At 43.1% G+C, this 231,496-nt stretch overlaps 6 protein-coding genes across 14 annotated transcripts; 5 read left to right on the forward strand and 1 right to left on the reverse strand.

The window, feature by feature from the left end:
- The first annotated feature begins 682 nt into the window (after positions 1-682).
- Positions 683-52,394, forward strand: SHLD1 (shieldin complex subunit 1). Of its 7 annotated transcripts, none has more exons than XM_069852950.1 (5): positions 683-757; positions 1,550-1,756; positions 1,846-1,972; positions 5,088-5,260; positions 49,960-52,394. In XM_069852950.1, exons 4-5 carry the CDS (start codon positions 5,098-5,100, stop codon positions 50,478-50,480), a joined length of 684 nt encoding a protein of 227 aa, XP_069709051.1. In that variant the 5' UTR covers positions 683-757; positions 1,550-1,756; positions 1,846-1,972; positions 5,088-5,097; the 3' UTR covers positions 50,481-52,394. The 7 variants fall into 7 exon arrangements, with proteins under 7 accessions (XP_069709051.1, XP_069709054.1, XP_069709053.1 ...); XM_069852951.1 differs by having other exon boundaries at positions 701-757; positions 1,695-1,756; XM_069852952.1 differs by lacking the exon at positions 1,550-1,756 and having other exon boundaries at positions 699-757.
- A 17,552-nt stretch (positions 52,395-69,946) lies between these two features.
- On the forward strand, positions 69,947-79,961 carry CHGB (chromogranin B). Its single transcript, XM_069851532.1, has 6 exons — positions 69,947-70,017; positions 73,085-73,220; positions 74,106-74,165; positions 75,443-75,536; positions 76,812-78,577; positions 79,550-79,961. Exons 1-6 carry the CDS (start codon positions 69,947-69,949, stop codon positions 79,631-79,633), a joined length of 2,211 nt encoding a protein of 736 aa, XP_069707633.1. The 3' UTR covers positions 79,634-79,961.
- A 4,949-nt stretch (positions 79,962-84,910) lies between these two features.
- TRMT6 (tRNA methyltransferase 6 non-catalytic subunit) lies at positions 84,911-102,015 on the reverse strand. The gene is made up of 11 exons (XM_069852940.1): positions 101,903-102,015; positions 98,900-99,027; positions 98,384-98,493; positions 95,421-95,512; positions 95,251-95,334; positions 92,688-92,812; positions 91,012-91,367; positions 90,695-90,774; positions 87,409-87,511; positions 87,241-87,327; positions 84,911-85,879 (listed from the first exon to the last, which is right to left on the reverse strand). Exons 1-11 carry the CDS (start codon positions 102,004-102,006, stop codon positions 85,706-85,708), a joined length of 1,443 nt encoding a protein of 480 aa, XP_069709041.1. The 5' UTR covers positions 102,007-102,015; the 3' UTR covers positions 84,911-85,705.
- A 274-nt stretch (positions 102,016-102,289) lies between these two features.
- Positions 102,290-118,648, forward strand: MCM8 (minichromosome maintenance 8 homologous recombination repair factor). Its single transcript, XM_069851027.1, has 18 exons — positions 102,290-102,392; positions 102,529-102,603; positions 103,089-103,171; positions 103,345-103,494; positions 104,222-104,325; positions 106,255-106,453; positions 107,154-107,239; positions 108,654-108,805; positions 109,696-109,894; positions 110,663-110,693; positions 110,966-111,106; positions 112,666-112,807; positions 113,462-113,657; positions 113,935-114,148; positions 115,091-115,300; positions 115,886-115,962; positions 116,454-116,643; positions 117,908-118,648. Exons 1-18 carry the CDS (start codon positions 102,290-102,292, stop codon positions 117,998-118,000), a joined length of 2,445 nt encoding a protein of 814 aa, XP_069707128.1. The 3' UTR covers positions 118,001-118,648.
- Positions 118,649-124,065: 5,417 nt separating this feature from the next.
- Positions 124,066-129,306, forward strand: CRLS1 (cardiolipin synthase 1). 2 transcript variants are annotated; one of them, XM_069852946.1, is made up of 7 exons: positions 124,066-124,320; positions 125,255-125,392; positions 125,872-126,001; positions 126,471-126,556; positions 126,939-127,007; positions 127,338-127,429; positions 127,878-127,944. In XM_069852946.1, coding segments are annotated over exons 1-7 (729 nt in total). In that variant the 5' UTR covers positions 124,066-124,107; the 3' UTR covers positions 127,879-127,944. The 2 variants fall into 2 exon arrangements, with proteins under 2 accessions (XP_069709047.1, XP_069709046.1); XM_069852945.1 differs by lacking the exon at positions 127,878-127,944 and adding an exon at positions 128,988-129,306 and having other exon boundaries at positions 124,068-124,320.
- Positions 129,307-131,783: 2,477 nt separating this feature from the next.
- COMMD1 (copper metabolism domain containing 1) lies at positions 131,784-216,714 on the forward strand. 2 transcript variants are annotated; one of them, XM_069852961.1, is made up of 4 exons: positions 131,784-132,014; positions 154,970-155,251; positions 159,814-159,881; positions 216,579-216,714. In XM_069852961.1, exons 1-4 carry the CDS (start codon positions 131,841-131,843, stop codon positions 216,619-216,621), a joined length of 567 nt encoding a protein of 188 aa, XP_069709062.1. In that variant the 5' UTR covers positions 131,784-131,840; the 3' UTR covers positions 216,622-216,714. The 2 variants fall into 2 exon arrangements, with proteins under 2 accessions (XP_069709062.1, XP_069709063.1); XM_069852962.1 differs by lacking the exon at positions 159,814-159,881.
- The last annotated feature ends 14,782 nt before the right edge of the window (positions 216,715-231,496 follow it).

The following is a 231,496-nucleotide window of genomic DNA, read 5'->3' on the forward strand; positions in this document are numbered from 1 at the left end:
GATAATGCCTTGAGTGCAGTGTGATCCGTGCTGAACGGACGTGTCTGCTTCTGTTATCCCCTGTTTGCAGCCTTTCTCCACCTCAAAGGCAAGGTCAGGCAGAGCTGGAGCCAGCTCCAAACTAGCGAGAGTTCTGACTGTCGTGAAATTCATAATAACATTAAAATGAGGCCTTGGAAAGTAACAGAAGATGTGTAAGATTTCTGGGAGAATCTATCCATATGCACGTAAGTGGGAAATATATTCTGTAACCAGCTTGTGTCTCGCTGCACGCGCTTGATGGAGATCACCGCTTCGCATTGCCCAGCCCTGACAAAGGGCGCTTGCTTTATAAAACTCCCAAACGAGTCTGTTTTGGGAGAGTTTGGTTTCCCAGCTCCCTACTTATTTTTCACCTCTTTCCTCCCTCATCCAACACCGAAGGCAGCTCTGCCCTCACCCAAGATGGCGGCGCCAGCATCCTGGGCGGCTCTGCCCACACCCAAAATGGCGCCGGCAGCAGTCAGAGAGGCTCTGCCCTCACCCAAAATGGCGCCGCCAGCATCGCCTCTTCCCGCAAGCATGGCTGTCGGGATGCGGCGGGGGGCGGCATGACGGCGGGCTCGCACTGGGCCCATAGGGAGTGGGGCCGAGCCTCCCAGCACCCGGAGAGCTGAGATAACGTGTCCCGTGCCGGCAGGACAAGGGGAAAGAAGCGAGGCCGGCAGGAAGAGGAACCCTGATTCTGTGCCCCATAACCAGCACAGCGGGGCAGCTGGTAAGGAGGTGCCCAGAGCCCCCACTGTTGCGCCCAGACCCCCTACTGGTGCGCCCACAGCTCCACTGGTGCGCCCAGAGTCCTCACTGATGCGCCCAGAGACCCCCTGTTGTGCCCAGAGCCCCAACTGGTGCCCCCAGATCCCTCACTGTTGCTCTCAAGAGCCCCCATTGGTGCCCCCACAGTCCCCCCTGTTGCCCCCAGAGCCCCAGCTGTTGCCTCCAGAGCCCCCCCTGGTGCCCCCACAGTCCCCCCTGTTGCCCCCAGAGCCCCCACTGGTGCCCCCACAGTCTCCCCTGTTGCCCCCAGAGCCCCAGCTGTTGCCTCCAGAGCCCCCACTGGTGCCCCCACAGTCCCCCCTGTTGCCCCCAGAGCCCCCACTGGTGCCCCCACAGCCCCCACGGGTGCACCCCAGGCGCAGGTTCACTGTGCCATCCCCCTGTGTTTGCACAGGACTGGCAGCACGCACATGGCTTTGAAATTCCCAGGAGCCGCACAGTGCCACCAGTCAAGTGGTCCAGATTAAAATCCAGTTTCCTCCTGGCTGCTCACAGAAAACTGTGAGGTAATGGCAGAGGGAAACAGGATTTAGGATTCCTGGCCCTGTGGCTTACTCCTCACAAGGGGTTTCGTGGCTCTCTTAAAACTCTTTTCCTAGTCGAGGTCTGACACAGCCCTGGCTGTCAGTGTTGGTATCAGAGCAGTATGAGATAATCCTGCTGGGGAACCTCCGGCTGCTCTTCCACAACAGAGAGAAGGATGCCAGCTGTAATTCACTTCTCTGCTCCTCAGGTTTTGAGTAAACGGCCCATCTGGCAGCTTCTTGGAAAGAAAATCTTGGCTTTATTTCTAGAGCATACTGACCGCTTTCCAGGAGGTCTCCATCACCGTCAGAAGATTCAGGGACATTACTAGATGTGTTATTTCTGATTCCTAGGAAAAATCCTTTCTGTACTGACCTGACAAACAGTGGAACAAGTGATGACCGACTTGACATCAGTGGGTATATGCGCTTTGAAAGATCACGCCGTCCCTCAGCCTGATCAGCTGATGCAAAGCACGTAACTAACCTGTTTGTTTCATTCCAGCCAGCTGAGGTTGACAAACCGTGAAGGAAGGCGAGAGGATCCAGAAGCAGTGACAGACTATTCGCTGCTGAACTCTGTCCAAGGGGACTGCTTCCATATCGCTGTTATTTACAGGTGTGACACAGAGGTAATGTGGCATGTCTGAAGAGCCCACGCTGAGTTAAGGTCTTGCTTGTCCTCATGGGTTTTAGTTTTGGGAGTAGGACTGCTGAATACTTGACTCACACAGTCGAACTGTACTCTGAGAGGTGGGTGTTGGTCTCTTCACCCAAGTGATAGGTGATAGGATAAGAGGGAATGGTCTCAAACTGTGTCAGGGGAGGTTCATATTGGACATTAGGAAAAACTTCTTCACTGAAAGGGTCATCGGGCACTAGCACTGCTGCCCAGGGAGGTGCTTGAATCACTATCTCTAGAGGTATTTAAAAGGTGGGTAGATGAGGTGCTTGGGGACATGATTTGGTAGTAGATAGGTAAGGTTGGACTTGATGATCTCTAAGGTCTTTTCCAACCTAAAGATTCTATGAAATTGTTGGAAGACTAGAGGGAACTAATCCAAGGGAAACTTTACTTTTTTTAAAAAAAAGGTGTTTGGTTTTATCTGATCCTGATTCTCACATGGCTGCACATGTTTTTAGCCCTGCCATGGCAATACAAGGAAGGATGCTGGCACAGGCTGCTGACAGAGATGGCCATCTCTGCTGACAGAGATGCATCACAGCAGTCCATATCAATGACAGCGTAACGCTGCTGTGGTACCACACCTGCAGCTTCTCTTGCTATAATCTCTCACTTGCCCTGGGAGGAGTAGGATGGGTTGCAGTTTTGGTGTGGGTTTTTTTTTCCCAGATCAAGGACTGAAATAGACAGTTTTGTTCTCTGAAATATTTCATAGAATCATAGAATAGTTTGGGTTGGAGGGTACCTTAAAGATCATCCAATTCCAACATCTGTGCCATGGGCAGGGGCATCTCCCACTGGATCAGGTTGCTCAAAGCCTTGTCCAACCTGGCCTTGAACACCTCCAGGGATGGGGCATCCACAACTTCCCTGGGCAACCTGTGCCAGTGTCTCACCACTCTGATAGTGAAGAATTTCCTCCTTATGTCTAGTCTAAATCTTCGCCTCTCCAATTTATAGCCATTGCCCCTAGTCCTATCACAACATGCCTTTGTAAAAAGTCCCTCCCCAGCTCTCTTGTAGGTCCCCTTCAGGTACTGGTACTTTGTGTACTTAAAAAGTAGTAAAAATAATGAAAACAATATTTGAGGAAAATTTCTCCTTCTCTCTGTTCCTTTTGCACAGATCATCTGTGTTTTGGGACATTAAAAGCAATGGAGGAGAAGCTTCCCTCTGAAATGACTGTTAGGCAGAGGGTTGCGTGCTTTGTTTTGGTTTTAACCTTCCACTCTGTTTTTCCTGGAATCTTTCTGTGAATGCGCTGACCTTGCTCGTCCTTCCAAGGCAAGGCAGCTGGTCTCCTCCAGTATCACAGCCAACATCTCCACTCTGTTCGTTAGCCAGTCAGCATTCTGCAGAGGTCAGAGGTGCATCTTAGCTCTAAGTTTACTCAATACAGAAGGATCTAAGGAATCATATTCTTTAAAAGAATCCAGTCTGCGTGGGGGCGTGCACTTCCATTTTTCAGCACTGGTCCCTTCTAGGCATTTCTTTGACCATTTCTGTGGCTTTAACATTCCTTACTGACAACACCCCTGCTCTAAGCATGTGTTGCCCTCTTCATTTTATAGAAGAGGAAATAAATGTGTGCCTGCAGGGTCCCAAGCTGTTGCTTGACCACTACATGTGGTTCTTCTATCAGTCTTTACCAAAACAGCAGGATACAGATGGATGGAGAGGGGAGGGCAGAGAGCCATAATCTGCTTTTTTTATTGCATATAAGTAGACAAAACAGATGAAGGAAAAAACTTGCACAAAATCTCCTGGAGGCTCAGTAAGAGCTGGGAACTAAATTCACATTTCAAGAGAAACCACACTTTTTCCACAAAACACATAATCTGTTACGTGAGTGAGGGGGAGAAAGCATGATGTCATCTGACATTTACCCCACTCATCAGTGCTCAGTAGGTGTTTAAGTGAAGCTCCTGCCTTAAAGTCCTTCTGGCATAAGGCCTTTGCAGTAAGGGCTGGACCAACTCCTCCTCCATTTGATGTTGCTGGAAATGTGAGCTGGAGTACAACAGTGCTTTGTGCAGTCTTTACTGTTTGTGGAGAGTCTCAACTGCCTCACAAGGTGTTGTTTGTGGTGGCCTAAAGCTAGTGACTGAGGTATCAGATGGAAACTGAGGTTGTTAGGGGCTCTTCTGCATCCCTCCTTGTAGATGTGTTTCCTTGAGAGCCTCTCTTACTGAGTTAGCGCTAATCATGCTTTGGCTAATTGTTCTCTCTGTTTATCATTCAGTGAGCTCCTGCCTCACCAGGTTCTTTCATTTCACACCTCTCTTGCCCCAGCCACTTTTGTGGCTGTGCTTGGAGCTATTGGACTGGAACATTTTAGTTTCATCCTCTCCAAGAGAGCTGCATGTCCACTGTGGCCCTTGATGTGGAGCTGTGTGACACCAACCCTGTCCTGCTCTCCACCCAGCTGTGTGTTTCCGCCCTCTGTTGTGGTGGACTAGTTGAGGGAGCTCAAGAGATAACTGTTAGGATGTGGGAATGCTTCAACCACAGCTTTATAAAGTGCTGTGCACAGGGCATACACCACAGGTGTCCTAGTGTCTCCACATGAAGAAATGCCTGCCATCCCTGTGGGGTTGATGCTACCAGATTTTAAGATGTTTTTCTTTCTGCTAGTGAGAATGATGACTTTCATGAACACAACTAGGAAGGATGGGTTTAACTTTTGATATCTAGAAACATCAGTGGTAAGGGGAAGTGACCCTGAAAAACATATTTCCTTTTGATTTGCACACATTATTCATCTTAAAGTGAATAAACTGCATAGTTTTATAGTGTTGGGACCTGAATCTGTACTTCTGGGAAGCCTCTAGGTAAGCCAGATTTGTTGTTATCCTACTCAGGGCCGAGAGCAGTTGTATATGGGTTTTGCTGTTGTTCTTTCTTTACATCTTTTATTTTGCTCTTATTTTCTTAAATGAAGTACCAATATGCTCGAACATCTTCTCTCAGCTCATAAAACAGTGAAAGTATGCCAGGTTGTGTTGACCTTCACTTGAATTTTGGTGCTCCAAAAACACAGCTCAGTCATATTTGTTTCTCAGCAGTGTGACCATGGAGGGAAAAGAGACATCACCAAGTCATCATTCAGAGGAGAGCAGCGTATTGGACCTACCCTCTGTTTGTGACCTAGCAGAGTGCTTTCTGCCTCCCCACAGCTCTGAAAACAGTGAGGAGCTTTTTCATTCTGTGGATGTTTTTTCCTCTCCACCCACAGGTAACAGCTTCTGCCTCTCCACATGCCTTTCTTTAGCCAGTGCATTATCTATTTTTGTAATGTGTCATTGGCCTGAGTAATAACAGCCTGGTACTGGTGCATCTGCCTTGTTTTAAAACACAGTTTACCAGAACTACAGTCTGTTCCAGCTTGACAGATACACTGTGAACTGTGGGTCATAAGACAGGGGAAGAATGGTTCAGAGGATACTATCAGCTGCTAATGTTTTTGCAACACTTTCTTCATGCTTAGTGGGCTCTCAGAGGAAGAGGGTTACTTGAACTAACCCACAAAGCATTCCTCCAGGCATCGTTGGAAAATGCTGTCTCAAATTACCATAGTAATGTTTTTAAACTTTTTGTAATGTTCTTCTGTGCTCATCATGTCCCTTCCATTCAGGAGCTCAGGATGTGGCCTCTGTAGCCCTTGCTTTGAAGTGGTAACAGTGAACATTTGTGTGTGCTAATGACACAAATGCCAGAAGAACTGCTTGTTGTAGATAGGAATTTACGAACCCTTGGTTTGGCAGCAATTTAGAATTTATTTAAGTAAGGGTACAAAATTCATACTAACACTTGATTATCTGTTGATTAACAGAGTAATTAAAATTATTCAATATTATGTGTTATAGTCAAATTAATTAGCAACTTAATCAGATTTTAAAATAACAAGTTTCACTCTTATTTACTACACAGCATAAACTTACATACAAGCCCAGAAATATTGGAATATATCTGTATACAAAGATATATTGATACTTAAGGGTAGAAGGAGTATGAATAATCACAATTGCAGAGATACATACATATACTCAGGTATACAGATAGATAGAGAGCCTAGCCTGAAAATTTCCCTCTTGAGACTGGTGAGAATTTCTGCATATAATGCACCAGCATTCCATAATAGATGATGGACAGATCTCAAGAAGTCATCTTTACCTAGGCTTTTTAATTTGTGTGGGCAAATGATACCACACACTGCTCCTGAGCAGCGTCCCAACTCAGTGGGAGATGACTGGACCCAGCCTGCTGCAGGGCTCAAAGGGCCTTCCACATGATCACTTGCTCATAGGATTTCAAGAGAACTGACTTTCAGATATTTCAGATATTTGAATATTCATTTTACTGTTTAATATGCATTTTGGCTGCAACCCGGAAGACATAATTCCGGCAACTTTTACCGGTTACATCAAACTACCTTACCCGGGCCACGATCCAGGTATCAGGTATATTCAGCTGTCAGGGTGACTGACGGTCAGTCTCTTTCTCAGGCAGCAAGAGGCCTTTCCCAGGCACACAGGAGCCCAGGAGCACTGACGTGCTCTGGGTCACTGATGCTTAACGATAGATACTGTCTCCACCAGAGTGCCTGGTTAAGATGACTGATTATCAGTCCTCATCTTCAGGTGATAAGGAAGTCTCTTCCCCAAGCACAGCAGTTTCAGGTATTTCAGGTGGGCCAAGAAGATGCCCTGCCTTTCTGAGTGACCACCTGTATACAATGGGAATTCTCCCTATGAAGCCTGCATTAACACAAGCCTGGTTTCCACTGGATCAGTGTGTGGCCCAGAGAGGGAGGGAAGGTGTTATTCCGAGTCGGAAGTTAGGCTCAGCAGCCTCTAATTAATTGCCTGTGCAGTGTAGCACTGGGAGGGAAGAATCACACCACTGCACTGCTTCAGTTCAGCTCTTGGGAGACAGCTATTTCCTCAGTTGAAGGAGGACTGATTCCTGCAGAAGTAGAATTTTTGGTCAGCCACTAGTCCAGATCCTCAGGAGTAATGGTATATCTGAGAAGATCAAAGGGTAGCTGGCACATGCTAATTACTCACACCCTTCGCCCCACTCACTATGAATATATGGCAAGAAGTGTGAAACTGAAATGCACTGGTCCAGTGACACTTCTTGCCATATATTCATACTGGCTGAACTGAAGGAAGCGTTAATTTTTAATAATTAAGGAGAGGGGATATAAAACTTGATCAGCAAATAGTGTGTGGAGATGGTTTGTCAAGGCATCTGAGCAAGTGAAATGTCTCTGATAACATTTCTGGTTGCTTTGGAGTCTTAAGTAATTTAAAGGTAGAGTTTGGCTCCTCAGCTTCCTCTGACACTGTGTGGTTTACTTTGCTCTGGTTCCAGAAGTCGGCTTGGAATTATACATGATTTTTTTTTTCAGTGGGAATTCTACTGTTTTTCATGCTAAATAGACAAGCAGCTGGATCTAACAAACTAATCCAGCTCTGTTGGTGTTGACTACTTGCCTGTGCAGTCATTGTCATCTCTAATTGTGAGACATCCAGGACTGTAATGAAATCTGCAAACAGTAGATGCCAATCCTTGCTTTGGTTTTTCTTATGCAGACCAGGAAGTCATGTGTCTTAGGTTACAGTAGAAAATTTGCCCCATTAGGAACTTCTGCTTTAAACTGTGATCCATATCACATTCCATGATCCATATTGCATTAGAGGAATAGTGTATGTGGTTCTAGGTTTTGCTTTGGTTTTTTGTGCATAAGAGTGGTGACCACCTCTACAAGGAATGTCCTGAACAAGCCTTTTCCGCTGTTGTGGGAGAGGAGGATAAGGAAGTTCCTATAACAGTGAGACAGGCTGGAAGGCATTTGTTTACTCAGATTTCACAAGCTCTGTGTCGCAGGTATGAAGAAATTCTGTGAGCTGTGAGGCAGTTCACTTGCAATGTTTGTACGGTGGGTTAGTTGCTCAAACACCATTTAGTGTGGCTCGAGGCAACTGGACTTGATTGCTGCGATGAATGGGATGCATGGAACAGCTGCAGGACCACTCAGCAGCCCTAAGACTGGTCTGAGGCATAGTGAGGGTGACGTATGCGAAGATGAAGATAGGCAGCTCTAAGCCCAAATGATCGCATTGGGCAAGTAATTTACAGTGCGCATGTAGAATATGTAGCTAAAGCTCAGTACCAGGATGTGCCTAGAGGCCAGGTGGTTTCTCCTTGCTGTCTCCATCACCCCCGGGTGTCTGCTGGAGTTCCAGGTGTGCTGAGGAGGGCAGATTAGGCCCACAAACCCTCTCTTTCATCACTGGTTTTAGAGACCCCCTATAACTAAAATGACTTTGCATTAACTGTGGGATGTACACTGTGAAATAGTTTCTTACCCTGTGCTCCTGGTGGTGAAATAACCAAGTACCCTATTGGAGCCAGTTCATACTCTGAAGATCTCAGATCCATTCTCATAACAGTGTCACACCAATATACATAGTCCCTTAAACTCCCTTTGAGGCAACTTCAGCCTTCTAATCTATTGAGTGTGGCAGAAAAGGCGAGAAGATAGTTTTTAAAACAGTTTGCCTGTGTCATATAGTCTTGGATGAGCAAGTTCTGTCAAAGGGATCTTGGGAAAGGAAGCTCCTTATTTGTTGTCTCTTGAAACATTGTAAACTGCTGCTGTGACACAAGAGAATTGAGGAGATCCGGGATGGCCTGTAGCTTGCAGCCCATGGTATGACCAGATTGTGTCCTTGGTCTTGGTCAGAATGGATGATGAAAACATTTCTAGTTTGATGAGAAGATTCATCAGGGGTGAGGATCTTCCTTAGTGATTCAAAGGCATTTTCAGAAGGCTGTTAGGTCAGTGGGAATGTGACAGCTTCCTTAGGTAAAAAGCAGACAGACAGGGCAGGCTATGTTTTCTGGCATTTATCACATAACTGGACTGAAGATGACTGAAATATCATGCCATGCTTGCCTCAGAAGTCGGAAATGGGTATGGAGGTATTCTTCATGCCTGAGTCACTTGTAATAGGTCTTAGTAGTCTAAAGAGGTTCTATCACTAGTCATAGCAGAAGATAGTACCCAGTAGCCATGAAAACAAGGCCTTATGAACGTAGGCATCCTTAGGCAAGAAAACAGTAGTCCTGTGGGAATACTACTAAATGTCTAAGTTTTGTATAAATGAGTGGTTTTACGGTTTGTGTCAGAATGAGAGTTCTGCTCTTGCAACAAATGTGCATACTTTTAGCTTATACTCCTAGAGAGTTCATAGAATCATAGAATAACCAGGTTGGAAGAGACCTACCAGATCATTGAGTCCAACCATTCCTATCAAACACTAAACCATGCCCCTTAGCACCTCGCTCACCCATGCCTTAAAAACCTCCAGGGAAGGTGACTCAACCACCTACCTGGGCAGCCTGTGCCAGTGCCCAATGACCCTTTCTGTGAAAAATTTTTTCCTGATGTCAAGCCTAAATCGCCCCTGGTGGAGCTTGAGGCCATTTCCTCTTGTCCTGTCCCCTGTCACTTGGGAGAAGAGGCCAGCACCCTCCTCTCTACAACCTCCTTTCAGGTAGTTATAGAGAGCAATGAGGTCTCCCCTCAGCCTCCTCTTCTCCAGGCTAAACAACCCCAGCACTCTCAGCCATTCCTTGTAAGACCTGTTCTCCAGCCCCTTCACCAGCTTTGTTGCTCTTCTCTGGACTCGCTCCAGAGCCTCAACATCCTTCTTGTGGTGAGGGGCCCAGAACTGAACACAGTATTCGAGGAGCGGTCTCACCAGTGCTGAGTACAGAGGGCGAATAACCTTCCTGGACCTGCTGGTCACGCCGTTTCTAATGCAAGCCAAGATGCCATTGGCCTTCTTGACCACCTGGGCACCCTGCTGGCTCCTGTTCAGTCGCTGTCAACCAACACCCCCAGGTCCCTCTCCTCCAGGCAGCTTTCTAGACAGACTTCTCCTAGTCTGTAGCACTGCATAGGGTTATTGTGCCCCAAGTGCAGGACCCAGCACTTAGCCTTGTTAAACCTCATGCCATTGGACTCAGCCCAGCGGTCCAGCCTGTTCAGATCCCTTTGCAGAGCCTCCCTACCCTCCAGCAGATCAACACTTCCACCCAGCTTAGTGCTGTCTGCAGACTTGCTAAGGGTGCACTCAATGCCTTCATCCAGGTCATTGATAAAGACATTGAACAGGGCTGGACCCAGCACTGAGCCCTGGGGAACCCCACTTGTCACTGGCCTCCAGCTGGAGTTAACTCCATTTCCCACCACTCTCTGGGCCCGGCCATCCAACCAGTTTTTCACCCAGGAGAGTGTGCGCCTGTCCAGGCCAGAGGCTGACAGTTTCTCAAGCAGAATGCTGTGAGAAACTCTGTCAAAGGCTTTACTGAAGTCCAGGAAGATACATCCACAGCCTTTCCCTCATCCAGCAGCCGAGTCACTTGGTCATAGAAGGCGATCAGGTTAGTTTGGCAAGACCTGCCTTTTGTGAACCCATGTTGACTGGGCCTGATCACCCAGTTCTCTTGCATGTGCTTCATGATAGCACTCAAGATCACCTGCTCCATGACTTTCCCTGACACTGAGGTCAGACTGACAGGCCTGTAGTTTCCTGGGTCCTCCCTGTGACCCTTCTTGTAGATGGGCACAACATCAGCCAGCCTCCAGTCCAGTGGGACTTCCCCAGTCTTCCAGGACGGTTGGAAGATGATGGAAAGGGGTTTGGCCATCACATCCACCAGCTCCTTCAATACCCTTGGATGAATCCCATCCGGCCCCATAGACTTGTGGGTGTCTAGTTGGGCTAGCAAGGCTCTGACCACCTCCTCTTGGATCATGGCAGCCTCATTATGCTCCTCTAGCTCCTGGGTTTGTACGCAGACGGAACGACCCTCCTTACAACTAAAGACTGAGGCAAAGAAGGCATTAAGTACCTCAGCCTTTTCCTCATCCCCTGTCACTGTTGTTCCTTCTGCGTCCAATAGGGACTGTATGGTCTCCCTAGTCCTCCTTTTATTATTTATATATTTATAGAAAGTTTTGTTATCTTTCACAGACTTTGCCAGTCTGATTTCTAGTTAAGCCTTAGCCCTTCTGATTTTTTCTCTACACAATCTCACTTCCCTCCTGCAGTCCACCCAAGAGGCCTGTCCCCTCTTCCAGAGCCCATAAACGTTTCTCTTCTTCTTGATATCACTCAAGATCTCTCTGTTCAACCAAGCTGGCTTTCTCCCCTGCCGGCTTTTTTTCTGGAACATGGGAATGGCTTTCTCCTGAGCTGCTAGGATTTCCTTTTTGAAGAGCTCCCAGCCCTCATGGGCTCCCTTGCCCTTAAGGACTGTCTCCCATGAGACTTTGCCAACCAGCCTTCTGAAGAGTTCAAAGTCTGCCCTCTGGAAATTTAGTGCTACTGTCCTACTAACCACCCTCTTTGCTTCACCTAGAACAGAAAACACTATCATCTCATGATCACTTAGTCCTAGGTGTCCACCTACTGCCACATCCCCCACAAGGCCTTCTCTGTTCACAAACAGCAGGTCCAGGAGGGCACCCTCCCTTGTTGGTTCATTCACCAGCTGTGCAAGGAAGTTGTCTTCCACGCACTCCAGGAACCTCCTAGGCTGCTTCCTTTCTGCTCTATTGTACTTCCAGCAGATATCAGGAAGATTGAAGTCTCCCACAAGAACGAGAGGCATTGATCTAGAGATTAACCCCAGCTGTTTATAGAAGAGCTCATCAGCTGCTTCTCCTTGGCTGGGTGGTCTGTAACAGATTCCCATCACAAAATCTACCTTCTTGTGGGCTCCTCTGATTTTAACCCACAGGCACTCAATCTCCTCATCACCACAATCCATCTCAATGCAGTCCAAGTCCTGCCTTACAAAGAGGGCTACCTTGCCTCCTCTCCTACCCTTCCTATCTCGCCTGAAGAGTTTGTACCCCACCATAGCTGCACTCCAGTTATATGAGTCGTCCCACCACATTTCTGTGATGGCAACGACATCATAGGCTCCTTGCCCTACGACAGCTTCTAGCTCTTCCTTCTTATTCCCCATGCTGCGTGCATTGATGTAAATGCACTTCAGCTGAGTTGTCGAGGCTTCAGCCCTCTTAGAGGGAACAGAGTTCATTCCCAATTGCCTGGTAACTGGAGTAGCTAGCTCCAGAGTGCCTGTATCTCCCTTAGCACCCCCAGGTGTGTTCTCCCCCACTTTTTGTATGGTGATGTACTGGTGGTCCTCACCAGCACAGCCTCTCCCAATCACCATTGCCCCACATCCAGGCTCGTTCCTGTCTAGCCTGGTCTCAAAGTGTTTCTTCACTCTTCAAGTGTTTAAGCAGTGATAGGCTGAGAAAATTAAATTGGTTCCAAGAACTTTTCAGCGCGCTTCCTTTTTTTCTTACCACATAGTGGAAGAGGATAATAAAAAAAATCATTGTTTTTTGCCTGTATCACTCAATAGCACAAGGCTGCAGCAACACTTAACTTGCTCCTCCAGATGCAGGGAAGTTGCCAGCAAAAGTTCTTACTTGGCAGTGCTTAGGGGAGTGTGTATATTAGCCTTAAATTATTACCATAGAATCATAGAATAGTTTGAGTCAGAAGCGACCTTAAAGATTGTCCAGTTCCAGCTGTCTGCCATGGGCAGGGTTGCTTATCCAACCTGACCTTGAACACCTCCAGGGATGGGACGTCCACAGCTTCTCTGGGCAACCTGTGCTGGTGCCTCACCACTCTCACAGGAAAACATTTCTTCCTAATATCTCATCTAAATTTCCACTCTTTCAGCTTAAAATTGTTACTCCTCGTCCTGTCACTACACTTCCTTATAAAGAGCCCCTCCCCATCTTTCCTGTAGGCCCACTTTAAGTATTGGAAGGCTGCTAGAAGGTCTCCAAAGAGCCTTCTCTTCTCTGGGCTGAACAAGCCCAACTCTCTCAGCCTGTCCTTCTATGGGAGGTGCTCCTGCCCTCTGGTCATCTTTGTGGCCCTCCTCTGGACTGGCTCTAACAGATCCATGTCCCTCCTGTGCTGAGGACTCTAGAACTGCACACAGTACTCCAGGTGAGATCTCGTGAGAGCAGAGTAGAGGGGCAGAATCCCCTCCCTCGACCTGCTGTCCACAATCCTTCTGATGCAGCCCAGGATACCGTTGGCTTTCTGGGCTGCAAACGCATATTGCCTGCTCATGTTGAGCTCCTCATCCACCAGCAACCCCAAGTCCTCTTCAGGACTGCTCTCAATCTATTGAGATTGTTCAGATTACTATTTGAAAGGCAGCAAATGAAGGTTGTTTACAATTAAATAAGTCACTGGCAATGTTACTCTTTCTTGTAGAGTGCTGAACCAGAGCATACCAAGGGGCAGTGGAAACGTAGTCTTTGCCTGGAAAATTTGCAGCCTAAAAAAGGGTTGGAGAATTGACAGATGTGGTGCGGACAGAGTCCTGGGCTCTGCCCATGCTGTGTGGTTTGACAGAGCAGGGTTTGCCAGCTCAGCCTGCGGTGATGCTACCAAGCTTGGAGGCAGCATTTGAGAGCTCAGCGGTGGCACTGTGCATGGCAGACTGCCTGTCCCAAGCATGGGCACAGCTCAGCCCGGCTGCCTGGGTGGCCGTTCACAGGGGCTAGTCATCTTGGGGCACAGGTCTCGCTGTTTGTCCTGTAGCTTCTCTCCTAATCACCTTTTCTTTGTAATGAAAAGTAGTTTAAAAACTTTGTCCTTAGGAATATGGATGGGTAGATAGGGTCACCTAGTGGAAGGGGAAGATACACAAAAAATGTAGTGTCACAGGAAGAGCAAAACTGGAGGGGGGGATGATGCTGGAGAGAGGAGGTGGAGCAGGAAGACAGAGTGTGATTGGAGAGGCCTGTGTGTATCTAAAAGTTGGCTAGCTTTTTAAAAATAAATAAATAAAAGCCATTCTGGGGAGATAGAGGTGTTCAGCCTTTATCTGCCTCTCCTAAAGAGCTACTTCTGTTCCTGCAGTTTGCTTCAGGTTTAAGCCCAGGCCTACCTTTGGTTATTTTCGAAGAACTGCCCTGACCTTTCTGTGCAGTGAGTCTTGGGCTATCTCTGACCACGCTTGTTAATCCTGATCCATCCTTAGCACTGATACTAAGGTGGCCGAATGAGGCACGAGCTCAGGGAGCTGGTCCAGCTTGCTGGACAGCCACGTGAATAGCCGTGTGGGTGAGATGAGGACAGCTGTTCCTTCTGGCAGCATAACAGGCACAGGCCAAGATAGCGCGTGCTGCAATGTGTCTCGTCTTTCATATGGGATTACAGTGTTTCCAGAATGGTTGCTTCTGGAAAAAAGTAGTATCAAGAGTATTAATTGTTTTTCTGATGCAGGGAGCCAGGCTGTAGGTTCCTTTTGATCGATTGTGGGTTTTGTAGGCTTTCTTCAAAAACAGTCTATTTGGAAGAATCTGTGAGAGCTTGAGGGAAATGGAGCAGAACCATTTCACCAGAGACTCACTGGCTCCAGGCAAATGGTAAGTCTGGGCCGTGACACTGCTGCTCAAATCAAGACGATACCTGATCACAAGATTATCCCAGTTTAAAAGTAAAAGCTATCATGATTTTTGGACTGTTCCCATTGCCTTCTGGATTTTCAATCAACCAAGCATGTGTGCTAAACAAAGCAGATGTACCCAGCCTGTTGACACAGCTCTGGGTTCTATAGGCAATTGGAATTTCTCTGAAAAAATTGCTACACTTACCCAGAGCATTTACATGCTTAGGTTTGCAGTGAGTTGTTACATCTTTTATTAGCAACTGAGGAGTCACGTTAATATTGCTGCATGTGTTCTGACTTGTCCTTAAATGCTCTCTCCTGTTTACCATGTCCACTTGCCTGTCAAGAGTTGCTTAATCTCTTTTGCAGAAGTGGGTAGTGTTTACTGAAGAAGTCTGGCACGGTTTGTGGATTTTGTGTATGGGAGTTGTGCACAAGTGCTGACGTAGAAGCGGAAAATGAAAGGAGCAGGCTGTACTTGTCGTGTCAGCAGCAGCCTTTCAGGGCTGGCACTTGATGGGTGCTTGAAGGTTCAGTTCAGCCGAGAATTTACTGTATTCATTCATTACTTGGTAGAAATTATAGCTTGGGTGTCTCAGCTACGACTGTTGCCAACAGTAGCAGAATTTCCAGAATGGCTTTTTGTCTGGCCATACTGAAGACAATGCAAAGGCTAAAGATCTATATTTATATATTCTCATTTAAGTGGTCTCTGCTAACTTTGTGAATCCAAAACATGTGTGATATTTTAAATCACTTTCAGACTGAGCCAAAGCTGAGCTAAGAAGAGCTTGTACTTGCACTCCTGGCTGCCATGGTTAGATACAGAAACTTCTGATAGTGTCACTGTACCAAAAAGTTAGAGATTACCCAAAGAATATCTTACGTTTTGGGCTTTATGTGGAGATGAAGGGGAGGGCGCCGTACAAAGGTGATTTGTGCTGTTCTGAAGAATCTGTCCAACTGCAAACCTTCTTCAGTTTGAACTGTGATCCCAAACACCATTGGAATCAGTGGGGTTGTTTTAGGTAGATGACCTGTACCTTGCTGAAGATCATGGCTCTTATTTGGGGAATTTTTGGATTGGTACTGGTTTTGGATTGTTTCCTGCTGCCCTCTAGTGAGCAGTGTTACCGTTTCTGATGCTGCCTTCTTGCATGGTTGGACCTTAGAGGGCTAGTGATTTGTTTTCTTTTTCCTCCAGGTCATGGTGGGTTGTGTGTTGCTGGACCAGATTGGTTCCGTGTTGGCTTGCAACTGAACAATGACGTTCAGCAGTCCCCAGGGCTGATGTGGGAATACGTCTCAGGAGTGTTGGTTGCGTGCTGCATGGCTCTTGGCATAAGGTGGCTAATGTTGTCTGTTGGAGAAGTGTTTGGTTTTGTCTCAGAACAGCCTTTCTACTTCCATCTGTTACAATTACAGCCATGCTGGGATCTGATTTTGTTGTGGAAATGAGGAGTCCTTAAAGCTTGGTTATATTATTCTTTTTTAGGTGTAGCTGTCATTTTTTTCAGCTTTTTCGATAGTTCTGGTTTTAGCAACTTTCTCTTTTATCCTAGATACTGGTATAAACATCCAGTTATTTGCCAAGGCAGGTTTTCTTTAGCTTATTAAAAGCAAAGAAGCACCTATTTTCAAGTGAATGTGTATTTTTTAGTTGTTGATTTCTAACCAAGTACACTCAAATATGGTCAAAATACTAAATTTTTCTTAATACTCTAGTCTTCTCAAGAGGAAAAAAAAAGGGTGAAATGTTTCAAATTCTAATATATTTTATCAATGTTGTGATCCAATGGGGCAGATGCTCAGCAGGCTTGATTTTATGCAGCTCCAGTGAAGTCGCAGGCAGGCCTTTGGGTCGGGAAACTACATGGCTGTGGTGAGTTTGGCAGCGTTAACTTGCCAAGGATCTCTTTGTGGCCCAGTTGTGTTGAATATTGAATGAAGCTGCAAAGTGGAATTCGTGCTACCTCACATAAAAGGAACACAGGCAAACTGCACGACACAAAAAGCACTTGGCACCACTGAGTCCCTGAAGGTCTTGGATCTTTTGTAAATTAATTTTTCAGGAATGTGTTACATAAAGCATCCAGCCAAAAATAAATCCTGGAAGAGAAAAAGTGCTTTATTCTTCACAGTCTGAGGAAGAAAAATAATCCTATTTTAAGGAGAATTAGAGCACTATACTTACATCAGTAAGGGAAAAAAAAATGAGACATGTGACTTGTCTTTTAGACTTTAATGCTTCAGAGTACCTCTGTGTTCTGTGAAAATGAACAGTTTGTACTAAACCATTAATAATTAGAAATCATGTTGAGAGAAAACACTTCAGTAGACAAGAACAAGGAGCTGCACATAGGGATCAGGTACTGTGCATAAGGGGGAGCTTGGGAGTTTGACTTTTGGAGGTGCTGGGAAACAACTGTGCAGCACAACTGTGTGCTGTAGACTGAAATTTTCTATTAGCTTGTTTGGAATTGCATCTTCTTCTGCTATCCAGCTCATCTTTTTTCCCAGAAAAAGAAGATTTGGTAGGTTCACTCTCATTGACACACAGTTTCAGCTGTATCGACCAAATCTAATTACCAAGCCTTTGAACACGGAAAGGAGCATAATATGTATACTGCGTGTTATCCTCAAATGCTTAAAAAGTGCTGGCACAATACACAACTTGGAATTTGTGCATTTGAGGGTGACTTTGAGGGACCATCTCTGTTGTTTCCTTTCATTCATTTTTTTTACAATCATAGAATCATAGAATAGTTTGGGTTGGAAGGGAGCTTAAAACCCATCCAGTTCCGACCCCTCTGCCATGGGCAGGGACACATCCCACTTGATCAGGCTGCCCAAGGCCCCATCCAACCTGGCCCTGAACACCTCCAGGGATGGGGCAGCCACAGCTTCCCTGGGCAACCTGTTCCAATGCCTCACTGCTCTCATGGTGAAGAAATTCTTCCTTATGTCTAATCTAAATCTTCCCCTCTCCAGTTTATACCCATTCCCCCTCGTCCTATCATTACAAGCCTTTGTGACCAGTCCCTCCTCAGCTTTCTTGTAGGCCCCTTTCAGGTACTGAAATTGAGCATATAGTCTAATTAAACTCTTGCCCGCCTCTCTATGTAAAGGCAGAAACAGAATGGCTTAGTTTCCAATTTGGGATGCTTCTATCAAACCTTAAACAGGTTTCTAAATATTCTACATGTTCTAAGTTTGTAAATGATTCTGAGTGGTTCTAAATGTTGGCAGGAATCCTAAGCAGTTGCCTATCAAATTTGTACCTGAATGCTCTAGCCTTGTACTGCCTGATGGCTGTAGAGCTAGGAGCTGCTGGCTGATCTCCATGGTAGCTTTAGGAGTGGGCCTGACCTGTAACAAATTCCTATTGCTTAGCAAATCACCTTTTGATTGCAAATGCAACAAGCTAAGCAATCTGTGGAAGGTAACGGAGGTACTGGTTTGGGGGTTCTTTTTAATGTAGGCATATGCATGTGTTTATGGTGCTGGATTTGGAGCTTCTTCAGCTCTAATAAGCATGACAGAGATGAGGTTTTTGTTTCTGGTACTGGACAGTGAATTTCACAGGCAGGGACCGACACAGAGCTCCCTGCTGATGCCCGCTAGCGCTGGTTTGTCTGTAGAGCCCAGTCCTGTACAGAGCTGAGTGACTGCACTTCCCCGGGCTGGCCAGGGAGTTGGCTGTTCAGCTCCCTGCAGGACTGAAAACTAACTGTGCATTGCATTGATGCATTTCTTCAAGCTAGCAAAAGGTATCTGCTTTCTAGTGTTTAATGCTAAGTCCTGATGGGGAAGTGAGGAAACATTGTGCTGAAGATGCATGTACCTTAAGATGCGTGGCTAGGTCTCTTACTACCTAGTAATGTAAGTCTAGGGTAGGTCCAAGTTGTCTTTTGTTCTTTTCCTTATATTTTTGCTGCAGTCTGTTCATATGCTTTATTGTCTTCTTTCCTTCCCTTATAATATTCCTTGTTTTCGCACTTTCACTGCCTTGTCTCCTAATCTGTGCTAAGTTGTGGTGGTGTTTTTCCCCCATGTCTCCATTGTCTGCATACAGGCACCTACCTGCTGTGGATTCTGGGTAGCATGGTCCTTTTTATCCCAAAAAGTATACAGACCATTCAGCAGGTTGTGCTCAAACAGCATGGAAATATTTGCTCTGTCAGCCTGTAATTAAAGACTAGGAGTCCTAAATGCTGTCCTACCACCTTGTGCTGAGTCTTCAACATGTTCTGTAAATCAACTGGACTTTTATTTCAGGAAACCTCATGGGGTTTTTTGTCTTTACTTCCAGGCTGGCACAATTTTCAAGGAAATGTTTGCTGTGCAGTTGCCTTTGATATTTGTTGTGCTTGTATCCCTTGCATTTTCCAAGGTGGTTTTCCAGTCCTTCCTGGTTATAAGCTCAAGGATTTGGCTTAGACTTGAAAGGGCAAAGCTAAAATGTGAAGACAGTGTTTTAGTGACTTAAAAAGGTCAGACGGGCCTATGAGTCAGATTCAGAAAAGTAAACGTGATCCTACTTGAGTAGCCAGAGCAGGGATTTACTGAATGTCGAGCGAGGAGGGGAACCTGATATATAAAAAGTCATTGTAACTAACCATTATTGGTGTTCATTTCAAAAAGGAGACTGCACAAAAGCTTGTACTTGCTTTCAGTATGCAATATAGCTAATTTCATTATTATAACAAATGCATTTGTAGCTTTTCTTAAAGCTCCATCTACTGGAGATGACCTACTATGAATGTTTTGCTTTACGCTGATAACAGCAGTCTGGCTGTTAACACTAGAGTATCATAAAGCTCCAAAAAGTGCACGCATGGCATATACAAACAATATAGATTTATTTTAGATCTCTTTAATCCCGTACCAGGTGTCTGGTGCAAGAGGTTCCCAGTTCATTTGCTGGCTTTAGCAGCCGTGCTGTAAGCACGTGCCGGTGCCAGACAGTGGGACCTGTAATAGGTACACAGAGCTGGGTCTGCCCACCAGTGGGACCAGGGTCTTTTAGTCTTGCCTAACCCTGCGGCTGTGGTGTAAGAGGCACTCTGGGCCATTTCTTCCTTATCTTTATATAAACATCATTCCAACCTGGGCTTTAATTTCTCTGATCGTAGCTATCGGTGTTTGTCCATTGCTGGGACCTAAACTAATTCAGAGTGCAGTAATGTTATTATGGCAATTGTTCCTAAGGTGGCTGCAGGGCAGTTTTGTACATACTTATGCCAGTGCTGCTTTATCTTACCAGCCTAGTTAATGAGTGTTAGCTGTTTAAAGAAGAAAGGATTAAATCCTGTAAATAAATGACCGCAAACAAGACTTCGTTCAGTTCTTAATGAATAGTTTTCCGTCCTCTGAAGTGAAGATGTGGACTACTTACAGATGGAAAATTGTAGATTGGGAGCAGAAACCATTCAGGTATGTGCTTTACAGAGGAAAGACAAGTTTAGACTGTGCCTTTTCAACTGTGTTGAAAGCCTGTGCCTTTCAACTATCATTTTAACCACCAAAATGCCATTAAATATTATGCGGACAAATAAGAATTTCTAAGGTAGCACAAGAAGACCTGAAGAAGTCTTACCGACAAAGATACAAACTGATATTGGGTCAGGATGGGGGTGTCTTTTGGTTAGCAGATGCTCCTGGATCTGTAAAGCTGCAAAATACACACACAGCTGAAAAGCTGATCCTTGCTTTGGGTTCCTTCTTAATAGGTGCTTCCCTGAGCTCCCCCACTCTGTAAAAAAATTTTTATCATATATGTGGTGTGAAGTTTCTTCTGTGCTTGTAACTTTCTTCTGTAACCCTACTCAGCTTTTTCAAAAACATCAGCTCTGTTCCTCACCCCTTAGAGCCATCAGTGGAAGTGGATCTATCTTGAAGCAGATGTTGGCAGTCACTCGATGCTGCTGGAGGGAGCAGAGTGTTTACTGAATGGTCCCCTGTAACACAATGGTCCACTTGAGGTGGCTGCCTTCACTACACCAAGCTCCCATCTGAAACAAATTTGTCTATAAATTGTCTCAGTTGGGCTCCACAATCTTCATGGAGAGGCTGTGTTAACAGATGTGTGTGGCCTTTGGAATGTCTCTGGGTAGCCAGCACAGACCCTATGGCCTAGGACAATATTTCAGCAGTAGAAATCATTCCTTGTCTAGTCCTTCAAGCATGACACCAGAATGCATTAATGCCCATGACACTGTTTTCACACACTGGTGTTGGTGCTCTTTCATGCTTCCATGTAAGGCTGCAAGGGATTTATGGAATGCTTCACAGCAGTGAAGTCTAGCTTACCATGAGCCTCTGACTTGTCACAGGCAGGGAGAAGGGGGTTAGAAATTCTTATTTTCCTGTGACAGCTATTTTACTGCAAACCTGTAGTATAAATTTTTCAAGTTCCATTAGACTTTTGTAAGAGATAAATGCCTTGTTGTGATTGTGTCCATCATGCCCAGGTACTGTTTTTTACCACCTGCTTCTCGATCGGATGCTGGCTTTGAGCAAGTAGTGAGAGACATTTCCTTCACCTGATTAGAAATGAAAGTACAGACTGCTCTTGCAGAGATCCTCGTCTGCTCCATTGCCTGACTCTGTTCCCTTCAGCAATATTGTGGCTCTGTGCAAGAGTGCTGAAGTGCCGGTAGAAAGGACGTGGGTTGAATGGAAGTGCAGAATTCAGGAAAGGGAAAGAGGAAATTAAAGTGTCTGTGAGGTTGAGGGAGAGGCCAAGAATCCTGTGCAAAATGGGTTTTGATGTTTAATTTCTAGCTAATTGGTTTTGATTAGTTTTGCCATTATTTCAAAGCTGAAGAGCTCTAGGAACAATCACTGATGTAATCATGGGGCTGGAAGACTGGGAAAACTGATAGCAATGGCAGTTATGGAGAGAATGTTGCACGTATGTGTGGGAGCCTGGCAGCATTCCTTCTTTACCTGTCACCTTATGTTGCCATTTTAACTGCAGTACGTTTCCTCTGTCATAGAGAAGTTATGTTTTTATATGCGGAATTCCTAGATAACCCTCCATAGGTATATTTCTTACCATTGAGGAGTGACTATTGGTTGATGTGCTTGTGTTGTTTGGATCTAGGTATCCAAAAAGATTTCACTAGGCAAAGTGCAGAGGGCTGGGAGATTGGCTTTCCTGATGTAGCAGTGAAACTTGATGCCATCTGTGTACAGCAGCAGGACACAATCGTCATTTTTTTCCTCTCAGGCTTCTTTGCAGAATCTAGAGGAAGGCTGTGCTGCTGGAAGACAGACTTGCCTTCTCTGCTGACTTGTTTCCCAGCTTTGAGAATCTCTCTTCAGAGACCCATAGGAGAAGATTTCATGAAGTGACCTTTCTTTGCAGCACCAAAGTGTTGGCAGGATTTCCCCATGATCTGATGTACAGAGGCTGGTGATGCCTGAGAATGAGTCCGGGAGATGAACGCATCCTTCCAAGTCTACTCTTGTGTTGAATGGGGAGCTGTCCCCTCCCCACAGAAGACTGAATACATAGTTCCCTTCATTTCTCTCTGCTGTGAAATCCAGCAAGTGCTCCATCCTTCTTGCAGTGCTGTGTTCCTGTAGAAGTTTGGTTTGTTTTTTTTATGCTATGTCTAAACAAGGCTAATATGAACTAGATTTTAATGTATGTTTGAGTAATGAGTGCTCTATGTTTGAAACGTTAAGAGGCAAAGAAGTTCACATTCTCTACTACTATGGAGATAAAGGTTTGATTTGCTTTTTTTAAAACAAAACAAAACGTGTAGGATGTATTTCTAGCTTGAAAATCATGAAAGAAATTTCTATTAAAAGGTTCACAGACATGGGAGTTACAGAACAGGCAAAGACCACAAAGAAATATGGGAACAAAAAGGGTTAGACTTGTTCCATTTTAGTCCCACTTTTGTGGAAGAAAAGCATCTTTTGTAGGAAAGCATTTCAATGAAACTCCTGTTTTCCTTAACAGCTGGAGAGGAGAAGCCACAAAGCAGTCCTAAGTTCTATACGCCAGGGCATGTGTTTTCAATAAAGTGCTACAGTAATACAGTAATAGCAGCTGTGAAACATACTAGTATATGCATGAATGTTTCCAGTCACCTCAGAGTGCAACTGCTTCGGTACAGCTAAAACATCTCTACAAAATACCTTGGTTTTTCTTGAAGAAGAAATGAAAATGCATGCTATGAATCCTTAAGTAACTGAAATAGCTGGAGAAAGCTGTATAGGAGTGTGACTGTTCCTGTTACTTGGACACTCATTCATGGCATCTTTTCATCAGTGTTAGATTCTTTTGTGTGGTACTCCCAAGGCGTTTGCTCCTTTTTTGTATAATAAAGCCACTCTTTGCGGCTTGGTATTACAGTCTTGCTGTAGTGCAGCTCCTACAAGTCACCCAAGGTGCACGTCTATCTGTGCTGAGCAACCAGCAAGTGGCAAAGCTTGAAGTGCTGGTGATAACTTTCTTGTGGAAAACCAGCATTACCCTTCCCTGCTCTCTACAGAGCATGCCTTGGTGTCTCAGCTTGTCAATTGCATCACTTGTGTGTGGGTGGTAAAAATCTGTGAAAATGGCTTTAAAATCCCAGTTTAAGTCAGGAAGGATATCTGGCTAGGACAGAACAATGAAAAAGGGTACATTGTCTTGGAAAGCCATGCTGAGACCATCCTCTGTCTGCCTGCCAGGGTATTTCTTTGTTATTATGGTGCTTGTGGGTCACCCAGGCTAGCATGGGCTTTTGAGGAAGCAGGATAGCAGCATCAGCCTGAAATGCAGCTCTGCTGAAGGCAGAGAAACCAGGTAATGATGCAACAGAGCTTCCAGTAAGTACTGCACATCACACGTATAGTCAGATGCTCTGAAGCATGTCACCTCCAGTCCAGTTGTGAGCAGTGCTTGTAATTTAAAGGGTGATTTGATACTCTGCTAAAACACACATAAATAAGAAATGTCACTCCTCGAGTCTCTTTAATTAAAATTTTCTTGTTTCCACATTCATTCTTTTAAATACACTGGTTTGCTGGCAGTGGCTTTCATTTCTGCTTAATTTTCTTAAGTGCGTGCCTCTGGTGGATGTATGTCTCACCTGCCCTGCACCCAGCCTCGCTGCTTGCACTGAGAAGCTTTGCCCTCTGGTGCAGTCCATAGAAAGACAGTGGTTTGCATCACACCACGTGTTGGAGTGTGTTTGTACATGAGTGTTCCTCCCTTTCTGATGGTGCTTTTATGTAATTTGTCATAGTTACTGCTGAGATAGCAAACAGCCCCCTGGAGCTGCATGAATAAATAATCAGAGAATGTTCCTTTATTGCCAGCTAACAGGGATAACTTATGTAAGCAACATGTGCCAGAGCAGTGTGTGCTGAAATAGCAGTATCTCCTGAGCATGTCTGAATGTCGCTGAGATACAGCATATGAGCCTGTATGTACCAGCATGGCCCAAGCAGTGAGCTTGGATAATAATGAAGGATGTCTCTTCATTACACTATTAGCAAGATTTTTACTCTTTTTTTTTTTTATATTTCCTAGTCTGATTCGAAATGCAGGGCTTTTGCCTTGTCATTTGTCAGATTCACCCATCCTCTTACGCGTAACACCTTGGAGGACTCTCAGAAATTGAAATTCTCTGTATGAAGTTCAGCTGCTTTTGGGCATCTGTTACACCAGGGATCATTTATGCGCAACCTGACTTTCTCCTTTTCACCAGGAGACTTTCCCTACACATATTTCTCTATCATTTAACTATTTTCTCAGACATATAGTGTGACTGTGTGATGGAAAAATGTTTTTATTGGACCCAAAAGACACTGCAGTGACAGCTGTTGCTGAAGTGCAGCAAGAGAGAACAAGATGCATCTGCCCCGATTGCCATAGTCTTATTGCTTCTTAATTTATTCCCTGACTTTGAAGCTTGTCTTGGTGCTGCTGTGAATTGCAACAGAGGTATACATCTTGGGGAATCTTCTGTGGCTGGTGGCAGGGAGAAGGAGCGAAAAGGGGTGCTGGTATTCTTGAAATAAGAAGCTATATTCCTTGCTATGCCTCCAAGACTCTGCTTAGTGTAGAAACCAGAATTACTGCTGTGAGAGAATCATAGAATCATAGAATCACCAGGTTGGAAGAGACCCACTGGATCATCGAGTCCAATCATTCCCACCAATCTCTAAACCATGCCCCTCAGTACCTCATCCACCCACACCTTAAACGCCTCCAGGGAAGGCAAGTCAACCACCTCCCTAGGCAGACCGTTCTATTGCCTAATGACCCTTGAAGTGAAGAATTTTTTCCTTATGTCGAGCCTGAACCTCCCCTGGCGGAGCTTGAGGCCATTCCCTCTTGTCCTGTCCCCTGTCACTTGGGAGAAGAGGCCAGAACCCTCCTCTCCACAACCTCCTTTCAGGTAGTTGTAGAGAGCAATAAGGTCTTCGCTCAGCCTCCTCTTCTCCAGGATAAACAGGCCCCAGCTCTCTCAGTTGCTCCCCGTAAGACTTGTTCTCCAGCTCCCTCACCAGCTTTGTTGCTCTTCTCTTGAGTCGTTCCAGAGCCTCAACATCCTTCTTGTGGTGAGGGGCCCAGAACTGAACACAGTATTTGAGGAGCGGTCTCACCAGTGCTGAGTACAGAGGGAGAATAACCTCCCTGGACCTGCTAGTCACGCCATTTTTGATACAGGCCAAGATGCCATTGTATGAGGATGCAACTTGTTCTTGGCAAATTTGGAGTAAGTGCTGAGCAGGAGGCTGTGGGCAGGGATGCTTTTGTTTCTTGTTCATGAGTAGATCTTATGGTGGATCTAGTGTCTAGAGTGTTGCTTCATAGTTATGTGACAAGGTAGGACATTGTGTGACTGCCTGACAGCCGTTACTGTCTTCTTACTGGAGGTCCCTACTCTGTGCAGTGAAATGGTCTGGGTTAATCCCAGCATTGTTGGGAACCTTGCTTAGTTTTTTCGTGGGTTTGTATGTTATTTAGTCCCTGCCTTTGCATTCATGTGCTGGTTTTAATGCCTCCTTACTTGTCCTCTGCAACATCTGGCTTGTACCACATCACATGATGAAATATTCCTAAAGCCTCCCAGCTCAGACACCTATCAAAAAAAAAAAAAAATTACATTAGTGGGGAATCTGGCACTGGATTTAAACTGCTTCTCTGTGTGTCTTAATTGAGGCCTCAGGTTTCTTTGCCTGTTTCTGCTTTTCTTTGTGAATACATTTTATTTGCAGCTGATGAGGCTGCAGCATAAAAGCGCAAAAAATAGTGACTCATAACACTTCAATAGCAGACTGTGAGTATAAAATATAGCACACTTTAATCATCTACCGTGATTTTTTTTAAACAAAACAACATAGGCCAATGATTCAGCATCAGTGTGGGTTATACTACACGACGTCTTATCCTGGAGCCCTTCCTGTGTCTGATTTCTTCCTTCATTTCAGGAGTTTAACAACTCCCCACCCCACCCCGCTTCTTACTCAGTGTTGTATGCTATAGATTTCATAGTAGCTGAGCCCTTGGCTGGCCTACGCATGCACATAATATATTCCTATAAAATCTCCACAGACAGATGGAATGCTCTCAGGCTGAGCAGTGCTTCTGTGTTTACAGCAAGCCTCCACACTAAGGGTAAATGTGAAGGGCAGCAGGCAGCTGGTTATTTATTGCCATAATAAGCACTGGCAAGCAAATGACAGTATTTTGTGCTATGTGCTGCACCTTGAGGGATTTCTAGCTGTGCTCTCTTTGTGTTTGTTCCTGGGTAGAGGCTCGAGTTTTGCAAGTTGGCTGTATTTTATAACAATAACACTGCCTACATTGTAAGAGATGATCATATTCCCCAGGTTATTTGGGTTTGTCAAGAAAGTAAGCCTTTGGCATTCCTACCTTCCATAAATGTCCACGGACTATTTTATACATGTCTAAGTAATATGATGTGTGTTAATACACACATCTAGCTAGGTCCTAGCTTTGTGCAGGCTGTGATGCTTGTCAGGAAAAGATAAGACAAAAAGAACCGGAGAAGAGTTAGCATGAAAAGCAGACAAGTACACTTCTAGACAAGGTGGGGCTTCATAGTAGTCTGTTTTCTATGCATACTTCTATCTCAAAGAATTATGCAAAACTTTTTTGGGTTTTTTTGCATAATTTTAAAGCAAGTTAAATCCCGGTAAAAATGATCTAGAGAGGAATCTAAATGTTGGTTCTGCATGTGTTGGAAGGTGAGGAAAAGGAAAGGTAAGAATCAAAATCAACCACTTCTTTATGCAGCAGGTAATTAGAGTATAAAACTCAGGGCTATGGGAAATTATTGAGGCTGAGAGCTTACCAGTGTTAAGAAAGGGGATTATATGCTGATTTGGATAATAAGAACAAGCTAAGTCATTGGTTCTTGCTGACAGAAATGTTGCTGATGTACTGGATCCATAGGGTGGTGTTTCAAGGCTCATAGTAATCGCTGCCTGATTTCAAGTGTCAGATCACACCTACATAGCCTCATTACCACATATCCCTGTTGCCATCTAGAACAGACCACGAGTGCAGGGGACATACTAGACTAGCTATACTTCTGATCTGATCCTGCCTGGCAGCTCTTTTCTTTCCCCTTTAGAAAAGAGTAGGAGATATTCCCATTCTGCAGGTGTCGAAGCTGACGCCAATGCATACAACTCTTTCCTTCAATACTCTGCACCTCTTAAGTATTGTTACTTGAAAATAAATCCTTGGATAACCTGCCTAAAAGCAGAAGCAGGAGGGGTTGTCTGAATAGAGAAGAGGGCAATGCAGAGTTGGATGAGGGGACACATTTTTTTGTGGTCCACAGCTTAGGCTCTATTTGTGCGTAAGTAGTTTTTGCAGTCATAATTTACTTTCTTAGTGGATAACCCACAGAAAGCATACATCAAAAATATGGTAACTTGTACAGGCCAAAGGAATACTCACTCAGTCTTAGCCCAAATCCTTCGGTACTGTTTAATATACAAACTTATTCAGAATTTAATGATTTAAGCAGTCACGGTCCATACAGATTGCGGAGAAATATATCACCCTTACTGCTGGTCATAGTGTGGCACAAGTGGAATCTGTTTCATGTTATCTTATAATTTAGTAGCAATTTCTTAAAGGGGTGAACTTTTTGTTGAAGTGCTGAATTGAAGCAGAACCTGATTTACAGAGCTACCATCTTCAGCCTCAGCTGAATTTAACATTGCTCTACATTTCTTCTTCTCTGGATGTCTAATGAGGTTATTCTGAGGTTAATTTTTCTCCTGATGCAGTTTTAATTAAAATATAATGAAGGCAACAGAAGATGCAAAATAAAATCACTTGAGAAAATCCATTTCATGCTGCACCAGTGCTTTGTGGTAGGATGTTTGTTATTGCTGCTAATTATTATTTTTTAAGAGGTATTTGTCTAATAGCATGTGTGTGCGTGTGAATCATCTGCAGAGCCTGTGGCGGCATTCCAGAAGTGAAGTTAGCTCCAGTGGATGAGTCACTGAGTTCGTGCAAGTGGATTTTCTTCCTGTGTTAGATCAAGTGTGAGGAAATATTAGTCTTATTCAGCCCAGCAATCTTGGAGTATAAAGGGAAATATTTTTGCATTGTTAAGAAATGGTGTATTGCTATTAGCTTTCAGCAGTCTGCTCATAGTTAATAAAGGCAGTGATTTATTCCTGTTGAGGATCTAGCTGTGATTTTTTTTCTCTTAAGAGGAAGAAGAATCATTCTTTTGCAGAGGGTGAAAGCAAAAATGAGGTTAAAAGATAGATCTGATATTCAGAATGTAAGCATCATGCTCTATAATTAGCAACTGTGAAATGCATACCCACCAGGATGAGTTAAACCATGTGGTGAAAGAGGGTGAACATGTGTCTTTGGCAAACGTGATCCTTCACACAGGAAAGAAAATACTGGTTTTGCCTGTGGTATTCCCACACACGTGCAAAAATAGTCGGTCACTTAAATTCTTCATGACTTCTCTCATTTTAATAATACCCAGCAGTTAAATATTTTTAGATGAACCTTCCTGTTCAGTTGTGGATTAGTCGACTGCTATCTCTGCAGCATGCTGAAGAGCTGGTCATAGAATGAGGTGATACAAAACCTAATGATGTCTTTCAGGCAATAATCCGCTTTTAAAATGTGCATGTGGCTGAGTTTAATACTTGAGACTAGTAACGTGCTTTGTTACATCCTTAGTTTGCCAAAATGTTTCTCCCTGTAGAACAGAACAAAACCACTGTGCTGTTTCTAGCTGTCAATGTCTAACTGCGTTTGTGTTGGAAGTGTTGCAGTCTGCTTTCTGGTACCATAGCAATGATTTTCCCACTCTTGATCCTTCTGTTAAGAAAACAAAAAACAGTCTAACCACTTCTTAGGAATAAGATGATTTCAGAAAGAAATCCTTGTGAAGGGATCTGGCAGGAGCCATTCCTGGCAGTTCACCTTTTCTCAGCTGTGCACTAAAACTAGAATTTGCCTTTCCAAACTGGTACTATATGAATGTGCAGTGATCAAACTTAAACAAATTCTTTTTGTAGCTAAGCTGTGGAAAGGAATGCATTATTACAGAGCTCTACTGCTGCAGCTAGGGGCAAGTTTGGTGTCTTTAGAAATATTGTTATTCTATGTGCCCCAAGATCCCCAAGCTCCTGTGGAGTCTTGTAGGAGAAGTCTGGCTAGAAAGCTGCCTGGAGGAGAGGGACTTGGGGCTGTTGGTTGACAGCTGACTGAATATGAGCCAGTGTGCCCAGGTGGCCAAGAAGGCCAATGGCATCTTGGCTTGGATCAGAAACTGCATGACCAGCAGGTCCAGGGAGGTTATTTACCCTCTGTACTCCGCACTGGTGAGACCGCTCCTCGAATCCTGTGTTCCGTTCTGGGCCCCTCACCACAAGAAGGATGTTGAGGCTCTGGAACGAGTCCAGAGAAGAGCAACAAAGCTGGTGAGGGAGCTGGAGAACAAGTCTTACGAGGAGTAACTGAGAGAGCTGGGGCCTGTTTATCCTGGAGAAGAGGAGGCTGAGTGGAGACCTCATTGCTCTCTACAACTACCTGAAAGGAGGTTGTAGAGAGGAGGGAGCTGGCCTCTTCTCCCAAGTGACAGGGGACAGGACAAGAGGGAATGGCCTCAAGCTCCGCCAGGGGAGGTTTAGGCTTGACATTAGGAAAAAAATTTTCACAGAAAGGGTCATTGGGCACTGGCACAGGCTGCCCAGGGAGGTGGTTGCGTCACCTTCCCTGGAGGTGTTTAAGGTACAGGTGGACGAGGTGCTAAGGGGCATGGTTTAGTGTTTGATAGGAATGGTTGGACTCGATGATCCGGTGGGTCTCTTCCAACCTGGTTATTCTATGATTCTATGAATACTAGAGTGATGCCAAAACAGTGAGGTGGCCAAATCTGGGAGAAGATGGGAAGCTTGGTTTGGTTCAGCAGCCTCAGTGAAAGGATTTACCCTGAATCTTCAAGCTTTTTGAGGCCCTGCCAAGCAATAGACAGCTCTCCCTTTCTCCTCACCTCTCAAACAGACTTTCAAAGCTTTTCTCGGCCAGCAAGTTATTGGCTTGTTGCAGGAACCTGGTTCCCTCTCTTGATTATTGCATGAGAAAGTAAGCAGGTTTCACTGACGTTTTGGAAGCTGTTGTATCTGATAATCTGTCTGAGGTTTTCCTTTTTGCAAAACACTATTTACTGCCAATTTGAAAACAGTTGTGTCTTCTTCTCTCTGAGTAATCAGTGTATTCCTATGGCTTTCACTTTTCTTCTGGACACCATAGTATCCCTAGTTGCTCTTGTGCTAGTGACTAATGAATGAACAGGCCACAGAAATGGCCTGTTACTTGAATCTTAGCTGGGCAGTTTGGATACATATCTGAACATCCCTTTGCCTTAGCTCTGATATTACATTTCCACCTGTGATGAAAGAAGGGAGAAAGTAATGAAGCAGAAACAGAGGCCGTCTTCTTTAGGGGTGCAGGGACCAGACAAGGACTTAAAGATTTGGGTGGATGCTGCGGGCTCCACGCTGCTCTGCTTGGACAGCTTACTGTCACATACTGTACCTCCCAGGCTTTCCTTCTCTGCACCTTTCCTACCTGCACAAGGAGGAGTCATGCTCTGAGAACAGACACTGTAGACGCTATACAGTGCGTGTTATTGGGGATATATTAACTATCAACTCAATAGTCCAGATGCTCATCTGCCTAGAACTCTTTACTTGGAGTCCAGTTGTTATGGAATAATGCACCTGGAAGGACCTGTTGCCCTTGCCTGTGGCAGGTTGCTTTGATAGTAAGGCTGTGACAGTAAGAGGAACCGGAATGGGAAAGAAGATAGCGTTACAAGTAGTGCCCTTTCGTTGCTGTTGCCTCCTCTCACAGTTGGACCATGACCACTGGCCTGGATGCTGCTTTGTCTTGCCAGATAGGTTATTACCATTACTCTATGTTATTGCAGAATGAGGTAGGAGCTAAATTGTGTATGGAACCTAAATGGTATCTAGAACTATGTCTGGTTGGTGATAACTCACTAAAATTTTAATATAGTTGTCCAGGCCTCTTCTTGCTGCTGTTAGTAACCTGGAGAAGAGGCTAATGTTCTCAGTTCTGTGTCTCTTAGATCACCTGTGTGACTGTACTGATTTAACTCTTGCTTTGTCTTTTCCTGTAACACTTTGCCCAAAGCCATCTTCCCCCCCACAAAAGTCTTTTTGGGATCATCTCTGGTTTCATTAATGTTCATGCAAATATTCCCTAAAGCTCAGTGTGGTATTTGAAAAATATCACTCTCTCAAATGTGCTTTGGTGCACTTTAAGTCCTGCTTGAAGGCAAGAAGAATCTATAAGAAAGGAGATGCAGTAAATTATCTGTCATATTTTAGCTATACTTTGATACAAAGAGCACTCAAGCACTCTTGGAGCTGGATGACTACAACATGTGACACCCTGCAGAGCGTGTGCATCCAAAGGAGAGCATGAAAGTGAGCACTGATCGCTTCATTTCGCATGGTGTCTTACTCTGTGGATGCCTCTTGAAATCATACTGCTCAATGCCCGTTGGAGAAGACTTGACATGGATGAAATAGTTCATTCAGTGGATTAATTTGAATAAATAAAACCTACAGCATTTTTCCTATCTGTATGGAGCTCCAGGCAGCAAATGCATGGCAGACAAGTGCTGGTGGAGGGGCATGGGTACAGGTGCTTGGAGAAGAGTTCAAGCCTTGCCTGGGGGATGACTAAGTTTCTCAGAAGCAGGCATTAATGCATTTGGGAAGGGTGGTCACACATAACTGATACTTCTTTTTTGTCAAAACTGCTGAAACCGATGTGCACTGTCTCAGACCTTGGACCTTACCTTTCAAATAACACTGAAGGCAAATAGGTTTTGGCTAAAAGTATCTGTGGGAAAGGTGTCCAAAGAAGGATTCTTTTGCTTTTCTGGAGACTCCAGTTGTAATTCTGCTTGCCAAATCTTTTTTCTTCATAGTTGGCTCTTGTGCTGACCTTATGCCCAGTCCCTTGTTTTGGAGCTGGAGTGCTCCCTGCACCTGGGGGACTTTGAGTTGCTTTTGGCTCTGCCCAGTCAAATAACCCTGAGTGGGTCTGATAGTCCATCGTAAAACTGGTGAGCTGGTTGCCCTGTGTGAAATGCAGCATGGAGTACACTGGGAACAGAAAAGTCTTAGCACTGTCCAGGTCAGAGGCAGCAAATCCAAGTAAGGGCTCTGCTAGAAGACATATGAGTGGAAGAATGAGCTGGTGTGGTGGGTTCCAGCCAGCCATTTCAGTTAAGTAGCTTGTGAGCCCAGTGATCCAGGGGAGGGAGCCTGGGGCAGTTTCGGAGGCTGGAGTTTGCAGACCTGTCTGATGACTTAACCTGTGGCCTTCCTTTGCGCTGGCCTCTGTGTCTCCCCATCTCTTTGACTGCCAGCTCTTCAGCGCAGTCTGCTTTTCTGTTCTCAGAAGAAGCCCCCAGCCCAGTCATGCTGCCAAGGTGGCTACTGAGGGAGTGCCGTGAAATCTTGTGGCTGCTGGGGAAACACTCAAGATCCAAGTTAGGATGGGCTAGGGTAGAGCCATGAATGTCTGCACTGATCCACACTCCCTATTACACTTTTCTCCTCCCCTGCCACCCCTAAGCAGGCAGAGAATAGTATGTCAGTGCTGCAGTCTGGGGCGATCTGGGAAACAGCATTGGGAAAGTTGATATGATGTTGGCGTCTCTTGCTAAGCACTTTTTGAAATCTGTGGAGTATAACAGAATATTGCTACTTAGGTGCTCTGCTCTTTGAGTAATATTGCAGAATGAAACAGCATATTAGGTGTAAGAAAGTATTTTATTAAAGTACGTCTGAGCTTGTTTCCAGGCAAAAATCTCCATTTCATATGTGCTCAGTAATCTGTTCATCTGTTTCCTGTCATCTTTTTAATACTTTTACAAAACCAGGGAGTGTGTTGGTTTTTTTTAAAGGAAATTAAACTCTGTTTTCAGCTAGGGAGCTTTCATTAGTCTTAGTCTGCAGCATGTGTCTCTAGCATCAGGAGATCCTGATACTGGGCTGTAATTGAGTTTTGCATTCAGTCTGAACAGAGTTAATCTCAAACCCTAAAATGTAAGGGAAAAAATAATTTGTGCAGATAGTTTTCATAATACAAAGGCAGATTAAATCTAGAGCTGTCACAGAATTGCTCCTACAGATGCATCTGCTGCAAAATAATTACCTCTCTTGAGCCTAGTAAGTTAATCAGTGTCTTTTGGTTGTGTCTGCAGTGACAACAATTAAAAGCTCATGTCCTGTTTTTTAGGTAAACTTAGAGATTCTCTGATTTTTAAGGGTAATTAGATTTATTTTGATGTGCAACATAGTCCAAAATGTTCCTGTTGGACCACGAGCTGTCTATAATGTAATTTACCTGCAGTCAGGGTGTCATTTCTTTTCAATCACCTTTTTTCCTTGGGCTGTTTTTTGCTAAAGAGTTCGAAATTGTGTTGTCTCCTTTCACATAAATTGCATTTTGAAAGCTTAAGGCTTTTTGTACACCCCACCCCTTCACGCTGAAATGGCTTGTGTCGAGTGGACAGTGGCAGACCTGGGGAGACAGTGCTGTTCCCCTCGTGGTCCAGGGCAGCAGAGCCCGCTTCCTCCCCTGGATCACATCTACCAGCATGGAGTGTGCTGTGGTCAACCTGCTTTCTGCTACAAAGGCTTCCCTGGAGCCTGGAACAGGTGAGCGTTGCACCTCATGTGCATTCGTGCTGCTTTAACCACAGGAATGTTCATCATGCAGTTGACCACACAGTGTGAACATTGCCACAAAGAGTGAGGCTTTGAAAGGATGAAGCACGCCCTGATGCCATCGTTTCTGCCAAGCCTCTCTGCAAGGTTTCAAACTTCTTATGTATTTCTTCCTACTTTGGGCGTCCCTGTTCCTCCAGGACAGACCACTCCTTTGCTGTTTTCAGATTGACTCTGTACTTCCTGTAGTGCCAGTTTTTTGTTGACCGGGAGGAGATTTAAAGTAAATTTCCCTGTGCCTCCTTTTCCTTGTGGCGTGGCAGGAGGATGGTTAAGACTTCATTGTTGTGCTGGAGGTTAAAAAAGAAAAAAACCCAAGATAATTTAAACTCTAGTACATGACATTGATGGTGCAGTTGTGTTTAAAAAGAACAGGATCACACCCCATGATTAACCTTGCATGCCTTCTTCAGGATGTGTTCACTTTGTTAGCTCTTTTTGCTCTGCTTGTGCTTACACGTTGGCATTAAGGGTGCTGCTGTCACTAAAACACACCTTTTGTTTCCACCTCTGTTTGAATACCTTAATCTCTGAATTCTTTCAAGTCTGGGCTGCAGCAGACTGTCCTCTTGTATTCTTATTATAAAGAATGAGTGACGGTTGCTTAAGCGGAGGAGACAGCAAGGGCACAACTGGGCCTCTGTGCAGATGGATAGATATTTGTTTTATTTTAATTCTCAGTGAGCTGTATTTTATCTTGATTCAATTACTCACTCAAGGGCACTGGCCTTCTTTATGCCCTTAAAGCATTAAACATTTTTCCAGCTAAAGGTAGTGCCAGATATATTTCCTATTGTCTTAAGAGTCACGATCAACCTTCAGCTGTGAATGTGACCAAGAGGATGTGGAAGAACGTGAAAGTGGCAAGTGGATTTGTTTGTAGAGTGGAGGAAATTAAGGACTCCAGTGCTACGATTGTAGAGTTTTAAAACTTCAGAGCTAAGGATCCCCTTAATGTCTATTTATTTTCTAACAGTTGTTCCTGATTAAATTTAATTCATGGGAATCACACCTACCCACCTCATTTGTAAGGCTAGTAATAATGAGCACATAAGTTCAATAATGTTTAAGTCCAAGTCATTATTGGATATGAGCATTTTCTGGTATGTGCCACCTTTAGGAGGCACACATGTCTATACATTCTGCAGAGGTGTATTCCCTTGCGAGCTTGCTGAGGCTTTGGGGAAAATTAAAGAGATTAAGAAAGCAGATCGTCAAGATAGTAGAATAAAAATTAGCTACGTACATCCTCATTTTGTCCATATTTGATCTAAAACCCCCCTATTAATTAGCCTTTGAATACCAATCCCAAAACTCAAGCTGAAAATGTTCAGTGTAGTCTTTATTTCTGAATCCCTGTTTTATTTATAAATAAAACAGATGTATTTACTACAATCACAGAATCCAATCTGTTTGAATTATGTTTTCTTTAGGCCCTTTAAAAAAAATCTTAAGTTGATCATTAATGCTTGGAGTTAAAGAAAATTGCCAGAATGTATGATCAGCTTAATTATCTGAACTGTCAGATCCCACCACACCCAGCAATCTCAAGAGACTTTAGCTTGAACTAGAACACAGATGTCATGAATATGTCCAGCGTAGATCAAAGAAATTGAATTGTGGTAGTCTTACCATTTTATTTTAAAAATGGAATCTACCTTCACTGTTAAGGATTTGGTTTATATCAGACACATATAATTCATATCCAATTTATCATTGGATAAAAATGTCCACTATTAAGACCTCCATTATATTAAACATTTGGCTTTTCCTCTGAGTAAGTGAACAGCTGTATTAATATGATTACTATTATTAATTATGTTTGTATTGATGTTTGCCGGGGGTACTAATCAGTGGTGACCTCTCACTAATTCATTGACATTTTTAAAAGAAGAGGGAATGTTACTCTAAAATATGTGAGAACTTCCACTGTTTGATCGTCTGTCTGGCAATGAGATTTGATAGCTTAAGTTGGCAGCTATTTCCATCCTTGAAATGAATTTCATGGTTTGATCAAAAGTATCTTCACTTTTCTGTGTTAATTTTTAGCCACATTATAATTTGACCACAAGTAGCAAAATCTGAAATGGTCCAGCAAAATTTGCACAGCCCTGTCATGCCAAATTTTTAGGTGTTGCTAACCTTCCTTTCTCCAACACTGAGAAGTGGTCCAGTGGTACGCACCTGGGTCTGGAAGATACACCTGCTCCCAGATACTCCCTGAATGATTTGCAAGGCCCATGGATTTGAAGCTATTTTGCTAAGTACACCGAGTTTCCAGACTTCTGTAACTGTTTTTCCCCATGTTTCAGTGAGACTTTCCACTTTGTAGCGGCTTTTTTAGCTTGCCTGGTTAACTGGGTTCCAGAGTACTAAAAGTAACTAAATAGCACCCTGACAGGGTTTAATTTATATGCATCTCTGTGTAGACTCATTCCAAAACATGTTCTTTTTTGAGATTATTGTTTCACATGGGCCAGGAAGCCTTTCCTATTCACAGGTTTGCTGCCCTTCACCCTGCTCTTTAAAAGGTGTATCCAAAAGCAAGATGCTGAGGTATCTGCACTGGTTGAGATCAGAACCAAAACAACTCCAACTTTGAGCAAGGCCACTGTATTGAAGGGATTTTTTGTTTCTTAAAGAATCCTCATCACTAGTCCAAGGATACCTCTAAACCCATCTGTCTGGGGATTCCTGGTGAAAGCTGGTTGTATGCCAGAGAACTGGGTTGGTTTTAGTTTGTATGTCACTTTTAGGAAAATAATTTTCATGCATGTAGCACCTGTGCTGCAGGTCTTGGTTGTCTGGACTCAAACCCACTCTCTTTTATCTGTTGATTGCCTGTTTGTTCAGCTTTACTTATGCTTATTTTAGTAGTTTTTATTTCTTGTCTTTTTTTTTTCCCTTCTGATATTGTTTTGGAGAGGGGAGCAGATGTGGGGAGGCCTGTGTTCTCATTCAGATGACTGAAGAGCAATGAGGACTGCTAAATGCCCAAATAACACTGGGTGCTTCACATTTGAGAAAGAGCCAGGCAATTTTGAGTCTGATTAATAAGCTACAAATTCTGAACTTGCTGGTGTTTCCTAGTATCTGGGTGTCTGTTTATGTAGTCTCTCTAGCTCGTATTCAGAGAGCAAATTCAAACCAAATGTGACCAGAATTCATCTCACCGCTCTGCTGAAAGTCATGCAAATGCTGTCACATCACCTTGAAAAATAGTTGGAGTTCTTCTTTACTGTTTGTAAATGGTGCAAATATTTACACAAGCAAATATCAGATGGATTATGCAAAACACACATTACAGTGTTCTTATTTCCCTGCAGCAATCCTTAACTCTTCTATTTTTAAAAGGAGTCTTATATTTTGTTCCCTACCTTGCTACTTCTGAGATTATTTCTGAATGAAACAGGGATTTTCAGACAGGCAATCTCGTGGCCTACAATGGGTGAAAAATGTTTCCTTTAATATGGAAACATTTGAATTGCCCTAACTTGCTCTGGCTTATCTGTCCTTTTATTTGCCTTATTTTGCAGGAATTAATTAATTTTTCTATCCTTCTGAACATCACAAGTTGCTTTCGAGCTACGTATGGTAATGCAAAATGTTAATATCTCTTGTGTGGCTTAAAAACATACATGTCATTAAAGTGTGGTGAACAAACATTAGGTGGTTGCAGTAACTATCACTAACCACAGTTCGTCAGTAGTTGAAGGTGTTACTGAAAAACTGTCCAAGCAAATGGTTCCCATACAGCAGCCGCCTCCTGCCTGCTGTCTGTGCAGCCCCTCAGCAGAGACATCCCAGTGCAGACTTGTGAGTGAGATGTGAAACTTGATGTGAGATGGCAACATGGAGTTCTATTTTGTTTGGTTTTTTAAACAGGAATTTAGGCTCTCACTGACCTTCCTAGTTTACCCAGAGTTATGTTCACTAGTAACACAGGTGACATGTTTGGTTTTGGGGCAAAACTGAGAGATTTGAGTGCATCTGCTCATGACCAAGAAATATTCTTAAAAAGCAGGACTAATAGACCATGCAGCCAGCTAAAAGGATGCAAACAACTCTGGAAAGACCAAAACTTTGTACTGTTTGGCCTTGGAGGGCAAAGCTGAATTATAGCAGGGAAATACCTGTATTGCCAAGCCTTTCTTGTGACTGGCTGAGAGGACAAAGTGGGGAAATAGGGATGGCGACTGCTCTAGTTGCTTGCTCAGTGATTTTTCTCCTTTTTAGCTTTTAAAGTCATACTCCTTTTTAAGGACTTTCTCCTTTCTGCTCTGCCCTCAGGTTGTTTCAGTCCATTCAGAGGCATGTGATCAACGAAGCTGGTGAGGAGGCTGGAGAACAGGCCTTATGAGGAACGGCTGAGAGAGCTGGGGTTGTTTAGCCTGGAGAAGAGGAGGCTGAGGGGAGACCTCATTGCTCTCTACAACTACCTGAAAGGAGGTTGTGGAGAGGAGGGAGCTGGCCTCTTCTCCCAAATGACAGGGGACAGGACAAGAGGGAATGGCCTCAAGCTCCGCCAGGGGAGGGTTAGGCTGGATATTAGGAAAAAAATTTTCATGGAAAGGGTCATTGGGCACTGGCAGAGGCTGCCCAGGGAGGTGGTTGAGTCATCTTCCCTGCAGGTGTTTAAGGGACGAATGGCCGAGGCACTGAGGGGCATGGTTTAGTGATTGATAGGTATGGTTGGACTCGATGATCCAGTGGGTCTTTTCCAACCTCGTGGTGATTCTATGATATGGAGTCCTGCAGCCGTGACACCACTTGAGAAAAGTTTGGCAAGTGAGCGCCCGTTAAGGGCACTCCCAGTGCAATTCTTATGTGATAACCATTTCAGTTTCCAGATGTATTAGCAACGCAGCAATTCCTGCAGAAAGCCAACTAATTAAATGACAGAACACTTCTGTTCAAAACCTCATTTTCTATCAAGCTCGTTCTGATGAAGGAGATTTTCAGTGATTCCCTAACTAGCATGTAGATAATTAAGAAAAAGTCCTTGTCATTCTTAGGCTTCCAGTGTTTGTGAATGGTCTACAAATGTGCCTATCACTCCAGTTCAATAATGTTTCTACTCATTACTTGATTTCAAATAATAGTGCAGCAAAGCTAGATAGCTCGAATGTTTATTCGGTGTACTTTTAAAATGGCAAACCAAAATGCCACATCCTAGGGGTGAGCAAACATCTCCCAGTTATTAAACTTTTATATCTTGCTTGCTTTTCATTATATTCTCTTTGCATTTTTGGTGTCTTGAAAATTTCCTTGATGACTGATATATCTGACTCTCTGCTGTCTTGAATATGAGGATGTTTCATTTATTAGCCTGTGGAAAGCTGATAGGTGGAGATTGGTATCTTGCTTTCTCTCTTATTTTTGAGTCGGTTTTATCATTTTTTGATCAATATCTGATTGACGCACAGGCTTCCTCTGGCAATCCAGAAAAACAGAGCCAAGCTGTGTTTCCACATCCCACATGGTGGGGCTGGGGAGAGGACGGAGACTCATCTTTCTGTGCAAGGCTCTCTGCGCTCTGCCCAGCCAGTTCCATGTGCAGAGACACCTCAAGCCTGCAGGGAGGCTGGGAAAATGCCTCACTCTACATTTAAATCTTCACCAGTATCGGTAGCTCTCTTTGCCTTTGTGCCTGCTATTCACCTGTGCTTTTCAAGATTATTTCTTTGGGGTTTTTTACTACTCCTACTTCTAAAAGAAGTGCAAGCCTTTCTGTGCTTGTCTGACATGCAGCATATTTTCAGGAGCATGACACAGACAACAAGTATCATTTTAAAATCATCTTATTGCCAGGAAATTCAGGGAACCACCTCTGCAAGTGTTCCTCTGTTGGTCTTAGTGAAAGATCAGTCTTGACTGGAGGTAAAGAGCTTTCTTTGATCTGAAGAAGGACAGAGTGCACATGTTCAGCTATTTCTATCACATCTAGACAAAATCAATCCCATCTGTAAGCATTTCTTTTAGTAGTCTCATTAATGCTTTTGACCTTAAACAAAAATGAAAGATCAGGACCTTAAACCTGAGAACCAAAAAGTAACTCTCTTGTTTTTCTGTTGTACAATGTGTGGTGATCTGCTGCTAAAGAATTAGTAATGTTAAAGCTTAGATGGCCCCGTATTCTTTTGAAAAAAGTTCAGATCTCTGTGGCTTCTTTTAAACTTGTTGAGAGCATCCATATATTCAGCGCTTCTGGAAATCAGTCCACTGATTTGAGATCTGACCCTAAATAATATGATGGTAGAAAGTTGAAGAGACTCACACACATGCATTTAACTGAGAGACATATAGGTGTGCAGGTTGGAGGGATTAAAGAACTTATATTTAAATCAACCCTCACCTTCGTCTGCCTTATTTAACTCAGTTTTCAACCTCCACAGTTTTAGAGCTTTTTCTCTTCCCCACAGCAGCTGTTTTACAGTAGATGCCCTGTGGTACCCTGGCATCCATTCCAGGATTCAAGCCTCCAAGAGCAGGGCCTCTCATGAAGATGGTTAATGGTAGTATTTTAGGTCATAACTCTCCAGCAATCAAAGATGTTCACAAGCAGTATAATTTGACCTGCAATTCAAGAAGGATTCTTTAAAAAACCCTTGCTTTGCAGTATTTCCTCGGTCTAGAAACTGCCTTTCTGCCTATGATTCTCATGTCACTTGCATCTACAGCTGTGCATAGCTGGTTGGAAGCAGAGCTGAAACGCATGTGAGTCTCTGCAACATAAACTGTATGTGTATTTGTGGGTACTGACATTGTAATGAATTGGACTTTCAGGTGCTATGATGGCAAGGTAAGGCAGTCTACACTGAGCATTCCCCTCTGCCTCTCCTTTCCCAGCTTCAAACAATCTGTAAACATGGCAAATCTTTTACTAAATTTTATATTCTTCTCATTGAAGAAATATTGTTATGACAGGCTTTTCCATCCTATTTTAGCTGTATAAATAGCATCAGATTCTTGTTTTCCAGGCAAACTGTCATGCCTATCACTCTGGGAGATGCAGAGGGTAGGATTTTTGTAAACTGATGTTGAAACTTGAGCTATTGATCTCCTATGAGAGATGTCTCCTTAATCCTATTTGTGCCCAAGGCATCAGCTGAGGATTGTCGGTCCTTTTGTGTACTGAAAATGTGTGACTGAATGAAGGACAAGATATTTAATGTATCAAGAAGGTATATTGCTTTGGGTTTTGTTTTCTTTTTGATACCTGTAAATACGGTGATGTTTCCTTACTCAGTAATACAAGTAATATAGAGTTGCTTTCTGGCATTGCAGTGGCCATTACTGAATATTTCAGAATAAGTGGTAGTTTCCCTCTCTTTATTTCATCCTCCCAAAGGGGCGTCTACGGCATACGGTGTGCTGCCTATTTTGGCCCTATTCTTGCCTTTCACAGAGGATTTGTTGAAGCTCAGAAGAATGGTATTTAATAACTCTTCCAGATTTTTTCTTGCTAAACTTGTCTATGACGACTAATTGTCATCCAAATAGATGTTCAAGTTCTCTTTTAATTTCAGCTCACAGCTTCATCAGTTATGCATGGCACCATCTGCAGAATGTCTAAAAGGACAGTATCTTTCCTTTGTGAGTCTTGCCAGAAACAGGAAGGTTTTTTCCCTGTTGGTCTTTTACCTTAGAACTATGAAAAATGTTGTCTTTCATCAGTCCCTCTTTGTCTCTGCGAGATGTCTCCTTGGATGACTCAGGTTCCCCAGGGACTTTCTCAGCTTTAGCTGAAGAGGTGGGCATAGCAAATCCTTTTGCCAGTTCTGGAGTCATCTAACTAGTAACTGAAAACATAGGCTGAATAAAAATTCCTTCCCTCTCAGTTAATTAGAGTTCTTTGGGAAATCCTTCTAATGCCAGAAAGCTAACAGTTCATGAGGACCAGACTCTACTGAGCCAGCTGGAAAATGAGAATAGGGAAGACTGGAATTTATAATTTTTAGGCAGGAAAAAAATATAAAGGGAAATGACTCCCATTTGCTTTAGCAATATGCATTGTCAATAAAGGGAGAAAGCTCCTTCAGGCACCATAAAACACAAACCCCAGTTTTCCTTCATAAAATTCTTTACAAATCTTACACAGTGAAAATTGGATAAGCAGAATTGTTTCTCAGTGGTTTGAAATGCCAGACTTTTGCTTTTATTTTGAATTAGAATGAGCCTAAAGACAAATATACTCTGGGGCTAAATTGCAGCCTTCCACGTACAAAAAAGCAACTCTGCAGGTTACTGATCAAAAGAAGGAAAAATTCATATTTTTGAAAGAAGGTTTCTGCCTGCTTACAGGAGTTAAGGGGGTCAAACTTGACTCAAAGGGTGCAAATCCTGCCCATGGGCAAAGTGGTGCTGTGGTCCTGGTGAGTAAAGGACTTGAGAGGATGTTTTTTACTTTCACCTACAGAGAAGGCAGAGGCTTGGCTTTGTCGGATCCTGACTGTCAGAGATTGAAAGCCCACTGGGATATTTTGCTGTGGCTAAGGAGAGGCTGGTCTAGCCCAGCACTGCTGTGTCTCTATGCGTGAATGTATGTACACAGTGCTGTTCTTGCAGCTCCTTCACTTTGTTCTACTAATGCCTAATTGGAAGCTGAGCAATTACCTTAAGAAGCCTTGTCAGAGTTTCTTTTTAGAAACTGGTGCTTTTAATATTAACATACGCAAGGTGAGTCTAGCTGTCAGTTCCCAAGGCTGTGTATGTAATAGGAAAGCAGCAGACAGTTGCAGTCTAATAAAGCCCCTTGATGCCCTCATCTGCCAGATAATAACTTCAATTGACAGTTAATGTTCTCAGCTACATAAACAAGTTTTCATACTATTTATGTTTCAGAGAAAGGTTACTCTTGATAGTAGAGTCTTTAACCTTAGATCTTAAGAACCTTTTTTAAAATTGTAATTTGAGACAGATAGGATGCTTTAGTTTTTATACTGCCTACAGAATCATGTAAATTAAACCACTCTAAATATACCTGTTTGAAGAGTTAACTTTGCTCTTTCCATTTTCAGAATGGTGGTGAACTCCAAGGCAGGAACTTGCCTTGTCAGCATACAATCTCAGGCACCCCAGCTATGTTGCTGCCCGTATCTTCATATACCCAGGATCTTTGCAATGAGCTGTCCCTGTGTGCTGTTGCGCTTTCAGCAGCTGTTCACATGCAGTTGCATCCAGCACCCATGGCTCAGAGGCCTGGCCCTTGGGGCACAGCCATAAGTGATGGTATTTATGATGCTGCTGCTGCTTCTGCCCATACCTGTTGCCCTCAACCGTGGGGCTTGGTTGCTTAGGAACCCGTAAGTGAGATGACAGTGGGACCTATCTCTCAGCTTTCAGCAAATGAAGGGTGTTAATTTGTAGGAGTTCATATTGTGGTTGACTTGCTGTGTGGTCTATTAAATCAAGTGTGTTTAGCTAGTGCGGTCTCTGAAAGATTTCATTTAGCTGAGTATTCCAGCTGTCCTGTAAGTACAGCACAGCAAGCATCAGCTGTGAGCTTTCAGAGCAGGACAGAGCTTAATATTGAGTGTGACATTTGGAAGAGTGTCTAGGGGGATGTGCTATGCCTGCTTATTGTGTTTCAAAAGCACTTTACCGTTTGCCATGCTTTTTATTTTTCTGGAGTTTCAAATTCCTAAGCAAGTTAGACAGAAAGGGAAGGGTTTATCCTTCCCTTGAGAAACTGCTTACATCTTATTGTACACAAATTAAAGCCCCCACAACTTTTTACACTGCAAATGTGCAGCAGGTAGAAGAAGGAAGCAGTATTCAGTACTGGGCCATACCCAGTGCTATTCCTCTCTCACTGCCTCCCTTTTCTACTCCATACCCCTAATTCCTCCAGGCTATTCCTTCTCTTCTTGCTGACTTTTGCTCACCCTCCCACACTCATATCCTCCAGGTCTCCTGACAGAGCAGCACAGCTCCCAGCAGGCTTCTCAGCAATCACACACGGCGACATGTGCCTCTCCCGTGGGCTGGTGGGTGAAGAACATAGCTAGTTGTCATGTGTAAAGCAGATTCTCACAGATACTATGTGAGCTATAGTCTACTGCCTATTATGGCACGAGAAGGCTGGTTTGTGTATTGTCAAGGAGACAGTAAAGTAGCAAGACTTATTATATTGTTATTTTCACTTTCCGTTCACAATTTAAATACCCACAAGGATCAAATTTTCTCCAGTTACAGCAGTCTTCTTGAATAATAAGGTCATTGACAACTCCACTTTGGCTTTACTTTAATTCCTGGAAGGTTTTCCGAACATCAGTGCAAGAAGAAAACAGCTGTTTTCTGCTAAGCAGAGATGTGTGCAGAGAAATTGTAGACTCTACCATAATTCTTCAGTACTGTACAAGAAAGGCTTTAGGATCTGACATTTACTCAGTGTGATAGGTGTTTGTACAGCATGTAGCAGGATGATACTTGTTCTGTTGATGCTTGGTTTTTTGGTGCTATTCCAATTTAAATTGTTAGTAATGGAAATCATACAATGCAAATATATTCCAGTTCATGTAAAGGGATGTAATCAGCAGTTCACACATGGGTTTTTAACTGTTGTGATCAATGGGAATTTTATTAATGCCGGTAAGGGCAAAAGGATTTGGTCCCATAATGACTAGGTTTGCAGTGCCTGAGCACTCTGGTATGTGATTATTGGCAAGCTAAGGTGCTGTGTGAGACTGGGGTGTAATAAGCTCCTGCTCAATTCTCCTTAAATTTCTTCTTTCTTCCCAGAGCAGAATGGAGTTGCATTACCATGATGATATTCACGCTCCCACTGGAAATCAGTCAGGTGGAAAGAAAATAAATATCATTTTCTCTACATTAGCTGTCTTAGATGCTCGATGCATGATTAGAAGGTGCATGGGCATGTAGGGAGTTCTGCTGTGATAGGGGACGTGTTCTCACTCCCTATGTAGATGCATTCCTTAAATGCTGTGGCCTGGCACAGATTGGCTGTCAGTTGGGAGCTCTGATAAAGCCCAAGTAGTATTGCCTCTGCTTGAGCTCTCCTGTGCCATACAAACATGTCTGATGGAGAGGCAAGAAGGGATGTTCTAGGAGTAGTGAGAGGGCTGTTGCAACCCTCAGGCATGGAATCTCTGTTCACTTGTCATGTCACTTAATGGGAACCACAAAATTAGGCACCCTTTCTTGTTTGTGGATGATTGCTTTCACCCTAGGAGCATCCTGGCAGGTTGATGGGAAAAGAGAAACAGTATCATCTATGAGAACTGAATGGCCCTTTTAAAATGAATACTGTCAACCAAAACAACTGGTAGCTTTTGTCCTTCTTGTATGACTCATCATTGCCCATGAGTGTCCAGAATGTGTTGACTTGTTTAACAAGTCACAGTGGGGAAAAGACTATTATGGGTAGAAAGAGAGGGCATGCTGAGGTGCAGGTGTCGGTGTCGAGGGCGGGTGGGGTGTCCAGCTCAAGAAGTGGCTGGTTTTGTGGCCAACAGAGGAGAACTTTCTGTGTTCCTTTCTGAGGAAAAGTTTGGGAGCACCAATTAACTGCAGCGTGCCGAGAGGCAGTATTTGTGGTCTCTTGCAGGACTTGAGTTTGGCATAAAATCATGGTGTTGCCTCTGGCACAACAGTATGTTAAGCTCTGAGATGCAACTCCATAGCTCGTGTTTGCCTCCCCAGCTAGAACATGTCTCCTGCTTCTGCTCTTCAGCTACTCTAAAAAATAAAATAAAATAAAATAAAATAAAATAAAATAAAATAAAATAAAATAAAATAAAATAAAATAAAATAAAATAAAATAAAATAAAATAAAATAAAATAAAATAAAATAAAATTAAATAAAATTAAATTAAATTTTAAAAAGCTGTATTCAGGGAGAGGGGTAAAAGCATTGATGACTTTTGGTATAGTGTCACCCAAGGAAAGAGTTTTTCTCTCATCTAGCTCTCTTGTTTCCTTTGTTTTTCCTTTCCATGGCTGTATTGCTCAGTTCTCTGGTAATCTTTGTTAAGGGATGTTTGTTCAGACAAGCTGATCCCAATGGTCTCTTCAGGACTTCACAGCCAGCAGGATGGCTGTAGGAGGAAGCAGACATGCATTTTCTCAGTACACCATCTCAGAGCTGAGTACCTAAATAATCTGTCACTCTGAGATGCTTTGGATAACAGTCCAATCATTGACTTTACAATGTAGGGATGTGCTGTAGCATCATCTATCCAACATTTGCTTGAACTTCAGTCACTACTGTGAACATAAAGTCCCCAGATTTAATTTAATTCTCTTCAAAAATATTATTAGCTTTTCTCAGTCTCATAGTTTTCTTGGTCCTTGTCTAGGGTGGCCCAATAGAGCCACCCAGAGAAATTCAGCCCTTGCTCCAAGTTATGCACAGTATGGGATCAGTCAAAGCGCTGGAAGGTGTCAAGGACATGAACTATTTAGAGATGGGGATTGCTGGCCTTGTTGGACATGGCTGCTCCAGTAGTGGGTGACACCTGGAAGCACCACAGCAGCTCTGGGGTGGCATGGGTCTGGCATTTTTGTGGGTTTGACTGTAACTCCATCTGTACCAGGGATGAGTCATTCCTAAGCCCCAGAGCAAATGATTCATGCCCAAAACCAAGTGATGTAATTTTCCTTTTCACAGAACTTTTGATGACAAAACACTGTAGTTTAGCTCTTCCATACTCAGATCTGCGATATAAATCTCCCAGAACCTTATAACACGAGTGGCCTTTGTGGACTGGGCAGGAAGGGAACCACGTGTCCTACAGACAGGGTTCCTGGCTGGCAGTCAGGCAGTATGAGAGAGGTCCGGAGGCTTGGACAAATGCATCTACAAATGTTGTAAATGGAGAGTTAGTAGCTGCTGGCCTTCAGCTAAGCCCCTGCAAGGGACAGAGACAGAGATCACAGCAACACCAGCTCTAGTGAAGCACATGATTTGGGGAGGATTTCTTTCCCCAGAAAGCCATCAGTGTAGGAGCTCTGCTGTTTGAGGGGTGTTCTATTTAACATTCTGACTGTTTGTGCTTGAACGGAATTATACGGAGACTCAAACCACTACATGAGCTGCTTTTGTAGAAGTGCAAAAAATAATATTGCACAGTTGTTGCATCACTGAATGTGGCCCAGGTCCAAAGCAGGATTTCGTTGTGTGCTTCAGGCGGTAGGGTTATGTGCTTGTGCCAGATGGAGACTTTAAATTTTCATCAGCAGGTTTATAAACACAAAGAATATCCTTTTATCAGCCCCTGGGTCTTTTACTAATAAGCTGCAAATGCTGAACTTCAATTAGTGTGGAGTGGGGGCACAGATGAAATAATCTACTTTCTTACTGATGATTATCCATCATGTGAGGATGAAATCAAGACATGAGTAATGACCAGTTCCAGTTTTTTGGGGCTTTATTTTTGGTTCTTTGTTGTTGTTTTTTTTATTCTTCCCTTTTAGCATACACTTGGTAGTATAAATGAGTGAAAATGGCTAAAAATAATTTGGACCAGATTCTCTGGTGATGAAATTTTGAGTAAATAGAGCGTGAGTTTTCATACCTGCTTATCTTTGCATTGACTCCTGTAGGTGCTGGGTTAGCCCAGCAGCTGTGTTGTTAAGTTTGCCTTGGGAAGGATAAAGGGTTTACAAAACTGCATTTTTCTTGGCCAGAGAGGTCTCAGCTTTGACGCAATGCCCCCAGCTTTCTTGAGTGGGGGTGAGGGCACGTGCACAGAGAGGGAAAGGGATTGATTAGTTTAGTGCTGCCTTTCCCTTTAGCAGCGCGTTTGCTGGTTGACATGTCATGCTTGTGTGCTGTAGGTGAGCCCCAGCTGAGAAGCTCTTTCTAGACCCTGCAGGCATTCAGCTACTGGTCTTGTTCCCCTGTAGTTTATAAATCATCAGATTTGTGCATTAGAACAGCCGTATCGGCTCTTTAGGGGGTGTTGAGGAAGGACCTCTGCCTGAGCTGATCTCCTTTAGGGAGGAAAAGGGTTGAGCATGTTCGCAAAAATCAGTCTTGGTACATAGTATAAGAAAGTACCGGGGTGTGGTTAGGAAAGCTCAGGAACTGTGCAGCTTCATAGGATCTAGACTGTGTCTGGGAATTCTGCATCTAACTTTCCATGTCTTCCTTTAAGAACGCTTTTCCGGAAAAATAATCCAGTAAGAGGATAAGGCCTAATGTTGAAAGAGAGAGATACCTGGATACCTGGATTTCCATACGTAAATGAAAGAGAACTATTCTCCTAATAATATAATTGAGTACTTTCTGACTAATTAAATCCCAAAGTACAGCCCTAAAATACTAACCAGCCATTTCTTTGGTAGGTTGTATGGATGGAGCTTCAACAGAGGATGTCTTCCTTTATAGGTCGTGCTGGCTTCTAATCACAGGAGAAGGGCAGAACAGCATTGCAAAGGTCTCCCCTGACACCATGAAACAAACAGAATTTTGGTTGTCCTGGGTCTTATAGGACTGAGATTTGTAGCTGGAGGCAGCTGCTGCTCTTTCACAAAAATGTCTGAGCTGTGCTTAAGAAGTAGCAAGAGGAGAGCCTGGCACAGGGCTGTGTAATTGCCACGGGAGTCTGAGCGCAGCTGGGTTGGATTATCAGAGAGGCATGAGGCTTCAGTCCTGACTTAACCAAGGCTGAGGGATTATCCAGGCAAAGTGGACCTCTTCTCTTTGATTAGCTCAGATTTGCTTCTCTGATGGCAATGTTAAGAGAAGGCTACTAAGCTTTAGTTTGTACTGCATTGGAAATGACACATTGCAAGAGGAGAAAAAGCTCTATTTAAAATTGCAGAATTGGAGATGGAGTGAAACTGAAAAGAAAGATCAAAGATAGAAAGTAGGGGGAGGAGGAAAGAGGCAATCTACAGTATGGCTGCACAGACATCTTAATTTCATTTTAATGAGTCTCTGACCACTCAGGAAGGGGCTGATAGCTCTCTGTGTACTGGGAGGGAAAGAGCAGCCTTCTGCCACCACGCTGAGATTTCCTTTGAACCTGATCTCTTACCGAAATGAAGGACGGCATTCTGATTCATATTTTACAGAACTGGAAAAGACCAAGCTATTTTCTGACTCTATGCGTCCTGCTTATGTAACTTGCAGATGACGGCTGTGCAACCTCTGGCTGAGCCCTGGAAGGTTTTCTTGTCGGTGACTCAGGTGCTTGGCAAACAGGCTGGTGCTGCAGACTCAGAGATGAGATTGCAGTTAGAGGCACTCCCTGGGTACCAGAGCCCAATTCAAGGTCTTTTTATGGAGGTTCTTCATGCCAGAAGCTGTGTGTGGCTTGCTGACCGTCCTGGTCACGTCATTGCCAAGAGTCTCTGTGCTGATGCTGTATTAATTAGGTGCAAGCACAAAGTATCCCCTTAACTTCCCCCTTGATTGTATTGAGAAAAAGAGAACCATAGCTCTGACTGTTATCCAGACACGTGGGTCAGCAGGGGAGGAGGAGAAAAGCTAGGTAAGAATAAGTCCTTGGACTTTACATACAAGTTATCCATAAAAATCCCTGCAGGATGTGGGAGTAGTGTTTAGAGCAGCTGGGCCACAATAGTGGGACTTCATGGGGAAGCACACGGTTCCCATTTGCAGTCCCTATTCCTGAACTCCATGCAGTCACCATAACGGTTCTGGTGTCTCTAGACCTGGCTGAAAGCTGGAGGGCAGAGTGCACGTTGTACTGTAGGAGTAAAACTGAAACAATGAAAAACGAAGAATTAGACCTGGGGACAAAGGGAGAAAAAGGAACCAGAAGCAAAACTGCTTCAGCTGCAATCTAGACTTTCCTGTGGATTGGGCATTGTCTCCAGCCAGCAGATCCCGGTTTCCACCTCTTTGGCAGTATGACTGAGAGGAGCTAGGAAGTGCATACTACCAAGTAGGTTCAATCACTCCAGTAGGGTGAGGCTGGGACACCTATGAGATCCTGAAATACAGCCCATCGTGTATGAATTTATGCAACGAGCCCCTGTGGCAGTCCGGGCAAGTCTAAATCGGTACTTAGCTCACTCCTGCACAGAGCCTGTTTGCCAGACTGCAGTGAGGGGGAACAAAAAGAGATTTTGCCACAGGGATGACCTGGTAACTAATGAGTTTCATTGATCTTGTGCTTGCAGGAGAGAATAATCTACACTCTGCAGTTCCTGTGAGCTTTTCTGCTGGAGGCTCTGAGAAAGCAAACGTGAGATGTTATCCAAAAGGAGGGCTGTCTGCATCCGCTGAACCTAATGGTGCTGCTTTCTCATGGACGTATGAACATGATAGTGTGGAAGATACCAGGGTCAGGAATTCTCTTGATGGCTTCTACAAAATGTATTGTGAAAAACAACCAGACAGAATGGATCCCACCTACGAGGCTGCATCACGATGTCTGTCACAGAAGATTTCAGAGCTAGCAAACCAGGATGGAACAAAATACGTGTCGCGTTGCCTGCAAATGGCCCAGGTGGTCTTAAACAGAGACGGGTGTAAGATATTCCCAAACCACCCCACTACTGCTTGTTTTTCAAAGCCAGCTGAGGGAGAAGATGTCTTGAAAGCCAGAAATAGAATACCCGGACTCTCGGATGACATCCTGCAATTCCTCTTGAAACAAACACAGACAGAACATAGCTTTGATATGCCACAGGAGAAGTGAGAAGCATGCTGGTTTGTTTCTGTCATTGGAGCTCAGCTTTCTTGGAAAGGCACTGTTCTGCTTAGCGCCACCTTCAATACCCTGTAATCCATGAGTGAGTTCATCTGGAGCAGATTTTGCCAGCTTGGTCTTTGCAGGGCAGCACTGCATAAGGAGCACCCGTGGTCCTCCTGTAACTGCTTGGGATGTATCAGCTAATCAGGATGAGTGATTCAGTGTCAATTGCTGGGACAGCAAACACATGATTTCTGCAAACCAGGCTTTTAAGTTGACCTACATCCTTACACGAGTTGGACAGTGGCTAAGCCCAAATTCAGCCCCAGCACAGGCATGGATATCCAAGGGCTGTTGACTGTAAAGACTGATTGAACCAGCTTGGCAAGGTATGCCCAGACCTAGGGAGGGAACTTGAGATTCTGTTCTGTACCTGACTTGATACTGTAACCTCTGTGCCTCCATGAGGTTGCATGATAGCTCTGTGTGTTTGCCCACAGATGTATGATCCCTCAGATTATGATTGCAATGCAGATGAGCTTTTTCATGCACAAGTGTGCGTGCGTGAGAGAGAGGAAATACAGGTACTGAGCAGGTTATTTTTGTAAAAGGGGGGATAAGAAAAAAAGAGAGAAATCCTTTATCACCTCACTGGTGTTTCTAACACTTCAAATGCACCAGCTGAGCAGACTGTTTTGTTGGGGTTTTTTTCTATCTGTATGAGGTGGGTTAAGAGCAACATGAAATAGATTAATGAGTAAGGGCTCTGTAGAGGTGTCCGTAGGGAAGCTGCAGAGTTGGTGCTAGCTGCCCTGGTAAGCTGCCTGCTGTAAAATGCAGAGTATCTGGGAAATGCAGAGCTCACACGCTGGCGTGCCCAAGGCTGTTTGCTATGTTGATTCTGTAGGGACAATGCTGTTTTCTCCAGCTTTCTCCAGCTCTTTCCCTATGCATTAGCCCCTGCTGATTTCTGCTACCATGGAGTCTGAGCACAGAGCTTTTACAGAGAGGAAGTGGATGCTCATTGCTTGTGCTCACTCTTTTATCTTTGCTGGTGCTGCACAAGACCTTGTAGTTACTTTCCTGGTGTGTTGATGGATGAGGGAAAATATTGTGTGAGATGTCTGAACTACAGAGATGGTTGCTTTGCAGTAGAGATCACCTGGCATTGGTTGGCTAGAGCAAAGCCTCTTCTAACAAGCTCTGCTGCTCTCAACATCCAGAACTTTCTTTGCTCTGGTTTTAGTTGGCAAGGTCACCACTGGCTGCAGGGAGAATTGGCCCGATGCACTGGCTGACCAGGTTGAGTTGTGGTGTCTATGGTTTGCCCTATGACATGAACAGATGACCTGAAGGTCTAATTCCCAGCAGCTGGTTTTGGTCACTGCCACTGGAGGAACTGAAAATGCTCTGGGTCTGATACATCACTATGAATTTGGCAGGCCTAATTCTCCTGACCTTTGTGCTTGTGGAAACTGGGAGGGAATCCCAAGGAAAACAGTTGCATGAGGGATGCGGGACTGGGCTCCCTCTGTCAAAACGTTGGTGGGAAGGGTTGCGTGAGGCTGCAATTTAGGCCCCTCTGCTCAGCATGTGGAAGACCTTTGAAATGTTCACCCAGGAGCAAGCAGAGCTTCTGATCCCTCTCTGGACAGCTGGTCAATCATTAAAGCTCTGCTTTACTGACAGTTGTTATTCTTACGGAAGTCCTATTCTTGAAGGATGCATCAGGCACTAGGGTGGGAGAAGATAATTTGGTGGTAGTCCTTGCCAGGGCTGGGAGGCTTGCTGCTTCAATGTAGATTTTGCATTGTTTCACAGCTTGCTTGGGGGGGGCTTGCAAGTCAAAGAAACTTTGTGGAAAAATCTGAGTTTTGTCATCTTCAAACCATTATTGTTAGATTTTCATTAAAATTTAGAACAAACCTGGTTATTTTCTGATGGATTTTCATATTTTAGGTGCTTACAGGAACAGATTTCTAATTATAACAAAACGAGCTAAATGTTTAGGGGAGGAAGTCTGACAATCTTGCACCCTTAGTAAGTCTGCAGATGACACTAAGCTGGGAGATAGTATGGATCTGCTGGAGGGTAGGGAGGCTCCAAAGGGATCTGAACAGGCTGGACCACTGGGCTCAGACCTATAGCATGAGGTTCAACAAGGGCAAATGCCAGGTCCTGCACTTGGGGCACAACAACCCTAAGCAGTGCTACAGACTAGGAGAAGACTGTCTAGAAAGCTGCCTGGAGGAGAGGGACCTGTGGGTGTTGGTTGACAGCCGACTGAACATGAGCCAGCAGGGTGCCCAGGTGGCCAAGAAGGCCAATGGCATCTGGCGGAGCTTGAGGCCATTCCCTCTTGTCCTGTCCCATGTCACTTGGGAGAAGAGGCCAGCACCCTCCTCTCTACAACCTCCTTTCAGGTAGTTGTAGAGAGCAATGAGGTCTCCCCTCAGCCTCCTCTTCTCCAGGCTAAACAACCCCAGCTCTCTCAGCCGCTCCTCATAAGGCCTGTTCTCCAGCCCCTTCACCAGCTTTGTTGCTCTTCTCTGGACACGCTCCAGAGCCTCAACATTCTTCTTGTGGTGAGGGGCCTAGAACGGAACACAGTATTTGAGGAGCGGTCTCACCCATGCTGAGTCCAGAGGGAGAATAACCTCCCTGGACCTGCTGGTCATGCTGTTTCTGATAGAAGCCAAGAGATGGATTTGATGGGTGTACTGTTGGGTGGCTAAGGAATTTTTTGGATGGTTGTATTCAGAGAGTAGTGGTGAATGGCTTCATGTCCAGATGGAGATCCATGACAAGTGGTGTCGCTCAGGGATCCATATTGGGACCAAGGCTGTTTAATGTCTTCATCATTGATATTGACAGCGTGATTGAGTGCACCCTCAGCAAGTTTGCAGATGACACCAAGCTGAGTGGTGCAGTTGCCACACTGGAAGGACGGGATGTCATCCAGAAGAATCTGGACAAGCTGGAGAAGTGGGCCTGTGAGAACCTCTTGAGGTTCAACAGGGCCAAGTGCAAGGTCCTACACCTGGATTGGTGCAATGCGCGATTTCAATACAGGATGGGGGATGATGTGATTGAGAGCTGCCCTGTGGAGAAGGACTTGGTCGTGTTGATTGATGAGAAGCTTGACTTGAGCACTCACAGCCCAGAAGGCCAACCTTATCCTGGGCTGCATCAGAGGAAGCATGACCAGCAGGTTGAGGGAGGTGATTCTGCCCCTTTATCCGGCTCTTGTGAGACCCCACCTGAACTATGTGTGCAGTTCTGGAATCCTCAGTATAAGAAGGCTATGAAACTGTTGGAATGGATGCAGAGGAGGGCTACAAACACGATCAGAGGGCTGGAGCACTTCTGCTATGAGGATGGGCTGAGAGAGTTGGTGTTGTTCAGCCTGGGGAAGAGAAGGCTCCAGGGAGACCTTACAGTATCCTTCCAGTAGCTGGAGGCGGTCTACGGGAAAGTTGGGGGTGGGCTTTTTACAAGGGCATGGAGTGACAGGACAAGGGGGAATGGCTTTAAATTGGAGGGGGGAAGATTTAGATTAAACATTAGGAAGAAATTCTTCAGAATGCAGGCGGTGAGGCACTGGCACAGGCTGCCCAGGGAAGCTGTGGATGCCCCATCCCTGTAGGTGCTCAAGTCCAGGTTAGATGGTCTTTGAGCAACCTGATCCAGTGGAAGGTGTCCCTGCCCATGGCAGGGGGGTGGAACTGGATGGACTTTAAGGTCCCTTCCAAAATCAACCATTCTATGATTCTGTGGTTCTAAGTTGGATTTTTTTCCCCCTTTATTTTTCCACGTTCCTTGCTTTTTGTGTGTGTGTTGCTTTTATGACTTTTCTCAGCCTAATAGAGGGGAATCTACCTGTGTTCTGGATCCAGTAAACTGCTCTTTCACAGACTGCTTTACCCCCTTCTAGCAATGGAGTCTTCAGGAAGATGGAAGTGTTTTTCAAGGAGCATTCATCTTAGAATGTGTAGGGCTGCCAGGGTGTCAAACCAGCCCTCAGCATTGCAGAGTGGGACAGTTGTGTAACGATGCACATCCAACCACCGCAAACACAGCCACAGGTGCTTTGTCTTCTGCTGCCAGTTGTAGAGCCACAAACCTGGCCAGAGCTGCTTCTCCACACAAAGAAGTGTCTAGCCATTGATGGGAAAGAGGAGGTGGATGGACCCAGAAAGAGTGAGAGCATGGCGGGGGAAGAAGGATTTGGCGGGGGAAGAAGGATTTGGCGGGGGAAGAAGGATTTGGCAGGGGAAAAACTGCAGCCAGGGTAAGGAGGCAGCCCCTCCCCTGGGCACCAAGGCTGTCCCACTTGGCAGAGTGCTCCCAGGTTCCTTCCCCTGCCAGTTTAAACAGAGCTTGACAGCACTTCTGTCCTGTTTCCCTTTCCACCATCACCTCTCCACCAACCTCCAGTTCCTTTCTGTCTTTCATAGTGGTGCTAATGAGATCCCTGGAGGAGTTTCCCTGTTAAAACGAAACAGATCTCTGTGAGCTCGAAGAGCCTCATGTCACTCAGCAATGTAGCAATGAACCCACACACAACCACTTAAGCTCTTGTCTCTTGGAGGACTCTGGTTCAGTGGCTTCTTTACTGCTTTACCCTCTCTGCCAGGAAGATCTGTGCCTCTGTGCATGTTTTCCACACACTGGTTTGTCCACTGAAGAAGTACTTTGATGTGGCAAAGTTTCTCGCTGACCAGGGAAGCCAGTTATTCTGCAATGTGGACAAGAAACACGGAGGGTAAGAGGAAAGGATGTACAGAAGGTGACATCATATGGGTGAAGAAGAAAGAAGAGAGGGGCAGATGGGATCCCAAAGGTCAACACTGAAGTTCCCAGCTAATGCAGTTGCTCCAGTACAGCCATGTTGCTTGCACCAGTTTTAGCATTTGATCTTCAGCATTTGTTTTGAAGATAGCTCTTGCTCCTCTGGCAGCCCAGCTGCTGAGTGCTCTCTTCTGTCCCCCTTCCACACCGGCCAGGTCACAGCACAGAAGTTTGTGTTTCATGCACGTCAGATTCCCTGCTGCAGTTTCACAGGGGCAGTTCCTGCCTTGCTGCCTGCCGCAGATTGGCACAACTGCTCTGCTCTGCAGGTGTTTCTGGCAAAGGCAATGGAAATGCGGCTGCTGACTTTAACTAAAGCAGGAAGGGGCCCTACTGGCCCAGCTGGCTGCAAACTATGGCCAAGGTCTTTGGTATAATCTCTTATTGCAAATAGATTTATACTGGGACCATTTGAGTTTAGGTAGATGTCCTTCAGTCATGATGAAACTGATACTTCTGGCTTCTTAGTGGTTCTCCTTGATGTGTTCCTTACTTGCTTTCATGGCAGGGATGTTTACACACACTGGAGGACACACAAATATTGAAGCCAACTGTTCCCCCAACTGCTCAAGTTAATGGTGCTGGGGGAAGAAAAAGGAGTTGAGATGAGGATCCAGCAGTATTTCTGTAACAGTAAATAAATCCACAGGTGCTGGTCTGTCAGAATCCAGAGAAAGGCATCCAGCAGGCAAAAATTATGGAGAAAGTTACTAACAGCTGCTTCAGCAATAGATAAAGCTGGAAAAAAAACAAATGTGCTGTTGAGTTTGCTGTCAGTAATTACAGGAACAGTACTAGCCTCTCGCTGCTTAACCACCATGGATCTGTTATGGCCACAAGGGCATTACTACTGACAGATCATAGAATCCTAGAATGGTTTGGGTCAGAAGGGACCTTAAAGATCATCCATTTCCAACCCCCCTGCCATGATCAGTGTCACCTCCCACTGGATTGAGTTGCTCAAAGCCTCATCCAGCCTGGCCTTGAACACTTCCAGGGATGGGGCAGCCACGACTTCTCTGGGAAACCTGTGCCAGTGCCTCACCACCCTCCTAGGAAAACATTTCTTCCTAATATCTCTGTTAATTCTCCCCTCTTTTAGTTTAAAACTGATACCCCTCATCCTATCTCTGAGCTCCCTGATAGACCCCCTCCCCAGCTTTCCTGTAGGATGTAGGAAACTATTGCTAAGGATGTGCAGGGAGGAAGAAGAGTCTTCACTGCAAATCAGATGTTGTTGCTTATAATTTTTTTGCCAGCATTTATGCTGTTGCACACAGTTAAACATGAGTTCCCATGCAAAACCTTGTAACTGCCATTGTAAGGGAAATAATGTTCCAGAAACAGAGCTGGAGAAGTCAGAGGACTGCATCAGAATCCCTTCAGCTGCTGAACTGTTTTTGGCAATTAATTGGTCTATGCTTTGTGTTAGCTCTAAAACCACTTGGTCTCCTATTCAGACTTTTTAAACAAAGGAGAGGAAAAAAAAAGCCAAATGCATACAACTTCCACAAAGAAAACTCGGAGCAAAATATGAATTTCTTGTTCTCTAGGACAGTCCTGCTGCTACCAGTGTTTGAGAGATACTTGCTGAGTATTCTGAGAAAAGAAAACCTCTAATGCACTCTAGTCTGATCCTAGATCAGCCCCAGTGCCAGACATGCCCTTCCCTGCTCATAACAAATGTGAGGCATCTGCCTGGAGCCCCTCTGCGGGAGTGTAAGGAGAAAGGTACCCCTCCTGAGTCCTGGAAAAGCCTTACCTGCCATCTTTTTATGCACTGTTTGAATGAGATTTAGAAAACATTCAAGGAAATAGCTGTTCATTTGTTGTTAAGGGTTTCAAATGATGGTGACATGAGGCAATCTTAGTTTGGAAGTTGCATGTCTTGTGCATGTCTGGGGTACCGCTACGGGGGGATCGTGCTGTTTCTCTACACGCTGGGGCCAGAGGAATGGGAGGCACCTCCAGAGAGCTCATGCTTTTACCTCAGCTTCTCCAGGCTCTTGGGTCTGCACAGCCACTGCCTTTAACATCCCACTTTTCTTATTAGAAATCTCTGATGCAGCAAGAAAAGAGATAAGAAGATTCATTACTCTTCAACCCTTTAGGCAATGAGATACAAGCAATGACAAAAGAGAATAGGTGGCTGCTGAAAGAGCATGAAGATATATACAGGCAGAAGAAAGCATGAAACTGCTAAATTTTAAAGAGCAACGTAGGCAGAACAGACTGGATGCAGCTGAAAACTTTGGATTATGACTCACATCTACCAATCTTGGCTGGCATCTCACAGAAGATGTGGTAAGCTCTGTGCTACTGAAACACGTAGTCTTCTGACAAGTTTTCACCCCTCATGGTCAGGAGCGCCTGCAGTTCTTCTGTGTGCTGCTCACTTCCAGGTACAATATTCAGCTCATGCCAATAAGCCTGCTAAAAATAGATGTGTGTCTCATGCTGAGGCAGAAGGAATGGCAAAGACACAGCCCCTTGGAATAAACATCTCTAGAGCAGGTAATACATTTGACACAGGTCCTGTCTAGAGGAGACAACTGTATTTGGTTTATCTGGGGTATGAGTCTGGTTCCTGTGTCCACGTACACGGTAGGTCCTAGAGAGTTTTGAGGAAAGGTAGATTACCTACAAGGAAAATGGATAGGAGGTGACTCTTAGTTCAGCACTTGTTTAGGTGGGTGATCATCTGGCATCCTGGGATGTGGTTTGGGAGTAGCTGGCCAAAGTGATTCTCTTTGCATGGCTGGAAATGCTACTGGAAAGCACTCCTAGGGTCACTGCCTTCACAGAGTCCCCACAGTTGCTGCAAAACAGAGAGGAAGCTTGTGGCCTTTGTGAATAAAATCATAAATTATATGCTAGGGGCACCTTCCTAGAAAAAAAAGTAAAGTTCTTGAAGCTTGAAATTCCCTTTTGGGATGGGAGGGAATCTATATCTAGGATAGCTAAGTTCAGATAGCTGTAGCAGTTACATATACAAAGGCCTTGCACTGTGGTTATTTTCACCTCTTCTGAAGTCAAAGACATCAATCAACCCATGCTCTTACTCCAAAGGCCCAGTGCTTTTGAAGTGACCTAACTCTCCCTCTACCCTATCCCTATGTACGGAAAAGGATTCCCGCTCCCATGCAATCATTTCTGCCCTTAGACATATCTGGTCCCAGCTTTGCTGTTGCCGTGACCCCTGATACACGCCCGAGTTTACACCATCTGGGTATCTGTTATGATGTGAAATATCTGCCTTCTCCTTGATCCCCAGATTTCAAGCATTTAAAGTATTTTCAGCCCTGTTGCCTTTTGAGTGGGATTTTTTTTTCTGCATTCTGTGACTGGAAGAAGCCACAGAAGCACGGTCACGGGCTCATTAGTTTAGATCTAATTCTGCTTAGGTGCCCTGGGAAGGACTGAAATAGTGGCCTGGAACTGTGGCCATCCATGGGCAGATAGACGATGGCTCCTTCCATGTAAAGGGCAGTTTTTTTCTGGATGTTTAAGTACCAAGAGCAATATGAGGCCCTCACAGAAATGTCCCACGTTCTGTACATTTCTCCCCAGCCTGTACAATAACCTCTGGGAAACTGTTTGCTTTAGAGGGGGTGAAGTGTTTTCCTCTCTGACTGGCTTGCACTTGACTTAGCTTTGACGCTTCCATGGTTTCGGTACTCGGCGAAGCAGAAAGCATCTTCTCAGAGGCCCTTTGCTGTTGGTGTCTATCAATTTGCTTTGTTTGCTTCTGCGACACACACCCCGCACACACCCGATTTCATTTTTTCTCTACTGCATTATTTAAGGCAGGAAATAACGTTTCCCTGGAGGCAAGGAACCAGGCAATGCTGGACCCCTTTGTACTCGAACATGCTCCACCACTGTGAGCTCAGCAGACAGCTGGGCTGCTTGGTTCAGCTTTCAAAAGCAGACTTGGCTGTAACCACTGAACGTTTAGCCACAGGGCAAAAAAAAAATGCACCCAAATTTACAGTCTCCTTGAAACTCTCCTGACAGTTGTTGCCCTTGCCGTGTGCACGCTCTGGGTAGGATGGCTTGCAGGTGGCACCTTTATGCAGTAGGAAATGTCCCTCCAAGTTGTTTTTCCCTTGCTATAGGCCAAGTGCAACTTGCTGGCTGTTTGATCCCAGAGCAGACCTGTCCGGCAGGGTGATCCCAGGGCTCTCAGCATGCTGCTGCCCTCCACTTTCTACCTGCTTTGAGAGTTCTAGGAGGGAATTTTCCTAACTTTCCCTAAACCATGCTGCTGTGGCTCTGGCAGTTTGCATAGAAGGAAGAGCAGAGACTCTTGATTCCTGTTATGAAGGCTGCACACATGCAAGTCACGTTTCTTTCTTCCCTTGTTGCGATGACCCTGCCTGAAGCAGTGAAGGTATCTCCTCTGCAGCCCGTGTTCCCTCCAACCGCCTTCCCTCCATCTCCCAGCACAAGCCCCTGCAGCTGCACGTTCTGCACCATCCCAGGGCTGGTCCCAGGAAGCTGTGACTGAACTTCAGGCTGCCCACAAGCCCACTGACACCTCTGTTTGTACTCCTGTGTTCTCTGGTAGCATGTGGAGGCTGTTTTTGCAAAGGCATTTGGTGCCTTCCACTGCAGAACAAATCCAAGGGTTTTTTTTTTGCTTTTCCTTGTTCAAGAAAGTGTCCTGGCTCACAGCAGAGGAACAGCACTAGTTAGTACAACATCTAAAACCCACAACACCCTTCAGGGCTGTGGGTATACGGGATCCCATACGATCTTCAAGTGAAATGTGTAAATGAGGTAAAGACGGGGAATAAGATCAGCCCCACAGGGTGTAATATGTGAGGCCAAAATCGATCTGTCATTGCCAAGCAGGAGAAATACAGGACATGGTGAGAACTTGACAGACACTGACCGAGGGATTTCCCTGCTGCATGGCTCAGATCCAAAGGCCTCTTGAGGTTCTGGAGAGTGTTGTCATTAGAGATGTGTGCATTTCAGCATCCCTTAGTGTCTCAGAGGAGTGACTCGTTGCAGCAGACACAGACCTTCTTGCTCACAGGCATCAGGGTTGCCTTGAGGCTCACCTTCAGACTAGGTCTGGCAGGCAGGAAGCGCCAGGTCCTTCTCTGCCAGGCAGCTTTCCAGCCAGTCTTCCCCAAGCCTGTAGCTGCGCAGGGTTGTTGTGTCCCAGGTGCCGAACTTGGCACTTGCCCTTGTTGAACCCCATGGACTGGCCTTGGCCCATCGATCCAGCCTGTCCGGATCCCTCTGTAGAGCCTCCCTACTCTCAAGCAGATTGACACTTCTGACCCGGTGTCATTTGTGAACTTACTAAGGTGCACTCAATGCCCTCACCCAGATCATCAGGAAAGACATTGAACAGGACTGGAGCCAGCACTCAGCCCTGGGGAACACCACTTGTGACCGGCCTCCAACCAGGTTCATCTCCATTTACCACCACTGGCCATCCAGCCAGTTTTTAACCCAGCAGAGGGTGTGCCTGTCCAGGCCAGTGGCAGCCACTTTCTCAAGCAGAATACTGTGAATGCCTGATCCAAGCTATTTTGTCATCCTTGATGAATCTCCCTGCTATTAAGTCATTCCCCACATTCCTCGGCTCAGAGATCCTCCAGGATGTCTGGTATTGATGGCCTTGCTGATGCCTACTCCAACAGAATTTTTATTTTCCCTCCCACGCGGCTGCTGGTGGGAGGCACTGATTCATGCCAAGGAACTGCCCAATCCTGGAGCCAAAAGGCAGCCAGGGAGAGAGCTGAGCTCCTGCGGCAGGCAGGTGCTAGAGCAGATCCCCAGCAGGCAGCAGTGAAATAGCTCCCAGCCTCTGAATTTACACCAGTGGAGGATTTTTCCCCAGGAGTCTGAGGTGTTTTGGTACGTGTGGGTATATCAGGACATACGGTTGCTAAAATCAGAGTACAACAGGCCATATACATCCTATATAAATATGTCTATTTCATTATTGGGCGTAGGTAATTTTGTGTGAGGCATGTGTTTTCTCACAACACAAAAGTTCATTTTAAAAATACCCTTTCTGTAGGCTTTCCCTAATGACTATTCCCACCCCCCTCATCTATTAGCCAACAACATATGCCAGTATGTCTTCCTTAAAAGTAAAAACTGGCACACAGCACACAGAGCATGAAATAATAAGATGTGATTAAGACAGTAGCTGGAGGTAACCAAAGCCAGAAAACTCATGGCTGAAAGGTCAAAACTTTATTTAAATTGCTTTTGCAATGGCCTGTTTATTTGCAGGTGCTGTGAATTAAGAGGGAAAGTTCTGTAATGAAAGAACATCTGGCATGGAAAATCTAACCTCAGTTCAAGCTGAACAAGGTTGCACTCAATGTTAGAAGGTAGGTTCTTGTAATGAGAAATGTCAGTCAACCCCAGGGCAGGTGACACTACCCAGCATTATCTGTAATGGCAGCATTGCTGGGTAAGACACCGTACACGGGCCAGGAATGCTACTAAATGGGTGCTAAAATCAGCCCCTCCTGACAGGGAAACAGGGTGTTTCTGTGATTAAAGATATTGAGGCGGGAATAGGGGAGGACAGTGCTATGCCCTGCAACATGTCTTCAGTGTGACCTTCACTGGTTTGTTCTGAGTTCCCAGTAGCTTGTTCTGGGTAGCTTTGAAGAAGGGCTGAGAGAACAAGGGTATTTCCATCCACATCTTTGCCTGACAGCACCCACCCTGAAGAGGCTGCAGTTAGAGGCTAGGATAATATGGTTCCGTGTCTGTGATCTCCTTGATAAGAAGCAACTCAGCACGCACTCTGTGAGGCCGTGGTGTTTTCGCATCCTTGTCCTCTCATCCTCCCTGTGTCCCTGAGGGAGCATCACTGCCCTGGGCATGGGCTGGGGACCGAAAGAGGCAGGACACAGAGAAGGCAGCCACAGGATAACTACCTACGCGTTCTCAAAGCACTTCTTCCCTCCAGGGGATGGATAGGTCTATAGGATCTGGTTTGTATTTTGGGGTGGCTTTTTCATGACCTGAGTTTGGTAGGGAAAGGTTGGTCTTAGTTTTGAGACTGTCGGTGTTAGTTTTGCTGTTGCTGGAAGCAGAAAGAGGTGCCCAAGAGCCAAGGACCACATGGCGCAATGAGAAACGTGTGTGTGTAGACAAGTCCCACATCTGTGTTTTTGTCTCTGTGAGTGCTAATGCTGGTTGTCTGGCGTTCAAGAATAAACTTGTTGCACGTGAATTACTAAGAAAAAAAAAATCTTCCTGGATAAGGAAACACAGACTGGCTAACGGCTCTTTTGAAAGCTGGAGGAGTCTTTCCAGAGGCAGCAGTGGATCAGAATCAAAATGTGGTGGTGTGCTGCACGAGGGTCAGGCTGATTTCTGGGCCCCTTAGAGCAGCCTGACACAAGGAGAAACCTGCACAGCTCCAGACTGTACCATGTCCAACCAAAAGGGCTAGAACAAGAGGGAGGGAGGGCACTGAAGCAGGTGGATGGCCAGGCTGGGGTGCAGGAGCAAGCTGGGATCCCTGGGAAGAAAGGGAATACATCAAAAATCATTTAATTCGGGTGTCATTAATTCTGCCTCTTGCAGAATAGCTCTTCTACTCTGAAAAGATTCTGATTAACCCCAAGATGTATTCTTGGTTATAGTACTGTTGGAGATAAGGCTTGGGCTGCATTGGAAAGCCTTTGCTTCGGGGAGCCGAGCCCTGGAGGGACTGCAGGAGGCAAGGAGGAGCGGTTACTGCTGCAGAGCTGCTATCTCTCGTGCTTTTCCCTACCAATCATTCTCACTTCCAGCTGCTCATTCCTACTGACTTCAAGGTAGCTGCTTTTCCAGAGCCAGGGCGGGTTGCTCTCCTGGCTGGCCTGCTGCAGTGACAGAGAGAGTGTTTTGCAAACATCATATCAGCACTGAAATGCAGTTCCCCTGCGTCCTCTGCCTCGCTGGCAGGGTGAGTTATCTGAGTTGTAATGGGGGAGATGAGACTGGAAAAAATTTGGGAGCGGAAGGACGGTGGTGTCCAGTGAGTGCTTGTGTATGAGAAAGGCAACATCCCTTAGAAGCCGTATGCATTTTGCAGAGGGATTTTAACTATAATTTGCCTCTGGAAAATTTTCTCTGCATCACAAATATAAGTAGCTATTGCCTTACCCAGGAAGCAATGCGTGAAAACTCACATGTCTACAGCAAAGCCTGAAATGACAGGCCAGGGATGTGCTGTCTGGTCCTGGCTCTCAGCTGGTATCACTTGAATGTATTCTCCAAAGTCGATGGAACCAGACAAATTTCCACTGACAGAGTATCTGGCAGGTATTTTCAGTTCCCAAAGCTGCCTTTGAACTTAAGCCTTTTGAGCCTTTTTTTAATAAGCACACAGAGAGCCTAAATGTCTTAAAATAAGGGTGTGCAAAGGAGAAGTATTTTCTAGTGGGAACAGATACTACCAAAACTCCTCTTGCTTTTAGCAGGATTTGCTCTCCCTTTCATAGGGTCTTTTTGCAGCTGAGTTTCTGTTTTAGTGCCAGTGGCAACTGAAAAGAGGTGATTGAGAATTTCTTTGGCAATTCCTTTTGCTGTGTGAGTTCTACTGTCATGAAACAAATCACTCAGCACCGTGTTCCAGTCTGGAATTACATGTAAGGGCATAATAGGATTTTTTTTTTTCCAGTACATACATTATTCAGCAATAAAAATTTTCCTTTGAAATCATTACGGTCTGATGCAGAAATCTATATATTTTAATCATACAACATTGAAATTTGCCTCTGAAATTTCCATGACACTATCAACCACAGAACAATACCGCTCTTTACCAAACAGAACCCTTGCTGAGTGTTGAAGCACTATAAATATTTAAAGAAATGAATTACTAATTAAGCCAGATGAGTGCCCCAGCCTGTAAAATATTAAATGGAACATATACAGTTAACAAAACACAGGCAGAAACACTGAATGGGGCTGTTTCATTGCCTAAATGAAATTATTTGAAGTGCAAAGGCAACTGTAAAAGTCTTTTTTTTTTTGCTTAATGACAAGCAGGAGTCAAAATATGAGGGCTTAAGTCAGCATTTTGCTTGCTGAAAGACATTCCATCCTGTCTTACAGTCTACTGCAAATGCCCCAAACTACTTCACCAGTGAGGTTATTGGTGTGCTTAACTGCGTACTTTAAAAACTGCTGGGGCGTTGGGCAGGGGTTGTTTTGTGGGTTTTTTGAGGGGGTGCATGCCCAGGCTGGAGGGTGAGACGACCCACAGCTCTCAGGCTGCTCTTGGGCATCAGCTGCCTGGAAACTCTTGTCCTGCAGTGCTGCCGAGCATCCAAAAGGCGGGTGAGGGCAGATGTGCCGGTGGCTTTCAGGGCTGCCGTTAATTGTTGTCCAGGCCTCATCTCTGGTGAGGAGGGTGTTGAGATGCTGCTACATCCCCCCTTGCAAAGGAGGAGGCGTCTGGACCTGTGGAGGTTGCTCCTGTTGTCAGCAAGGCAATTTCATTACAGCTGCGGCTCAGAGAGGGTTTAGTCACTGCCAAATTCATAAAGCCATGAGTAATCCAGTAAGGGCTCCCATGGATCCAAAGCTGCATTTAAGCTCGATGAGCGGTTCATCCGGAGAGGCAGGGTTTGACTGGGACTCCAGCACATCATTTTCTGACATCAAATCAGGAATTTATACCAAGGTGAGAAGTGGCAGCACAGATAATACAAACAGACTGGTGGCTGAAAGTCCCAGCAATGCTATAGTAGTAGGCAAATTCCAGCTTTCTCTTGTAGGAGGGCAGGCAACATGCGTGTTGTTTCACATCAAAGTCATCTTTCCCAAGGATGCTGCCGTTACCAGTGTAACTGCAAGAGCTAAGTGGCATTTACTGCCTGGAGCAACCAAGGTTGGCGCGTTGCTATTGGGGAAGGGCCAAGGAAGCAGCTTTTGTAGTGGTGATTGTGCTGACAGTGCAGTGTGGAAAAATCGTCCCTTATTCCGTAGGCCCCAAAGTCAACTTTTTATTTCTGTATTTATTTTTTTATCACAGCATAATCTAGTTTTCTCTTGTCTGAGCTGACAAACATTGAGGAAGGAATGACTGGGGGGGAGCCAGGTGTGTGTGAGCAGCGTATGTGAAGATGTCCACGTGGAAAACCTGGAATGTTGAGGAAATGGTTATTTGCGCTTGGTCTTTTCTCTCTCACCAGTGTTTTGGGTTTGGGTTTTGTTTTGGTTATTTTTCTTGGGGTTTTATGTTTTTTTTTCTGGTGATATCTTTACAGCTTCCGAAGGCTGTGAACATATCCACAGGCTCTGAAGATTTTCACCAGCTGGTATGGGGCTTTTTCTAGAAGACCATAACAATGTCTGTGCATGTATTTTTAAAATCCCATAACATCCATGACATGTCTTATTGACACACTTTAAACCAATTTTCAGTTTGGCCATAGGACTTTTGACGGCACTTCTGAGTCACAGATACATCACCGAAGTGGAGCGAGGAGATCCCGTGTGGCAGAGACGAGGGTTATAAGGAAGCAAAATATTCTTTTGTTAAAGAAAACCAAGAAAGACAATTCAAGAAGAGTCAACCTGAACTATTAAGGTTCTCTTGGTTCTGAAGTAGAACTACCCTGTAGATTCTTTAGATTTTCATTGAAGAAAGTTTTTGAGGCCAAAGACTCAAGTACTTTTCCGTACTGCAAAAGAATGAGGCATGAACAAAGCCCCACTGTGCAAGGTACTATATAAATACAGAAAGGAAAAGGTATAATTACCCACACTACTGAAATGACGCGTCTGTATCATGCAGGGTCTCTTCCCATTTCCTCTGTCTCTCACCTGGAGCTCAGTTTGCTGATGCCACATGCTCAGGCCACGAGCAGTGACAAGTGTGTTTAACTTTCAAGGGGGAATTGTCCCAAAAATATGGAGCAGAGGCAAAAAGTGTGCATTTTGACTTAGAACTGGAAATTGGTTATTGCGTAAATACAGAATTAGGTGGTTTTATATCTCACTGCATTCAAGTAATTTGCATCCTGTGGGCTCAGTTCTGCTGGGTGGGGTGATGTTTTTTATCACTGTTGGGTTTCAGGTGACAGAGAGGCTAAATCAATCTGTGCAGACTGACCAGCAGCCATTACAACAACCTGTACCAGCCCAATCCACCCAAGCACAGGCTGCTACAGGGTGTGCTTAGGAGCGTTTTGCCTTATCTAACAGCAGTATAGTTTTATCTCCCATGGATTCAGCTCAAGCAGACACTGTTCTTGATACCTCTGTTCCTGTTGTTTGTCAGATCCTCCCGTAACAACTCGACAAGCGATCTCCGTTCATCAGCATCACTGCAGGTACCTGATACAGGATAAACAGTCTTTCCTTAATAAGAAGGAGGAGATCTGAGTGTGGTCCTGGCTGCCACCTCTCGCTGTGGCTTTGACTGGAGGCCTGCAAAGATTTTGGGATGCATACAGGCATAAAACCAGGTTGTTTAACCTTGAGAAGAGGAGGCTGAGCAGAGACCTTATTGCTCTCTACAACTACCTGAAAGGAGGTTGCAGAGAGGAGGGAGCTGGCCTCTTCTCCCAAGTGACAGGGGACAGGACAAGAGGGAATGGCCTCAAGCTCCGCCAGGGGAGGTTCAGGCTGGACATCAGGAAAAAATTCTTTACAGAAAGGGTCATTGGGCACTGGAACAGGCTGCCCAGGGAGGTGGTTGAGTCACCTTCCCTGGAGGGGTTTAAGGTGCTGGTGGATGAGGTGCTGAGGGGCATGGTTTAGAGATTGGTGGGAATGGTTGGACTCGATGATCTGGTGGGTCTCTTCCAGCCTGGTGATTCTATGATTCTATGAGCTGGGCACCTGATCCTGCCTCACTGGTGATATCACTAAGGTGATAAATTAATTCCTGGAGCATGGTTCAACTAAATGTTGTACCAGCTGTAAGTGACTGTAACAGTCAGTATTATTGAGCCAGGTGTGAATATATACATGGTAATATACAACAGCAGCAAAGCCTAAGCATCTGTGCAACTCCACTGTTCGCTATGTTGCAACCAGCACTGCATACGCATGGACCTCTGAAAGGATTTTTGCTGCATTAGTGAAGCTGGAGGATACATGATGTCCCTTGAGGTGTGGGCTTTTCAGATCTGATTGGTGTTTTTCTCCAGATGCATCCCCTTAGCACCTCTGAATGGAAAAGACGAGTTTGTTCATGAAACAGGTTGCAGGATTTTCATTCCATGAAAACTAATTGACATCCAAGAATGAAGATAAAATCCCACTGGTACATCTAATTAGAGGGCAGCAATCCTCACAGTCCCCAAGCAGTCTCCTCTCTATTTATAAGGAGCTCAGATGCAGAAAGTCGCTTGTCATCCTTTGAAGTTCTAGCTTCTAGGATGAGCCGAACGTGTATTTTTTTAAAAGCATTTGTATTTGAGAGAATCCAGAAGGATAAATACTGTTTATTCATAGGCTGATAGGTTGTCACAACATTGTGAGGCATATCACTGCATTCGAAGTTCTGACGCATCTGTGAAGGGAGGCTGGGATGTGCCACTCAACCGATGGAGTGAGATATGTCACTGCCTGCTGTGATCCTGACTTAATGCAGGCACATCTCCTCCCTAATCTGAGGGGAAGCTCCTGCTAGCTGATACCTGGCTGTAAGAGTCCATGTGAAGCGATGTTGTTTTGAAAATACAGGCTGACTTAGAGCTGGAAGAAAAGCCTGTGGGACCATGTTTTGAAATCCTACCCCTGGGTGCCGAATTATATACGCTCCGTCCAGTTTGTCCCTGTTCCTCTCACAAACCTCTTGGGTGACCTCCTGCAAAACTCGCAAATCTTTGTAACCCCGGTTCTGACCGTATCTGAAGGTGTTAACGTGCTGCCATGTAGACCCTGATGGCGAAACAGCCCTGGCAGTGCTTTCATGTATGGCAGATACAGGGCTTCTTGATTCTTTGGGATCAGCCCACACTGTGCTGAGAGAGGGTTTCAGAGAAACCCTACAAGTCAAATATAAATAAACCAATCAGCACAGAGAAAAAAGCCACGAAACTCCAGTGCTTGCTTCTGCAGTGCAGGGATGGATTAGAAGCCATGTGAGGCAGGGGTATGGAACTGCTTAATATCAGCTGTCTGTTCTGCAGCAAGAAGGCTTCTGTAGCGGTGGTTGTACAACTATCAGTAGGACTCGTGTGATAACAAGTGCTTAGTACAAATAGCTTATCTGCTAAAATAACGGCCCACTTTTATTCAGCATCTTTGGATCACTTGCCCCTTTTGACTGTCATGTCCGAGGTAAGTAGAGCCAAGCAGATGCTGGAGCGGAGCCGTTGCACGAGGATAACAACAGTGCTACCTGTACCCCAAGGGAAGTTTTGCCCAAAATTCTTTCTCCTGCTGAGTAGGTTGAGGCTGGGCTGGATCCTCACACTGACAGAGGCAGACATGGGGGCCTCAGAGCCGGTGAAACTCTTCACAGTCTTCTGAATCGGGCTTTCGACTTCCACAGTCAAGGCCGGTGATTCCCACAAAAGCGTCTGCCTGCGGAGACAGGGCTTTTATAGCTGTATGGGAATGGAGCACGGGATGGGGAGGCTGAGGAAGCACAGAAGATGTTGCTTTTCGTGATGGCCAAGTAACGGGCTTCTGTCATTTTGCAGAAAGTGGAACTGGAGTGCGAAGCAAACAAGGCTTCGGTGCCTGGAGTCGAAGGCTGCCTTCTGAACCAAGCTTCGAATGAGGCCAAAGCTCCCACCTTCCTTTCTTTTGGCACAGATGAAGCTGCCTGTGAGCTGAAGCGAAGCGCTTGTGTCTGGTTTTATACGCTTAAGGGCTATACGGTTACAGCAGCCCGGCGTTGTTAGTAAGCAACATAGTAGTCAGTACACAGAGTGATAACGGAGAGAACTGCCGCGTGGATGCCTGGATCCATTGTCCTCCACCAACACCGGCAACTGGAGGGTCACCTGCTCGGCACCGAGAACAAAGAACAAACAGCTGCTGAAAACCACACATAATTTGGAGATGGCCCTCCGAGAGTTAATGAGAGGAAGAGCAAAACAAGTCCCAGCCTCACGGTGTCTTCTGCGCTTTGCAGTAAGGGCTCTGCCCGCGGAGGAGGAGGCAGCGAAGCCGCGGTTCCCAGGTCAAAGCCTCATTGCTGCCCACAGGGAGGGTGTGGAGAGGAGGGTGCTGGCCTCTTCTCCCAAGTGACAGGGGACAGGACAAGAGGGAATGGCCTCAAGCTCCGCCAGGGGAGGTTCAGGCTGGACATCAGGAAAACATTTTTCACCGAAAGGGTCATTGGGCACTGGCACAGGCTGCCCAGGGAGGTGGTTGAGTCACCTTCCCTGGAGGTGTTTAAAAGACGGGTGGATGAGGTGCTGAGGGGCATCATGGTTTAGTGATTGATGGGAATGGTTGGACTCGGATGATCCTGGGGGTCTTTTCCGACCTGGTGATTCTGCGATTCTGTGCCGGGGCGGGAAGGACGAGGAGCGCCCCCAGCCCGTTCCCGAGCGGCGGGGCTGGCGCCGCCCCGGCCCGCGGTGACGCAGAGAGCGGGGCCGGGACCCCCCCCTCCCCCGGCCCTTTAAAGCGGCGCCGCGCCCGGCACCGCGCACCCGCAGCCACGGAGCATGGGGACGGCGGCGCCGCGGCTGCTGCTGCTCGCCCTGCTGGGCGCCGCCGCCGGTGAGCGGGGACCGGGGTGCGGTGTCCCCTCCCGGGGTGGGATGGGATGGTGCTCCCGGGATGCCCAGTGTCCCCTCCCGGGATGGGGTGGGATGGTGCTCCCGGGATGCTCGATGTCCCCTCCTGGGATGGGATGGGGCTCCCGGGATGCTCGGTGTCCCCTCCTGGGATGGGATGGGATGGGGCTCCCGGGATGCTCGGTGTCCCCTCCCGGGATGGGGCTCCCGGGATGCTCGGTGTCCCCTCCCGGGATGGGATGGGGCTCCCGGGATGCTCGGTGTCCCCTCCCGGGATGGGAAGGGGCTCCCGGGATGCTCGGTGTCCCCTCCCGGGATAGGGTGGGATGGAGCTCCCGGGATGCTCGATGTCCCCTCCTGGGATGGGATGGGATGGGATGGGGCTCCCGGGATGCTCGGTGTCCCCTCCCGGGATGGGATGGGATGGATGGGGCTCCCGGGATGCTCGATGTCCCCTCCTGGGATGGGATGGGGCTCCCGGGATGCCCGGTGTCCCCTCCCGGGATAGGGTGGGATGGAGCTCCCGGGATGCCCAGTGTCCCCTCCCGGGATGGGGTGGGGTGGAGCTCCCGGGATGCTCGGTGTCCCCTCCCGGGATGGGGTGGGATGGTGCTCCCGGGATGCCCGATGTCACCTCCCGGGATGGGACGGGGCCCCCGGGGTTCTGTCCCCTCGGTGCGTGTCTCCCCGGGTCCCCCCGGTGTCCCCCACTCCTCGGGGGCCGTGGTTTTCAGCAAGCAGCACCGGGTGTGCGAAGCAAAGCTAAGCGAAGGTTAAACGTAGCAGGGTGAGGTGATGGCTTTGGCTTCTCGTGCTCCACATTGTTTCTTGAAAGAGTCAGCATCATTTTGGGTGGTGTCGAGTGGCTTTAGGTAGGGTAGAGGTCTCCACGTGGAAACGGTTCCGAGACGTGTATGGAACCTCCGGGATGGAGTTGACTTCAGGTGCCTTTATTGTTATCAAAGGGGAGGGTGGAAGATGCGGGGAGAGAGCCCAACCCAGAGACACTCACCAGCCCTATTCCACACACCCCAAGGGGGTCTCTTACTAAATATTTTGTCCTGGTTATGCCATCGAACAGGTTGGGTACCTCTTTACACCCTTCTTGGTTATCCTGCTTCCAATGTCAGCCAGAATCAGTGAATGAAGGAGTGAGTTTAGGGCTGAGAATTAGTGAAACGTTAACTTCAGGAACTTTCTACTGCTTCTTCTGCAAATCAATATGCCAAAGTTTCCGTGATCTTTCATAGGAATGGGTTTTGCTGACATTTTGATGAGCAATGGCACTGGACTGAGTCATCGGCACTAATGAAACAAAGCCATGCAGGGATTTCATTAGGGACCGACCTACCGAAAAATCTGTCCCAGTTGGAGATGCCAGCAAAAGCCATGCAGATTTGTCCTGTGATCTTCATCATCTCTGAGCGTTTCTGCAAAATCAAATAATCTGATCGTTACTGCCTGAGTGGGTTTGGTTCCAGAGGGGAAAACAGACCCAGGGCTTTGCTGTACTTTGTGGGTCTGTGGTCTGCTTTTTCTGCACGGGCAGGGGAAGGGTTTCCATCTCAGTGCATGCTCTGACTTTGTTTCTGCTTGAAACCCTGCAGTTGTACCATCTGCTGTGTCCCTATGAGCCTGGTGGGTGGCTGCCGATGCTGTTGGTGGTGCCAGGATGGTGGCTTCACCCCTCTTGAGCACACATGGAGAGGAAGGCAGAGGTGTTGGCCAGCAATCTCCAGCTGGCAGGTGACCCCAGGGGAGCTCTTGCCTGCTGGCAGGGGCTAGTGCTGCCAGCATTGGTATAAAGTGGGGCATGCTGGCTCCCCACAGGCTTCTTGTCTTTGCTGCAGCAGAGCAGCAGCTTTAATGTATTATATTGGGCTCTGGGATGGATTGGATACTTATTTTGTTGCTCCAGGCAGGTTATTCTTCTTCTTCAGGCACTGTTCTGATAGCCTAATACTTCCTTTTTGTACACGTCAGCTTTTGTCATTAACCAAGCACTTGCTTAATGGTCTTTACCTTTCTGTAAATCTCCCTGGAGAGCCAGGAGCTTTGGAATGACAGCGACAAGGCAGCTACAACCCGACCTTCTGTTCCTGCACCACTGATGTAGCTCTTGAGAGGCAGCCTGAAGTTGGCATCTCTAATAGCAAAAGATGTTCTAAAGTTCATCTGTTCTGTGCCTTATGACATCAAGTGGGTGCAGCTCACAGGAGATGTGCTGTGGCAGCACCACTAAAGGGACAAAATCTGATGTTCGTCCTTGTGCGTGTCATGGTTTTTCATGGGCTAGAGGAGCCTTGTCAAAGCAAGGCCATGAAGTGGGTCATCTCCTCTGCTTGCATGTAAGTGGCACCATAAGAGCAGCATCTGCAACCGCTGTGGGATTAGGGGAACGTCCTTTTGGTGCATAAGACTTTTTAGTAGGAAATACTTTGCTGCCTGCTCTCTGCCCCTGTGTGTGCATCATCCTTGTGCTCAGATGGAGGATGCAGGCAGGTGAGACCTCAGCAGTTTCAGCACTGCGGTGTGGTGGTTACTTACATACTGGGTTAGTAAATACAGTAACCTAAACCCTGGCTCAGTCGGCACTGAATGCAAAAGATGGGGGAGAGCGTTGGCTCTGTACAGCACCATCTGCCCCCCACACCACCTGGCATTCTGAGAAATAACAGGGCAGGTATGTAGTGCTATTTTAGGGGAATCCCTTCTGTGCCATCGTTGTGTGGGTTCTCATCTCTGATCACAGTGGTATGTGCGGAGGAGAGATGGGGGCTGGAGAAACACATTCCCATCTAGGTTTGGTGTTTGGGGGAGGGAGGATAGAAATGATGAGTTATTACTGAATTGTATTCAGTTATTACATACCAAGTCAGTGCTTAAAGGGATGTCGGCTTCCTATGCAGACACAGAAGAGAGGTTTTTCTTCTTTCAGTGGTGCAAGGCTACACTGTCCTGTCTGCTTTGCAGGAAACTTCCTTGGGGCACTGTTGGTTTCCTGATGCTGTAGGGTAAACTGACCCCCTTCATCTCCATAATCTGCTTTGTGTTCATCTGTTCCAGAGGATCTCTCACTGTCCCAATCAAGCAGTATTGCAGGGAGGGTGATAGATGTATTTCAGACTATCCTGACTTGTGTAAGAACTTCAGAGCTGCCCCCCAAGCTGTATGTTTGTGTTCTGGGATCACATACTTCATGGTAAGTCTCTGCAGCCACAATACAATCAGCCTTGCTTTTATGCATCATGTGTGGCTGGCAGACTTGCTTCACCTCACTTCTGCAAATCTCAAGGTGGATGAGAATTGACATGGTTTATTAATAATGCACAGCAGCCAAGCTCATTAACCAGCTGCAGACACGTTGCAGTGGTGATGGCAAAACAAAGCAGTGTGGAGGCTTCATCTGCCAACAGCTCCTTTCTAAAAACAAATACCTTGGACCAGGTGTGGTAGAACTGATGCAAGGCAATGGTCATTACCCCACGTGTCCTCAGGACAGAGACATGGGTTTTACCACTTCCTTCCGGAGTAGTGTTTTCCACTGGGATTTCATGTTTTGCTTATTTTTGGGGGTAATAATGGAAATTTTCCTGTCCCTTCTGTGTCTGTTCCTCCCTCCAGCAGCCACCTCCTATCCAAGCAAGACAGGATTTCTTCAGTAGGACTGGGACAGTAATTGCTTTAAAGCCTTGAAAGATGGTCTGCTACTGGGGGAGGGAGAGGGCACCCAGAGCCCCTTGCAGAAACCAAAATGTTCTTCGGGTGCAAACAGACCTTGCTTGTTTCCTGTTTTTTTACCACATGAAGACCTGACTTGCAGTAGAGCTCCAGTCTTGGAATTTAAGCATTGCTTTCTATTTTTTTGTTGTATGTTCTTTTTGTGGAGACACGTCAACATGCCTTTTCTCTCAGGCTGGGCTGCAACTCTATATTGCTTTTCTTATTCAGGATGGAAAAGATTCAATGCAAAATGTGACTGGTTTACTGACCTGCCAACCCAAAACTCAAGTCGTCATATCAGAGTGATTTGACTGAGGGCTCCTGTCAGTGATGCTTGTTGCCAGGATTAATGAGTCTGTAATAGCTTGTTTTTCTTCTAGGTGTCAGCGCAGTTCCAGTGGAAGATGATCATACTGAAGAACTGGTGAGTAGCTGTGTGTCAAACCCAGTTTCAGAGGATATCACTTGCATCCTTTCCTGTCTTTAAACTCTCAGGGTAACGCTTTTTTTTCCCTAAGGGAAAAGTCTTAAGAGATCATCGGTGATGTGGAACATGGAGTCCTTTTAGGTGTCAGAAGGTGCCTGCATGCACTTCAGTGCATTGGATGAAAATGGAAGCTGGCTTCTTGTGCTAGTTTGGTACTTTTGAAACTCTGCATTGTACAGCTGCCCAAAAAAGTGGTCTGGAACGTTATTTGCTAGTACTTGATATAGGGCTGTAAGAAGTGAGATGGCAACTTTGAAGAAAGATGAAATATCTACAGTTATCAACTGTATAATAGACTTTTTAATGCAGTCCACTTGTCTCCTGCTTTGGAAAGAGATTCTTAACCTGCTTGATTAAATAAATACCATTAGCTGCTCTCAGCACCTATAACTCAACATCAGACCCTCTCTGCTGGCTGATAGTCTGACCATTCAGATTAGTAAATGCTTGGTAATAACTAAAACCCGTTAAAAGACTAACATATGTTTTCTCGTCTCCTCCCATCCAACCACCCAGAGTGTCAGCCTGAGACTGTCATACCCTTGACTATCTGAGAACTTGCTCACAACAAACAGCTTCAACACCTGAAAATCATTTTGAGTTAATTTGAACAAAATCACTACTGTGGTAGCAGTCAGGGTCAGAGGAGAACGTGCGACTTTCCCAAATTAATCCATTTGTTCTTCTTCCCAAAGACTATCCGGTTGAATGTTAAGCATTAAAAGAGACAGGTGTTACAGCACATGCTCATGAAAAAATGTGAGGTGTGTCACAAGCTGTGAAGGTGTTTTTAGTTTATTGGCAATCCAAGCAGTACTTCTGGTAACACCTTTGCAGCATCCTTGTTTGGGCAGATCTTACAGGATGATCCTCAACTTTTGAACATGTGGTGTGGTGTTCTTTATTTTGTCAGATGCTGTTACTACATTGTTTGACTCTTCTTTGTACTGATTTAGGATATTTAATATTTAAAAATGTACAAAAGGTAACATCTATTTAAACAAAAGGGGAGATAAAAATGGCTACTGAATGTCCTCTTATTGGTACGGGAGTGAGCAGCAGAGCACATGTTGCCCAAACGCACAGGGAAGTCTGATAGAGCTGGGGATTACTTAAAACTCATAAATACTAACCTGAACTCTAATCACCAACTGGTCAGAAGTAGAATTTCCATTTCACTATGAGGACTTCATCTCCTATTTTGTGTCTTCTAGGTAACACAGTGCATAGTGGAAGTTCTTTCCAATGCTCTGTCTAAGCCGAATGCACCACCAATTAATCCTGAATGCAAAGAAATCCTGAAGAAGAGTAAGTATGACATTATCTGAAATTGTGAAAGGGATTTGGTAGATGGGTTCTCTCTTGTGTTGGAGATGGTGAACCGTTACGTCAGCCCACGTGAAACTGGTGCCTCCAAATTTCAGTGTCAGAATTCTGATTTCCTTCTGTTCAGCCTGTCTTGCTTGGAAGGCAAATGGCCTGGCCTGGTAACTGCCAGGGATTCCTGGCTAATGCATGGAGTTCTCTACTTAAGCTACCCGGGGAATCTGAGAGAACTAGACAGGCTCTTGAGGTAGCCTGAGGTAGCGACTGCCTCCTGCTTATTTAGAGAGAATAATGCATGGCGCTAAGACAGTCATCAGAAGAGGGTGGGTTTGGGGCTTTGGGAAGACAAGTATTTGTATCTAACTCGGCCCCAAATTTCCAGGAGATGCTGAATGCCATCAGGCATCAAGCTTTGCTTATGACATTATTAATTGCAGGAAAAAAAAAATAGTATACTTGCTGTGTTTTGGAAAATGAAAAAACACTGGTACTCAGGAACTTAGGGTAAGGACCATATTTCCGCTATTAGACAGATCTCCAAGAATAGCAGAAAATGAGAAGCTTTTTGGAAACAATGAGCTGTTTTTAAATCTGCAGCTATTGTCTGAAAAATTCTAGGATTTGGGATCTATTTCTGATGTTACTCGGACACAAGCACAGTAGAAGCATCTTCCTAGCAATATACTGCTATCACTGTATCACAGTCAGACCTTCATCTAGCATTTTAGAAACAGAGAAAGGAGTGTGATTTGATTAAACATAACCATTGTAAAGTAACAGATTTCTTTCTTGTTTCCCCAGTCAATTTAGAACTTTTAAAATCTGCTAAAAGCTCTCGATATTCTTGAGTGGCTTGAAATAGTTTGTTGTCTTTTGTGAATAAACATATGTAATGAGTAAGAGCTGACATTCAAAGAACTGAACACAACTCTGGATCCCACTGATTTTTTGAACGGGAATGAAAGTTAATTTAACTCAATATTAAAAATGCAATGAGAAACAAAAAGGTCAAAGAAGAAAAATTATTCTGGAAATTTCAATTGAACTTTTAAAATGTCCAATTAAAACAAAATTAGTTAATGCTTTTCCAGGCAAACATACAAAACATTAGAAAGTGACAAATTTTAAAAGCAGAATTAACAAAATTAATTCTGTCCAAACCTTCTCGTTACTTTGGAAAGGCTGTTATGCGTTTCAACTAAAATCACACTTCACTTGAGTGCTGGATTACTTACTTACACTTTTTTGTTATTGTAGGTGGTAGAAATGACAGAGAGAAAGGTGAAAACAACCAGCTTGAAGTGAGGCATTTGAAAGACCCAGCAGAGACTGAAAAACATCCTACTGGGAGCACAGAGAAAGAACAAAGACAGGCAGAAGAAGAATCTAAAAAGTATGTGAAAGGAAATGATGAGGAGAAACTTGCTCACGAGGAAGATAAAAGCAAGGAAGAGAAGGAAGGACACCACACACCTATTCAAGAAGAGAGACTTCATACAGAAGAAAAGAAACACTATCAGGAAAACAGAAGAGAGAAGGAGAAGAGCGACCACAATGAAGAAGAAAGCAAAGAGAGCAAGAGTCATGATGAAGAGGTAGAGCATGCTGTTCTCAACAAGAAGTTCCACTCCAGAGACACGAGCACGGAGTTCCCTGACAGGAATGATCAGCGCCTCTTGAGCTACTGGCACTCAGAGGAGGGAATGCAGAGCCCTAACAAAAGAATTTATGAAGGTAAAGAGGGAGAGGCCGAAGAAGAAAGAAGTGAAAAATACCACCATGAGTCTAGGGAACGTGATTTCTCCCATCAGCGAGAGCATGAAGGATCTGATGAGAGTGAAGAAACAGAGGAGGAAAAGCAATCCTACAAACCTGAACGATATCATGGGAAGCACAGAACGCGTGACTCTTCTGAAGAGAAGAGGGGCCATGATGGTGAGAAAGAGGAACTGGCTGAGCAATCAGACACAGAGGAGGCACATCTCTGGGACAAATGGAACCATCAGAAACATCACAAAGAGTCTCAGCAGCAGCATGAGGAGAGAAGTGGTTATCATGGGAGGCATGGGCCTGAAGAGGTGGAGGACAAGAGGTATGCAGACCAGGGAAATGAGGAGTACAGAGAAAGGTGGCAGCAGAGTGAAGAGAGGAGTGAAGAAGACGACAAGAGGCATCGCCACAGTGAAGAAAGTGATGAGAAATGGCGTGAGGAGAGGAGGCACCACGATGGATCACATGAGGTGAGGAGGCACCTTTCTGAGGGAAGGGCATATCTTGGGGATGAAAGCGAGGAGGAGCTGGACAGGTATCTCAGTGGTGCCAGCAAGGAGAAGCAGCGTCATGCTGGAGGGAGATACCGCTTGTGGGACAATGAAGACGAAGGGTCACAGAAAGGGTACACTCAAGAGCGCAAAGGGCAGACCAGAAGACACTACAGCACTGAGGACAGTGTAGTGCAGCAGCAGTACCCTGGCAACAGTGAAGAGGAGGAGGAAGTAGAAAGAAAGCATCACAGCAGTGATCAGATGGAAAACGAAGCTGAGACTGTGGAGGAGGAAAGATATGCAGAGAAAGAAGAGTACAACAGCCATCTCCCTTCAGAGAATGAGAAGAGAAGCACGGCATCCTACAGCCCTTTCTACCCACTGCTGTGGTGGAAAAGCCAGCACTTTGAGAAGAGGGACAGTGCAGGAGAGCAGTTTCTGGAGGGCAAAGAGGAAGGCAGGCCCACCCTGAACGAGAATAATCTTTACCCTGAATATGACTACGACTGGTGGGAGAAAAAGCAAATCCTTAGTGCTCTGAACCATGGACGCAACAAGAAGAGGAATCTTGGCAAAATGAACAGATATGATTTGAAAAGGCAATACAACAAGATGGATCAACTCTCACAACTTCTAAATTACAGGAAGAAATCAGCTGAATTCCCAGAGTTATACAATTCTGGAGAAGACGTGAAAAAAGGTCACATAATCAGGAATGACAGAGGAAGTCTGAGCCAGAGGCCTCTGACGGAAGAGGAGGTATGTGTTCTGGCGTTTCCCTGAGAAGCGAGGAAAAGCTGGTTTTACGTGCACATTTCTAAATCTGTTCCCAAGGCAGCTGGTAAATTGTGTGTAGAAACACACAAATGGGATTAAGTGATATTGAGAGCTAGATCTTCAGTGGTTTAAAAACCTGCTTTCTTTGAATTCAGGGGAACTACCTGAGGCACGGTTTGTAAAATACAGACAGTTGTGCATCCTCATTAGCCTCTGTCTGTGCAAGACAGGAAGAGAGATTTTCTTCCTCTTTGGGCCCTACCTCTTCGGGCCCTACCTCTTCCTCTAGGATCTTACAGACTAATAAAACAAAGGTGCCTGTTGCAGCAGGAACAAAGAGGCAATTAGCAAGCACCTCTTGGTGTGTGAGGTTGTTGAATGCTTGCAGCTGAAAAGCCAATTGAACATTTAGAGTAAAATTTAGCTGTCCATTGACTTCCCAGCTGTAACTTCAGAGCACAACCTGGCTTGCACTTCTAAGTGCATGTCACTCACATGTATGTGAATCCCCCTCTCGTTGGGCTTCCTGTTGTTTCAGTGTCCAGGAAAACTGAGTCTACACCATCAGCTCATTCCTCCTTTCATCTGTTGCTGTATGTGTTGTACAAAGATGGGTTGGGAGGGAGGTTTAATACTGATGCCTACAGAGGTGTTAGCAGGTCATTGTAACAAACCAACTGGCTTCATAAATTCTTCCTCCCTCACATCCAGTAACGTGGAGGTGTTCGTCTTGTTGCATGCTTGTTTTCGTCCCTTCCAAGCAATAATTCAGTTAAAACCAGGAAATTGCACAGAGTATCTGCTGTATGGCAGTTAATGCCTCTCAGCCTAGCAGTCCACCCAAGGACCAGTATGTAGCGGGAGATGTCTGCCTTAGAAACATCTCTCATTTTCATGGAACAAAACATTTGCCAACGTTATTTGATGTGTAAACTGCTCTTCATATTTTCGCAGGAAAAACAGCTGGAAAACCTGGCTGCTATGGATTTGGAGTTGCAGAAAATTGCTGAGAAGTTTAATGACAACAGGAGAGTCTGAAGATGATCTGCTTTGACGTTTCAAAGCTGGGTGTAGCTGTCCTCACAATACCTGTATTTGTGGTAAATTCACTGCCACTGGATTTTTGTTTGCCCTAAAACCAGGAAATTTTATTTACTGTCCACTATAGCGTAGTGATTTATACAGCTGAAAATGTCTTTAATTTGCTATTATGCTATTGAGATCTGAATAGCATGAATTTTAGTATTACAATCTTTAAAGCAAGGCAGATATTTTTAATATGCTTGTGAAAATAATTGTGTTAGTGTTCTTCAGAAATATATTTGCCTGAGTTTGAAATAATAAAAACTATTGATCTTGGACCAAACTTTCTCCTTGTTTATTTGACTGATGGAGTTATTTCAAAGTAAGCTGTGTCAGATGTGTAGATCATGGACAAAATGTTGGAGGTCACTAATATTTTTTAGAAGTGATTAAGGAGTCTCTGTGCTTCTTATTTGCCAGTTAGTAAGACCACAACAGGTAAGAAGGAATGCCAATTAATCTGCTCCAATAACTCAGAAATGTCCCTGTGAATTATTTACTTCTGGAAACTGGTCATTAAAGAAGCAAATGGATTGTTGTTAATCTGGAAAAGCAGGTGGTGCTTCAGAATCAATGCATTATGTAGTGTGGACTGCTTTTGCCACTTGTTCAGTCTAAGTGGTCCTGTTAATTTAATTACCCACTGAACACACTTTGCTAATGTGCTCTTTCTGCCTACTGCAGGCAAGCAGGTTGGGGTGAGAAGTGCTACAGCCTGGGTCCTGTAGCAAGTTTCTCAGCAGCCAGGGAGCATGGGGCAGGAGGGGTTCTGTGTCATAAACAGTACCATGTCTTACAGACAAAGAGCAAGTGGGGTGTGGAAGGAGCCCTTAGGCAATCATGTGACACTATGGAGCAGTAAAGAAACAATCCTGTAATTAGTTTCAATTACTCCAAACACCTGGGGTTTAATTCAATTTACTTACTCAAATGTGGGGAGTGTTTAACAGATTTTCTGCTGTGACAATGTCCTCAGTTTATTGTGTAATACACATAGACTCAGCTGAGCCACGTTATCAGTAAACGGGCACTATCCATTATCCCAGCTTACCCCATTTAAACCACTTGTTCATTATACACAAACATACTCTCCAATTAACTGTAAGGCAGTAGGAAGAGAAAATGCTCTAAGAGATACTGAACTGTGTGAGTTTGTCTACGTCTAGAATTTTGGTAAGATCACTCAAACATTTCATCATATTTGGTTAAGTTATATGATGTTTAAATCCTGACTCGAAGAAGTGGACAGAGTTTTGAATTCAATAGGACCATGGTTTCACCAGACTTTTCCAGCAACAGTAAGGAAAGTCAGAAAGTGTCCCAGCTGCAGAAATGCTTTCTTTGTTGTCCTCAAATTCTGAGACTCTCCCTTATAAAATTTATGATACAATACAATAAGTCTTGCAGCATGGCACTGTTTTCCCCCAGCTGGTATGGGAGAAAGCTCTGCGGAAAGGGACCAGGGGTGCTGGTGAGCAACAAGCTTCACAGGGGTGAACAGCGCGCTGCTGCTGTAGCAAAGAAAGCCAACAGGATGCTGGGCTGCATCAACCAGGCCACTACCAGCAGAAACAAAGAAATCACTGGCCCACTCTGCTCAGTGCTCATCAGGCCACACCTGGAACACAGTGTTCAGTTTTGGTCCCTCCTATACAAAAGACATGTGGACAAGCTGGAGAGTGTCCAGAAAATGGCCACAAAGCTGATCAAAGGACCAGAAAGCCTGCTGTCTGAGGAAAGGATGACAGAAGTGAGAAAAGAAGGCTGAGGAGAGACCCTACCATCACGTTCCAGTATTTAAAGGGTGGCTACAAAGCAGATGGAGACTCCCTTTCTACAAGCAGTCACAGGGAAAAGACAAGAGGTAATGGGTACAAGGTAGTCCTGAGCAGATTCCAGTTGAACACAAGAGGAAAATTTTTCACAATAAGAACAATCAGTCACCAATAACCTCCCCAGGGAAGTGGTGGAGTTCCCAATATTGGACACTTGTTAAGATTCAGCTGGACAGGGTCTGGGCCATCTTGTCTAGATGTGCTTTTGCCAAGAAAGTTTGGACCACATGATCCTTGAGTTTCCTTCCTAGCTGGGATGTTGTGATTGTATCTCTGTAAGTATGTAAATGCCTCAAACCGAAAAGCTTTAGCTGTATCACAGGCAACTTTCTAAATTTTTCAAGTAGGTAACTCCAGGAACTATTTTTTTCTTTTTTCTTCTTAAAGATAAGCTTTTGCAAACATACATTCATGAATCAGCAGTGCTTTGCTTAAAAATATGTCCCTTGAAAGGCTTTAAAACCAAATCTCATTGCACGGACTCCCAGAGCTTTGTGACAGCCCTTTGATCTGTTGCCTGTCTCTGCTCTGCACGTTGCTCTGCACGGCTGACGCCACAAGCACCTAGAGCCGAGTGGCTGTTCTGACGGCTCCCGCCTGTTCCATTTTTATCCACACATTTGCATTGCTTATTCAAGATTTTTTGATGGGCAATACTACAGCTTTTTTTAAACAGCCAATATCATTTCCATTAATTCACATTGTTTAAAAGCAATAGGCCTGCTTTTGGCAGCACAATTAAGGATAAGTATGGGAGTATAAGATGTATATCCTTGTTCCAGGAAATCAAACAAAGTGGAAATGGTGGTTTTGGCTTCTGAAAAAGCGGTGTCTCACTTCTGGCTCATGCACCCCTGATGAATGGTGAATTTGATATGTAGTTTAGTAAAATACAGGAATGGAGAGCTTGGTAACTATTTATTTCTTTTAATCTGCTCCTATTTTCAGCAAATTTGCATAGCTAAGGCAGTTGTCTGTTCTGCATTATGACTAAAAGCAGGGATAAAACCAGCTCCTGAGCTGATGGTTAATAGCAGTGATACCTTTAGGAGCCCCTGAGCTTGCTCGCGCTGTAATAAACACGCTGTCCCAGCGACAGCCCTGCCTACCACAAACAGGCCTGAAACATGGAAGCTGGTTTCTCGGCCTGCCCAACCCAGCCAAGTTCTCTGTCCCTTCCAAGGGACAACTTCTGCAGAACTCCGCGGTCTGAACATTAATCCTGCTTTAAGGAATCCACCTGTGGTTTAATCTCCACTACCTTTCCCCATGCCTTATCTCCACATCATTGACCAACATTAAATTATACTGATCTGTTACATTTTATACTTCCAGAGACAGAATTCCTTGGACATTCTTGAGGTTCTAGTAGTTATCATGTTCCGGAGCTAGGCTTTATGGAGACTAAATACAGGAATGCAAGGATCACTGTCCTGTTCCTCACTCTATCTTTTATAATTTTTCTTTTCATTACAGCAGCTACTTTCAGCTTCTGTTAAGAACTTACAGGATGTACTTTCACTCTTCTCATTTGTTCTGGATTTTTCCCTAATTTGTTACTTGTATGAACATAAAGGCTCCCAAGTATTTAAAAAAATCCTAACTTGCATTTCTACAATGTTTCTATTACAGGCCTTATGAGGAGCGGCTGAGAGAGCTGGGGTTGTTTAGCCTGGAGAAGAGGAGGCTGAGGGGTGACCTCATTGCTCTCTACAACTACCTGAAAGGACGTTGTAGAGAGGAGGGTGCTGGCCTCTTCTCCCAAGTGACAGGGGACAGGACAAGAGGGAATGGCCTCAAGCTCCGCCAGGGGAGGTTTAGGCTAGACGTTAGGAAAAAATTCTTTACAGAAAGGGTCATTGGGCACTGGAACAGGCTGCCCAGGGAGGTGGTGGAGTCACCTTCCCTGCAGGTGTTTAAGGCACGGGTGGATGAGGTGCTGAGGGATATGGTTTAGTGTTTGATGGGAACGGTTGGACTCGATGATCCGGTGGGTCTCTTCCAACCTGGTTATTCTGTGATTCTATTATAGCATCATTTATTTCCGTTCAAATAGAAACTATGTTCTATCAAGCTGTGGTCTTCCACTAATATATACAGAATACGTTCCATGTATTTGACACATCAATAATTTGGAATATTTTACATTAATTGTTTCTTACTCTCTTTCACTGTAAAAAGCACTATGGTGCATTTTAAAAAATAGGGACAGGAATCAGCATTGAAAGCGTATTAGTGTTGACACTGGTAAAGTGAACCAGTCTGATTTCAATCTAAAATAATGTTTCCAGTGTTCCAATATTGTTTCTTTCTCAAAACTGATACTCTTCTTCTACAAATAAAACTACTTGTCCTAAGGTTATGATGTTTATCATGTTCTATAAGGTAAGAAGTAAGATTTAAAATGTATGGTGGTTGCTTAACCTCACTTTTACTGGGTAAATTCTTACACCTTCCTAGTGCTGTAAAATATGATAGCCATGTACCTACCAGGTCAATGGAAATGGCAGAGAAGTACCTGTGCCTACTTTACAGGTAAGAAAACTAAGGAGTAAGACAATTTTTTTGGTATTAATCTCCTGATTTTCAGTGATTTCATGGTTTCCTTGCCTTTCCCAAGCTCCCAGGCTCCTGTCCATTGCTCTAAGCTAGGTCATCTCAGAATTTCATCATATACTGGGTGTCGGCTGCTTTCAAAGTCCCAGTTTACCCTCAGTATGTACATGCAACCACGCAGTAAAGGAAAACTTCTCTTTCCTCCTTTCACATTAATTCTTCACAGAAGTTGAAAAATTCAGATTTTTTTTTTTTAAATGAAGCCACTTTTAAAGTGAAAGCCACACATGTTCTCTTCTGTACATGTGATTTGCAACACTTGCACTGTATGGAAAGGGAGAGGGACAAACAATACTTTTCAGATTCACATGCTTGGTCAAATACAGAGGAGATGGTGAAACCTTCAATCTCTCTATTTGTGGGTTTTCACACAAGTAATAAGAGTAAAAACTTTCCATAAAAATATAAGAAAAAAAGATAAGTTAAAAAAACCAAACCAGAACAGAGGATGACAAAAACTTGAAAACATACTGTATCTGTTCACCTAAGGGAAATCTTGAACTGCTTCTTCACACAAAACAGAATGCGTATTTTACTTTGTTTTGAGCTACCTAAAAGGGCCTTACCCTTCTCAATATACAGAACGTTACAGCTTTACGAAGTCTGATTACCTGATCCCAAAGCTCCTCATTCCCCCTGATGAGAACTCAAGAATGGAAGCCAAATCCTGGTGGCTCTATGAGCTCCCACAGTGCCCTAAAGCTCCCCACAGGGGCTTCAATGAGGTGCAGCCAGCAATGGTATTCTCTAAAGCCTCTGCTAAGAAAGAAAAAGAAATCTCATTAGGAAAAAAATCCTGCAGTTTAATTGAAATGACAAATGCAAAGTTAAAAAAAATAATTAAAAAGCTACACATCATGAAAGATAAAACAGTAGAATAAATATATATACATATAGCGGTTTTCAAAATAGTTTTATCTTCTAATAAAAATGCATAATGACTCTCAGGAAAATGACAGGTAATACTAATAGAGACATTCCGTTTAAATATTTGGTATTTTAATTTATGCTCTTTCTCTTCTGTATTTATTTCAGGTAAAAATGGGGTCAAGTTCTGGTATCGGTATTCTATTTTTATTGTTCCTTCAGAAAAATTTTATGGTTCTTGCTGTTCATTCCTCTTCCTTAAATTACTGAACACAGCCAGGCTCTGTGTCCATAGAGGGAGCAGATCACTACATAAAATGTGTTACCTTAATGCACTTCTGGGAAAACTGGAAGCTATGTTAGATGTGTTGATTTGGACTCAACCTTTTAAAAAACTACTTAATCACATCCAGTTTTGGCAACAAACAGAATGCCTTCACAGATTCTTTATCTTCTCTTGATCTTCTCTTCTTTCTGAAGCTAGTGTGTTTTCGGAATGTTTGCTTCCAAGGGTTTTTCTCCTCATTCTAATCACATAAACTGGTAAAGGAGGAGTGGGACAGTCCTCCCCATCATGCAGTTCTGCTGCTTTTTTGACAGGTGTATGACAGGTACAATTTTTGTGCTGTCAAGAGCACACAAACTATACTTGTTATTTTACTAACAGTACGACTTCTGAGATCCTCAAACCAAATCATTTCTTCAAATGTTAACAATGAAGGTCTTGAATTTTGCATCTTTTAGATGATGGCTCGTCCATCTTCAGTGCTTCTAAATTACTGGCATCAGATTTGCCCTTATCCAAGACAACAGTTATCCCAGATAGAAGGTACCCTCCACCTCCACTCATTGTCAGTTTTGGATGGCTTCGATCTGGTAAGACCTTTAAAAAACCAAAACAAATAAAAAAAAAAAAAAGGTAAAAAGTCATTCTCTGTCCAGGACAAATTGTGTAATTTAAGCTTACAGTATAAGATGTGATTTTTTTTCCCAGCCACAATGGCAGACAGACATTTGGAAAGTGTATTTATCTATCCTTAAAGGGCAAAGTATCTGCGTACCAGAAATCAGTTATAGAAATACGTAAGAATACAAGCTACTGCCTTACTGATTACTTCTTCATGGTATTTCAGCAAAATCATAAATTCAGTGTTTGGGATACATGAAGGTCTCATTAATATGTTCAGAATTGGTGTACCCTGCAAGAGACCCTAGCTGGTTTAAGGAAACACTGTTAAGTAACACAGCAATTTCCAGTTCTGGTACTATCATCTTTAGGTAACTACTCTTAAGGTAAAACACAGCAATGAAACATCACTTTCAGCTACGCTGTACTTTTCTGTAAGTACAGCTTCCTCTTCACCTGTGCTTCCTTCTTGCTTTGACTGCCATCACAGTTCTAACCTGATTTACGTGTGTCCAGGAGACGATACAGTATTGTTCCTAATGGCACCTCGACACAGTAGCCCTTGCCAAGCCTAACTCGGGCTAACATCCTCATCTATCAATCTCCTAATCATTCCCATTTTGGTTGCCTGATCAATAGTCAGCAACCATGGCCACCCTTGAATCAAGTCACCCCCTAAATTCCTTACGGACTCCAGAAGCCTATGAGCAAGGAGAAAGTCAGTGAAATGCCCAGACCTCTTCAGAGGTGGTAAGCTGCTTAGAGATCAGACATACTTCTGCCTTTTCATAGCAGAGAGACTACACCACATTTGCAAACATCTAATTCAAAGTTAGTTAAACTGACATTTTCCACTGAGGAGACGTTTTCCCCTCTCATCTTGTTTTTATTATTCAGTTCCCAGACTCTTATTACTTTAGTTCCAGGAAACATGTTATTTGAACGCACTGACTTTGTAAGTCACCACCATTCTTAAAGTTCCATGGTTTTTTTTCAGCTATCAAAACAATTGGAAATTAGTAAACACTTGTATTTTACTACATCTCTTACACACTTGAGGCTAGTCACTAAACCCACTCAACTATTACATCTGTCACTGAGTAGATGTTTCAGCAGATGCTTAAATTAAACGTTTTGTAAGAAGGAAATGAAGTATTACCATTTGAAATTGTTGTGATGAAGCATTAAACATTTTCAGACTATTTTCCCACTGCTCTCAGGTAAAACAAATGTACGAGCTTATACATAGTTTCAGTCAGTCTAAAAAGTATTTTTCAGAGAGTTCTTTACGCTCCAGTATTTATGCAGTTTTGACAGGCACTCATTGCAATCCTTACCTGATAGTTTCGTAGCCAGGTTTCAGACAGCTTCAGGTTAATAACACCACCTCTTTCCCTCAGCTTTGTGTAACATTCTAATAATGGCTTAAAAAACAAACAGTAGGTTATAGAGCAGAATAGTCTCAAAATTAAACTATAACAGCGAAAGTAGCATATTTGGTTTACCTCTTTATACAGGCAGTAGACAACAAAAGGCCTTGAAGGAGCAACAAATTCCAATAAAGTAAGTAATAAAGGAGTAGGATGAAACTTGCTGGCTACAATTAAGCTGCAAAAGAAATTTCACGTGTATTACTTTTCTGCTTTTAAAACCTATTCATCAAGTGACATTTTCTCCTACTTAACAGCGATCAGTTACAGTTTAGATGTTGCTAATCAGCATGTTTTCATGGCTCCAAGAACTCCCAAAATACAAAAACAAATCATTATTTCCTACTTGCATAATTAAGAGGATAAAACATTTGTTCCCTAAAGTGCAATATATTAAACACATTGCAGAATCACTCATTTCAGCTGTGCTGAGCGCCACAAAAATTTGCATGCTGCTTTCTCTACCCTAAGACCATTGTCCAAATGTAACTTAAATTTTGTGACAACTGATGGTTGCTTAAAACATAACCTCAGTCATGATCCCTTAGACTGGGTAATCTTCATTAAATATAGTTTTATATAAAAATAGTTATTATTTAGGAAGACAATAATCCCTTAATGACTAAAAATCTTTGAAAAAGAAATTGTCCTTGCCAACTTAAAGGCTTCATACTTTATTCTCCACTGTGATTTTAATATCATAGTGCAACTTTGATTTACAGATTAAAATTACAGGTTAAGATTCTCCACAGCTATCTAATGAAAAAAACCCACTGCTAAACTAGATTGCAAGAAATTATTTAATAAATTAGTAAGTAGTACTTGTGTAGAAAGGCTGGGCTAAACAAACTACTTTTCCAGGATACAGATGCAATATGAGATGACCCATCAGTTAACATTTTTTCTCCAGGGGAATGTACAACAGTGGAGACACCATCAAACTTGCCTAACAAACGGGAGTAAAAATTGCTGTTCAATTTTCTAAACACAATAGAGAGAAAAAGGGTGAAAGAACTCTTTTTAGCTGTTTCCATTTTGGTTTTCTGCTCATCATGGACTTCCAGGCAACTTATGTCAAATCCAAACTTAAAAATTTGTGCTCAGTAATTAACCACAGGGATCATAAAGAAAAAAGGCTCCAGACTGTGTCTCAAAAGGCTTGGAGAGCTGCACTGACACTGCCAGACAACAGGAAGGTTAAGTGAGAGATGAGAGAGACAGTAAAAAAAAAAAAATAATCAAATTCTGTTCTCTCATATGGCAGCACATATTGCTGTCAGCAGGTTGCCTGGCCAGTTGCAAAATTAACGTAAATGGGTGAGAGAGGATAAGGAATAGCTAGAGGAAGGGCAGGGAAGGGTAGAGAGAGGGGATACACTTAATTCTGAATACATGGAAAGTCTATAACCAATTTCCACTTTCATCCCATCAGAAAAATTTAATAGCCTTTCTTAAAGAGTCTCCTACAGAAGAATACCAAATCCCCAGTGAACGTCTTCCTTATTCCCCCTCAAACAGCTATGACAGACTGCAACTCTCATAAATGGAACCAAAAAAATAGGTCTAACAGGATGACTGTTTCACTGCGTAACAGCACAGAAGACAAATTTTATTAAGATTGTATCTTCTACATTAAATAGTAAATACTGTAAAATTCAGGATCTCAAGAAGTAATTTTTCTAAAGTTGGTGCCCATCTTTACCTAATGATCAGTCTTTCTTTACTCTGACAGTAAGTCCTTATCTTTCTCCCCACCTCTAATTTTAACCTGATTTTACCCATCCTTTTCCCATTTCTCTCTTGCAAAACAAAACAAACGCTAACTTCCCTGCCTGCTTGTACTAACATGCTAAGTTGGTAGTTCAAAGCATTTCTTTATTCCATGCCTATTTTTCTGGCTTAGCAGTGTATCTACCCTGTGGTTCTAGCAATCACCCACAAACAGCAGGCAGTGAAAGGCTGATGACTGAAGAAAGGCAGCCCTGACTGAGCCAGAGGACACTGCCTTCTGGACACCATAAACTCCTCTTCCCCCACATCATGCCGAAGACTTCCTAAAGCAAGAAATCACTCATCCCTTCAAGTATACGATCTGTTACAGCTTTCACATACTACAAAGGACAAAAGAAGTACACAAGTGACTGAAAACAAATGAACAAGAAACAAATACCAAATAGGCTTCCTTAAACTCAAAGCTAATCATCAACCGAATATACTATTTTACATTACAGGAAAAAAATCAAGTGAAGTTAAATATTAATTTTCGCTTTGCCAGACCCCACACAGACATTAATTATAAAGATGGGTGCAGGAGAGAGCACTAAAAGCAGAACAAAACACTTCCGCTGTTTAGGCAGCTTAATGGTCACCCACAGGCATTGACAGCAGTGCCAGGGCTACCAAACATACGTGCAGTACTTTTACAAACATCCTTTACTGTTATATTGCTTCAGAGAACACTGACTGACCTGTCACTGCATCTCTACTTAAAAGGCTCATTCTGCCACTTAAAATATGCTAGATGAGATACACCAGAATATGAATGAGCATGAGTTACAACATTTCATAATAATTAAAAAAAATTAAACAAGCATTTAAACATGACCAACAAATGGGTATTAAAATTTATTTAAGCACAACGGTTTTATTCCCAGCGAGCCAATACTCTTAGGAGGAAAAAGTGAATATGAGTGTTATTAAATTAACTAAATCAATGTTACTTGATTAACTCAAATCACTCCAGCATTTGCCAAGAACATAATGAAAAGGGCACAACCACCAAATGCTCCTATGTTTATCATGTTTGTTTTAAACTTCTGATATTAAATCTTCATGTTAAGTTGTTCCTTGGGAACAAGTGATCCCAGCTAAAGCGGGTAAGATGAAGTTAAGTGGTGTTTCCTGTGTGACGAAGAAATTAGTCTCTAAAAACAAACCAACCAACTCAACCACCAAACAAACATAGCTCCTATTTAATAAACTCAAAACCTCAGGTTCTACTTCGTCAATTAGAATCCTGTGATTTTTATCAGCAGTCATTTAGTATTACAATCTACCTGGATTCTGTTTCTCTTTGCTTAGAATAGACTTTTTAATTTTATTTTTAAACATTTACTCATAACTAGTCAGGACATTATAACTTTTAGGTCATGAAATTTCAAACCATTTAATAATAGAAAAAAATCTCAACTAGATAAGAACCAAACAAGACCCCAAACACACCTAGGTTGACTGCTTGCTTGTAAACATTAAGAAAAAAATAGGGTATTTCTAAGACAAAGCTTTTATTTGTTTCAAAGGAAATTATTATCTGTAGATGTGTTTTCATACAGAAGACCTTTCTGACTACAAACTCACTCACCCATCAGCATTCTTCTCTCTTAACAAAGCAGCAGCTTCTATTAGCTTCTTCCTTCTCTCCCATTGTTTTTTTTCTCGAACCTTTGAACAACAAAGCAATTAGTATGCACTTATGGTAATTATGTATTAGATCACAACTGCATGGACTGAATTTGCATTTTTTTGCATCTTAAATAGCTTAATGTAAAACAAAAGACAACTTGCAGAGTTCCACTTTAACACCTGAATTAACTGTATTTCAGCATGTCTGATTCAGAGAGCAGAATTTTAAATATACAGATGTTATAAAACTTGAATAGTCACAATAAATATTCTTACATTTTCTTTTTCTTTAATCTCTTTAAATTCTACATCTTCAGCATTGATGTCCATTGTTTCTTGCTCTTCTGTTTCGTTAATCTCCATAGCTGTTTCAGTAGTAGAATCCTCTTCCGCTTCCTGTAGGGAAGCCTGCTTCTTACCAGTCAATCCATTGCTTTCTTCTTCTAGTAGCACACTATCTTCAGGTTCTGAGGGAAGAGTCTCTGTAGAAAATGTCCCAGAGAGGAGACTATCCACTTTGCTGAGAGGAAATTCATGAAGATTATCAAAAAAGGGCTTTGGAAATCCAAAACAACTGGTAGCAGCTCTAACTGGTCCCCCTCCTGGATACATCTGAATAATGGATCCATAGCCTACAAGAGTGAAAGAATTAAAAACACATTAGAAAGCCAGAATTTCTGGGACCAACGAAGCAAGCATTTAAGAACACTTAAGTAAATTCCCAGCTCTTAGTCTAACCTTCACCACATTTAAAAGCCTGCTACCTCAAGGTGGAAAATGTTTATTGGAAGTTTCTGCAACTCAGAAGACTCGGAAGGTAACTGAAAGTCTATGTGTGTCCCTGCTCCTAGCCGTGGGTTTGGATTGGATGACCTTTAAAGGCCCATTCCAACCCAAACCATTCTGTGATTGAACAGGTATTTAGGATTAGCACAAAACACATAAGCAGTGACAAATCGTTAGAAAAGCTAAATTAATCGAGAATTAAAAAGACAATTTTTCTACAGTATTTGTTACTTATAAATATGGAGTAGTTTTGATAAAAATAAAAAATAATTTAAATGGCATTAATAGGTAAAGCATTCCTTCAATATCCAGACTGCCCCTCTAAAGGAAGGGATGTCAGACGTTTAGATAAGGTTAAAAGAACTTTTCAATAGTTATATTGAAATTGGACCTTACTTAATTTACTTCAGAAAGTATGCCTTAAGACAAAAGTTGCTGAAACACAAAAACAATTTATACTATAACTGTCTGTGTGCTTCTTGCCTGACAGTCAGCACATCTGGGTGTGCAATATTGCATAACATCCTACCTCTACAGGCTTCTGGAATGTAACTGTCACCTCTGTTTAGTGTCTTTGAATGACTTACAATGAAACTAATTAACTGAGTTTGAGAAATAGAAAAACCCTCAAATTCTTCCTAGAATACTAAGAGAAACTTCTAGCACAAATACTAGCACAAACTTCTCAAGAAAATGCTACATACTACTTTTAAAGTACACATTTTGCAAACTTTAAATCTATGGCACAGTGAACAAGAGGAATGACAATATTTTCAGTGTCATGGGCTGTCTGAATTCCAGTGTTATTATTCCTGTTTTCTGTGATTCACTTTCCTAGGCTCCCCAGATGCCTGGGAAGAATCTGCATGCAAGCTCCTTGCAGTCTTTTCCAAACACAATTTCATTATGCTAGGACAGAAACTAATATTGGTCTACATACAGCAGTGTCCACTTTAAATTTCTATTTTTTTTGTCAACAGCAAAACATAAATGTAACTGAAATAGGCAAAATGCAACTTGCTCCAATGGAAGCATCTCTCTGATGATTGGACACAGTAGGAGTAGACTTGAAAAACCGAGGAAGTACTTTGAAGTTATCAGAGATGTGTATTTCTTCAGTTTCAAGTAAGGCCTCAGTCTGTTACTAAAGCTATCACGTCACTTACCTCCCATTCGTTCCATCACCGCACCCAGCACCAGGCCTGCACATGTTTCCATTACAATCATCTTGTTGCCAGCACGGATGTTTCCTAAAGTCAACATCTGAGCTAAGGTGTCATATCGCAAGTGGCTAGAAGATAGAGGGTTTTAAGAAATACCAGATCAGTTTCCATGCTGTTAGAAATACTGTTCCTGTAGCCTGTCAAAAATATTGAATTATTGATAGATTTTCAGGAACAGCACCAGTGGCCTTCAGAATCACCATGCAGAAACCTAAAATTAACTACCTGGTAATAAGGAAGCACTAGAACCAGAGCCAACAAGAAATGAGCAGGGAATCAGCATTCACGTTTACAAAGAAAATAGCAAAAGTAGGATATGAAGCAGGGTGCACATAATGAAGGGCACATCTCATGCCTTGCCAGTCAGGCAAAATAATTTTTAAACTTCTTTGCAATTTTTTGTTGTTCTCTCTAGCATGCCATTTTTTTAAAGACAAGTGGTATTTGAATGCAATTCCTAATCCAGTAATGTAACCTTAATGAATTTTGTCAGTTTTGTGGCAGCACACACTACCTGCAATCCAGGATCAAAACTCTACTGACTTCAGCACCTGCACTGACAAGACTCCGTGAAGGCCAAGGAAATTATTTATATATTACAATTAGTTGTAAAGCCAAATGAAGGAGATGGGGGAAAGAGAAGGAAAAAGGTTTGAGAAGCCTTTAATAACAAAAACTTGAGGTTATTAAGTCTCAGAATCACAGAATCGTTTAGGCTGGAGAAGACCCTCTAAGATCACCCAGTCCAATCATAAACATACTGCTTCCAAGTTCAGCATTAAGCCAGGTCCCTAAGTACCATGTCTACACATCTTTTAAATACTCCCAGGGATGGGGATTCAAACACTTCCCTGGGCAGCCTGTTCCAGTGCTTGACAACCCTTTTGATGAAATAATTTTTCCTAATATCTAGCCTAAATCTCCCCTAGCACAACTTGAGGCAGTTTCCCTCAAGCCCTATCTCTCACTATTCAGCAGAAGAGACCGACCCCCATGTCACTAAAACCGCCTTTCAGGTAGTTGTAGAGAGTGAGAAGTCTCCCTTCAGCCTCCTCATCTCCAGATGAAACAACCCCAGTTCCCTCAGCCACTCCTCGTAAGACTTGTGCTCCAGACCCTTCACCAGCTTTGCTGCTCTTCTCTGGACATGCTCCAGCACTTTGATGTCTTTCTTGTACTGAAAGACCCAAACCCACACAAAGTATTCAAGGTGTGTCCTCACCAGTACCAAGTACAGGAGGCCGATCACTTCCCTATTGCTGGCCACACCAGTTCTGATGCAAGCCAGGATGCTGTTGGCCACCTTGGCCATGTGGGTACACTGCTGGCTCAAGCAGCATCCCCAGATCCTTTTCTGCTGGGTCAGCTTTCCAGCCACTCTTCCCCAGGCCTATAGCACTGCATGGGCTTGCTGTGTCACAAGTACAGGACCCAGCACTTGGCCCTTGTTGAACCCCATAACAGTGGCCCTTGGCCCAATCGATCCAGCCTGTCCAGACCCCTCTGCAGAGCCCTCCTGCCCTCAAGGAGATCAACACTCCCACCTAATTTGGTGTCACCTGCAAACTTACTGAGAGGATTCCCTCATGCAGAGGGAAAACAGAACTGGCCCCAATGCTGAACTCCGTTCACCACAACTCTCTGGGGCGGGCCATCCAGCCACTGAGTGGGCCATCTTGTCCAAGAAGATCAAGTTAGTTGGGTAGGACCTACCTTTCCTAAACCCATGATGATTAGGCCTGATCACCTGGTTATGCTGCATGACATCACCCAAGACAATCTGCTCCATAACATTTCCCCACAACAAGGTCATGCTGACAGGCCTGTAGTTCCCCAAATCCTCCCTCCATCCCTTCTTGTAGATGGATGCTACACTTGCTGATCTCCAGTAAAGTGGGACCTCCTCAACCTCAGCATCTTAGATCTACTTTTACTACTTTACAAACAATAAATCAGTCCATCTTAAGCGACATCTGTAACAATGTACATTTAATTTAGGTAAGTGAAAATCAAACAGGGCTAGATGTCTGTCATTGCCCACCTTGGATGTTAACCACATATTTTTAATTTCTGGAGACTACTGACTGAAGATTTTGAAACATAACAAATTAAAGACAAAAAAATCCTGTTTCTTGCAGGTGGCTTGTTATTTTGATTACTGAGACAGAAAAGAGAGACCATAAGACACTAACTAAAACCAGGTAAAAGATACCTCTGAAAATGCAAAGAGCTTCTGTCAACATAGCTAATTAGCAAGATGGCGGTGGTAGGAAAATAGTAAAAGCTGATGCTGCATGCAAAACTGTTTACACTTTGCTGCAACAGCATATTGCTTTGTTTTCTATATCACATTATGTTTAATTAATTTGCAATCTTTCCACTAACAGTAAAAAAAGAAGAAATACAAGTACTACATACTCTGGTATAATACAGGAATTTAGAAAAATATTAAAATCTCTTTGTTATAATTCGAGAAAAAAAAAACAACAACAAAATGAAAACTTACTTAATTTTTCCCGGTTCCCTTGCATAATACATTGTTGAAAGAATGCGAGTGGATGGCTTCACAATTGTAATAACTGCCTCATACCTGTAAGAAACACACAGTAACAGTCTCATTCCAAGTTCAGCAATTTATGAAACTACTAATGGTTTTCCACTTTAAAATTCACTTACTTTTTTTTCTTCTTCTTTATGTATTTATCTTGAGCAAATTCTGTTTTGTCTCTGAATGTTGTACTGTTCTCTATTAACTGCTGAACTATTTCCTTGGAAAAGAGAATTTATTTTTACTATAGCTGGTATTTATTTCTCATTAATTTCACGCATGATTTTTTTAAAAGAAACACCAAAAATACTTTCTTCCAGGCACGCATATCATTAACTTATAGTGACATTAATGGCAAAGTACATTTCTATTAGTCAACACGAAAAGTGAGGCACTACCCTGACTACATGCAGGAATTTTATCAGGAATGTAATAATTTACTTCTGCCTCTAAGTGTTCTTTAACTATACTGCCAGCGAAAAATGCTAAAACTAAAAATGCTTATCCTGGAAACAGAATATTTTGTGGGGAGGGAGCCTGGAAGGTGCTAGAACTCATAAGAGGTCAGACTTGTATGGCCAGAAATGAAGAAAAAGCAGGATTGTTCCCTTCAGCATCAGCAAGTCATTACTTCAACCTTTACTGCAAATCCTCAGTATCTAAATATTCTTATCCTATGCCAAATGTGAAGGAGACTACCCTGCTTTCTCTGAATGATTAGCTATTTTTAATTTAATTTATGTAGAATAAGGCAGAGTTATGTTTATTGACAGTTGTTATGGAACAACTGACATACATTCTGGCAGTCTAACATTCCCCATAGTAACCAGTTTGTATGGCAGTACCCTTACCCCTTTGTAAAGCTAAACAGCCAAAAAATATTTTACAAAACTAAAACAAGGCACCTGAGATCTTACTTAATATTTACTTTAAACCCTCTTTGAGTCTCTTATCCAACTTCAGCATCTCTGTCTCTGAGGGCACCTTCTTCTCCAGACTGTGTTAGTACCTCCCTCATAAGCTGGTTATTTATCAGACACCTTCCTTACTCCTTTTTATTTCTTCTGCCTCCCAAACTGTGCTAGACTCCTGTACCAGCTCTTTGCATGATGTCAAACTCTTTAGTACTTACTATTTCCTACAGTCCTGCCCCCGACTTGTTCCTCCTCTAACTCCCAGTTTTTCTCAGAATTCCAGGTTTTGTTTCCTGGTCAACTCGTTCTAACGTCCTCCCTTTGCCAATCCAACTTTTCTTCCTCATACTTTTGGGTTCCACCTGGAGTGATCATTAAGACCTCCAACAGAAAAAAACCTTTCATTTCTCGGGGTTTGTCTACGTGCCTGGAACACAAGAACATATGCTGCACAACGCTGTTTTGGTTGTTGTGATCAAAGCAGTTTAACTGTCATAAGTTGCTACTAAACACATAGGAAGAGTAATAAATACTATAACCTGGCCTCACAAAGGGTGGGGAATGACAAGAGGACTATTTTCAATGTGGACACTGCACACCAACTAGGTTTAAGAATCACCTCCAAAATATAGCGGTGCAAGTACTTCTTATTTGCTATTGCTGCTTTTCAAGCCATTATTTCTTAAAGCACTTAAAATATATTATTAATGGCATAAATAACACATTTTTTTTTTTTGCCTTATTCTAGGAAAACGTTAAATGTAGTGTCTGGGTTGTTGGGGTTTTGGGTTGGTTCCCTCTCCCTCCTAGTAAGACTTACAGTGAGGAAACTGGGGAATATTTCTGTAGGGTAAGCAAAACAAGCCAAAGGGAAACTGCAGCACTATGCAATGCCCTCAGAGCACATGCCACTTCATGTCTGCATCCCAACAACCCATCCCTCAGGACCTGGGAAGGATTTGGGAAGTAATGGGAAATCAAACACCATTAACACCAAGGCTGCTTTATTTCAAAGAATAATTATCTCTAAACTGACCCTGCATCACAAAGACATGCCATTCACAAACATGAGATCAAATTATACCAGACATTTATGGAAGAATAATATCTATTGCTGCTAATGTAACACAGTATAAAGTGAATATTCAGCTGCAGTTCAGAAGCCAAAGTTAACAAAGTAGGATATTTTAATAAACTAAAATAACAGTATGGTAGATGTAAGGCACAGACATGCTGAGGACATACAAAAAAGCCTGCTCTGAACAACGAGAATGAATAAAAAAACATTAGATTGATTAGTACATTCTTAAAAAGATAACACCACAAGCAGAACCACCATGGAAACAGAAAAAATACCACTCTAAAGTCCTTGGCCCCATCCACTACTGAGCAGGCAAAAGCAGAACAGCTGTTCTGAAGAGCAGCAGCAAACAGCAAATTGAAAGCGGAGATGAACTTGATGTAAGCACAAGCAATTTCTTATTTTTATTAGAATGAGTAAACCAAAGATGAGAGAGAATTTTGGCTGGTAATACGACCAAAACACAACTGGCTATAATGGTTTATTAACATTTTAGGTGGCCTCCCTTCTCTTTTACAAAGTGCAGAGTAAAAAACAATTGCTTTTCTCACAAAAGAGAAATGCTCTCTTAGTTTTTGAAATGCAGATAAAACACAGGCACTGTGTGTTTGGCAGGAACCACCTAGAGGCACACTGACAGTATATTTATTACACAGTGCTATTTGTTAATACTTCTGTGTTTGTTCGTAATCCTTTCCTACACCTTTGGCAGTTTAGTCATTGCACAATTTTAATACATCTGTAACCCAGAAATAGTATTTTGAATCTTATAAACAAAGAAAACTAAAAGGTGATCATGTGAGCTGCATTTTCCTTAATGGTTTTAATATTTCTTTTTGTCTGTAATGACTTCTGATGCCATAAAAATTCAATACTTTACTCTCTATCAACAAAGTTGCCAACCTTACATGAAGTTTTCTCTGAAAATAGCCTTTGCATTTGTATGAGAACAGGTCTTTAGGAAAAACATGACTTGGGCAGAAGAACAAAGAAAAAGCACTGAAATTTATGCATGGATAAAAAGAAGAGCATATTTCATAAACTAAAATATAACCATCAGGGTAGCACAGAAATGACACGAAAACCTTATTGTTACCTGTCCTTTAATACCCTTGTCCTTCAAAGCCTTTATGTCATCATGAGTCAGTTTTTGAGACTTTCCATCGTCAACTATGTTACGATTATCTGTACCTGCTTCTTTTGTTTCTAAAGAAAAAGGACATAGATTTGTAAAATCTAGCTCTAAATATGCTTAGGTCAGAGAAACGTATGCTTTTAGTTTCACAGAAAGCAGACTTCTCAGGATTAAACCCACATGCTTCATCGCCTTGCAAAGTACTGCCTAAGCAATCAATTAAATGTATGTAAAATACACCTTAGTATGCATATTCACCCAAACAAAGGTTCAAATTTTCTCCCATATTAAAAAGTTTATTTGTTATAGGACTAGTGTAACAGCAGATCAAGACAAAACCATGCACTTCTATGACAGAAAGAATATAAGTAATGTTAACAAACAATTAATAGAAAGCTTTTCTATCATCTTTGGTATTATCAAAGAAAAATTAACTGGAACTCATTTTTCCAAATATGAGACAGTCCTCTGAAATACCTGTGGTCACTTCTTCTATCTCTTCCTTTGGCTGGAGGCTTCCACCACTAGTTACTTCAAATGTAGTTCCATAAATATGTCCAATGGCATTATCCAGATAGAACCACTGCTTCTCAAAAATAATTTTTCTGAAATAATAAGAAAGTTAATGATATTAGAAGCATTGTTTTTACTATTTTTGAAACCCACAACAGTCAAAGGTATATAAGGTCAAACACAACCCCCCTCCAAGATTAACACTATAGCTCAGAAACCAAGAGTGGGAAAGAAGAGACAAAGAGACGGTTATGAAACATGTTCTAACCTGTCACAGCAAGACAAAGCTCAACTCAATCGCTTCACTCACTACATGTGGATGCGTGTTCAAATATAGACATTTTCCTACCCTCAGATGGAAAATACCAGTGTGTGTGCTTTGTGAAGCAATTTTTAGCTCGTAACAACATCACTGTGCTTGAGCACCCACCCTATTCACCGGACCTGGCTCCCACTTCCCAAAGATCAAGTCACTGCTCACAGGAACCCATTTTTTTGTCAGCAGAATACGTGGAAGCAAAAAGATGTGAAAACAAAACCAGAAACCTTCTCCAGCCTCTCATTTTCTGAAGAAAATTATCTGTGGCATTGCTTTGAATGCTGGCAGCATTATATGCAGCTGTGTGCCAGCTCAGAAGGGAGCTGTTTTGAAGGTGATCATAGTTGATTTTCTTAATTTGTTAAATAAAGGAGTTACAAGTACAGTCTTGGGGTTTTTTTGTTTCAGAACTCATAGCTTCATATGTGCCATTTTAACCTATATTCCTGTAGAAAAACTTTTTATGCTGATTAAACTCAGCGCTAATTCAGAAGCTAAGCAAAAAGGTTGTTTTCTCTATTACTTCCAAGTTTTCTACTGACTGAGGTATGCAATTCATGCATATATTTTACATATGGCATTATTTGTATCCTCAAATACAATCCAGACTTCAAATAAAGCATAAGGACAAAAAGTTGTCAGAGACATGTTACCAACCCTCTCCATAAAAAAAATATGGCATTATACTTGCTTGTGTAAAGTTTATTAATCCCTGCCAATCTAGATTTTGAAAGACTAATAAAAGATTATGGAAGACTTGAAATGACTGAAAAGAATTTAGCCAGATAAAAAAACTGCGTTTATGCTCAAGCTTCATTTTGATGACCATTCTGAACAGAATATGACATCTTTAAACCACTCTCAATCAAGTACAGTACCTTTAAATTGCAATGCTACTGAATCAGACATATGGCCACATGGCCTAATGCTGACTTCAACACATCGGTCTATAAAATTGCCTGTTGTGAGGGGAAGAGCCCAGGCTGTACCCACGGATGACGGCATTTCTCTGCGGGGGTGCAGGTGCCTCTTGCTAGGCCAGTTGGCCAAGGAAAACAAAACAGAAGACCTTTCATAGCATCCCCTCCAGAACAGTAACTGCCTAAAACTGACAAGTAACATCTTCCTACAGTCTAACACCAATGAGAACACTGAAGCCAGTCCCTGTTATTAACAAGGCAACGTCACACCTCACAAAAATTACACACCACAGCGAGCTACATGTGAAATGTACTTTTCAGGCTTGTTGCACCTTTTCTCCTATTCAGCCAGCATCAATTTGACCACAACACAAAACCACCTGTAAACATCTTTCTGATTCTTACAGAGAATGCAGCCAGGAGAGCTCCAGGGGTTTTTGGGTTGCAGGTACTAAGGCAACATTAAAACCTTCCACACTGCTTGTGACACGGGCCCAGTGAGGCTGTTAATTCTGACTTGGCAGAGCTGGGGGTCACTGACACTCACAGAACCCCCACCCATCCTCCTCCACACAAATACCCCCCACATCACCCCTATCCCCCTCCATATACTTCTCTACACACAACTCTCCCATCCCTCCACTGATTCCCCAATCCCCCCCTTCGCAGCCCTGCCTCCTCTCCCCCTCCTCGCCCCTCAATAACCCCCCTCATTAACCCCTCACCTCCACCCCACACACCCACACCGCCTGTCCCCACACCCCATTCATAGAATCACTAGGTTGGAAAAGAAAGACCTTTAAGATCATTGAGTCCAACCATTCCTATCTGCCACTAAACCACGTCCTTGAGTACCTTGTCTACCCGACTTTTAAATAGCTCCAGAGATGGTGACTCCACCACCTCCCTGGGCAGCCTGTTCCAGGGCCCAATGACCCTTTCTGTGAAATTTTTTTCCTGATGTCCAATCTGAACCTCCCCTGAGGCCATTCCCTCTTGTCACATCACCTGTCACTTTGGAGAAGAGGCCAGCAATCTTCTCTCTACAACGTCCTTTCAGGTAGTTATAGAGAGCAATGAGGTCTCCCCTCAGCCTCCTCTTCTCCAGGCTAAACAACCCCAGCTCTCTCAGCCGCTCCTCGTAAAACTTGTTCTCCAGCCCTTTCACCAGCTTCATCGCTCTTCTCTGGACTCACTCCAGAGCCTCAACATCCTTCTTGTGGTGAGGGCCCAGAACTGAACACAGGATTCAAGGTGCGATCCTACGAGTGCTGAGTATAGAGGGAGGATAACCTCCCTGGACCTGCTGGCCACGCCGTTTCTGATCCAAGCCAAGATGCCATTGGCCTTCTTGGCCACCTGGGCACACTGCTGGCTCATGTTCTGTCGCTGTCAACCAACACCCGCAGGTCTTTCTCCTCCAGGCAGCTTTCTAGACAGACTTCTCCTAGTCTGTAGCACTGCACAGGGTTGTTGTTCCCTAAGTGCAGGACCCGGCATTTGTACTTGTTGAACCTCGTGCCACTGGTCTCAGCCCAGCGGCCCAGCCTGTCAAGATCCCTCTACAGAGCCTCCCATCCCCATTCACCCTTTACTCACTCACAGCCCCCCGCGACCTCCCCCCTCGGGCCCGGCCACAGCCACAGCCGCCTCACAGGCCGGGGGCCGAAGGCAGGAAGGCGCAAACTCGCCCGAGGCGGGACAAACAGCCCCAGAGCAGCCCCTCACCTCCGCCGCAGCACGGGCACCGCTTTAAAGACGTCCCCGCGCTTGAGGACGGCGCAGTCCCCCTCGCAGATGCGCGGGCCGGGACGCCCACTACCCTCCATCATCGCCGCCGCCGCCGCGCCAGGGAGGGGCGGGCTGGGGCGGGTGAGGGCAGCGCGCATGCGCCGCCTGCCCCAGCCCCGCGCTCCCATTGGCCGCGCCGCGGCGCGCGTGCGGCTCGCCCGCCAATGACGGGGCCGCGGGGCGCGCGGGGCCGCGCTGCCGGCCTTTGGCGCCTGTTTTGCGTCCCCCGTCGTCGCCGGCCCCGCCGCGGAGTCCCCTGCGTCCTCCTCTTCCTCCTCGGCAAATAACCCTGACTGCGCTCGAGTCTCTTCTGGCAGCACCGCCATGAGCGGGGGACCCCGGGGCAGAGGCGGCGCCTGGGGACGCGGCTGGCGGGGGTGGCGGGGCAGAGGGCACAAAGCAGAGCCGAGAAGGACGCCTGAAGCGGGTGAGAGCCTGGGTTTGTCCCCGCTTTCTGAGGCTGTTTGCCTCCCAGCGGTCAGGGGAATCGCTGAGTAAAACTTGCAAACTTTTATTAATCACGCAATTTTAATCTCGTTTTGTTCTGTTTTGTTGATTTTTAGTGAGATCTCGGCTAGTTCAGTCAACGTTGGACCAGTTTATTCCCTATAAAGGCTGGAAACTCTATTTCTCTGAAGGTACGTTAGGCCCAATTTCTATATAGCAAGTATTTTTTCCACTATTCTAGAAATGGTTATAATTAAAGGGGGCGAATGCAGCAGAAAGCAGTGGAAATTCATATTTGTTATCTAAAAACGTGAATGCAGTAGGGATTTTCATAATGTATGGGGGCTCCAAACCTTGGAAAGGAATCTTGAATAGTATAAAATATGATCTTTCTTAAGCTCATTCAATTAGCCACATAAAACCTGCAGTCTGTCAAAGACTGGAATATACACACCTCTGTACCTCTCTTGAGCCTACATGCTTGTCCTGTGGCATCTTAGAGGAAGTTCTGCATTATAAGAGATCTTCAAACAGAACATTACTGTAATACTGTAGAGACCTATCGTCTTGGTTCTGGAATGTAGAAAAGTAATGAAAGAGAAATAACATGTTTGTTATTTCATGAAATGAAATTGATTGCTTATGTCAGTTACTAATGCAGTGTGTTTCTAATTAGCTTATGCTGACAAGTCACCTTTTGTCTTGAAGACTCAAGCCTTTGAAAAATTTTTCATGCAACGCATTGAGCTTTATGATAAGGTAAAGGCAAACATGATGCCTCCCTCCCTCCTATTGTTGATACAGTAACATTACAGATTTTATGTATTTTCTCCATCAAAAATAATCTGCATTTTGAATGTGAAATTTTTATGATGTAATTTGTGTTACATTTATAATTTTAAGTGTATTTAATAACTTAAATTGCTACACAGGATGAAATAGAAAGAAAAGGAAGTATTCTTGTGGATTATAAGGAACTCATCCATGATACGGAATTAACTAAATCAATACCAAATATATCTACTGAGTTAAGGGATATGCCTCAGAAAATACTGCACTGTATGGGTCTGGCAATTCATCAGGTAAATATGGCATTCCAGCACATAGAAGCATAATCCTCACAAAGAATCAATGGGATTTAAAGGTAATTACATTATAAAACCCAAATCTCTGGGTTTCTGTCTCACAGAAATATACTGCTTATTTAAAACTCAAACCCTTTCATCTCCACCATTTCCACATGGTTTACAAAATTGTGTTTGGAAAATGCATTGGTCTCGCTGCAGTCTGCTTATTCATCAAAGTAGTTGACTAAAACTAAGTGTAGTTCTAACACTTATTTAACACAGAGTTATAATTCCTGATCTATTAATGTACTGGGAGTTACGTGTGCTGTGTCCCACCTCATGCAGCTGGCAGGTGAATGGTGAGCAAATTCAGGAATTCCTGGCTCCGTCCAATTTGTCCAAGCAGCATTTCACTGCTTGTTGACAGGCAAGTTCTTGAATGTTTATGCTTTTGTCAAAATGCCACACCTTGACTAGCATTAAAGATTACTGGGTACATTATTTTTTTTTTAATTAAAGAAACAAGCACAACAAATGTATTAATTATAAAATTCCCTTTAAAATTAAGCATGAAACTGTTCAGAAGCAGGAAAACACCACTTGACATTCGTTACTGGATAGCAGAGGTCTCTTCAGACTTCAGCAATGGCTCTGATTGTAAGGGGCAGTAATTAAATTTCATAGCAAATTGATTAGTGTTGCATAGATAGTACCTTTGTGTCTGCCTTTCTGTTCTGTCTAGGTATTAACAAAGGATCTTGAAAGGCATGCTGCAGAGCTGCAGATGCAGGAAGGATTACCGCTTGATGGAGAACCTATAATAAACGTGCCTCTCATTCATGCTAGGTAATGGGTGTTGAGTGTTTTGTTTTCAGGGCGATCTATTTGCCTCTTCTCTAGTGGTTGTCAGTAGCTGTGTGTGGTGCTTTAGGCTTACTGGTTTTACTGAGATATTTGACACTGAAGCAATTTTCAGAAGAACGGTCTACATTTTGCTTTTTCTTCACTGTGAAAAAGTCTAGGCTGTCATTGTGAATACAAAAGTGAAACAAAACCTGCATTTAAGCTGAAGAAAAAGCTTATGACAAGAAAAGCTTATAAATGGAAAAGTAACTTATAAGTTGGACAACTATTTTGTGCAGTACATATTGATTAAAACAGGGAAATATATTTTAATTTCTGCTGTTTACTGTAGAAGCTGGGAAGGCATTGTATTCTAGCCTGTTGTTGGCAACAGGCTCATCTTTGTAAAGAAGTAGATTTGGAGGATACAGACAAACTACAGCTGAAAGTAATATTTACTAGTCCTTATGTGGATGTTTTGGTAGTGGTCTGTTGAAGATGTGTTGTTTCATTCTAGCTTAACTCTGTTAAAGGATTACTGGTAGAAAGTGTCAAGAATATCAATTCTAATTAATCAAACTTTAATTTGAAATGAGGAAGCTGAGGTTACACCGACTCTAAACAAGCATGTACTTACAAGAACCATGATTACTGTTATTTAAAAAGTGTGACTTCCTTTGAATTTTTAATGAAACAAGCTCTTAGCTCAGTTTGGGGTTTTTTTGTCAGATGTAATGGCATGTCCGCTTTCAGTAGCCTGAGGTGGGAATATAAGCCCTATTTGAGTTTGAGGTTTGGGTTTGGGTTTGTTTTCCTCCTGGTCCTGGCTTGCTTTGGGAAAGCAGCGTGTAGATTTAATTTTGAGGTTTGTCATACTACAATACATATTTCAAGTTTTGCTTTTTTTAAAACTGCAGCCTTTTAATTACACAGTAAAATGTTAAGGAAAAACTAGTGGCCAAAATAAAGGTATATACGAACTCCTGAATTCTGAGACAGTTATGGACCATTATCCTGTAGAGAAATTTATTCAATAAGTCAATAAATTAGCATGCTCCTGAAATGTTTCTGTAGCATAGGCAGGGTGGAACAGTGAGATGGTGGCGTTCAGGGTCCTAAGCAGAGATAGCAAGGAAAACCCTGGGTTTCTGGAGCCAGGCTCTTCTCATTGACTGTGCTCAGTGACAGGACAAGGGACAGTGGGGTACAAATTAAAATACTTAAAATTCCATGTGAACACTAGAAAATGCTGTTTGACTGTGAGAGAGGTTGTGTAGTTTCCATCTGCAAAACTCAACTGGACATACACCTGCTAGCTGCTCTAGCTGACCCTGCTTGAGCAGGGGGATGGACTAGACAATCTCATGAGGTCCATTCTGCTATAAATAGTTCTGTTCAATGTTTGTTCCGTTGGATTATTTGGCTAGGCATTCTCTGTCATCCTTAGAAGTGCAGCGTGTGGTGCTTGATGACAGGTTCTTATGCCCTTGAAACATGAAAACTCACCCTTTCTTTTGGAGCACAGACATACAGTCTTTGATCCTTTTGTGTCACATGTCTAAACTCTGGTCTTAATCTGACATAATTCAAAGAGAGGGTTATAGATGACTATAAAGTAATTTCTGCTGCATCGCTGATTTCTGTTGTTTATAGAAGGGAGGTGTTACTATATAAACAAAGTGCAGAGCTGTTGAGGTGTATACACCTGGGGAAATGTTAAATGTTATGCTGCTTTCTAGAGCAGGAGTCAAAAACTATGCTATGAGTCCGTAGAAAAAAATCTTGCTAATAATTCCTCTGTATTATTGTTAATAATTTGTGTGTAAATATTTTGTTGCTTTGTGTGTGGGTTTTTGTTTGGTTGGTTTTGGTTTCAATTCTGCAATTGAGTAGGGTAAGCTTTCAAAATGTTAACACTTAGCTTTTGTGTAGGGTGTACAACTACGACCCGCTAACTCAGCTGAAAAATGTCCGGGCCAACTGCTATGGAAAATACATTGCCTTGCGTGGTACTGTTGTGCGTGTCAGTAACATTAAGCCTCTGTGCACTAAACTAGCTTTTGTATGTGGTACGTGTGGAGACGTTCAGAGTGTTCCTCTACCTGATGGAAAATACACTCTTCCAACTAAGGTAAGTTAAAACCATTTAACTTCATACTTTAATCTGCAGTGATATGACAAAAAGCAGCAATACTGAACAAACAAACAAATCTAGTCATTAAGCTAGATTAAACAATGGACACATAAGAAAAAATTAAACTTGCACGCAACTTTGTATTGCAGCTTGTTACTTGAAAAATCCTGCTGAAACAAAAGCAGTTTGTAGAAACTCCCTCAAATCTAGGAAAAAAAAAATCTCTTTTCATTTCTGTTTCACCGCTGTTTTTTAAAAGCCTCCTCCACCTTGCTGCTGTGGCTTTCTATGCTTAGACTGGGTTTTTTTTTGTGGGGTTTCTTTAGAACTTTCTGTTAATTTTCCTGTTTTTTATCTGGGTATAAAAAGTCATTAGATAATGCCCAGTTATTTGATATTACCTGATCTCCTCAGGAACAACCTGAGGTATTAAAAGCAAACCACCAACAAACAAACAAACAAAACTCCCACAAAAAACCACAAAGGGAGTCATGCAATTCAGCTGTATTTGTTCTAACAACGCCTAGACAGGGTTCAGGTGTCTGTGTTTGATAGCTCTTCATTAATTATATATATGCTAATTTGTAGCCCTAATTTAACTAGCTTTTTCTTGGAATGGTGTTAGTGAAACACATGGCTTTTTTGAATTATGATTTTAAAACAGATTGGGAATCAATTACAATTATTATTATTACAGTGCCTTGTTCCTGAGTGCCGTGGCCGATCCTTCACAGCTGACAGAAGCTCTCCTTTAACCACTACAGTGGACTGGCAGTCTATTAAGTAAGCTTGTCTTTCCTTCTGCACAAAATTATAATCCAACAAGGTAGTCAAAAAGTGATGGGATGGCTCATTCCATGTTAGACTGTGTAATTTTAATACTCTTTCTTGGCAAGCACTCTTTGAAGTTTGTATTTCAAAGCCATTGTTTTATCAGAGCGCTGGTATGCTGTGTATATTAAACCTACCCAATATAATAGCTTCTTGGAAATTCCTTCCAACATGACTGAATTCTCTGAGAAATGTTCAGTTTGTGCTCTTTGCAGCTTTTCTTGAGAATTTCTAGTTGCATCTATTATTTAATGATTCTCTTTAATGAGCTGTAAGTCAGCTAGAAGAGCCCTATTAAATTACATTGCTCAAGTGTGCCTGACCTGAATGGACTGAAAGTAAATTTGAGGGTTAAAAATCTGCAAGTTAGGTATGCCTAAAATTTGTGAGACCTTTCCTGTGGGGTCAACAACAACAAGTTACTGTTTCTACAGACATTAACAATGTTGGAGCATAGAAAGGTAGACGGTGGGTCTGGTTTTCATCCTTCCTTTGTGCTGTGATGGTCATATAATTGCCCATAACATATGTTCAGATGAGTTTATTCTGTTGTTCCTTGTCCATCCTGTTAGCTAGCTGCAGTAAAGCTTGGAAAAAAGAGGACTCTGCTTACTTTTTCCCCACTTCTTGCAGTCAGATTCTGTAAGTTCACGTGCTCTGTATCTGAAGTCTTATTGTGCCAAATGACATCTAAATTTTTTTTTATTAACTATCTGTAATAAAAACCTTTTAACAATCATTAAAAAAATAGTGCTGACATTCCTTTAAGCAGCTCTAGAGGGTGCTGTTTATCACAGCTTTTAAAAAGGTTAACTTTGAGTTTCAAGGAAAATTATTGGAGCTCTAAGTGCAGAACCAAAGCTTGTTAGTTGCTAGCCTTTTACAACTATACAAAGAGCGAGCTACTGTTCTTGTTATGGTCTGAGGAGTTTCTTTGGCTTTCCTAGAGTTAAAATGCCAATTAAGCATTCATCAGGGCAATAATGTCTGACCTCCTTAATTTTTGTATATGAGGTCCAGCTTATCACGTACTGTACTTTTGCTGCATGAACAGGCTAATCAGTGCTATATAATCTGAATTTCAACATTGAATATTATTTCTGAAGTTCATAGTTACTGTCTTTCTGGGTCTCATGCATAATATAGACCCATTTATTAAAGTTGGAACTGAAAAATTCTGTTTTTCCACTTTTTCCAAAATTTCTTCAAATTCACCACTGCTGTTTCTAGTGTCTCAGGGCATTTCTGCTGTGTCCATTTTTGATTTGGAAAGGATTGGTTGGAAGCATGCAGCTGCAAATCTTGTATGCCATAATCGAATTGGAGATGTTATGCATGGAATCTATGCTTGCTTTGTGTTCTGCAGGGTGCAGGAGCTTATGTCAGATGATCAGCGAGAGGCAGGCCGAATCCCTCGCACAATTGAATGTGAACTGGTTCAAGATCTTGTGGACAGCTGTGTTCCAGGAGATATGGTCACAATTACAGGCATAGTAAAGGTGTCGAGCACTGAGGAAGGTAAAACATCATCAGAGAACACCTTTTGCTTAGGGTGGGGATTTTTCTAGTGACTACGCAAGAACAACAACAGACATCCCCCTTATTCTGAGCTCTCGAAGTTGCAAATGCATTAAGCATGTATTTCTTCAGAAGTTCCCAATGTTTTATAACAAATAGTTATTCTGAATAAGCCAGAAGCGGTGCTGTCCTAGGGGAGTACTATGTCTAAAGTCCACTGATGGAGGGGGGGCTTTCACAACCCACCCCACTGCTCTGTGCACAACTGCAGTACTGAACCTGCAGCACTGGTCTGACACCCGGTGGTTTCAAAGCAAGGGGGGCAGCCTTGTTTCCTGAAGTCTCTGACAGACTTCTTTTTTTTGCCCCAGCTGAGGCTGTAATAGAATGCATTGCACAGAACTGCAGTACTGCTTTAAGGAGACCACATTCTCTGCTTAATAATCATTGGGGAATATAGAAAATTAATTATTAAGCTACATTTTTGATTCTACTGGACTATGGATATTTTTTTCTTCTAGATACTGAGTGGCAACACTTTATATTCTGTTTATATTTGTATGAATATATTTGACTAGAATAATGTAACAATTTAAAATTCCTGGAAAACTTCATTTATTCTGGGAGAAAATTCTCTCTATATGCATCATTCTAATCTAGCAAAATATTTTATTGTGTACCTAAACGAAGGGAACTTAAAGAACAAATGTTACTAGAAAGTTACTTACTTTGCATTGATTTTTGGAAGTGTAGATGCTCAATTACTTGAATATGAGCATTTTGCACGTGACTGTTCTTAATATTTCTGAATTATCCTATGCTGTTTGTAAGTAACATCAGTACTCAGTTATATGAAAAAATCCTTCATACTTCCTCATTTTTTCAAACAGGAGCTTCTAAAAATAAGAATGACAAGTGTATGTTCTTGTTATACATTGAGGCAAATTCTGTCAGCAACAGTAAAGGACAAAAACCAAAGAATTTTGATGATGAAACTTTTCAGAAATCATTCATGGAGTTTTCGCTTAAAGACCTCTATGCTGTTCAAGAAATACAAGCTGAGGAAAATCTGTTCAGGCTTATCGTGAAGTAAGTTCTGTCAGACCTAGACTGTGTCTAGGATTAGGCTTCTGAATCAGTGCGACCAACTTTAAACAAACATGATAGCTATTATAAAAGCTATGAAATGTCTAAGGCTTGTGCAATAGATACTGCAGAGATTTAATAATCTTCAGTGGGCAAGAGGCTTGGGAGGAAGTAAAAGTGTCACAGTGAGTATGTTAGGATTCTGGGAGGGATACAAGTGTTTCAGTTCAGCCGTGAGACAGAAAGCCACTAGTAGGAAAAAAAAACAATTAATTTTGCTCCTTGCTAGGCAAATTCAACTCATCAGCGCTCTTCTGTTCTTGGCTCTGCTTTTCTACAGCAGAGGAAAGAGGTGCAAGAATTGAGCAGAGAGTGTGAAAGACCCTCATTTCAGACCGAGAAGTACTCTTCTAGCTGGAGTGTCCCTTAAGTTCCAGAGGAGTTAAAGAACATGAAACTAGCATCTTTAAAAGGAGGGTTGCAGGTAGTTACTTGATAGGTGTAGAAATCAGTGGTAAATTGATTCTTCTCTGTGTTTGTGTGAACCCCAATGAAAGGCTTTTCTTATTTCAAGCTTATCCGGTCATCTGAAAATTTCAAGAAATTTGATGCTGCTGATTTAAACTGTTTCTGTTAGAAATTCAGCAACAGCTAACAAAGTGTTTTATATGTTTATAGAGGTATTGTACGACGAGAGAGACAGCACAAGTGATTATTTAATAGTAATAAAAGATTTATATTCCCCTTATGTTAGTGTTCTTTGTTTTTCAGCTCTCTTTGTCCTGCAATCTATGGCCATGAGGTAATTTAACAGCTCTTCTTGCAATGTCAATTTGAAATATTTATGCCACAGGAGGCCCCTAAACTCCTAAAGGATTTATAAAGCTTATCGAGGGCGGGGGGCAAGGACTATAAGAAGGTGACTGTGTCTCTTAGTCACTTTCAGTGACAAGGAAGTGGCAGCCTTGTACCCTTAAGTTCAGCCATCCAGAAGGAAGGGGTTCTTACAGCTGATTTCAGGGAACTGTCAGTGCTGGATTAAATACTTATTAATGTTTGTATGTGCTACTACAGATTGTAAAGGCAGGTTTGGCCTTGGCATTATTTGGAGGATGTCAGAAGTTTGTAGATGACAAGAACAGAATCCCAGTGCGAGGAGATCCACATGTTCTGGTCGTTGGAGATCCAGGATTAGGAAAAAGTCAGATGTTGCAAGTATGGGTTAATTTGTTTCTGTCGTCTGATTGTATTTTTCTCTTATTCCTTGTTACCTTGACTTCTCATAAGCATAGTTGGGTATCTGTGTTAAGACCAAAGTTTTGCTTGAGCCTAACTTGAGCTATCTTTTCATGTAGGATGCTTCAAACATAGGATGGTACCCAAAGAGATCACCTGCTGTGCTCCTTCCAGGGAGTGTTGCAGAACGGAAGGGATCCAGCCTGTTAACCACTTTATAGAGCAGCTATACTTTTAAGTTTAGACTTGTTGTCCTGCTCTCATAGTTTCCTTATTTTCCCTCCAGCCCTTTTCCTTGATGAGAAGTTTCACTCCTTCCTATCTTCCTTTAGCTGACCCATTGTCAAATAAAATCATTATGCTCTTGGAACTAATGTAACTTTAAATACCATGTCACTCACCTTCTGTGCTATTTCTATTCTCTTATGCTATTTCTATTTTGCTAGCACAGATCTTGGCTTTTTGGGAAAAGGACCTGCTGCTGCATTTGGGTTTTAAGCTTGGTGGGTGTTTCTGCATGACTGTGACAAAATCAGTCAGTAGTAGTTTTTTTCATCTGAAACTGAACAGTTTTGAAGTTGCATGTCTTTTCCCGTGATTACTGTGAAGATGGACAGAGCTCGCCTAGAGCTGCAGCATTATATACCTCATTCAAAAAGCCTGAGTCTTTCTAATGTGGACGTGTTATGTTAGGATACGGCTTGCAATAACGTAAGCAATGTGATGGTTTTGTATGCAAGCATCTCAGCAAACAAATTTTAATTTTTTTTTTCACTGAACGTGGACTCCCTCACGTACAGTAGATGATTTGCTTTTTCACTTCGTTACTAAATAATGGAATGCCATTCAAGAAAAGCTAGTAACCTCTTCCTCAGGTTGTCCCTGAGACAAGGCTCCTCTCAGTCATCACTGTCACAGAAAACAAGTCCCAAGGAGAAAACCAAACCTATGTTTGGGTTTTTTTGTTGGTTTGGTTGGGTTTTTTTGATTCGGTAGTCAGTGCCTGTCACATATCTGGTACTGAAAAAATACGCTTTGGGTGTCATCATTAAAATACAATAGAAGCACCAGTAACTGTAAAGATTTACTGGAAAAATCTGGTTATGTTAACTGTATTCTCAGCAAATTTAACTGCAACACTTCTATGTTTTGCCAGTGCACATGAAATTTCTTCAAGCTTACCATGCTTTTCTTTTCTAGTTTGTAGTACAAATTGCAAGCTGCTTTCTGGATAGTAGAAGCATGAAGAAGACTAGGAGTGTCCTTCATCCCCTAGTTGTGGGGAGAACTCTGCGTGCTTCCTTTGAAGCAGCTTATGTTGGTCACTCAGGGAAGGTGTTAGTCTAAATAGCATTTGGGGTCTGAAACTACAGAAACTATATCTGCAGTTCTGTGACGGACAGCATGTCCCCAGACATTTCAATATACTTTGAAATGTAAACATTGTGCCCAAAGTCCTAGTAGCTTCGACACATAAACATGGCTGCATGCAAGTATTGTGACCCAAGTTATTTCTACTATTTTTCTTTCTCTTCTAGGCAGTGTGTAACATTGCTCCTCGAGGTGTGTATGTTTGTGGTAATACTTCCACCAGCTCTGGCCTGACTGTTACGCTGTCTAGAGATGGTGCTTCTGGAGATTTTGCCTTGGAAGCTGGTGCTTTAGTGCTTGGAGATCAAGGTAATACTTGTAATGCTACAGGTTTTGTATGAACAAACGTGGACAAAGTGGTGAGGGGGCTGAGTATAAGGTGAACTACAATGCTTGTGTAATTGTGGACTAAAATTGTAAATTTGAAGTATGATGTTGGCTTTTCATGTTTTACGAAGTTCTGAGTTTCTCCAGTGACTTCTCTGGAGGTGGTTCCTGCTTCCTTAGTGCTTAGGATGTGTAGGAAACTGTTGTTCTGCTGTTCACATACTAGTCTTACTTAATGTGACAAAGAACTAGGATTTCCTTGGTAAGAAATCTCTGAATTAATGGTAACTACTGGATTATTACTGTCTTTTAAAAATAGCCAGCTTATGGGATTTGTTGTTTTTTTTTTGAAAAGCTTGTTTTGTCACCTTAATGTGTAATCGAGGCATGGCTTTCTGCCAGCCAAGTCAACTTTATAGTGGTTCGGCTGCAGCAGCATGAAATGAAAACAAAGCTTGCTGAAATGGAAACTTGTTCTGACATTTTCTGCAGTCCCCAGGACTCTAGGCTGGACTTCTGATGGATTATAACATACAGTCTATTGGACTGTACAGTCAGCACTGAAACATAGCATACATTTGCCCATCTGTTAATCTGTTTTCTAATAAATCTTTGTCTTGTGTTAATTGCTTCCAGGTATTTGTGGAATAGATGAGTTTGATAAGATGGGAAACCAGCATCAGGCTTTGTTGGAAGCCATGGAACAGCAAAGCATCAGCCTTGCCAAGGCTGGCATTGTTTGCAGTTTGCCAGCTCGAACATCCATTGTTGCTGCAGCAAACCCAGTTGGAGGACATTATAACAAAGCCAAAACAGTGTCTGAGAACTTAAAGTGAGCACTTCCTGAAATGCTACTGATATAGTTCACATTCTGGAGCAGATGCTTCTGGCAGTGTTGTAGTTTGTATATCATTGTTTTCAAGTTTCCTGGAGCTTCAATACAAACTTATTTTAACATTTTTGGTGGCTTTTGAGACAGAAATTGCTATTGCTGTTCTACTTTATTCTGAGGGAACAGGACAGGACTTTCTAAATGTATTTGTGGAGCAGAGTTGCTGTGATTTTTCCACTTTTTAACAAACATTGTGGTTTTCTTGTCTTTATTTTAGAATGGGGAGTGCCTTACTGTCCAGATTTGATTTAGTTTTCATTTTACTGGACACCCCAAATGAAGATCATGATCACTTGCTGTCTGAGCATGTGATGGCAATACGAGCTGGAAAGCAGGCAGCGTGCAGCAGCACTGTTGTGACTCGTACCAACACACAGAATCGCTCTGTTCTTGAAGTTGTTTCAGATCGACCACTGCTTGAAAGACTAAAGGTAGGACTTGTCTTGTGACTGTTGCTAACGCCACAGTGTTCCCTGCACTGGGACCTGGCAACTCTGACCTGCTGGATGTCCTCTATCTCCCATTCTTCTCATGATAATTGGCTCTGAATTAAAAGAGGAAGCATTTAAGGCCCCAGCCACCAGGTTCTACCAATTGCCTATTGTAACTAACATTACCCACCCTGCTGGAGCTGCTAAAGATGTGTCTTAAACCATCTTTATCTCCACACAGAAGGAAATCTATTAGCTGAGCTATTTTTATTTTTGGTTGCAGTAGTGAGAAGATACTTTGCATGAGGTGCTCTAAGGCAAATTTGCTGTGTTAGATTTCAATAACGAGCTACAGAACTAGACTAGATATAATAATTTGATATAGCATGATGTGCTGTCAAGTACTGAACTCAACTAAAGAAGCGTGTAAACCAATCCTTGGGCATCTGCAACTCATGATGGATTTGGGGATTATAGGAGGAAGCATATTTCTTATTAAACTTAAGTGACCGTTTTGAGGGCTGATACTGTCAAATGCCAGATCTTGGGAGAAATAGCCCCTACTGGAGCTAAACTCATGCACGTCTGGAAATGGGATGTCAGCAGTGATGGTTTAATCTTCTGTGGACATGTAACAATTGGGAGATTAGATTTTCTCTTCTTTGAGGAAAAATTCTTGACATAGTTAAATCATATTTGGCACTTCTTGTCATTGCAAATGAGCAGCTTTAGCTGCTTTTTCTGAAATGGCTAAATGTGGTTAATTACGTGTCTGAGCATAGTGTATGTACTTTTAAAATACATGGTTTGCATGTGAAGCACTAAAGTCATTACAGTGAAGATTTTACCAGATAAAGTATTGAATATGAAGATTTTGTATTAAAATTTGTATTGTATAGGGTTCTGACAGACAGAAATCTAAGCTCTTTGTAATTGGGTTAGATCTTACCAAGAGAGAACTTTGATGCCATTCCACATCAGCTGCTGAAGAAGTATGTTGGATATGCTCGGCAGTATGTTCACCCAAAGTTATCTCCAGAAGCTGCTCAGGTCCTCCAGGAATTCTACCTCGAGCTTCGGAAACAGAACCAAGGAGCAGACAGCACACCAATCACCACGAGGCAGCTAGAGTCTCTGATTCGACTTACAGAGGTAAATTCAAGATGTAATACTTAAGGGATTGAAAGCAAAGAGATTGTTCCTAAACTGCTACTGATACTCTGTAATTTTTGACAGGTTATTCACAGCTGTGCACTTTTTTTTTTTTGGTGATGTTTAAAAAAAAAAAAAGACAATGCAAGAGACTTACAAATGCTTAAAAGCTACTGATGCTTAAAGCCTTTTAAACAACTCTGAAGGGCTGGAAAGAGAATCTTTCACATTCTTCCAAAAGGAGGAAAAGAAGGTGCAGGCAGGGACAAGCTGCTGCCTGTCTCGAACTTAAAACTGCTACTGTTGTCTCTAACACTATGCCTTAATAAAACATCTGCTGCTTCCCAAGAATACACTGTTAACAAACTCCGAGTTACAGCCTGATAATGTGAGTTCAAAGGAGATGATATTAAAATTCTTTAAAAAAAAAAAAAGAGGAATCTTCCTCTAAATCCTGTAGACTCAGGTTCCATCATTGCTCCTAAAATTTGTGTTTGTAATAGGGCGATTGTAGCTTTCTTCATGTCAGCTATGATATACCTTACGTATAGCTGTGTGTGTTGTTTTGTTTTGTTTTGTTTTAAGGCACGATCAAGGCTGGAATTAAGGGAGAAGTCTACCAAGGAAGATGCAGAGGATGTAGTAGAAATAATGAAATACAGGTAATATGCACTGCTTTAGATGTAGATAAAGCATTACAATGCTTTTCATTCAAAGATTGTTTGGGTTTTTTTAATACAGATACTTAAACATAGTGAAGAAATTATTAAGTTTAGGCCCATGATACCAATATTCAGAGTTGTGTGCTCTTCTTCAAAAGCTAACAGCAGCCCAAATTTGAATACAATTGCTTAGGCCTTTGAGTTGTGTCACTGTAGTGGTTATGTATGTTGGTGCACAGTAACTGGGATATGAAGTGCTGCCAAAGGTTTTTTCTCTTATGTGATTACTCTCTGTTGTTGCAGTTGAACAATTAAAGTTTAAAAGCGGTTTGGACAAATGCTTAGCCTAAGTTCCCTAGATAGTGGCATTTTCACTAGGGAATGGTTTCCTCTGTGGCTTCTTAAAGCTTTCTCAAGCAGTTATGTTTCAGGAAGCAAATTAATACCCTCTCGCTTTTAGCTTCCATTGATCTCTTTTTATATGTTTTTAGCATGTTGGGAACCTACTCAGATGAGTTTGGAAAACTGGACTTTGAACGTTCACAGCATGGGTCTGGGATGAGCAATCGGTCACAGGCAAAAAGATTTGTTTCTGCCCTCAACAGTATTGCAGAGAGAACTTACAACAATCTCTTTGACTTGCAACAGCTTCGACAGATTGCAAAGGAGCTACAAATACGAGTAAGTTTAGAAATCAAGCATTTCTTCAACAACAAACTGCAAGACCAGTCAAAACTATTGATTGCAAAATGGAAATTGGAAAAGGCACATCTGTTGGGCCTCTCTGCAATCAACAGATATAAGCAGTGTTTGCTGCTTTTAGGCTGAACGCTCTGCCTGAATGGCCTCTGTAAGCTTTACTACTCTTACTTGCTGTGTAACAGTTACAACTCCTTGCAGTAGTAAGGGTTGGTTCTATTTCTGAAGCTCATCCTTAACAAGATTCCCTTCGTTTCGTGACAGGCAGTTTTGGTTTCGGTGTACTTTGCTCCTCCTGGCTCCCCAGGGAACATACCTATTTGAATTTCCAAATTTAGACTGTTATGGTATCCAAGATCTGTTTGAGCAGGGCAGTGATGTTTCTGCTTGGCCTCGTCTGGCCCAAATGTGCCTTTTTGGTTCTTATTCCTGCTTCAAGCATCCTAATGTTGTAACTTGATAGGAATGTCAGGTAGGATACATGGCCACAGGTGTGTTTTATCCTGCAATTGATTTGTATTCCGTACTTGGGAGGCACTTAGCCAAACAAAGGTATCAATAGCTAATTCTGCTTTTTGTTTCGTGATAAAAAGCTCAAAATGCAAATTTAAAACTTAGAACTGGATTTCAGCGTAATGAGTGAAGAGTAGTGATAATTTCTTTCTAAGGAACTTACTATGGACTATAAGGTTGTTCTTTCAGTTGCCAGCTTAATTTGGCCTGCTGGGACAAGATGACTTCAGTCGCTGAACTTCAAATGTTGACTGCTTGTAAGACTGGATTTGGTGTGAATCCTGTCTGACAGAACGCATTATTGCCAGCTCTTTTCTCACAAGATCATTCATTCATTCAGTGATTAGTTACTTAATGCTAATTAAATTAATTCTAATTTTCTTTTTATATATAGAATATTTTTTGCTTGTTTGAAGTTCTGTATCTGTAATGAATGCTTGGAAAACCATGGGAGCTGGAGAAATGAGACTTTTCTTTGGTAGATACTTGTGTTTCAGAACTTAGATTTACACATAAGTTACTTTGTATGTTTTCTGCATGCCATAAGGTGTGTAAGCAAAGCAGGAAAGGGTACAACTGACTCTGTCACCTCAGCTGTATGCTAGGGAAGCTAACCTATACTTAGCTCTCTTTATTTCACTATGTTCTTTTAAACTGTTTATTTTGCTTTACCTCAGATAAAATGTCATACTTCCAATTTTTTTTTTTTTCTCTCTCTCTTTTCTTTTCCCAGGTATCTGATTTTGAAAGCTTTATTGGATCCCTAAATGATCAGGGTTATCTTTTGAAAAAAGGTTCAAGAATCTATCAGCTTCAGACTATGTGAGAAGAGCCACTGTGTGAAACTCTCCTGAGAGGTAATCGTTGTATCTGAATGCAGTGATGGATCTGCCACAATGAAGCACGCAGAGCTGCAGCTGCCCTGGCAGCAGGCGCACCACTGGCACTTATTGAGGTGTGAGATCCCATTCAGAAACTGGTGGTGCCCACAGGCATGTGCTGTGAGCTACTTGCTACCGCAGAGCAAACTGACATGTGGCTGCTGGGCTCGTCCCATAGGTCTGCCAGCCCAAGTGGGACTGCGTAAGACTAGCACGTACTTCCTCATCCTTGAGGAGCGGGAAATGTATTTGATATTGATGTTATCACAGTGCCATAACAGATTCTACTTCTAAAAGAGATGTTGGACCCATGAATTTAAAACCAGAAGTCTTTCCTGAGAAGACAGAGTTGCGTTTTCAGCACTACAGTTCATTTGATGAATTTAAAGTATAGAAATGTTTCTGAAAACATGGGAACCTTCATGTTAAGACAACAGGTTTGTAGCTGTGAGAAGTTAACAGCTTATTGAAACTGACTTAATTTTCTGCTTCGCAGCCTTGCATTTATCAGTCCTTATAGATTAGATTTTATTAAAAATGCAAGTCTGATTTAAGAAAATAGCCTTATTACAAATTTAAATATCATAACATAAGAATTGGATTATATTTGTCTTTCATTAAACTTCATATATGAGAAATCTGATTTGTTGAAGAGCTTACACAGTAACAGTAACACTGGTGTGGGTGGTAGTGGCCGTTGCAAGATAACTAACACAAACACGTTGTTGTGTGTGTTTGTGTAACTCTTTTCCTGCCACAGAGGAATGCAAAAGTAAAGTTCTGAATATTTCATAACCTTTATTTTCACAACCCAAACCCACGAGCCACATGCTCGTGTCTGGCCCTGACTGGGGGGAAAGTGGATTCTTTTGTCTGTGTGGCGATCCGGAGGCCAATAAGGTCACTCCCAGGGTGAATATCAAAAGCAGTATTTATTTCTGGCTCTGGCAAGCATAAACACACCAATATACTGGGGTGCACAACAAAGACACAGGGGGTGCAACCACCCAAGGTTACAGAAATGAATCCCCAGAAACAACCCAGGTCCCTCAGATCCGATCCAACACGCACACCATAAGGTAATGAAAGAGAGACAGAGAGAAAGAGAGAGAGAGAGGGGAAGGAACGAAATCACATCGAAGGCAGCAGCAGATCTTGGGAACACGTCACAGCACCAGCTTTTTACAGGCCGCATGGTCCAGGCTGGTCCAATCAAAGTGTGTGAGTGAGAGCGAGACTCCCCCCTGGTTCCTTGGTAGTCCTTTATAAGGCTAGCTCGACCCCCATCAGCCTGTGTCTTTTTGGCGCCCTGGAAGCGAGCAGGTAGGGGGTAGCAGGGGCAGCATCCACGGCTGCATCCCCTCCCCGCACCGAAGCCAGCTCTGGGGCCCAACTTCACCCCAGCGAGGGAGAGCTGTGCCTGCTCCTGCACTGCCCCCCTGAACCTCGGCACCACAGACAAGCTGGTGCCACAAGTGGGTAGTCCTCAGACGAAATGTTTAAGGCAAAGAGATAAACAAGTCTGACTTTACATTTATGAAATCAGAATTATCATCTAGTGCAATAAAATGGCTGAGGAGAAGCTTTCTGTTCAAGTACTAAAACCCAAACAATTTTAAAAAATTCAAGAATGCATTGCTAATACTTCTGTTTCCCCCCCTTTTATTTCTAAGGCATGATATGATACATGCACTGTAAGGTAAGAAAATAAGCCTCAGTATTTCTGCCTTTTTTATTGACATAAGGATCTAATCTACAACATGCTTTCCAGCAATTTTTTTATGAATATACAAGCTTTACAATTTTGAACGAATATCTTAAACTGCCCGATGTTGCCTTGTTCTGGATCTACTTCAAAATACTTAAAATTGAAAACTAGCTTGACAGATTATATGCTTAAGAGAAAACTAAGAAACTGTAGCTCTCCATATAAACTGTTGAAATGGCAAGCAGTCTGCTCTTTCCAGGTTTCTTTGCTTCTTGTGGGAACTGGTTAATGGTTTATTTTACCATATGAACTGTCAATCTCCTTGAGCGTATGTTAGCTGTCACCTGTCCATGAGTGCTGGCATTCGGGCAGCAGGGATACACCTTTGTGCAAATTGGGAGTAAATCCTACACGAGGAGGCAACCGACTGTATGAACTAAAGGAAGCGAGGGTTAGACACAGATTTTTGCCTACAGATTTTTTTCAACAAATTTGCTTGGGTTTACAAAGTTTGCTTGGCCGTTACAAAGTCTGCTTTGTGCTGCTTTTGTGCAACAAAATCAATTTCTTGATCATGTTGTGACATGTGTTGGAAAATGGATTCCATACAACAACTAATGGCGTTCTGCGCAGTGCCTGGACTGAGGTGAAGCATCAGAACACTTTCCCAAACCAAAGCTGCATTGAAAGAAGGTCATGGTCACTGTTCGGTGGTCAGCAAGTTGGATCTCCTGCCACAACTTGAATCCTGGCGAAATCATCACTGCAGGGAAGTATTGCCAGGGAATTGACAAAACGCTCCAAGAATTGCAATGTTCATGTCCAACACTGGCCAAATCAAAAAGGACCAATTCTTCTCCATGACAATGCTTGACCACGCCTCACAGATTCCTGCTTTGGAAACTGTCAGCCTCTGGCCTGGACAGGCGCGCACTCTCCTAGGTGGAAAACTGGTTGGATGGCCGGGCCCAGAGAGTGGTGGGAAATGGTTTTAACTCCAGCTGGAGGCCAGTGACAAGTGGGGTTCCCCAGGGCTCAGTGCTGGGTCCAGCCCTGTTCAATGTCTTTATCAATGACCTGGATGAAGGCATTGAGTGCACTCTTAGCAAGTTTGCGGGTGACACTAAGCTGGGTGGAAGTGTTGATCTGCTGGAGGGTAGGGAGGCTCCGCAAAGGGATCTGAACAGGCTGGACTGCTGGGCAGAGTCCAATGGCATGAGGTTTAACAAGGCCAAGTGCTGGGTCCTGCATTTGGGGCACAACAACCCTGTGCAGTGCTGCAGAGTAGAAGTCTGTCTAGAAAGCTGCCAGGAGAAGAAAGACCTGGGGATGTTGGTTGACAGCGACTGAACATGAGCCAGCAGTGTGCCCAGGTGGCCAAGAAGGCCAATGGCATCTTGGCTTGGATCAGAAACGGTGTGACCAGCAGGTCCAGGGAGGTTATTCTCCCTCTGTGCTCAGCACTGGTGAGACCACTCCTTGAATCCTGTGTTCGGTTCTGGGCCCCTCACCACAAGAACGATGTTGAGGCTCTGGAGCGAGTCCAGAGAAGAGCAACGAAGCTGGTGAGGGGGCTGGAGAACAAGTCTTATGAGGAGCGGCTGAGAGAGCTGGGGTTGTTTAGCCTGGAGAAGAGGAGGCTGAGGGGAGACCTCATTGCTCTCTACAACTACCTGAAAGGAGGTTGTGTAGAGCAGGGGACAGGACAAGAGGGAATGGCCTCAAGCTCTGCCACGGGAGGTTCAGGCTGGACATTAGGAAAAAATTTTTCACAGAAAGGGTCATTGGGCACTGGAACAGGCTGCCCAGGTAGGTGGTTGATTCACCTTCCCTGGAGGTGTTTAAAAGACTGGTAGATGAGGTGCTCAGGTACATGGTTTAGTTATTGATGGGAATAGTTGGACTCAGTGATCCAGTGGGTCCTTTCCAACCTAGTGATTCTATGATTCTTACAAATGACTCTGCAGAAGCTGCACGAACTGAGCTACAAAACCCACCCAGTTTCCTTGCTACACCTTTCTCCCACCGATCACCACATTTTCAAGCATCTCAAAAACTTCCCCCAAGAGAAGGCTTTCCATAACCAAGAAGCAGCAAAAACCACCATCAGTCCCAGGACTTGAGAATTCTGTGCTACCCAAATTGATAGACTTGTTTCTTGTTGGCAAAAATGTGTAGATTCTAATGTTTCTTATTTGAAATAATGAATTTACTCTAGACTGAGTGATGTTGGGGAAAAAAAGCCAAACTAGATGATCAATGCCAATTTGAGTATTAAGCAGGTTACCCTTTATTGTGCAGCACTGGGGGATGATTTCACCTAATGTGTGCAGATCCTGGGTGACATTTGTGCTGCTTATACATACAAATTCACATAGATTCTGGGAAACACATATTGTTTTTCTGAGCTCTCATTAGCACAGTTTATCACCCACTCTTGTATGTGCATCACAGTTTCTCTGTGGTCTTTATTTCATCTTCTTCATCACTGTGTCCTCTCAGTGAATTCAGGTCTATTCTGTGTTTCTGCTGCAGAACTGTCCTTTTTTTTTTCTTTCTTTTAGCCAGCCCTGGTTTGGCGGCCTTGGAGCACCACTCACGGTTGAGTTTCTTTAATGTACACAATACTTGATTTGTTGCTTGTTTCAACTAGTGCATTTTCAACAAGCTAAACTCCTGTTACAATCACAATCTTTCGAACTGCAAGCTGGCCAAGATCTATTGGTTAAGCTAATTAATTCCCTTAACAAGATGACTTATTCCTTCCTTTGCGAGGCACTGCTTTAGAGCTCATGGTTCAAAACGGTAATTAGGTTTTCACACACCCAAGATCCTGCTGAGTGTTGAAAAGCGATGCTGTGAAAAGCCAGACTCAATGATCAATGCTGATTTGTTTATTAAGTAAAGTATTCCTCAATCTGATGCCAAGGATGCAGGGGATAGCTCCACCTAACGTGCAAACCAGACTCAGTAACCAATGCTGATTTGTTTATTAAGTATTCTTCAATCAGATGTCAAGGATGCAGGGGATAGCTCCACCTCACGTGCGTGTCACTTCCAGTACAATTCACAAAGGCTATACAGAGTCACAGCATACATATTCATTATTTCTCCTGGAGTAAGTGTCTGTTAAAACCAGTTCTTGGGATTTATTTATATAAGTTTCCTCCCTTTGTTGCACACGCTGTGCTCTCCAGGGGCTGCTTGGCGGGGGTGATGGTCTCTGGATAGAATCATAGAATAACCAGGTTGGAAGAGACCCACCGGATCATCGAGTCCAACCATTCCTATCAAACACTAAACCATGCCCCTCAGCACCTCGTCCACCCGTGCCTTAAACACCTCCAGGGAAGGTGACTCAGCCACCTCCCTGGGCAGCCTGTGCCAGTGCCCAATGACCCTTTCTGTGAAAAATTTTTCCTAATGTCCAGCCTAAAAAGGAAAGCCTGAAAGGAGGTTGTAGAGAGGAGGGTGCTGGCCTCTTCTCCCAAGTGACAGGGGACAGGACAAGAGGAAATGGCCTCAAGCTCCGCCAGGGGAGATTTAGGCTGGACATTAGGAAAAAATTCTTCACAGAAAGGGTCATTGGGCACTGGAACAGGCTGCCCAGGGAGGTGGTTGAGTCACCTTCCCTGGAGGTGTTCAAGGCATGGGTGGACGAGGTGCTAAGAGGAATGGTTTAGTGTTTGATAGGAATGGTTGGACTCGATGATCCGGTGGGTCTCTTCCAACCTGGTTATTCTATGATTCTATGATTCTAAATCTCCCCTGGCAGAGGCCGTAGGTCTCCCTCACAGTTGAATTTTTCAACTCCCCCTTCTAGTGCGCGCTCTTAAGACTCCTTGGGCTCCTCTTCAAGGTTGCAAATGACAACGTCTCCCAAGAGGAACGATTTGTGCTAAACTGCGGCCTCGTCTCGCTGCACACGATTGATGGGAGAACGCTGCCTCACGTTCTCAGCCCTGACAAAGGGCTCCAAAGTGAGTGTTACGGGCCGGAGCCGCCCGCCGGCGTGGGGGCCGTCGTGCCGCCGCTCGGGGCCGCGTCCGCGGCCCCGAGCGGCGGCACGACGGCCCCCACGCCGGCGGGAGAGAGGACGTGGCAGAGCGGACCCCCCACCGCTGCCTCACGCCGCCGCCACGTAACCCTCCCCTCCGCCGCCGCCTGCCGTAAAGCGCGCGTCGCCGCGGGGAGGGGGCTGCCGCAAAACGCGCGCGGCGGCGGGGGAAGGGGCTGCCGTAAAGCGCCGGCGGGGCAGCCCCGCGCGCGGCGGGATGGCGGCGGGCCCGCACCGCGCGTAGGGGCCGCGGGTAGAGCCTCTCCCCGGCCAGAGCCTCCCCGGCCATGCTGGCCGCCGCCTGGCTGGGCAGGGCGGCTGGGGCGCTGCTGTGCCGAGCGGGGCGCGGGCGGCCGGGCGGCGCCGCCTTCTGCCTGGCGGCGGGGAAGGCGCCCGCTCTGAGCGAGCACCGGCGGTTGCTCCGGCGCCTTCTCAGCGGCGGGGCCGGTGGCGGTGGGGCTGGGCCGCCGCAGCCTCCCCGGGGCCGCCGCGCTGAGCTGGTGGGTGGCACACGGGGGATGTGAGGAGCCTGAGCCGGGTTCTGGGCTCAGGGGGGCGGGGCAGGAGGGATATTGGGGTCCCGGGCCGGGTTCTGGGTTCGTGGGACTGAGGTGGGGCGGTATGGTGACCTAAGACTGGTTGAAGAGCCGGAGCTAGGTTATGGGGGTCCTAGGTTAAGGTTATGGGCTCAGGGGCTTGGGGGAAATGGGGGCTTGGGGGAAATGGGGGCCCGAGCTAGGTTCGGGGCTGAGTGGGGTATGGGTGGTCCGAGCTGGATTCTGGGCTTGGGCAGGCCAGGGGCATATGGGTTCTGTCCCGAGTTGGGTTCTGGGCTCGGGGGACTGAGGTGGGGAGGTATGGGGGATGCAAGCTGGGTTCCGGGCTCAGGGGCTGGCAGGATGGGGCTCCCGAACCATGTTCTGGCCTGGGGGGGCTGGGGAATATGAGGAGCATGGGCTGGATTCTGGGTCTGGGGGGCCAGGACGGGGGATCTGTGGGTCCCAGGGTGGGTTCTGGGCCTGGGAAGCCGAGGTGGGGAGTTATGAGTGTCTCAAGCCAGGTTCTGGCCTCGTGGGGCCAGGGAAGCTTTTGGCCTTCATGGAGGGGCTGGGGTGAGGGGGTACAGCCCTCATGCAGGGCTTGATGCCCAGAGCACCCTGCCTGCTCCAAAGAGGTGTCATGGCCAAATTTACCGCTGGGCAGTGGCTTTTTCTGGCTCTGAGGCAGCATGATCTCCTTTAGAAGGCTGAGTTAATGTTTACTGGTTTCTGGCGGTGTCCGTGTGTCTTGTGCAAACAGCAGGTTGCTTCCAAGGACTTGGAAGGCTTTCTGGTTTCTGCCACTTAAAGCGTATGTTTTTCTTGAATAACTCTGTAACCAGCTACATTAGGGTGTGTCTTCCTGGACTGATGTTTTTGCCTTCTTGCTTTACAGTATGAAAACCCCTGGACGATCCCAAATATCCTCTCAATGGCACGGATGGGTTTGGCACCAGTTTTAGGCTATTTGATTGTCGAAGAAAATTTCAACGTTGCACTAGGTGTCTTTGTTCTGGCCGGCGTGACAGATTTGGTATGTCTCTACATCGGTTTCAAAACACTTTGGGGCACGAGTTAACATCGCATTAATGGATGCTGAGAATTAGAGTCCAAAGTAGAATGCAAATGAATAAGCTGATTACTTTTTTATATTAGTTGTATATTTGTATGCATACTTTGAACTGTTATGAAGAGAGCTTGCATTTAGCCAAAGGGGATGTGGTGCTGGTGGAGCATGTCGGGGATATTGGGTTCCCTGACCAGCCACAGGCCTTTTTCACTTTTGTTTCTTTTTTTTTCTTTAAGTAATGTGAATTGAATGTGTCCAGAGACTTCCACAATCTGCAATGTAATGCAAAAAAAGTATGATACAAATAGTAGATCACAGTTATTTCATCTTAGCTAAATGAAATATATTGTATGGTGTCATTCATGAAATACCTCTAACAGTAGCACATCAGCTATTTTTTTTGTGTTGTTTTCTAACAGAGAAACACTTTGTTTTTTTTCTAGTTGGATGGATTTATTGCACGAAACTGGGCTAATCAGAAATCGGCTTTGGGAAGTGCTCTTGATCCTTTGGCTGATAAAATTCTCATCAGTGTGCTCTATGTAAGCCTAACTTGTACAAATCTTATCCCAGGTGAGGAAATGTCATTGCTTGCTTGTATGAAATAAGGTAAAGAAACTCATTTTATGTATAATAATGTCTTCTGTTTCTGGAAGGAAGACTGGGTAACTGGGAGCTCTCACTTTTTCAGTTGCACTTTGCTATTGGCTCCTGTTAAACACTTAGAAAATGCTCTCCTCAGCAGACCTCACAAAAAGCATGTGCTGCCATATATGAAGCCAACCAGCATATACTGCCATTTGTAAATGTACTTTCTTTAAAGCGAAAGTAGTGAGTAGCTATATAAAAAAAAAAAAATCATAGACTGGTTTGTTTTAAGACTTAGGATTAAACCCTTCCAGAAAAAAAGAAATCTTCAGTCATACTTGAGAAGTTGTTGAGAAGAACTTTTGAAGGTGTTTATTTCTGCTTGTTTCATGCTTTGCTTTCTTTTTAATTCTGGGCGTGATTTTTCACTAGATTCTGTTGGCTTATTTTTCAGTTTCGCTTACTTCCATGATTATCCTGAGGGATGTAGCGCTCATTGCTGCTGTTTTTTATGTGCGATACAAGACTCTTTCTCCACCGGTAAGTGTATAGCATTCAACAAAATTGTATGAACGTGTACTCATTTTATTTTGATAAAATCTTCTGTGTTTTTGAAAGTATAAAAAAATGAATAGGCTTTTAGTACAGTTGTAACCAAGAGATTTTCTTCTTTAGGCTTGATGGTTGCTCAGACCTTGGGTGGATAGCCTAAGATGGAGTGCTGTGCTTGTTCTTTGCCAGATAAATTTGTGAGCAGAACAGTATTTCATGAAATAGGCTTCATAAAGAGGAGTCTGAGCTACTGATAACTTTTGTCCTGTGTGTGATGTCTAAGTCATATAAGAATAGTAGCAGAAGTGCTACACCTGACTTTATGTATCCTGTGAAGAATTGCCTTTTTTCTTCTTTTCTCCCCCAACAGAGAACACTCAGTAGGTATTTTAACCCATGTTATGCCACTGCCCAGTTAAAACCAACATTCATTAGCAAGGTAAGAGCTGTGGCTCATTACAAAAGGTAACACCTCAGTTCATGGGTGGTGTGAAGTTGCGGGGGGGGAGCTGTTTACTACTGTTTACAGATTCAAAATAGTGTCAGATAATTTAATTTGGGGTCAGCTTAAATCCTGAAAGATTGTCAGCTGTGCTCTGTGAGAGCACATCCTGGTTTCTAGTGTCTAAGAAGCTTTGTTAAAAGAAGTTTCTAAATAAATTTTCTGTGTATAGACTAATACTTAAGTCAGTAATAAAAGTGTATATTGGTATTCCTTGCATAGTATCTGTCTTCATTTTAGTCACATTTCCTATTTTACTTTTGTCAGATGAATACAGCGGTTCAGCTAATTTTGGTGGCAGCTTCTTTAGCAGCTCCGGTTTTCAATTATGTGGACAGCATATATCTGCAGACGTTATGGTAACTTATCTTTCTGTTTTTTTCAGATAATTTAATGTACTCCTAAAGAAAGCGGTAATTGAGATTAACTGTGTAGAACAAAAAAACTGTGCCCAGATGATGTAATAGGCCCACACTGCTGGATTTCCATGTGTTTGTTCTTAACTGACGCAAGATCTAGATATTTATTGGTACTTAATTTACTAAACAAGCAAAAAGTAGTCAGATGAAACTAGTTGAGACCCAGGAATAATAGCTAAGAAACAAGTCTTCAGAATAGACATGGTGTACACGGGCAAAGTACACACTCATCAGTAGAAAAGAATGGGGTGAGAAGAAAGACCGTATGCATTCTTTATTTACTTATGCTGTAAACGTCCTTGAAAAAGCAATTTTGGTGTCAGTAAAACCAGACAGGAAGTATGTTCTTATTTTTGCTTTATACTTTATGTGCTATCTTGAAATCTAGATTTCTGAAGCCTATTTGAAAAGCACCTGAAGAAATTCAGTGATTCCTGCTAGCCTATAGGAAGGAGGGGGAGGGATCAAATGAAAACAGGCATGCAGGAGGATATAATGCCTTAAATAACGGCTGTTCTGGCACTGCTGTCATTAGAGATCTGAACTGATCTGAATCTCAATTATAGCTGACCACAGGTGTTAGAGGTGCAGTTCTTTCTCCGGGCAGTTAGGTGACAGTTCAGAACAAAGAGGCTGAACAGCAGCTAGTAGAATTACTTAGTAGGGGAAAATCCACTTGTTACTTCTCCTTTAGAGAAGGGGGGAGGAAAAAGCAGGGGAGAAAACACCACAACCAATCCCCAAAGCTTTTAAGGAAGAACCTTGATCTTAACAGTAAATCCGTTTTTTTTGTCCTGTTGGAAAGCCAAATCTAGAATTGCATCTGTAAAAGACACTTACCATGCTAATCGTCTGGGACTCTGCAAGAGAGTTATCATGTTGAGAATAATGGAGGAATCTAGGGTGTAACTTAGTGAGGTCCTGTATGAGCACCCTCAAAAATGAACTGAATGAGTCTGGCAGTGTGTCCAGGGAGGGCAGTGGTGTCAGCCTGCGACACAGAGGGGCACTGCTTGTGTAGAAGTGTATATGATTATTACCCAGCTTCTAGGAAGGGAACAGAAGCAGCTGAAGTCAGACCCTTGTGCTTTAGCTTTGGAACTTGGTAAAATGCAAAGTTCAAGTCTTGTATGATTTGAACACATCCCTTTCATACTACCGAGGGGTAGTTTCTCACATCAGTCAGTTCTCAAGCTGGTAAAAAATTTGTGGGCTACAAATACTGAATCTTTGTCTTCTCTTCTCTAAAACAAGTGCTCATATGGTAAAAATCTGGTGTAGCACGCAGTTAACCAGAAGCATGCTACATAGCGCTGGATGACAGTCCTTTTGTTTGTCTAATCCTCCATCTAGCATTGGAATTTCAGCCTGTGAAATGTAAACTGCATTTCTGTTAGGACATAATCCTTGTCTGTGTACTGAAAAAGGCACTTGAAAATAACACTTTTTATTATTGTGCTTGTACTCAAGTAACTTACAGGAACTATTTTCCCCAAAGGTGCGTTACAGCTTTCACAACGGTAACGTCTGCGTACAGCTATTACCACTATGGCCGAAAAACGGTTCAGGTGATAGATAACAAATGAAGTGTTCCAGCAAGGGCCGCGTCTTGGCAGCGTGCTGTGCTGCACCACTGAAGGTGGTTGTGTTACAGCTGGCTTTTGGATCAAGAACTCTTTATTTTTCTGTTTAAATCATGGCATAACAATGAAGTAAAGTTTGAACATGTACTGTGTATATGTATAGAGACTTTTTGATGTATTTTTAATTTGTTTAAGGTTGTTTATGAAAACAAATAAATAATATTCATAAAGACACAGGTTACTGGTTGCTGCCACGTGCGTTCTGAAAAACGTCTTGCTGTTTTTGTAGTCAAAATATGTACTTTTCACCAGCTTTGCCATCTTCATACAAGGCGCTGAGTTGGCTGAGATCTGAGAAGAAAAAGTAATTAGAAGAACAAATTTGTCTTTGTACCCCAACCCGAGTCAGTAAAGCAGCATTGCTTATTAGGACTCGATTACATAGTTCAGTTTGCAGCAGAAGAAAGTGTGTCATCGAGGAACAGCATCTTCAGGAATACAAACCCGAGTGATGGGAATCTCACTTTATGTTCTGTGTGATATGGATAAGCCATGAAGCGTTACTACCCTGCTCCCTTTTCTTTACAAATACAAGCATCAGTGAAGTGTGCTTATCGGAGAAGAGTCTGGAGTCTCAGAAGGGTTGGCTGTACAAGGAAGAGTCTGTATTTATTTCTGGTGGCTGAGAGAAACTGTTCTCTATCTCCAGAATCTATAAAGCTTCTAAAGATGCTGTTTAATCTAAATACCATTGGTGAAAAAGGACACTTTAAATATTGTTCAAGTGAACAGAGAGTGGAAGAAGCTTTCAGATGCCTCTACTGTACTGTAGTTAATTCAGCCTGTAGCTCTTGCTTCAGGAGGTGTATGCTGTAATTCCTCCCGGGTCAGAGGGGCTTGCGTGTGTTCTCTGTTTACAGAAAAGATGCAGAATAAAGCCCTAGGCAGAACAGATCACGCTGATCATAAACTTACATTTTATAATTTTGAGCAGCGTGATATTTCTTGGATGTCATAAAAGAGAGTGCAACGATGAAGGGCTTAAATGACTGAAATAGGGTTGTATACGATACCACTGTTATTAGCAGAAGAGAATCTGCTACAGCTGTCTGTTGAGGGAGTGCACAGTCTCTTTTGTGACTGTGTATGCTTGTGTATATTTCTTTTTTATATTCAAACTTGTATAGAACGGTGCGCAGAGAAAACACTTGGTTTTTATTAGGACCTGTTTTGTGACCGCACCTGTGTTTTGTGACCCACCCTGCACCTCTGGGGCGAGGGGATGGAGGGCAAAGGCCAGGTTAGTTGCCAAACTAACCCGATCACCTTCTATGACAAAGTGACTCGGCTGCTGGATGAGGGAAAGGCTGTGGATGTATCTTCCTGGACTTCAGTAAAGCCTTTGACAGAGTTTCTCACAGCATTCTGCTTGAGAAACTGTCAGCCTCTGGCCTGGACAGGCGCACACTCTCCTAGGTGGAAAACTGGTTGGATGGCCGGGCCCAGAGAGTGGTGGTAGATGGAGTTAACTCCAGCTGGAGGCCAGTGACAAGTGGGGTTCCCCAGGGCTCAGGGCTGAGTCCAGCCCTGTTCAATGTCTTTATCAATGACCTGGATGAAGGCATTGCGTGCACCCTTAGCAAGTTTGTGGGTGACACTAAGCTGGGTGGAAGTGTTGATCTGCTGGAGGGTAGGGAGGCTCTGCAAAGGGATCTGAACAGGCTGGACCGCTGGGCAGAGTCCAATAGCATGAGGTTTAACAAGGCCAAATGCCGGGTCCTGCACTTGGAGCACAACAACCCTATGCAGACTAGGAGAAGTCTGTCTAGAAAGCTGCCTGGAGGAGAGGGACCTGGGGGTGTTGGTCAACAGCCAACTGAACATGAGCCAGCAGTGTGCCCAGGTGGCCAAGAAGGCCAATGGCATCTTGGCTTGGATCAGAAACAGCGTGACCAGCAGGTCCAGGGAGGTTATTCTCCCTCCGTACTTGGCACTGGTGAGACCGCTCCTCGAATCCTGCTTTCAGTTCTGGGCCCCTCACCACAAGAAGGATGTTGAGGCTCTGGAGTGAGTCCAGAGAAGAGCAACAAAGCTGGTCTTAGCACAAGTCTTAGCTGAGAGAGCTGGGGTTGTTTAGCCTGGAGAAGAGGAGGCTGAGGGGAGACCTCATTGCTCTCTATAACTACCTGAAAGGAGGTTGCAGAGAGGAGGGAGCTGGCCTCTTCCCCCAAGTGACAGGGGACAGGACAAGAGGGAATGGCCTCAAGCTCCACCAGGGGAGGTTCAGGCTGGACATTAGGAAAAAATTCTTCACAGCAAGGGTCATTGGGCACTGGCACAGGCTGCCCAGGGAGGTGGTGGAGTCACCTTCCCTGAAGGTGTTTAAAGCCCGGGTGGACGAGGTGCTGAGGGGCATGGTTTAGTGTTTGATAGGAATGGTTGGACTCGATGATCGGGTGGGTCTCTTCCAACCTGGTTATTCTATGATTCTATGAAAATACCTGAGCGTTTAGTAACCTGGAAGGAACGGTTTAGAAAGCAGAGATTTCTCGTACCCGGTCAGGTCCTCCGCGGGAGCTGTGATGAATGGGCTCTTCCCTCTTCATCCCCCCGCTCACCTTCGAAGCCGGGGGAGGCGGGGGGGGTGTCGCTGTTCGTCGTGCGGTCGCTTCTCTAAAGCCGCTGCGGGCGCGCGCTCGGGGCGGGCGGTCGCGGTCCGGAGCGTGCTGTCCCCGCGCGGCCGCCGTACCGCGCGCGCCCCACCCGCCATGGCGGCGCCCGAGCAGCCGCCGCCGCCCGAGGGCCCGAAGGCGTTGGGCGCGCTCCTGGCCGCCGTCGCGCAGGCCGCGTTCCCCGGCAGCGCGGAGGGGCCGCCGCGGGGGCAGCCCCGGCACGAGGCGCCGCCGGAGGAGCTGCGAGACAAGATGGGCGCCCTCCTGCAGGTACCGGGGCGGGGCGGCACCGCCGAGCGAGAGGGGATGGAGCGGGAGGGCGGGCTCTGCTGCCTGGGACGGAGACGGGTCGCGGTGTCCCCCGCGGTGGGGTTTTCGCCCCCGTCCGGGCTGTCACCGAAATCGGGAAACTTGTTAACACCAATTGGGGGTCGTAAGAAGCAGGTGTTCTCTTTATTCGGTACCGGCTATACGAGGGGATCGATATTCCTACTGTGTATAGAATCATAGAATCACCAGGGTGGAAAAGACCCACTGGACCATCGAGTCCAACCATTCCTATCAAACACTAAACCATGTCCCTCAGCACCTCGTCCACCCGTGCCTTAAACACCTCCAGGGAAGGTGACTCAGCCACCTCCCTAGGCAGCCTGTGCCAGTGCCCAGTGCCCCTTTCCGTGAAGATTTTTTTTCTAATGTCCAGCCTGAACCTCCCCTGGCGGAGCTTGAGGCCATTCCCTCTGCGGGTGTTCTCCGGGGTTCAGTGTTGGGGCCGGGCCTGTTCAATGTCTTTCCTGATGATCTGGGTGAGGGCATTGAGTGCACCCTTAGTAAGTTCACAAATGACACTAAGCTGGGCAGAAGTGTCAATCTGCTTGAGAGTAGGGAGGCTCTACAGAGGGATCCGGACAGGCTGGATCGATGGGCCAAGGCCAGTCCATGGGGTTCAACAAGGCCAAGTGCCAAGTTCTGCACCTGGGCACAACAACCCTGTGCAGCTACAGGCTTGGGGAAGACTGGCTTGAAAGTTGCCTGGCAGAGAAAGACCTGGGGGTGTTGGTCGACAGCCAGATGAATGTGAGCCAGCACCGTGCCCAGGTGGCCAAGAAAACCAGCAGCACCTTGGCTTGTATCAGCATGGCCAGCAGGACCAGGGAAGTGATTCTGCCCCCGTACTCGGCACTGGTGTGGCTGCACCCCGAATGCCATGTTCAGTTTTGGGCCCCTCACTACAAGAAAGACATCAAGGTGCTAGAGCTTGTCCAGTGGAGGGCAACGAAGCTGGTGAAGGGTCTGGAGCACAAATGTTATGAGGAGCGGCTGAGGGAACTGGGGTTGTTTAGCCTGGAGAAGAGGAAGCTGAGGGGAGACCTTATCACTGTCTACAACTCCCTGAAAGGAGGCTGTAGAGAGGTGGGTGTTGGTCTTTTTCCCCAAGTGACAGGTGATAGGACAAGGAAGAATGGCCTTAAGCAGCATCAGGGGGAGCTTAGAATGGATGTTAGGAAAAATTTCTTCACCCAAAGGGTTATTGGGTACTGGCACAGGCTGCCCAGGAGATGTTTGAGTCCTCATCCCTGGAGATGTTTATAAGACAGGTGGATGAAGTACTTAGGGATATGATTTAGTAGTGGACGAGTGCAGTTGGACTTGATAATCTCAAAGGTCTTTTCCAGCCTAGGGATTCTATGATTCTATGATATTTCTTGTAGAAATCATGCATATTAATCACAATTCCCAATACTAGTTATAATAGGTAGCCTCCCTCTTGCACATGATCCCCACAGTCCTTTATTCAGTCTGAGGTCTGCCAAGCAGCCCCTTACCCAATTTTGTTGGCACCTCGCCCCCCTTTGAAGTTTCCATATAAGCTTCAAAATAAGGGTTATCTTGACCACCCATCTTTTTTGGCTCTTGAAGTGCTGGCCAGCTGGCAGTCTTCTGCAGCCTTCATTTTTTTATCCCTTAAATATCACAAAATGAGGACTTTACTGTTCATTGATTTCTACGATTAGATTAGGCATTAGAATGGATGCTGCATTCTACATAGCAGCTCATATTAGTTTGCTCAGGAGTACAACAGGGAAACTGTCCGCCCCTGCTGTGGAGCCAGCAGGTTTATGTGCGCCCACCTGTGGGAAGCACAACCCAGTGCCACAGCATAAGTCTGGCTGGATCATTTTTAAAAAGAAATCCCCTCTACTTAGCAGTAAGGTTTTTACACTTTTTCTCTTTCTGAAGTGTCCTTTTTGCATACAATTAAATATGTAGCATGTTGGCTCGCTGTGCATTCTTCTTTACTGCATACTGTTTGTATTGCTGAGAATCAGTAGTTATTTTTGTTTCAAAACACTGTCTCTTAAATTCTCGATGAGGGTGGTGAGGCACTGGCACAGGTTGCCCCGGGAAGCTGTGGCTGCCCCATCCCCGGAGGTTTTCAAGGCCAGGTTGGATGGGGCCTTGGGCAGCCTGGTCTGGTGGGAGGTGTCCCTGCCCATGGCAGGGAAGTTGGAATTGGATGATCTTTAAGGTCCCTTCCAACCCAACCCGTTCTGTGATTCTGTGAAATTAACACTGTCTAAAGAATATCTGGTATTACCTTGTGTTTGTATGATGAAAAAGTGTCAGAAAACTTAAAAGAAGTTGGCTTTGGTTGCTTTGATCTGTGTTCTTATTTGTTACAAAGTCAAAAGTAAGTGTATAAAGAGAAAAATGAGTGTAAAATGTCTTTTTTTTTTTTCTATATTGCTGCTTCTGTATCAGGAGTCAGTATGTCAGTGCAAACATGCACGTGAGCACAGTAGATGAACCGTTAACTCCTGCTTGAAATGACTGACTGGTTAAGTGCAGTGTCACCAGATTTGGCGGAGAACACAGCTTGGTCTCATAGCTGTGCTGTGCCCACAGTGCTGTTAGCAGTCTTTGTGGGTCGAGTAAAGAACAGGTCGAGCAGCGTGTAAAATGCGCTGCTGCAATCTGGTATTTCTTTAGTGCTGCTTGTGCGTGGAGAGAAGCACTGCGGTGGGCAGAGCAGGCAGATCTGCCGCCTGCTCAGCAAGGTGCAGTATGCCAGCTGGAGGTACCGTTGCCAAAATGGGGCACCTCACCCCTCTTGCCCCATCTGCTGCCACTTCTTCTCACCTTTTGACTGCAATGGTGCTTTCTGGGCTGCTGTGTGAGCTGGCCATTTTCTGTTGGATTATTGAATAACTCAAAAGGAGGAAAGAAAAGAGAATTTCTGCAAAACTTCAGAGTTTAAATTGTTTCATGACAGAGATCTGATTAGCATCAGAGATTACTAAAGGAGACAATTGGGACTACGTAGCCAGGAGTGAAGAGAAGCAGGATACAAGGTGTGCTCTTTCTTCAGTAGCAAGCTATTTTGCTGGTATACTGACATAAAATGGGATCAGTGGCTGTAGATTTAGCAGGAAGAGAACTGGAACTTCTCAGAGCTGGACACGCTGCCTGTTCTGTGCTGTGTCTCCTGAGGTGGCAGTGACCTACCTGCATTATCAGAGTGCAGGAACTAAAGCCCAATGAGGATTAGTGTCTGAATCCGTGGCTAAGAGCCAGGATGTTTTGAGTTCTACCTGACAGTATAACTGGAAAGAAAAAAAAAAAAAAAAAAGAGATGGCTTTCTGCTCTATTGTATTCTTTTAGGAAAAGAAACAAATACACCCTATTTCTAGTGGGTGGCTTAAAGAGGTGATATCGATGTCCTGTTGATACTTTCAGGATGTGTTCTAGAGCATCCTGGAAGTTCCCTTGGCTTTCTGGTCATTTTGTGCTTTGGAAGCAGGGAGGCTTTAACTTGTTTTCCTCTCCCTCCATCTACCTAGTGGAAAGATCCGTTGTCCTGGCTATTATTTGTGATACTTCCTTTTCAGTTCTTGCAGCTAGCCTGCAAATCCCTGCCTCTTGCGTAAACTGAATATGGTATGAGCTGTTTGCTTTTGTTTGAATAATGTGGCAGGGAGAGGGTGAGGGGAAAATATTGGCCCTGCAAGTTGCTTAACTAAACCTTTAAGCAGCTGAGAACTGCAAAACACGTATGCGTGTACTTCAGAGAGTTGCCTGGAATACTTTTAGTATCTCTGTGAATTTAAATGTGGGTTGGTTTTGGTGTTATATTCTATTTGCTGTAAACAGCAAACTTCAGAGGTGTTCCTCTGTGCTTGCAACATCTTAGATCTCAAGTCTTTGGACATACATTTTGGATGCTGGTCTCTCCAGAACCTGAAGGAGCAAGCTCCAGTCAAAGGTTTGTGTTCACAGAATCACTAGGTTGGAAAAGACCTCCAGGATCATTGAGTCCAACCATTCCTATCAGCCACTAAATCATGCCCCTCGGCATCTCATCCACCCGTCTTGCAAACACCTCCAGGGAAGGTGACTCAACCACCTCCCTGGGCAGCCTGTTCCAGTGCCCGACGATCCTTTCTGTGAAAAATTTTTTTCTGATGTCCAGCCTGAGCCTCCCCTGGTGGAGCTTGAGGCCGTTCCCTCTTGTCCTGTCCCCTGTCACTTGGGAGAAGAAGCTAGCTCCCTCCTCTCTACAGCCTTCAGGTTGTTGTTCCTTCCTTGTTAGTTGTATATGAATTTCTGAGCAAACTCATTCCAGACTTTGTATTTAATGAAAATACTGTGGAAAATCTGCACGATTAAAAGGTTAACAGCAATGTTTGTGTTATCTTTTTGTGGTTTTATTTTTTCCTTTCTCCTCTGGGTGGTGGAGGAAGGGGACCAAACATCAGAATAGCAACAAAAAGTCAGAGTACGTGTTTCTGCAGCCATTTCTCTTGTGTGCAGTATTCTGCATCTGAAGTTCAGAAGAAGATAAGTAACTTTTACCTCTCTATTGTTGATAATGCCTGATTGCACCAAATACATTCTTTTGACAGGTGGCCATACTATTTATTCTCAAATACCTCATTTAGAAGCCCAGGCCCTTGGTATGGTCAATGTGGAAAAGATTACATGTCTTATACTGTCTTCTGTTGACTTTATAGGGAACGTAAGCACCTAAATTGGATGGGATGAATCCTCATTCCTGTCTCTTGAGGATTTTTTCTCTGACACCCGTCACCTTGATGGTTAGAAGCAGAAAGATTCATTGCCCTTGTAACTTAATTGCTGTGGTACTTCATGTCTTCTAAGTGGTAATCATAGATCTGTACCATAAATCAACCACTTGCTTCTATGAGAGCTGAGTATAAATAAGGTGAAGGACTTCATTTTACCCTCCTCAGTTCTCCCTGTGCAAAGCATGGCACCTGTGAAAAGCATGGCAATGAATAAGGGCCCCACAAGTGTATCCTATTTACTGCAGCAATATGCATTTAACTATTTCTTTTCCCCTGGTTTGTATATAGAGTAGTCTGGGGTTTGTATTTCTATGAGATGTCGTGGCGGTCTGTCTGCTTCTTACAGCTGTTTCCTTTCCTGCCCGTAGATCTGCTGACTGTGCATGAATCATCTGACCTCTTTCTAAAAGTGGAGAATTTATTTTGTAGAGAAATTATACTACCTTAGTAGATTTACTGCTAGGGAAATTTACTCTTTTGAGGTATTTTTCCTGGTGGTTTTGGGGTGTTTGTTTTTTTTTTTTGTTGCTTTGTTTTGTTTTAAAATCTGGTTCCTTTTCTTGCGTGGAATATCCTTGTTGGTAGAACAAAGCCATAGGAGGGCTGGCCGTGGACAGCTGTACCCTTTCAAAGTTTTCTCAGTTGTTTTTGCCTTCTGCCTTCATACTTCACAGCCTCCAGTTGCATAAGGTCTCACAACATTCAGAAACTGGGTTGATCAGCTTTTGCAAATTCCCACCCCCAGATTGTTTTGATTTTCAAAGACTTCTTCATCCTGATTAAAATACTATATTTGTCTCCTCCTTACGTATGTTTAATTTACTGTATTAGTTCCACTGGTAGTAAGTTGGTTTACGTCTGGAATAATTCCACCCTTTTCCTTTAGGTGGCAGTAGGCTATTGGATTTATTGAACGGGATCATTTGCTAATGTGTTAGAAGTGTCCTGGCGTGCTCTTCTGCTTCAGAACAAACTGTACATTGGCTAAATGACAATAAAAATTTCAGCGTGAGGCGTCTAAATATTTTATTACATTTTATTTATAAGTATTTATTTTCACAAATACTGAGGGTGTCACCATCTGTAATAAATGTACTGGTATGTCATTGGTAAAATATTAATCAGACCCTGAGCAAGTAATCTGTGAGAACAAAGAGCTTGATATCCAACATATAAGATGCACTCAAACTTTATGCATAGGCTTTGTAACATTCACTAGACCTCTGCCATTGGTCACTGTCACTAGAAATCATGCTGGTATTTCTGCCAGGTTTCCTAATGACTCTCATGTTTCATTTTGCTCTCACTGGTTGAGCCAAGAGGCTGCTGATACCACTGTTGTTTGGCTCTGCTGTGCCACTGGCCTACGCGGTGTGTGTAAGTCCCATCTTGAAGCTATTTCTATATTGTGAAATGCTCGGGTATTTCTAGCAATTACTTTTTCTGTCTTTTTCTGAGAATATCTGTTGAATAAGAGATCTTTTGATCAAAATGTGACTTAAAGGCTTGTGGGGCAGAAACTTGGTGCCACTAGAGGATAAAATCCCTTGGTGTGTAAGAATGCTCTGGGGGAGCACCAGCAAACTGTGGAGGCTACCAGTGCTGTTAGCACGTGTTGTCCATAAAGCCCTTCACACTCCTGCTTAGGGCTTCCGCTGTCAGCCACTGGTGGGAAGTAAATGGCTTCTCACATTTTCTAATAAGGAAAGAGAGTTGTCATTCTTCCCTCTCCCCAGATACCTTGTGATTCCTCAAATGGGTGAGCTGAGTCATGAACTTTTGAACAGTGCGATTGTCCAAGCTTTTGCAAGGCTGAGAGGCAGAACAGCCTCTGTCCAAAGACTGAGATAAAATGACTAGGGAGGAGTTAACAAGAGAGACTGCGTGCTTTCTGCCACTTAGAAGTGCAGTTGTGCCTGCACCTACTAACTGAAAGGATGACTCAGTAAGTATGTTAATTCTTCTCAATTCCAGTAAAAGGAAACAAGTTGCTAGTAAAGCAGTGCTAGCAAGTACTGTGTCCATATGAGGTGCTTTCTACCCAGCTACACATCCTACCTTTCACTCCAGGAAATCACTGTGCTTATTATGAATAATTGTGTTTTGCTGGGTAATTGTACAATTGCTGGGTAAAAAACTGTCTGGATGGTGAAGCCCAGAGAGTTGTGAATAGAGTTAAATCTGGCTGGGGGTGTTCCCCAGAACTCAGGGTTGGGGCCAGTCTTATTTAATATCGTTATCAGTGTTCTGGTTGAGGACATTGAGTGCCCCCTCGGTAAGTTTGCAGACAACACCAAGTTGGGTGGGAATGTTGATCTGCTTGAGGGAAGAAAGGCTCTGCAGAAGGACCTGGACAGGCTGGATCTGTGGGCTGAGGTCAACTATATCAGGTTCAACAAGGCCAGGTGCCAGGTCCTGCACTTGGGCCACAACAGACCCATGCAATGCTACAGGCCTGGGGAAGAGTGGTTCGAGAGCTGCTCGGTGGAAAAGGACCTGAGGGTGCCGGTCGACAGCTGGTTGAATATGAGCCAGCACTATGCCCGGGTGGCCAAGAAGGCCAACAGCATCCTGGCTTGTATCAGAACCAATGCGGCTAGCAGGACCAGAGAAGTGATCCCACTATGCTTGGCAGTGGTGAGGCTGCACCTTTGGGCCCCTCAGTACAAGAAAGATATGGAGCTGCTGGAGTGCGACCAGAGAAGGATGGCAAAACTGGTGAAGAGTCTGGAGAACAAATATTCTGTAGGAGCAGTAGTTGAGGGGACTGGGACTGTGTAGCCTAGAGTAAAGGATGCTGAGAGGAAACTTTACTGCTCTTTAAAACTACTTGAAAGGAGGTTGTGATGAGGCAGGTGTTGGCCTTTCCTCCCAAGTAACAAGTGGCAGCATGAGAGGAAATGGCCTCAAGTTGCATCGAGCGAAGTTTTTATTGGATATTAAGAAAAATTTCTTTACTGAAAGAGAGGTAAAGCATTGGCACAGGCTGCCAGGGAAGTGGCAGAGTCACCATTCCTGGAGGTCTTCAAAAGGTGTGTAGATACAGCACTTCGGGACATGGTTTTGTAGGCACAGTGGTGTTGGGCTGACAGTTGGACTTGATCTTAGAGGGCTTTTCCAGACTCAGTGATTCTATGGTTCTGTTTGTTATTGCCAGGCAAAAATATACTAACAGTTGCTTTGCACAGGATTTTGGGAGGGAGGTAATGTCTGTGGTGTTGTATTTGAACATAGAGGAGGAAATGGTTATTATCTCAACAGTTGTTTGCCTGCAGCAACTAAATAACAATCCTAGTCTTTTTTTTTTTTTCAGTTTAGTAAGGCACCGGTATTATATAGCTCGCTACACTGAACACAACTAGATTGCTGTCTCTGCGGTGTCTGGTGTTGCAGCATACATGTTCTTTTCTGAGTGTATAAACCTACAGTTATTGTTTCTTCTTTTTCCCTATTATAGCATCCTTTTAGGAGGGTAGAAAATTGAGTATTTATTTGGTCTTGCACCTGCTGTATTGATGAAAATGTTCATGGGTACTGTCCCAAAGCTTTCTTATTAGTGCTTCCAGTCTGAGCTATTTTAGATTTTTGGTATGCGTATGCACAGTCAGTTCAAACAAGGACTGGTGCAGCTGGCTGTTGTAGGAGTAGCATAAAGTACAGGAGGAAGTTCTTCCAAAGAACGAATTGGAGAGGCAGGTTGGCTGCAGGGTGTTACATGGTTGAAGGACATCAACAGGAATGGTAAGATCAGCTCTTTGCTAGCTAGAGCAGCAATTTATTGCTTGTATGTGCCAGCTACAAACAACAGTATGTGTGCATAATTCTGGAATTTTTAAATGCTTATTCTTCTGTGATTTCTGCAGTTGCAAAACTAGGTGTTTATATGAAGCTAAAGCTTTTCATATTTAGAATATGTTTTTTCATTGCTGTTTTAATTATTGAAGAGTCCTGTAGAAAGTGATGTTTTTGCTTTTAGCCATGGGACGTGGACATGATGGTATTCTGCACTGTGCGCAGATCTATGTGAATTGGGCTGTTATTTAAACAATGGGCTGTGAGCAGTGATTCCCATCTGTCCCTCTTCATTACAAACCTGATAGCATTCCAACTACTTTGTGACGAGGAGTGCAAGTCCCAAAGACAGGCAGAAACAGGAGGGCTCCCATGTTCATTTAGTCAGTTGTATATAACTCAGAGACTTATTTCATTTGAGACTGTAAACTTCCAGTATAACTATGCCACTTTAGTAGAAATGGCTTACATTACAATTGATAGTTTACTTGATATTATATTTTTATGTTTTTATCTGTGGAAAAATGGTAAATTAAAAGACGTCAGCAGACCTGCGTCATTGGTGAGCAGTCGGTGTGGTATTCTCTGTATTGCCCAAACGAGAAGCAAGTCTCTGTGTTTTTCCTCAATTACAGCATTGATTATATCTCTGCAGGTAGGGATCTAGTTTCTTTGTCCTACTTGTGGAGGTGGGGGCTGCCCTACCTGTCATATCTAGAGCAGACAGGTCAGTGCCTGCTCTTCTTGTTTATAATGACTCTGCATTACGTCTTAGTTTAAAATACCCTACTGAAAATCTGCTAATTGTGTGTGAATGGACTTCCTGAACAGTGTGCTGCTGAGAAAGTTGGATTCCCTGGTGATCGCGATGCTCTGTATCCTGTTGACTTCTCTTTTCCCATCCAAATGTATTGTTTAGTTTGTTGCATTTATAGAAATTTTCCCAGTAAGTAGTATTTTTGTCATTAATTACAGCAGCAAGTTTTGGATTTGCTCTTTATTTCCCTCCTCTCTCAGCCCCCCGGTACGATTAGCATAAGTTACATATTTGTGTGTGCACAGCAAAGTAAGTGTATTGATTATGCTGAAATTCATTAGTCTAGTCTGATCCCTGCCGTATTTCTTTTGACTTTAACAAGAGTCTGTTCTGAAGACTAGGGAGTTAGAGCTTGCCTTTGAAGTTCATTACTACAAATTAAATGCTTCTGCTATACTTAATTAGTATTCATCAAACACATGCTGTATGGAGCATATTTGAAAAGGGAAAAAGACTCCCTTAGGTTTCACATGTAGTTTCATGCCTTTGTTTCAGTAACACTAATGGTCGATTCCCTATTCCCTAAAGTGTAGGGGAAATGCTGAAGTTCACTGCCATCATCTCAGCTCTAGGGATTTCTGGAGGAGTATGAGTTGTCTTTCCTCTTTAAATGTGGCTTATGAAAAGAGGAGAACTTGAGTTTCCTCTTCTTTAGAAATTTGATGCATGCAGCAGGACTAAAAGGAAAGGAAAGGCTGTATACTGAAATTATATTCTTTATTATACGATACCTTTAAGGTTGTCTCTGTTACAACTGTTGTGAAGGAATATTAGTGCTTGCTTGTTTCAGGAGAATAATGATGTTGGCAATGGAATAAAAATCCTTAGTCCAACCTTGCCAGTCTCACATGAGGCTGCCACGCAGCTGAGCAGATAATAGACTTCTGTCCTTCTTCAAATATACATATGTTTTTTCATTGCAAGTGAAGATTAGCCTTATTAGGTAAAAAAGAGTAGTCAATGGATCCTTGACATTGGGGTGAGCATAATTGCCTCTGTTAAGGCATAGATGCTCATCTCATGGACAGTTCAGTGCAAGAAGAGTACAACAGAAAGGGCGGTTAATGCAGTGGATAACCAACACCCTGTCAGAGATACAGAGTTGTGGCAATCACTTGAGCCGCTGAAGTTCACAGCTAACATATGAAAAGGAAATTTGGGTGACACAAGTCGACCTTTTTACAAGCTGAGCATCTGAAATTTTCCATTCCTTAGCAGCTACAGTCTTGGCATGACATACATTAGGTTTTCTACTGTACTGGTTTGTAGCAACTGGATGCAGTATATCCAACAACTGGTTAAAAAAACCACCTGACAATGCCAAAAACTTAAGAGCGGTAAAAATGCGGTGTGGCTAGAATTAGTCCATTTTGCAGCTTGTGCTCTCTGGATTTCTTCCAGTCTGGTCACCAATTGGGGGGGGTGGGGGGCATTTTTGTTAGATATCTTGAACACCTGAAGATTAAGCGGAGTAGGTTTCCTTAATTGTATTACATTGATTATAGTAGTCATATATAAGGAAACTAAATCTTACGAATCGTATAAGGAAACCGAATCATCCTTTACTTCTTTTAGCCACCCAGTGATTTAAAATTGGACTGTTTGAACCAAGCCAGTGGGATTTACCTTTCACTTTATTTTCTGTGTACAAGCACTTGTTTACAGCTGATAGCCAAAGATCTGATTCACAGGACTTGATCCCTTATAAGTGGGTAGTTTTATAGCTGTATAGCAAGCTTGTAACTCCTTCCTCTTTCTCAGCTCCCCAAGGAGTTCAGTATCTGTTTATCTGCTCTCCTTGAGGACTGTGTGTTTCAATTCTAAAGGTAACAGTGATCTTGGAGTCTGTTTTTTATACCGCTAATTCCTTGGCATCTTCTATATTTACCTCTTAACAATGCTGTTCTATGTGTGATTCCATGTAAGTAAAAACACATTACAGCAGAATCTCACTGAAAGAAGACATAAAATATACTGTGCAAAGTAAATGTGAAATAATAGCCATCTTTTATGAACAATTTTTAGACTTAAAATATTTTTCTAATTATTTCTTAAAATATTTTGGTAATGATCTTGTTTCGCGTAAGTTAATGTATTTCTGAGAGCCTACTTTTCATATCTCTCCCTTCCTCCTAACAATAAAAAGTGGCAATACAAATATAGTTTGAGTGAAATTCTGTGTTTTTTCCAAATAAGGTTAGATTTTTTTCTGGTTGAGATGTTTTGGGATATCTGCCAAAAGATTTCTACCTCAGCTTGGTGGGTAGTTTTTTCTTCCCATTCTTTGCAGTCTCTGTAAACTGTGAAACATGTTCTGAAGGTATGTGCAGACACTGAAGTAGTATCTGTGTAAAAGGCAAGTAAGCAATAGACATTTTTATTCCCTGTCTGACATTTACACATGGCTTTGTTGTCTCTCTTCAGGCTGTCGCATCAGATGTGCTGTTCTTTTATATTCTTTTTGCCATTTCTTGTTCAAGTGCAGTATATATTCTGTTGCAACAAGCTGTTCGTATATGTACCCTTTAGTTTTACATTAGTTTTATACATTTGAATCAGTTGAGGTTTATACTTTTATTGATGTGAACAAAATATTCCTAACCCCCTTTTTCTGTCAAAGAAGAAATGGTGCTATCTGTGCTATTACTTTAGTAGATGGTCATATGATGCTCACGGGTACATGTCAACAAAGTGTGTATGCAGGCACAGAGAGGCAAGAAGGGAGGTAAAAAATGAATGTCTTTCTTACACTGTCCAGTGACACAGTTTTTGTGGGTTGGCTCAGATGACGGTGGTAAGCTCTGGTTCTGAGACCTCATGTTGCCCCACGGCTTCCTGGAGGCACGGGTGAGATGCACGGGTTGCCTGAGCTGTGCTTTGCTGCTGGGGCCTCCAGAGTCTAGAGGTTGTTAAGATGCTTCAGCCCTCTGGAGACCTCTCAGGGTCCTCTCTTGAGGACTCTAAGGAGCGCAAGAGCGGCTGATGCAATTTTGCGGAAGGAGTCTTCTCCCGTTGTTTACTAGTCATGCCTTCTTGTAAGGTGTGCATGCCTCTGTTTTACATCCGTTGTATAAAGTCTCCTCCTGCGTTAACAAAAGAGAGGGATCTGGCTCTGGTTTGTTTTGAACCAGGTTAGCAGACTGTCAGTTGTTTCTTGCTTAGCAAGGAGAGTGCTTTTGTTTACAGGATTCATTTTATAACATGTCAGTTTATGATATGCTGGGAAGTCTATAAAAAGCCTCAGAATGAAAAGAAAGCACTAGAGAAATTGTCCAGTTTGTCTGGACAAATGGTAGGGACTTTATTGAATAAGGGTATCTCCCAATTTGACTAAAAGACAAATAAAAGCCATGGGAAAAATTAATTTAATTATTTTTGGTGACATAGGCTGAAGTAGTACTGAAATTTTTAGCTGTTCAGGCCTGCGATGGTGAAATCTGAAGCCAGGCTTTGTTTGGCACCAAACAGTTTTCACCGGGGGAGGGAGTGTCTGCCAGCTCTGCAAACCACTGTCACAGCTTGAGGGCAGCCTGCGTTGGTTGTGGAGGTGCAGAGCTGGGGAGCTGCTCCTACACACTCACTGGAAAACCCCATTACTCGCCAGCTCTACTGATAGATGTCTCAGTCAGGAGCCTAACCTTCTAGAAGTAGAGAACTTCCTCTGGGGTGATTAAAGCCATCATTAATATTTAACATGATTCTGCTTTCAGATTGATATTTTAGCTGTTTCATTAAGTATTTAGCCTTTTTTTTCCCCTAAAAATGTTTATTACATTTAGCTCTAAGAGCATCTTTTGTACAGCAATTGGTACTTTAATCTTGATGAGAAAGTGAGGGATGGTTTCTTCTGAGCTCCCCACTCTGGGCTTTGCTCTGGATCAAGTGGTGTTTTCCAGCCCCTGGTCCCCAGTGGGGACCTTTACGGAGACTCCTGTGATGAGGAGTTTGACCTTCTGCTTCTTTCCTCTCATAAAGGCTCAGCTGTTAGCAGCCATGGTGGTGGGTACTGGGTTGGGAATTGTGTTTTATATTTCACGGAGCTGACAGGAGGGAATTTTATCTGTGCTGAAGGGAAGACCTGCCAGCCTGGAAGCTTACCTCTCGCCTGTCAAACTTGTCAGTGTGTAGCACAAGTTGTCAAAATAGGTGATGAATGACCAGATGGTAAAGCACTCTTGCTTGGCTCCTTTGAAAGTCTGTAGTCTGTAAACTTGTCTCCTATACTTGCTGATCTCTTCGCTGCTGTGAAATGCATCTACAGGGTTACGAGCCAAGGCAGCAATGGGCTACCTGGTTTAGGAGTACAGGAACCCTTCTCCTTCCAAGGCAGGAAAACATTACTCAAGCTATTGCTCGGAATAGTGCAGATAATAGACAATCGTGCTGTGATAGGAGGGAAAGTGGAGCCTGGAGTCAGAGTTTGGCTCTGAACAAGAGTATATGGGAAAACCTCATCCGGTTGAAGGATGTGAATAATGTATTTCATATTTTTCACTGCTGGAGCATCTACGCTTTGCTGTAAGGGAAGGTGACATCCAAATGTAAATCAAGGAGGAAATCAACTGAGTTAATCATTAAATTTTAAGATGCAAACGATCAAGATACATTGAGTAAAATGAAAATTAATTAATGATGCTAATTCTATTTTCTGTGCTTGGTTCATAATAAAGCAAGTTTGTGCTTTCCTTGATTTGACTGACAGGAGTGCTGCCTGCAAAGTGCAGCCATAAGCTTTGCTAATGCCTGCACCATTACTGCAGGCAGGGCTATGACTTTTTTTTCCCCGTGCCTTCAAAATATAAACTGATCCAGCTTCTATTTTTCACTTTCCTAAGTTAAACAAGATTAAACATGAAGCAGTAGTCTATGGCAGCAACGGATTTTCCCAGAATGATGTAGAAACCTGATAAACTGAGTTCTCATTTCTTTTGTGGTAAGAGAACAGAGGAGCAGAAAAAACCTGCCAACTATGTGGTCTCTTAAGGGAAAGGCAGGTCATATCACTTGTTCCAGGGCTGTCACTGTGTCTATCTGTGTCTCTTTTCCTGCTTTTACTCCCTCCCTTGAGTCTTTCTGGTATTTATTCTGCCCTACCTGGGTTTCTCTCTGCCTTTTATTTTCCTCTCTGTCTTTAGCAATACTGCATTAAGTGGCTTCCATCTGTTGAGAGTTATTATTTCTGAATCCAACTCCTTCAGGAGGACTGAAGGAAAAACCATTTTAGACCAAATAACATAACCTGTGAAGATTTAGTCATTCTCCAAGAAAACAACTTGCACGTGTTTATGCGCACTCATTTAGAAAAAGGATAAACCTGTCAAACTTGTCTATAGCAGGGATGCATGCTTAAAAACTACTGGTAATGTGACATTCTTTGCCTGCACTCCGAGTGGCAAAATGCTTTCTAAACCCTAGCAAAGAATTTGTCTCAAGTGGGGAGAAAACTGACAGCAAAGCTTGGGATTTTTTTTTTTTTTTGTATTTCAGTTGAGTACAGGCCAAGCTGGACAATTAATATTTTTAATTTTAATATATTTATACTTTAATCCTCCTATTTGACCCTTGTGGTGCAAGTACATCTGCTATTAATAGCACATTTGCTTATTTTTTTATTCTCTGTTTTATATCCCTCTAGTCTGTCCAACTCCTGTCTGTGGTTTCTATTGCCTTTTTTCATGTACATCTCTTCCTCTTTCTATTTTAAATAATGTAAGTAGTTTGGGAACTATTACTCAGGAAGGGAGTGGTGCTTCTTTTTTACGTTTATTGCTTAAAATGCAAGCTTTTATTATCTATTTGTAATCTGAGTATGCAAATGTTATTTGGAGATTTAGCTACGACTGATGTTATAAGTGGGTGGACTTGTTCTGGATTTTTTTTTTTTTTTTGTTCTTGTTCTGTAAGAAGTATAAACCGTGGACAGAGTCATAAAGTAGGTCCAGACAGAGCAATTCTGATGATTCCCAGTTTGTCTTCAGCTAAAGGTGTTTTTTAGGATGGGGCTAGGGTGGGGGAGCCACTTTAGAGCTCAGCACAGCAGGTTTTCAGAAGTATTATCTGACCACAGGAACATGGCTCAGGTTGCTATTTATCTGGCGGCTGCCTGTTTTAACCAACCTTTCATCCTCCTTTGTCATCAAATGACTCTTCATACCGCAGGAAAACATTACACCCCTGCAAATAAATTTAGGAAGTGGTATCTTATGGAATTATGAGTTCAAACCGGTCATTTCTAGCAAACACAGAGACTAATGGCAGAGGCAGGCTAGAGAAAAAAATTCCGTGGTTATTCCAGATGCTTTTAAAAACTGATTCTTTCGCACTCAATTGTAAGCTAGGCCCAAAATAGCTGATTATCTGTGCCCCTGTGATTGAAGGTTGTGTTCAAATGAAGAAATAATTTTAGCAGAGAGCATTGGGCTGGTCAGCTCAAATGCAAAAAAGAACCAAAAACCCCAGGGTTTGTGGGGCTTTATGCTCTGTGGGAACCTGGGAACCTTGGGGAGGAAAATTAAGTAGTTGATCAAGTAGCATTGACACTGAGAAGAATTCTGTCTTCCATGTGCATATTTGACAAATCTGGATGGAATCAAGCTTAATAAGTTTAGGAAGGATGTAATTTTGCCCTAAATTTCATCATACATACACATTTTTCCCATCTGCAGTAGCAATTAATGGATTTTTTTTGTTTCTGTTTTGCAAAGTGACTCCTTGGCAATGAACCAAAAGGTTCTACAGGTTGGAATAAGAAATAGTTGTTGCAGAAGATATATTAAAGTCTAAAAAAAATTAAACTAGTGGTATTAAACTACATATATATTATCCTCTTAATGATTCACAGTTAGCTCTTTTTTTGTTAGCAAACAGTTTAATTTCACTTCTAACTGTGTATGATAGCTCAATAGGAAGCAAATTAGAATAATATCGGGACATAGTATAGAACTCGAATGAAAGAAATCCTTGTGATCTCCCATGGATGTAGAAGTACTAAATGCATTGTTAAGGTCACTTGGGATTTCTGGCTTACAAATTTGTCGGGGATATAGAAGCCTTTAGCTTGGGGGGGGGGTGTGTTGTTTTTTATTTTGTTTTTGTTATTTTTTTCCAAAAGATGGATCACTATTTTCAAGTGCGGACAAGCAGGCTGCTGCATCTAATTTTATCTTAATTCCAATTCTCAGGAGAGCTCTTGGACTCTAATAAACAGTGTTTGTGAGATACAACCTACCAACTAGTTGAAAACCTCCACTGTCTCTGGAAACGTGGGAAAGTCTTCTGGACTGATGTCCAGGGGAATTCAATGGGAAAGCTCATTTATTACATGACTGGATATCTCAGCAGCTCTTGGGAGAGAGCCTGTTTAGTACTTGCTTACAAAGCAGGACCCAGAAACCAGAGGGTTGCAGAGATGTTCTCAGACTCCTGTCTGAAGCTTCTGCTTGCAGAATATGCTGAGATGACTATGCCAAGTAGCGTAGTGCCACTAGGACCCGCACGTGCCATGATGCCCAACGGTGGTGAGAGGTGCTTGTGGCCTTCCCCCTGCTCTCCCAAAGTTGCCTTTCTTTTTAGATAAGGAAAAAGAAGCTACACACTGCAGAGCTGCATGCAACGCACACCCCCTCTGTTTGCCCCAAATCCAGTAAAGCTTTTCTTCTAAAGGTAATAAGTGAAAGAAATGCATAGTATCCTGGCGTGAACAAGAACTGGCTTTGTGTGATCTGAGGGTTTTGGGCGAGCTTGGCATGTTCCTCCTGCCTTGCAGCTGTTCCTCCCTTTCCATGCACACTCTCCAAGGGTCTGAGAAATGGTTTTCAGGGTTGTATTTCTAAGACCACCCCAAATAACAAGGGTTGCAATACAGGAATAGCCTCTCACCCACACCTCCCAAAAACCCAAAGAGGCGAGTTCATTAGTACACTATGTAGCAGTGAACTGCTTGTTTCTCTGAGCTTGTGATTTCTTTGTGCTGCAGGCTGGCAGCAGCCTGCGATTTTGAAGGTCAGCTGGAGAAAATGCCTACGCACACTGGCATGGCCAGCTCTTGCAGCTCTTCCCCAATGGTTGACAAGGAATGTTTTATTTCTGGAAATGAAGTGTGTTCTTTTTTGCCCAGTGGGTTTCACCAGTTGTTGTTTCTCACTAGTGTTGCCTACTTGTCAGGCTTTATTTCTCAGAAGAGATAATGAATTTAAGTCTGTTTTCCTGTTCTGTGTACCAAGGCACATGACTTGTGGATCTAATTAAACCAATATAAGCCTCTCCAGATTATCAAATATTGTTCCATTAAGGAAATAGTATTTGAGGTCATATTTTTATTGGGTGAATTGTATTGGAAGACAGGGTGGTTATGTGCTGAAGGTGAACGTGAGGAGAAGGATGTTGAGGCTCTGGAGAGTCCAGAGAAGAGCAACAAAGCTGGTGAGGGGGCTGGAGAACAGGCCTTATGAGGAGCGGCTGAGAGAGCTGGGGTTGTTTAGCCTGGAGAAGAGGAGGCTGAGGGGAGACCTCATTGCTCTCTACAACTACCTGAAAGGAGGTTGTAGAGAGGAGGGTGCTGGCCTCTTCTCCCAAGTGACAGGGGACAGGACAAGAGGGAATGGCCTCAAGCTCCGCCAGGGGAGGTTTAGGCTAGACGTTAGGAAAAAATTCTTTACAGAAAGGGTCATTGGGCACTGGAACAGGCTGCCCAGGGAGGTGGTTGAGTCACCTTCCCTGGAGGTGTTTAAGGCACGGGTGGACGAAGTGCTGAGGGATATGGTTTAGTGTTTGGTAGGAACGGTTGGACTCGGTGATCCGGTGGGTCTCTTCCAACCTGGTTATTCTGTGATTCTGTGATTCTGTGACCAAAACTGTTTATTGCCATTTAGAAGCACCTGCCTAACCTCTGGTAAGAAAGGTGTAGCGAGTTGTTCAGGAGGGGATTTGCATGCTCGTAGTATGACATGCTGTCCAGAAGCTGTGCTTCCTAAGGAAATTAAAAAAAGCATGTTTTAACAAATCTCCAAATACATTATGTGAAGAAATTTTTAATATCTAATGGTGTTCTCTTACAGACTCTGTTTTCAAAAATAGGCTTTTCTTTGCATAGTAACTTGAGTGAATAATCATACCAATGTAAGTGAAATTATGTGCTGGCATAGAGGTTCTATGATTTTGTACACTTTAGAAAACTTCTCTGCTTTTTGTTTGTTGAGGATTTTGATGTTGAAATAGTAAATAACTTGTGATTACCAATCAAAACTGGAATTTGGTCCTACATACCTTTTATTTCTCAGTGTCAGACTTCAACAAAGCCTGTCTCAATGTGCGATAGAACTGTGTAGAGATGGGGCAGGCTGTAAATGAAAAGGAGGCTGTGATAATATATTGCAAAAGTATGGTTATTGATGGCTGCTGAAAAGACAAGGTGAGAAGTGACTACGGCAAGATTGCCATGTACACAGACTTTGCTCAGAATATTAAGTCTATATAAAACAATGATATGTGGTGCTTACAGTAGAGTGACTGAAGTTACTGCAATAGATCCTGCACTTTAAGGTCTGTCTGGACTAAGTAATTGGCATCAATAAGATTTATCTTTCTTGGACCAATGCTAACAGTGATTCAGGTGTAGGAGCTGATGGGTGAAATAAGTTTCAGCACCTTGTAAGTCCTGAGGTTTTCAGTAATGATGCTAAAATGTGTGTATCCTGTTTATTGCGGCAGCAAAACCATCTTTGTCACTGCTGTGGGAGCCAGACAGCAGCTAGTCATTGCCTGGTGGTGGTAAATACCCTTCTGAAGCTCCTAGGATTTAAAAGCATGAGAGGGACACCTATGATCAGGTATATTTTATCTGTCTTTGGTTTTAAACATGGAAGAGCCCCTCGTGTTTTAACTTTAAACTAATCCTTAGAAATATCAATAAGGTGTATTCACTGTAATTTGTTATTCTGTGTGTTAGATGAGTGTTGTTAAAAGGAATAGGAAGAATTGTTTGTAATGCTGTGCAGAATATTATTGGAAATATATATTTTTTTCCAGCTTAAGTTAAAACATTTCCTCAAGCTTAAAAAAAGCCCAAAATTTAACTGCATGCGAGCAACGGAGTAGAACTATGCTTGTTTAAAGAATGAGTTTTGTAAGTGTTCATACAGCAAAGGCCTTAACTGTTCTCTCATCTTTGTGACTTACATAAGAATTCCTGTCCAGAATGAAATGTTTCCAAGTTAAAGTGGAAAAGGATATTAAAATGAGCTGCCGTTCTTCTGTGACTTGAAAATCTTTATAACTGGTGTGTTTGCTGAGGAATTTCAAAGGAAATATGTCTTCATTAGTATTTTTGTTTAGCCATACTGAAGTAGACTTGTTGATTGTTTGCACCCAGTTCCAATTAAAATTTATATATATTTTTTTAAAGCAGTATTTAAGTAGTAGTTATATTTCTAAGCTGCGAGATTGTAGTCTGAATGATGGACTATATCAGGATATTATTTAAAGCATGCATAACCGGATAAATATTCCACCAAAACACGGTATGGTTGTTACCTTCTGTTTTCCTAGTTTTATACATTTACAATATTAAGTGATCCATATTGTGTGTGCATGTGCACGTGTGCCTGAGAGGGAGAGAGAGAAAGAGAGAAATGATTGCTGGTTGTGGTCCATGGTTTCCTTCCTCTTTTTAGTGTGATAACATTTTGGGTGCTATATCAGGGCACTTATTGTACATGAATGTGCAGAAGTTTTACATGTAGCTTGTGCTGAATCGTTTGCCAGTAAGTGTCCCGCTGAAGCCCTAGTAATAGTTTTCGTGGTTTTCTTATGTTTAAAGCTGCAAATTTGGTTATAAGCTTCCTCTTTCAGATACTCTTCAGTCAGATTTATATCATATATCAAGCACAATAAGGAACTTTGTGTGTGTGGTTTTTATCAGCTTAGTAAAGCACTGCCAGAAGCCTTGCTGGATCATGCAAAAAGAGTTGATGTGAAGAGGGTGAAGTTAAAGAAAATTCAGAGAAATACAAATGTGAAATATTTGAAGCTTATCAAATCAAGTCGATAAAAGGGTTACCTGGTTATTCAATTGAGTGAATCAGTGTTATGTTTACATTTAATGCAGATTAGATGTTTCGCCATGGCATCTTTGCTTCATTCAGTGCAGGGGGCACAGTTTATGTTCTTGGTTCCTATGCAGGAATAAAACAAAAGGCAATTTTCTGCATGGCTGAACTGAGAAGAAAGTCTGCATCTCAACCTGATCTTGGTCTTGACAGGGCTTACGTAAGGTGCTGGGGTCTGGCATTGCTTTTTCACCTCTATTCCACCCTCCTCCACAGAAACCAACACAAAAGGTGTACATAAGCTGTAGCTGGTGTCACACAGTTCACAAACAGGTCCCCACACAGATGTAGTGATATTAAAAATACTAAACCAGAAAATATTTCACACTGCTGCTCATAGACAGTCCTGTTCATGTAAGATGTGGATGTAGGAAAGGACTGTAAAGCTAAATGGCTTTTCTTTTGAAAATGAGAGAAAATGTTCTTTTTTTCGCTTACAGCATAATTAGATATTACAGATTAATTACCTCTTAAGTTAAGTATTTTCATGAGAAAACCAAACAATATATACAGATATGGTGAATGCCCTGTAGCAAAGACAGAGGAATGCACTAGGCATCTAAAATTTTATAATAAATTGGCAGGTCTAGATCCCTGATACAGCCAGGCAGTTACTTCATGTTGATTGCAATTTCTTGTCTCAATCCCATAACAGATGGCAGCTAATCCATTGCAGGAGTGAGGGAGGGTAGTGCTTCCTTTTATAAAAAATACCTTAAAAGCTTTGGGATGATAAAAGGTGACATAATGGTTGTCGATCACAAGTTATTTGTTGGGATTTTGCGGGGAGGGTTGATTCTGGTTTGCTTTTCTCTTGGAACAAAAGCCTCGGGGAATGGAGGATGTGGTGATGTATCTGCTGAAGGTTGAGCATGTCACAGTGTCAGCCTTACTCCTTTCAAACCAGGAAACCTGCAGCTGTTCTCCATTGCTTATTTGATGTGCGAGCAATTTGTTCTGGGCTAGTTCTTGTGTGTGAGTGTGTGTGTGTGGTGGGGTTTTTTTTGCGTGCTGTTTTTTTCAGACCTCCTGATGTGACTGAGATCACGTACTTTGACATCTGTCTGGTCTAGAGGAGGGCAGCGAAGCCTGCTGGTAGCTCACTCTGCCGACAATTGTAGTTCATCGCTGATGAGATGGGGAGAAGCAGCAGGTCTTGAGTCCTTGGCAAGCTCACAGAGCGCTAAGCCATCGGGGTTTAGATAAGTGATGCCCAATTTTGCAGACAAACAGTGTGAAGCACACAGTGTGCATCCAGCCGAAAGCCACATGGCATCACCCCCTTGGCTAACAAGAGCAAGATCCTTATTTCCCTGAACATACGGAGTACAGCAGTAGGAATACTGTGTCAAGGAAAATTAAATAGAGGCAAATCCCAAGGATTGCAGCCTTGTCTGTGCTTCACCTTGCTGTGCTCCATATCACCGCGTGCCTGGAGGTGGCATGTTCATTTAGAATAAGCTGCACCCATTTGGGGTGAGAATGAAGCAAAAGCATCTGCTTGGAAATATTATGGGGAAAGTTAACCACAGTTTCCTGTCTCCACCTCCTGTGAAGGGACGCAGCTGTATTTAGCAACCGTTGCCAGTTAGCAATGCAAATTTGAGGCTGTGGGAATATCACCTTTGGAAAAAAGAGGTGGAAAAACTGGGTATCTAGAGGTTTGGGAAGAATAATTTCTTACTGTGCAGCAAGGAGTAGTAAATGATCCCTCTCACCTCCTTGCAAAACAAACACAGTGTTTAGCCTGACAGAGTCCACTGGTGCTTCAGAAGAAGCTGCAGTTTTTAAGGATAGTTTCACACCCAAGGATTCTCCCATGGAAGACTTAGGCTCTCGCTGCTGCAGCCAGCACACTGTTGTGGCCACGCTGCCCACCCTGCCTGCTGCAGCATCTACCCATTTTGATTCCTTGTCTGTGGTGGGGAGGTGACAAATGAAGCCTTACTTGTTTCGGCCTTGGCCAGGAGCATACTGTGTTTGCCCCCGCTCTCCTGTTTAACAAACCAGCAGTGTCATGCCAGACCCCTGAGCCAGCAGTGTTCCCAGTAGTGACCAGCTGGATATGCCTAGAGCGTACTGGGTGAGAGGCCCAGGCAGCTGTTCTAGGAAGCATCCTTGTTATCCTCTACGTATAGTGTATTCCCAAAGGTGCTTCCTCATCGCTGTTAGTGATCCATTGCTCTCCAGCTGCCTAGGGGCAGGAATCTGGGACAAGTAGTAGGCACTTACAAACTGAGTTTAATTAAAGTTGTGAGATTTCCATTATTTCCATAATCCAGTTTTGCTTGCACTATTCCTTTAAAATCTGATATTTGTAAAACCCTGAAGATGCGACCTTTCGGTAGACTGGTCAGTTTAGACTGTTACAGAGTATTTTTGAGGAAAACTTTTCCCTTTTTCTCCTGTTGTTTTCTCTACAGTCAATTGCTTCAGCAGACATGGATTCAAATCAGCTGGAGGCTTTTCTAACCGCCCAAACCAAAAAACAAGGTGGCATCACATCAGATCAAGCTGCAGTCATAGCAAAATTTTGGAAGAATCACCGAACAAAGATCCACGAGAGCCTGATCAATCAAAGTCGTTGGGATAATGTTTTGAAAAACATGAACTGGCGAGTGGATCTGAAGTCGCAGTCAAGGCACATTGATCAGATTAACACTCCTGTTGCAATAGTTGAAATGGAACTGGGCAAGCGTGGGCAGGTGAGTTTTCTTTTGCAAAAAATATAAACCTGATATAGCTATGTATGTGCTGAGACATTTCATCTGTTGCTGAATTCACTGCGTCCAAATCAAGTTAGCATATTTTTCACCACCGAATCTTTAATGGACTTGAACTTCTGGTCCATCTTTGGATAAAAGATATGTTCCAGGTGGTAAATGCAATTTTTGCTTCTTTTATGTCTTCATATGTATACTGACATTTGTCTTTACATTGAGCTTGGAAAAACTAAGGATGTAGGAATAAACTTGAAATCAACCATCCTAGCAATTATATTGAAATTATATTTGTATTCCTTGCACTGTGAAGCCAATTAATTGGGGTTTTTTTCCTAAAATATTTTTTTCCTAAAATTTTTAGTAAAATTAGGTCATTTCTGCAAAGTAGAAGGTGAAAAAGGGTAAAGTTCACAAATTATAATAATCAAACATGCCTTACATTTTAGGACAAATGAGGGATAAGACTCCTCTAAAGAGGGGTAAATATGCAAAATAAATTTTTATGTAAAATAAATTTTGCATAGTGCCTATTTTCATGTTATAGGTACCTTTATTACCAGTCACATTATGCAATCTGGTCTTACCCACATGAAAGAAATCTATAGCCAGTAAAAAATACTGTGTATTTTTTTAATCTTTAAAATTTGTATGAATGTGTACAACTAAAGACACAGATTCTCATCTTCAATCTCTCTGTATTTTTTTTGACAGGAAATGGATTTCAGTTTGTTATCTTTTTCTTGTGCAATGTGTCAGCGGACCCTAAAACCTCATTTCTTAGCGGTGGCTACTGTAGATCATACCATGAGCTAGTTTGGGGGGTTTAATGTTATTAGTTAACATTTAGTAAGTTTCTTTGGATTTTGTAATATTTTAGTAGCTATAGCAAAGAGTACTTGGATTACATGTACCTAAAAAATATTATATGCACATACACAGGCATGTGTGTGTGTGTGTATATACACACAGACAGTCCTGCAGCATACCAATGCAGACTGAATGATTTAACTGAGACTGTGTGGCTATGCCAGGGCCAAAATGAAAGCACAAGTAAATTAGGATCCCACTGAGACAGTATATTTTGTTGAAATTGAGCTGGCAATGTGTGCTCGCAGCCCAGAAGGCCAACCATATACTGGGCTGCACCAAAAGAAGCGTAGCCAGCAGGGCGAGGGAGGTGATTCTGCCCCTCTACTCTGCTCTCTTGAGACCCCACCAGGAGTATTGTGTCTAGTTCTGGAATCCTCAACATAAGAAGGATATGGAACTGTTAGAACAGGTCCAGAGAAGGGCTACAAAGATGATCAGAGGGCTGGAGCACCTTTGCTATGAGGACAGGCTAAGAGAGTTGGGGTTGTTCAGCCTGGAGAAAAGAAGGCTCTGGGGAGACCTTATAGCAACCTTCCAATAGCTGGAGGGGGCCTACGAGAAAGCTGGAGAGGGACTTTTTGCAAGAGCACAGAGTGATAGGATGAGGGGGAATGGCTACAAATTGGAGGGGTAAAGATTTAGACTAGACATTAGGAAGAAATTATTTATGATGAGGTTGATGAAACAAAGCCACAGGTTGCCCGTGGAAGTTGTGGATGCCCCAACCCTGGAGGTGTTCAAGGCCAGGTTGAATGGGGCTTTTTGAGCAGTGGGAGGTGTCCCTGTCCATGGCAGGGGGATTGGAACTGGATGATCTTTAAGGTACCTTCCAACCCAAACTATTCTATGATTCTATGAAGTATTCTGTTAGTCCACTTTTCCTCTCAACCTTTGAAAGTTTACCCTTCCTAAGTGGTGACCCTCTGCCTTCCACTTTTGCATCTCTGTAGTGACCAGTATAATAATGGTGTGTGGTTTTAGGTTTTTCCCTGGCCTCAAAAAAGTGGGGCTTTCTGCTCAGGATCCTGAGGTTGGAAATAATTATTATGCATTAGTAACAAATGGAAAAAGATTTTTAAAAAAAGATTACAGTGAATAAGTTAGAATGAGTCCATTAGTGACCAAATGGGAAAAATAGGCATGTTCATTAAAAACAAAAAAAGTCTTTAACTCAGAACCACTGTTTTATTTCATCAGGGAATTATGTAGCTAATGGCTCTTGTTTTGAAATTGTTTTTCCTCAGTCATGGATTATTACTGTAACATCAATCAGCAAATGCATTTATATTTGTTCCCTGCTGTTCAGTGGGAGAAAGGGGATGTGAACACGAAGGAAAAGCACACATTTCTGAGGTGCTGTAATTTCTCTTACTGAAAAGCCCCACAACAAAACCAGAATGAATTATTTTAGCTATGCAGCTTCATATTTCAAAGGGAAGTGGTTGCGTGGATGCATTTTTTGACGTGGCATCTGACAGAACTTTTGCCTCCTTTGCTGAGGACAGTGATGAGTTGTTGGCAAGTCTGGTGCTCGGTGTGAGTTTAGGGTATTAGGCTGGTACTTAGAAATAATTGTGGAGTAATTAACGTAATCACTTGAGTCGAAGTCAGCATTTATTTTTTAGGAGTGTGGTTTCACATAGTCTTTAGCTTTGGATTAATAGGTTCTCTGCTCAAAAGCTTTTGGTTGAGGCAGTCCACATTGGGCTGCATGCTCCTGTGATGGGCTGAGTTTTGGGAACTCCCGGACTGGAACAGCAGCAAGTGGGTTGCCGGAAAAGTTCACCTAGTCCTCAGCCTCTTCCCACATGTGTTCGAGGACCTCCTGGAAAGGTGGTGGCATAGGCTTTACTGTTGAAGGTTGAATGAGTTGTTGTTGCACACTGGATCCAGCCCACAAACTTAAAATCATTATGTTTCATAGCCTTTATGTGTATTTTTACTTTATTGTTAGCACATTTTTATCTCTTCTAAATGTCAAGTTTTGTAGCACATCAAAAAGCTTGTACCTTTCTGAAACCAAAGAGAGAGAATGTCTTTTCTAAAAGGTTGTCAGTCAGAGATGTGATTTGGCAGTGATCTCCTAGATTTGTAGAAGAAAGCTGACTGATGCTTCAGCAGTAAATTATTCAGAACAGACTGTTTTCATTTGGGCACTTGATAACAGGGGAGTATACAAATGCATTGATATGTAATGAATTGACATGAGTATTTCTTGTGTTTCAACAGAAGCAAAGTAAAGCTCTGTAGAGAATATAAAGTGGCTCTGATTCTTGGTGTCTCTGGACTAGCCAGGCAATTTTGGGGTGTCTGCTCCTTCTGCTTCAATAAGTAACTGTTTTCTGCCTGCTATCTCTGAATTTTAATCATTCAGTTCTTTCATGATAAACAGAATGTATGTGGGAGACCTAATATGGCTAGAAATGGGGAATTTGAAGTGGTTGGTTCACAAATGTCATTAGATGGATGTCAAATTTCCTAAATGTTTTCTGATGGAAGAGAGATGTTTCTGAGTCTGAGAATCCATTACAACTTGCATGAATTAATTCTTACTCTCCTTGGCATAACTGATAACAGAAAAAACCCCAACCCTTTACTCTTAAGTGCTCTTAAAAACATTTCTAATGATAAGCATTCAGAAATACTGGATACTTAGAGAAGTTTGGCTGAGGATCTGTAACGTGCAATTTGAACTCTTCTTCTTCATTAAAGATTTTACAGCAAAATTTCAAGTTTCCTTTATGCTGATGATGTAGTCTTTACACATCCTATTTGAAGGTAGATGAACATGGTAGACATGAAGTGCTCTGCTTTGAAAGCCTATTTTCTTTAACAATGCTACTAAAAATAAAAGCCTAAAGCAGTTGCACTTTAGCGAGCATTTACCTTCATCTGTTCGCGGTATTCAGTGCTCATCACTGCCAGTCCATTCTTTCCTTTTGAACAGCCTGTCTTTTTTTTTTTTGCACAATGGTTTTATCCTCCTGTATCTCTATACCTTGCTGGATTTCTCTTAAAACATCTATAGCTCCCTGCCCCCTTCTTTACATCTTTTTAAATCTTGTTCTCCCTCTCTGGGCATTGCTGTAAAGCTGTTTTGGCATGAAATTTCAACCGGACATGAATCTGCCAGGAGGGACAGCAGAGTGAGCTGAAGAGTCGCCCTTCTCATGCCCTCCCTGCCCCACTGCATCAACGCTGCTCCCTGCAGATTTCTGTCACAGATTTATACATGACCTTGTCATTAGTAGAAAATAAGTGCATTGGTTTTGCAGCGCAGATTGCCATTAAGATGTATTTAAACTTGTTTTATGGACTTTGTCATGTTATTTCCCTTATGAGGTGTGCCCCTTCCTTGGGGCCCTGTTGTTTCAACTAGTATTCTGGGCTGATCTGCCAGTAAGTTTTCCCTTTTTGCAGCATTATTTACTCTGCAGTTTACTATCTGAAATGTATCAAATGTTATAGATTAGCCTGAGTATTTGCTTTTGGCTTTTATGCCTAAACTTATTTACAGATTGGATATTTTCATATGGATTTATTTTCAGTGTTTAAGATACCAGTAATCCATGTCATAATACTTTTATTGGAGTTCTGTGGGATGTTAAGTATGTTTTATAAGCAGAGAGTATTTTCTGCCCAAATTTAACATGGAGTCTGGGATTCCACTGCAGGATTCTTCCCAGAAAGACCTGAGGAAATCACATCAGGATTATGGATTAGAGACTTTTTTCCCCAAAACGTATGTATTTTTCCTTTTCTAGAACATAGACCTGACAGAAGTATGTTGAAACTTAGTATACAGTAGGTGTGCTACTATATAGCAAATACTAAAAGCCACTGTCCAAGTTAAGAAATTAGAGTAATTTCTTTAAGGTTTAAAGGCAAAGAGCAGACTCTCATTCCATATCATTTTTCTGAAATCACCAGGGATATGTATCTTAATATAAACCAAACATCTTTCTTTAGAGAATAGACAAGCAATAGTAATAGACTTTTGATAAACTGAAAATCTAATACTTGCTAGTTCTGACTGTATTTTCTTGTCACTTTGAACTCTCACCAGTGAAATAAATGCTTTCTGATGAAAGGATTTACTAGATGAAGTGATCCTTTGTCAGTGCAAGAATTTACCTGTTTCTGAAAAAGGAAGAGCTATCAGCTCAGTATTTACCTTAGGTGTGTCACATCTGCTTTCTGCTAACAAGTTGATCCAGACCCCAATAATTCAGAGAAAATAATAATTCAGGTAATAATTCAGATGGGGAAAGAGTTCATAATGAATGTAGACAATTGTGATGGGCTATATGTGGGAGGTAAAACACTACAAGAATTTTGAAGATCTGAAGCTTGAAATTACATGAACTTTCAGTTTTTAAAATTATGAAGATTTAATTCTTTGGATGTTTGGGGAGAGAGTGAAATAGATCCCAATGTAAAGTTTTTGGAAATCAAAACTGTTTCTATCTCTCTAATTGTCTATCTTCTACAGAAGTTTAGGTTGAAATTTCTGTCAGCTGTACTATAAACAAGCGATAAGCTGCATTCGCACATGTTGACAGATATTAAAATTGCACATGCTTTCACATGTAATAAAAAAACCTTAAGATTTACTGTCTCTAAATCTCATTACCTTGCTAGGATTACAAAGTGGATGCCACTGAGGATCTGTTGGTGTTTTGCACATTTTTGTAAGCGCAGATCTCTTGGCTTCCCTAGGCTGCTGTTATCTCCAGCAATAGCTTTCACTGCTGAAGAAAGGTCAGATCAAGAAAATGTCAAGAGTAAACTCATGCTATAGGGAGAAAGGATTATGGCAGTGCTTGCTTTTGCCTCTGCATGACTCCAGGTCAGGGTGCTTCAAGAGCTATCGCTGAAAATAACTTCAGATAATGGACTTCCAGTCCTTTTTATCTAGGCTGTATTCTGAAAGGACAGACCAGCTTTGTAGGGTATCAGTATGGGCAAAGAGATGCTTCAGGAGATGAAAAACAGTTCTAGGTACCCAAACTAAAAAAAACCCGACAGCCTGGCCTGCAAAAGGGAAGAGAAAACAAGCATCAATCCATTTTTCCTTTCCAGCCTTAATCCATTTTTATCTTTGCAGTTATTAACGTTATCATAACTATTGTTCCAGTCAAAAAGGGGAAGCTTGGGCATGTAGAAGCTGAATCAATCAACTTAACTGCAATGGGCTTAATACTGTTATGTGATTAAAAATATAAAACCCAGTAGGCAGAAGTTAGTGGAAAAAAATCACCTTTGTGGTCAAGCCGAACGTAATCACTCAGGCTTTTGTTCACCTTGGAAATTTTTGAGCTGGAGGGAACAGTTACATAAGGCAGTACAGTGAAAAGCAAATAAAAACTGGAGAGGGCAACGGGTCACTCGGCACAGAGAAAACTGGAACACAGTTGACTGACTTAACTTGGTTATTTCCTTAATCCTCTGCATGGCACTCTGTAGTCCTTTGCTTTGACAGTTCAATTTTTGTCACCTTCTCCTGAAAGCAAAGTGAAATTTGGGGAATGAGAAGAGAACATGTGGTTATTGGGATATTTTAATATGTTATGGAGATAAAAGCCTTAAATTGGTATACTAGTTAAATAACTGTCTGACTTGAATTGCCAGTTTTCTAGTGTATATATTCGACTATATTTCATCCTGTGTGAAACAAGGATGTTCTACAGTTAGTGGTATTAACAACCTCCATGCTTGTTTATTTATGCCTTGTATGCACATAACAGCACACAATGAGCACACACACATATGTATTCCATGTCAGCTGTTTTTATTCTGGAATTAGATTTGCTGAAGTAGTTAAGTCAGGTTACTTAAGTGAGACAAATATTCCTGAAAATAGCTGAGCTGAAGGTATTACGGGGAGAATTCTGGGTTAACTGAAGGTGAGCTGTATGAAAATAGATGTAGCTGTGATGATGCATGCTTACTGCCTTTCATCTGCCTGAATTCAGATTCAGTCCTGGACTCTTGAGTTGTTTGGCCTTCTCAGAAAACTTATTGAAGTCTTGGCATTGTGATAGGGGACTTGCCAGCTGTATGTCTCACGCAATCAACAAAAATTCTGCAATCTAACATCAATCTGGCAATCTCATGCAATGATAAGGCATTGTGTAGCTTTGATAAAACACCCTGCAGAGCTGCCTCTTGCAGTGTTGGGATACAGACTGCAGTAAGGGGCTGGGACAGGGTCGGCTGGGTTCAACAGGCCCGTCTGTTGAAAATTGTCTCCAACAAATGCATTTTTCACTCAGTTACACCTTTTTCTGGAATCAGTGCTGCACATTTACTGGTTAGTCAGAAGGATCCGTTCTTCCTTCTTTTTCTTATCATCCAATGTCATTCCTGTCTGCTTGTGGCTTTTCTGGAGGTTCTCACCCCATTTTTCTACCAGCTTCTTGCCCCAAGAAGCCATTGGTACTCCTTTGACGCCGTACCCTTAGCTAACAGCTCTCAATCCTCATCCTGTCTTCCCTACTGAAAGCATTTCTCTAACTTTGCGACCTTTTCCTAGCTCTTCCTGCAGCACTGGGAAGTTTACCCTGAGAGTTTGCAGCGGTGCACACTTTGAGAATCTTCAGGACTCCAGCTGGATAAAGTCACTGAAGTCAGACATAGAGTCAGAGTTTCTGCCACAAAAGACCCAAGCATTTAGTCCGGATACTTTCTGGTGCAATGGATGGTTTCATGCACCTGTTTTGTCCAGTTGCTCTATGCATTTTAGTTCCTTCTTTATTCACCAAATCTCACATGGAAGACTGAGCTAAGAACTTTTTTCTATTGCTTTTGTACTTTGTGCTTTAGTTCAGTCTGAATGGGTGAACTTTTGGGTCAGGAAATCGGGAGTTAGGTTTCAGTAGACGGAGAGTGATTGTTTGGGAACTGTGGCGCTCAGTGCTGCGTTGTGTTGGGGGTGTTCCAAAAAGAAGCTTGTGGTGTTTACAGAAACCATATTGCAGAGGTTGGAAGCAAAGATGGATGATGAATTTTGAAACCACCACAGCTCTGTCTCTGTTTTCTAATAAGATAATGTTCCTGTGTCGTTAATAAGCTTAGAGGATGATTATGAGTTTCTTGTGCTTCCTCATCACTTTGCATTAACTAGGTGATTTGGATACCCTAGATTGCATACCTTCATCAGCAAATGAATTGCTTGGCTTGAGGCAGGTTGGCAGAGCAGTTTCACTGTGATGCTTACGATAGTGTTGCCATGTAAATAAATGCAGACAACTCCATTGTCCATGCAGTGCACCCGCTCCCCATGGACTTGGAGCTGATTGCTCAAAGCAGTATAAGCGTTGCATTTGCATGAAAAGCCCTGAGCAGACACGCACCATTTGGCTGCATGACCTTGCTCTTCAACAAGCCTGGTCAGGTCTTCTGCCTTCCTCACAGTGGCCTGGGCCACTGCGGGAGGATGAGAGGACAGCTTATTTCTCATGTCTACCAGCCAGCTGGAGAGGCAGCCTTGCTACAGCAAAACCAGGCTTCAGTTGTAATGTATGGCACTTTAATGTATGAAGTGGAAGGTTGTTAAGTATTTGCAGAAGGTGAGATAAAACTAAAATGGAAAAAACAGATTGAAAACTAGTGGCATTCCCCATTGTGCTTGCCTGGGGCAGGAGGCAGAGGGGGACCATGCTTGGTCAATATGATTAATTCCTGGCTTAGTAAAAAGCATCTTTGCAATGCAAAGATTGGGTCTATTGGCTGCTGTGTTGCCAGCTGTTGAGGACTCAGAACATTTGGTGATGTGAGGCTTCCTGGCAGTAAATATATAGGAGTTAGTGGGTTTTTTTGACACTGCCCACCCTTTGTAAAATAAGCATCATGTAGTTTGGGTGTGAAAGTGAAAGCATTCTCTTTTGTGGAATAATTTATCATGGGATAAATCTCAGAATAAATATATTTTAAGAATTATATTTACTCCAGGAGGCCTTCAGGGAAATGGGACATGGTGGAAGGACCAAAACTTGTAATCTCCGCTAGCTTCTTTTTAACAAAAATGAAATGTTTTGCTTAATTCTCAGGGAAAAAAAATAAAATTAAAAAGTGAAATTTCTTTGCTGGAGAGCCTGTGTACAGCAAATCAAAACAACTGGCCGCTGCATCTTAGCTCTGATATTGCTGGCCATCTGTGTTCTTCAGAGAACTTAGATGTCAATATTAGCGAGTAATTTGTTCTTAGAAAACTCAGAGAAAAAGAGGAATTGTTACGAACATAAGTGCCTACTGCATTGGCTGACTAAGTGTCTTGTTTTTACAGGCCTAGCCTGGCCAAGTAGATTTAAAATTGTTGTTTTGCCAGTTGGCCAGCTTTCCCTCCCTTGACAATATGCCACATTGCCACTGGAAAGTGCTTTGGAGATCCTTCCAGGTTTATCATGGTCTCTCTTGAGATCCCTGAATAGTAGTGTTCAGGGATGCAAATAAGAACAGATTCTTACTTTATTTATTTTAACTAGGAAGAGCTGCTGCAGGAGAAGGTATCAGAAGATTAAAACTGGAAAGGTGGCACCTAAATGGGGAGAAGTGCTTGTAACTTAGACCCTTCTTTGCTGCTTAATCCTTCAGATTCTCTTTATCCTGTCTTAAGTATACATATAAAAATAAATAAATATGTATGTACATAGCCTTTATAAAACTTTACTCCAGCTTTGGCTGTGTAAGAATTGATTCAATGAAAAAACCCAACACAGTCCACAGTAGCAAAGCAAAATCACTGCAAACCATACCAGTAAACTTCCCGTGTTTCTCTGCATGTGTTAGTTTTGTGAGAGAAGAGAGAACCTGTGTCATTTCTTTTGAGCAGCTTGTGTGTTATCTGCCAGCAGCTTCTTTTTTTCACTTTTCTTCACAAGTTGAATTCCCACGTGGTGAGCAGTTTTATTACTACGTTAGCCAGCAGAAGGCATGTGCAACAGGAGGATGCAGTTCATAGGCAGCTCTTAGTATAGTCTTTTTATTGAGGAGATATTTCTCTTCTAATTTCTAGCAAGCTGGGGCTTTCCGTCCTTCTCACATCTTGGCCTAGCTAAAAATGAAAAAAATAAACTTCACTTTGTTTCTTTCCTTTTCTTCTTATCGTTCCATTTACAAAATCTCTAACTGAGGGGTTTGGCTAGTAGCTGCTGGAATTTGTAGGTGTACAAAATTGTCCTTGGCAATCCGTAACAGTGTTAGTGCTGAGGTGTTATGAGCTCCCTGTACAGAAATGTAGTTGATCAACTTTTGAAATGCTTGGAGTACTAGCACCACGTCTGTGTCAAAGCAAACTCTCATTCCTGCTGAAGATGCTGCTCCTGCCATCACTTTAAACTGCTAGCAGTGGTTCTTAGTGGCTTCTAGATGCTTACAGGGACTTCTTAGGAACAGATGCTTCTTAGGGACTGGGAGATGCTTACAACCCTTTCTCAGGAAATGAATTACGACTGTAGGAAACAAGGTGCTTTTTGCAGCGTCCCTGTTGTACCACAGGTTGTCAGCAGATGAATGGTGGGAGTTGGCACCAAAGATGCTCAAACGTTTCATCTGTGTTTGCAGGTTCGCTTACCTCTGTATTAAATGGATCTGTCTTACAGATGCACTTTAGTACACTGGCCTTTGCTTCCTCTTGTTTAAAATATTAACTGGAAAGGAAAGCAGTAAACAGAACTGACACAGAAAATTACCTGTGGGTCTTACATGGTTAGTTTTGGGTTACAGTTTTTTTTCTTGCAGCAACATGGACTTAAGGAGTTCTTTGACCTTTTCTAATTGTTTTCACCATTGTGCTACCCATTTAGTTGTGCATTTATGGAGTTCTAAGTTGAAACTGGCTGAATGAGTCCAAACTAAATTCTTTTTCTACCCTCTCCACTCTTACTTTTTTCCGGATTATTTTTAGTCTGGATCAATTTGTTGAACAGACAGGCTGAGAGCATAAGAAATTGAGAACTCTGCCATGCCATTAAAAAACAGTCTTTTAAACAGAGGTGTTCAAAGGATTTTAAATCCTAGCTAATGGTCTCTTGAACACGTGAAGTAAAGCATCTTTCCTTGTTGCTAAGGATAACCTCTCCAAAGTGCCAGTGTTTCTTCAAAGAATGGAGGAGGAATAGAAAATGAGAGATGCGGCTGTTAGCTGAGTTTGGTATTGTAGACTTAATCTGGAGAAGTGTGGAAAAGGTATCTAATTTGGAAATGATCTAAAATGGTATCTGGAGGTGGGAAACTGCTAAGATTGCAAGGAAAGAGGGATCTTGGTATTTTAGCAGTATTAGTATTCTTTGTTTCTAGAAAATTTCCCAGCTATGCGCATTCATGATGATCATTAATGAGAAACAGGATTGAAATACTTGTCATATTAACTCGTCCAATTATTTTCCCCAGTGTTGGGGGGAAATATAGCAAGATGAACCACAGATTTGGCTCAGTGGCTTGGAGTGATGCTAGAAGTATGGGAACAGTGAGGAGCAGAGCTGAACAGTGAGTCCTGACTTAGTCACAGCTTTAACAAATAAACTGGTTTGTTGTGATTTATTTTTGGTTCAGTGGTTACAAAAAGTTGATTGTTGTTGACAATTTAATCATCAAAATAGCTTTCTCTGTTTCTTTGTGTGTCTCTGTTCCATTTTTTTTTCTTTTTACGTGTTTTGAAAATACTTACTGGGGCAGTGTGTTGAAGCATAAGTGTCCCTGCTTTTCTCTGAAAGGAGACAGCTGGGAGGAGGTTGCTGGCAGTGCTTTTGGTTAAGACATTGTTGTCCTATTTACTGCTTAAAAGTTGAGGAAATCACTACTTTGAATGTAATTCCAAGAGCAAGTCCTACTCATTTAGAAAGACATTCTGCTTTTAGCTTATAAAGATACAAAACAACCCTTTGATTAGGGAACCTCTACAAGCTGTAATTTTGCATAGACTGACACAAGAGGGGGAGGTTTCTGTCCTCCTTTCAAGTTTTCTGTTGCAAAACTCCACAAAGATAATCAGACATGCAAATCTTCAATGTATTTTTAGTTCAACTCACTGATGTATATTCATTATATACTGATAAGACAAGGAAAGCATAATTTAAATTGCATATGTTTAATTTGGTTAATAAACTCTTGAAATATAGTCCCGCTTTTAAAAGTAGCCATATAATTGATGGCACTTTTTCAGCTTGTTTTTTTCTCTTAAGTCACAAGGAAGGTATAAAACTTCTTGTTTGAAGAACAGAAGTTAAGCTTCTAGAGCTGGTTTTCACCCTGACCCCGCACAACCAGAAGACCGCTGTATTGAATTCAGTCCTGCTTGTATGCACCATCACATTCCTAATGATTTAACTGTAATAAATTGCACCAATGGAGACCTACTGAAGGTTATGGTGTTGTAATTTGAGTTCTCAAACTGTATTATGTGTAGTTAGCTAGGCAGATACAAGATGGAAGGAATATAGTTTCCTTGTGTTAGGATATGGCTAAGCTTCAGCAATGCAAATCGGGGACATGCTTGCCCTATACTTAGTTTGCAGTGGCCTAACCAAATAAGATAACTTGCAAATTAGTACTGGAATTAGAATGAAGTCCCGGACAGTGTCTGAATCTTGATTGGACATTGCAGGACTGCCTTCATATCTATTTCTTTAAATCTGATGAGGTATTTGGATGCTTACAGGCGATAAACTTTAAAGTCAACTGATGCAGTTTCTGTTGAATCACTCTCAAAAGTGGAGCTGTGTTTTAAGAACTATTAAAAAAAAAACCCATTTGCTTTGATTGTGGCTTCCTTTTTTTTAAGGCTTCAGCGTGGAAGGCAGCATCCTAAAAGAACTTGGCATTGAGGACAGTCTTTAAAGTGTCCAGTTACACTGGCCCAACTTATTTGGTATGAAGCAATGAGGTATGACAGGTCATGAGTGAGGTGCATCATGTTCAGAACCAATAAGCCCTTTCAGAAAATTGCATTTCTGCTCTAAGCAGTCATTTTTAGTTATCTGCAGCTAATTTTAAACTGCCTACTTCTATGGAAATGGAACGCTGGTGTTTCCCAGTAAATATCACCATGATGCTCAGAGACGGCTATAAAGTGCAACTGTCTGGGGAAAAAGCTCAAGTCTAATCAAACTTAATTAGACTGGAACCTGTTCCTGCCTACAAATATCTTGATTATATGATAAGAACAAACATGACACTTGACAGAATTGGCTTTTGTGATACCTCCTGTTGTGAGGATGTAGGAAAGATCTGCCGGTTCACATGCTCTCTCTTGCTGAAGGTGCGAAAATTGACAGCATATTCCCATATTGTTTCTCTTCTTGCCAACCCTTTCCCCTAGAAGAGAAAAGATACTGATTTAATCCAGTCAACTTCTGTGTGTAGTAAAATGTGCTTTTTTTTCCTGTGGGGTTTAGGTCTCCACCTTTGGAATTTAGGCATGGGGCAGGGACAACTCAAAACCTAAGCCTAAGCCTAGCCCTAATGTCTCCCTAAAGACAGTTGTCCCCATGGAGCCTTGTCCCTTCCCATTGAGAGATGAGCTACATCTGCACCCCGCTGGTCACCTGGAGCTCGCTGGAGAGCATGTGGAGAAACCCAAGATATTTGAGGGAGTAGTTAATATGTTTCAGTTCAAGTGTCTGCATTGGACCATCCCCTCAAAGCATCTGTTTCCATGCATGCCCGAGGGAAAGGAAGTGTTGCTATCTCAGCTCTAGGGTCTGAAGTATGGTGAGATAGACCCCACCCTTTGGCTGAACCGCAGAGTGGTTTATGATGGCTTAATAACAACTGTTTTCTGATGGATGGTGTGGATAAAACCTTGTTGCTTAGTTCAGCTCAGGGCAGATAAGGCAAACTGTCTCAGCCTTATTTAGAAAGGAAGCAGAAATGGAAGAGAAAGGCAGCTCCTCGATTTATACTGGGAGAAGAGTATTGCGTGAGTGCTATTTAATTCTGTCAGCTGAAGAAGTGCAGGCTGCTGAGTGACAGAAACCTCTATCTGTATTAAATCAAAACTCTTGGGGTGAAATTAATGCAAGATGCAAAAGAAGGGATAAAGAAACCCTCTTTAAATGTGTGGGGGTTTGGGTTTTTTTGAGTCATGTTTTTTTAAAGAACCATTAAGTTTGCATAGTTGAAATACTTACAAGTTTAAATATGACAGATGTTAGGAATGACAGTTAATGACACTAATAAAGCAGTGATCCAAGAGTACGGAAATATCATCATGGTCTGGATGACGTGTGACCAAGCCACTTTGGGTCATAACATTTTCCTCTGCAAACACGCTGAGTCAGGCTTAGTGGGTGCCAGGACAGAATAAACAGAAAACAGACAGTACCCCGAGCTGAAAGCAAGGACTTGAAAGACTGTGGACAAATGGATTGGTTTCAAGGACCTGAAGCTTCTTTCTCAGGGCTGGGGGGGAGAGAGATGCTTGTTTTTCCAGGCGCAGAGCTTGCTCACCTCTCAAGATTATCCCACAGAGCTGCTGGAGGAGAGCTTAGCTGGGGGACTTGTGGGGTTGGACAGTGGCCTTGGGGTTGTTTGGGGTGTATTGGTTTGCCATGATCCTCATACTGAAGCTGCCTGGTAGGAAAACTGCATATACCAATTCTTTATATTTTATTCTAAACCACCAGCTTTTGCTCTGCATGGGGAGTACTTAATTTCAAAGAGCTTTGGACATTACTTTTCTCAGGCATTGGTTTTTGGAAGGTCTTGTCAGAGGTGTGGTGCTGTGCTCCAAGCACAACCTTGCTCCTTTTGCCCCTTCTTGCACGGTCCTTGCAACCTCCTATTTGCATGACAGTATGCAGAGCTCTTCACAAGCTCTTCTGGCCCCCAGGAGACATTTCAACTCATACCTTTCTTCTCTGGCAGCAAGCAGAGCACCAGGCCAGAGGGCTGAGTGTTTCAAACACTTTTGTGTGCAAACGGGGTGTGAGAACTTTACTCTTGGAAAGAAACTTGCACATGACTTCAGTGGCTTGCTGTGCTCTGAGTCAGCAGGCTCATGATCTCCCATCCTAAGAAGTGGAAGTAGTGTTCAATAAGCCTCCTTCTGCTCCTAGGACAGGGCTTTCTCCTTTGGACAGGGACTTGTAGTCAGGACCCCCTCTTAGCCATCTCACTGCCTTCCCTGTTTGGCACCACTCCCTGCCTGAGCATGACTCTTCTGCACCCTCCTTTCTTTTACACCCTTTGCTTGGCTCTGGTCGTGTATTTGTTTTCTCTCCCACATAGTCTCTGTTTCATTCACTGCCCAGAATAATAAGGGACTTGTTGAAAGAGTACTGCTAAGTGGTTTGCCTTCTTCATTCATTCTCTTTATTTATTTAACATTCATTTTCAGCATACTTTGAATGGCATTATTCATTTTTTGTGGCTTATATTAGTTGCATTTTGTGTTTTGGAGGCTCCTATGCAAACGCTCTCACTACAATAAAAATCTCATCAATAAATAGTTATAATCATTTATTATGGTATTATAATGCCCATTTCAAGTATGCAGTCTGAGGGGAGAGAACATAAATGTAAGAGTTTGCACTAATTTTGGTGCCCAGTTTGAAAAACCCTGAGCTCAAATTCAGGGAGGGCTGGGCCTTGATGTTATAGGCAGGTTACATTTCTGATTGCACAGCTACAATTCTGACAGGCATCAGTCCTGCAAACCAGGCTCCCAGTGCCTCAGACTGAGCCCAGAGAAAACCAGGAACATGCTGTGAATGACCACTTAGAAAAATGTTGTTGTCACGACTTGCCTACCATTCCATGGGCTTTCCTGTAAAGGCATGGCCTGGTTCTCCTGGGTGTCGTTCAGCTGCTTTAACCATAAGCTTCTCCTTTCTCTTCCTGCAGTTCCCCATCTGCTTTTCTCCACGTCTTCCAGCTTGTGCAGCGTGAGTGAGCCTGGGCAGCCCACAGCCTGCTTCGCTACACAGCCCCCATTCATTGCCTGGGCACTGCTTGCAGCAGAGCTTGGCTGTAAAGTAGAGTTGGATCTTGTCATGGCAGCCTGTGTTACAGCACACGTGCAAAAAGGACAGAAGGTTATTTAAGGTTGCCCAGCAACTGTAATTCTGACATTTTCTCTGTTTTGATGATTTTGCACTGTAGTGCTCGTGTTCTTTAATAAGGTATTTAGAATGGGATTGGAAAGCATTTCTTAAGATTATGTATGTGGAAATCCTGACTTGGACCTCCTGTATGCACACAAGAACATTTACTGCTGGGCAAATAAGTTTACTTAATGGTTATATGCAAATAAAGGCAGAACACTCATGATATTCATAAGCCACTGGATAAAATTACTGGGATTCTTTCAGCCAAAGAAATCTGAGATGGAGGCATATCGGGGCAGAATATTTATGCTTCCCAGTCCAAAATCTGGGAAATGCTTTTAGTACCTTTCTCTTCTTTCCTTGTTCTTAAAACCTAAGTCAAATGCTGCCTTTTATCTGAAGTGGTTTGCCCGGAAACTTGTGCTGCGTGTGAGTATATGTGTTATCTAGCCTCATCCTTTTCTTAACATCTTCCTTCTTCCAAATTTTGAAGTGTGAAGCAATAGCACTTTAAATGTTGTGAAATGTAATCATGTGACTATATTGCACACACTCTAGTCAGTAAGATGAATCTCAGGCTTAGCTGAGGATGTAAGCAATCATGCAGAAAAATCTGTATTATCATAGTGCAGTAGAATAGGTGTGATGCACTTGCACTTTTGGAGGCCAGAGCCTGTCCAGCTGTGATTGAAGTACACCCTGGGCAGGCACTGCCTTTTTGTTCTTGGCTAAAGTGTGTATCTTGCAGGGCTGGGAAGCTAAGCAGGAAACACATTATAAAACAAACTGTTTGCCCTAGGAAGCGTCTGTCATCTGTGATAGGGCGGAAATGTAATTTGCTATAGAATATCTGTAGAAGATCGTTCAGGGTGTGGCGTGTCAATATGCAGGATTTGCTTTTCAGATACTCTGCTGCTTTTCTAAATTACGGGCCATTGCTTGAAGGTTGCCTGGGTTATTATAGGTTTGCTGGTAGGCAGGGGACAATTCACAGGTTTAGCTGCTAAATAGGGGACTCTCAAGAAGGGTTAGTTCAGAGAGGAGGCTCTAGCAGAGTTTCCCAAGCTGGAGTTCTGGGGAGGGTGCGTACTCCAGCAGGTCCTGAGATGCAGGTCACCTCTCAGCAGCAGCAGTGTGCTCCTCGCTGTGTTTAAGTCTTCCTATTTCTCCCTTGCTTGTCTCTGCTGGTTCTACTTCTGCTTCTTCTGCTTCTTCTCTTTTCCCTTCTGCCCCTTCACCCTCAATGTGCAGCTCTGCCTCTTTCCTTCCGCTTTTCATCCCATGGGCTTCCTCCTCACTCTGAAACTTGGTTCTTGGTTGTGTTTCAGCAGAGCTACCTAGGGTTCTCTTCTTTATTGGAGTTGTGCAGCAGAGAAGAGAGCCATGAAACATCCCACGTCAAAGCTTCCCATGACTATGTGAAAGTACAGAGCCTCTCCTAGGGTAGATTCAAGTTTGCAAGATGTCTCCATGTGCTTTCTGTCTACTTTATTGTACTGAGGCTGGTGCTGTGTTATGGGAACAGGATATTTTTCTTGCTCTGTAGCAAAGGTTATTTTTCTAGGAATCCGTGGACAGATTAAGTGGTGTTCTTGGGGTTGTGTGTGTTTGGGGTTTTTTTAAAGCCATGTATGAAATATTCACGTGAAACTCTGTATGAAAGTGTTTGCAGTTGTTCTTCTGTGGATATAGTGAGCTGCAGTATCAAAGTAGAGCTGTAGAAACAAGGATGGAGCTTATAGGAATTACTTGGCACCTGCATATACTGATGTATTCTACATAATGAGCTTTACGTAGTAAGTTTATGTAACCGAGCTGTATAATTCTGTTCATGGTGGTAATTATACTGAGAATCAGCTTTGCTAGTTGAGATACACATGAACAAAACCCAGGCTCATTACCGTGGAGACTTCATGAGCAATAGTGCTGGGACTGGGCAGAGGGCAGCTTAAAGTAAGCATCTATGCATTTTAAGAGAGCTGTAGTTGCTCTCAATTAAAATTGTGTGTCAGACTGTACAAATGATACTGTGTGCTAGTGCTCTGACATATGGCTCTAAGGCACATGAGGACACTGGTTCTTTTTTCTGAAGTTTTTACCCCTTTGGACTGTGGCTCATGTGGAAATCTTGGCTTCAAACAGGATGTCATCAAGGACTTTAATAGATTTACCAAGAGAATCAATTGTGCATATGTTGGATGAAGCCTTCAAATGTCTCATTAAATATCAGCAAACCAAAGAGTCATTGTCTCTTCCTTCCTCTCTCCTCTACTTCATCTGTCATCTGTTTGTAGCCTGCACAAAATTTTCCACTTTAGACCTTTACTTCTGAATTGAACTTACTTGAAAATAAATCCTTAGAGCTGAAGATGGACATATATGAACAAACAAGTCCATTTATTTAGAGAAGACTGACTCTGTGTGTTGCATACAGAAAGAGATATATTTTTTCTTTTCCTTTCCACAGAGGTAAACATACTTCACACTACAAGCATTGTTAAAGCAAAGCCCAGCATCCTGTTGACACTTAATGATATTTTTGACAGAGGCAAGCATTGGCTCACCAAAGTGGATTGAACATGACTTTTTGTGCTGAAAACACTTTCAAATCACTTGCGCTTGAAATTATGAAGACAGGATTTGTCTCTTTCCTCTGTACAAACTCGTCTTTACCTCCCAGCTTGTGTTCTGACCTTAGACTTGAGAGAAACCAGGTGGGAAGCTATGAGTTAGTTGTCGAGGAAAAGATATGGCCTTTTTGGATCAAAGCAAAGTGCTGTACCTGTACAATCTATACTTCTGGGTAAGCAGGAGGACTTTTTTATGTGCTTCCAGGGTATTTGGGTGTATTAAATAGATAGCATAAGAACCTGACCAGAAAAAATATGTCTTACGATTACAATTCTGTTACATCACCAGAGAAGTTGCCTTCATGCACAATGAGTGCTGTGCTGTATAGTTGGCAGATTTGTGTGCTCATAGGCAGAAAAAGTCATGCTTACAAAGCTAATCGCATATCTCCATGCCCCGGATAAATTCTGGATGTATTTTATTTCATACGTAGCTTTCCATTTGCATAAACAGCTGGCCATAACAAGCTGTTCTGGCTCTTCCTGCTCTTCAGTTTGTCTCCTCTTGCTTCTTACCTCTGAAATGTTAATTCTGACTTGAGTTACTGCAGCGTGTCAGGTACTCGTGTAACTCATCCCCTCACAAACATACATGCCTGTGGGCTTTTATCTTTTTTGGAAACTTGTGTTCAAAGCCACAAGACTGCACGCCTGCCAACTTGCTGTATCTATGTATGCTAGGAGGAAAGTCAATTACTGACACCCAGGGAAATTTCCAGGGTGGAGGAAGCCCTGGCGATACCCAGGGAGAATTTCTTCTGAGATTCCTGTAAGGCTAGACATCTGGTTCTTTCAGTGGAAATCTGATAGTCACTAGATGTCTGCTTTACTCATAGAATCATAGAATGGTTTGGGTTGCAAAGGACCTGAAAGATCATTAGTTTCAACGCTCCCTGCCATGGGCAGGGACACCTTCCTCTAGCTCGGCTTGCTCAAAGCCCCATTCAACCTGACTTTGAACGCTTCCAGGTATAGGGTATCCACAACTTCTCTGTGCAACCTGTCCCAGTGCCTCACCACCTTTGTAGTGAAGAGTTTCTTCCTTTTATCCTCTTACAGTTTAAAGCCATTGCACCTTGTCATATCACTACATGCCCTTGTAAAATGTCCCTGTCCAGCTTTCCTGAGGGCCCCCTTTAGATACTGGAAGGCTGCTCTAAGGTCTCCTGGAGCCTTCTCTTCTTCAGTCTGAACAGTGCCAAGTCTCTCAGCCTTGATCTTGCTGGGCACAGAGATAAGACTTACCGACCTGTAGTTCCTCAGGTCTTCCATTTTTCCTTTTTTATAAAAAGGGATTATGTTTCCCCTTTTCCAGTCAGTGGGAACTTCACCAGACTGCCATGACTTCTCAAATATGGTGGATAGCGGCTTAGCAACTTCATCTGCCCGTTCCCTCAGGATCTGCAGGATCATGTCCCATGGACTTGTGCACTTTCAAGTTCTTTAGATGGTCTCACGCCTCGTCCTCTCCTACAATGGGCAGTTCTTCAATCTCCCAGTCCCTGCCTTTGCCTCCTGTGACTTGGGTGGTGTGGCTTGAGCCCTTGCTGGTGAAGGCTGAGGCAAAAGTCATTGAGTACCACAGCCTTCTCCATATCTTGGGTAGCCAGAGAGGACTCATATTCTCCCTAGTCTTTCTTTTATCACTAAAGTACCTACAGAAGCTCTTCACGTTGCCCTTGACATCCTTGGCCACATTTAATTCTCTCAGGGCTTTAGCTTTCCTAACCTGGTCCCTGGCTGATCAGACAATTTCTCTGTATTCCTCCCAGGCTGCCTGCCCTTGCTTCCACCCTCTCTAGGCTTCCTTTTTAAGTTGATCCAGGAGTCCCTTGTTCATCCACGTGGGTCTCCTGGTGTTCGTGCCTGACTTCCTTTTTGTTGGGATGCATGGCTCCTGAGCTTGGAGGAGGAGATCCTTGAGTATTAACCAGCTTTTGTTGCACCCCTCTCCCCTCCAGGGCTTTATCCCACGGTACCCAACCAAGCAGGTCCCTGAGAGGCCAAAGTCTGCTCTCCTGAAGTCCAGGGTAGTGAGCTTACTGTGTGACCTCCTTGCTGCCCTAAGGATCTTGAATTCCATCATTTCATTGTCACTGCAGCCAAGGCTGCATATTCCCCACTTGAGCTTCACATTCCCCGCCAGCCCTTCCTTATTGGGGAGAACAAGGTCCATTACTCACGTTAATAACAATGCTGTTTATGTCCCCCTTGGCTTATTTTTATTTGTTTTATTAAAAATGTCACACATGGGTAATAATTCTTCAGTATCCCAGCACAGGGCTGGAATACAGACGGTTGTTTCCATGTTAGGGATGGGGGTGGGGGAATGCGGTGCTTATCATTTGCTATATCGCTATCCAAATTACTGTTTACATTAAATATTTGCCATAGCAGTTCTTCACTGCCCATAGCTCTTTTTGTTTGTTTGCTTCCTCACAGAAGTGCAGGGAAACAGAAATTCTTAACTTCTTTTTGGATGTGGAAGAGAGAGACAGATTAGTCCTATATTTCCTGCATATGAATGACCAGTCCCAATCCTACCCTTACAAAGATCCTGTTTTGTGCTGTATTTGTGTATCTTCAAAGATTTTACTTCTGCTGTAGCATTTAATTTCTAATAATTCCCACATTATGGGGACATTCTAAGGGGAGGGAGTACATAGTATTTTTGAAGTACTGAATTGCTTATTAATTTAAGCTGCATCACCCTGGAGTTGTTTCATCCCCGGAGACTCTGAACACCATCATCATCACTACCTTTTCTTAGCGTTAAAGTAAATAACCATCTTGTTTTTCCCCTTGAGGATGCACGGTCTCTTCTCTTGCAGTAATACCAAGAATATCTCTTTTTGTGCACCATCCTCCCCTTTCTTTTTCCACCCAGGGAAATCAGAATCTAAAAGGGAGCCTCAGAGCTTGTCTCGTTTGAAACACCTCCAGATTTCTGCCTTGCCGTCACTATCATTGCGGCAGCGTTGCAGTCAGGTACCATGGAGATCTTAAAACACTGTCACACCGCATGCACATACTTGTCAAATAATTTTTATAAGGCTTTTTTTATTGCTTTGATTCCAAGGTGATTAAACACCAGGCATATCTAATTCCCACTGAAATGTCAGTGCTATTTACCTTAGAAGCAACACATTTTTAATGATTTGCTCAGTGCTTATCAGCGCCTTATTACTTTGTACTGCTTTAGCTTCGGGAGAACAGCTTCTACTGCTAACATGGGAATTGGCTTCTGTAAAAGTGCTACTCACTGAAATACAAATGGATCCTTGCTTATCAGAATGTGAAATAAATGAACACTGGTAAGGAACTCTTTTGTACTTCTACTTTGAAAGTAGAAACACAAAATGGTAGAATATTGTCCTAGCTTCCCTGGCCTTTAATTTAATCAGGAAGCAGTTCTTAATGGTCTTGTTCCAAAACCTGAAGCAGAATTTTCTCAAACATGGGAAAACACATTGCACACAGATTTCAAGACTGTGACCACATGCATGAGAGCAGAACCAACTGAGAATTGTGTTTAGAGGTTGTGGTTGGCACCAGAGGTAGCATAATTTTCCTTCCCTGTGTAGCAAAGCATTCTGTGATTCCAGAATTATGTTGGAGTTACAGGTACAGCTGTATCCTACTCCTTATGGGTAGGACTGGTTAGTGCCATGATTTAGCTAATATTGTCCTGCAAAAATTCACCACATTAATAAAGATTGAAGTCACGCATCATGCTTGACCGGGTCAAACAAACTGCCACAGCTGAGAGCTTTTGGTCCCCTCTCTTATCCTCTGCTCCTTTCTTCTCCCAGAAAGTGATGCGCCAGGTGTATTAGGTTCCTTTTTTGGCCAGGTTAGTGGACAGAATTGGCTCACAGAAGATTCCAGTGATTGCCATGGGGGGGGGATTTTCTGGAAAGGAGGAGGGCAGCTCTTTTTCGCTGCCTTGTGTAACTCAAGGAGGCTGTGCTATAAACTTGCTCCAAGTGATGCTTCTTGCAAGCTGGCTGTGATGGTTGTGACTGTGAAGCGATCGTCCTCTCTCTGAACCATCGATGCTATAATTAGTGGTTCTTCCTGACCTGAAGCATGTTTTATTTCAACAATCAAAACAAGCTAAAGATTTATTTTGAGGGGCTGTTAAGTTTGGTAAAGTCAACAAGTTAATGAGAACTTAAACTGCATATGCATACATAGTTCTTTCTTTTTTTTCTCCTGTTCTATGGGTCACATGAGGACCAAGTGGCCAGAAGCACTAAAAATTAACTTACTATATACCAGGGAGCTGGGGGGGGAATAGATCTGTTGAATGGGATAACTTCTCCTGGGAGAACTCTAAGAATATAAATGTTGAAACACAGAAAATCCAGTTCTGTTACATCTAAATAACTTGTTGTGTTGGCTGATGTACAGTATCTAAAGTAAGAGGGACCTTTTGCTGCTTTTTGGGAAGGTTGTTTCTTTCTAATCTCTATATTGAGATTCCTCCCCCCGCCCCGCTTCAAAAAGAAAGGCACAGGCTGTCTATCAAATTTCACAGAAAGGATCTTGTTTCACTGTGGATTTATGAGGAGCTTGGAAGAGTGAAGCTAAGTCATATTAGCAATAATTAGATTTAGAAATATCAGAGTGTGATAGATACATACATTCCTATATAGAATATCAGCTGCCAGGAATATGTGAACCTGACTGAATCTAGACACATGAAAAATACTTGTACAGTGGACCATGAGCTAAAACACTTTTCCAGCAGAGAAAATCTACTAAGAATTAGTGAAAATAGACCTTTGATCCTGCTGTTTCTCTATCCCTTGAGTGTACCAGAGTTGCAGGTTTGCAGGATTTTCCCATGTGTTTGACAACTCTCGTGGGAGAAAGACCTGTAGAGTTTGGCTCCTTATTTTGTTGGCTTGAGTGAAGATACAGGATACATGAAGAACTGAGCATTTCACATTGAAAATTGAGATAGACATTGAGTTCATAGTGAAATAGACTCCCATAAAGGAGTATTTAGATGCTGGCAGCCCTGCTGAGTCATTCCTCCTGCAGAGCTCTGCTGGAGCATGCAACATCTACCTGGGGTCAGGTTTCCTGGGGCTAGGCCCTGGGGGGTTTTGTTCAATCACCTCTGTCTCCAAGGCTGTTTGTAGAGTTTATAGAAGTAGTACAGAGAGGGAGAAGAGGCCCTAGGTGATGAATTATGAGTCTGTTTTACTGATGGCTTGTATTTCACCAAGGATGTAACTGAAATCTGGCAGTATCAGTTGGTCAAAGAGACGTTGTTACAGCAGGAATTTTGAAAATATTACAGTGTTTTATTTACTTTCACAAGGACCTCAGTTCTAACTTTTCTGTGTGATGCTCGGCTTCCCTAGTGTAGACTATTAGACTGGCTGTCTGTTTTCCTGCTACTCAGGGGCTTGTGATAGTGTCTGAAAATGTGAATTATAGTGAAATGAATGAGATTGGTTGGGGTTTAGTTTGTTCCCCTTCCACCAGCAGCTGTAGGAGAGAATTTGTTTTCAAAGTTCACTGCCCAAAATTAAGTGAAATTTCTCATGGACGCTTGTTCTCCTGAGACCTGGCAGTACTTTGTTCTTCTTGGCTCGACCCACAACAGTCTTCATCTGCAAGTAATGTGGGTTTTTTTCTGTTTTATGGATCCTGAAACACTTACAGACCTTTTGGTTGTTACTGAAAGTTTGTTCATAATAGGAACAGGTTCATAGAGCTGACTTTGAGCTAACCTTGGAAAGGATCCTTTTCTGAGGTGTTCAAAATTAACAGGGCTTGCTGGGTCATCTGAATAAAAATATTGAAGAAACCAACAAAAATAAAAAATCAAGCAACTTCTGACTAAGAAATGCAAAGAGAGCTGGGAAAACTCATTCCCTACCTAATCTTTGGCAACCAGAACTGCATCTGAACAGTGTGTGATGAATCTTGTCTCTGTAGGCTCCTTGTGTAGTCAGTGGAGGGAGAGGCTTCTCCAGGGAACTGCTCCGGGTTGATTCAGAGGACAAATTTAGCCCAAGAAAGACTACCTTAAACAGTGTAGCTATCTGGACCCGATGTGAATGCTCCTCACTGTGGTTTATTGTGCAAATATTTGTAAAAGACTGATCGTTGTTCTGCTAGCATCTCAGAAAACCATCTTCCAAGTTCAACTGATGCAGTAAAGAGAAGTTTCTTTGTAACACCAATATGTATGTTTATTGTCCCTCCTTGGTGAAGACGACCGTTTGTCATCTTTTCCTATCCTCCCGCTGTTTGATCTTGTCTCTCTCCAAAATCACATGCACTTTTACTTTAAGTGGCAACATTTTCCTGCATCCTTTTGGTTGGTCACACTATAGTCTTTTTGTTGCCAGTGGTAAGAAGGGAGTTAAAAGGAAGGGTGTCCTACGAAAGGAATTTTTAGTGAGCTATTTCTTTGTCTCTCATGTTATCATAGTGACATTGTAATGGCTGTGCCTGTAACATCATCCTTAAATAAAGGCTGAGAGTTTGCTGACTGTTACCCTTCTGTGCTGGAGAGGTGTCCTGTTTCATCCTGTGCAAAGCAATGTTACTTTGTCTTTTACACTTTGACTTCTCAGACAGTTTTTAAAACAAGATGGAAATTCAAGATGAGTGCAATTTTGTGATAAAGGTTATGCAGTTATAGACCTTGTAATAGAAATAGTGGAAAAAAACTTTTCTGTTTATAAAAAAGAGAAAAGGGCTGAAGAATTTGTTCCTCTAATGCTCTAAATGAAACAAAAAACTTTCATGCACAAATTGATCAGCTGTTGCCAACAGAAATATTTCTGTGCGGCTCTGAGTAATTTTCTGAACTTGCAACCAAAGATGTGAACACTTCTGCAAAAACAATTAAACCTCTTTAATTCTGTTTTCCTTTCTTTTTCTGACTTTTGCCTGAGATTGTTCTGCTGTTATTAATCTTTAGCAAGTATATATTTTCATCTTAAAAATATGGAATAATTTAAACTTAATATAGTATCAATGTTTTCACAGTGAATATCAGTTATAATATGAAAGATTTACCACAGGGTTAATAAAATGACTTAAACGTTCTTTATTGTAAAATTGTAGGAAACTATGGTGCATCAAATCGCTTACTACACAGTGTTCAGAGCAGGAGGGACTTTATTTGACAGCATATCTGTGAAGACAGACAGAATTAAACCCAGTTTGTTTTATCTTTTCATTGAGAGATGTCCATGTATCCTGCAAAACCAACCATTTTTTTCACCTGTCATACGTGACCTGAAATGGTAAAATTAATTCCTTTCTATCTGAGCAGGCCAGTGCTATCTACAGGGTTTTCCCACTGGGGATAAATCCATACAAACACCTACCGACCGCTCCAAGCTGGTTTGCCTGTTTATCCCATGCACTCCTTGGGTGATGGAATTTCACACAGAGAGCAGCCCTGCTGATACTCAAGATTCAGAAAACTCCTTAAAAAAATATGGAAGTAAATGTACAGATCAAGAAGAGGGAAATTTTAGTCGAGTTTTTATTGCTATTTTTTTTAATTATCACTCTACAGAAATATATTTAATATTAATAGTAACTCAGACAGAAAGTGTTGTGTAGTTTTGCTTCTTAGGAGATTTATAGGTACAAAATATGTGTCTTTGAAACTACATGTATTTACTTCGTTGATAAGGGAAAAAACTGCTAGATTTCATTGTGGAGCTTTCTGTAGAAGGAACTGTCTAATCAAATCCTTTAGTGGAAGTGGTACCAACTTGAAAAGACTTCTCAGATTCTCAAGTTTCAGTGTTACCAGCTGTGCTGGAAGGATTGCTGGCACAAGATCTGCAGTGAACAGCAAACTGCAGGTCAGGCTGAGGAGTTTCTAGCACCCACCTCTGAGTTTCTGTCCCTTCTAGGTTTAGGAGCAGCAGCGAGCAGTGGCCTCATCAGGAAGAACTTAATGAACAGGCCTGGCTTATACTAATATATGAGTTGTGGGTGTCCATGGTTTGGCGTTTCTGCTGGCAGCAAAACCTGTCTTCACCCCTTCTTGCGCTGCCACAGCCTTGCTGCTCAACCCTCTGCCCAGGTGTTGTGGGAGTTGTGCCCTTGAATTTAACATTCCTTCCAGAAATCCGTGCATCTGTGTTATCATACTCTCTGTGTATTCACATGGCCTCCAGAAACCCTGAAAAAGGTGTTGAAAGGATGGCCAGTAGCTGAGTGGCCCAGCCCAGCGAGAATGAGCAAAATGTTTGGCTTCAAGACAAGGGAGAACTGCAGTTCGCGGCAGCCGGGTTTTGAAGCTTCAGTTTTGTTTCTGTTCTTCCCAGCATGCGGAAAGCTTTGTTTTTGTAGAATGGCTAAAAAGTAAGGTTAAATTCTTCCAAAGCAAGTTTATTATATCTGAATTTGGGGGAAAAAAAAGTTTTTACTTAGCTCTAAAGTGCATTTTAAATAAAAATTAAAGAAAAACAGTAAACAATGAAAAGGGAGAGGCTATTTCTGTCATTTGATATTCTGCCTTCTGTCGCATGTGCACATACTGTAGCTTATCATGGCATTTGCACTTGCCTAACGTTAGTTCAATGCCCAGTGTAAAACGTATTTATCAATTAAACTCCACAACGTGATTTTTTTGCAGATGAGTGTAACGGTGCATGTATGCACAAAGCCTGTGAGGGAGCTGGAGTCTTTTTCCTGGCATCACGGTGACAAAATTCAGCTTCTGTCATGTTGGTTTGCTCAGTGCCTGGTGAAGGAAGAGTAGCAGCAGAGAGCATCTCGTGAAGGAATACTGGAACAGCATCTCCTTTATTTTCAGTGTTTAAATCTAGTACCTTTTGGCTTTGCTACATGAAAAATATAGGCCTGATGGCTAAAACTTAGCTTCCCTTACAGCACCTGACGAAGTAAAGCATTCAGCTTGTTCATGAGGGGAAGGATTTGAGTTTTCTATTGTTCTCTCGGCATTGAGTTGAAGCTGTCTTAGTGCCCGATTATAAAGTCACATCTCCTATGAAAGACATTTTTGTCTATCTGGTGAAGTGCAGGAGGCCAAACCCTTGCAAGCAGCACAGTCTGGGCAGCTGGGCAGCAGCTGGACACACTTGGTTTTCAATGCTTTGCCTGCCAGACTGCAATAGTATCAAATGGGGGCCATTTCCAGACAACTAATGGGTTGTTAAAACAGGTTTCAGGGCAGGGTATGTTTTCACAGGGACAGGGCTTGTTTTTAACAAAGTGTTGTCCACAGCACTGACTCTTACACCAGAGATTTGTGTAGATGTCATGGTAGCCATCCTTGACATCCCCATGTCAGGATGCCACGTGGTTCCTCAGCAGTGGTGTATCTAGATCACCCCAAAAGCTTTTAAGGACATCTGCTGACCTGAAGCCATGATCAGACTGTGAACCAGCCCAGCCCTTCATCCTGGTGTCAGAGCCCCAGTTATGTTCCTGGCTTCAGCTGCTGAGGGAGAAGGCTTACATCTCCTGCTGTTCATCTAAATATAAGTAGCCTAGACTTTGTTTTTTGGACAGTACACACTGGTTGTGCCAATTTTATTGGCAATTATATGTTTGCTTTTCCCTTGTGAAGTTATTTGCCCACTGGCACAGTCCTTAGGTTTAAGAGACAGGTTTATTGGTGAGACATGGCATATTACCATCCTCTGAAGTTACCTCAGGCTCATCTCCACAGCATATCCTCCCTCTTTATTTACAAAATGTCTTTGACAAGTTTGCAACCTGTATCATTTGGTGGTGCTTTTTCCTCTTGTTGTGCTGGGCTTTTCTTGCACTGTTTGCTAACAGCATTTCAAGGCTGCACATGCAAAAGCTGTTTCAACCAGTGTCCTGGGGTTTTGTTATTGTTTTATGAACAATGAAAAAGTCGAAGTGAGCTACAGTTTCTCATGCCATATCCAGTCTTCCGTGTCTGTTCAGGTTTTCAGACTGCTGTTGAGAAAAAAAAAATCAAAATATCCAAAATTTCATTATCTGGCTACTTCAGAAATTAATCTGATAACTGTTTTGGAAAGTTTCCATCACAGAACTGACGTGAAGGTAGTGGCGAGCATTAAAGATTACAAATTATTTTTAGCTCACGATATGTTTTTCTCAAACACTGGCTGTATTGCACAACTTCTCCATTTCAGCCCAGTGGTTTCAAGCAGTGAGCATGGCGCTGCCCCTTGGCATCTTATGTGCCCAGTTTGAGAAGACACATGAGATGTCCATCAGCCATTCTTGAGGTGATATGCTTCAAGGTTTTGAATGCATTTGAGTCATGTCTTAAACATAGGTTTTGTTTTCCTGTGGCTTGTCTGCTGTGATCCTGGATGCCCAATAATGCAACTTTCATATCTTCTTTCCCACTTGTGTTATTCTGTGTGATAATACGCTATTGGTGAGATGGGCTTCATTTTTGTTGGCTCTCTTTGAGAAGAAAATTTATCTTGTTTCTTCTTGAAGAAGTCAGAAGTGTAGGGGATCGAAGTCAGGGTGCTATATTGCATGGAGGTGCTGTCTGTGGGCTTGCTCACTTCAGTGCATACTCCAGCACATGTACTGAACATGCACATCGTGCTGCTGAAACTTGTTAGCTGTTGTAGTACAGCTCCTTGTGAGCTCAAGAGGATGTGACACAAACCATTAATGAAGTCTGAACATATAGATAATACTTTTACTAACGTATATTAATGAATATTTTTGTGAGCAGAGCAGTTGTTAAATACTGTATAATTAGGGTCAAGCAAAAGCTGTATTTATGAAATTCTCAGTGTTGTAAAAACAGACAAAATTATAATTTAGGCATTTAGAAATTTGGCATTTATTATTTATAAATTAAAGTACCTATATCTAAGAATCCTATTTATTACTTTAATCATAAATCTGATAAAAGACAAAAATATTTAATGATTAGTGTTAATTCAGGAAATTTAGAATTCACTGCAAATTTAGAAAAATATTCTGATATTTTGTGCTTATTGCTATTTTTTGCTGCAAAAATAATTGTTATCCTTTCAAATGATAATTAATTCTTAAAATTGGCTGTGAGTACTCTCTGCCTTTAAGGAAGGAGAAAATTATAATGTTCACTGTTTATCCAGCCATCTTCCCACTCCTCCTGCAAGTATTTAAACCATATGCAAATAACCACTTGCACTCTGTTTTACATTGTTTTAATTAAATGCATCCTGTCTTCCTCTCCAATTCTCTGTCTTCAGGCATTGGTCGTTCCACTGGTTTTCAGGCTTTCTGGAGAAGGCTGGTAACTCAGAATCATTGAATCATAGAATAGTTTGGGTTGGAAGGGACCTTAAAGATCATCTTGTTCCACACCCCCTGCCATGAGCAGGGACACGTCCCACTATATCAAGCTGCCCAAGGCACCATCCAGCCTGGCCTTGAACACCTTCGGGGATGGGGCAGCCACAGCTTCCCTGGGCAACCCATTCCAGTTCCTCACCACTCTCATCGTGAAGAAATTCCTCCTTATGTCTACTGTAAATCTATCGCTCTCCAGTTTATACCCACTGCCCCTAGTCTTATCAATACAAGCCTCGTAAACAATCCCTCCCCACCTTTCTTGTAGCCCCTTCAGGTACTGGAAGGTCACTACAAGGTATCCTTGGAGCATTCTTTTCTCCTGGCTGAACAACCCCAACTCTCAGCCTGTCCTCATATGGGAAGTGCTCCAGCCCTCTGATCAGTTTTGTAGCTCTCCTCTGGGCCCATTCTAACATTTCCATACCCTTGTTACGTTGAGGATTCCAGAACTGGACACAATTCTCCAGGTGGGATCTCGAGAGAGTAGAGTAGAGGGGCAGAATCACCTCCCTCAACCCTGCTGGCCACACTTCTTTTGATGCAGCCCAGGATACGGTTGGCCTTCTGGGCTGCAAGCACAGCAATCGTTTATCACTTGCAGAGACAAGTTATAAATACTTCTGTGGATTCATGTTAAGCTGAAGCTGTAAGAATCTGCTGTTAATAGTTTCTATTTTTGATAATTTTATGTAGAAATGCATTGCATAGCATAAAGCATGCAAGTGTTTCAATGCAAGAAACATGCATAATTTGCAAATTACCAGGTAGCTTTGCAAGGGTGCACCTCAAGGTTTGGTAAGAATTGTTCTTTATGGCTAAACGAAAAGATTTTTTTCTCATTAGTGTATCAGCAATTATAAGGAATATTATATGGGCCAAAATAAGCATGGCAGGGAATGTGAGGGTGAGGTTTTGTCACTCGGTACTTTATAACTTTGACTGGTAATCTGCCAATTTGAGTTGATTTGTGGAATTTGGTGTGGGAGATATAGGACAAGGAATGATAGAATAAGGGGTAATGGTTTTAAACTAAAAGAGGAGAGGTTTAGACTAGATATAGGGAAGAAATTGTTTATGCTGAGGGTGGTGAGACACTGGCACAGGTTGCCTAGAGAGGTGGTAGGTCCCTCATCCTTGGCAACATTCAAGGTCAGGTTGGACAGGGCTTTGATCAACCTGATCAAGTTGAAGATGTCCTTGCTCAGTGTGGTGGAAGTTGGACCAGGTAGCTTTTAAAGTTCCCTTCCAACTCCAACCATTCTATGATTCTCTAGTATATTTTTTGGGTGGGGTGCCCAGGTCTAACAATGAAGCAGCTCTATAGGAAAAAAAACCCAAACAAAAGTTTCTGTGACGTGTTTTGTATGAATAAAATGTTGGGTTTTATTACCATTAAATATCCTGGTAGTGGAGGAGAGAATTTTTAAAACATGGAACTTAAAGTGAGCTTTTAACCACACTGGGAGAAAAGCAGATTGTTCAAGTATGGATGTCTTCTTGAAAGTCATGGTCGTTTCTTGTTTTTATTTTATATTTTTCACAGTCATCTGTTACTTAAAATATTTTCGTGTTTGAGGTTTTTGTGGAGCTTATTTGGGATGCTCAGTGACAAGCTTAGGGGGAATATTTGTAATCCTGTGCTTCAAGGACAGTGTCAACAACCAATGTTTCAGGACCAGGAGTTCAGATTGAACTTGTAGAATTGTTGACTATAATGTATTTGAATAGCTAAAGAACCATTTTCTGGCTTTCATTTCTGGCACCACATAGCTCAGGCTGCTACACTCCTCTGAGATGGATCTCTGTTAGGAGCCCATAGGTTTTGTGAAAGATAAAACTGCTATTTTTATTTCTGATTCCTTTGGCAGGCATAACATTCAGAGGATAAGGAGGGAACAATGCTTATTAAACTGGATAATTTGTTTTGGTCAAAACTCTCTTAAGGGCAAGCTATTTTTAGAGCTTTATCTGTGGCATGACTTAACTGAGGTGTTTTGCAGCTCACTCCGACAGGAACAGGGGTTGGTTTACCAGCAGACGTGAACAACTTTGTTTTGTAACTTGAACTCTGTGTTTAGTTTCTCTGTCAGTGTTTTTGTGGATCACAGTTGTGACAAAATTCAGGACACAGATAGCAAGGGAAGCTGCTGAAACAAATGTACCCAGGGAGAAAAGCTAAAAGTGCTATGGAGATGTATTGTGCCTTTTTTTACATTGTTTGCCAAAAATAATATTGCTTTTCATGTAACAGAATATCGATTGGTTTACGTAATTTGCTAATTATACAACAGCTTGAATGAATAAACTCAACCAAGATGCAACATCAGCCTCTTTTAAATGAAGTAAAACTTTAATTAGCAGATTCCATAAACTTACATTTCCTAAATTTTTTAGAACAAACGTCTCGACAGGCATCAATAAGCAGAGTTATAGAAAAGACATATCAAAGCTTTCTGGTGATGCTAAGCTAATTTCTTACGTGCAGAACGAAGAGCCAAAGCCAGTATGTTGCAGCCCAAGTGCTCTCATCAAACAAAACTAGGGATTTCTCTTCTCTCTTGACATGCACTTCATAAACCATATACTGAGATTCTCAGGTAATATTTCATGGGTGAGTTTACTACCAATCTCTTGAAAGTTGGCACATTGAGTGTTATATTGATTGGGATTTTGTGTGCCTCACTCTCTCAATCTTTTAACCTGTTAGATTTCCCAAGATATGCAAGTAATAAGTGTACTGTTTTTTCCAAGAATAAAAAGCTGACAGGTACTTCAAGACTTAAGAAAAATAAGCTTTTGTGGCTTAAAAAAATATATATATATTGCTAATGAAGCCTTCAAATGAGAGTAAAATGCATCAGAGCAAGTCACTGACACAAGCACAGGGCATTATGCAGGCAGTTCATTACTCAACTGAGAATATTCAAGCTTTGCCGTAATCAAGATTGCCAGATATAATGGCAGAAGCTTGTAGTCTTGGGTTTTGATTTTATTTGGGTATCTGCCTTTTAATGAATGTGGAAAGAGCACTGATCTCAAAAGCATGCACTGTAAAAACTTAAAAACAAGAGAAATCCCTTTATCAGGCCAGAAGCTTTCATCACAGGTACTAGATTGATGTTCACGTGCACCCATAGGCATCCCTAAAAGAAAAGAAGTAAATATAGGTGGAAGGGACTTAAAATTCCTTTGTGCTCCTGGATACCCTGCAACAATGTCTGGAGCTGCAGACAGGATCTGGTCCCGCTGGTTTTAGTTCTGCCTATTGTTTCTCCTGGTCGCTAGTGATCAGCCCTCTCCCAGCTCAGGGAGGTTCAAAGAGCTTCAAAAACCACTTGGTTTTTCCTTGATTTGGATGGGAGGAGGGATGCGATTGTTGCCAAGACTTCATTTTCTAAGGTGACAAGTCTCAAATGCAGTGTTTCTTCTGGAGATTTAAGGATCTGAAATATTCCTTGGCCATAATCTTGGGTCTTTCACATCCTCCAAGTTTTAAGATGCAAAGCCTTTCTTGCAGCTCTGAAAATTCATTCAAGCTTGAATTTGGCTGTTAGCTGCCGTTACCAATCTGTATTGATCCCTGGCTAAACCATGACTTAAAAGCAAATCCTTTTACTTAAAAACAAGTCCAGTTGTCATCTTACAGAGGTAATTAAGCAGGTTCTCCCCTGCTTCTTTAAAATTGTGGGGTTTTTTTAATGGAAATCAATCTGGATTTATAGGTACCATCCTTAATGGATGGTAAATATATCTAAAATCCATGTAAAACTCACTCTGAAGGGTGAGCAGTGTCATACAAACATTTATGTAAACATTAATTCATCACCAATATAAACATTCTTTTTCATAGCAAGCATCATCTCATCAGCTTGTCTCAAAGATTTTCAGGTTCTGTTTCTTACAAAGAGGGAACTACAGTGATATTTTTAGAAACTACATTATAGACTAGACATATTGATCAAGATGAAATCCACGTACAATCCGGTTTCCTTTAAAGCTTATGCAACAGGTTTGCAATCACACAAACTGTTCTCATGCTGAATATGTTATGACTTTCTATAAGTCTGATAATTTTTAAAGCAGAGCTGGATAATCCATGAGCAACTAATGAGCAAGGCTAATAACCTGATGGATTACTGAATTTCTGGGTTTGAAACTAGATGTAGTCACTTGCCCTCTGAACTGACATCTCTGTTTCAAATAACTGGACTGGCTCAAGCATTAAAGCAAGAGTTTTTTGTGGACTTCTTTGCTGTGGTAGTTCTGGCAGAGTTCACATTAGTCACTTAGGGATGTTTACTTTCCTGTGCAGTCCATATGAATAGTGTAGAACATAAAATTCTGGTAATAAACCCATTCCTTGATATTAAAATTAGAGTAATAAAATTATTAGTAATATAAAATTCTGATAGTAAAACTGGTTCTTGGTAAGATATTTAAAGTATACCCATACCTTACTGTTTTCTTGATGGGAGTGGGGTGCTTCGTATGTGCCTGTGTGTTTCCTAATTGCTCTGGGCACATGGCAGGGCAGTTTTAAGAACTTGTGGGTTAAGCAGCAGGAAACTTAAGCAGATGAGGAAGATCTCCAGCAGAGCAATTCAGTGTCGTCATCATGCAGTGGGAAGTGGCAGATTTCTCATAGTCCTGTCTCAGAAAGGATCATCAGGAAGAAGCTTTTCCCTCCTCAGCTAGGAATAGTGTTTTATTGTATTAGGAGCAAAACTCCTGAAAGGTCTAATCATGTCTCAGGCTTTTTCTGACATGTGCCATTTAGTAATGAATATGAATACTTCAACACTTTATCAGACCTTCAAAATCGTGCTAGGGTATCGAAGAGCATTTCTGAGATAGGAGACCTTTTTTAAAGGCTGCTATAGATTTTGCTTTTCTATCCTAAGTTATATTGTGTTTCACAGAAATTAGGTCTAGGTCTTAGATGTCCTGTCACGTCTGCTTTTTCACTAAAAGAAAGAAGGAGAAAATACATGCTAATTTTTATTTCTTCAGCCAGCTACATCAGTAGTTCCTGATGTTAGTGATGTAAAAGGAGCGCTAGAGTCTTTGCAGGGGCTTTCTTGCTCTCAATAAGAAACATTTCTGTATTTACTTCAAAGAGTGCTGCTCAATTGTGTCACCTATGAAAATATCAAATGAAAGGCAGAAAAAGGACCTGAAAAAATGTTTCTTCTGTGGACCAATTTGGTAGGTTGGAAAATTGCTGTAGTGGAGTTTATACTGACTGGGAAATGGTCTTCACAAAACGAAGCCATGCCATCCTTCATTTACTGTGAGCTGCTACTCTTAGTAGCTTTAGGGATGGACAGATTCTCCATTCTTTGACCTTTAAACGTTTTTTCCCTAACAACCTTTCTTCTACTATTGTTAGCTTTTTGCTACACCTGTTCTTCCTCCCCTCTTCATGCAGAGGCACATTAATCATTAACATTTCTGCATTGTGGCTAGAAAAGTGCCTTTTCAAAGCTGCTTTTAGCAGAGGTACAAATATTATCCAGCAGATCCTCCAGTAGCTTTAGGACTACTTTTTAAATACTGCTGCTATTAAATGCCCCATTTTTGCATTGGAGAGGTACTACTCTGTCATTATGCACTTAGAGATGCTCAATTCATGGATAATGGACCAAAAATCCAGGTGAACAGCAGTATTAGGGATAGAAGTGATATGATTTCAGAATGAGCATAGCACATGGCCTGTGTTAAGCACCTTTTCAGTTCATTTAGTTGGGATGCTGCCTGTGGTGTGGGATGACCTTTTTTTGAATTGTGGATCCCAAAATATTTTGCCGGAGGTACTAGTCCCTTTGGAAATGGCATATGCAGGTGGTTCCAAAGCAAAACCATGAAATTAGTTCTCTTAGTTAACACTCCCTCATCTCTTGAAAGTGGTTCAAGGATTCCAGGATAAAACTCACTGCATTGGACGTGCAGTAAGAAATGATCCCTAGTTACCAAACTACTAATGGGAAGCAAGAAGGGGAGATTAAGAGGAAGAAACAACTTTATTTTTAAAATAATAAATACCGTTCTTCTACATTCATTTTTTTCCTTTGGCTCTCTTTGCTGTGATCACATAGTCACCCTGATAGAAGTGAACGTTATATTGCAATCTGAAATTAAAGATGTCTTAAATGTATACCAAAGGCTGTCCCGAGGAGGGGTGTTACAGCCAAAGCTGCAAATGGTGGTCTTCTCTGTTTCTGTAGAGATGTAGACATGAGATAATAATCAGGAAAGCTAAAGCAGAGAAGCTTGTTGTATTGATAAAGTAAGATAGAGACCAGAGAGGGTATTCCACCAGCATGGAAAAGAGGAAGGTACATTGATTTAGTGTTAGATTTAATTCTCAGCCAGCTGCTTACTTCACACTATTATGGGACATTCTGGACTGCAAACCAAAGTGTGATGTTTAAGTCAACAGAAAGAACATCAAGCAGCAATTCTCCGGCTTCATTATAGGGTTTATGACAATTCTGTGCTTTTAATACTGTCGTTAGAGTTGTTGCTCACTGCTAGAAAGTGTCAGCAGTCAGAACCATGACGCCAAGAAGTTATCTTGGAGACTGTTTCAGATATCAATTGAATGAAGCACAGTCAAATGATTTCTTTTTTTTTTGTGAGGGGGAGAAGTGCTGATGCCATCATTTCTGAAGAAGAGTTCTATAGCTTTGTAGGGGATTCAGCTTTGTAGAGGATTCATCTTCTCCACTTCAAAATTGTGTTTCCTGCCGTCAGTGACGAGTCCCAGAATGCCTGCTCTGAATCACATGGAGACAAGCCATGTCTGATAGAGAGAATCTATGACAGGAGGAAAAGGAGACCACATGTTAAGCACAAAAAGAAGCAAAATGAAAAGTATCCTTGAGGAAAAATGTCCCCTGGGCTCCACAGTCCAGTTTCCCCAACCCTCCTTTGAGGACTAAACCTATTTTTTTAAATTACTGTAAGTAAATTCAAAGCTGGGTAAGCAACTGCGATGGTTGCTTCCCTTGTTTTGGAGCTGTCAGCTGATGGCACATGTCTGTGCCTGCAGTGAGATTGCGCTGCAGTAGCATGTCTTTCAGGTCAGGGAGGGCATAGGGAGGGATGATGTAACTGAAACTCCAAACATATGGCAGGGTTGGGTTTTTTTGTTTATTTTTTGGTTGGTTGGTGGTTTTTTTCCTTAAAAAAACCCAACAACTCAGTTTTGCCCTTTGTAGCTAAAAACGAAGAGGACAGTGATTAGAGGTTTTACCCATGACAAAAAATTAGTAAAGCTGCTTTTCTGGCCATTTTATCTAGTAGCGATAAATTTCATCGAGCAGAGTGCATCTGTCCTTACGGATATGGCTATTCTGAGACTAAAGAACTTCAGACAGTGTTACCAGTGCTTTAGACCCAGGTACCAGGGTCTTTTTTTGTTCCTGCAGTAGTTATGTTTAAATGGGTGAATCTGTAGAGATTAGAATATCAAATGCTGGCTCCTCATTATGGCCAGTGAAATGGGTTGTAGATAGTGAAAAGTGTGGTGATTCATCTTTTAATGAAAAGAAATGGCTTCAGTTCTGCTCTCTTTCTGGTAATGCACTATCTTCTAATTGTGTTCTCTTGAAAAAGTCTAATCCCAGTTTTCAACACTGTAGGGTTTTTTTATTTGAACTTACTTTCAGTATGAATAATCTCTCAGGTTATTATTTTTAGATTCTTAAGACTCTTGTTTAAACATAAAAAGTATGCTGCTTGGAGTTTAACGCAGTTGGGTCAGTAAACAAGATGCATGTTTCAGTGTTTCCATCCCTCCATCCTCCCCATCCAGACTTCCTGAATGGATCTATATTTTTATTGTCCCTTACTGATGAAATTGTCTCTAGTTATTATACCCATTACAAAGGGGCAAGACAGCCTTTATTGTCTTCATCCTGTTCATGAATGATTCAAAGAACAGTATCCAGTTCCTGGAAGCTTTAGGGCTTCATTTTTAATTTTGACTAATTGTTTTCTTGAAATAATTAGCAGTGATGACTTCAGAAAGCACAGTCTTCTGGCGCCCAGATCACTAATGACTCACCATATATTTAGCAACATTGAGAAATGTGCTTCACTACAGTTTCAAAAAGTCCCAGCCATTTTGCTCACAAAGGATGTGTAACATGCAGTAGGAATAAGTGGAGATGTTGCATTTGCTATTCATTGCTTATTCATGGCCATTTTGAAGCACAGAATTTGAGGGACTGAAGGATGATGGTAAATATTGTCTGGAGTATTTTTTTAACCTGGCCTATGACCCTTTTGCCTCCTCCTTAACTCCTCTACAGTGCAAGTATCACTCTGTGTTTTGGAGGGTCATCTGCAATGGGAGCACTAAGATTAGATTTTCTCTGTTCAGGAAGACTTTGGCTTTCTTGGAGATCTCACAGGAGAGATTTCATTGCACGTGTTCTTCAAAAGTAGTACTGGAGGTTGAGGGAGGAGGGTACTGTGTGGGAGAGGTTTCCAGCAAGGGAAATCCCTCATCGCTTGTTTCAAGTGATGCGTGGGCAGGTTCATTCTCATCCCTACTTGTTTTTTCTCCTCAGGAGAAGTCTAAACTTTAAATGCATCCATGAAGTTGCTGCTAAGGCATGACCATTGAGTCTTTCCAGCCCAGGGTGTGAATGTGCTCTCCCAGCCCTGGCTCTCCATGCTGCAGGGCAGTGGCTGCCATAAGTGAACACATTCAAGCTCTTAGCCCCTCATCCAAAATGTGCTTTCTCAGATGCCAGTTAAAATTGTGGTCAAGACCTTCCCATGATGTTGGTCACCATGTGTACTTCCCAATGCCTGTGTTGCTCCAAAGACTGGTAATTAGAGACTGGCTATGATCATCATCTCCTATTGCAGAAAACCACTTGCCACAAACAGCACACAAACCAACTAGTCAGAGATCATACAGATGACAGACTTTGATGCAGAGGTTATGTCAAAAATGGGACCTTTGGCATGGTTTTTACAAAGCTTTGGAGCGTTTATGTGATGGGAACATAGAAAGAGCTTTTTATTTGTGCAGGGAGCATTAACTGGAAGGAAGCCTGGAAGTGGAGGCAAAGAAACATCATACTGGTGTTTGATTCCCTATCGCGTCTTGCTGAACAAAACTCAGTGCCTATAGGTATGTGTTTGTGGACGCATATATACAAAGTGTGTATGTGAACAGATTAGGCATTTCTGGGTCTACATAAGCTTTCGCTCATAAAAGACTCCAAAATACAGACTAACCGTCTGAGTCAAAAAGAGGTGATGAACTGTGACAAGGAGGATACATTTGAGGTGTAATACAGCAGAATAAATATGAGTGCTTGAGGAGTTTGGTGTCTGATGTGCTTGGGCAAAATAAAGTATAGGGTTAGTTGCATTGCAAGCATCTCTCAAATTTGCCTGTTTTCAGCCTCAGTGGCATCCAAGTCTGTTCTAAGGTAAAAAAATTGCATAGGTTTACCTGAAGTTACAGTAAAAATTGTAAAAGTCAAGGATATGGTATCCCAGTCCAGTGAAGGACAGCTCTTCTTGGCAGGGGGAAGAAATGTTAGACAGAATTGTGCCAGCTATTGCAGACACTTTGCTGTTAATCCTTCCGAAGAGATCTCGTGGCTCTGAACTTTTTTAATTTGGTGACATCACCTTTTTTTAACGGTATCCAAAACTGCTTTATCACAGTTTCCTCATGTCTGAAAAGATAATATACTTCCTATATGTGGAGATAGCCATGTCAGTATTACCCACCTTCAAACACAACCATTGGAGGATTTTTCCAGCCTTTCTCCTCTCCATCATTTGCAATCTGTTGTGAAATCATATTGAGAAGTGTGATAAGATAAATCCAGCGAGGTTAAAAAAGAAAAAGCCAAGTCTAATGTTGTCTGTAATTTATTATTTAAAAATCAGCAGTGGCCTGAAACCTGTATCAAGCCCTTTGTGATAGCACAGGATTCAACAGCAAATTAGAAGTTTCTTCTGGAAAGCATGTCTAGGATGTTTTTCAGCAGGGTTGTGTGCCTCTGTTTTTATAGCGCACCAAAGATGTGTTTGATTTCTTCATGTGACTGACTGGCTTTGTTAAAAGCTTAGTGGAAATTACTTTTTTGGCAGTTACTCTTATGTTGTTACTTTTTTTGGTACAGGGGATGTTCAGGGTGCCTGGTATTCTCCCCTGCTCTGCTGCCACAACAACAACAAAAACCCAAACAAAAAGTTATTACTGCCACCGCATTGGTTTGAAATTAGAAGCTGAGGTCTGTAATGTCAAGATAAGGTGTTTTATCAGCATTTAATTACAGCCTTTTGTTAAACGGGTGCATACAGAAGTAGCACAAACCTGTTAAATGGTAAAGCTGAGTTCTCATCAAGAGCTTGTTTCTTAGAGAACCAGTCGAAGGAGGCAAAAATGCCATCTTCCCTCCCTGTTTATTTTAGGAGCTCATTATAACACGAACACCTTTTTCTTAACCTGAGCTGACATTTTAAAGAATATTGCTGTAGTAAAATTTTCTTTATGTGTCTACAGCATGTTTCCAAAACTGTTAATTGGACCTGTGGGGAGGAAGACTGTTCCAAATGTAAAGCTGCTTCTTAGCATACTTTATGTCAGGATAATCCTTTTATCCAGGGAAATTAAGGCACTTTTTATAATGTGCAGTTGTACATTACCAAGCCTGCAGTGGAGCAGAATGAATGCAATACGCCCAGCATGCCACCATGTCCATTTTTCTTAGAACTTCTTAGCTATTTATCAGACTTTGTTTTCAATTTATGAGCAAATTTAGATGCCATTTTTGACTTTGCACCAAACATAATGCAGGAAAGTTCATGCTTTTTGTCTTCAGTGCCACCAATGCATTGTTCTGTGCTTCTCCTGCAAACCGTTTGGCAGGATCCGGGAAATTAATCACTATGGTTTTGTAGTGGATACAAACAAATGCTAACATGGGTTGAGCCCAGCTTTGCTAATTAGTATTGCGAAGATGATTTTTTTTAAAAAAATCTCTGGAGGGGAAACAGAATGATGCTTTGGAGAAGGAGTCATTTGGATTTTGTAAGCCTCTCTGAGCTCTATGTGAGCTATAAAGGCTTGCGAAGGAAGGGAAAGCTGGGGGTGCAAGTGCTCGCTGGTCAATGCACGCCCCTGTTTAGCATTCAGCAGTGGTGCAGAGGAAAGCAAGCTGAAAAATGGGAGGAAATAAACCTCAAAATTTAATTATTTACTTCTCCAAAATCTGCTAGCTCATGTCTCCTAACCTTGCAGAAAGATGTAACAGACATAGAAAGGTGTAATAGACACAGAAATGTATAATAGACATTCCCAAGGTGAGGAGAGATGTTAAAATCCTCCAGGCAGGGAGAGGAGGCAGACATTCCCTGTTCTTATTGCCATGTTTTATTTTATATGCAGGCCTCTTTTTGCTCCCCTAGCCCCCAGAACAGTCCATGTCTTTCCATACAGTCTCTACTACCTCCCAGCCCTTTGCTAGGATGGAAAACAGGGGAATTGAAAAGCGAGATATTTAAACCAGAAACAAGTATTTTTATTGCTGGAATGCACAGTTAGTTTTACCTTTGTTAGTGTCTGTTGGTCAAGAGCAGCCATTGGTACCAACCTCAGTTTGCAAAGATTAAAAGGGTGCAGTGCTTTGATGTTTGAAAGGAGAAGAAACACATATGTTTCAGGACACCGGCCCACTCACAAATTTTATTATACGTCCACTTTAGGACAGCTGTCTAAAACCAGGCAACAACATTCAGTATCGCACGTCCTTAAGGAAGGGGGAGGCTTAGGTTGGTAATAATGGCATTCTCCCTAACTTAAATAACAGCGTAATTAATTTTTCTTTTATCTGAGAGCTGCTACAAATTGTGGCTTGGTTCTCGCCCCTCCACACAAGAGCTGAAGTGAGAAGACACAAGGTGGTCCCTGTACTTCATGCCCATGGTGTATCAGGCCAGCATGAGGTCCATGAGACAAGATCCTCAGTGCTTAGGTTGGTGTCCCAGGAGGACACGTTTAGTCTGATGGCAAAGAGATGGAACACATCCTATTACTTACAGTCATAAAGCAAGAGCGATGACCTTATGTCTGCTGAGGGTAACCAGTGACAAGTCTTACATCCTGTTGATGCAGAACAGGGCTGTGGTGTTACAGATTTACTGCCAATGAGAGATGTTTCCATTCTGCTAAATCCCAGAATCACACAGAATCACTAGGTTGGAAAAGACCCCCAGGATCATTGAGTCCAACCATTCCTATCAACCACTAAACCATGTCCCTCAGCACCTCATCCACCCGTCTTTTAAACACCTCCAGGGAAGGTGACTCAACCACCTCCCTGGGCAGCCTCTGCCAGTGCCCAATGACCCTTTCCATGAAAAATGCTGATGTCCGAGCTGCAGATGCAGATCGAAAAAGAAAGGTTCCTGTTGTGGAGAGAAAAAATAGAGAGACTTCTCTACTTCAAAGACACAGAAAGCTAAATGAGCCATGTGTGTCACCTCCGTTTTCCGCAGGAGTAGTTAAGTTTTTTTATATTTCATTGCTGTCTCCTTTCTTTGTTCATGGGGAGAAAAAGAAAAAGATAACCAATTAAATACCAGGCATGGAGGAACTGCAGCCTTTCTTTTTGCAGAAGTATCTCTGATTCTTACGTGCTTATTTTCATATTCATATTTCATATTCCATTTTCATATGCTGAGCAGATCACTTATTAATTGTTAGATGACTGTTCTGCAATTCAGTTGTGGAAATGATTCCTACTTCAGTACCACTTGCCCTTGAATTGAGAACAAGAGGTCAACAAAAATTAGATAACTTTTCTTTGAATCTTTTCTCCTTCTAAAAAAAGATAGTGTTCAACATGATGCCTGTCAAGAAGGCTGAAGTGTTGTGCATTAAAACAATCTTCATGGCAAGGCTTCTTTTGGGATCACGTTGGGAACTAATATTGGGAACTATTTAGATTTTTAAAGAGATCAATCCAGGTGTTGTGCAGAATTCATATTCTATTACTTGTATTTGTTTAAGGATGAATTTTTAACTTGCATCTTGAATAAAATAAAGTTGTAATATTAGCTGAGGCAAAGAGAGCTGTGTGGGCAGAGCCTACGGCCCCTTGACTCCAACAGGATTCTGCACAGACAGAAGTGTCCTCCCACGCTGATCTCTTTGCAGGATTGCACCTACAGCTTCAGCTTTCATTGTGTGCCTTTGCTTTTCTTTTAACACAAGGGAAGAGGCTGGGGAGTTGTGTATCATGCAGCAAATATTACCAAGGACGTATTCTGTTTCTTAAAAAAAAGGTGAAGAAAAATGCAAATCAGTAGCTTCCCAGTTTTTTTCGGTGGAGAGCTATGTTCCTCTGGCGGCTCCCTGCTAGCATGTAACACTGACTTTTTAGTGCATTTGATCCAGAAGCCAGTGCAGGGGTTCCCACTCTTTAGTGGGCTTTGCAGCACGCACAGCAAGAGCTGCTGTTTTCCTTAAAAATCTGTGTGCAGTGGCTGTCCCAAGGCTTTGGAGCAGCATCATCATCGGAGGGGCTGTTACACAAGGTGGACTATGAATATGTGGCTGCCCTTCTTTCCACAGGAGGCTTCTCATGGCAAACCAAAAGACTGCAGCTTGCATTCTAAAAGAAATGAGGGAAAAAATGTCAAAAATTCATTGGTTTTTTTCCAGTTTGGCTTTTTTTCCCCTTGAAAGTTCATACATTTGAATTAATAAGAAGAAACAAGCATAGTTATTTTGGTCCTACAGGGAATATGTGTTTGCAGTGGCAATGTAACTCTGAGTAGTCCCTTTTGTCCCCATAAATTCTATTTTCAGCTTGTCGGAGAGGGTATAGATAAATGTCCTAAAAACAGCAAAAAAAAAACCAAACCAAAAGCAGCCTGTTTGGCTCTGCCACTTTGTCTTGTTATATATTTTATGAAGGAGAGCCCAGCTAAATGTGTGCTGAACGACAAGCATATTTCAAAGCCTTTCCTACAGTGTTTTATTATTTTCAGATGAGCCCTTCTGCCCAAATAAGAGTATCTTTTCACACCCCAACCAGAGACATATTCCAGTGTAATTCAGGATTTGTGTGATGCCCCAGGGTGCCAAGGACAGAGGGTTAATGTTTTAGCAAGGAGATGAGGATGCTGCTGGTGGAGGATCTGTTTTGCCGGGCTTTGTGCTCTTCTGCCTCTAGGTGGTAAAATACCCTGGAGTGCATGGATGACTGGCATCGCTGTGATGCTGCAAACACCACTGGGAGAAATGTGCATAAAGAGATGCCCTTGAAGAATTACTTGGTGAAAAATTCCATTTTGTGGGCACAGATGTATTTGCAGTAGCTGGGTCATGCTGATCTACAAGCTTAAGTGCAAGGATATGGAGACGTTTTGAATATGGGACTTTTTAAGGGCATTGCCTGTCCCTCTTCAGAAATGCAAACCAGCAGAGGATTTGCGCAGCCTTTACAAACTACTTGCAGCAACCAAAGTAAACTCCACTGGAGTTTTCGTTCAGCTCTGCGTGTTGGAGTATTTCAGCAACATGCCCTGAGGTCCCCTCCCTCATCTGCACCTTGGTTTCAGGCAACCCAGGTGCCTGTTAGAGCATAGGACAAGTATGCATGGTTCAGAAAGGAGCGTAAAAGAAGATTATTAACACATCTTTTTCCAAAATGCTGATTCAAAATATCTTTGGATTTTTTGACCAGACCAGGTATGGTCTTTGCTGAAGACAGGTTGGCATCAGAAAGCCAAGATCTTCCAGCCATTGCAGTCAACAGGAGCGTTTCCTGGTGTCATGGATAGCAAGGCCACTTGGACAGTCTTACAGTATTAATCTCCACTTTAGTTTTATGTTTGATCTAATACTTTTAGGCAGGACATAGGCACTTGAATCCTTTATATAACAGATAAACAAAAACTTTTGAAGAACTGCAAGGAAGCAGGAGAGATCTGCCTTAGGGGATGCTAACCGATTTATAAAGCCTACAAGCTGATTGTGTTCTCAGGCAGAAGGATACCAAGTTACATGTCCTCCTGAAGGTGAGGTATTCTCTGCTCAGGTTGTGACTGTATTCTTTGACTGTGTATTACTTTTAGATGCAGATTACTTAAACTGTGTTTATGCAGTTGGTGTGAAAGTAATTCTGAACTTCACAGCTCATTCCTGTTTTCCTGACAGTAAATATTGCAGTAACAGACAATAATGTGGTTAACACTGATTTGATGAAATAAACAGTTAAGTTAAAAACACAGATATTTCCCTATGTAATTAAGAGCTACCTCAAGGCACAGTCTGCAATCTGCAGTCTTGGTAATACCCTGTAACAAAAATGTGCCCCAGTGGCACAAAGGGTTGGATCTTATAATATGGTACCTTCCAATGTATTGGAAAGAAGATGGTAAATGATACCATGAAATCATTGAAACTTGATTTTGAGAAGGGTTTTTTCTGTAATGATGAGTGATGCTTGATTTTATTTTTTCTGTGACACTGAATGACTTCTATATCGGATAATAATGTGTTAAAATGTATTTGAATTCTAGGTCTGTTTAATGTTCTTACTAGAGAAGCTGAGTTTAGGGTAAAACAGAAGATCCTTCCAGTAGGGGCTCTTTTTTTCTTAGACTAATGTCATACTGCAACTAAGTGCTATAGAGCTGAAAAACAGAGACTAACCTAGGTGTTTGGAGATTAAACATGTATAGAGAAGGCTGTAGACTGATACTTCACCTCTGTGAGCAGGGTTAAGCAAACTCAACCAAACACAATGTGGCACAAGAAAAGAAGTACAGCTGTCAAACAGACAGAAATCGAAAAATGCAGATCTTTACAGGAAGGCAACGATCTTAAGTGAGGAAGGACATTTACCCTTTGAAGTAATTTCAGAAGAAAGTATATCACCTTGCAGCCGTTCCACTGAGAGACTCTGCCTTACTTAAGGGCTGACACAACAGAGCTCAAATGAACAATGGTGGAGCTTTCTAGTGTCTGATACCCTTGTGAGCACCAGCAGTGGAAGGACTACCAGTGGTAGGGGAGCTGAGATGAGCTGGAGGAAAATGTGGTTGAGAAGTAAGATAAAAACCTGATATCCTGCAAGAAACATAGAATATTTCCTTTAGTTTTCAAATACCTGTGTTGATTTAAATCTCACAATGATACAGAGGTAATTTAGTTCTTTTTAATACTGTCTTTATATGCTTCTCTATGCAGTTTGATGAAACTCACAGGTAGTTTTTTTTCTTTTAAAACTTCCTAAGCCCTGCCGGATATCTGTAGGCATGCACTAGTACATTCTTGTGGGCAAAGATAAATACAAATATTAAATGTTATATTTCAGCCTCTGTTTCTAAGATTGCATCCAGTGACAGACTCTGGAATTGCATAGGATTGCCAAAAGCGGTCTTCTAAAGGAGGAAAAAAATGGGAAATTTTGAGTCTAATTTGCACCCTGTTCACTGCAGAGGACTTGGTCTGGATGGCCTATAAAATTCCCTTCCAACTCAAACCATTCTATGATTCTACAATACCCAGAAATTGATCGCAAGCCCCTAAATAAATGCTCCCTAAATTCTTCCTCAACAAGCCTCGACCTTGAAGAGTTCTGGCTCTCTAGACTTGCATTGCCTCTTTCTTCTTGTGAGGAGGAAATAGCTATGCCTGTAGGGCAGGGGAAGACCAAGGCTTTTTCCCTAATATGCACACAAACTGATAGAAATCTCTGCAACTCATCTACGTGGAGGTCTTTTAAGCTTGCCAAATAGAAATAAAATTTGTGCAAAGAATAGTCAGAAAGCAATCATGTTTCTAGTTGGTGATTTTAACTTTCTGCTTGTTTACACCTTCTTCTAAATAACAACTGGGCTTGAAACCTAACCAGAGCTGCATACCAGCATCAGCAAAAAGTGCCAGTGGGCTAAGCAGGTGAAGTGATTTATTTTGCATGCTGTTGCATTTATTTACTTCAAGCCAGTCAAGCAGCAGGAGAAAAATGTCCTTCTTAAAGATTAAACATCCCACGCTTGTTGTTCTAGAGTTTGAAAGAAGTCTTGAGCTCAGCTATGCTTTCAAAGATGCTAGAACTCAACTGAAAACAGTCTTGATATGCTCTATGTGTCAGTGTCTTCAGGGGCAGAGAGGAGTTGGGGGGAGTTCTTTTTGCATTTAGAAATCAGTTTATATTTCTCCTGCACCAGGAGTTAGACTATAAGACTTTTTGTTCCCCTGCCACAACTTCATTACTATCTAAAGAAGGCAACGGTGATGCCAATGCTTTTGGTTAGGATTAGCCAAGCCTATGTTTAGTGGCCTTTGCCTTTGACCAGCTTACATGATCAGTACTTCCCATGCCAGGCTGACTCCTTCCCCAAATTGGTTTGTCCCTCTCCAAGATCCAGGGAGGAAAAATGTTGGGGTTTCTCCTTAAATATTTTTTCATATAGGAACTGCCATAATGCTTTTGGGAGAAAATAACTTGAAAATAGTAAGCTCAAGGTTTACAGCAATGTTAGAAGGTGCTTTTTGGTGCCCTCATGAAACAAAATGCCTTAAAAAATTTCGGAGCCTCTGAAAATGTTATTTGTGTAGCCTTGATAGAGTATTTGTCCAGCAGGTCAATTCCTAGAGGTTTTTGCCTGAGTTGAGCACATTTGATCATGGAATTAAATCCTCTGGATGCTCTGGGCACTGCTGTAGGTAGCCGGCTCTGGGTTCAGGCTGATGGACAGGCTACCCAAGGGTAGGATACAGAGCATTGTCAGAAGATAAGAGACAGCCTGATACAGAAGATAGTGAAGTGCAACCTCCCAGCTTATTTCAGTCTGTAAAGCCCTTGTATGAAGCTTTGTGAAGCTGGCCATGGCTGAGCATGTCTGAGTAATTTCCCATGGATGCCCAAGGCAGATACAGGAAATCTGCAAAGAGCTGTACACTTAAAACCGCAGAAGTCAGAGCCGCATTGAAAAGGCATGGAATACTATTAAAAACACTGCAGGTTTCTGAAAAATGGGGTATATATCCCAAACTGTGGCTTTACTGGAGGGATTTTGTGTTCTCTGTCTCTTTTCCTTTTTACCAAGTGCTAAAATTAAGCCAATACAGCTTCAAGGGGATTGACTGACTTTGCAGCCTCAGCATTGGTGCTCAGTGTTGTTGCATGGGACTCACAAGGATGAACCAGGCTATTTTAAAATAATTATTTTTAATGCGTTTCAATCACTCCATGTTTCTGAGGCTGATTAGCTACGGAGTTTGAGAAATCACTGGGAAATCCCTATGAAATTCAGTTTTCTAATGAGCAGTGTGAACTGTGAACAGCCAGGAGGGAATGCCATGCAGGTTACATACATTTAAACATATGCTGTTTTTCAGGGAGTGAGAGCCATAAAGGGTTTTCCATTCTCTTAACTAATAGAGGGCCAATGACAGCAGCAGATTTCAAAAGGCATTTTATGGGGTAACTCGTGTCTCAACTACTTGAAGATGTTGTAAAAGCATGTTGGAAGAACCAGATAAACAAGCTTAGCAAGTGGCAATCAATTGGATAAGCCCACGTAAAAAGTTACAGGCATAATCTTGCAAAGAGTCACCCAGAGATGACAATGAAATTCGTAGCTTGTGAACATAACCATTTTTCTGAATTGTATTGGTACCAGTAGAACTGCAGCTTTTATAACTTTTTCTTTCTGGCCACAGCAAGTTTCCGTATGAAGTGGCTCAGCATTCAGGGTATTTAAATGTGTTTTGCCCTCCTGGGAAAGACATTCCCCGTGTGTTCTCCAAAACAGCTGAGAGTTTGGGCTAATCAACATCCATAATGAATGAGTGGTGTCCTAGCAGCATCTGGAACACAGCGGTTATGAGTGAGCTCTCTTTCAATAATGAAAAGAAATAGGAGATCACTAATCAGAAATGCAGAGTAACTACCCGTGCTAGACATCCACTGTTTGTTCATTGTCAGCCTCTGTATTTACACATTGTGAGAGAATATTTTTAAGTAGAAGCGTGGATGAGTAACCCCTGTAATACAGAGTTTGTGTAGGAGAGCACACAGGGCAGGGTGCTGTTCTTTGGGTGGGGTATGGTGAACAAATAAGGTTAAAACAGCTCAGAAAAAGAAACATGTGCAAATCAAAGGGTTTTTTTTAAAAAAATCCAAAGGAGAGGAAGCTGGAAGGCTCACAGAAACCAATGCAGGCAATATCAGCAGTCTGAAAATAGCACAGCCATATAGAAAGCATATACAGCTTGCATTAAAACATTGTCTTTTTTCTTCTTATTTCTTTATGACGTGAAATGTATAAGAACTTCAGCATACACTTCCTTCTAATTGGTGATACTGATTAAAATACAGTTTGGGGTTTTTGTTTTCCCTGCAACACTTTCTGAACAGAAGCCTGTACTCCCAAAAGACACCAAGACCAGCAGGTTAAAGCATTGCATCTCTGCAGCTGCTAACACTCATTGATGTAAGGTATAAAGTACTAGGTGGACTGTATTCAGTAGGTTGATATTGGAAAAGCAATGATGTTACACTTGCCATGCAGTAGCAGAGACCTAGTTGTATGCTCCTGGAATTATTCCCATTTCTACAATCCTTTATCTCTTTAATCTGTGATATTACAGGCTTGATGTTACATTAAAAGTATTAAAAAATCGGCAAGCGGGTTAACTTTTTTTTCCTGTGTGGATGTAATAATCATTCGCTTAAGAGATTCTTGGTTCATGTAATACCAAAATAATGTAGAAAAATGAGAAGGCACTTTCAGTTACAGATAGCTATGATTTATTTTATACAGTATTATGGAAATGAATTGCACTTCACCTTAGTGTTTTTGAAGGCCATGATTATAGGTTTGTTGCAAAAATAACTCTGAATTGAATTAAAAATAATGAATTTAGTATTGTCAGAGATGTGGTGACATGAAATCAATGGGTTGCCGTCCATTCCAGTTTTTCTGGAGTTATCTAGACTTTGCTGTCATTATCATATGTCCCCGTGTATTTTGCAGAATATTAATGAATCTAAAAATAACTTCTGAAGTTTGCAGAGGGGTCACAATTGCTGCAATGTGATAGGACACTCAATGCAGCATCTCTTACTTTTATTGCCCTGCAGTGAGTTCGTGGCAGCCCAGGGTTTTTTTTCCCTTTTTACCACTTATGGGGTGTTCCTAATCTGAGAGTCTAAGCAGCAAAAATAAATCACTCTTATATACATCTGATACAAAGTATTTCAACTTAGTTCAATGGAATATTGTCCTGATTCTTGAAGAAGTAAAAATAAGGTCAAATCCAATATTTTTCTTCTTTCTGGGTCTTCTTTTCCTACTTGCAAGAACATTGTTGTGATAACTTACACATTATCTTTTATTAGTTTTTAGCATGAATTACTTGGGTAATTTCTGTCTCCCTCTCCCCCAAGTCCTGCTAGGAATGGCATGATCCATTCCTTGGAGATGCAGACCTGGAGTATTAAGGAAGCGCTCTGTGCTGGGAGGATCTTCTACTCTGATGATTTGCAAGAAGATCAAGTGTGGCTTGTTGTCTACTTTGACATGTAGCAGAAAAAAACCCAGTATTTCTTAACCAGACAACACTGCCAGTGATACTGGACTCACGTTTGAATTGTGTGCACCAGATGCCAAGGAGAGGCCCTCCAAAGAAAGACTGGGAAGCAAGGCATAGTATTATTGGTTTATGGTTGGACTTGATGATCTTAAAGGTCTTTTCCAGCCTAAATGGTTCTGTGACTGTGTGTCACGTTAAACAGGTGAGATTCTGACAGGTGGCTAAGAAGGCCCTCCCATCGAGTCGCAAGGTTAAAAATCTCAGACTTGGTCAACAGTATGACTAGAGGATTATGAGTGTCGGCTTATATGTGTTTTTGGCCACAAGTCAGATTCCAGTTACCTGTAAGTCTCCTTAGAGACTGGTACTTGTGGTCCCCAAACCAGAGGCTGCTGTTTGCAGACAATCTCACTGTGTTGGAGGCAGGAAGTAGCTTAATTAAAGTGACAGATGAAAACAATTTTGGAATTGCCTTGACAAATTCACTGCTGCGTTAGCACTTAAACACTTATAACTGGTTAACACTTAGGTATAAAGCAAGTAACAGTGAAGACTCGAGTTAGTTATTTTCCCGGGGAATCATCTGATGGAGTCAGGGGTGCAGTTTTTATCAAGACGTTTCTTCTGGTGGAGGAAGAGAGGCCCAGGCCCATCCTCCCATCTATCATATAAGGTGGTCGGTTTTGTTTCCCTGACCCAAAGGGTTTTCAGGTATCAATTTTATACCTCTTGAAAACCTCTTGGTGAGGTGGGGACTGAGTCAATCAGTATGTGTTGATTGGCCCTTGGCAAGGCCACTTGTGTCATCAGAAGCGGGGACTCCACTGTTTGCCGTGCCTTCAAGACGGGGAGCTCAGCACATGCTTTGAGGCTGTGAGACCTCCGACTCACCCCAGGTGCCACTTGGCTGATAGGAACATGAAGCCACCACTCAATCTCTCTGTTTCACCAGATGCATTGTCCTTTGCTGGCTGCTCCATTTGCCAACCGCTCTCTTCTGCAAAAATTCCCAGGGCCTAATAAATCTACTATACCACACTGTAATAATAATGCTGAGGTGAGTTTATCAGGTTTATTTATCAAGGTTTATTTATTTTCTGCCATTGGACAATACCATGGCAAATTCCCACAGTAATGAGTAAGTAAGAGTCATCTACAATGAAGGGCGGCTTCTGCAATACAGCTTGGTGCCGTCATTGCGAAAATGACTTTTAGGTGTGCTTTTTCCAAATAAAATATGTCCTTACACTGCTTTAAAAATTTCCAGTTTGAATTTCAGGTTATGTTGGGATTTCATTTTTATTTCTTGTTGCGGGGATGAGAGAGAGGGTGTTTGGATATTTTTTTTCCTTCTTTTCTTTTTTTCTTTAATCAAGATTTGCATTTCTTTATCATGCAAGTCTATAAGCAGGTCTAGCTAAATCTTGAATGTAGTATCTTATTGTTTCTGTCCATATTAGTTAAATAACGCTAATCTGGACCATGCTGTTAATGCCTTCTGGTAGTGGCCAGGTCACTGGCGTGACTGGGGCTGTTTGCCAGCTTCCTTTTAACCGCAGAGCTGGTGGGCACCATGGGCTCTGTGGGCAGCTTACTGTTGCTGGCTTAGTGCTGCCTCTGCTCCCACTGCTTGCAGCAGCACTGGTGTGCCAAGGAGTGACCAAAGCCACCTTGGACCTTACATCTATCAATGTGAAAACCAGCCAAGTGACCATGATGGAGCACTGCATAAAAAATATCTAAAGGACTTAGACTGGTACCTATTTTTTTTAACTTGCAAAGCTAAGGTGGAATTATCAGTGTCAGGTGCGTGCTACCCCTCCACCAGTCCTTAGGTTTCCTCACTGGCTATTTCCAGACACTTTATTTTCAACTACAGTTATAAGCTTTTAGTGATGAGAAATAAAAAAAAAAGGATGACTGAGAATGTGCAGTTCTTGGCTGTGAGAATGAGAAGCTGGACCTTACTGGCACAGGCAAAACCCACTCTGGTGCTCAGCCGGTGAGGAGGGAAGCACAGCCAGAGGGAGCGTTAGTACCTCTCTGTAAGGGCAGTAAGGCATAAAATGGGATAAGGTCGTTAGCCATTATTTATTTTCTTATTGAAATACTATTGCACTGGTGATTTGGGACATTACTTACAGCATAGTCCCTGCAGGTGTTTTATTAAAATAATATTTAAATGTAATTAGCAAATTTGGAGGAAGTGGGAGAGTTGACATTTTCAGATAAACCAGAAGGCTTTTTGGTAAGCTTAAACCTGCTGAAGCAGGTTACATTGAAGCCTGTGCAGTTGTTTTCTTCTGCTCCAGATAAGCAATGTTTTAATGTTTGTTTGCAGAAACGGGAAACAGAAATGATAGCTCCATTGGACTTACTACCAATTAATTAATACCTTGGAAACAAAGTGACATTTGTTTCTGCTTGTGGGTGTTGCTGTTGCGCTGGCTCCCGTGTGATGCAAGCAGACTGCAAGTTCAGGCTTCTGCGATGTCTTGGTGACCTTGTACTGCACTGGCCAAGCAGCTTTCTCCGGAATTGTTTCGTTTACAGCCTGCCTGCAATGCTGTTTCCAGCCTAATTTGCTTGTATTGTGAATTGTAAGATATTCATCTGGTGTTAATACATCACTGATTTAACCCTAACCCTGCTGTTCTGATGTAAGTGAAGCCTCAATTTCCTTAGAATAGCATCAAAGGTATTTTTAAGATACGTATTTACAGAGATAATTTTGTTTGAAAGAAGAGGATTGGGTAGCTTGTAGTCTATATGGCTTTTTATAGCCTTTCGTTTCTTCTGAATGTAAGACATGCCATTCAGGCAGCTAAGTATGCTGAAAATCCTCCAAAGGCAGGTTGTCATTTTATGTGTTTGATACTTTTTCCCCACTACAAACAATACATCTGTCCCAGCAAGGTGTCTGGCACCTCATTGTTGCAGCAAGAGGCTGCCCATGGCTGGAGGAACTTGCTGGGAAGTTGGCAGGGTGCACAGAGGTGCAGTGAAACCCTGCTGGGCTGGTGGGAGCCTTGTTAGCTCTTTCCAGGCTCCTGCTGAGCTGCTGCACACATTCCAGTGCAGAGTGGCAAGTGCTGACCTACAATACATGAGTCAGATGCCATCTGCGGATGACTCCTGGCCCACCACCTCTTCTGCGGAGGAGACTGGGGCAGCTGTTCAGATGGAAAACTATGTGGTTGTGTCCCAGTGTATTATGGCAGAATGTTATATAGTTTTGGAAGCATTCCCTGCTGGTTTTACTATCCAACCTAACATGAAATGCTGAGAGGTTTGACAGTCATGACTCTGGAGTCTTTTTTTACTGGTGATGCAATTAATTACCTATGTAAGATATACATGGTATTTTTCCTGGTTAGCAGTGGAGGTAGGAGGTCTACTTGGCTGCAGAACATTCAGTGATTTGTTATTTATTGCTTAGACATAAAGAATTAAGAAGTTGATAAAAAGCAGCAAAATTCATTTCTATAGGAAATGCTGTGCTAGAAATGTCTTTGATTCCTCCTTTCACACAACCTGTTGAGAAGTAGAGAAATGAGATTATTTTTATTTTAATCATTTATCATAGAAACAGAATGATTTGGGTTGGAAGGGACCTGAAAGATCTTCCTGTTCCAGCCCCAATGCCATGGGCAGGGACACCTCTCACTAGATCAGGTTGCTCAAGGCCTCATCGAACCTGGCCTTGAACACCTCCAGGGGTGGGGCATCCACAGCATCTCTGGGAAATCTGTGCCAGTGCCTCACCACTCTCACAGGAAAAAGAAATCTTCCTAATATCTGATCTCAGTCTCCCCTCTTTCAGCTTAAAACCATTCCCCCTCATCCTATCACTGCTCTCCCTGACAGAGTCCCTCCCCAGCTTTTCAGTGTTTGGGCTTCGGCCCAAAGAGAAGACAACACTTTTGAACTCTATTCTCTTGTTAATAACTTTTTTTTGAAATGCTGGCTTCTCCTATCAAAAACTGTTAATAAGGATAACAACATTTCCTTGCTAGCAAGCAAACACATAACTGCAGATGTAATGCTGTTTTATCAGCTGGTCCTTTCCAAAGCCACTTAATGTATTGTCCAAAAAAAAATTAGGAAGGCTGAAAATTAATGTGTGTTCTTAATCACAGTGAAAGGTACCAGCATGCTTGAAGGCAGGCTGGGTTTTTTACTTAGGCAAGGGGTGTCTCAGTCTTTAAAACATCCTAATCTAATGCAAAACTTAAGCCAGGAGAATAAAATGTCTTCCAGAACAATGAAATTACATTGATTCCCAGCCTCTGTGGAGTAAATTATTGTGTTGCCTGTACCAAAAGGCTTGAGACCCAAGAAACCACTATACCCCTTTGCTGCCTGGGTGCAAAGTCCGTGTCTCTACCTGGAGGTCTGATTGACACACAGGCATCAGAAGCTGATCCTTTTTCGCTCTCCGAAAAATTTGCTTTCCAATTAAAAACTGGATAATTCCTTCACAAAGAGCCATTAATGATGGGAGGTTATTCTCCCTCTGTAGTTGGCACTGGTGAGACCACTCCTTGAATACTGTGTTCAGTCCTGGGCTCCTCACCACAAGAAGGATGTTGAGGCTCTGAAACGAGTCCAGAGAAGAGCGACGAAGCTGGTGAAAGGGCTGGAGAACAGGCCTTATGAGGAACGGCTGAGAGAGCTGGGGTTGTTTAGCCTGGAGAAGAGGAGGCTGAGGGGAGACCTCATTGCTCTCTACAACTACCTGAAAGGAAGTTGTGGAGAGGAGAGAGCTGGCCTCTTCTCCCAAGTGACAGGGGGCAGGACAAGAGGGAATGGCCTCAAGCTCCGCCAGGGGAGATTTAGGCTGGACATTAGGAAAAAATATTTCACAGAAAGGGTCATTGGGCCCTGGCAGAGGCTGCCCAGGGAGGTGGTTGAGTCGCCATCCCTGGAGGTGTTTTAAACAGGTGGACGAGGTGCTGAGGGGCATGGTTTAGTGATTGGTAGGAATGGTTGGACTCGATGACCTAGTGGGTCTTTTCCAACCTACTGATTCTATGATGTTACAAGCATCACATCATGTTGAGAAGGCTTTTGTCCATGGGCCTGCTGTGTTGGCTGATGGCTGCCCATCATGAGGTATCATTGAGGTTTCTTCTTCCCTTCTGATCACTCAGGACAGGGTCTGTGGGTCCCAGTTCACGGCATCTCTGCTCTTCCACTTCCGTGTGATCTGAAGGAGTTATCTTTCTGCAGGCCCCTCTTGTAGTGGCGTTCAGAGCCCAGTGCCCCTGGGACCCCAAATTAAGGAGCTGTGTGTGAGATTGTTCCCATGGGACATGGACCTGCACTCACTCTGGCATGTCTGAAATCCATGGAGGCAAGGATGGGCACACCGCATTGCCTGTATTCTCTTTCCATAAGGTTCTAAAATGTGACTGCTTCTTATATGAAGTAGTATCTAACCAGACTTCTCTCTCTCATTTCCCTGAATATCACAGAGTGCTGCCTGTGTGAAGGTGGAGTTGGCTTCCTCTCGCTTTGCATGTGACACCTCCGCTGAACCATGGAGACCTGCTCTCCTGGTAGGCAGCCAGCTCAGCTTAGCAGCACTTCCCTGGTACAATGGAAGAAAGCTCCTGGGCCTCTGAACCCACCTAGGTTGTGGGTTGTTAAGGTTGTCATAAACACTGTGGCATCTTTGATTGGTTGCTGAACAACTTTTGTTTCCGACCCCTTACCTCTCACAAGGCTTTGTCTAAGCTGTTTCCACCTGGGTAGGCAAATATTTGCATGTAGCAACCTTCATTGTCCTTGGGCCAGAGAGCGTGAGGCATAGCACCTCACTGATTGCAGCCATACCAGCAACCAGTACCCTCCCTTGCGACCACTGTTCACTTGCAAAGCTGAATTCCTAACTCCTGTGTCGGGAGATGACCTAAGCCAATGCGCCGGCCTGTGGAATGAACCTTAGTCAGGACACTTCAAGATCCAAAGCAAATTCACTACCAACGTACATTGCAGTCCTGGCAGTGACCAGTGTAGTAGAATGTAGTAGGAGGTCTCCAAATCAAGTGGAAATGAGTATGAGTAAAATAAAACATGAATTCAGAGGCTTTCCGTTTTGGTTTTCCAATATAATGGCTAAAACTTAAAAATACTAGAGGTATCAAAGGTGCTGGGAGCAGTTTTAAGCAGCTGGTAAAACTGATGCCATAGAGAACAATTGTATTTTTTTAAGTTTTGAATGTGTGAGAGTTGGTTTTTCTAAAAATACACGGGGTTTTTTTAAAGTAGTTACTGAGACAGAGAAAGTTATGTTTCTCTTAGTCTCTCCTATAAATATTTTTGCAGCTCTCTCTTGTTCCTGAAAAAGAAAAAAAACCTAGAAGACCTAATTAATGGCTGGGGGGAGTTTGTGTTTCTTGGATGTTTGTTTTGCAGCTCCTTTTTATAGCCTAGGCTCAGGAGGGAAAGCGGGGGGAGGGGTGGGAAAGTATGTGGGGAGAAAGCTGAGACAGTTGCAGGATGTGGACGTCTGTTCCTACACCTTTCTGAGAGCATCGAGCTTGGCTTTCCGACCTGAAGGTGAGGATGCACATGCTGTTTCCATCACACATGCATGTGCTTTAAGAACCCTGCTTGTGAGCATACACATGCCTTTTTCCAAAGACCGTATCATCTTTGTGAAGGGCTCAGCTGAAGTCCCGATTTCAGTCTGGTAAGCAAGAGCTTCGAGGCTTTGAGGCACGGTTACTTGAACTTCAGGCATGAAACTACAGCAGGTCAATGAGTGTTTTGTGGTTTCAGATAAAGGAGTGTTTGGTAGCCTGTTGATGTTCCTGTTTGTTAGCTTCTGGGTTTATTGTTAATGAACAACTTATTCCATTTTGGGTTTGCTTAACTACAAGAGATCCAACTAGGCTGAAAAATTATATAACAATAGGAAGTATTAAAAGGGATGCTTTGGTTCTTACTGAGAAGTAGCAGAAACACCAATTTTGTCCTGCTCCTGGAGAGTACCTTAGGGAACTGCTGGGAAGTTTTAATTTCACAGCTCCATCTTCTTTTTTCTTCCTTTTTTCTCCTTCTTTGGAACTTTGCAGAGGATATAAACTAATGAAGCATTAAATAAAACTCAACCCCAGTTCTGAGCAGCCTGATTTACAGCCCTCTTGGTCATATTTTAAGTTGGTTCACATGAGGGTGTGATAACTATTTAGATACCATCCAATCCACATAGGAGAGTTTTAGCTGCTTTACAGATAAAGCACGAGTACACTTAACACTTGTATAAAGTGGCATGAAGAGACTTGGTGTAATCCAAGAGTGTCCTTTTGACCAATTTACATTCCTTATACCTGACAAAACCTGAAAAGGGGGGAAAAAAAATCTTCTTATGCCTTAGGCTCGTGCGAAAACATCTCCACCAGGCCTGGGAGCTTCGCTCTTCTCCTGTCCACTAACACTCACTGTGTTATTATGCCATAAAATCAGCTTATGCAGTGCTTAAAGTTTTCATGAGCAGACCTTGGCCTGGGGAAGTCTGTTCCAGACTTCAGTTGTGGTTGGAAAGCCACAGAAGTCAACAGGAGTTTGGCCTCAGAGTTCGTCCTGTCAAGGACTGTGACTCAGGGCTGCATACTCATTCCCTAAAAGGTCACGACAGAAATCAGTTCGTGGCTGTGGCACATGAGTTGAGGAAAGAGAGGGCAGGTTTCAGGGAGAAGAGGTGTTTTCAGATGTTGTCTGTGAAACAAGACTTTTAACACATTACAGATAATGATATTCGGTTCGTGAGAAAAGCTTCTGCTTCTGCAATAGCTCTTCTGTGAATGCGAGCTCAAAACTATTTTCTGCTCTGCTCTGGGAAAACAAGGGTGCGAAAACCAGGGGGATTTAGCTGGGGCAGCCGAAGAGGCATTGGCTTTGCAGTCCTGATGTGCAGCAGTTGCACTGGTTGGGCTGACGCTGCCCGGTTTTGCTCATTTCAGTGGGGAATGGTTTACTCCATCAAAGGTCTGTGATCTGGTTACAGCACCATCCTTCACAAAGCCTCAGGGGTTAACTAAAAGATTGCTTGAGATTTGACTTTTACAGTGCTTCCTAATCAAGGAATGCATAGAGAGATATTTCAGGCATTTGTTCAGGCTTTCTTATGCAATCTCCTGCAAACATATCTTCTTCAAGCAGATCTGACCTAGATGTTTTTCAGTGCACTCGTAATCAGACAGGGAACTACAAGAAAACCCACTGTCAAATGGAGTTAAACTGTCAAATTCCATACCAAACATTTACTTTCTGCACAGCAACCAGCTGCAATTATGTTTTGTTGTAATTATACTTGCAGAGATATTTTATACAAAGTGTTTTCCATAAGACGTGTCAATAGCCATTGCAAAGGACAAGAAAAATGGTGCAAGACAGATTTGCTTCCAAGTCCTGGATTTTGTATCTGCGTTGTTATTGATCCCGAATGTTTAATGATACTTTTGTGATGCTTTGGAATGTACTAAGTGATACTATAGAACAATTATTTAAAAAAAAACAAGCTAACAAATACAGCGTACAGTAATAGTCTCCAATAAGATGCTGTTTGTGAGCAGAACCGCTTGCTCAGGCTAAGGCCTTTCTGAATAGTCATGTGTATATTCTACGTGGTATGTATTTTGTTATGTGATTATTCCTGAACTTTACTGATACTTCATTCAGTCAACTTTCTCCTTAATTCTGTGGAACATTTTCTGCATACTAAATACATAACTTGATCACTGCACCTTGATCTATTGACTGGTTTGGTTGTTAGCAGATAGATAATAAACATTTCTCAAAGACTGACTCACTACAGCAAGTGTCTTACCAACACTGAAGGACCAGCATGAGGGGAAAGACAGTGATATTGGAAGACAAAAAAAGAGTTTAAAGTACATGCTGCTCTCATTTTACAAGGTCTTTCTTTAACAGTTTCCCATTTTATGGTTTTAATCACCCTTCCATTTCTGCCTTGAATTGCGGTAGTTCCCCATGTGACTGATGTCCAGCACAACCCTTCCCTGCACTTCACATGCTTGGCTTCCCAATCACTGCTGGCACCTCCGTTCTTTCCTGTTAGCGTTCTTCTGGCAGTGCCTTTTGTGATAATTGCACACAAAATTATCCCCTTGCTGCTTCTGTCAGCATTTTGGTTGGTATCTCACTTGCAGGTTTGATTCTTATAAAAAATGAAAGAACGTGGGAATTCTTGGTAGAGCGAGAGAAGGTAAAAGGTAAAACTATTCTTGATGCCTGGGGGAAATGCTTGTAGCTGTTCTATAATGTACTTAGTGAAAACTGATGGGTTTAATTTGTCCAATGATTATATCCTTGTGTTTTAAATACTAATTCTATAATGAAAAGGATGAAGTTGCAGTGGTGTGGGTAGATGCTAATTGTGTGGAAAAAATGTATTTTGAAGTAATGGTAGAAATTTTAGTCAGATAGAAAACAGAAAAGACCTGGAGATGCCCTTCTACTTTTATAAGCACTGCAGAGTCTATGTTGCGTATAGAAATTCAGTGGATATACAGTGATTCTGGTGGCTGAAACTCTTCCAGTGTTTCCAAGGAAACCTCCCTCCATATAGGCTGCACTTTAATTTTCAAATATTTTCAATTTGTTTCTCTGTCACTGTTGGTGCTTCTCCTGGGGGGACTGTTAGTACACAGCCACACTCCCAGCAATCTCAAATGTTACTTCCCAAGTGACAGGGGACAGGACAAGAGGGAATGGCCTCAAGCTCCGCCAGGGGAGGTTTAGGCTAGACGTTAGGAAAAAATTCTTTACAGAAAGGGTCATTGGGCACTGGAACAGGCTGCCCAGGGAGGTGGTTGAGTCACCTTCCCTGGAGGTGTTTAAGGCACGGGTGGACGAGGTGCTGAGGGATATGGTTTAGTGTTTGGTAGGAACGGTTGGACTCGGTGATCCGGTGGGTCTCTTCCAACCTGGTTATTCTGTGATTCTGTGATTCTGTGATTCTGCCAGAATCACTACAGGAAATACTTTGTAATTATAGACATAGAGTAGGTAAGGCTGATGGGCTGCAGATCTCAGGGGGCCTTTTCACATTAGTGTTCATTAATGAGTTCTGTATGGTTACAACTTGATGTATATAGATGTATTATGCATGGTTTTTCTGTATTTTCTAGGTTTTTGATAAAATCCTTTTACTATATCCCAATATTCAGCTTGTCAGAGAATAACTACCTTTTGAGATGTGACAGGACTTTTCAGAGGAAATCAGTGCTGCTTCCTAACTTGCTTCGGTGTTTAAAATTGACACTAGAGCCCAGGCATAAGAGAATATAAAACTTTGCTGAATTTTCAGATTGGAATGTCCTGTACAAGGCTTTTGGATTCCTGTTTTGAATTCCTGTTTTCCCCTATATAAAATGTAGTTTTTGATATGTGACGAGCTTTCTGTTGTGGCTCCAACCACTTTGCAGTTCCTAGCATCTGTAGCAACAGCTTTGGGGATCACTAGATTGGAAGGAAAAGTGGAAGTCTGAGATATAATTAAATTTCTACAAAGTTTGTGAAACTCTGTAGGTAAGGAGGAACCCAGACTGATGCCTGTGTTGAAAGGAAAGGTGGGCAGAGCTCAGCCTTCCTGTGCCCTCTTTGACAGCCACTGGCTAGATTGCCAGCACGTGCTGCTCTCGCTCGCTGGGTGTGCAGCCAACCTCTGCGTCTACTGAGGTTATTGAGGTGGTACCAAGAAAAAAAGGAGGCACAGGAAACAAATTGTCAGGATGCCAGAACTTGCTATTCTGCCTCCACTTTATGCCTGAAAAAACATTATCTTTCTCAACTATTGTTCTTGCAATTTTGTTTTGTAGGAATCGGAGTTTCTCTGTCTGGAGTTCGATGAGGCCAAGGTGAGCCAGATGCTGAAGAAACTCTCAGAAATAGAAGAGAGCATGACATTGTTGACGCAGACCACTTAACCAAATAAAGAAATTCCAATGCAGAAAACTAATGTCCCGTGGTACTTTTCCATAATTTCTGGTTTTACACATAATGTGGGTAATGATTGTTTAAATCCCATATATATACAGTTATATAACTGTAGTTATAACTACACAATGTATTCACAACTAGGTGTGGGCTAAGTCACACTGTGAAGCTTTCTCACTCCCCTCCCCTAGGCCTGTTCTCCAAGGTGCCGGCAGTGCTGTTCTCATCAGGCTTTGCACAATTAGTCTTTCGAGTGCAGTGTAGCTTTTTTTCTTTTTCCCCTCAATCAATTTTTGAGTCTTCCAGATGCTGTAAATACAGGGCTCGATGAACAGCAAAGGTAAATTGACTAGTTATGGTAGGGGAGAGACGGGCAGAAGAAACAGGCAAACTAGGAGAGACTCATCCTTTCAAACCATGGGCTATGTAGGACACATCCACCCACGCAAACTCTGCCTGCTTAGAGCTTAAAGCCCAGGAGGGTCGATGAAGTGCAGTGAGTTCAGGGAGCAGAGACACAAAGGTACATTTCTGTAACCGCAAGCCTCAATGCTCCTTAAGATTAAATAAACAGTTCACAAGGATGTGAGGTGGCCAACATTGCTGCCCATTGGGTCACACCTTCCCCATGCTGCAGGCAGCCAGGGGACAATAAAGAACATCTCTTGCGTGGTGGGAGGTGATGCTGGTTTCCCAAAAGGAGCAACCCTTCAGTGTGTGCTGAGCGCCTGATCCAGCAACGTGCTGGTGAGCCTTTAAAGCCACTTCTGATATGCTTCTCTGAAGACCGTCCACCCTCATCAGCCTTCTGGCTCTCGAGCTGCGGTGCTGCAGCCCTGGAGAGCGGTGTAGAGAGGGTGGTGCTTTGTCAGGGTACAGTTTAACTTGGCTCCTCTTAGTCCTGTTTGTCATGCGGTTTGCCTTGACCTCAAAAAAACTCAGATTAAATCCAAGATTTCTAGTGTGCAGCATGGAATTTGGCTAAAAGGAAAACGCCCTTGACAACCTGGCAGGTTAAAGCCCTATCGGTAAAACAGTTGTGTGAAAAAAAGCTTCCAGAGGCAGATAAGGTACATACGAGGCATCATGATCTGAGCTGCCAAGGTTGCTGTGGCTCGGAGCTGTTGCAGGCACCCACGTTTCCCTGCCATGATGCCAAACTGTGCAGCTACTGCCACCCTTCCGGCTAAAGAGGACTGAGCAGAAATGTTTTCAGTTTCAGATATTTCTGTTCAGGGGTGCAGCCTTGTAAGCCTTGTCACAGCAGGATGAGTAACCACACTTACCAACTTATCAGGGCAGGAGGATGTGGAGGGGCTGTTCTGAGCAGGCTAACACTTGTATAGAGCATGATGGTCCCTGCTGGAGAACTGCATGGTAGTCTGTAAAATGGTGGAGATGACACCGTCTCACTGGTTTGCTTTGTTATATAACAGGAAGGCGTGTGCACACGTTTAGTTGGAGGCTACATTGATTCTTTGAATTTTATTTTAACTTCATGAGCAACCTCCTCCTGAGCTAAAATTATATTGAGTGCTTGTACCAAGATAGGGATGACAACATAAAAGGTTCCTGTGCCATAACTAAAGTACTTCTCATTGTTTCTCCTTGTGAATTTATTGCTTGTGGATTTGCCAGATGGTACTTGGAAGCAAATTCTCTCTTCAGAACAAGGGAAGGGCACCTTTCCCCATCTGCCTGGTCAGAAGGGAAAGCATCACTCAAGCCAATTTTTATCACTCCACTGGGAATTAAAATTTCTTTTCCTTTGCATCTCCCACTGCTGCCTTGTGTCCTACCTGGTTCTCCCCTCTGTCTCGTGGAGGGATTGCACAGCCCACGGCTGCTTGCTTTCTCCGTTTGCCTCTAGCTGGTATTTGTCAGAGTGGAACTGGACTGTAACCACCAACTCATCCTCACGTCTGGGTAACTGGCTGCCAGGGCGAGTGTGAAATGCTGAGTGGTTGCTGATTCTCTGAGCTTTCCACTTGCTTTTTCACCAAAGTTCATTAAAATGTTTTTTCTGTGTTTTAGCGCGTGTTTAAAAAAAATAAAATCAAGGTCAGGGAAGGATCATGATCGTAACTAACTTGCACTGTGTCAAACATACTTATTGTCTTATTTTAACGTGGTCAGAGGATAGGAAAATGTGCTATAAATGGAAATTAAAGAGAAACAAACTGGGAACAGATGTCAGGAAGTATTATTTCATGCAAAGAATAATAAATATGTGAAAAGGCTAACCAGGCAAGGAGGCTGAGGCAAAAAATATCCGGGTCATTTAAGAAATAATTGGATACTTCCCTAGCAGAGGTGAGAAGTCAAAAGGGGGCACGTTTTAATGAGTGGCCGCTTCTTATTCTTTCCTCCCCTGAATATCTAATGATCCCAATTTTATTCTTGCCCAGCCCTTGGAATCAGCACCGGATTTTCACTGGGCAGCAAAATCATTCCTGCTTCACAAGCTTTGACGCAGGCAGGGAAAGAGGATGCTGCACCTCCCCAGAGTGCAGTAATGCCCAGCTGCTACTAGGGCATGGAGAACAGATTTTCCCTCTCGAGCCGGACTGTGCCTTCCTACCAGGGTGGTTTATGTGGGTGTCCATCCATCTGTCCCTCACTATGGAGTTTTAAACCTGTTGGTCACTCTTGGCTGAACTTGGTAGAGAAGAGTCCTCTGATGCTGCTCTGCTTTGCTTCCTTGAATGAAGGGTAAAAGTACCCATGGCTTCTTGCTGGGATTCACGCGTGTTCGTAGCTGTCAATGGTCCTGCTAAATACTGTGGTGGTGGCAAATGGAAGCTGCTGTATATGTGCTTCATGAGAGATTTCAAATCCCTTCCACAAAGCCCAGATGCGGATCCTGCTGGAGCCACACCTGGATGACAGTCTCCTGTGTAGATCTGTCCAAGCAGATATCCCAGCAGAGCCCTGTTGGCCATAAGGGCCTCATCCTGTTTTGGAGACCACTGCTGGCTGCCATGGCACCAGCTCCTGTGCCTGCGTGCTGAGCCACGCCAGCAGTATGACACTAGGGCCATCCTGCTCTTCTTCCTTCTCTCGGGGGAGCAGCCGTGGGGCTGTGTGCCCTGAGCTCCTGGCCAAGCCTGCTGGGCATTTGCTAGATTTACAGCAGGGACCTGAGCAGCTAAGCGCAGCCAGAGTTGGAAAATGAGGGAGATAACTGAAACAGTGGGAGGAAGGGGTGAAGGAGGGCCCCTGCATGAGTCCCACCTGGGGAAGGTTTCCCTTCCTGGTCCTTGAAAGCAGCCAGGGAAGGCGCTGGGACACAAAGCATGCCCTGCTGCAATATCCTTAACCTCAGGAACCCCCTCTGTCCCTGCAGGAATACCTGCTCTGCCATCTGCCGAACCTCCCTCCTTCATGGTTTATTAACAACTAAAAACCACTTGTGAGGGGTGTGCTGCCAGGCTAGGAGACACTTGGTATCAATCAAAGCCTGGGTATTTAAACTAACATGCAACGTGCTGGGGGAGGCAGGACAGGGACTGGCCAGGTGGACGCTGGCACTCGGCAGCACCAGCCGTTGCCTCTGGCCCTGCTTTTGCTGGTGCTTTCCTGGGTGACAGGAAAGCCGATGGTGGATTTGTCCTGCCGCAAGCGTGGGCCACTGCAGGTCTGGCACCAAGTATGTGGTCAGTCCAGATGCACAACTCCAGATGTGCCGCCCGTTGCAATCGCTGCTGCTTCTTACCGAAGACTTGTAAGCAGCAGCCACGTGTTGCTGCAACCTTCGGCTGGTTCTTCCTCAGATGTCACCTTTTGCATTGGTAAAACGTCCTGCAATTTATTCCTGCAATTTCTTCTTTTTTTTTCTGGGAATTCCTCCAAGTTGCCACTCATTTATGATCTGGTGCTCCCTTAAATATCTGTGAGTGCTGTCGCCTTCAAGCAGGCATTACACAATTGGCAAGCCCTGCGCTTATTCTCTGCTTGGCAAAAAGATTCCTCTTAGAGCAATTTTCTTTTTTTCTTGGTCTGCATGTTCCCAGAAGTGCTGAATTTTTGCACTATTTTTTCTTTCGTATCTGTATTTTTAAAAAATAGTAATTTGGACACACCATATTTTTCCAAATGCAAGCCAAGCAAGCACTGTATTTCGTAAGGCTTTGGGCCATGGGAAGCAGCAGATGATGAGGCATACGTGTTTTATATTGGTGTTGATTTACTTTCCCATTGTTCAGGTTGCTTAGTTTTAAGTTTCTTTTTATATTTCTTTCTTACAGGTCTCTTTTCTAAGTGTAAATGTCAGAATTAATGTTTGTGCTTCTGTTACATTTCACAGGAGGGTTTTTGCTGGAGTCCATGACCTCTACACTTTATTGTGCTTTAACTTTTTGATAAACTGGTTGATATTTTGAGAGATTTTCTTTACTGTATTTCTTAGCTATCGATCAATAAAATAAATTACTGTCTTTCAGATGATATTTCCTGATTTAGATATTTACTGACCATTTGTAGATGTGCCAATCGCTCAGGAGTTTTACCTGATGACTCATGCTTGCCCCACACTGCTTGCAGAAATCTTGCCTTGCCCTTCTGAGGAATTTCAATAGTTTATTCATTTATTCCAAATATTTATAAAAGGGCACTCAGTTGGTGCCAGGGACAGAGAGAGCCTTTTTAAGAATGCGGTACCTCACAGGGATGGCCAGGTCCTTCGCAGCAGCCCGTGATGGCTTTTTAATGGATTACATTTCATGTGGCTTGTGACCAGAAAAACAACATGGTGGCTCCTCTATTTGGAGCCAGGAATGTTAAAATCTGCCTTTTAAATTATTCCCAGATCCCAGGGAAGCAGGAGTCAGGGTGCTATTTTATCCAACACAGAGGACAGACTGCATTCCTGGGCCTGCCTCACTGTGCTGGGAGATAAAGGTGATGGCATAAAGAGACAGGCAGACATCACCATCAATGCTTTCTCACCTCAGTGCAGCAAAATAAAGATCTTTCTACTCATTAATGCATACCCTGCTTTATGCAAGCTCCTGCCAAAGGACGATGAGTTCTCCTTTCCTCAACAGGGAAACACAGAAACCAACAAAAATGTATTTTTGTAAAATCATAGAATCACCAGGTTGGAAAAGACCTCTGAGATCATTGAGTCCAACCATACCTATCTGCCAATAAACCATGCCCCTCAGCACCTCATCTACCCGTCTTTTAAACACCTGCAGGGAAGGTGACTCAATGACCTCCCTGGGCAGCCTGTGCCAGTGCCCAATGACCCTTTTGGTGAAAATTTTTTTCCTAATGTCCAATCTGAATCTCCTCAGGGCCACCGGAGTGCCCAGAAGACAGGATGTGTCAGGGTGGCAAAGGAAATGCAGCTACAACTTCACCTGGTGTAAATCCACTTCTGAACTGCTGATACTGCCTGATTAGGGTTATTTTGGGATACCACCTGTCCTTGCTGTCCCGGTACAAAATCTACTGGTGGCAGAGGCTGGTGCAATGAAGCTTTCCTTCCAGACATTTTGGGGTTGATCATCCCCATACTTAAATCCCCAAATGCCTTGCCCTTTCTCCTTCCTTTTGGTGGAAGCCAGGCAGATCTGAAAATGGAAGAAATTGCAGGTAAAATGGGTTTGAAAGCATGTGGGAGGGAGGGATCTGAGGCAGCCAGGAACAGAGCCTGCCTGGAACTTTTGGCCCCAGGCCATTGTGCCCTTAGCTTTATAACAGCAAGCCGGGCACAAAGAGCAGTCCTACTCAAGACATCAGCCAACAGGGAGGGATGAATTCTTTCTCCAAAGATGTTTTCTAGTTTCTTATCTCTCCTGAGCACAGGTTTCTTGGAGCTTGCATTTTAAGTCACTTAGTGCCTGGCTGCACCGAGACTCCAGCTCTTGGCCATTAGCTTTTGTAATGAGATGGTATTGGAGAATGCGTAAAACCAGGTAATTGAATCAATGGCATTTTTGGATGCTGGTGAGTATCTCAGACCCTTGAGGAGTGATGTTTTACAGGGGTGGATGCAGGGGGGAAACAGTGATTGCAGCACAAAAACCAAAGCCATAGTGCTTCTGAGTGGAGCCTGGGAGGAAACATTCATCATTTGGGTTTGATGATATGTAATTTCTCTGCTGTATTTCCTGAGTTTTCTGGCCAGTTGGCAGCTCTGGCTGAACACAGTATTACTAGGAGTCTATACGATATAGTGCATTTTAGTAATGTGGCACTCTTCCTGCCTTACAAATCGAACCATGTAGAGAATTAAGCGTCTTCATGGCATTGCTGATGCTGGCAGTGAAAGGAGAAAATAAGTGAAGCCACGTCAGGAGGAGATGTTAGACTCAAGCAGAGAGAGGTGTCGGTTTGATGCCTTTGAGTGGCTCAGGGCCCTCCTCATGCTCGCAAACTGTGGCAGCAGCCCCGCAACCCTCTGCAAATGGATGGCTCGGTGAGCCTCCTCCAGGCATACCCGAAAATAAATTTGCTACTGCAGAACCTCAGGATAAATCTGCATTTTTCTGTGGCTGAGGAACACAGTGCATAAAGCTAATCCCCTGCTCCAAGATCCTGTGAGGCAACAGCATGCCGAAGTACAAGCTTAAAAACCACCATCAAGAAGCAGCGGCCAGGAACCATAAATACCTTTCAAGCAGTCCTTAGGCATATCAGGAGAGGAACAAACAAAGCAACTGGAATTTATAAACTTACATAATTAATTTTTCTTTCCGGGGAGAACAAACATTCCCATGTTCCAGCTCTCTCAGGGCCTTTGGCAATAGGGCTCCTTTCTATAAATAATGTTATGTAAGTTTATACATTTCAATTAGTGCTTGTTTTAGCCTCTCGCAGCCCAAGGATGTTTTCACTTCAGTTTATTATTTAGGCTGGGGATAGATCATTTTGCCTTGGTGCATCTATAATGTGATTAAAATTAAGATGCTTGCAAGCAGCATAATAGTAATGAAATGGTCCCTGGAAAACGTTGGCATATCCCCAGTGAGAATGCAAGAGAGAAATGAGCTCTACATTGCAGCGTCCGACAAAATGTCTGCACCCTCGTCTGCAGGGTGGGAGCAGGATTTCTGTGTCCTCAGACGCAGCCTGCGAAGTGCTCATACCTGGGCTGCACCACAGGGCCGCTAGCAACGCAGTTTAATGACCACGGGTATTTTTTTTTCCAAAGCAGGAACATCTCTGAGTCAACCTACAGCCCTGTAACTACAGCAAGCTGCAATCAGAGCCACAGAAATGCTTAACCCTGATGGCTTAATCCCCAGCCATTGCAAATTAGTACAGCTCCATTAACTTCAGAGGACTATTTACATGAGGGAGGTTAAATACATACAGGATCAGGCATAAAACCTGCAGCAACTTCATACATGGGGCAGTGGTTTACTGATTTACAGGGCTAGATCTCACCCATGTTGCATGCTGGTTTCTGAAGTTTTATTAGCTTACAGTGAGCGCATCCATGCCAGAGGGATTTCTCCATCAAGCGGCATGAAGAAAACCCTTCATTTACTCTGACTGTGTTGCTGATCTCGGTATCTAATGCAGGAGGTTTCTTCCCCTGAGGTCATTTTTCAGTAACCTGTAGGTATGAGGCTGGATATTAAAACCAGATATGTGGATTATTTAATTTCCCTTTGCCCTGTTTTTTATTTCTGAAGCTTATCTGCAGATCCTACAATAACAAGATAAAAGCTTTCTGATATCCTTCTTTGATATATGGTAATTCTGATAAGCTGGGGGCCACATCCTGCTCCCAGGGTGGTACAGCCGGCCTCGGTTCATTGCAATGAGGTCTGGGTGGTAATAGGTGTGTGTAACTCAGCAACGCAGCACGGGACATGGCTTGTGGCCTCCAAGGTGGTTTTTACAAGTGTAAATACACATAAAAAAATTGCAGGGGAAACACAGGATCTGGGGGAAATCATACGAGACCTGAGTGCCTGCAAGAAGCTAGATGGTGCAAGGCAGGAGCTTCTCAGCCAGGAGCAAGGTCCCTGGGTGCTCTGCAAACTGAGTGTCCAACCTGCTAGATGAGCGCCTGCACCCAGGGGTGAGCACAGAGGATGCGGGGAGCACCGGGGCCAAAACCAGGGCTTGTAACTGCTGTCCTGCCAGGGTCCCCAGAGATCTGGCACAAAAATGAGGATGCCCTGCATCTCCCTTTGTAGGGGGTCTGATGAGTGCCTCAGAGAGAGCTTTCAAACAGCCCACCCAACCCTGCTGTCCCAAGAGCAGCCACTGCTGCTCCCCTGAGACAGGCCCGCTCTCCCCACCCTGGTTTTGGAGACCCCTCTGCTCATGTCCTCGAATGCACCTTGAATACTGTGTTCAGTTCTGGGCCCCTCACCACAAGAAGGATGTTGAGGCTCTGGAGCGAGTCCAGAGAAGAGCAATGAAGCTGGTGAAGGGGCTGAAGAACAGGCCTTATGAGGAACAGCTGAGAGAGCTGGGGTTGTTTAGCCTGGAGAAGAGGAGGCTGAGGGGAGACCTCATTGCTCTCTATAACTACCTGAAAGGAGGTTGTGGAGAGGAGGGTGCTGGCCTCTTCTCCCAAGTGACAGGGGACAGGACAAGGGGGAATGGCCTCAAGCTCCACCAGGGGAGGTTCAGGCTGGACATCAGGAAAAAATTTTTCATGGAAAGGGTCATTGGGCACTGGAACAGGCTGCCCAGGGAGGTGGTTGAGTCACCTTCCCTGGAGGTGTTTAAAAGATGGGTGGACGAGGTGCTGAGGGGCATGGTTTAGTGATTGATAGGAATGGTTGGACTCAATGATCCTGGGGGTCCCTTCCAACCTAGTGATTCTATGATTCTATGTCATGGAAAGGATGAGCCCTCAGTGAGGAGTGCCATCTCTGAGCCCCAGTGGTGAAACACCTGCTGTGCCACCACCACTGTTCTGCAAACCCTGGGGACTGAGCAGGATTTCGCTCTGGTGGTAGCTGTAAGTGCTTTGCCAAACTGTTGGGAGTGTCTTGAAAAACCTCCTGCACACGGTGTTGGTTTTCTTTGCCTCCCAGAAACAGCCAGCATGGATGTCAGCACGCTTCCAGAGACAAGACAGTTATTAATTGGAATTGCCTTATCCAGGCTGGCACCACAAGGGTCCAAGTCCAGCAGAGTTTCATCCAGGACATACCTGAAGTCAAGATGGTTTAAAAAATCTAAGTTACATGTGAGGACTGGTGGTTTCCCACAGCTGTGATTTCGCTGATGCTTAAAACTGCATCTGCTAAAAAATAAAAGCAAAATGGAAGCGGTTCAGCGGAAGTGGGTCCAGTACATTTTCTCCTAAGTGCAAACAGTTTTCTCACCTTCGAAGAGACTTGGCTGCAGCCTTTGCTGCCTGGCAGTTTTCAGTTCTGCAGCTCTTCAGGTCTTGATACAAAACTCTGCGGGATGCCTCTGCATCGAGGTAAGAAAGGGTGCAAGTGGCTTATGTTTCTGTGACACAAAAAAAATGATGTTTTATACATAACGGTTCCTTTTTGTTGTTTGTAAAATAATTATTGTCTGGTCTCTGCTCATATGGAAATTGAATTTCAAGTGGGTTCCTCTCCATCTTCATGCCTGCGCTGCTGTGCCTTCTGTCTGAAAGGAAAAAGAGCCTCATTGGGAGGAAAGTTCTATTAGCTACTGCAGCCTTTGTCTGAAAAAGGTAGGTATGCCCTTCTAGAGCAGAGAAACACAGACTTTAATCCAAGCAGCTCAGGGAGTAATTATACTTGGCAAATGTGAATCAATACAAGCACACGACATCTCTGGCTACAGTTTGCAAATGGGTGAAATGCAGCGTGGGTGAGTTTCTTTCTGCCATTTGCTATCCTGCTCTGCTTTGCCTGCAAGAGCAAGTCGCAACACTCCAGAAGAGAAGTGGTGGGACACGGGTGGATGTGCCAGTCTCTCCAATTGGAGTGATTTTACCAAAGATGAACACATCGCTCGCGTCTCCCCATCTCACCAAGCCATGAAAGCAAAGGGATGAGGAGAAAGCAGCTCTGTAGTGGTTGTTCTTACTGTGCCGGTGTGCATGCCTGTATTGGGGGAGAAGGTGGGGAAAATGACTCTGTGAGGAAACCACTGAAATGTTGTGTTCACATTGCTGGCAAGCCTTGCTGACAAACTTTGCCTATCCTAGAAGAGGCTCTTAACTCGGCTGAATTCCAGGCTCAGGCATTTGAGTGGAAAAAAACAGGTTCATTCCAGAAGGAACTGAGATGCTTCAGCTCCAATTGCTTGTCATCTTTGCATTTTTTCTTATCTTCAGTGTTTGAGAATCAGGGTTGTTGCCGAAGTGCTTACATGCCACAGGAGCAATCCTCAGCTCCTGTTATTATTTAAGTTTTAACCTCCTATCTTGTGTTCTTACCCTCCTTGGTCATAGAAGCACATTCAGGGTAGTCCCATGCTTTCCAGGTGTCCTCTAGCCACATCAGTCTATCCACAAAAATCGGATAGATCTATGTCCTGGATAAGCTTTGGTCCATCACAGAAAATCAATTCCAGCTGCACTGGCTTTGCAGGAACATTTGACCTGGGAGAACTAGGTCAGTATTTACAAGAGGGAGGTTGGGAAGCATTTCAGTGTCCCAGCACCATTTTTGGCCCAGGTGGCAGGTGCACACTTTGGAGCAGGGACTGTGTTTCTGAGAGTTGTCATTATAGTACAGGATGCAGTGTGAGGGGTCTGGGCCAAGAACTTTCATAATGTAAATAAAAACTAGTCATACTGGACTTAGAGGTGCTCCCCGTGGAAAGGAGCTTATTGTTGTTTCTGATGAGACCGGTGATAGTCCCTCGTGGCGAGCTGCTGCAGCGAGAAGGCACTGACCATGTTCCCAAGGGTGGCTGCCAGCAGTTGACTGAGAATTCTGGGCAATACACAGGCTCAAGGCAAAGTCCCGCGTCTGCTTCATTCCGGTAGCTGGGGGAGGACGTGCCTACAGTGGCTGTGATGAGTGTGACAGACGTGGCAGGACTGCACGCGCTGCGACATGGCTCCCCCAGGAAACCAGCCCACGGCTGTGTCTGACTTCTCTCACTCTTGCTTTGCCGTTGTGAAACAGGAAAAGCAAGATAACCTTGAAGATTTTATAACCTGGGACTCGTTCCTACTTCTCTTTTTGCTCCTGGCAATGTACCAATTATTAATTAACAGGCCAATGCTAGAGAAAAGCCTCATATGCATAACTCGTTTCCATAGCTGTAAACTCAGGAGCCCCCTCAATCAGCTTTTATTCCAGTGAACGCAATTGCTACAACAGCAATGAATAAGCAGCTTGGAAAAATAGAAATAATTCTGAATTTGATAAAAAAAAAATGCTGAATCCTATTAAAATACTTTTTTTCTGGCTGTCGTGCCTCTCGCACTACCTATGGGAAAACTGAAGCAATAAGAATTCGTGTCAGCAAGTGACATGACACCAATGCCCTGAACGTACAGCTTCCCTGTAGCCAAACCCTGAGACAAGTTGAATGCTCTGCGACTCACTGGCGAGGGATGTATGCTGGGTTTAATTTTTTGCATTATGATACTGAGCAAAGGTTGTATTTTTTAATATGTAGGCAAAAAAGTTATTCCCCATTCAGAGCAAACTGAAGTGTGCATGTGCTGCTGACAACAGCTGCAATCGAAAACTTTTGCTCTTTCTTGGGGGGGAAAAAAAGCAACAATTTACTGCTGTGCCTGTAACAACGCTCAGCTTTACAGACCTGAAGCATGAAAATCCTGCTTCCTTTTTCATCAGCCAAACTGCAGAACAGTTTCAACATCAAATTGTTCAGGGCTTCCTTAGTTTCACTCAAGCACAACCAGCCATCCAGGAGAGGTTGTACATCCGTGTTTAGATGCGGTTTCTCGTGTCCTACTTCATTCTCCCATGCGTGCTGGAGGTGTCCCAAGGGACCATACTCCTTGACAGACATACTGGCAAGTGTAATTAGTCATCAGGGCTTTAAAAAGTGTGGCTTTATGAGGTTACTCATTACTCTGGCATCCCACTACCTGTCTGAACAGCTGGATACAAAATCCTCTTTCCCAGCATGTCCTGTCAAAGCAACATCAACAACAGTGAAAGCCTGGGCGCTGTTAGGAACTCGGTCCCATTAATTAATACATAAGGCTGCATTAGTCATGACATGGGATGGTGGGACATGAGATAGATTCACATCCTGACTAGATAGGACTGTTTTCTCCTGTCTTGTGTGGCTGCAAGCCACAGAGCCTGCTGAAAAGGGAGAGAGATATAAATATAATAAAATATATACAAATCTGAGAGTGACCAAGGTGATTCTAAACAAGATGGGGTGCTGGCAGGGGCACAGCATGATGTTACACTGGCCACTGCAGGCAGAGAGGCATGTAGAAAGGCTGACTTAAATAAGGTGAGCTGTCTTCAAAGTGGACTTCCCTGCTACCTTACTTTGCAAAGGGGTGGGTTAGCTTGGGTTCACCAGCCTGCCTACCTCATCCCTTAAACCCCAGTGGGGACAGGGATGTATGGGGGGGTGTCCTGGCCCCCAGTGAGAGTGCATGGGGCAGGAGGGAAGGAGGCTGCTTTGGATCGTAGCCTGAAAGGAGAATGTCATGGCAGGATGGGGGGGAGCTGCTTCATGGGATTGTTTTGTGCTAATGAGACTTTATTAAACCTGACGACTGACAGAGGAGATTTCAGTTTAGAGCTGGAGTGGTTTTCATGCCATTGTAGCAGGCTGAGGCGCACTGAAGCCTTGCAGCCCTTGCTCCGGGACGGCATTATGCTCGCTGCTACTCATACTGGGACCTGTTAATTGGCAGTATCAGGTAAGAAACTTCCCCAGACTTCACACTTTACCTGGTGTGATGCACTGATTCGGGGAAGGTCAAACCACCTGCACTCCGGGGAGCAGGCTTGGAAAACGAGCTCCTGCCTTACCCTTTGCCGGGGTTTTTAGGGTGTAGCTGCCCCCAGCACAGCCAGGGCAATGTCGTTAGGCGGTGGTCTGAAAATACGCTTTGCTAAATGGCAACGTTGGTTCTAGGCATTTTCCCTCTTTCAGCTGATTTTGAGGCTCAGCTGGGAATTGGATCAGGGAGTACATTTGGATTAAGCCACCTACCCCCTCAAGGTTTCACAATGCAGCCCCGTGACCAGTTTTGTTGGTGTGATTACAGAGGAGCAGGCACAGCCGTAGGTGTGGGACTGGGGCTGGGAGGAGGGGTACAGCAGCAGACCGTTTCACCATTGTCCAGACTTTTCAGCTTTCATGTGGTTTTCCAGGTTCCTTAGCACCCAGTATTATGTTACACACTACTCTAGCTGGTTTTCGTTTTCCTTTTTTTTTTTCAGCTAAATTGATCTCAAAACATATTGTTATGAAATCTGTGCAGTGAAGCGAAGCTCTTAATTCTCCTTTTGAGCTTTGTGTTACTTGATGGACAAAGGTGCTTGCCAATCAAGGGCAATTTGTCCCTTTGCTGTAATCTTCCTACAGTGATGAAAGGGACAGCTTTGCTCAAATGTGAGCTACGTATATAAATATTTGAAGAGGAATGAAATATGCAATGTCCCTCCCAGTGTATTGTGGATGGGGACGTTCCTTCCAGACTCCTGAACGAGATTCTGGAGTGGCTTCAAGAGACTCACTGCAGGTTTTCTATGGGCTTCCAATATTTAATGACACTGAGCATGGGGAGCTCTGTATGTGCTGTGGATATTCATGCTGTTTACCAAACCAGTTCTGTTTATGGCTGTACGCATCAGCTACTGAGTCGTGGTGAAAATGAGTTCTGTAAAATGGAAGTGCATAAACTATTTTCGCGGACTGTGGGGACACGCTTACCTCTCCTTTTGCAGTGAAAACAGTTTTCAAATGACTGTGCCAGGTGACATTAAGATAATTGCTCTGGTTGGGCTTCTCCTTATATTGGATTGAGAATACAGGTGCTAAAAATAGAAACAAATGGTATGTGTTTATTTTCTTCCCATATAGAACAAAAAGCTGTGAGGTTCATAGTCCATGGGAATGGTAAATCTGTCTGCTGGTTGCTATTGATCTGCACACAACGAGACTGAAGGCTGTACTCCTTGCTGTAACTGCACTCATTTTTATGTTTTATTTCAGTAAGCATCCTGGGTCTTGGAGATTTCTCTGGTTTGTTGTAATGGGGATGCTTGGCCAGGATTTGTAGTCTCATCAATTTGGCAAGTAAGCAAACAACCGAAAAAAAATAAAAAGAGGGTTACTAAAGAGTGAGTCATGCATGATTAGTATCAGCTCAGGAGGGCAAATTTCCAAAATCTGAAACTCTTAGAAACTTATTTACTAAGGGAAACACTGACTGCCTAGAAGCGTTCTTTTCTTCCCCTGCTGGACTCGGGAAAGCTTTGTGGACCTCATGAACCTCAGCCAGCTGCAACTGCCTTGCTTAAAAAGGAGGTGGGGGAAAGTGATGTGGAACAGCATGTTTCAGCATAGATTGAGAATGGTTTGGGTTGGAAGGGCCGCTTAAGATCATGTTCCAACCCTGCCACGGTGGGGGGGGGCGGTCTTTGGCGCGACGCTGTGTGAGAAAGAAACACAGGAACGAACATTGTCACGAAAACGTTTTGTGGCCACAGCCAGCAGCCCCTGTGGCACCAGAGGCCACCAGCCTGTAGGCGCCTCAGAAAACAGGTTTTTATCCGTGCGGGAGGGAGTGAGGGAAGGCGCCGCCATCGCCGCCTCCTGCCCAGTAAGGTGGGGGACACGAACACCCAGACCGGGTGCCCTTCCCCTGGCAGGGCGGCCCCGGGTGACAGTGACGAGCCCGCGGGTGCTCCGGCCGCTTTCC

This window comes from Phaenicophaeus curvirostris, chromosome 2, assembly GCF_032191515.1.
Source record: "Phaenicophaeus curvirostris isolate KB17595 chromosome 2, BPBGC_Pcur_1.0, whole genome shotgun sequence".
Taxonomy (NCBI): domain Eukaryota; kingdom Metazoa; phylum Chordata; class Aves; order Cuculiformes; family Cuculidae; genus Phaenicophaeus; species Phaenicophaeus curvirostris.

Bases quoted from the DNA above. Each gene is read 5' to 3' on its own strand.
- SHLD1 (XM_069852947.1), top strand. From the start codon at position 2,026: ATGGGTTTTAGTTTTGGGAGTAGGACTGCTGAATACTTGACTCACACA. The intron at 2,094-5,087 runs GTGGGTGTTGGT...TTTGTTTCTCAG, and splicing joins GTCGAACTGTACTCTGAGAG to CAGTGTGACCATGGAGGGAA. The intron at 5,261-49,959 runs GTAACAGCTTCT...TTGTGCTTGCAG, and splicing joins TTTTTCCTCTCCACCCACAG to GAGAGAATAATCTACACTCT.
- CHGB (XM_069851532.1), top strand. From the start codon at position 69,947: ATGGGGACGGCGGCGCCGCGGCTGCTGCTGCTCGCCCTGCTGGGCGCC. The intron at 73,221-74,105 runs GTAAGTCTCTGC...AGTCTGTAATAG, and splicing joins CTGGGATCACATACTTCATG to CTTGTTTTTCTTCTAGGTGT. The intron at 78,578-79,549 runs GTATGTGTTCTG...ATATTTTCGCAG, and splicing joins GGCCTCTGACGGAAGAGGAG to GAAAAACAGCTGGAAAACCT.
- TRMT6 (XM_069852940.1), bottom strand. From the start codon at position 102,006: ATGATGGAGGGTAGTGGGCGTCCCGGCCCGCGCATCTGCGAGGGGGAC. The intron at 90,775-91,011 runs GTAAGAATATTT...TGTTGTTCAAAG, and splicing joins AGATTAAAGAAAAAGAAAAT to GTTCGAGAAAAAAAACAATG. The intron at 87,328-87,408 runs GTAAACCAAATA...TTGTTTTTTAAG, and splicing joins TCTACTGCCTGTATAAAGAG to CCATTATTAGAATGTTACAC.
- MCM8 (XM_069851027.1), top strand. From the start codon at position 102,290: ATGAGCGGGGGACCCCGGGGCAGAGGCGGCGCCTGGGGACGCGGCTGG. The intron at 104,326-106,254 runs GTAATGGGTGTT...GCTTTTGTGTAG, and splicing joins GTGCCTCTCATTCATGCTAG to GGTGTACAACTACGACCCGC. The intron at 111,107-112,665 runs GTATGGGTTAAT...TTTCTCTTCTAG, and splicing joins GAAAAAGTCAGATGTTGCAA to GCAGTGTGTAACATTGCTCC.
- CRLS1 (XM_069852945.1), top strand. From the start codon at position 124,108: ATGCTGGCCGCCGCCTGGCTGGGCAGGGCGGCTGGGGCGCTGCTGTGC. The intron at 126,557-126,938 runs GTAAGTGTATAG...CTCCCCCAACAG, and splicing joins ACAAGACTCTTTCTCCACCG to AGAACACTCAGTAGGTATTT. The intron at 127,430-128,987 runs GTAACTTATCTT...TTTTCCCCAAAG, and splicing joins ATATATCTGCAGACGTTATG to GTGCGTTACAGCTTTCACAA.
- COMMD1 (XM_069852961.1), top strand. From the start codon at position 131,841: ATGGCGGCGCCCGAGCAGCCGCCGCCGCCCGAGGGCCCGAAGGCGTTG. The intron at 132,015-154,969 runs GTACCGGGGCGG...TTTTCTCTACAG, and splicing joins AGATGGGCGCCCTCCTGCAG to TCAATTGCTTCAGCAGACAT. The intron at 159,882-216,578 runs GTATGTATTTTT...TTTGTTTTGTAG, and splicing joins GAGACTTTTTTCCCCAAAAC to GAATCGGAGTTTCTCTGTCT.